The following is a 284,050-nucleotide window of genomic DNA, read 5'->3' on the forward strand; positions in this document are numbered from 1 at the left end:
CAGTGGCCAGTTACTCAGACCTTAAGGACTTGAACGTCAGCGTGGTAAAATACCTATCTTCTGTTATGTTTCTGTTTTCACACAGCTTTGAGAGTGCCTTTGATTGGCACCGGTACTGGTGCTTAGTGTTGGGCAGAAAGCAGAGCGCTGACAGTCATGTGCTTTTTCCTTGGTCTTTTATTCACCTTAGCTGGCAGCTCTGGGAACCCTGTCACCCGATCAGAAAGCAGAGCTGCTGTTGGACCCGTCCACCCGTGCTCTTGAAAATGTCACCGTGGTGAAGGAGGTGTTGAGCAGCATCCTAAAATCCTCAGATGAGAAGCAGCTTGAGAAATTCTTTGAAACATTTGTGGAGGTCAGCAAGGAGGTGAGTGTTTAAAAAAAAAAAAAAAAAAAGATCTTGAAGAACCTGATTATCCTACATGGCCACGAATGTAATGCTTTTAAACAAGAAGGCCCTGCTAGATGTTCCTGCCTTGAAGCTAAAAGTGTCTGTTTCCCTCCCTCCACCAGAAAAACATAACCTACATCACAAACACGGACATCCGAGACACAATGCTGAACCTGACTTTGACTGCTCTGGCTCCCAAATACCCCCTTTTCCAAACGAGTGACTACGAGCGGTGGTTTCAAATCAATCTCGTGGTCCTGCTGGCCAGCTTCCGCCCTTCAGTTCTGGTGGTGATCCCCACCAACCTCACCTGTGGCTCTTACAAAGCGATGTGAGAAATCTGGCTCCTTTGGTTTCATGTGTTGTTTGTTTTGTTTTGTTGGGTTTTTTTCAGTTTGTAAAAAATTAGTATTGAAAATCTGCATTTTGTATGTTTCTTTAGATTGAAAGGCCTGGAGACGGCTTTGGCAGTTCTCCCATCTGGACTTAAAGGGGAGCTCATGTCAAGCGTAGACCAACTTCTACAGTTACCACCAGAAGGTATGGCATGACCAAAGTAAAACAAAAGAATTCTGATAAAATGTATGTGAAGGTAAGCCATATGCCAGTGGCCTCCTAGTGACAGAAGTCTCTTCTTTTTTCTCTTCTTCTCTTCAGGCTGCACGCCTCCCCGCCAAGTCGGTTTCGTAAGTACCTCATTGTTTTAGATGTCATATTAGTTGAGTTTAAGCCCAAGAGAAGCTGTTCATAATTGTTTTCTCTTCTCTCCTTGCGTCATCATCTCTGGCAACAGTGCAACGAAACATTGGTAGATGGTACGTCAGAACCATTGAATTTTGTCATTTTGCAATAAACTTATGAGACGGCTCTGAAGTTCTCCATCTGATCTTTAATTTTGGTCTTCCTTTACAGAGAAGAGGCTGTGTCAAGATATTAACAGGTGAGTATCAGTTTGGTGTCTGCTGAAAGCAGAGGTATGCTTCAGAAAGTGGTCTAAATGGGAATCATGTTTTTGTGCCTTGCAGTAGTCAAGTTGAGTCTCAGCGTTCGTCTGCAAATTTCTCGGCTCGGCTGTGTGACTTCCAAATCTCTGAATATGCCTGCTCTTCGGTAAGTCCTCCATGAGCTGTGCACCCGAGGGCTTGTGTTTACAAAGTGCCCTGTGTCTCTGACTGTCTCAATCTGTCCACCTCTTATAAGGTTGCGTCATCTCTGTCCTCTGATGAAATCTCCACGCTGCTGACTTGCAAGACCCCAAGCGGCATGAGCGCCAGCACAGCGACGTGGAAGCTTTTCTTCCAGAAGGCCGCAGGAGCCCTGGATGATGCTCTGTCAAAGCTCAACAACAAGGTAGGCCACAATCCTGCTTTCTCTGGAGCAGAAATCGAAGTTCTGCCTCGGAGCTCTGAATTGACATGCCCAATTGTTTTCACAGACCCTAAGCAACGGTCAGCCTCAGTCCCATGTTCTCGATGCAATTGGAGAGGTGAAAGTCAACAACTTCAGCATTGCACAGCTGACGGATGCCAGCTTCGTTGCCACCTGGTTCCAGGACAGGCTGAGACCGTTTTTGTCAGCAGTCTCTAGGGACTTTCTGTCCTGCCTTAGCACCAAGAACTTCAGTTGCAACACATACCAAGTTGTGTAAGTATGCTCTCAGTGCTGTGGATCTCCTCAAGTGGTGTTTAGCGGAGTAAAACCGGGCAATCCGTGACGTCTGCTGATCTTTCTTGATTCAGGGTGCAGGCTCTGGGGCGTCAAGCATCCCTCATGGCGGAGGAGCAAAAACGCGCCATCTACACTCAATTCGTCCGCAGCTTCCTGTCGAGGGCTGGCCTAACAGGTACTTTTTAGAGCTATCGCTGTCTTGAGTTGTCGTCTCTCGCACTGTAGTTCCCTAAGTACCCTTCTACGTCTCAGCTCGTCACAGTTGTTTCAGCGTGCTCACAATTCAGTGGTGTTCTGATGAATTCCCCCAATGCTCTGTGTTCAATTCAGACCGTGCCTGTCTTTCCAACACCACGAGCAGTGCTGACTGGCTTGAGAAGAACATTGGCAATTTCTCCAGCTATGCTACCCTGGAGGATTTGAAGTCCCTGAATGAAAAGTTCTCCAGTGTGAGTAACTTTTGCCCTGCTCCAGCTGTTCATGTGTGTTTTTTTTAAAAATATAAACTGCTTCATCTGTCATAACTTATGTTGCCCGTGATGTGTTTCAGTTTGAATCATTGGCACTGCTGACCCCTACCCAAGTAGCTGAGCTCACACTGAGCTCTGGAGTACTGAACAGCACCAATCAGATCAGTGCTGTGTTCGACCAACTGGAGAAAGGCGCCGCTTTCAAGAACGTAGAGGAGTTTCTGACGGCGCTGAGCACACCTCATAAGGCAAGTCAATAAGTGAAAGTGTCTGGCAGAGATGGCACTGATGCCACGGAGGACAGCCCAAAGTACGGTGCTCTCTTACAGTGCCGTTGACAATCCTGGTTTTGTGTTTCTGCAGATTCCTGATATCACCCCCGCTGTGAGAGACGTGATGATGAACCGAACTTTCACAATCATCCGATCGAAGATACAAGGATTTGCAGATGCTGACTTGGTTGTGTGGTTCACTGTGAAGCTCGTCCCCATCCTCCCCAGTTTTACCGCAGAAATGCTGGTCACCGTCACTGCTGACATCGGATGCACCAAGTACCATGTGATGTAAGTGCCAGAATTTGGAGAAGGACGTTTGTAGATCTGCACCAATGCGTCCACATAATCACCCTCGGTGGCTTTCTGTTGCAGCGTTAAAGGGCTGGGATCTGTGTTTCCCAAAATGACACTCATCCGGATGCAGGAGATAACCAAAGTTCTGGTGGAGCACCTGAAGAAATTTGCCACCCAATTCAGCAGTTCAGGTAGGCCTTCCAGAGCGTGCTTTTGCGGCTGCCCTCTTTCTCCAGAACAGAGTGCGCTGCAGTATTATTCTCCCCAGCTGACAGCTCATCGTAGCTGTGTGTCAACGAGATAACAGTGCAGTGATGCAGACTGATCTTCCTCCTCCCCTATCTTTAAAAACAGGTTGCAGACAAAACATCAGCAGCGAGGCTGAATGGCTTGTTGCCAACTTGGGCCCGTTCACCACAGTGGCCAGTTACTCAGACCTTAAGGACTTGAACGTCAGCGTGGTAAAATACCTATCTTCTGTTATGTTTCTGTTTTCACACAGCTTTGAGAGTGCCTTTGATTGGCACCGGTACTGGTGCTTAGTGTTGGGCAGAAAGCAGAGCGCTGACAGTCATGTGCTTTTTCCTTGGTCTTTTATTCACCTTAGCTGGCAGCTCTGGGAACCCTGTCACCCGATCAGAAAGCAGAGCTGCTGTTGGACCCGTCCACCCGTGCTCTTGAAAATGTCACCGTGGTGAAGGAGGTGTTGAGCAGCATCCTAAAATCCTCAGATGAGAAGCAGCTTGAGAAATTCTTTGAAACATTTGTGGAGGTCAGCAAGGAGGTGAGTGTTTAAAAAAAAAAAAAAAAAAAAAAAAGATCTTGAAGAACCTGATTATCCTACATGGCCACGAATGTAATGCTTTTAAACAAGAAGGCCCTGCTAGATGTTCCTGCCTTGAAGCTAAAAGTGTCTGTTTCCCTCCCTCCACCAGAAAAACATAACCTACATCACAAACACGGACATCCGAGACACAATGCTGAACCTGACTTTGACTGCTCTGGCTCCCAAATTCCCCCTTTTCCAAACGAGTGACTACGAGCGGTGGTTTCAAATCAATCTCGTGGTCCTGCTGGCCAGCTTCCGCCCTTCAGTTCTGGTGGTGATCCCCACCAACCTCACCTGTGGCTCTTACAAAGCGATGTGAGAAATCTGGCTCCTTTGGTTTCATGTGTTGTTTGTTTTGTTTTGTTGGGTTTTTTTCAGTTTGTAAAAAATTAGTATTGAAAATCTGCATTTTGTATGTTTCTTTAGATTGAAAGGCCTGGAGACGGCTTTGGCAGTTCTCCCATCTGGACTTAAAGGGGAGCTCATGTCAAGCGTAGACCAACTTCTACAGTTACCACCAGAAGGTATGGCATGACCAAAGTAAAACAAAAGAATTCTGATAAAATGTATGTGAAGGTAAGCCATATGCCAGTGGCCTCCTAGTGACAGAAGTCTCTTCTTTTTTCTCTTCTTCTCTTCAGGCTGCACGCCTCCCCGCCAAGTCGGTTTCGTAAGTACCTCATTGTTTTGGATGTCATATTAGTTGAGTTTAAGCCCAAGAGAAGCTGTTCATAATTGTTTTCTCTTCTCTCCTTGCGTCATCATCTCTGGCAACAGTGCAACGAAACATTGGTAGATGGTACGTCAGAACCATTGAATTTTGTCATTTTGCAATAAACTTATGAGACGGCTCTGAAGTTCTCCATCTGATCTTTAATTTTGGTCTTCCTTTACAGAGAAGAGGCTGTGTCAAGATATTAACAGGTGAGTATCAGTTTGGTGTCTGCTGAAAGCAGAGGTATGCTTCAGAAAGTGGTCTAAATGGGAATCATGTTTTTGTGCCTTGCAGTAGTCAAGTTGAGTCTCAGCGTTCGTCTGCAAATTTCTCGGCTCGGCTGTGTGACTTCCAAATCTCTGAATATGCCTGCTCTTCGGTAAGTCCTCCATGAGCTGTGCACCCGAGGGCTTGTGTTTACAAAGTGCCCTGTGTCTCTGACTGTCTCAATCTGTCCACCTCTTATAAGGTTGCGTCATCTCTGTCCTCTGATGAAATCTCCACGCTGCTGACTTGCAAGACCCCAAGCGGCATGAGCGCCAGCACAGCGACGTGGAAGCTTTTCTTCCAGAAGGCCGCAGGAGCCCTGGATGATGCTCTGTCAAAGCTCAACAACAAGGTAGGCCACAACCCTGCTTTCTCTGGAGCAGAAATCGAAGTTCTGCCTCGGAGCTCTGAATTGACATGCCCCATTGTTTTCACAGACCCTAAGCAACGGTCAGCCTCAGTCCCATGTTCTCGATGCCATTGGAGAGGTGAAAGTCAACAACTTCAGCATTGCACAGCTGACGGATGCCAGCTTCGTTGCCACCTGGTTCCAGGACAGGCTGAGACCGTTTTTGTCAGCAGTCTCTAGGGACTTTCTGTCCTGCCTTAGCACCAAGAACTTCAGTTGCAACACCTACCAAGTTGTGTAAGTATGCTCTCAGTGCTGTGGATCTCCTCAAGTGGTGTTTAGCGGAGTAAAACCGGGCAATCCGTGACGTCTGCTGATCTTTCTTGATTCAGGGTGCAGGCTCTGGGGCGTCAAGCATCCCTCATGGCGGAGGAGCAAAAACGCGCCATCTACACTCAATTCGTCCGCAGCTTCCTGTCGAGGGCTGGCCTAACAGGTACTTTTTAGAGCTATCGCTGTCTTGAGTTGTCGTCTCTCGCACTGTAGTTCCCTAAGTACCCTTCTACGTCTCAGCTCGTCACAGTTGTTTCAGCGTGCTCACAATTCAGTGGTGTTCTGATGAATTCCCCCAATGCTCTGTGTTCAATTCAGACCGTGCCTGTCTTTCCAACACCACGAGCAGTGCTGACTGGCTTGAGAAGAACATTGGCAATTTCTCCAGCTATGCTACCCTGGAGGATTTGAAGTCCCTGAATGAAAAGTTCTCCAGTGTGAGTAACTTTTGCCCTGCTCCAGCTGTTCATGTGTGTTTTTTTTAAAAATATAAACTGCTTCATCTGTCATAACTTATGTTGCCCGTGATGTGTTTCAGTTTGAATCATTGGCACTGCTGACCCCTACCCAAGTAGCTGAGCTCACACTGAGCTCTGGAGTACTGAACAGCACCAATCAGATCAGTGCTGTGTTCGACCAACTGGAGAAAGGCGCCGCTTTCAAGAACGTAGAGGAGTTTCTGACGGCGCTGAGCACACCTCATAAGGCAAGTCAATAAGTGAAAGTGTCTGGCAGAGATGGCACTGATGCCACGGAGGACAGCCCAAAGTACGGTGCTCTCTTACAGTGCCGTTGACAATCCTGGTTTTGTGTTTCTGCAGATTCCTGATATCACCCCCGCTGTGAGAGACGTGATGATGAACCGAACTTTCACAATCATCCGATCGAAGATACAAGGATTTGCAGATGCTGACTTGGTTGTGTGGTTCACTGTGAAGCTCGTCCCCATCCTCCCCAGTTTTACCGCAGAAATGCTGGTCACCGTCACTGCTGACATCGGATGCACCAAGTACCATGTGATGTAAGTGCCAGAATTTGGAGAAGGACGTTTGTAGATCTGCACCAATGCGTCCACATAATCACCCTCGGTGGCTTTCTGTTGCAGCGTTAAAGGGCTGGGATCTGTGTTTCCCAAAATGACACTCATCCGGATGCAGGAGATAACCAAAGTTCTGGTGGAGCACCTGAAGAAATTTGCCACCCAATTCAGCAGTTCAGGTAGGCCTTCCAGAGCGTGCTTTTGCGGCTGCCCTCTTTCTCCAGAACAGAGTGCGCTGCAGTATTATTCTCCCCAGCTGACAGCTCATCGTAGCTGTGTGTCAACGAGATAACAGTGCAGTGATGCAGACTGATCTTCCTCCTCCCCTATCTTTAAAAACAGGTTGCAGACAAAACATCAGCAGCGAGGCTGAATGGCTTGTTGCCAACTTGGGCCCGTTCACCACAGTGGCCAGTTACTCAGACCTTAAGGACTTGAACGTCAGCGTGGTAAAATACCTATCTTCTGTTATGTTTCTGTTTTCACACAGCTTTGAGAGTGCCTTTGATTGGCACCGGTACTGGTGCTTAGTGTTGGGCAGAAAGCAGAGCGCTGACAGTCATGTGCTTTTTCCTTGGTCTTTTATTCACCTTAGCTGGCAGCTCTGGGAACCCTGTCACCCGATCAGAAAGCAGAGCTGCTGTTGGACCCGTCCACCCGTGCTCTTGAAAATGTCACCGTGGTGAAGGAGGTGTTGAGCAGCATCCTAAAATCCTCAGATGAGAAGCAGCTTGAGAAATTCTTTGAAACATTTGTGGAGGTCAGCAAGGAGGTGAGTGTTTAAAAAAAAAAAAAAAAAAAAAAAAGATCTTGAAGAACCTGATTATCCTACATGGCCACGAATGTAATGCTTTTAAACAAGAAGGCCCTGCTAGATGTTCCTGCCTTGAAGCTAAAAGTGTCTGTTTCCCTCCCTCCACCAGAAAAACATAACCTACATCACAAACACGGACATCCGAGACACAATGCTGAACCTGACTTTGACTGCTCTGGCTCCCAAATTCCCCCTTTTCCAAACGAGTGACTACGAGCGGTGGTTTCAAATCAATCTCGTGGTCCTGCTGGCCAGCTTCCGCCCTTCAGTTCTGGTGGTGATCCCCACCAACCTCACCTGTGGCTCTTACAAAGCGATGTGAGAAATCTGGCTCCTTTGGTTTCATGTGTTGTTTGTTTTGTTTTGTTGGGTTTTTTTCAGTTTGTAAAAAATTAGTATTGAAAATCTGCATTTTGTATGTTTCTTTAGATTGAAAGGCCTGGAGACGGCTTTGGCAGTTCTCCCATCTGGACTTAAAGGGGAGCTCATGTCAAGCGTAGACCAACTTCTACAGTTACCACCAGAAGGTATGGCATGACCAAAGTAAAACAAAAGAATTCTGATAAAATGTATGTGAAGGTAAGCCATATGCCAGTGGCCTCCTAGTGACAGAAGTCTCTTCTTTTTTCTCTTCTTCTCTTCAGGCTGCACGCCTCCCCGCCAAGTCGGTTTCGTAAGTACCTCATTGTTTTAGATGTCATATTAGTTGAGTTTAAGCCCAAGAGAAGCTGTTCATAATTGTTTTCTCTTCTCTCCTTGCGTCATCATCTCTGGCAACAGTGCAACGAAACATTGGTAGATGGTACGTCAGAACCATTGAATTTTGTCATTTTGCAATAAACTTATGAGACGGCTCTGAAGTTCTCCATCTGATCTTTAATTTTGGTCTTCCTTTACAGAGAAGAGGCTGTGTCAAGATATTAACAGGTGAGTATCAGTTTGGTGTCTGCTGAAAGCAGAGGTATGCTTCAGAAAGTGGTCTAAATGGGAATCATGTTTTTGTGCCTTGCAGTAGTCAAGTTGAGTCTCAGCGTTCGTCTGCAAATTTCTCGGCTCGGCTGTGTGACTTCCAAATCTCTGAATATGCCTGCTCTTCGGTAAGTCCTCCATGAGCTGTGCACCCGAGGGCTTGTGTTTACAAAGTGCCCTGTGTCTCTGACTGTCTCAATCTGTCCACCTCTTATAAGGTTGCGTCATCTCTGTCCTCTGATGAAATCTCCACGCTGCTGACTTGCAAGACCCCAAGCGGCATGAGCGCCAGCACAGCGACGTGGAAGCTTTTCTTCCAGAAGGCCGCAGGAGCCCTGGATGATGCTCTGTCAAAGTTCAACAACAAGGTAGGCCACAACCCTGCTTTCTCTGGAGCAGAAATCGAAGTTCTGCCTCGGAGCTCTGAATTGACATGCCCCATTGTTTTCACAGACCCTAAGCAACGGTCAGCCTCAGTCCCATGTTCTCGATGCCATTGGAGAGGTGAAAGTCAACAACTTCAGCATTGCACAGCTGACAGATGCCAGCTTCGTTGCCACCTGGTTCCAGGACAGGCTGAGACCGTTTTTGTCAGCAGTCTCTAGGGACTTTCTGTCCTGCCTTAGCACCAAGAACTTCAGTTGCAACACCTACCAAGTTGTGTAAGTATGCTCTCAGTGCTGTGGATCTCCTCAAGTGGTGTTTAGCGGAGTAAAACCGGGCAATCCGTGACGTCTGCTGATCTTTCTTGATTCAGGGTGCAGGCTCTGGGGCGTCAAGCATCCCTCATGGCGGAGGAGCAAAAACGCGCCATCTACACTCAATTCATCCGCAGCTTCCTGTCGAGGGCTGGCCTAACAGGTACTTTTTAGAGCTATCGCTGTCTTGAGTTGTCGTCTCTCGCACTGTAGTTCCCTAAGTACCCTTCTACGTCTCAGCTCGTCACAGTTGTTTCAGCGTGCTCACAATTCAGTGGTGTTCTGATGAATTCCCCCAATGCTCTGTGTTCAATTCAGACCGTGCCTGTCTTTCCAACACCACGAGCAGTGCTGACTGGCTTGAGAAGAACATTGGCAATTTCTCCAGCTATGCTACCCTGGAGGATTTGAAGTCCCTGAATGAAAAGTTCTCCAGTGTGAGTAACTTTTGCCCTGCTCCAGCTGTTCATGTGTGTTTTTTTTAAAAATATAAACTGCTTCATCTGTCATAACTTATGTTGCCCGTGATGTGTTTCAGTTTGAATCATTGGCACTGCTGACCCCTACCCAAGTAGCTGAGCTCACACTGAGCTCTGGAGTACTGAACAGCACCAATCAGATCAGTGCTGTGTTCGACCAACTGGAGAAAGGCGCCGCTTTCAAGAACGTAGAGGAGTTTCTGACGGCGCTGAGCACACCTCATAAGGCAAGTCAATAAGTGAAAGTGTCTGGCAGAGATGGCACTGATGCCACGGAGGACAGCCCAAAGTACGGTGCTCTCTTACAGTGCCGTTGACAATCCTGGTTTTGTGTTTCTGCAGATTCCTGATATCACCCCCGCTGTGAGAGACGTGATGATGAACCGAACTTTCACAATCATCCGATCGAAGATACAAGGATTTGCAGATGCTGACTTGGTTGTGTGGTTCACTGTGAAGCTCGTCCCCATCCTCCCCAGTTTTACCGCAGAAATGCTGGTCACCGTCACTGCTGACATCGGATGCACCAAGTACCATGTGATGTAAGTGCCAGAATTTGGAGAAGGACGTTTGTAGATCTGCACCAATGTGTCCACATAATCACCCTCGGTGGCTTTCTGTTGCAGCGTTAAAGGGCTGGGATCTGTGTTTCCCAAAATGACACTCATCCGGATGCAGGAGATAACCAAAGTTCTGGTGGAGCACCTGAAGAAATTTGCCACCCAATTCAGCAGTTCAGGTAGGCCTTCCAGAGCGTGCTTTTGCGGCTGCCCTCTTTCTCCAGAACAGAGTGCGCTGCAGTATTATTCTCCCCAGCTGACAGCTCATCGTAGCTGTGTGTCAACGAGATAACAGTGCAGTGATGCAGACTGATCTTCCTCCTCCCCTATCTTTAAAAACAGGTTGCAGACAAAACATCAGCAGCGAGGCTGAATGGCTTGTTGCCAACTTGGGCCCGTTCACCACAGTGGCCAGTTACTCAGACCTTAAGGACTTGAACGTCAGCGTGGTAAAATACCTATCTTCTGTTATGTTTCTGTTTTCACACAGCTTTGAGAGTGCCTTTGATTGGCACCGCTACTGGTGCTTAGTGTTGGGCAGAAAGCAGAGCGCTGACAGTCATGTGCTTTTTCCTTGGTCTTTTATTCACCTTAGCTGGCAGCTCTGGGAACCCTGTCACCCGATCAGAAAGCAGAGCTGCTGTTGGACCCGTCCACCCGTGCTCTTGAAAATGTCACCGTGGTGAAGGAGGTGTTGAGCAGCATCCTAAAATCCTCAGATGAGAAGCAGCTTGAGAAATTCTTTGAAACATTTGTGGAGGTCAGCAAGGAGGTGAGTGTTTAAAAAAAAAAAAAAAAAAAGATCTTGAAGAACCTGATTATCCTACATGGCCACGAATGTAATGCTTTTAAACAAGAAGGCCCTGCTAGATGTTCCTGCCTTGAAGCTAAAAGTGTCTGTTTCCCTCCCTCCACCAGAAAAACATAACCTACATCACAAACACGGACATCCGAGACACAATGCTGAACCTGACTTTGACTGCTCTGGCTCCCAAATACCCCCTTTTCCAAACGAGTGACTACGAGCGGTGGTTTCAAATCAATCTCGTGGTCCTGCTGGCCAGCTTCCGCCCTTCAGTTCTGGTGGTGATCCCCACCAACCTCACCTGTGGCTCTTACAAAGCGATGTGAGAAATCTGGCTCCTTTGGTTTCATGTGTTGTTTGTTTTGTTTTGTTGGGTTTTTTTCAGTTTGTAAAAAATTAGTATTGAAAATCTGCATTTTGTATGTTTCTTTAGATTGAAAGGCCTGGAGACGGCTTTGGCAGTTCTCCCATCTGGACTTAAAGGGGAGCTCATGTCAAGCGTAGACCAACTTCTACAGTTACCACCAGAAGGTATGGCATGACCAAAGTAAAACAAAAGAATTCTGATAAAATGTATGTGAAGGTAAGCCATATGCCAGTGGCCTCCTAGTGACAGAAGTCTCTTCTTTTTTCTCTTCTTCTCTTCAGGCTGCACGCCTCCCCGCCAAGTCGGTTTCGTAAGTACCTCATTGTTTTGGATGTCATATTAGTTGAGTTTAAGCCCAAGAGAAGCTGTTCATAATTGTTTTCTCTTCTCTCCTTGCGTCATCATCTCTGGCAACAGTGCAACGAAACATTGGTAGATGGTACGTCAGAACCATTGAATTTTGTCATTTTGCAATAAACTTATGAGACGGCTCTGAAGTTCTCCATCTGATCTTTAATTTTGGTCTTCCTTTACAGAGAAGAGGCTGTGTCAAGATATTAACAGGTGAGTATCAGTTTGGTGTCTGCTGAAAGCAGAGGTATGCTTCAGAAAGTGGTCTAAATGGGAATCATGTTTTTGTGCCTTGCAGTAGTCAAGTTGAGTCTCAGCGTTCGTCTGCAAATTTCTCGGCTCGGCTGTGTGACTTCCAAATCTCTGAATATGCCTGCTCTTCGGTAAGTCCTCCATGAGCTGTGCACCTGAGGGCTTGTGTTTACAAAGTGCCCTGTGTCTCTGACTGTCTCAATCTGTCCACCTCTTATAAGGTTGCGTCATCTCTGTCCTCTGATGAAATCTCCACGCTGCTGACTTGCAAGACCCCAAGCGGCATGAGCGCCAGCACAGCGACGTGGAAGCTTTTCTTCCAGAAGGCCGCAGGAGCCCTGGATGATGCTCTGTCAAAGCTCAACAACAAGGTAGGCCACAATCCTGCTTTCTCTGGAGCAGAAATCGAAGTTCTGCCTCGGAGCTCTGAATTGACATGCCCCATTGTTTTCACAGACCCTAAGCAACGGTCAGCCTCAGTCCCATGTTCTCGATGCAATTGGAGAGGTGAAAGTCAACAACTTCAGCATTGCACAGCTGACGGATGCCAGCTTCGTTGCCACCTGGTTCCAGGACAGGCTGAGACCGTTTTTGTCAGCAGTCTCTAGGGACTTTCTGTCCTGCCTTAGCACCAAGAACTTCAGTTGCAACACATACCAAGTTGTGTAAGTATGCTCTCAGTGCTGTGGATCTCCTCAAGTGGTGTTTAGCGGAGTAAAACCGGGCAATCCGTGACGTCTGCTGATCTTTCTTGATTCAGGGTGCAGGCTCTGGGGCGTCAAGCATCCCTCATGGCGGAGGAGCAAAAACGCGCCATCTACACTCAATTCGTCCGCAGCTTCCTGTCGAGGGCTGGCCTAACAGGTACTTTTTAGAGCTATCGCTGTCTTGAGTTGTCGTCTCTCGCACTGTAGTTCCCTAAGTACCCTTCTACGTCTCAGCTCGTCACAGTTGTTTCAGCGTGCTCACAATTCAGTGGTGTTCTGATGAATTCCCCCAATGCTCTGTGTTCAATTCAGACCGTGCCTGTCTTTCCAACACCACGAGCAGTGCTGACTGGCTTGAGAAGAACATTGGCAATTTCTCCAGCTATGCTACCCTGGAGGATTTGAAGTCCCTGAATGAAAAGTTCTCCAGTGTGAGTAACTTTTGCCCTGCTCCAGCTGTTCATGTGTGTTTTTTTTTAAAATATAAACTGCTTCATCTGTCATAACTTATGTTGCCCGTGATGTGTTTCAGTTTGAATCATTGGCACTGCTGACCCCTACCCAAGTAGCTGAGCTCACACTGAGCTCTGGAGTACTGAACAGCACCAATCAGATCAGTGCTGTGTTCGACCAACTGGAGAAAGGCGCCGCTTTCAAGAACGTAGAGGAGTTTCTGACGGCGCTGAGCACACCTCATAAGGCAAGTCAATAAGTGAAAGTGTCTGGCAGAGATGGCACTGATGCCACGGAGGACAGCCCAAAGTACGGTGCTCTCTTACAGTGCCGTTGACAATCCTGGTTTTGTGTTTCTGCAGATTCCTGATATCACCCCCGCTGTGAGAGACGTGATGATGAACCGAACTTTCACAATCATCCGATCGAAGATACAAGGATTTGCAGATGCTGACTTGGTTGTGTGGTTCACTGTGAAGCTCGTCCCCATCCTCCCCAGTTTTACCGCAGAAATGCTGGTCACCGTCACTGCTGACATCGGATGCACCAAGTACCATGTGATGTAAGTGCCAGAATTTGGAGAAGGACGTTTGTAGATCTGCACCAATGCGTCCACATAATCACCCTCGGTGGCTTTCTGTTGCAGCGTTAAAGGGCTGGGATCTGTGTTTCCCAAAATGACACTCATCCGGATGCAGGAGATAACCAAAGTTCTGGTGGAGCACCTGAAGAAATTTGCCACCCAATTCAGCAGTTCAGGTAGGCCTTCCAGAGCGTGCTTTTGCGGCTGCCCTCTTTCTCCAGAACAGAGTGCGCTGCAGTATTATTCTCCCCAGCTGACAGCTCATCGTAGCTGTGTGTCAACGAGATAACAGTGCAGTGATGCAGACTGATCTTCCTCCTCCCCTATCTTTAAAAACAGGTTGCAGACAAAACATCAGCAGCGAGGCTGAATGGCTTGTTGCCAACTTGGGCCCGTTCACCACAGTGGCCAGTTACTCAGACCTTAAGGACTTGAACGTCAGCGTGGTAAAATACCTATCTTCTGTTATGTTTCTGTTTTCACACAGCTTTGAGAGTGCCTTTGATTGGCACCGGTACTGGTGCTTAGTGTTGGGCAGAAAGCAGAGCGCTGACAGTCATGTGCTTTTTCCTTGGTCTTTTATTCACCTTAGCTGGCAGCTCTGGGAACCCTGTCACCCGATCAGAAAGCAGAGCTGCTGTTGGACCCGTCCACCCGTGCTCTTGAAAATGTCACCGTGGTGAAGGAGGTGTTGAGCAGCATCCTAAAATCCTCAGATGAGAAGCAGCTTGAGAAATTCTTTGAAACATTTGTGGAGGTCAGCAAGGAGGTGAGTGTTTAAAAAAAAAAAAAAAAAAAAAAAAGATCTTGAAGAACCTGATTATCCTACATGGCCACGAATGTAATGATTTTAAACAAGAAGGCCCTGCTAGATGTTCCTGCCTTGAAGCTAAAAGTGTCTGTTTCCCTCCCTCCACCAGAAAAACATAACCTACATCACAAACACGGACATCCGAGACACAATGCTGAACCTGACTTTGACTGCTCTGGCTCCCAAATTCCCCCTTTTCCAAACGAGTGACTACGAGCGGTGGTTTCAAATCAATCTCGTGGTCCTGCTGGCCAGCTTCCGCCCTTCAGTTCTGGTGGTGATCCCCACCAACCTCACCTGTGGCTCTTACAAAGCGATGTGAGAAATCTGGCTCCTTTGGTTTCATGTGTTGTTTGTTTTGTTTTGTTGGGTTTTTTTCAGTTTGTAAAAAATTAGTATTGAAAATCTGCATTTTGTATGTTTCTTTAGATTGAAAGGCCTGGAGACGGCTTTGGCAGTTCTCCCATCTGGACTTAAAGGGGAGCTCATGTCAAGCGTAGACCAACTTCTACAGTTACCACCAGAAGGTATGGCATGACCAAAGTAAAACAAAAGAATTCTGATAAAATGTATGTGAAGGTAAGCCATATGCCAGTGGCCTCCTAGTGACAGAAGTCTCTTCTTTTTTCTCTTCTTCTCTTCAGGCTGCACGCCTCCCCGCCAAGTCGGTTTCGTAAGTACCTCATTGTTTTGGATGTCATATTAGTTGAGTTTAAGCCCAAGAGAAGCTGTTCATAATTGTTTTCTCTTCTCTCCTTGCGTCATCATCTCTGGCAACAGTGCAACGAAACATTGGTAGATGGTACGTCAGAACCATTGAATTTTGTCATTTTGCAATAAACTTATGAGACGGCTCTGAAGTTCTCCATCTGATCTTTAATTTTGGTCTTCCTTTACAGAGAAGAGGCTGTGTCAAGATATTAACAGGTGAGTATCAGTTTGGTGTCTGCTGAAAGCAGAGGTATGCTTCAGAAAGTGGTCTAAATGGGAATCATGTTTTTGTGCCTTGCAGTAGTCAAGTTGAGTCTCAGCGTTCGTCTGCAAATTTCTCGGCTCGGCTGTGTGACTTCCAAATCTCTGAATATGCCTGCTCTTCGGTAAGTCCTCCATGAGCTGTGCACCCGAGGGCTTGTGTTTACAAAGTGCCCTGTGTCTCTGACTGTCTCAATCTGTCCACCTCTTATAAGGTTGCGTCATCTCTGTCCTCTGATGAAATCTCCACGCTGCTGACTTGCAAGACCCCAAGCGGCATGAGCGCCAGCACAGCGACGTGGAAGCTTTTCTTCCAGAAGGCCGCAGGAGCCCTGGATGATGCTCTGTCAAAGCTCAACAACAAGGTAGGCCACAACCCTGCTTTCTCTGGAGCAGAAATCGAAGTTCTGCCTCGGAGCTCTGAATTGACATGCCCCATTGTTTTCACAGACCCTAAGCAACGGTCAGCCTCAGTCCCATGTTCTCGATGCCATTGGAGAGGTGAAAGTCAACAACTTCAGCATTGCACAGCTGACGGATGCCAGCTTCGTTGCCACCTGGTTCCAGGACAGGCTGAGACCGTTTTTGTCAGCAGTCTCTAGGGACTTTCTGTCCTGCCTTAGCACCAAGAACTTCAGTTGCAACACCTACCAAGTTGTGTAAGTATGCTCTCAGTGCTGTGGATCTCCTCAAGTGGTGTTTAGCGGAGTAAAACCGGGCAATCCGTGACGTCTGCTGATCTTTCTTGATTCAGGGTGCAGGCTCTGGGGCGTCAAGCATCCCTCATGGCGGAGGAGCAAAAACGCGCCATCTACACTCAATTCGTCCGCAGCTTCCTGTCGAGGGCTGGCCTAACAGGTACTTTTTAGAGCTATCGCTGTCTTGAGTTGTCGTCTCTCGCACTGTAGTTCCCTAAGTACCCTTCTACGTCTCAGCTCGTCACAGTTGTTTCAGCGTGCTCACAATTCAGTGGTGTTCTGATGAATTCCCCCAATGCTCTGTGTTCAATTCAGACCGTGCCTGTCTTTCCAACACCACGAGCAGTGCTGACTGGCTTGAGAAGAACATTGGCAATTTCTCCAGCTATGCTACCCTGGAGGATTTGAAGTCCCTGAATGAAAAGTTCTCCAGTGTGAGTAACTTTTGCCCTGCTCCAGCTGTTCATGTGTGTTTTTTTTTTAAAATATAAACTGCTTCATCTGTCATAACTTATGTTGCCCGTGATGTGTTTCAGTTTGAATCATTGGCACTGCTGACCCCTACCCAAGTAGCTGAGCTCACACTGAGCTCTGGAGTACTGAACAGCACCAATCAGATCAGTGCTGTGTTCGACCAACTGGAGAAAGGCGCCGCTTTCAAGAACGTAGAGGAGTTTCTGACGGCGCTGAGCACACCTCATAAGGCAAGTCAATAAGTGAAAGTGTCTGGCAGAGATGGCACTGATGCCACGGAGGACAGCCCAAAGTACGGTGCTCTCTTACAGTGCCGTTGACAATCCTGGTTTTGTGTTTCTGCAGATTCCTGATATCACCCCCGCTGTGAGAGACGTGATGATGAACCGAACTTTCACAATCATCCGATCGAAGATACAAGGATTTGCAGATGCTGACTTGGTTGTGTGGTTCACTGTGAAGCTCGTCCCCATCCTCCCCAGTTTTACCGCAGAAATGCTGGTCACCGTCACTGCTGACATCGGATGCACCAAGTACCATGTGATGTAAGTGCCAGAATTTGGAGAAGGACGTTTGTAGATCTGCACCAATGCGTCCACATAATCACCCTCGGTGGCTTTCTGTTGCAGCGTTAAAGGGCTGGGATCTGTGTTTCCCAAAATGACACTCATCCGGATGCAGGAGATAACCAAAGTTCTGGTGGAGCACCTGAAGAAATTTGCCACCCAATTCAGCAGTTCAGGTAGGCCTTCCAGAGCGTGCTTTTGTGGCTGCCCTCTTTCTCCAGAACAGAGTGCGCTGCAGTATTATTCTCCCCAGCTGACAGCTCATCGTAGCTGTGTGTCAACGAGATAACAGTGCAGTGATGCAGACTGATCTTCCTCCTCCCCTATCTTTAAAAACAGGTTGCAGACAAAACATCAGCAGCGAGGCTGAATGGCTTGTTGCCAACTTGGGCCCGTTCACCACAGTGGCCAGTTACTCAGACCTTAAGGACTTGAACGTCAGCGTGGTAAAATACCTATCTTCTGTTATGTTTCTGTTTTCACACAGCTTTGAGAGTGCCTTTGATTGGCACCGGTACTGGTGCTTAGTGTTGGGCAGAAAGCAGAGCGCTGACAGTCATGTGCTTTTTCCTTGGTCTTTTATTCACCTTAGCTGGCAGCTCTGGGAACCCTGTCACCCGATCAGAAAGCAGAGCTGCTGTTGGACCCGTCCACCCGTGCTCTTGAAAATGTCACCGTGGTGAAGGAGGTGTTGAGCAGCATCCTAAAATCCTCAGATGAGAAGCAGCTTGAGAAATTCTTTGAAACATTTGTGGAGGTCAGCAAGGAGGTGAGTGTTTAAAAAAAAAAAAAAAAAAAAAAAAGATCTTGAAGAACCTGATTATCCTACATGGCCACGAATGTAATGCTTTTAAACAAGAAGGCCCTGCTAGATGTTCCTGCCTTGAAGCTAAAAGTGTCTGTTTCCCTCCCTCCACCAGAAAAACATAACCTACATCACAAACACGGACATCCGAGACACAATGCTGAACCTGACTTTGACTGCTCTGGCTCCCAAATTCCCCCTTTTCCAAACGAGTGACTACGAGCGGTGGTTTCAAATCAATCTCGTGGTCCTGCTGGCCAGCTTCCGCCCTTCAGTTCTGGTGGTGATCCCCACCAACCTCACCTGTGGCTCTTACAAAGCGATGTGAGAAATCTGGCTCCTTTGGTTTCATGTGTTGTTTGTTTTGTTTTGTTGGGTTTTTTTCAGTTTGTAAAAAATTAGTATTGAAAATCTGCATTTTGTATGTTTCTTTAGATTGAAAGGCCTGGAGACGGCTTTGGCAGTTCTCCCATCTGGACTTAAAGGGGAGCTCATGTCAAGCGTAGACCAACTTCTACAGTTACCACCAGAAGGTATGGCATGACCAAAGTAAAACAAAAGAATTCTGATAAAATGTATGTGAAGGTAAGCCATATGCCAGTGGCCTCCTAGTGACAGAAGTCTCTTCTTTTTTCTCTTCTTCTCTTCAGGCTGCACGCCTCCCCGCCAAGTCGGTTTCGTAAGTACCTCATTGTTTTAGATGTCATATTAGTTGAGTTTAAGCCCAAGAGAAGCTGTTCATAATTGTTTTCTCTTCTCTCCTTGCGTCATCATCTCTGGCAACAGTGCAACGAAACATTGGTAGATGGTACGTCAGAACCATTGAATTTTGTCATTTTGCAATAAACTTATGAGACGGCTCTGAAGTTCTCCATCTGATCTTTAATTTTGGTCTTCCTTTACAGAGAAGAGGCTGTGTCAAGATATTAACAGGTGAGTATCAGTTTGGTGTCTGCTGAAAGCAGAGGTATGCTTCAGAAAGTGGTCTAAATGGGAATCATGTTTTTGTGCCTTGCAGTAGTCAAGTTGAGTCTCAGCGTTCGTCTGCAAATTTCTCGGCTCGGCTGTGTGACTTCCAAATCTCTGAATATGCCTGCTCTTCGGTAAGTCCTCCATGAGCTGTGCACCCGAGGGCTTGTGTTTACAAAGTGCCCTGTGTCTCTGACTGTCTCAATCTGTCCACCTCTTATAAGGTTGCGTCATCTCTGTCCTCTGATGAAATCTCCACGCTGCTGACTTGCAAGACCCCAAGCGGCATGAGCGCCAGCACAGCGACGTGGAAGCTTTTCTTCCAGAAGGCCGCAGGAGCCCTGGATGATGCTCTGTCAAAGTTCAACAACAAGGTAGGCCACAACCCTGCTTTCTCTGGAGCAGAAATCGAAGTTCTGCCTCGGAGCTCTGAATTGACATGCCCCATTGTTTTCACAGACCCTAAGCAACGGTCAGCCTCAGTCCCATGTTCTCGATGCCATTGGAGAGGTGAAAGTCAACAACTTCAGCATTGCACAGCTGACGGATGCCAGCTTCGTTGCCACCTGGTTCCAGGACAGGCTGAGACCGTTTTTGTCAGCAGTCTCTAGGGACTTTCTGTCCTGCCTTAGCACCAAGAACTTCAGTTGCAACACCTACCAAGTTGTGTAAGTATGCTCTCAGTGCTGTGGATCTCCTCAAGTGGTGTTTAGCGGAGTAAAACCGGGCAATCCGTGACGTCTGCTGATCTTTCTTGATTCAGGGTGCAGGCTCTGGGGCGTCAAGCATCCCTCATGGCGGAGGAGCAAAAACGCGCCATCTACACTCAATTCGTCCGCAGCTTCCTGTCGAGGGCTGGCCTAACAGGTACTTTTTAGAGCTATCGCTGTCTTGAGTTGTCGTCTCTCGCACTGTAGTTCCCTAAGTACCCTTCTACGTCTCAGCTCGTCACAGTTGTTTCAGCGTGCTCACAATTCAGTGGTGTTCTGATGAATTCCCCCAATGCTCTGTGTTCAATTCAGACCGTGCCTGTCTTTCCAACACCACGAGCAGTGCTGACTGGCTTGAGAAGAACATTGGCAATTTCTCCAGCTATGCTACCCTGGAGGATTTGAAGTCCCTGAATGAAAAGTTCTCCAGTGTGAGTAACTTTTGCCCTGCTCCAGCTGTTCATGTGTGTTTTTTTAAAAAATATAAACTGCTTCATCTGTCATAACTTATGTTGCCCGTGATGTGTTTCAGTTTGAATCATTGGCACTGCTGACCCCTACCCAAGTAGCTGAGCTCACACTGAGCTCTGGAGTACTGAACAGCACCAATCAGATCAGTGCTGTGTTCGACCAACTGGAGAAAGGCGCCGCTTTCAAGAACGTAGAGGAGTTTCTGACGGCGCTGAGCACACCTCATAAGGCAAGTCAATAAGTGAAAGTGTCTGGCAGAGATGGCACTGATGCCACGGAGGACAGCCCAAAGTACGGTGCTCTCTTACAGTGCCGTTGACAATCCTGGTTTTGTGTTTCTGCAGATTCCTGATATCACCCCCGCTGTGAGAGACGTGATGATGAACCGAACTTTCACAATCATCCGATCGAAGATACAAGGATTTGCAGATGCTGACTTGGTTGTGTGGTTCACTGTGAAGCTCGTCCCCATCCTCCCCAGTTTTACCGCAGAAATGCTGGTCACCGTCACTGCTGACATCGGATGCACCAAGTACCATGTGATGTAAGTGCCAGAATTTGGAGAAGGACGTTTGTAGATCTGCACCAATGCGTCCACATAATCACCCTCGGTGGCTTTCTGTTGCAGCGTTAAAGGGCTGGGATCTGTGTTTCCCAAAATGACACTCATCCGGATGCAGGAGATAACCAAAGTTCTGGTGGAGCACCTGAAGAAATTTGCCACCCAATTCAGCAGTTCAGGTAGGCCTTCCAGAGCGTGCTTTTGCGGCTGCCCTCTTTCTCCAGAACAGAGTGCGCTGCAGTATTATTCTCCCCAGCTGACAGCTCATCGTAGCTGTGTGTCAACGAGATAACAGTGCAGTGATGCAGACTGATCTTCCTCCTCCCCTATCTTTAAAAACAGGTTGCAGACAAAACATCAGCAGCGAGGCTGAATGGCTTGTTGCCAACTTGGGCCCGTTCACCACAGTGGCCAGTTACTCAGACCTTAAGGACTTGAACGTCAGCGTGGTAAAATACCTATCTTCTGTTATGTTTCTGTTTTCACACAGCTTTGAGAGTGCCTTTGATTGGCACCGGTACTGGTGCTTAGTGTTGGGCAGAAAGCAGAGCGCTGACAGTCATGTGCTTTTTCCTTGGTCTTTTATTCACCTTAGCTGGCAGCTCTGGGAACCCTGTCACCCGATCAGAAAGCAGAGCTGCTGTTGGACCCGTCCACCCGTGCTCTTGAAAATGTCACCGTGGTGAAGGAGGTGTTGAGCAGCATCCTAAAATCCTCAGATGAGAAGCAGCTTGAGAAATTCTTTGAAACATTTGTGGAGGTCAGCAAGGAGGTGAGTGTTTAAAAAAAAAAAAAAAAAAAAAAAAGATCTTGAAGAACCTGATTATCCTACATGGCCACGAATGTAATGCTTTTAAACAAGAAGGCCCTGCTAGATGTTCCTGCCTTGAAGCTAAAAGTGTCTGTTTCCCTCCCTCCACCAGAAAAACATAACCTACATCACAAACACGGACATCCGAGACACAATGCTGAACCTGACTTTGACTGCTCTGGCTCCCAAATTCCCCCTTTTCCAAACGAGTGACTACGAGCGGTGGTTTCAAATCAATCTCGTGGTCCTGCTGGCCAGCTTCCGCCCTTCAGTTCTGGTGGTGATCCCCACCAACCTCACCTGTGGCTCTTACAAAGCGATGTGAGAAATCTGGCTCCTTTGGTTTCATGTGTTGTTTGTTTTGTTTTGTTGGGTTTTTTTCAGTTTGTAAAAAATTAGTATTGAAAATCTGCATTTTGTATGTTTCTTTAGATTGAAAGGCCTGGAGACGGCTTTGGCAGTTCTCCCATCTGGACTTAAAGGGGAGCTCATGTCAAGCGTAGACCAACTTCTACAGTTACCACCAGAAGGTATGGCATGACCAAAGTAAAACAAAAGAATTCTGATAAAATGTATGTGAAGGTAAGCCATATGCCAGTGGCCTCCTAGTGACAGAAGTCTCTTCTTTTTTCTCTTCTTCTCTTCAGGCTGCACGCCTCCCCGCCAAGTCGGTTTCGTAAGTACCTCATTGTTTTAGATGTCATATTAGTTGAGTTTAAGCCCAAGAGAAGCTGTTCATAATTGTTTTCTCTTCTCTCCTTGCGTCATCATCTCTGGCAACAGTGCAACGAAACATTGGTAGATGGTACGTCAGAACCATTGAATTTTGTCATTTTGCAATAAACTTATGAGACGGCTCTGAAGTTCTCCATCTGATCTTTAATTTTGGTCTTCCTTTACAGAGAAGAGGCTGTGTCAAGATATTAACAGGTGAGTATCAGTTTGGTGTCTGCTGAAAGCAGAGGTATGCTTCAGAAAGTGGTCTAAATGGGAATCATGTTTTTGTGCCTTGCAGTAGTCAAGTTGAGTCTCAGCGTTCGTCTGCAAATTTCTCGGCTCGGCTGTGTGACTTCCAAATCTCTGAATATGCCTGCTCTTCGGTAAGTCCTCCATGAGCTGTGCACCCGAGGGCTTGTGTTTACAAAGTGCCCTGTGTCTCTGACTGTCTCAATCTGTCCACCTCTTATAAGGTTGCGTCATCTCTGTCCTCTGATGAAATCTCCACGCTGCTGACTTGCAAGACCCCAAGCGGCATGAGCGCCAGCACAGCGACGTGGAAGCTTTTCTTCCAGAAGGCCGCAGGAGCCCTGGATGATGCTCTGTCAAAGCTCAACAACAAGGTAGGCCACAACCCTGCTTTCTCTGGAGCAGAAATCGAAGTTCTGCCTCGGAGCTCTGAATTGACATGCCCCATTGTTTTCACAGACCCTAAGCAACGGTCAGCCTCAGTCCCATGTTCTCGATGCCATTGGAGAGGTGAAAGTCAACAACTTCAGCATTGCACAGCTGACGGATGCCAGCTTCGTTGCCACCTGGTTCCAGGACAGGCTGAGACCGTTTTTGTCAGCAGTCTCTAGGGACTTTCTGTCCTGCCTTAGCACCAAGAACTTCAGTTGCAACACCTACCAAGTTGTGTAAGTATGCTCTCAGTGCTGTGGATCTCCTCAAGTGGTGTTTAGCGGAGTAAAACCGGGCAATCCGTGACGTCTGCTGATCTTTCTTGATTCAGGGTGCAGGCTCTGGGGCGTCAAGCATCCCTCATGGCGGAGGAGCAAAAACGCGCCATCTACACTCAATTCGTCCGCAGCTTCCTGTCGAGGGCTGGCCTAACAGGTACTTTTTAGAGCTATCGCTGTCTTGAGTTGTCGTCTCTCGCACTGTAGTTCCCTAAGTACCCTTCTACGTCTCAGCTCGTCACAGTTGTTTCAGCGTGCTCACAATTCAGTGGTGTTCTGATGAATTCCCCCAATGCTCTGTGTTCAATTCAGACCGTGCCTGTCTTTCCAACACCACGAGCAGTGCTGACTGGCTTGAGAAGAACATTGGCAATTTCTCCAGCTATGCTACCCTGGAGGATTTGAAGTCCCTGAATGAAAAGTTCTCCAGTGTGAGTAACTTTTGCCCTGCTCCAGCTGTTCATGTGTGTTTTTTTTTAAAATATAAACTGCTTCATCTGTCATAACTTATGTTGCCCGTGATGTGTTTCAGTTTGAATCATTGGCACTGCTGACCCCTACCCAAGTAGCTGAGCTCACACTGAGCTCTGGAGTACTGAACAGCACCAATCAGATCAGTGCTGTGTTCGACCAACTGGAGAAAGGCGCCGCTTTCAAGAACGTAGAGGAGTTTCTGACGGCGCTGAGCACACCTCATAAGGCAAGTCAATAAGTGAAAGTGTCTGGCAGAGATGGCACTGATGCCACGGAGGACAGCCCAAAGTACGGTGCTCTCTTACAGTGCCGTTGACAATCCTGGTTTTGTGTTTCTGCAGATTCCTGATATCACCCCCGCTGTGAGAGACGTGATGATGAACCGAACTTTCACAATCATCCGATCGAAGATACAAGGATTTGCAGATGCTGACTTGGTTGTGTGGTTCACTGTGAAGCTCGTCCCCATCCTCCCCAGTTTTACCGCAGAAATGCTGGTCACCGTCACTGCTGACATCGGATGCACCAAGTACCATGTGATGTAAGTGCCAGAATTTGGAGAAGGACGTTTGTAGATCTGCACCAATGCGTCCACATAATCACCCTCGGTGGCTTTCTGTTGCAGCGTTAAAGGGCTGGGATCTGTGTTTCCCAAAATGACACTCATCCGGATGCAGGAGATAACCAAAGTTCTGGTGGAGCACCTGAAGAAATTTGCCACCCAATTCAGCAGTTCAGGTAGGCCTTCCAGAGCGTGCTTTTGCGGCTGCCCTCTTTCTCCAGAACAGAGTGCGCTGCAGTATTATTCTCCCCAGCTGACAGCTCATCGTAGCTGTGTGTCAACGAGATAACAGTGCAGTGATGCAGACTGATCTTCCTCCTCCCCTATCTTTAAAAACAGGTTGCAGACAAAACATCAGCAGCGAGGCTGAATGGCTTGTTGCCAACTTGGGCCCGTTCACCACAGTGGCCAGTTACTCAGACCTTAAGGACTTGAACGTCAGCGTGGTAAAATACCTATCTTCTGTTATGTTTCTGTTTTCACACAGCTTTGAGAGTGCCTTTGATTGGCACCGGTACTGGTGCTTAGTGTTGGGCAGAAAGCAGAGCGCTGACAGTCATGTGCTTTTTCCTTGGTCTTTTATTCACCTTAGCTGGCAGCTCTGGGAACCCTGTCACCCGATCAGAAAGCAGAGCTGCTGTTGGACCCGTCCACCCGTGCTCTTGAAAATGTCACCGTGGTGAAGGAGGTGTTGAGCAGCATCCTAAAATCCTCAGATGAGAAGCAGCTTGAGAAATTCTTTGAAACATTTGTGGAGGTCAGCAAGGAGGTGAGTGTTTAAAAAAAAAAAAAAAAAAAAAAAAGATCTTGAAGAACCTGATTATCCTACATGGCCACGAATGTAATGCTTTTAAACAAGAAGGCCCTGCTAGATGTTCCTGCCTTGAAGCTAAAAGTGTCTGTTTCCCTCCCTCCACCAGAAAAACATAACCTACATCACAAACACGGACATCCGAGACACAATGCTGAACCTGACTTTGACTGCTCTGGCTCCCAAATTCCCCCTTTTCCAAACGAGTGACTACGAGCGGTGGTTTCAAATCAATCTCGTGGTCCTGCTGGCCAGCTTCCGCCCTTCAGTTCTGGTGGTGATCCCCACCAACCTCACCTGTGGCTCTTACAAAGCGATGTGAGAAATCTGGCTCCTTTGGTTTCATGTGTTGTTTGTTTTGTTTTGTTGGGTTTTTTTCAGTTTGTAAAAAATTAGTATTGAAAATCTGCATTTTGTATGTTTCTTTAGATTGAAAGGCCTGGAGACGGCTTTGGCAGTTCTCCCATCTGGACTTAAAGGGGAGCTCATGTCAAGCGTAGACCAACTTCTACAGTTACCACCAGAAGGTATGGCATGACCAAAGTAAAACAAAAGAATTCTGATAAAATGTATGTGAAGGTAAGCCATATGCCAGTGGCCTCCTAGTGACAGAAGTCTCTTCTTTTTTCTCTTCTTCTCTTCAGGCTGCACGCCTCCCCGCCAAGTCGGTTTCGTAAGTACCTCATTGTTTTAGATGTCATATTAGTTGAGTTTAAGCCCAAGAGAAGCTGTTCATAATTGTTTTCTCTTCTCTCCTTGCGTCATCATCTCTGGCAACAGTGCAACGAAACATTGGTAGATGGTACGTCAGAACCATTGAATTTTGTCATTTTGCAATAAACTTATGAGACGGCTCTGAAGTTCTCCATCTGATCTTTAATTTTGGTCTTCCTTTACAGAGAAGAGGCTGTGTCAAGATATTAACAGGTGAGTATCAGTTTGGTGTCTGCTGAAAGCAGAGGTATGCTTCAGAAAGTGGTCTAAATGGGAATCATGTTTTTGTGCCTTGCAGTAGTCAAGTTGAGTCTCAGCGTTCGTCTGCAAATTTCTCGGCTCGGCTGTGTGACTTCCAAATCTCTGAATATGCCTGCTCTTCGGTAAGTCCTCCATGAGCTGTGCACCCGAGGGCTTGTGTTTACAAAGTGCCCTGTGTCTCTGACTGTCTCAATCTGTCCACCTCTTATAAGGTTGCGTCATCTCTGTCCTCTGATGAAATCTCCACGCTGCTGACTTGCAAGACCCCAAGCGGCATGAGCGCCAGCACAGCGACGTGGAAGCTTTTCTTCCAGAAGGCCGCAGGAGCCCTGGATGATGCTCTGTCAAAGCTCAACAACAAGGTAGGCCACAACCCTGCTTTCTCTGGAGCAGAAATCGAAGTTCTGCCTCGGAGCTCTGAATTGACATGCCCCATTGTTTTCACAGACCCTAAGCAACGGTCAGCCTCAGTCCCATGTTCTCGATGCCATTGGAGAGGTGAAAGTCAACAACTTCAGCATTGCACAGCTGACGGATGCCAGCTTCGTTGCCACCTGGTTCCAGGACAGGCTGAGACCGTTTTTGTCAGCAGTCTCTAGGGACTTTCTGTCCTGCCTTAGCACCAAGAACTTCAGTTGCAACACCTACCAAGTTGTGTAAGTATGCTCTCAGTGCTGTGGATCTCCTCAAGTGGTGTTTAGCGGAGTAAAACCGGGCAATCCGTGACGTCTGCTGATCTTTCTTGATTCAGGGTGCAGGCTCTGGGGCGTCAAGCATCCCTCATGGCGGAGGAGCAAAAACGCGCCATCTACACTCAATTCGTCCGCAGCTTCCTGTCGAGGGCTGGCCTAACAGGTACTTTTTAGAGCTATCGCTGTCTTGAGTTGTCGTCTCTCGCACTGTAGTTCCCTAAGTACCCTTCTACGTCTCAGCTCGTCACAGTTGTTTCAGCGTGCTCACAATTCAGTGGTGTTCTGATGAATTCCCCCAATGCTCTGTGTTCAATTCAGACCGTGCCTGTCTTTCCAACACCACGAGCAGTGCTGACTGGCTTGAGAAGAACATTGGCAATTTCTCCAGCTATGCTACCCTGGAGGATTTGAAGTCCCTGAATGAAAAGTTCTCCAGTGTGAGTAACTTTTGCCCTGCTCCAGCTGTTCATGTGTGTTTTTTTTTAAAATATAAACTGCTTCATCTGTCATAACTTATGTTGCCCGTGATGTGTTTCAGTTTGAATCATTGGCACTGCTGACCCCTACCCAAGTAGCTGAGCTCACACTGAGCTCTGGAGTACTGAACAGCACCAATCAGATCAGTGCTGTGTTCGACCAACTGGAGAAAGGCGCCGCTTTCAAGAACGTAGAGGAGTTTCTGACGGCGCTGAGCACACCTCATAAGGCAAGTCAATAAGTGAAAGTGTCTGGCAGAGATGGCACTGATGCCACGGAGGACAGCCCAAAGTACGGTGCTCTCTTACAGTGCCGTTGACAATCCTGGTTTTGTGTTTCTGCAGATTCCTGATATCACCCCCGCTGTGAGAGACGTGATGATGAACCGAACTTTCACAATCATCCGATCGAAGATACAAGGATTTGCAGATGCTGACTTGGTTGTGTGGTTCACTGTGAAGCTCGTCCCCATCCTCCCCAGTTTTACCGCAGAAATGCTGGTCACCGTCACTGCTGACATCGGATGCACCAAGTACCATGTGATGTAAGTGCCAGAATTTGGAGAAGGACGTTTGTAGATCTGCACCAATGCGTCCACATAATCACCCTCGGTGGCTTTCTGTTGCAGCGTTAAAGGGCTGGGATCTGTGTTTCCCAAAATGACACTCATCTGGATGCAGGAGATAACCAAAGTTCTGGTGGAGCACCTGAAGAAATTTGCCACCCAATTCAGCAGTTCAGGTAGGCCTTCCAGAGCGTGCTTTTGCGGCTGCCCTCTTTCTCCAGAACAGAGTGCGCTGCAGTATTATTCTCCCCAGCTGACAGCTCATCGTAGCTGTGTGTCAACGAGATAACAGTGCAGTGATGCAGACTGATCTTCCTCCTCCCCTATCTTTAAAAACAGGTTGCAGACAAAACATCAGCAGCGAGGCTGAATGGCTTGTTGCCAACTTGGGCCCGTTCACCACAGTGGCCAGTTACTCAGACCTTAAGGACTTGAACGTCAGCGTGGTAAAATACCTATCTTCTGTTATGTTTCTGTTTTCACACAGCTTTGAGAGTGCCTTTGATTGGCACCGGTACTGGTGCTTAGTGTTGGGCAGAAAGCAGAGCGCTGACAGTCATGTGCTTTTTCCTTGGTCTTTTATTCACCTTAGCTGGCAGCTCTGGGAACCCTGTCACCCGATCAGAAAGCAGAGCTGCTGTTGGACCCGTCCACCCGTGCTCTTGAAAATGTCACCGTGGTGAAGGAGGTGTTGAGCAGCATCCTAAAATCCTCAGATGAGAAGCAGCTTGAGAAATTCTTTGAAACATTTGTGGAGGTCAGCAAGGAGGTGAGTGTTTAAAAAAAAAAAAAAAAAAAAAAAAGATCTTGAAGAACCTGATTATCCTACATGGCCACGAATGTAATGCTTTTAAACAAGAAGGCCCTGCTAGATGTTCCTGCCTTGAAGCTAAAAGTGTCTGTTTCCCTCCCTCCACCAGAAAAACATAACCTACATCACAAACACGGACATCCGAGACACAATGCTGAACCTGACTTTGACTGCTCTGGCTCCCAAATTCCCCCTTTTCCAAACGAGTGACTACGAGCGGTGGTTTCAAATCAATCTCGTGGTCCTGCTGGCCAGCTTCCGCCCTTCAGTTCTGGTGGTGATCCCCACCAACCTCACCTGTGGCTCTTACAAAGCGATGTGAGAAATCTGGCTCCTTTGGTTTCATGTGTTGTTTGTTTTGTTTTGTTGGGTTTTTTTCAGTTTGTAAAAAATTAGTATTGAAAATCTGCATTTTGTATGTTTCTTTAGATTGAAAGGCCTGGAGACGGCTTTGGCAGTTCTCCCATCTGGACTTAAAGGGGAGCTCATGTCAAGCGTAGACCAACTTCTACAGTTACCACCAGAAGGTATGGCATGACCAAAGTAAAACAAAAGAATTCTGATAAAATGTATGTGAAGGTAAGCCATATGCCAGTGGCCTCCTAGTGACAGAAGTCTCTTCTTTTTTCTCTTCTTCTCTTCAGGCTGCACGCCTCCCCGCCAAGTCGGTTTCGTAAGTACCTCATTGTTTTAGATGTCATATTAGTTGAGTTTAAGCCCAAGAGAAGCTGTTCATAATTGTTTTCTCTTCTCTCCTTGCGTCATCATCTCTGGCAACAGTGCAACGAAACATTGGTAGATGGTACGTCAGAACCATTGAATTTTGTCATTTTGCAATAAACTTATGAGACGGCTCTGAAGTTCTCCATCTGATCTTTAATTTTGGTCTTCCTTTACAGAGAAGAGGCTGTGTCAAGATATTAACAGGTGAGTATCAGTTTGGTGTCTGCTGAAAGCAGAGGTATGCTTCAGAAAGTGGTCTAAATGGGAATCATGTTTTTGTGCCTTGCAGTAGTCAAGTTGAGTCTCAGCGTTCGTCTGCAAATTTCTCGGCTCGGCTGTGTGACTTCCAAATCTCTGAATATGCCTGCTCTTCGGTAAGTCCTCCATGAGCTGTGCACCCGAGGGCTTGTGTTTACAAAGTGCCCTGTGTCTCTGACTGTCTCAATCTGTCCACCTCTTATAAGGTTGCGTCATCTCTGTCCTCTGATGAAATCTCCACGCTGCTGACTTGCAAGACCCCAAGCGGCATGAGCGCCAGCACAGCGACGTGGAAGCTTTTCTTCCAGAAGGCCGCAGGAGCCCTGGATGATGCTCTGTCAAAGCTCAACAACAAGGTAGGCCACAACCCTGCTTTCTCTGGAGCAGAAATCGAAGTTCTGCCTCGGAGCTCTGAATTGACATGCCCCATTGTTTTCACAGACCCTAAGCAACGGTCAGCCTCAGTCCCATGTTCTCGATGCCATTGGAGAGGTGAAAGTCAACAACTTCAGCATTGCACAGCTGACGGATGCCAGCTTCGTTGCCACCTGGTTCCAGGACAGGCTGAGACCGTTTTTGTCAGCAGTCTCTAGGGACTTTCTGTCCTGCCTTAGCACCAAGAACTTCAGTTGCAACACCTACCAAGTTGTGTAAGTATGCTCTCAGTGCTGTGGATCTCCTCAAGTGGTGTTTAGCGGAGTAAAACCGGGCAATCCGTGACGTCTGCTGATCTTTCTTGATTCAGGGTGCAGGCTCTGGGGCGTCAAGCATCCCTCATGGCGGAGGAGCAAAAACGCGCCATCTACACTCAATTCGTCCGCAGCTTCCTGTCGAGGGCTGGCCTAACAGGTACTTTTTAGAGCTATCGCTGTCTTGAGTTGTCGTCTCTCGCACTGTAGTTCCCTAAGTACCCTTCTACGTCTCAGCTCGTCACAGTTGTTTCAGCGTGCTCACAATTCAGTGGTGTTCTGATGAATTCCCCCAATGCTCTGTGTTCAATTCAGACCGTGCCTGTCTTTCCAACACCACGAGCAGTGCTGACTGGCTTGAGAAGAACATTGGCAATTTCTCCAGCTATGCTACCCTGGAGGATTTGAAGTCCCTGAATGAAAAGTTCTCCAGTGTGAGTAACTTTTGCCCTGCTCCAGTTGTTCATGTGTGGGTTTTTTTTAAAATATAAACTGCTTCATCTGTCATAACTTATGTTGCCCGTGATGTGTTTCAGTTTGAATCATTGGCACTGCTGACCCCTACCCAAGTAGCTGAGCTCACACTGAGCTCTGGAGTACTGAACAGCACCAATCAGATCAGTGCTGTGTTCGACCAACTGGAGAAAGGCGCCGCTTTCAAGAACGTAGAGGAGTTTCTGACGGCGCTGAGCACACCTCATAAGGCAAGTCAATAAGTGAAAGTGTCTGGCAGAGATGGCACTGAGGCCACGGAGGACAGCCCAAAGTACGGTGCTCTCTTACAGTGCCGTTGACAATCCTGGTTTTGTGTTTCTGCAGATTCCTGATATCACCCCCGCTGTGAGAGACGTGATGATGAACCGAACTTTCACAATCATCCAATCGAAGATACAAGGATTTGCAGATGCTGACTTGGTTGTGTGGTTCACTGTGAAGCTCGTCCCCATCCTCCCCAGTTTTACCGCAGAAATGCTGGTCACCGTCACTGCTGACATCGGATGCACCAAGTACCATGTGATGTAAGTGCCAGAATTTGGAGAAGGACGTTTGTAGATCTGCACCAATGCGTCCACATAATCACCCTCGGTGGCTTTCTGTTGCAGCGTTAAAGGGCTGGGATCTGTGTTTCCCAAAATGACACTCATCCGGATGCAGGAGATAACCAAAGTTCTGGTGGAGCACCTGAAGAAATTTGCCACCCAATTCAGCAGTTCAGGTAGGCCTTCCAGAGCGTGCTTTTGCGGCTGCCCTCTTTCTCCAGAACAGAGTGCGCTGCAGTATTATTCTCCCCAGCTGACAGCTCATCGTAGCTGTGTGTCAACGAGATAACAGTGCAGTGATGCAGACTGATCTTCCTCCTCCCCTATCTTTAAAAACAGGTTGCAGACAAAACATCAGCAGCGAGGTTGAATGGCTTGTTGCCAACTTGGGCCCGTTCACCACAGTGGCCAGTTACTCAGACCTTAAGGACTTGAACGTCAGCGTGGTAAAATACCTATCTTCTGTTATGTTTCTGTTTTCACACAGCTTTGAGAGTGCCTTTAATTGGCACCGGTACTGGTGCTTAGTGTTGGGCAGAAAGCAGAGCGCTGACAGTCATGTGCTTTTTCCTTGGTCTTTTATTCACCTTAGCTGGCAGCTCTGGGAACCCTGTCACCCGATCAGAAAGCAGAGCTGCTGTTGGACCCGTCCACCCGTGCTCTTGAAAATGTCACCGTGGTGAAGGAGGTGTTGAGCAGCATCCTAAAATCCTCAGATGAGAAGCAGCTTGAGAAATTCTTTGAAACATTTGTGGAGGTCAGCAAGGAGGTGAGTGTTTAAAAAAAAAAAAAAAAAAAAAAAAAGATCTTGAAGAACCTGATTATCCTACATGGCCACGAATGTAATGCTTTTAAACAAGAAGGCCCTGCTAGATGTTCCTGCCTTGAAGCTAAAAGTGTCTGTTTCCCTCCCTCCACCAGAAAAACATAACCTACATCACAAACACGGACATCCGAGACACAATGCTGAACCTGACTTTGACTGCTCTGGCTCCCAAATTCCCCCTTTTCCAAACGAGTGACTACGAGCGGTGGTTTCAAATCAATCTCGTGGTCCTGCTGGCCAGCTTCCGCCCTTCAGTTCTGGTGGTGATCCCCACCAACCTCACCTGTGGCTCTTACAAAGCGATGTGAGAAATCTGGCTCCTTTGGTTTCATGTGTTGTTTGTTTTGTTTTGTTGGGTTTTTTTTCAGTTTGTAAAAAATTAGTATTGAAAATCTGCATTTTGTATGTTTCTTTAGATTGAAAGGCCTGGAGACGGCTTTGGCAGTTCTCCCATCTGGACTTAAAGTGGAGCTCATGTCAAGCGTAGACCAACTTCTACAGTTACCACCAGAAGGTATGGCATGACCAAAGTAAAACAAAAGAATTCTGATAAAATGTATGTGAAGGTAAGCCATATGCCAGTGGCCTCCTAGTGACAGAAGTCTCTTCTTTTTTCTCTTCTTCTCTTCAGGCTGCACGCCTCCCCGCCAAGTCGGTTTCGTAAGTACCTCATTGTTTTAGATGTCATATTAGTTGAGTTTAAGCCCAAGAGAAGCTGTTCATAATTGTTTTCTCTTCTCTCCTTGTGTCATCATCTCTGGCAATAGTGCAACGAAACATTGGTAGATGGTACGTCAGAACCATTGAATTTTGTCATTTTGCAATAAACTTATGAGACGGCTCTGAATTTCTCCATCTGATCTTTAATTTTGGTCTTCCTTTACAGAGAAGAGGCTGTGTCAAGATATTAACAGGTGAGTATCAGTTTGGTGTCTGCTGAAAGCAGAGGTATGCTTCAGAAAGTGGTGTAAATGGGAATAATGTTTTTGTGCCTTGCAGTAGTCAAGTTGAGTCTCAGCGTTTGTCTGCAAATTTCTCGGCTCGGCTGTGTGACTTCCAAATCTCTGAATATGCCTGCTCTTCGGTAAGTCCTCCATGAGCTGTGCACCCGAGGGCTTGTGTTTACAAAGTGCCCTGTGTCTCTGACTGTCTCAATCTGTCCACCTCTTATAAGGTTGCGTCATCTCTGTCCTCTGATGAAATCTCCACGCTGCTGACTTGCAAGACCCCAAGCGGCATGAGCGCCAGCACAGCGACGTGGAAGCTTTTCTTCCAGAAGGCCGCAGGAGCCCTGGATGATGCTCTGTCAAAGTTCAACAACAAGGTAGGCCACAACCCTGCTTTCTCTGGAGCAGAAATCGAAGTTCTGCCTCGGAGCTCTGAATTGACATGCCCCATTGTTTTCACAGACTCTAAGCAACGGTCAGCCTCAGTCCCATGTTCTCGATGCCATTGGAGAGGTGAAAGTCAACAACTTCAGCATTGCACAGCTGACGGATGCCAGCTTCGTTGCCACCTGGTTCCAGGACAGGCTGAGACCGTTTTTGTCAGCAGTCTCTAGGGACTTTCTGTCCTGCCTTAGCACCAAGAACTTCAGTTGCAACACCTACCAAGTTGTGTAAGTATGCTCTCAGTGCTGTGGATCTCCTCAAGTGGTGTTTAGCGGAGTAAAACCGGGCAATCCGTGACGTCTGCTGATCTTTCTTGATTCAGGGTGCAGGCTCTGGGGCGTCAAGCATCCCTCATGGCGGAGGAGCAAAAACGCGCCATCTACACTCAATTCGTCCGCAGCTTCCTGTCGAGGGCTGGCCTAACAGGTACTTTTTAGAGCTATCGCTGTCTTGAGTTGTCGTCTCTCGCACTGTAGTTCCCTAAGTACCCTTCTACGTCTCAGCTCGTCACAGTTGTTTCAGCGTGCTCACAATTCAGTGGTGTTCTGATGAATTCCCCCAATGCTCTGTGTTCAATTCAGACCGTGCCTGTCTTTCCAACACCACGAGCAGTGCTGACTGGCTTGAGAAGAACATTGGCAATTTCTCCAGCTATGCTACCCTGGAGGATTTGAAGTCCCTGAATGAAAAGTTCTCCAGTGTGAGTAACTTTTGCCCTGCTCCAGTTGTTCATGTGTGGGTTTTTTTTTTAAATATAAACTGCTTCATCTGTCATAACTTATGTTGCCCGTGATGTGTTTCAGTTTGAATCATTGGCACTGCTGACCCCTACCCAAGTAGCTGAGCTCACACTGAGCTCTGGAGTACTGAACAGCACCAATCAGATCAGTGCTGTGTTCGACCAACTGGAGAAAGGCGCCGCTTTCAAGAACGTAGAGGAGTTTCTGACGGCGCTGAGCACACCTCATAAGGCAAGTCAATAAGTGAAAGTGTCTGGCAGAGATGGCACTGATGCCACGGAGGACAGCCCAAAGTACGGTGCTCTCTTACAGTGCCGTTGACAATCCTGGTTTTGTGTTTCTGCAGATTCCTGATATCACCCCCGCTGTGAGAGACGTGATGATGAACCGAACTTTCACAATCATCCAATCGAAGATACAAGGATTTGCAGATGCTGACTTGGTTGTGTGGTTCACTGTGAAGCTCGTCCCCATCCTCCCCAGTTTTACCGCAGAAATGCTGGTCACCGTCACTGCTGACATCGGATGCACCAAGTACCATGTGATGTAAGTGCCAGAATTTGGAGAAGGACGTTTGTAGATCTGCACCAATGCGTCCACATAATCACCCTCGGTGGCTTTCTGTTGCAGCGTTAAAGGGCTGGGATCTGTGTTTCCCAAAATGACACTCATCCGGATGCAGGAGATAACCAAAGTTCTGGTGGAGCACCTGAAGAAATTTGTCACCCAATTCAGCAGTTCAGGTAGGCCTTCCAGAGCGTGCTTTTGCGGCTGCCCTCTTTCTCCAGAACAGAGTGCGCTGCAGTATTATTCTCCCCAGCTGACAGCTCATCGTAGCTGTGTGTCAACGAGATAACAGTGCAGTGATGCAGACTGATCTTCCTCCTCCCCTATCTTTAAAAACAGGTTGCAGACAAAACATCAGCAGCGATGCTGAATGGCTTGTTGCCAACTTGGGCCCGTTCACCACAGTGGCCAGTTACTCAGACCTTAAGGACTTGAACGTCAGCGTGGTAAAATACCTATCTTCTGTTATGTTTCTGTTTTCACACAGCTTTGAGAGTGCCTTTGATTGGCACCGGTACTGGTGCTTAGTGTTGGGCAGAAAGCAGAGCGCTGACAGTCATGTGCTTTTTCCTTGGTCTTTTATTCACCTTAGCTGGCAGCTCTGGGAACCCTGTCACCCGATCAGAAAGCAGAGCTGCTGTTGGACCCGTCCACCCGTGCTCTTGAAAATGTCACCGTGGTGAAGGAGGTGTTGAGCAGCATCCTAAAATCCTCAGATGAGAAGCAGCTTGAGAAATTCTTTGAAACATTTGTGGAGGTCAGCAAGGAGGTGAGTGTTTAAAAAAAAAAAAAAAAAAAAAAAAGATCTTGAAGAACCTGATTATCCTACATGGCCACGAATGTAATGCTTTTAAACAAGAAGGCCCTGCTAGATGTTCCTGCCTTGAAGCTAAAAGTGTCTGTTTCCCTCCCTCCACCAGAAAAACATAACCTACATCACAAACACGGACATCCGAGACACAATGCTGAACCTGACTTTGACTGCTCTGGCTCCCAAATTCCCCCTTTTCCAAACGAGTGACTACGAGCGGTGGTTTCAAATCAATCTCGTGGTCCTGCTGGCCAGCTTCCGCCCTTCAGTTCTGGTGGTGATCCCCACCAACCTCACCTGTGGCTCTTACAAAGCGATGTGAGAAATCTGGCTCCTTTGGTTTCATGTGTTGTTTGTTTTGTTTTGTTGGGTTTTTTTTCAGTTTGTAAAAAATTAGTATTGAAAATCTGCATTTTGTATGTTTCTTTAGATTGAAAGGCCTGGAGACGGCTTTGGCAGTTCTCCCATCTGGACTTAAAGTGGAGCTCATGTCAAGCGTAGACCAACTTCTACAGTTACCACCAGAAGGTATGGCATGACCAAAGTAAAACAAAAGAATTCTGATAAAATGTATGTGAAGGTAAGCCATATGCCAGTGGCCTCCTAGTGACAGAAGTCTCTTCTTTTTTCTCTTCTTCTCTTCAGGCTGCACGCCTCCCCGCCAAGTCGGTTTCGTAAGTACCTCATTGTTTTAGATGTCATATTAGTTGAGTTTAAGCCCAAGAGAAGCTGTTCATAATTGTTTTCTCTTCTCTCCTTGCGTCATCATCTCTGGCAATAGTGCAACGAAACATTGGTAGATGGTACGTCAGAACCATTGAATTTTGTCATTTTGCAATAAACTTATGAGACGGCTCTGAAGTTCTCCATCTGATCTTTAATTTTGGTCTTCCTTTACAGAGAAGAGGCTGTGTCAAGATATTAACAGGTGAGTATCAGTTTGGTGTCTGCTGAAAGCAGAGGTATGCTTCAGAAAGTGGTGTAAATGGGAATCATGATTTTGTGCCTTGCAGTAGTCAAGTTGAGTCTCAGCGTTCGTCTGCAAATTTCTCGGCTCGGCTGTGTGACTTCCAAATCTCTGAATATGCCTGCTCTTCGGTAAGTCCTCCATGAGCTGTGCACCCGAGGGCTTGTGTTTACAAAGTGCCCTGTGTCTCTGACTGTCTCAATCTGTCCACCTCTTATAAGGTTGCGTCATCTCTGTCCTCTGATGAAATCTCCACGCTGCTGACTTGCAAGACCCCAAGCGGCATGAGCGCCAGCACAGCGACGTGGAAGCTTTTCTTCCAGAAGGCCGCAGGAGCCCTGGATGATGCTCTGTCAAAGTTCAACAACAAGGTAGGCCACAACCCTGCTTTCTCTGGAGCAGAAATCGAAGTTCTGCCTCGGAGCTCTGAATTGACATGCCCCATTGTTTTCACAGACCCTAAGCAACGGTCAGCCTCAGTCCCATGTTCTCGATGCCATTGGAGAGGTGAAAGTCAACAACTTCAGCATTGTACAGCTGACGGATGCCAGCTTCGTTGCCACCTGGTTCCAGGACAGGCTGAGACCGTTTTTGTCAGCAGTCTCTAGGGACTTTCTGTCCTGCCTTAGCACCAAGAACTTCAGTTGCAACACCTACCAAGTTGTGTAAGTATGCTCTCAGTGCTGTGGATCTCCTCAAGTGGTGTTTAGCGGAGTAAAACCGGGCAATCCGTGACGTCTGCTGATCTTTCTTGATTCAGGGTGCAGGCTCTGGGGCGTCAAGCATCCCTCATGGCGGAGGAGCAAAAACGCGCCATCTACACTCAATTCGTCCGCAGCTTCCTGTCGAGGGCTGGCCTAACAGGTACTTTTTAGAGCTATCGCTGTCTTGAGTTGTCGTCTCTCGCACTGTAGTTCCCTAAGTACCCTTCTACGTCTCAGCTCGTCACAGTTGTTTCAGCGTGCTCACAATTCAGTGGTGTTCTGATGAATTCCCCCAATGCTCTGTGTTCAATTCAGACCGTGCCTGTCTTTCCAACACCACGAGCAGTGCTGACTGGCTTGAGAAGAACATTGGCAATTTCTCCAGCTATGCTACCCTGGAGGATTTGAAGTCCCTGAATGAAAAGTTCTCCAGTGTGAGTAACTTTTGCCCTGCTCCAGTTGTTCATGTGTGGGTTTTTTTTTAAATATAAACTGCTTCATCTGTCATAACTTATGTTGCCCGTGATGTGTTTCAGTTTGAATCATTGGCACTGCTGACCCCTACCCAAGTAGCTGAGCTCACACTGAGCTCTGGAGTACTGAACAGCACCAATCAGATCAGTGCTGTGTTCGACCAACTGGAGAAAGGCGCCGCTTTCAAGAACGTAGAGGAGTTTCTGACGGCGCTGAGCACACCTCATAAGGCAAGTCAATAAGTGAAAGTGTCTGGCAGAGATGGCACTGATGCCACGGAGGACAGCCCAAAGTACGGTGCTCTCTTACAGTGCCGTTGACAATCCTGGTTTTGTGTTTCTGCAGATTCCTGATATCACCCCCGCTGTGAGAGACGTGATGATGAACCGAACTTTCACAATCATCCAATCGAAGATACAAGGATTTGCAGATGCTGACTTGGTTGTGTGGTTCACTGTGAAGCTCGTCCCCATCCTCCCCAGTTTTACCGCAGAAATGCTGGTCACCGTCACTGCTGACATCGGATGCACCAAGTACCATGTGATGTAAGTGCCAGAATTTGGAGAAGGACGTTTGTAGATCTGCACCAATGCGTCCACATAATCACCCTCGGTGGCTTTCTGTTGCAGCGTTAAAGGGCTGGGATCTGTGTTTCCCAAAATGACACTCATCCGGATGCAGGAGATAACCAAAGTTCTGGTGGAGCACCTGAAGAAATTTGTCACCCAATTCAGCAGTTCAGGTAGGCCTTCCAGAGCGTGCTTTTGCGGCTGCCCTCTTTCTCCAGAACAGAGTGCGCTGCAGTATTATTCTCCCCAGCTGACAGCTCATCGTAGCTGTGTGTCAACGAGATAACAGTGCAGTGATGCAGACTGATCTTCCTCCTCCCCTATCTTTAAAAACAGGTTGCAGACAAAACATCAGCAGCGATGCTGAATGGCTTGTTGCCAACTTGGGCCCGTTCACCACAGTGGCCAGTTACTCAGACCTTAAGGACTTGAACGTCAGCGTGGTAAAATACCTATCTTCTGTTATGTTTCTGTTTTCACACAGCTTTGAGAGTGCCTTTGATTGGCACCGGTACTGGTGCTTAGTGTTGGGCAGAAAGCAGAGCGCTGACAGTCATGTGCTTTTTCCTTGGTCTTTTATTCACCTTAGCTGGCAGCTCTGGGAACCCTGTCACCCGATCAGAAAGCAGAGCTGCTGTTGGACCCGTCCACCCGTGCTCTTGAAAATGTCACCGTGGTGAAGGAGGTGTTGAGCAGCATCCTAAAATCCTCAGATGAGAAGCAGCTTGAGAAATTCTTTGAAACATTTGTGGAGGTCAGCAAGGAGGTGAGTGTTTAAAAAAAAAAAAAAAAAAAAAAAGATCTTGAAGAACCTGATTATCCTACATGGCCACGAATGTAATGCTTTTAAACAAGAAGGCCCTGCTAGATGTTCCTGCCTTGAAGCTAAAAGTGTCTGTTTCCCTCCCTCCACCAGAAAAACATAACCTACATCACAAACACGGACATCCGAGACACAATGCTGAACCTGACTTTGACTGCTCTGGCTCCCAAATTCCCCCTTTTCCAAACGAGTGACTACGAGCGGTGGTTTCAAATCAATCTAGTGGTCCTGCTGGCCAGCTTCCGCCCTTCAGTTCTGGTGGTGATCCCCACCAACCTCACCTGTGGCTCTTACAAAGCGATGTGAGAAATCTGGCTCCTTTGGTTTCATGTGTTGTTTGTTTTGTTTTGTTGGGTTTTTTTTCAGTTTGTAAAAAATTAGTATTGAAAATCTGCATTTTGTATGTTTCTTTAGATTGAAAGGCCTGGAGACGGCTTTGGCAGTTCTCCCATCTGGACTTAAAGTGGAGCTCATGTCAAGCGTAGACCAACTTCTACAGTTACCACCAGAAGGTATGGCATGACCAAAGTAAAACAAAAGAATTCTGATAAAATGTATGTGAAGGTAAGCCATATGCCAGTGGCCTCCTAGTGACAGAAGTCTCTTCTTTTTTCTCTTCTTCTCTTCAGGCTGCACGCCTCCCCGCCAAGTCGGTTTCGTAAGTACCTCATTGTTTTAGATGTCATATTAGTTGAGTTTAAGCCCAAGAGAAGCTGTTCATAATTGTTTTCTCTTCTCTCCTTGCGTCATCATCTCTGGCAATAGTGCAACGAAACATTGGTAGATGGTACGTCAGAACCATTGAATTTTGTCATTTTGCAATAAACTTATGAGACGGCTCTGAAGTTCTCCATCTGATCTTTAATTTTGGTCTTCCTTTACAGAGAAGAGGCTGTGTCAAGATATTAACAGGTGAGTATCAGTTTGGTGTCTGCTGAAAGCAGAGGTATGCTTCAGAAAGTGGTCTAAATGGGAATCATGTTTTTGTGCCTTGCAGTAGTCAAGTTGAGTCTCAGCGTTCGTCTGCAAATTTCTCGGCTCGGCTGTGTGACTTCCAAATCTCTGAATATGCCTGCTCTTCGGTAAGTCCTCCATGAGCTGTGCACCCGAGGGCTTGTGTTTACAAAGTGCCCTGTGTCTCTGACTGTCTCAATCTGTCCACCTCTTATAAGGTTGCGTCATCTCTGTCCTCTGATGAAATCTCCACGCTGCTGACTTGCAAGACCCCAAGCGGCATGAGCGCCAGCACAGCGACGTGGAAGCTTTTCTTCCAGAAGGCCGCAGGAGCCCTGGATGATGCTCTGTCAAAGTTCAACAACAAGGTAGGCCACAACCCTGCTTTCTCTGGAGCAGAAATCGAAGTTCTGCCTCGGAGCTCTGAATTGACATGCCCCATTGTTTTCACAGACCCTAAGCAACGGTCAGCCTCAGTCCCATGTTCTCGATGCCATTGGAGAGGTGAAAGTCAACAACTTCAGCATTGTACAGCTGACGGATGCCAGCTTCGTTGCCACCTGGTTCCAGGACAGGCTGAGACCGTTTTTGTCAGCAGTCTCTAGGGACTTTCTGTCCTGCCTTAGCACCAAGAACTTCAGTTGCAACACCTACCAAGTTGTGTAAGTATGCTCTCAGTGCTGTGGATCTCCTCAAGTGGTGTTTAGCGGAGTAAAACCGGGCAATCCGTGACGTCTGCTGATCTTTCTTGATTCAGGGTGCAGGCTCTGGGGCGTCAAGCATCCCTCATGGCGGAGGAGCAAAAACGCGCCATCTACACTCAATTCGTCCGCAGCTTCCTGTCGAGGGCTGGCCTAACAGGTACTTTTTAGAGCTATCGCTGTCTTGAGTTGTCGTCTCTCGCACTGTAGTTCCCTAAGTACCCTTCTACGTCTCAGCTCGTCACAGTTGTTTCAGCGTGCTCACAATTCAGTGGTGTTCTGATGAATTCCCCCAATGCTCTGTGTTCAATTCAGACCGTGCCTGTCTTTCCAACACCACGAGCAGTGCTGACTGGCTTGAGAAGAACATTGGCAATTTCTCCAGCTATGCTACCCTGGAGGATTTGAAGTCCCTGAATGAAAAGTTCTCCAGTGTGAGTAACTTTTGCCCTGCTCCAGTTGTTCATGTGTGGGTTTTTTTTAAAATATAAACTGCTTCATCTGTCATAACTTATGTTGCCCGTGATGTGTTTCAGTTTGAATCATTGGCACTGCTGACCCCTACCCAAGTAGCTGAGCTCACACTGAGCTCTGGAGTACTGAACAGCACCAATCAGATCAGTGCTGTGTTCGACCAACTGGAGAAAGGCGCCGCTTTCAAGAACGTAGAGGAGTTTCTGACGGCGCTGAGCACACCTCATAAGGCAAGTCAATAAGTGAAAGTGTCTGGCAGAGATGGCACTGATGCCACGGAGGACAGCCCAAAGTACGGTGCTCTCTTACAGTGCCGTTGACAATCCTGGTTTTGTGTTTCTGCAGATTCCTGATATCACCCCCGCTGTGAGAGACGTGATGATGAACCGAACTTTCACAATCATCCGATCGAAGATACAAGGATTTGCAGATGCTGACTTGGTTGTGTGGTTCACTGTGAAGCTCGTCCCCATCCTCCCCAGTTTTACCGCAGAAATGCTGGTCACCGTCACTGCTGACATCGGATGCACCAAGTACCATGTGATGTGAGTGATACTTTAAAGTTTTTTTGAAATTGTATTCTTTATAAATCTGGCTCTTTCAATATGTCTTTTTTCTTTTGCTACACATTTTGGTCCTAGAGTACTTTTATAGTTTAATGACTGAGATGCATTATGAAAATATTTATCCGTTAGCTTGTTAGCCAAATGTGTTTATACACACACACACACACACACACACACACACACACACACACACACACACACACACACACACACACACACACACACACACACACACACACACATTAAAGAGGCATATAGAGTTTCAGTATGTCAATGAATCTCATGTTGTTCACAGTGTTAAAGGACTCAGCACAGTTTATGCACAAATGCCAGTCATAAGAAGAGAGGAAATTGCTGCAAGTCTAGTACTGTACCTCAAGCAGTCTGTGAGCCAGATCCATCAGCCAGGTATGATTGCTTGTAGTATTTAGGTTTGTAAAATGCTTTGAATAAAAGTGCTGCTTAAATTATTATACAATAATGTCATCATTTAGTTGAGTTGCTTTCATAATCAGTTAAACTATGCAACATGACTGAATCCCTAAATCTGCAATATTACTGTGTCTTAATTCTGTAGCCTGCACAAAGGACATCAAAAATGATACTGACTGGCTGGTTATGAACCTTGGTCAGTTCTTCACCTATGTGCCCTATTCTGACTTGGCAGAATTCAACATCTCTAGGGTAAAATTCAAAACTCTTTTCAAGCTGGAATTCAAGCTTTCCTTTGTCTCGAGCAGAAATTCTTTGCGCCGTGATGATGTGGAATCCATGTTTTATTTCCTGTCAGAAGTAAATGTTTATTTGTTGTACGGTGCAGGAAGCAGTGTACGGCTCTCTCAGTGGTGAACAGAAGGTAGAGCGAATCTTGACACCAGGTCTGTTGGAGGATGAGTCTGCCTTGAGAGAAGTGTTTGGGTCTGTGGTTAACTCTCCAGACCAGAAGCAGTTGGATGATTTCTTTAACAAATTCATCAGCATTTCTGCACAGGTGGGAATATTTTTAATTGACTTGCATATTCCTATAATGTGTGTTTTTTTTTCTGTTGTTGTTGGCTAAATTCAGATGTACTCTGTGTCTATTCAAGAGTATATGTGAAAGTGTCAGCATTGTGCTTTGTTTTCAGAGAAACGTATCAAGCATCAACACTGCTGTGAGCAGCATCATTCTGAACATGACTCTGATGAACCTGGAGACCAGATTCAAAACCTTCAACCCGCAGACGTTTTCTCTGTGGTTCCAGACTTACTTGCACCTGTTCCTCCCTGGGATTGGTCCAGATAGTCTTTCTGTCATCCCTAAGACCATCAGCTGTGATTCTTACAGAGAAATGTAAGCACCCCCTGTGAAACATTGAGTCCTTAGCCAAAGAAAAAAAAAAGTCTATTTCAGAAAAATTCACAACCTTAGCACAGTGTTGGCCAGCTGCTTTGACCTTTGGTTAGAGCCCAAGTTCAGCCATCAGTGCAATGCCCAGGGTCATTCTGACATTCTAGAGCTGTCCCTTTGTGAAAATCCTTTATTTACTCCAAAAACAACTCAATGCACAGAAATAAACAGTAAGCATTCACTCTTCACTGTGCTTGTCAAGTTACTAGTTACTAAAGACGTTAAATAACTGGATACATTAATGCTATTAAAGGAGGTCATTTTTTATTTATGACATGACCATATTATTTGATTAATTTCAGGTTAGTATGTACTAATGATTGTTTCAAAAGAGAGAGTGTGTCCACTGATTTTTCTGTGCTATTTGCAGAGATACACTACCGCTCAAAAGTCTGGGTTCAGCGTGTTTTTAAACATTTTAAAACATCTATAAGAAAATATTGAGAATATTAATATTTAAAATAATGCTTTTCTTTTTGAAAATGTATTAAATTGTAATATATTTCTGTGATGGAAAAGCTCTGTTACTTGATCCTTCAGAAATCATTCTAATATGCTGATTTGAATAACATGTATTATGGGTTTAAGAGCGTAGCGCTAAAACTATTGTAATTGTTAAAATATCCAGGGATCAGTATTCTCCTCTAAAACTGATTAGGCAGACCAAACTGTAAGTCATAGAGACTTGAAACTTTGAGGGCTGGTAATACTTACACTGCCTACAACAACACCAAAGCTCGTCCCAATTGCCCTGACGGGGGCGGTACCGCGCTCAAAAGTGCCAAATGGCTCATAACTCCTAAACTGTTAGGCGTAGACTCAACTGTCTTATATCATTGGAATCCTTGGCTCAAGACGGAAATGCATGTTAATGTTTTTTTTATTTAAAAAAAAAATCTTTTGTGGACTATCGTAACCAAACCTGTGCAGCAAGATTTTCTAGAGTTATATTTTTAAATATTATAATTAAAAAAAACATTACATTTATATTCACTAAGGGCAGCCAAACCGTTCAAACTAGGAGGAGCAACTTTTACCAAAATGGCTATAACTCGTGAACAGAATGAGACATTTTGACCAAACTCGCTGCACCTATGCAAGAGCTCATTATGTGGTCATGTGAAAAAGGATGCAGCGACTGACTACTTGGTGGTGCTTTAACACTGAAAAAACATTCTGTGTATTCTTCCAAAGAGTCAAGACTGGCTTTGAGGACACGCCAATGAATTTTGAGCAGCTTTCAGACAAGGTTAAAGGAAGCAGATTGAAACAAAACTCTCTGGGTCTGTTTAACTCATGGCTCTAGAGGCCTGTGAGAAATTATAAATTCGTGCCTTCATGTTTTTTATGTGCATAAAGAATTGTGTATCACAACATTTTTTGCACACGCCTACAACATTCATACCACATGGTAGAACTCCTCGTGCTGAGGAACTTTGCCTCTAGGACCGCCACCACCAATTAAACGATTGTAGAAATATTAGAGTTTAAATCAAAAAACAACTTCGGCGAAGTAGTCCTAGGTTTTAAGCTCAACCTTGATGAAACCACTGCGGCACAATGACATCTTAGTCTTTGTGTTTAGAAGAAACATTTGTATTTCATCAATTCATTCCTTTATTTCTGTGTTTGTAGCTTGAAAGGCTGTGATGGCGTTTTCAGCAGCCTCACACTGATTCAGAGTAAGGATGTCTACCGCTTCACACGCGACTATCTCTCCTATCAACCCAGCCAAGGTATTGTGTGTGTGTGTGTGTGTGTGTGTGTGTGTGTGTGTGTGTGTGTGTGTGTGTGTGTGTGTGTGTGTGTGTGTGTGTCTTAATAAATGTATAAATATTTATAAATCATACTATGTGACTTTAATATTCTGTAATGGGTTTAGGGGTATACAGTTTAAACAGGATAAAAATCATAATGTGTATGGAGAGTCCATGTTAAACATGACGCCCAGTGTTTGTGTGTGCATGAGCATAAATCTCCTGTCTCTCTGATATTTCAGGTCAGGCCTGTGTGCAGAGTATAACAAGTGACTCCGACTGGCTGCTAAAACATTTCGGCCAGTTCCGCATATTTGCCTCCTTTACTGAACTGATCAACTTGAAGAGAGACTTCAATGGGGTGAGCAGAGAAACTCTCACTCTTACTGTATTCATGTTCTTGCTGTTAACTGTGAAAGCATTTTGTGAGAGAAATAACGTTGCATAGTTGACTCGTTTTTATTCAGAGCTCTCAGATACAAACAAAATAAACTTGTGCTCTCAACAACTCAGTACAATGACACTACCTCAGCAATCTTTCCCCAGCTCAGTCTCTCTCTCTCTCTCTCTCTCTCTCTCTCTCTCTCTCTCTCTCTCTCTCTCTCTCTCTCTCTCTCTCTCTCTCTCTCTCTCTCTCTCTCTCTCTCTCTCTCTCTCTCTCTCTCTCTCAGTGTTTTAATACCCGTCTCTCTCTCTCTCTGTCAGGTGGAAGCCGCAGTCTTGCTGACTCCGCCTCAGCTGGCAGAGCTTTGCTCCGCCCCTTCACGGCTCCGTGGGCCACAGGATGTTCACACCGTGATGAGTGCCATTGAAACACAGCAGCTTTCAGGCTTTTTTGATGTTCTTTCTCCAAACATCCAAGTATGTCATGGAATTATTTCTGCTGTGATATACATATATATTTATGTCTTTTTCTAATGATGCATTCCCTCCCGTGTCATACAGGTGAATGAAGTGAACTACTCTGCAGAGGTGAAGCAGGCGTTCCTCCAGACGGTGTTTGGGAGAGCCGGGCTGTCGTCTCCATCAGTCAATGATTCGGAGGTCTCGGTCTGGCTTACGGTTCGACTCAGACCATTGCTGTCTTCTTTGACATCGGCGAACGTTACAGTGTACTTTGACATTGTCAGGACTCGAGGCTGCGGTGTCATACAGGAGGCGTAAGAGTCTAACATTGACCTCTGTTCTAGTGAGAAATTTCATAGGGTTTACAGAAAATTCACTCACTATGTTTGTGTGTTTAATGTTGCAGTGTAAGTGTGCTGGACTCTTTAAGAACGGCTCTGGATGGAAACACACAACGTCAGATCTATGACAACATCCAACATTTACTCACAGGTACAAAACACACACACACACACACACACACACACACACACACACACACACACACACACACACACACACACACACACACACACACACACACACACATATGCACACATGTCTGGTTCTTTATCTTTATGGGGACCTTCTATAGACATAAGGGTTTTTATATTGTACAAACTTTATCCCCTTTTATTTTTTATTTTATCCCCTTACACTAATCCTACCCCTAAACCTTATGAAATGTCCTCATATTTCATGTTTACGTCATAATACCAGTGCAATACCCATGTCATTATAAAAAACATTTTAATCACAAAAACAAACACACTAACCCTACACATCCCATCACAAAACTTTCTATAACAAGAACCCCAATGATTCAGGTTGAATTCCCCACTGGGATAGAAAAACATGTACAAAACACACACACACACACACACACACACACACACACACACACACACACACGAAAGTACTCAGTTGAAGAAGCACCTGTCCATGTTGTTTGTCCCTCCAGATGCGGATCCTCTTCGCTGTTATGTCAATGGGAGTTTCTACCGCTTCCTAAAGACTTCCTTCCTTCATTTCGGATTTCCAGACCTGAATAGCTTCCAGTCTCTAATCCCTGTGGGCAAGAGGCCTGAGGTACCGCAACAACATTTCCCTCTCATTCGCCCTCTTTCCATTGCAGCCCTCCTTACCTGTTTTTTTCCTGCAGGTGTTGAGCTCCATCTCTACAGTGGAGCTGAGCGAGTTTCTGCAGGCGCAGCAAAGCCTCTGGAATGGATCGGGACTCTGTGATCTGCTCAGCCAGTACAACCAGACCGCACAATACCTGGAGAAGGTAGGACACCCTGAATGATCTCAGACCTTCCTGAAAAAGGAACTTTTACTTTATGATTCATTCGTGGATCCTTGTGCGTTTCAGTAGATTTGTGAAATGCCACTTATTATCTGGGGGCTCGTCCGGGATATTCCTAAGAATTCCTAAATTTTTACACTCTGAAGACCAAAAGGGCACTTACTAACCCCCCCCCCCCCCCCCCCCCCCCCCCCCCCCGTTAGCAGAGCAGAGTCCTTGTTTGAATCTGTGTGTCTCTGTGTCCCGCAGGAGCCACTGGGGTCCGTGGCTTTGGCCCGGCAGGTGTTGTCCTGTATCTGGCCTCAGGTTCTGAAGGTGGAGGTCGGGTCTGAGGTGGATCGCTGGTTTGAGTCTCGACTGTTTCGGTATCTGCCGCTGCTCACCTCACAGTTCATCAGCCCAGCGCAACTCAGCAGCGCCACCTGCCTGTCATACAGGAAACTGTAAGCTTGGGGGTTATGGATCATAAAATACCTCCACATGAATGTCTCGTTTTCTACTAAGTGTGTTTGTGTGTTTGTTTAGTGTTTCAGTTCTTGGAAACAACTACAACTTCTCCAAAACTGATTTCACCCCAGAGTATGTCTACAGCTCAATGAAGGTGTATCTCACAAATGGTATGAATATATATTTGCTATATGTTTCACAGCTGTAGAGTTGTGTGGATATAAGTCTGTGTCTGTTTGTTAGAAACTGTAATTGTGTGTGTGTGTACAGGTGGCTCTCCGCGGTGCTATAATGCCTCCAATCCTCAGCTGAATGCCACGAACTGGCTTGCCAGCTACATTGGCGTCTTCATCAGCTACGTCACTCTGTCTGACCTCAACTCCTTTGTGTCATCTAACCAGGTAACACACACTCACTACATTTAGGAAAGTGACTTATTAATGCGATTCATCTAAACACACACATGCATGTCTGAACTTTCAAGAGAAGCGTTTCCAATAACAGCGCTCTCGTTATTGTGCAGATCGGTGTGTTCTTAGAAAACCCAGAAAACCTTCAGCTGCTCAACAGCACCGTAAAGATGCAGTCCAGCGTAGTGAGCTACTATATAACACAGCTGTACAACCAGAACCCATCCTTCAACCCCGTCAGGTTAGTATCACAGCGACTCACGGATGACAAGCATGACTGAAGTAGAGCAACTATATTCACGTGTGTGTGTGTGTGTGTGTGTTTTGTGTGTGTGTGTGTGTGTGTGTATGCAGGATACCAGGTCAGTTCCTGTGTGCAATCCCATCATATGCATTTGAGCTTTTGGGAACATCAGACAGCTTGTTGCTCCTCCAACGAATCAACGTCTTCTGCAATGGAACCGAAAGCCCTGAGGTGATCAATCAATCAGTCGATCGATTCTTTGATCATTTTACTGCATTTGACCTGCAGCACTGACACATTTCCCTTCATCCTCTGTTCAGATTACAGCTGCTCTCGCTGCCAATCTCCCCTCCATCTCCTCCTCCACCATACAGCTGCTCGGCAATCAGAGCGTCGGCCTGACAGAGGGTCAGATCAGCTCCGCCTCCTCTGAGGTCATCAAGGGCGGGCTGCCGACTCTCAGTGTCGTCAGTGGCTGGAATCAGGGCCAAGCTAATGCAGTCATACAAACTCTCATTAAGTCCAACTTTTCAGTGAGTCTTAATAGCACTCATTTTGATATAACTCTCTAAATGGGATTCAAACTGGGGTCTCTGGCGTGGGAGGTGGGCCACGTAGGACCTGTTATATTGGTGCCGTGACCCAGATTAGAGTGAGGGTTAAGGGGTGCGTGTCAACTTCTCCTTCCTGGCCTCAAGAAGACTGATGCTAGAGGCTGTGGTCTATAGCGCCCTTGTTAGAACGCCCACCTCCCATGCCAGGGACCTCGGTTTGAATCCTGCTCAGAGTGGGTTGAGCAGAACCCAACATGTCCTCCAACCAATACGTCTATATAGGTCATTTGTCACTTACTTGAAATACGACCCATAGGAGCGTTTACTAAAGTTGCGCCCCTATCAACAATATTTGAATTCATGAAATACGACCTATAGGAGCATTTACTTAAGTTGTGCTCCTATTGACAATAGGACACTTTCATTTTAAAGCATTTTTCCCTTTTATCTGCATAATATTTCAGGTTTTGCATAGCTCAGCTGGTAAAGCATTGCAATATACAACAACATGTGATCATGCAATCATGAGTTCGACCGCAGGGAACACATGTGCTCATAAAGTGTGTATGCACTATAAATCACAGGGTAGGTTTAGGGATGGGGTGTAGTTGTAAATAAAATATATCATTGTTTGTTTGTTTTTTTATTATTTATTTGACAGGGACCATGTGCAAGTACATTAATCTTACAAGTGAAAAGATGCTTCACACCAGATTTAGCTTCAGCTAATTTCCATCGCAGTCCTTGGGCAGATAAAACAATAAAATATATGCATCTTAAATATATATTTTTGCTAAATGGAAATATGACAAATGGTGGTAAAAAGTCCACACATTGCATTAAAATGAACATGCATTTTGATTGGTAACGACAGTCATACATCTTTTTATGACGTCAAACGTAACACGACACTGTAAAGAAGAGCGCGCATGAGTTTAAAACATAAACAAAGGTCGAAATAAGGTGGTTGAAAATTATTTTTTGGAGTACAGTTTAGTAAAACCAGTAACACACACTACAATCACTCAATCAGCTTTATTTATATAGCGCTTTTACAATGACGATTGTTTCAAAGAAGCTTCACAGTGTTAAACAGGACAATATTGCAACAGAATTTGATTTGGATAGTTTATAGAATTAAATATGACCTAATTAATTAATTTTATTTGTATATTTAGTTGAATAACTTGGATCATAGTTTTAGTGTCCCACTAAAATTCAGTACTAGTGAGTAGACTCAGAATAGAAAAGTATAAGTTCAATAATAATTTCACTAATGTCTATTATTTCTTTACAATAGAATAAAATAAAATAAGGATGACAACAGAGTGACACTTGTGTTTCTGAGTAAAGCCTTCGAAATGTTTTGCAGATCGACAGCGGCTCTTCCTTGCTGTCTCTCGGGACGCTTGTCAAGGGAGTCCCGTCGGGAACCATCTCCAGCATTACATCTTCAGAGCTTCTAAACATATCCAAAAACCCCACGTTCATCAGCAACATCCTCTCGGCTCCAGTCATCCTGCAGCTTGTTTACGTCACGAAGGTGAAGCTCAGAGGCTTTAAAAGAGTATCGCTGACCTCTTCATCTTCAACCGCCTCTTAAACTCTGTCTTTTTGTCCCCAGATTGTGTCCATCGATAAAACTAAAGTCATTGAGAATGTCCCGGATGCGCTGGCTGGCTCGATCCCACGGGTGTTGCTGGTTCCTCGGGAGTCTGTCAATGTGACCCTGGTCAACAACAAGCAATGGACGCAGGATCAGGTGCGACATGCCTCCGCTTTCATGATGATGGAACAAGGGAAAACATTCTAAAATATCCTAGAGGACCTGCTGTGATCAGATTTTATGCCCACGACGCTGTTCAAATTGACCCTCATTGAATTTCTATTCAACAGTGCTTTATACAATACAGATCGATTGATTCAAAGCACATTCATGAAGAAAAAAAATATATATATATAAATAACTGAACCAAATTCTGCTGTAGAGCAGCTCTAAAAAGACGAAAGAGTCATTATTCAGATCAATTCAGTTCAACACTAAACGAATCATGTAAAAACTGAAATCCCGTATTGCAGCTTTTCAGAAACTAAATATATAAATGTGATCCTGGAGCACTTCACCAGTCCTGATCTCACGGGTATATCTGTGGCAATAGCCAACAATGCATTGAGTGGGTCAAAATTATCCATTTTTCGTTTTTGCCCAAAATATTAAGGATATTAAGATCATATTCCATGAATATATTTTGTAAATGTCCCATCGTAAATATAACATAAAGGTATATTAGTAGGAATATGCATTGCTAAGGCGATTTTCTCAACATTTAGATTTTTTTGCCCCCTCACATTCCAGATTTTCATATAGTTATATCCAAAATATCGTCCTATCCTAACAAACCATACATCAATGGAAAGCTTATTTATTCCGCTTTTAGATTATGCATACATCTCAATTTTGAACGTGTATGTGTATTGCAGGATTGCACACATTTTGTGTAGCCATTCTAAAAATCATATATCATAAACCTAAATGAGAAAAAAAAGTCTGAACTTCAAGCAGTTTTAAAACCCTAATGTGGGTCAAATAAATGGTGATTTTTGCAGATGGAGCGGAACACGTAAAAGATGCTGCTTGCCTTTTGTTGCATGTTTGATTGTTTGAGTGTTTATGCTGATTTTCGGTCATATTGTCTGTTCATTAGGCTGTGATGCTGTTCGGCTCCGTGGCCAGTGTCAGTAAGGACACCGAGGAGTAAGTGACTCAGAACTATGAAGAGAGTATCAGCTCTTAGGTCATTGAGCAGGCCTTTGACAGCATGTGTGTGTGTTTGTCTCCCTCTGCAGGCTGTCCGAGGCGCTGCTGCAGGGTTTCACCTGCACTTCGGTCCAGACGCTGGGTGAGGTGAAGGTCAAGCAGCTGGTGCGAGCCTGCAGACATCGGCCTGGACGTCAGAAGGTCCAGCTGAAGGAGAGTCAGGTACCTGCGATGCTCCACCACAGAGCTGGATGTTACTCAAGTCTGTTTTTGCCAGGTTTGTGACTGTCGTCTTGTTGTTTTTCAGCTGATGTGCATGTATAACTACGTGAAAGACGAGGCCTCACCGAGCTTCACAGATTTACCATCAGAAATGCTGCTTTACTACAGGTGAGAGACACATTTACATTCATTAGACGAGGCAGACTTATTTATAAATGCACATTTCATTCCAGCCTGGTCTCATTGCCAAAACGTACTTGTGGCAACATTTTCGCAAACCATAAAATACATACCAATAGGTGCATATCACTGCAGTTTCCAAGAGAAATGATCTCTAGAGTCAGTAAAACAGCAAGCATTTTGGATTGTTTTTTTAATCATAGTCCTTGATTTGTACACAAATACATTTTGGAGTTTGCGTCACTTAACCAGCTCCATATGTTTAGCTTTTCTGACCTTTTAAGCTTGCTCCATAGCTCAGCTGGAACAGATTTGTGCTTGCGATGCTGAAAGATCAGGAACAAATGCCGTGAAAATAGAGTCATGATAAAAGAGCTCAAAGATGAGTTTAAAACACAAGCTAAAATTACATGGATACCATTTTTTTTGTCACATTTGCTGTTGTTAACACTATTCGGGTAGGTTTAGGGTTTAGGGTTTGGTGTGGGTGTACGTTAAAACACCAGCATAACAAAACATGCCAGATTTACACACATTTCTTCCGGAAAAAAGCTTTTAGTGCCACCCAGTGGACTTTCACTTTGAAACTGCAGTGATATGTACCTATTGGTACGTATTTTGTGGTTTGCAAAAAGGTTGCCACAGGTCAATTTTTCCAAAATGATGATTTAAAGTGATTTATATAAAAATAATTTAAAATAATCACAACAGATGCATATGAAGTTTCACGCTGTGCTTTCAGACTGCATAAATAGACAGTAAAAAAGAGAAAACCATCGTATTATCTTCAGTTGTTTTGCACCTCTAGTAAATGTATCTTGATGTAAGAATGTTTAGATGTTTGTGCTGGAAGACAAGACAGACACACTGAAGAAGGACGTCATTTATCACAGTGCTGTGGGAAAAATCTCAAACAGGATGCTATCAAACAGTTTGTTATCTTACTTTTTTTCATGGTCATCTGTTCATGTGTTTTTGTTCGTCAGCTATGAGAAAGTGGCGAAGGCAAACTGCCGGTCATATTTCAGCGCTGTAGGAATGGCAGATTACTCTGTTCTTTCCAGCGTCCTCGACAAACAGACGACTCTGTTCAACAACGCTCGCAACTGTCTGGTGAGTAGCACACACACTCACACATGGGCGTCGGAACCATTGTGTGTGTGTGTGGGACAAGACCCAGCCACTTTTTACAACCAATGATATTGGATCCACTCACTTTTATCATCTCTAATTCAGCATATGTCTGTATACCTACCCCTAACCGATAAACACTTTTTATTAAACATGTTAGATGCTTTATTTCCACTTATCTAATATATTCTCCATTTTTATTTAAAATAAGTGCCTTTCCGAGCTGATATGTGACGGGAAGAGTAGAGTAGAGCAAGTTTGGCAAAAGGCAGATTCGAACCTCAGATCGATTGGCATCAAAACCGGATGCCGTGCGTCTTACCCCTACTGTAACGACTGCTCTGAGACTTTGGGTTGGAGATCCAAACGCAGCTTTATTAGAATGATAATCCACAACCGTAGTCAACAAACAGGCAAGAGGTCATAACAGGTAGGGCCATCCAATCAGGCAAACAAAACAATTGACAGAGGCAAAAGGTTAATCCGGGACACAGGCAAGAATTCCAAGAAAACCAAGAGATATGAAACCATGTATAACGCTCAGAAATGCAGCGTAACACTAAACAAGACTTCACAGTGAATGACAGAGTGAACGTGATATATATAGGCAGAGGTAATGAGGTGATGAGATGGGTATAAACAGTGAGTGCTAATGAGTCCAGGCAAAGGATTATGGGTAATGTAGTCTATGACAGAATGACAGTCCGGATTGGAGTGCCCTCTGGTGGTGAACACGGGCACTCACACTGGTGAACTGTGACACCTACACTATAGCCACGGTTAATAACTCAGTGATTTCCGTAACTTTGTCTGGCCCAATTAATTATTTAATAAACGGTGGTATATTTTTATGTAAATGGCATCTAAAAAATTCAGAGAGAGGACCCACCCTTTACATGTGCTTCCGACACCCATGCTCACACACACATTCAGTGTCCGTCTTTCCACTCCAGAATCATGTAATCGTGTGTGTGTGTGTGTTGTAGGGCATCTCGGGTAGCAGTCTGAGCAAAGATCAGGTGGAAGTTCTGGGGAATCTGTCGTGCACACTGGAGCCCATCTACATCCAGAACTCTGATCCATCCATCATTGAGAGTCTGAAGAGCTGTCGCGATCTGTCCGATGCTCAGATCAGTGCGGTGGAAGCGCTTCTGCTCTCGGGAAACACGGCCTACGGGTGAGAGAACTCAATGGCTCAAAGGGCAGTGAGTGTTGTGTTGGGCATCAGTGTTGTGAGATTAACAGACATGAGTTGTGTTTCAGGAACTCCTCGGTGTGGGATCAGCAGACACTGGAGCGATTGGACATCCTACCGCTGTATTTCACCAACGTCTTCTGGCTGCGGTTCAGCGCCGTACGGATGCTTTTTCTCTCCTTCCCTCTTGTGCTTCAGGTGTGTGTACAGCTGCTTTATTTCTCTGTGTGTGTGTTACAGTCTGTGAAGAGGAAGTACATGAAGGAGTTCATGCCGTCCTTGAGGATGAGAAACACAGAGAAGCCCAAACTAAAGAAACTCTTTAAGAACTGCAACGCTCAGTTGGACGCAAAGAGCAGAATCAGGCGCTCTGCAGGTAAAACACACACACAATGACACACAAGAATGATTCAACTATATGTGGTTACAATAGTATGGAAGATAGTTTCCCCTACTGAATGCTTAAAGGTCCCATGGCATGTTTTTTTTATTAGTTTATAATGTTTCCTGAGGTGTACTTATATTGTTAGAATGGTTTTTACATAAAAAAGTCATACTTTAGAAATAAAAGGCATTTTTCCTATACTGATATTAGCGTGTCTGCTGTGAGACTTCAGTGAAAACGCCCACTGTTGTGATTGGCTGACATCTTTGCATTTGAAATTAGATTATGTGACGGAGGGGCGTGGTTTAGAGATGGGTGTGGTTTAGAGAGGGGGCGTGGCTGAGAGAGAGGCGGAGGGCTGGGGAAAGATTGCTGAGAAAGTGTTATTGTACCGAGTTGTTGAGAGCGATGTCAGCGTGAGTTTATTCTGTTTGTATCTGAGAGCCCTGAATAAACACTAGTGAACTTTTCAACGTCATTTCTCTCACAAAATGCTTTCACCACAACTAACAACAAACACGACATCCACGTGAATACAGTAAGAGCTTCTGTTGAGCAGCTTGGACAAGTGTGCACTGAAGATATATCCGAACATTGTAAAGAGTGTTCTTTGATCGCTTTCTGTAGTTTATTCGTTGAAATAACAGATTTGTTTGCTGCTCAGTGAAACGTTGTGAAGTTGATGGTTTTAGTGACTGGCCTGATTCCCTGATGCATCATGATGGCCAGTGGCGGGACTGACAGTAATAAACGATTTAGAAAGAAAGTCTGCGTGAACTTGAATGATTAGCTACACATCAGAACTCACTGATTCCAGATCAGGCATTAATGAGCACTGTTACTCACTGTTTGTGGCAGTGCTGTTGAATCCATATGGTAAAGGGTTAGGGTTAAGTTTAGGGTTAGGGTTAGGGTTGAGGTTAGGGTTAGGGTTAAGTTTAGGGTTAGGAAGGCGAGGAAAACTTTCCTGATGATGTTATAACAGGAGAATTCAGGATCTGCTCGTCTGGCCTCATTTTCCCAAAGGTAGAGAAAGACAGAACTCGGCTTACACTGATGAACATTTATAGCCACTTGGTGACAATATTCAGGCTTGGGGAACTCATATTAATGTTGAAAATGCCATGGGACCTCTAATAAGTTTGATGTTTGTGTGGGTCAGTCTGCACTGCAGGAAACATCACTGAAGCCACCATCACTGACGGCTCCTTCCCGTTCGGCTACACTTCGGCTCAGTTTGACGCGTGTCTGGACGCCAGGGTCCTGCGGGATAACCTGGCCGCGGTCGCAGAGAAGGTGGACGACAACGCGTTCCAGAGAGTGGTTCTGGACAAGCTGAAGCAGGTGAGCTGTGCTGTGTGAGGCGAGTGTGAGGCGACTGTGACACGAGTGTGAGGCGAGTGTGACGAGAGTGTGAGGCAAGTGTGACGCTAGTGTAAGGCAAGTGTGAGGCGAGTGTGAGGCGTGTGTGAGGCGAGTGTGAGGAGAGTTTGAGGAGAGTGTGATGAGAGTGTGAGGAGAGTGTGAAGAGAGTGTGAAGAGAGTGTGACGAGAGTGTGACGAGAGTGTGAAGAGAGTGTGACGAGAGCGTGAGGCGAGTGTGAGGCGAGTGTGAGGCGAGTGTGACGAGAGTGTGACGAGAGTGTGAGGCGAGTGTGAGGCGAGTGTGAGGCGAGTGTGACGCGAGTGTGACGCTAGTGTGAGGCGAGTGTGAGGCGAGTGTGAGGCGACTGTGACGCGAGTGTGACACGAGTGTGAGGCGTGTGTGAGGCGAGTGTGAGGAAAGTTTGAGGAGAGTGTGATGAGAGTGTGAGTGTGACGCGAGTGTGACGAGAGTGTGACGAGAGTGTGAGGCGAGTGTGACGCGAGTGTGACGCGAGTGAGGCGAGTGTGACGAGAGTGTGACGAGAGTGTGAGGCGAGTGTGAGGCGAGTGTGACGAGAGTGTGAGGCGAGTGTGAGGAAAGTTTGAGGAGAGTGTGACGAGAGTGTGACGAGAGTGTGAGGCGAATGTGAGGAGAGTGTGACGCGAGTGTGAGGCGAGTGTGATGCGAGTGTGAGGCGAGTTTGAGGAGAGTGTGACGAGAGTGTGAGGCGAGTGTGACGAGAGTGTGACGCGAGTGTGAGGCGAGTGTGGCGAGAGTGTGAGGCGAGTGTGACGAGAGTGTGACGAGAGTGTGACGAGAGTGTGACGAGAGTGTGACGAGAGTGTGAGGCGAGTGTGACGCGAGTGTGAGGCGAATGCGATGTGTGTGTCATGAGTGTCGTGAGTGACGCTAATGAGTGTGTGTTCCAGGTGTATCCTGCCGGTCTGACCGATAGCGTGCTGCAGCTGCTCTCGTCTGTCTCACGACAAGCCACAGTGGAAGAGATCAGGACGTGGAGCATCACCACCATCGACACGCTAACTGCTCTGATGGACAAGAACAATGGAGAATGGGACAAAGACAAGGTGTGTGTGTGTGTGTGTGTGTGTGTGTGTGTGTGTGTGTGTGTGTGTGTGTGTGTGTGTGTGTGTGTTTACTGGAGTTTATTCAGGCACACAATGGCTTATGTGATGATAGAAAGCTATAAAGTAAATGAAGAATACGTGTTTTTTTGTAAATAGGGACCATACATGTTATTGATTTGGCATTATAGTGAGTTTTATATATTAATTGATGGAAGTGCAGCTGCATAAACCTGTGTGTGTGTGTGTGTGTGTGTGTGTGTGTGTGTTGTAGAGTATGGAGCTGATCCTCAGGTATCTGAGTGTGCCCGGTCACACTTTAGGCACTAATGAGCTGAACGTCTTGGGCTCGAGCCTGTGCTCACTGAACGTCTCCACACTGCAGAGCATCACAGCAGGAGACCTGAGGTACTGCAGCTCAACACCTCACTCCGAATGCATACACAACATCAGCTCCTTCACTCATTCACGCCTCTCTCTCTCTCTCTCTCTCTCTCTCTCTCTCTCTCTCTCTCTCTCCTCATGTGCAGCAATGCAAAAGTTCTGGATGTTTCCTCATGTTCATATGAGCAGAAATCAGTTCTGTACGTCACTGCAAACTCCGCATTCAGAGCTCAACGCAGCAACGGCCCGATTTACTACCACCTCATCAACCCTTTCCTCGGTAACACATACACAAACACAGATAGACACTCACTTAAACACTATATAAATGTGTGTGTTTGTATGCATTGTGTAACTTGAGATTTGTCTGAACGGGACTTTAAAAGACTTTTCACACATTAATATGATGCACACGACTAAGCATTTCAGTCAAATCTCTCTCTCTCTCTCTCTCTCTCTCTCTCTCTCTCTCTCTCTCTCTCTCTCTCTCTCTCTCTCTCTCTCTCTCTCTCTCTCTCTCTCTCTCTCTCTCTCTCTCTCTCTCTCTCTCTCTCTCTCTCTCTCTGTGTGTGTGTGTGTGTGTGTGTGTGTGTGTGTGTGTGTGTGTGTGTGTGTGTGTGTGCGCGTGCGCAGGTGGAGCTCCGGTTGAGGATGTGAAGGCTTTGGCCTCTTATAACATCACTATGGACATCAGCACCTTCAGAAGCCTGAGCTTACCTGTTTTGACGGTAGATTAACCCCCCCCCCCCCCCCCCCCCTCTCTCTCTCTCTCTCTCACACACACACACACACACAGCTCTATGTTGGTCTCACTCTGACTCTATGCCGTGTGTTTCAGAGTCTGAGTGTGTCTGATGTCCGGGCTCTGATGGGTTTGGTTGTGGCGGATCTGAAGGTGTTTGAGAACGACTCTGTGGTTAAGGCCTGGATCTCCTCCCAGCCGCAGTCTCAGTTAGATACCCTAAATCTGGGTCTGCGTGGAGGCAGAGCCGATCCGGCCACGACCTCCGCTTCCATCACCGGACCAGCCAACATCACCGCCAACACCAGCCAACCAACATCGCCCGCTCCCAGCCAATCAGCTACAGCTGCATACGGTAAAGCCACGCCCACTCTGACCCACTGACACCTCAGAGCCGTGATGAGGAGCCTGTCTAACACTAATGACTGTGTGTGTGTGTGTGTGTGTGTGTGTGTGTGTGTGTGTGTGTGTGTGTGTGTGTGTGTGTGTGTGTGTGTGTGTGTGTGTGTGTGTGTGTTTCAGGATCTGCATCAACGCTCCGTCTCCCTCTAGGCATGTGGTTCATCGCGTCCTGCATGTGGCTTCTGACTTTGACATGATACAAAAATCAATGAGATCATTCTCAGAAATCCTTTAGACTGATTGTAATATTAGATCTTAATATCAATAATATATTTTTGTTTATTTTATAATCAGCTCAAATTTGTCTTGAAATTATTTTTAATTTAATGTTAATGATTGTGTAACATATGTGAACTAATTTATGATATTTCTTGTCTAATAAAAGTAATTACCCTTATCTGATGGAAATGAAGGAAATCATATTGTTAGATTAATATATTGATGGAATAGCAAATTATCTTGTGCCTTAACTGTTGCGGTAAAATTATTATTTTGTTTTCTCTTTAATAAAATTAACTTGCATCTGTATTCCTGTATTCCTGATAAATGTGTGAATTATGTACCAAAATACCTGCATTCCAAGAGAAGTGTGTGCAGCGATGGAGCTGTATCTGTCAAAACATGTCCGCATTTGTAAATAAGTATAATTTTTAAATGAGAACATTCTCCTGTCTGTAAGTAATGTTAATAAGTGTAGTTCACGTTGAAGTGAAGTGTAGTTACTAAACGTCTGAAGGGGACTCTCAAAATAAATGTTGGCAAAAATGTTATTATTGTTAAATGCATAAAGTTAGGGTGTGGGTTCGGATGGATGGGGCATGGATGGATGGGTGGGTGTATGGATGAATGGATGGATGGATGGATGGGTGGGTGGATGGGTGTGGATGGGTGGGTGTATGATGGATGAATGGGTGTATGGATGGGTGTGGATGGATGGGTGGGTGTATGGATGGGTGGGTGGGTGGATGGATGGGTGGGTGGATGGGTGTGGATGGATGGATGGGTGTGGATGGATGGATGGGTGTATGGGTGGGTGGATGTATGTATGGGTGGGTGGGTGGATGGGTGTGGATGTGTGGTAGGTGGATGTATGGATGTGTGGATGGGTTGTGGGTGGATGGATGTGTGTATGGATGGATGGGTGTATGGGTGGGTGGATGTATGTATGGGTGGGTGGGTGGATGGGTGTGGATGTGTGGTGGGTGGATGTATGGATGTGTGGATGGGTTGTGGGTGGATGTATGGATTTATGTATGGGTGGTGGGTGGATGGATGGATGGGTGAGTGGATGTATGTATGGGTGTATGGATGGGGGGTGGGTGGATGGGTGGGTCGATGGGTGGATGGGTTGTGGATGGGTGGATGGGTTGTGGGTGGATGTATGGATGGATGGATGATGGATGGATGGATGGGTGGATGGATGGATGGGTTTGGATGGATGGATGGATGGATGGATGGATGGATGGATGGATGGATGGATGGATGGATGGATGGATGGATGGATGATGGGTGGATGATGGGTGGATTGGTGGATGATGGGTGGATGGATGGGTAGATGGGTGGGTGGGTGGATGGATGGATGGATGAATGGGTGGGTGGATGGATGAATGGTTGGATGGATGAACAGATGGATGGATGAACAGATGGATGGGTGGATGGTTGGATGGATGGGTGGATGGTTGGATGGATGAACAGATGGATGGATGGATGGATGGATGGATGATGGGTGGATGGGTGGATGAGTGGATGATGGGTGGATGGATGGGTAGATGGGTGGATGGATGGATGGATGGATGGATGAATGAGTGGGTGGATGGATGAATGGTTGGATGGATGAACAGATGGATGGATGGGTGGGTGGATGGATGAATGGATGAATGGATGGGTGGATGGATGGATGGATGGATGGATGGATGGATGGATGGATGGATGGATGGATGGATGGATGGATGGATGGATGGATGGATGGGTGGATGGTTGGGTGGGTGGGTGGATTGGTGGGTGGGATTTATGAGTTTTTATAAATGTCTTTTTTTATTTGAGTTCTCTAAACGGACACATTTTAAATCATCTGAACTGTTTCGTAGTTTTGAGTTTATGCAAATCTTAAATTGACCTGAAACTGGACGTCTTAGGTGTCTGTTTCCCAGCATGCCTTGCCATGACAGTCAGACGAAGAAGTGAATGTTATAATGAAGCGTTCCATAATGCTTTGTGTTGGGTTTGTGGGATTCCCTTATGATGACGAGTGGAGCGTGAGCTTAGTTTCAGAACACATTTATGCTAAATGTTTTATATTGCTGTCCTCATTCAGCAAGTGCTATGCTAATGCTAATGCTACCAAAGCATTGTGTAACCAATTAGCAAGGCAGCATTTATTGGATTAGCTAGTTTGAGCTAGTCATGTTTCCACTACTAAAATATTGTAGCTGATCATTTTAAGTTAAATGTATGAATAGGCTTACTCAAATATATGAAGTTAAGAGCAATTAAAATGAGTACAAAATAAACATCTACAGGTCCTGCTTTACTTACATTTAATATATAAAAAATAGTTTAGAAATAGATAAACACGGTTAACGAGTAAATCATGGGGTCATCTTCATTTCGGTGTGAGCTATCCCTTTAATCTCACCGTAAAGAGCATGTACTATTTACAAACTCAAGGCGTCATCGGGGTGGGGGTGTAGATGGTGGTGGATTTACACTGAAACAGTCGCTCAGAAATTTCACCAAAAATTACAAAGAAATGTTAACACACTGAGGTAAACGTGAAATTCTGAATCCGTATGTTCTTTAAATGCCCTAGTCAGAATATGAGCCTGATCCTGCTCCATTGGGCTGTGGTGATCAGCTGAACCCAAGAAAGACCTCAGTTAGACCTACAACCAATCAGAGCAGCGGAGGAAGGGCTGAGCGACCCATACTAGAGGGACGTTCAGATCATTTCACAGGCTCAGATCTTTGAATCTCATTCAGCAAATCTTTAAGTAATAAGCTAATGCAGCCAAGCACACACTTTAAGAAATGATTGATTAATTCCTCAGCCGTGTCTTTAGGCTATGCAGTCTGTTAGTTCACTTCACCTCCGAACCCCAGTCGTTCCTTCTTCTGTCACTTCACATTAACTCCGTTCGTTCCTGCAGATAAGTAAGATTACAGCTCTCCTGCCTTTGGGTTCGGGTTAGTCCCGTCATCAGTGTCTGATCTGGACCGTGGCAGCCCTATAAGCCGAGTCTTCGGGAGTCCTTCGTTCTCGCAGCCCCATAGACTGAGTGCAGAAGATCCAGAACCGATGGCCTCTAGCTCATACACGGTCATCACACAATGAACAAATCACTCTCGGAGAAAGCTCACTGCTCCTGTGTCATATTTAAGATTAATTTAAAAAGAATGACTTGTTCATGAACGACGCATCACTTAGATGTCAACAGAACTCAACAGCAGGCACGCTAGAAGAAGTAGAAGAAGAAGAGTGCAAACCATCTTTGTTTATGTTGTAAAAAATAATTTAAGGATAAACAGAGTATTTACTAACATAATCATCAGCTTTGAGAGAAACAGTAAAGGTGAATGCATGGACGAATTCAATCAAAGCGCTGTTTGGTGACGTTGATGATTACATTGAGTTATCTGTCAATCATCATCGTCTAAAGCCCGCCCTGACGATCTGATTGGTCTGAACAGTTTCGCTTCAGATCGAATTAATCCACAACGGATCAAGTACTAGACCGAACTGCCCGATCTCAAATGTTGTGGGCGGGGCTATGACTGGCATCCAGCCTAAAAACACATTTAGTTGTCTCTGTATTATTGACGCCTCTGATTGTTTTTCTTTAACCTCAAACATTGAAGTTCATCACATGTTCAGCTGCATGGACTGAAAACATGCCTTGAATTCTTTAAAGTGCTGTAATTAAAAGCTTCTGGCAGATGCTTAAGTGTCAATGGACACACCAAAGGTGTGACACGGAGAGAAAATAAAGAGATGAGCTTGTGCAAAAGGCCTTATATTCTAACACATCCGGCTTCTGACCCAATCAACACAGATCATACTCTTCCCCTGACCACAGACAAACACACTTCAGTGGTTTGCTTCTTACCTGGAGAGTCGGACTCTATCTGTTAATGTTGGCCATTTTCCTTATCACCTGTGTGATGTACCTCAGGGATCCATTCTGGGACCTTTATTGTTTTCCCTTTATATGCTTCCCTTGGCCCACGTTTATCAGTTATGCAGACGATTCTTAGTTTAACCTCCCAGGCTTGACACCAGTTTAATTCGATGTGTGAACGATATCAAGAGGTTGATGGCAAATCATTTTCTGCAGCTCAACGAGGATAAAACAGAGGTTTTAATTCTACTGTAGGTTGTCCTGCTCTGGAAGCCCCTCTCTCATCCAGTCTACACAAACAAATTCACTATTTTATTATAAACAATTTAGTGCTCTTATTACTTTTTCCATTTGAGATCTATCCCAAAGTTGAAGCATCTTCTTTCACGTAAAGGTTTAGAAGTTGTGATTTATGCTCTTGTAACTCTCTTTATTCTGGACCCCTCGATCATCATTATTACAATTGCAAAATGCAGCCTGAAGACTTTTGACTGGGTCTTGTTTATTTAAAATATGGTATTGCTCTAATGTTATTTATCAGCAAATGTTATGCATTATCAGCAGCTATAATAGCGTTAGCAAGTTTTCAGTCCAGGGAGTACAAGAATAAACCAATACCAAATACATCTATGCAAATAATGTAAAATAAAAGGTATTACAGCTTCTCTTGCCTTATGCCCAGTTCTTCTCCTCTGTTTCCTTCAAATAAGCGAGAAGTAAACACCTTTGGATATAGAAATGATTGTAAATGAGCATTATCCCCGTATGGTCCACAATGCCTTGTTTACATCTAGCTAGTTCAATTCCTGGAGCTCGGGCGGTTTGCCGTGGCTTTGCCTGGAACGCTACACAATCGTGAGTCGTAGTTTGGAGTCGTGACTTACAGGCTCAAAGGCCTGCCTGGAACGCAGCACTACATCCTTTGGTAAACTTGTAATTGTGGTTTATATTAGGTGTAGACCTGCTTTGTATTCTGTCCAGCTCCTCTTTGGATCAGTCTATATCGTGTTCAGATGTGCTCTGCTGTTCAGAAGTCTTGTCCATGTGAGTGTAAGACATGAGGTAAATATTGCAGCATTGCCATTCGCCTCTTTAGAGTCGTGTGTGGTTTAGTGGGATAACTAGCTGAAGGATTTTAATAGTGTTTGTTTCACAGAACAAATGTGCTGTGATCATTTCCCAGAGTTCATCTCTGCTGAATAGCAGAGTAAAGACCTGATGGACGCATGCATAGACTACACAAAATGAGTTTTTTTTAATCATGAATTTTCTTTAATTATGTGTAGATAAATATACACGAGTAACCTCTAGGTCGACAGACAGTGCCTACAAATCTCTCTTTTGGACGGAGAGCCTGTTTCCTGTGGACAGTATTGAGCAATGCTTTAATATGGATCCATTAACTGAACTAATGCGGTTCCTTCTGATAGTCTGCTTTAGACTCACTCTCACTAGAGGGTCTCTTCTAACCAGAGCGAGTTGACATGCTCTTACTATAAGAAATAAAGTCCAGTTAATAAATGCTGTAGCACACTGTACTGCTCATGGCTAATGTTAGTGAATGTAATAACTGGTGCAATCCGTAGCGAATTAAATTCACAGAGGATCAAAGGTTTAAAGTGAATGCAGAGGAGCTGGTTAAACTGGTCTGGGGTGGTTCGTTCATACGTCTAATGAAACCACTCCTCGTTTAAATATGCATTATTACATATTCTGCCGTTTTGTTTCCTGTTTCGTCCAGTTCTTTGTCAGACCCACTTAATTTCAAGTGCTATATACTTACATAAATACATGACAATTGTTACGTACTTGTTGTGTTAATGTTGTATTGCCAGCTGTCGTTTCTGTCGGAGATGGGTATGTTTAGGACCGGTTTGGTTGCTATGGTTAGGTTTAAAGGGGACATATTATGCAAATTTCTCTTTTATAAGGCGTTTGAACACAGATGTGTGCAAAAACCAGCCTATAAAAGTTAAAATCCACTAAAAAATGTTTTATAATCCCCATCAATCATAATCGATCTCTCAAATTTCCCTCTACTTCTAGAGTAGGGAAGCCCCGCCCACAACTGCTGCTGATTGGCCCTTTATCATAGACACGCCCCTGAGTGAGAAGCACAGAGACGCCAGGGGGGGATTCATTAATGAAGGAAATGAGCCAGAGAATGACAGGAAAATGTGATATATTTGAGAAAATCATGTCACACGTGACTGCTTCCCCAGCGCTTCGGCTCTATCTTCATATCAGAAGGCGTGAGGATGGACTTCATATCCTGGGAATGTTTGCTAATGTCCTTACGCTAATATGGCTAAAGTTAGCACCGTCTCTGACTGCATTCACAGAGACTAGAGCTGTGATATTAGTTAGATCCTGAAAACACTCACTTTCTGCGGGATTCACACACACACACACATTTATTATGCGTCGTGTTGTCGAGTAACAAACGTTTTATAAATGATCCGCTAAGCGTTCAGTGTAAAAGTGTCCGTTGACATGTACGGCTGCTCTTAGTTCTGGTATTTGTCTGAGTGAGATTGGCCTGTGCTGTTGTTGTTGAGTATCTGAAGCTCGTGTGAAGGCTCCGACCTCTTCTGGAAGGGGGGCGGGGAACAGCAGCTCATTTGCATTTAAAGGGACATACACACAAATGGTGTGTTTCGGCTCACACACAAATAGAGGCAAATTTGACGCTGTAATAAATGATCTGGGGGAAGTTTGGACTGAAACTTCTCACACACATTCATCTTGTGAGAAGCGGTATATTATGTGTCCCCTCTAAGGGAAGGGTCAACAGTGTAATTATTGATGGAATTACAGGAATTTATTACAGACTTACAGGAATTTAAACATGTAAGTACACCAGAATTGGACTGATTTAAATGCTAGTATGTAGTAGTTAAAGACAATTCATGCAAAGTGGGAACATGTTTTCTTTTGTAATTTAGATCTCTCTCTCTCTCTCTCTCTCTCTCTCTCTCTCTCTCTCTCTCTCTCTCTCTCTCTCTGTGGGCGGAGTCTAGTGAATGGCAGTGGCTGCCAGACTCATTCAGTTCAATTCTTCAAGACTAACACACCTGACAGGTAAAGTCACTGCTTTTCTCCACGCTGCGCTTGCTCTGGTGTTTTAACTGTGTATGTGTGTGTGTGTGTGTGTGTGTATGTGTGTGTGTGTGTGTTTTAATGACTGTGGATTGACTTAAAAGGCCTAAAATCTGATCTGTTATTGATCTGATATGTATGTAGAGCTCAGCTATGGTACATTTGGTACATTTCATATTTAATGGAAACTTATTTTTTAATGATTTGCACAGATTTTGTTAGATTTGTTAAAACATTAGTCAAAGCACAGATGGTGATGTGCTCTGAGACTCATATCTGGAGAATCATGAGCTGTGATGTGTTTTATTTGTAATGTGCTATTTCATGGAAATAATGGCGGCGTCTCAGTTATGTCTGTAAATATTACAGCAGTGGGAATTACTTCTGAATCATGGGCACTTTTTTAAGCTTACATTGTATTTATAGTTTACAGATTTACAGAGAATGAAAAGGTAAACAGAAACATGTGTGGGGAACGCAATCATTTCAGTCTTGCCAGTTTTAGCTGTACTGATTAATTTGTGAAGGCACACTGTTGAAAATCCACAAGTGTCCAAAAGGGAAACTGACATCCTCTATTGAAATATCATTATAGATGTTTTAGAGATTTTGAGATCATATAGTGTTGGAGACCATTGTTTTATTTGTGATTTAATTTTTGTCCAGACAGTCATACAGAGAAATTAAGATCACAAGAGAAATCCAATGAAATATTAACTCTCGCCCATGCGGTTAGCTGTATTTTTCCTCATCATTTCCTCATTTTTGGCCTCAGACATATATAACTGATGTGGTCAGTGTTAGCTGTTTCTTTCTGGTACAGTAAAATAAAGTTGTAGTTGGCCCCTTTTTGTCAGCTAAATACGTTAAACAAGTTTATTGTTTTGTTCTTTTAAAAAATGTATAAATATTTTTCCTATATGTTTGTTTAAAAACCCATCAAATCTAGAGATTATTACTCTAAGTGATGTTTTATTAAAATTGGGAGGAGCACATCAGATAATTAAATCTAACTAAACGTGAGTGGAGCACTAAGCTAATCAATTGATCAACGATAACAGGTGTATGTTTATATATATAGTAGATATACCTTTTTTCGTTGACCGTTTTATTTTAGCATCCCTCCAGCACCCCATCTCCTCACTTTGATTTAATAAACTCTTATTAGCAAGCCATGATTTCAATCTCTGTCACTCTGGGTTCGGGCCAAATACACATAACTTTTACTCTAATTCATTTGATGTGTGAACTCGTGAAATGTGTATACGAGTCTATTTTCCCTCAGTCAGACATTGATGACATATTTGTAGGAAATTATAACAATTTTTGGAAAAGTTTCATATCTTATTCACAGTTTCCTTCCATCCAATGTTGGGTGTAACTAGTTACTAAGTAATTAGTTAATGTAATTTAATTACTTTTGCCTTGAAAATGTAACGTGAGGGATTACTCTTATTTCTTCTGTAATTTAATTACAGTTACTTTTGATGTAATCGAACTAATAGACTGTAGAAAATTATTATACACTGCAAACAATGCTTTTCTTACTTAGTATTTTGTCTTGTTTCCAGTCCTAATAACTAACAATTCTTAAATTAAGAAGCATTTACTTGACAAGCAAACGTTATGTCTGGTTTTGAGGGAAAATAACTAAAAATTAAATTAGTTTTTGCTTAGAATTAGCTAAATAATCTGCCAATGGGGTAAAACAGAAGACAAGATTATTTTTCTTACCCCATTGGCAGATTATTTTGCTAACCCCATTGGCAGATTATTTTGCTCACCCCATTGTCAGATTATTTTGCTCACCCTATTGGCAGATTATTTTGCTCACCCCATTGGCAGATTATTTTGCTCACCCCATTGGCAGATTATTTTGCTCACCCCATTGGCAGATTATTTTGCTCACCCCATTGGCAGATTATTTTGCTCACCCCATTGGCAGATTATTTTGCTCACCCCATTGGCAGATTATTTTGCTCACCCTATTGGCAGATTATTTTGCTAACCCCATTGGCAGATTATTTTGCTAACCCCATTGTCAGATTATTTTGCTAACCCCATTGGCAGATTATTTTGCTCACCCCATTGGCAGATTATTTTGCTCACCCCGTTGTCAGATTATTTTGCTAACCCCATTGGCAGATTATTTTGCTCACCCCATTGGCAGATTATTTTGCTCACCCCATTGGCAGATTATTTTGCTCATCCCATTGGCAGATTATTTTGCTAACCCCATTGGCAGATTATTTTGCTAACCCCATTGGCAGATTATTTTGCTCACCCTATTGGCAGATTATTTTGCTCACCCTATTGGCAGATTATTTTGCTAACCCCATTGGCAGATTATTTTGCTAACCCCATTGGCAGATTATTTTGCTAACCCCATTGGCAGATTATTTTGCTCACCCCATTGGCAGATTATTTTGCTCACCCCATTGGCAGATTATTTTGCTCACCCCATTGGCAGATTATTTTGCTAACCCCATTGGCAGATTATTTTGCTAACCCCATTGGCAGATTATTTTGCTCACCCCATTGGCAGATTATTTTGCTCACCCCATTGGCAGATTATTTTGCTAACCCCATTGTCAGATTATTTTGCTAACCCCATTGGCAGATTATTTTGCTAACCCCATTGGCAGATTATTTTGCTAACCCCGTTGGCAGATTATTTTGCTAACCCCATTGGCAGATTATTTTGCTAACCCCATTGGCAGATTATTTTGCTCACCCCATTGGCAGATTATTTTGCTCACCCCATTGGCAGATTATTTTGCTCACCCCATTGGCAGATTATTTTGCTCACCCCATTGGCAGATTATTTTGCTAACCCCATTGTCAGATTATTTTGCTCACCCCATTGGCAGATTATTTTGCTCACCCCATTGGCAGATTATTTTGCTCTCCCCATTGGCAGATTATTTTGCTCACCCCATTGGCAGATTATTTTGCTAACCCTATTGGCAGATTATTTTGCTAACCCCGTTGGCAGATTATTTTGCTAACCCTATTGTCAGATTATTTTGCTAACCCTATTGGCAGATTATTTTACTAACCCCATTGGCAGATTATTTTGCTAACCCCATTGGCAGATTATTTTGCTAACCCTATTGGCAGATTATTTTGCTCACCCCATTGGCAGATTATTTTGCTCACCCCATTGGCAGATTATTTTGCTAACCCCATTGTCAGATTATTTTGCTAACCCCATTGGCAGATTATTTTGCTAACCCCATTGGCAGATTATTTTGCTAACCCCGTTGGCAGATTATTTTGCTAACCCCATTGGCAGATTATTTTGCTAACCCCATTGGCAGATTATTTTGCTCACCCCATTGGCAGATTATTTTGCTCACCCCATTGGCAGATTATTTTGCTCACCCCATTGGCAGATTATTTTGCTCACCCCATTGTCAGATTATTTTGCTAACCCCATTGGCAGATTATTTTGCTAACCCCATTGTCAGATTATTTTGCTCACCCCATTGGCAGATTATTTTGCTCACCCCATTGGCAGATTATTTTGCTCTCCCCATTGGCAGATTATTTTGCTCACCCCATTGGCAGATTATTTTGCTAACCCTATTGGCAGATTATTTTGCTAACCCCATTGGCAGATTATTTTGCTAACCCCGTTGGCAGATTATTTTGCTAACCCCGTTGGCAGATTATTTTGCTAACCCCGTTGGCAGATTATTTTGCTAACCCTATTGTCAGATTATTTTGCTAACCCCATTGGCAGATTATTTTGCTCACCCCATTGGCAGATTATTTTGCTAACCCCATTGGCAGATTATTTTGCTAACCCCATTGGCAGATTATTTTGCTCACCCCATTGGCAGATTATTTTGCTCACCCCATTGGCAGATTATTTTGCTAACCCCATTGTCAGATTATTTTGCTAACCCCATTGGCAGATTATTTTGCTAACCCCATTGGCAGATTATTTTGCTCACCCCATTGGCAGATTATTTTGCTCACCCCATTGGCAGATTATTTTGCTCACCCCATTGGCAGATTATTTTGCTCACCCCATTGGCAGATTATTTTGCTCACCCCATTGGCAGATTATTTTGCTCACCCCATTGGCAGATTATTTTGCTCACCCCATTGGCAGATTATTTTGCTCACCCCATTGGCAGATTATTTTGCTCACCCCATTGGCAGATTATTTTGCTAACCCCATTGGCAGATTATTTTGCTCACCCCATTGGCAGATTATTTTGCTAACCCCATTGGCAGATTATTTTGCTCACCCCATTGTCAGATTATTTTGCTCACCCCATTGGCAGATTATTTTGCTCACCCCATTGGCAGATTATTTTGCTCACCCCATTGGCAGATTATTTTGCTCACCCCATTGGCAGATTATTTTGCTCACCCCATTGGCAGATTATTTTGCTAACCCCGTTGGCAGATTATTTTGCTAACCCTATTGTCAGATTATTTTGCTAACCCCATTGGCAGATTATTTTGCTCACCCCATTGGCAGATTATTTTGCTAACCCCATTAGCAGATTATTTTGCTCACCCCATTGGCAGATTATTTTGCTCACCCTATTGGCAGATTATTTTGCTAACCCCATTGGCAGATTATTTTGCTCACCCCATTGGCAGATTATTTTGCTAACCCCATTGGCAGATTATTTTGCTCACCCCATTGGCAGATTATTTTGCTAACCCCATTGGCAGATTATTTTGCTCACCCCATTGGCAGAATATTTTGCTAACCCCATTGGCAGATTATTTTGCTCACCCCATTGGCAGAATATTTTGCTCACCCCATTGGCAGATTATTTTGCTCACCCCATTGGATTATTTTTCAGATTATTTTGCTCACCCCATTGGCAGATTATTTTGCTCACCCCATTGGCAGATTATTTTGCTAACCCCATTGGCAGATTATTTTGCTCACCCCATTGGCAGATTATTTTGCTCACCCCATTGGCAGATTATTTTGCTCACCCCATTGTCAGATTATTTTGCTAACCCCATTGGCAGATTATTTTGCTCACCCCATTGGCAGATTATTTTGCTCACCCCATTGGCAGATTATTTTGCTAACCCCGTTGGCAGATTATTTTGCTAACCCCATTGGCAGATTATTTTGCTAACCCCATTGGCAGATTATTTTGCTCACCCCATTGGCAGATTATTTTGCTAACCCCGTTGGCAGATTATTTTGCTCACCCCATTGGCAGATTATTTAGCTCACCCCATTGGCAGATTATTTTGCTTACCCCATAGGCAGATTCTTTTGTTTACCCCATAGGCAGATTATTTTGCTCACCCCATTGGCAGATTATTTTGCTCACCCCATTGTCAGATTATTTTGCTAACCCCATTGGCAGATTATTTTGCTCACCCCATTGGCAGATTATTTTGCTCACCCCATTGTCAGATTATTTTGCTAACCCCATTGGCAGATTATTTTGCTCACCCCATTGGCAGATTATTTTGCTCACCCCATTGGCAGATTATTTTGCTAAATCCGTTGGCAGATTATTTTGCTCACCCCATTGGCAGATTATTTTGCTCACCCCATTGTCAGATTATTTTGCTCACCCCATTGGCAGATTATTTTGCTAACCCCATTGTCAGATTATTTTGCTAACCCCATTGGCAGATTATTTTGCTCACCCCATTGGCAGATTATTTTGCTAACCCCATTGTCAGATTATTTTGCTAACCCCATTGGCAGATTATTTTGCTAACCCCATTGGCAGATTATTTTGCTAACCCCGTTGGCAGATTATTTTGCTCACCCCATTGGCAGATTATTTTGCTAACCCCGTTGGCAGATTATTTTGCTAACCCCATTGGCAGATTATTTTGCTTACCCCGTTGGCAGATTATTTTGCTCACCCCATTGGCAGATTATTTTGCTCACCCCATTGGCAGATTATTTTGCTAACCCCGTTGGCAGATTATTTTGCTCACCCCGTTGGCAGATTATTTTGCTCACCCCATTGGCAGATTATTTTGCTCACCCCATTGGCAGATTATTTTGCTTACCCCGTTGGCAGATTATTTTGCTAACCCCATTGGCAGATTATTTTGCTAACCCCATTGGCAGATTATTTTGCTCACCCCATTGGCAGATTATTTTGCTCACCCCATTGGCAGATTATTTTGCTCACCCCATTGGCAGATTATTTTGCTAACCCCGTTGGCAGATTATTTTGCTCACCCCATTGGCAGATTATTTTGCTAACCCCGTTGGCAGATTATTTTGCTCACCCTATTGGCAGATTATTTTGCTTACCCCATTGGCAGATTATTTTGCTCACCCCATTGGCAGATTATTTTGCTCACCCCATTGGCAGATTATTTTGTTTACCCCATTGGCAGATTATTTTGCTCACCCCATTGGCAGATTATTTTGCTCACCCCATTGGCAGATTATTTTCCTCACCCCATTGGCAGATTATTTTGTTTACCCCATTGGCAGATTATTTTGCTCACCCCATTGGCAGATTATTTTGTTTACCCCGTAAACCTAACTTTAAAATGTGTGTTTTATGTATCCTTTTCATATTTGTAATACTTTGGTCAGTTAATAGGAATAATTGACTTTGTTTTATACTAATAGACTGTATAACAATTATACACTGCAAAAAAAAATGCTTTTCTTACTTAGTATTTTTGTCTTGTTTCCAGTCCTAATATCTAAATATTCTTAAATTAAGAAACATTCAATAGACAAGCAAAAGTTATGTCTGATTTGGGGCGGAAATAACTCCAAATTAAGAAAGTTTTTGCTTAAAAATAATCAAAATAATCTGCCAATGGGTTAAACCAAACAATCTTTTTTCTGTTTGAATTAAGATTATTTTGCTTACTACAATGGCAGATTATTTTGCTTATTTTAAGCAAAAACTCTATTAATATTTAGTTATTTTTTTCCCAAACCAAGACAATAATGTTTACTTGTCTAGATTTTAGATATTTAGACTAGAAACAAGACAAAAATGCTAAGTAAGAAAAGCTTTTTTGCAGTGTATTGGTTAACATTAGTATGTAACTAATGTTAACAAATACGCTGCAAAGTTAGTTAGTTAGTTAGTTAGTTAGTTAGTTAGTTAGTTAGTTAGTTAGTTATTTAGTTAGTTAGTTAGTTAGTTAGTTAGTTAGTTAGTTAGTTAGTTAGTTACCATGAACTAGCACACTTCTACAGCATTTATTAATCTTGGTTCATGTGAATCTCAACATTAAACCTGCTTCCATTATATCAGTTAGCATTGATTAATGCAGCGTGGGCTAACATGAACTCAATGGCGTGACATGTATCCTGATGGCTGATAATGCAGTGTCCGGTGTGTTATTGATGGCATTAGCGCTAAAGAGTGTGACTCATGAGCAGAGCATGCTCTTGAATGAATATCACGCCGTGCGACCAGTCGGACCGGCCGGATCTATTGTGGTGCTGTGGAATGAATGACAGAGATGTGTGGGAGAAGCCTTTGTGTGTGCACTCTAACACACACCACACTGATAACAACACCTGACTCGCTCTGACTTATATTACTTCATACTAACAGCTGGAGGGATGTTCATTATATATAAAGAACCTGTCAAAAGTTTGGAAACATAACACTTTTTTTTAAATGTGGTCTCACTACTTAACATTTTAGTGGAAACAATGACACCTTTCAAACATTTGATTACAAAGAGACTAATTAATAATTTTATTCATTAAGAATTTTATAAATAAAGAAATTTATAATTTTATATTTAATACATTTAATAAATGAACATTCTATTAATAAAAACTGACAAATTAAATGTATTACAGTTTCCACAGAAATACGAGCTGTTTCCCACACTGATAATAATCTTAAATGTCATCATATGAGAATGATAGGTGAATGATCATGTGACTCTGAAGACTAGGGTAATGATTATAAATTCAGCTTTAATACCAGGAATAAATCACACTTTACTATTTATTCACATAGAGAACAGATGATCTACTCTGGAGGCATATTTCCCTGCTTTACTGGATTTATGATCAGATTCATGAGTAGAAGAAACTTAAATACTGTAATTTTTCCAGGTACTGTAATCATTGATATCCCGCATGCTTTTATTTTGGCCCTTTGTGTGAAATTAATAAGCAATAAGCAGCAGATATACACTCACCTAAAGGATTATTAGGAACACCTGTTCAATTTCTCATTAATGTAATTATCTAATCAGCCAATCACATGGCAGTTCTTCAGTGCATTTAGGGGTGTGGTCCTGGTCAAGACAATCTCCTGAACTCCAAACTGAATGTCAGAATGGGAAAGAAAGGTGATTTAAGCCGTTTTGAGCGTGGCATGGTTGTTGGTGCCAGACGGGCCGGTCTGAGTATTTCACAATCTGCTCAGTTACTGGGATTTACACACACAACCATTTCTAGGGTTTACAAAGAATGGTGTGAAAAGGGAAGACTGATTCAAGCTGATAGAAGAGCAACTTTGACTGAAATAACCACTCGTTACAACCGAGGTATGCAGCAAAGCATTTGTGAAGCCACAACATACACAACCTTGAGGCGGATGGGCTACAGCAGCAGAAGACCCCACCGGGGACCACTCATCTCCACTACAAATAGGAAAACGAGGCGACAATTTGCACAAGCTCACCAAAATTGGACAGTTGAAGACTGGAGAAATGTTGCCTGGTCTGATGAGTCTCGATTTCTGTTGAGACATTCAGATGGTAGAGTCAGAATTTGGCGTAAACAGAATGAGAACATGGATCCATCATGCCTTGTTCCCACTGTGCAGGCTGGTGGTGGTGGTGTAATGGTGTGGGGGATGTTTTCTTGGCACACTTTAGGCCCTTAGTGCCATTTGGGCATCGTTTAAATGCCACGGCCTACCTGAGCATTGTTTCTGACCATGACCATCCCTTTATGACCACCATGTGCCCATCCTCTGATGGCTACTTCCAGCAGGATAATGCACCATGTCACAAAGCTCCAATCATTTCAGATTGGTTTCTTGAACAAGACAATGAGTTGACTGAACTAAAATGGCCGCCACAGTCCCCAGATCTCAACCCAATAGAGCATCTTTGGGATGTGGTGGAACGGGAGCTTCGTGCCCTGGATGTGCATCCCACAAATCTCCATCAACTGCAAGATGCTCTCCTATCAATATGGGCCGACATTTCTAAAGAATGCTTTCAGCAGCTTGTTGATCAATGCCACGGAGAATTAAGGCAGTTCTGAAGGAGAAAGGGCGTCAAATACAGTATTAGTGTGTGTTCCTAATAATCCTTTAGGTGAGGGTATATTATATTATATTATATTATATTATATTATATTATATTATATTATATTATATTATATTATATTATATTATATTATATTATACACTACCCGGCCTCAAAAAAAGTTTTGATTTAAATATGCAAATGAGTCATTTCATTTTATACAGTGACTTTTCTGATTTATTTGCTCATATTTTCTATCAAATGAGTCAAATAAGAAATTGCTTAAATTATATATTGAGGTCTTAACCTTAAATGAAACTGATATAATAGACATTAAAAATGCTATTTTGTATTTTACACAGCTTTTTATTGATATATGCATTCAATTTTATAATGTCCTCAGTTCAAAGTAATCAACTTTCACAAGAACTATAAACCATGAAATGATAAAACCTCAAAATATGTTTAGATTATGATATAGAATAGGCTGAAGTGCCTCTAATCGTATAAATCATGTGGAACTATAGCTATATTTATTGATTGATTGATTGATTTATTTATTTTAAATGTATATATATATATATATATATATATATATATATATATATATATATATATATATATATATATATATATATATATATATATATATATTACAATTTTCTTCATTTGCCGTGTTCTTCAATTTTCTTCCCAGTTAGTGGGAAGTTACTTGAAGTTACTTCTACCCTGTTAGTGTGTATTTCTCCACTTACAAAAAAACTTCACAATCCCAGTGAGACCATTTTCAGGCTGCTCATCAAGCTTCGCTCCTAACTTTTTGTGTGTAGTTTTTTTTAATGTTATCCTGCTTGTCCCACTCTTAAATTTTCACCCTTATGCTATGTTATGGAGAATGTTTGTCCGTAATATATAAAAACATATCTGACATAGTTATAAAAGTACTGTTTATCTGTCGAAGGTTAGCTAGATAAATGTTGCTCACTCAAAGAGCTACGGCTAACTTAGCTTAAAATGGTCCACCTTGTTAGGTCTATAAACCCAGCAGGGTAGAAATTCCAGAATGGAGTAAATTGCATTATTATGTAGGTGCAGTTCCACCCTGTTATGCTCCGTTCCTATTGGACAAATCATTTGTATATTAGCTATGTTAATTGTTTGGGATATTTATGTCTTATTTTGGGAGGTAAGGAGCATTAACAGCATATACAGTAAATGTTTTTGAGCAAAATATTTTATTTAATTTACCATCCATTTGGCAAAAATAGATACACAAGTACCTGTTCTTAATAATCAAGACATTATATTCATCAATAATTGTTTGTTATTGTTTTAAGAATAATTATAAAAAATACTATGATGGCGTAAGGTACACATTTTTGTTGAACATTTAATGTTTTGAGATAACTATATGTCCCTAACAGTGTGCCTTCACACCCAGTGTCTGAACAATAAATCTATCCCATAATTATTATTTCTTTATTCCCTGAACTTGTTGAAAATGTTACTGGATAACAGGAATGACCCAGATGCTGAAGAGTCTCTTACTGGATCTTTATTGCACTGATTATTATGGCTCTATCATGATGTATGTTTGGCATCAGTTCTTATTACTCTAAATGATGTCTGTGTAGCTTCTCATTTCTTAAACCACCATGTAGGAAGACACACCGTGGCCATCAGACTGTGAAAGAATGGTTGACTCTCGCACTGCCAACACCAAAATAGACCAAAATCGATGGAATTGATGTAAATAAGCTCTGGGCTCAACATATAACATGCTAGAAACATTCAGGCATGCGGTTTTCAGCCAGGGCACATTTCTCAATACTTAGGTCAGTTTTTCTTCCCACAGTGATTGCAGCAGGGCAACTGGGGATCATTTATCATTTATCATTACTTTGGAACAAAATACATTCAATGACAACATTTTTCAAATTGCATGAATTCTTTTGTCACTTCAACACAAAAACAGCCAAAACTTACTGTACCTACAGGGCAATTTACAGACTGTTAACTGAACACACATTACCGATACACACATTTTAAATAGGAAACTTGGGAATAATTGAATACTGTAATGGCCCATGTTCCTCAAACGGCAGGGGAAACAAACAGTAGAGTGTTATTCTTGTTTTGTAAATACATTTTACAGAAGACAACATTGTATAATGCTCCTGGGGTCAGTGTTTTTAGGTGTTTTATGATAAATTGTGTTTGCTGGGTGAAATCTCTTCTAGTGTTAGAAAGAGTTGATCTGAGACATTAATGACGTGTTCTGGTAGTTTTAGTGCTGTTTGATTGTGAAATTAACTGCTATGAGGATGAAAGTTGGTCAGGAGAACTGTGAAGAGTTTCAAAAAGGGACCTAAGTATTGAGAAATGAGTCCTAGTGATTGTAAAAAAAAAAAAAAAAAACTGTAATCACTGCAATAAAATCCAACTATAGACTCTTAAGCATTTGCCCAGCATATATTATATTATATTATACGTGTGTGTGTGTGTGTGTGTGTGTGTGTGTGTGTGTGTGTGTGTGTGTGTGTGTGTGTGTGTGTGTGTGTGTGTGTTTGTGATCATTACAGAGGCAGTGAATTATCATTACATTCATCTGGCACTGTATTTGTTTCTCTCAGTTTAATATATTTCACATGAACGTCTTAAGAGAAGAAGAGCTGTCCTCATGAGAACGCCTCTTATGTCCCCGCTCCTGTGTGCGGGAGTGATGGCTTTCGGTGAGTCCACAGTCATCATCTACATTATAAACTGATTAATGAAATGACACACTGATCAAACATGTGTGTAATGTTCAGGTCATGACTGTGTTAAAACTCAAATCTGTGTCTCTCTCTGTTTTCAGCCAGCATATGTTCAACGCTACAGGCGTGAGTGAAACTCTTCAGATCCACCTATTACTAAACAAACCTTTGGGACAAAAGAACCCGTCCACAATGCAGTCTTTCTTGTGATTTATGTTGTGAAATGACTTAAACATTTCTGGTTTTCATTCATCTTCGTGACCTATTGCTCACTTTCCATTCACTCACCCGTCTCTCTCCGTTAATCTCCTTCTCATTTCATTCTTCACAGTCAAACCTGTAGAACGAGTGCTGGACTAAAAGCAGAACAATGCACTGATGTGAGTATTTTTAGATTGCTCTTTGTTAGATCATTTTGTTTGCTTTGGTAAGACAGCAGTTAAACACACAAACTCACCATGAACTAAGCATTATTGTTACATGAGAAAGCAATATATAAAACTCAAGTGCAGTTTTTTTTAACATTTAAAAGAACGAAAATTAAAAAGACTCACTAAAACCATCAACAAGATACATGCCAAGTCAAGTCTCCTTTATTTATATAGTGCTTTAATGCAGATTGTTTCAAAGCAGCTTCCCAGTGTTAAACAGGAAAATAATGCCAGAAAGTTTGTTTTGGTTGGACAGCCGCTCAGTAGAAAACTGTGAAGTGAACAGTGTCAATGCGGGCAGATCGGTAATAAAGTTGAATATTTAGTGCCCCAACTGAGCAAGACAAAAGCCAGAGGCAAACCAAAACTCTTTCAGGGCCAGAATAGAGAAAAAAACCTTGGGAGAAACCAGGCTCAGTTCTCCTCTGGCCGACGAACAAACACTGTGTGATTATGATTCTAGCAACATTACAGGTCAGAGGTCAGATTAGATCCGAAAATTCCAGTTCCATCTGATTAAAGACCAGAGTCATCACGCTGGAGACATGTAAACCTAGACAAACACTGGAGATTACACTGATTAGACAACCAGCCTCCAGAGAGAAACATGAAACCAACTAAAAGTGCTCTAGACAAAAACATTGAAACCTTACCTCTCCCGTCAGGCACTAGGGACAGTGATAGTCACAGACTTTAAACCCCTCTAGAGCCGCTTCTCCTCTCCAGCATACCAGGCAACCCATGAATAACCGATTCTGTTGGATTTGGATCAGTACGATAGAGGGAAGATCCAAGGAGGCAGGAGAGCGGGAGCAGAAGGCCTTTGAGCAGGAGCCAAGAGGAGTACTAAGTGCATAGAGACCCATGAGCTTTAGTCTTCTGGTTAGTCAGCTGTGATGAATCCTCTCTGTGTTCAAGCCCTGAGACAGGCCAGAGATCAGGAACAGGCTTGGGTAATGACAGGAACTCAAGAGCAACAGGCCCAGCAGCTTGTGTAGACAACACAGGCAGAAGAGGGGCAGGTGCAGCGCTGGGGGAACAAGTGAAGACCACAGAAGGAACCAGGGCAGGGATGAGTAACTGCAGGGATCAGGACAGGAGGTGCCAGAGATCCACACAGTCATCACTACTATGGACGGACATGACGCCTTGGGATAAACAGAGAGACTAACATTAGCGTAGATGCCACTCTTTTTATGATGTAACGAGTACATCAGGTGTTATGGGAAGTGTTCCCGGTTCCGGCTGACCTAGTTAATGCAGCCGAACAATCAGTCAATACAAACTGTTGCCAATTCTCAATCCGTGCTGTTCCTGTTGTCTCAGATGGACGGTCCCACGCAGAGATTCCTGACGTGTGCTGGCGTCCCATCAGAGCCTGAAGCAGACCACATCATGAACCTGAAAGGCCTCATCAGTGCTGCTCTGGATGTCTACTCATTCATGGTACGCCATCACACACAGACACACACACACACACACACTTCTCATGAACCTTCACTGCCACGGCTCTGCTGTGATACTGCCTGTCTCGCAGCGCTCCAGTGTGACCGGGGTTCCGGTTTTGGATCTTTCTGGAGGTGTCAGTTTAAATGAGGATCACGTGATCAGAGCATGGATGGACATCAAGCTCACTCCACTACTGTCGTCCATCTCCAGAAACTTCCTCACATGTCTCAGCAACAGAAACTTCAGCTGCAGCACCTACCAGACTGTGTACGACAACACCCATATAATTAATGACTTAATTTCAGTGTGTTTGTGTGTGTAAATGACGGTTTGTATGCTTTGGTGTTTGTGTGTGTATATAGAGTCAGGGAGTTGAGTCAGCATTTCTCCGGTCTGGATCCAGTAAGACAGAAGTGGATCTATTCTTTCTTCTTGTACCCGTTTCTCTCTAGAAACACATCCTCAGGTAACACTTCTATTCTAGTATGGACTGTTAATCGACATGTCATGTTGTTTTTTGTTTATGTGAAGGTTTTGGGCATGTTTGATCATTTGTTGTTGTAGGTTGTGTAGATCAAGAGGACAGCACTGAAGACTGGCTGATGAAGAACTTTGGCTCATTCGCTGTCATGGCTCAAGTGCGAGACTTCACATCCATGAACATTGTCTTCAGCGGGGTAAGGACCACTACCTTGTGCATCTGATGCTCTCCTGAGGGTCATGTGATGGCACCAGTTTATCTTCAATACTGTGTTGGTGGCCTGGAGATGTTCTGAGGTTCTTCCCTGTCTTGCCAGTTGGAGGTTTTGCACCTCTTGAGTCCAGAACAGAAGGCAGAGCTTCTCCTTCATCCGGAGGAGGTGGGCTTGACTGACAGCTCCCTCAGCCTGGTGTTTCAGAGTTTGCTGTCCTCTCTGATGCCCTCTAAGGATAACAGCACAAATAACAGCACAACGTATTATATGAGCACTGTTCCATCCTCTTCACCACAGGACCCATTCGGACAGGCAAGAAAGACATCCATCACAGTCTCCTTGATGTAGCTAACTAAATATTTTGCAGTAATTTACAAGCACTAGATGTTTAACTAGTAAAGTGACCCAAATATGCTGATCTATTGAGATACTGAATGATTCATTTAGTATGTTTAATGTGTGGCTGCAGGCACTGAATGGTTTCATGACGGCATTTAGACCTGTCGGGAGTTTTGTGAAAGAATTTGTGTCCTTGACCAAGAAGGTAATGGCACACACACACACACACACACACACACACACACACACACACACACACACACACACACACACACACACACACACACACACACACACACACACACACACACACACACACACACACACACACACACACACACATTCAGTAAAGCATTACAAACCTAAACTCATTGTTTGAAGAATCATGTTGTCTATATCTTCTCATTTCCTTAAGCAAAACATAAAAGACATGAGGAGCGCCACACTTTTGCAGGCTGTGATAAACCTGACGCTTGCAGAGATCGCCGCTCCTTTCAAGCAGAATCCCACCCAAGAGCAGCAGATGGATCTGGTTACTTTTGACCCCATGAGTGTTAATGACTGGTTCACGCATGTGGTTTCTCCTATACTCCGACGATACCTTCCTCAGAGCCAGATAGACATCCACCCCAACCTCACGGCTGTCTTCCATAACCAGTTGTGAGTTTGCTATGCTAGAACTGTCACAGTTATCCACACATCTCATAGAGTAATAAGAACATTCTAATGTGGTTTGGGGTGTTTTCTTTAGCTACATTGAGACAGGGATGGGAAGTGGAGGCCAGAACGAAAGTCAGGACATCTGCGGCGTCTTTATTGATAATAGAACATGTGGGGTAAGACAAAATAATGTATTATTCCTAACATCTCTGCTGGCAAGACATTATGTTTTTATAGCGTATCTTACACAATGTGTCTTTCTAGCTGACGGATTTGGTGGAGCATGTGGCCACTGTCCTGCACTGTGCGGCACGATCAAACCTCACGCTCAATGAGGAGACACTCTTGAATGTTCTCCTGCATCTCTCCCAGAACCTCAACGGTCTACTGCAGCAGCTCTCCAAGACTGTAAGAACCACCAGATTTCACATCAGTAGAAACCAGAGCATTGTTTAAACCTAATTTCTGCTTGCATGTTGTGTCTTACCGCTCTCCCAGAACTTCAGTTCCCAGAGTTCCCCCTTCAGTGACATCCTGGACCAAATTGTTGATGACACCTTCACAATGAGCAACTTGCATGATGAGTCGTTTGTTAGATTATGGTTCCAGGTCAAGTTAAAGCCTCTGCTCTCCACATTGATGCCAGAATATCTCACATGCCTCAGTCACAAAGAGTTCAGCTGTCAAACCTACCAGATACTGTATGCCCAAAGCACGCATTCTCACTTAGATGTTGATTTTATTTGATTACCTCTGTTCTCCGCTGACTTTATTTTAATTTTTTTTTAGTATTTCAGAGCTCAGTAACAACATGTTCCTCATATCAGACGCGCAGAATGTTTATAAGTATTTCATCTTCTCCTTCCTGAGCCGACAAAATGTTTCAGGTACATCAGTCCATTCATCCACCAATTTATCAATCCATTGACCTATCTATCAATCCATCTTTAACCATGTTATCAACATGTTTTCAGGTGGCTGCCCTGCTGAGAACAGCAGCCTCTGGGTTACTCAGAATCTTGGTGAATTTTCCAAATTTGCAACATTGATGGAAATGTACCAACTGAACCAAGATTTCAACGCTGTGAGTTACAAACATTCCTGCTGTCAATAGCATCTACTGCATTTCAACTTGTTTTATTGAATTTCTACAACAAAGATTAAACTATATGGGATTGATTAATTGTTTTTCTATCATTTTCAATATTTTAATATTGAATGCTCTGTACTTCAGTGTTTGTCTGTTAAATGTAATATTTTATTTGTGTATTTCAGGTAGATGCACTAGTGGTTCTTTCCCCCAGACAGACAGCTGAACTGATAGTTGAAGATTTTGCAGGACTCCCAGTGAAAAGAGACATCATAAACATAGTCTTTGATCACATCTTGGTTTCTCCTGAAGACCGTGGTCTACTTGAGATGCTCGGATATCTCATCGTGCTTGCTAGAGAGGTAAGACCATCTCTGACAAAGACTGTGGAGAGAAATTACAGCACATATAAGGTTTGCAATAAGTTGAATTTATTCTTGTTTTATTTTGATATCAGATGGGTTTGGAGTGCTCATCATACCAACAGATGTAAGTAATACACAAAAGCTTGCGTTTCTACCACTGTTTCTAAACTGCTTCTGTTGAGACCCAGCTTCAAATAATTGCTCGCTCTTTCAGAGTACAGAGGCTGCAGGAAGCTGTGGTTCCTCCACATATGATGCAACCCGTCAAGGACAATGTGAATCAGCTGGAAGAGATGGCTCCTCCTGGTATGCACAAACAAATTAAATTATGGCAGAATAACTAAATATCTGAAGAGGCCTTGGAAGACTTTACATTCTAAAGTAACGTTAGTATTCAAACACATATTTCTAAATTATTCTAATCTACTGTTGTGTTTTGTTAACAGGCTGTTTCCGCCCACTTGTTACGGTAAGAAACACAGGTTTTAAACTCATAGGTTGATGTTTTCACAAAAAAAAAATTACTTCATAATATATTATTGTTTTGTGGTCATATCCTTTCCAGTGTATTTCAACACCATTCAATGGTAAGTTAAATATTAAGCTTTAAAGTACTATACAACATAATTATCTGCTATTATTTGTTTTTCTTATTTTTGTCTTATTTTTCTTTTTTCTAACCCCTTTCTTTAACATTTACAGAAACCTCCATTTGTGATGGAATCAGCAGGTATTGTGCATTTTAGATTTTCCCTATATGAAATAAATCTCATGTCAAGTAAATCAAGTTCATGAGAAGAGTTTCTCTACCCCACAGTAATAAGACTCTCCTGTCCACTGGTCTCGTGAGCGCCCCCTGTAGTATCGACCTGCAGCAGTACGCTTGCTCTTCGGTAAGAAGATGACAAGCAGGAAACTCTATTAAAATGAGCTGATACTGATGATTGTCTGGGAATCTACGTCCCTCCAGAGAGCAAATGTGCAGCAGTTTCTGGAATCACCATGATATTATCTGAACGGCCATGTCCACTGATGAAATCTTTTGTGTTTGTAGCTCACAGGCTTCACTGCTGAAAACCTGACTGGACTTCTGAAGTGTCAACTATCCAGCAACAGCACTTACTCCAAGGAGATCTGGAAGTTGCTTTTCATCAAAACAAACAATGTTCTCGATGGAGCCCTCAGCATCTTTTCCAACTCTGTGGCAAATAAGGTAAAGAAGCCTTGTACAACTCTGCTCTAGTGTTTATTTTCAGATTGACTGGGAATGTAATGTTAATTCCTCCTCCTTATATCATCAGTCTCAGCCAATCAGAGGTGATGTCGTGTCCCAAGTGCTGGATGTCATTGGGGAGCTGAGATTGGAGCGCATCACTCCTGACCAATGGAGTGACGTTGCTTTCATCAACATGTTGTTGGGTTCATATCTGAAGCCGTTTTTACCGTTCGTGTCACCATCCCTACTGCAGTGCACTAGCAGCAAAAACCTCAGCTGCCAAACTTACCAGCACATGTAAGATAAGCGTTTCCTCAGCAATAGCTCTAGACTATCGTGAGCTGATAAGATTCTATGTTCAACATTATTTCCAACCCTTTCCCAGTCTGGCAGAGTTCCGGCTTATGAATGAGACGCAAGGAAGAAACATAGTGGAGTTTTTCATCTTGCCCTTCCTCAGAAGAAACGCAACAGGTGAGGTGGAGGTTTGCAGAGGTTTCAGGAAGAATGTCAGCCATGTCGAGGTTCTGGAGATCATGATGTGATTTTACTGTGTGTGTTTGTGTTGTGTATCAGATGCGGGCTGTGTGTCGAGTGCTAACAGCAGCACTGAGTGGCTGCTGAAGAACTTTGGCCCGTTCACTAAGTTTATGAATCTCACCTATCTGCTGTCCATCAACGCACACTTTGATCCCGTATGTATCTTCACATGTGATATAACCAAAGAACCGAGATGACAAGAAGAGTCAATAACCATCAACATTGTTAGTTTTATCTGTAGGACTTTTCCACTCAATGTTGCCTTCTTGTTCTTCTATGTGTTTAGTTGGAGACCCTGGTCTATCTGTCTTCAGTGCAGAAGGTTGAACTGATGGTTGTAGATCTACCTGGTCTTCCACAGAAGGAAGTCATCATCAATAGTGTGTTTGATCACCTGCTAGTGTCTCCTGTGGATCGAGGGCTTCCTGATGTCCTTAATAACCTGATCTTAATCTCACAGAGGGTAAATCTTACTCAGATGTTTTCAATGACTCTGCTTTAAATCATAGTGAGATACCATCTAGCATTTTGAGAAATTATGATACGAGGCAAATTCAGTGAACATTTTAATTTAATGGACCTTATTCAGAGAAGAAGCTGTGTTAAATTTTTCTATAAATGAAAACAAGGTTTTGAGGGACAGGCGTACAGTCTAATGCAACATTCAAAATGACTTTTCAAAACAAATCCTGGTGACGAAAGACTCTTGAATCTTCATGTGATGATGGCACTGATACATGTTTGTGTTTCCACAGACCGTAATACAGTGCAGCTCCCTCACACTGATGTAAGTGTACCTGAGCCTCTGCTGTCACGTTATCTCTAGTGTCTCTTGTCCTGAATCTCATCTAATCCTGTGTTTCTTTCTCAGTTTTAAAAGGCTGATTCTGGCTCTACCTTTCCTGCCGTCAGACATGCAGACTCTGGTCTTCCAGACTACTCGAGAACTCAAGAAGAATGCAGTGACAGGTGAGTCTCAGTCCCTGAGTCTTCATCATTTCTCACTGTTTACTTCACTAGAAGATCAACATGTTTCTCAATATTTCTCCTGGAATAATGATCAAATGTGTGTCTTATTTCCAGGATGCTCACTTCCTGAACCTCCAACAGTAAGAGATTGTTTAACAGTTTTCCTTCTCAATCTTGTTCAGTCCTACATGATTCCTCACAAAGCAAATTACAAGAGCGGAACAAAAACATTTTTTCAAATATGCCAAATTTATTTTACAACTTGATTAGGAAGCAAGCTAGAGAGGAGGGGATGAAATTCAGAGAAGAAAATGTTAATTCACTTGTTTAAATGCTTAAGTTCATTGGTTTAAGGGTTTGGGGTTGTAAGATGCTTGTGGAAGAGGTTTCTCTTGATCTGCTTCTCTGAAGATGTGTTTGTCTCAGCAGTTTGGGGGAAAGTTGGCAACTCATACCACCAGCGAGGAACAGACAGGGTGAAAGTTTTAGCCAGTGACTTTTTTACCTCGTTGCAAAGGAAAAACAAGGTGTTGCTCATTAAGTGACTTAAGCTGGCAGGGAGTAGTGCACATTTTTAGGAGTGAATTGAGATAGGGAGGTACTGTTCCAGTGACAGTTATGGAAGCCATTGTCAAATCCCTAATTTAGATTCTGGCCCCAACTGGATTGAGTTCAGAAGGGGAGTGACGTGGGTTATCTTAGACTGGTTGGAAAAATAGATGCGCTACCGTGTTCTGTATGATCTGCTGAGGCTTAATTGTACTGGGTGGAAGGCCTACAAATAAAGAAGTGCACTAGTCCTGTCTTAAAATGCAAATGCTTGGACAAGAACTTATGCTGCCTACTCTGACAGGAAGGGTCTGATTTTCCTGAAGTTTTAAAGCACACACTTGCAAGACAGGACCATTGTTGAAATAAAATAGAGGTGGAAAAGCTCAGTTGATCTTCAAACTCAGCACCCAGGTTCCTTGCTGACCTGTTTGGCATTAGTGTTGTGCACAGTGATGCTGTATTCAACTGTTGGGTTTACAGAAGTTTTAAGAAGTTCTGGGCTGTAGATGATGCTCCTTCATTCAGCCAGAAAAGTCTGAAAGGCAGAGAGAGATACAAGCTGTGACTGTGGGATCATCAGGTTGAATTAGCAGATAGAGCTGCGCATCATCTGCATAGCTGTGGTGGGAGAAGCCATGTTCCTTTATGATCACTCCCAGTGAAGTTGTGTAAATGGTGAAAAGAAGAGGTCTGAGAACACTGAACCTTTAGGCACCCCAGTGATTGGCTGATGTGCCTCAGACACCCCTCCTCTCCAAGAAACCTTGAAAGATCTGCCTGTGAGGTAAGACTGAAGCCACTCAAGTATCCTACATGTGATGGCCAAATCAGAAAGAGTAGACAGAGGAGGTTCTGGTGGTTTACAGTGTCAAATGCAGTAGACACATATAGTAGATTAAGGACAGATGACTTGGAGTTCGCCCTTGCCCGCCAAAGAGTTTCAGCAATGGTCTGCTGGACGGGCTTTGTGGAGTGCTCGTTTTTGAAGCCAGACTGATTGTGGTCGAGTATGGCGTTCTGTGAGAGAAAGGCAGATAGCTGATTGATCTCTTTTTGAGAGTTGTTGACAGGAAAGAAAGAAGTGAGACTGATCTGTAGTTCTCAACTGCTGTGGGAATGACTGTTGGCTTTTCTTTAGCAGTGTGGTCACCCGAGCTTGCTTAAATGCTGTGAGAAATGTATTTGTAGTGAGGGATGTATTGTTGATGATGCTGGTGAAATCTCCTTTAGAAGATGGAAAGCAACCGGGTCTAAGGAATAGGTTGAAGGAAGATTAACTCTTTAAACTTTTTCATGAAACCTTTTACATTTTTTCTTATATTTGAATCCCTCTTTTTTCATCTGTTTCAGTGCCTGATCACTCCTGTGAATGGTGAGTGCATTTGAACACCTCTCTTGTTTCTGATGTGAACTAATCAGTGTGTCTAATCAAATGTGAATGAATGTTGCGATAATGTGAATTGGCATTCTTCAACTAGCCATCATCCGTAAGCACTGATCCCAGCGTTCCTCTGATTTCCTCCCTATCGGTTGTGCTGCATTGATAGCTGTTGTCCGTAATGATCTATTGGGCAGTCCTAGAGCAAAGCCTGATCAGTAATAGTAAGAACACTAACCAATACAACAGATGCCCTCATATCTTCAACACTTGGCTCCATCTGACACTAATTGTGCCGAGCCTGTTGGACAAGAAAAATAAAAATTGGTCAGAATTAAACCATTTGCTCAGCATTACGTTATTCAAAGGGGCTTTTTGACTGAAAAGTGCTGATGGACATAAAGTAACTCCCTGGCCATCACCTACTATTGGAACCAGCAGAGTATCTATTTTCCCAAGGTCAACCATATGTTCCTATGTTAGATAAGCCCCATTACCAACCTTAACCCTGGGAACATAGAAAAAGTTTTTATTTGTTATGCACTAATCAATGTTTTCTGATGACTTTAACAGCTACCAGTGCTTGTTCAGGAGTCAACAGGTATGAGCATATACTCTTTTCTCCACATTGACACTGTGAACTCATCTATGAGAGAGGAAGTGCTCATGAAATTCTGATGTCTTCCACAGTAATGAGACTCTCCTGTCCACTGGTCTCGTGAGCGCCCCCTGTATTATCGACCTGCAGCGTTACGCTTGCTCTTCGGTAAGAAGATGACAAGCAGGAAACTCTATTAAAATGAGCTGATACTGATGATTGTCTGGGAATCTACGTCCCTCCAGAGAGCAAATGTGCAGCAGTTTCTGGAATCACCATGATATTATCTGAACGGCCATGTCCACTGATGAAATCTTTTGTGTTTGTAGCTCACAGGCTTCACTGCTGAAAACCTGACTGGACTTCTGAAGTGTCAACTATCCAGCAACAGCACTTACTCCAAGGAGATCTGGAAGTTGCTTTTCATCAAAACAAACAATGTTCTCGATGGAGCCCTCAGCATCTTTTCCAGTTCTGTGGCAAATAAGGTAAAGAAGCCTTGTACAACTCTGCTCTAGTGTTTATTTTCAGATTGACTGGGAATGTGATGTTAATTCCTCCTCCTTATATCATCAGTCTCAGCCAATCAGAGGTGATGTCGTATCCCAAGTGCTGGATGTGATTGGGGAGCTGAGATTGGAGCGCATCACTCCTGACCAATGGAGTGACGTTGCTTTCATCAACATGTTGTTGGGTTCATATCTGAAGCCGTTTTTACCGTTCGTGTCACCATCCCTACTGCAGTGCACTAGCAGCAAAAACCTCAGCTGCCAAACTTACCAGCACATGTAAGAAAAGCGTTTCCTCATCAATAGCTCTAGACTATCGTGAGCTGATAAGATTCTATGTTCAACATTATTTCCAACCCTTTCCCAGTCTGGCAGAGTTCCGGCTTATGAATGAGACGCAAGGAAGAAACATAGTGGAGTTTTTCATCTTGCCCTTCCTCAGAAGAAACGCAACAGGTGAGGTGGAGGTTTGCAGAGGTTTCAGGAAGAATGTCAGCCATGTCGAGGTTCTGGAGATCATGATGTGATTTTACTGTGTGTGTTTGTGTTGTGTATCAGATGCGGGCTGTGTGTCGAGTGCTAACAGCAGCACTGAGTGGCTGCTGAAGAACTTTGGCCCGTTCGCTCAGTTTATGAATCTCACCTATCTGCTGACCATCAACGCACACTTTGATCCCGTATGTATCTTCACATGTGATATAACCAAAGAACCGAGATGACAAGAAGAGTCAATAACCATCAACATTGTTAGTTTTATCTGTAGGACTTTTCCACTCAATGTTGCCTTCTTGTTCTTCTGTGTGTTTAGTTGGAGACCCTGGTCTATCTGTCTTCAGTGCAGAAGGTTGAACTGATGGTTGTAGATCTACCTGGTCTTCCACAGAAGGAAGTCATCATCAATAGTGTGTTTGATCACCTGCTAGTGTCTCCTGTGGACCGAGGGCTTCCTGATGTCCTTAATAACCTGATCTTAATCTCACAGAGGGTAAATCTTACTCAGATGTTTTCAATGACTCTGCTTTAAATCATAGTGAGATACCCATCTAGCATTTTGAGAAATTATGATACGAGGCAAATTCAGTGAACATTTTACTCAAATGGACCTTATTCAGAGAAGATGCTGTGTTGAATTTTTCTACAAATGAAAATTAGGTTTTGAGGGACAGGCGTACAGTCTAATGCAACATTCAAAATGACTTTTCAAAACAAATCCTGGTGACGAAAGACTCTTGAATCTTCATGTGATGATGGCACTGATACATGTTTGTGTTTCCACAGACCGTAATACAGTGCAGCACCCTCACACTGATGTAAGTGTACCTGAGCCTCTGCTGTCACGTTATCTCTGGTGTCTCTTGTCCTGAATCTCATCTAATCCTGTTTTTCTTTCTCAGTTTTAAAAGACTAAATCTGGCTCTACCTTTCCTGCCATCTGACATTATGAATCTGGTCTTCCACACAACTGGAGAACTCAAGAAGAATGCAGTGACAGGTGATTCTCAGTCCTTGAGTCTTCATCATCTCTCACTGTTTACTTCACTAGAAGATCAACATGTTTCTCAATATTTCTGCTGGAATAATGATCAAATGTGTGTCTTATTTACAGGATGCTCACTTCCTGAACCTCCAACAGTAAGAGATTGTTTCGGATTCCTTACCTTAAATCTGTCTTTAAAGAAAAACCTCTTCAGGGAGCTGTAATATATATATATTACTTACCAACATTTATTTACATATTGTCTATTATCTTGTTTTCCTGTGTTTGTCCGTTTCAGTGTCCAATCACTCCAATGAATGGTAAGTGCATTTAAACTCTAAGCTTGATTCTGATGTGAACTAATCAGTGCTTCTGATCAAGAATGTTGCGATAAACTGAACCGGCATCATCCACTACCAATCATCCCTAATCACTGAGCCCAGTGTTACTGTGATCTTTGTTCAGACACTTCTATTATATGAGCTACATTAGCAGCTGATGATATATAGTATATAACGGGTGCCCTAACACCATCATGATCTGCTCTTTATTACACCGATCGCGAGTAGCCTACTGGACAAGCACACCGATATTCAAGCACTAAATATTTTTTAACAGGTTAAAGATGATATCAAAATCAATCATTTTCAATTTTCCGAATGGTCAAGCCCAATAGTTTTCAACACTAGTAGAAGTTTGGCAAAGAATTGGAAAACTAGATTTATTCAGCACTGTATGTTGTTCAGAGGGACTTATTGACCAAACAGTGTTGAACTAGACTGGAGACTCAAAGTCACTCACCATCATCCACTGCTGTAACCATGTGGCCAAGAGGAAGAGACACTGATCAAATCTTCCAACAAGTCTGAACCAGTGTTGTTTTGGTCAAGTTTGTCAAGTTCAAGTCGATAATTTTATTACTTTTTCTTAACTTTCTTGAAAGTTTCATTGTAAATTGCGAGTGTTGTATTGAGTTATAAATGAAATCCAGTGGCACTAATCAATGTTTTCTGATGACTTTAACAGCTACCAGTGCTTGTTCAGGAGTCAACAGGTATGAGCATATACTCTTTTCTCCACATTGACATTGTGAACTCATCTATGAGAGAGGAAGTGCTCATGAAATTCTGATGTCTTCCACAGTAATGAGACTCTCCTGTCCACTGGTCTCGTGAGCGCCCCCTGTAGTATCGACCTGCAGCAGTACGCTTGCTCTTCGGTAAGAAGATGACAAGCAGGAAACTCTATTAAAATGAGCTGATACTGATGATTGTCTGGGAATCTACGTCCCTCCAGAGAGCAAATGTGCAGCAGTTTCTGGAATCACCATGATATTATCTGAACGGCCATGTCCACTGATGAAATCTTTTGTGTTTGTAGCTCACAGGCTTCACTGCTGAAAACCTGACTGGACTTCTGAAGTGTCAACTATCCAGCAACAGCACTTACTCCAAGGAGATCTGGAAGTTGCTTTTCATCAAAACAAACAATGTTCTCGATGGAGCCCTCAGCATCTTTTCCAGCTCTGTGGCAAACAAGGTAAAGAAGCCTTGTACAACTCTGCTCTAGTGTTTATTTTCAGATTGACTGGGAATGTGATGTTAATTCCTCCTCATTACATCATCAGTCTCAGCCAATCAGAGGTGATGTCGTGTCCCAAGTGCTGGATGTCATTGGGGAGCTGAGATTGGAGCGCATCACTCCTGAGCAATGGAGTGACGTTACTTTCATCAACAAGTTGTTGGGTTCATATCTGAAGCCGTTTTTACCGTTCGTGTCACCATCCCTACTGCAGTGCACTAGCAGCAAAAACCTCAGCTGCCAAACTTACCAGCACATGTAAGAAAAGCGTTTCCTCATCAATAGCTCTAGACTATCGTGAGCTGATAAGATTCTATGTTCAACATTATTTCCAACCCTTTCCCAGTCTGGCAGAGTTCCGGCTTATGAATGAGACGCAAGGAAGAAACATAGTGGAGTTTTTCATCTTGCCCTTCCTCAGAAGAAACGCAACAGGTGAGGTGGAGGTTTGCAGAGGTTTCAGGAAGAATGTCAGCCATGTCGAGGTTCTGGAGATCATGATGTGATTTTACTGTGTGTGTTTGTGTTGTGTATCAGATGCGGGCTGTGTGTCGAGTGCTAACAGCAGCACTGAGTGGCTGCTGAAGAACTTTGGTCCGTTCGCTCAGTTTATGAATCTCACCTATCTGCTGACCATCAACGCACACTTTGATCCCGTATGTATCTTCACATGTGATATAACCAAAGAACCGAGATGACAAGAAGAGTCAATAACCATCAACATTGTTAGTTTTATCTGTAGGACTTTCCCACTCAATGTTGCCTTCTTGTTCTTCTGTGTGTTTAGTTGGAGACCCTGGTCTATCAGTCTTCAGTGCAGAAGGTTGAACTGATGGTTGTAGATCTACCTGGTCTTCCACAGAAGGAAGTCATCATCAATAGTGTGTTTGATCACCTGCTAGTGTCTCCTGTGGATCGAGGGCTTCCTGATGTCCTTAATAACCTGATCTTAATCTCACAGAGGGTAAATCTTACTCAGATGTTTTCAATGGCTCTGCTTTAAACCTTAGTGCGATACCCATCTACATTGCATAATTTTGGAATTATGATACGAGGCAAATTCAGTGAAAATTTTCATCTAATGGACCTTATTCAGGGTACATGCCATGTTTAATTTTTCTATAAATGAAAACAAGGTTTTGAGGGACAGGCGTACAGTCTAATGCAACATTCAAAATGACTTTTCAAAACAAATCCTGGTGACGAAAGACTCTTGAATCTTCATGTGATGATGGCACTGATACATGTTTGTGTTTCCACAGACCGTAATACAGTGCAGTTCCCTCACACTGATGTAAGTGTACCTGAGCCTCTGCTGTCACGTTATCTCTGGTGTCTCTTGTCCTGAATCTCATCTATTCCTGTGTTTCTTTCTCAGTTTTAAAAGGCTGATTCTGGCTCTACCTTTCCTGCCGTCAGACATGCAGACTCTGGTCTTCCAGACTACTCGAGAACTCAAGAAGAATGCAGTGACAGGTGAGTCTCAGTCCTTGAGTCTTCATCATTTCTCACTGTTTACTTCACTAGAAGATCAACATGTTTCTCAATATTTCTCCTGGAATAATGATCAAATGTGTGTCTTATTTCCAGGATGCTCACTTCCTGAACCTCCAACAGTAAGAGATTGTTTAACAGTTTTCCTTCTCAATCTTGTTCAGTCCTACAGGATTCCTCACAAAGCAAATTACAAGAGCGGAACAAAAACATTTTTTCAAATATGCCAAATTTATTTTACAACTTGATTAGGAAGCAAGCTAGAGAGGAGGGGATGCAATTCAGAGAAGAAAATGTTAATTCACTTGTTTAAATGCTTAAGTTCATTGGTTTAAGGGTTTGGGGTTGTAAGATGCTTGTGGAAGAGGTTTCTCTTGATCTGCTTCTCTGAAGATGTGATTGTCTCAGCAGTTTGGGGGAAAGTTGGCAACTCATACCACCAGCGAGGAACAGACAGGGTGAAAGTTTTAGCCAGTGACTTTTTTACCTCGTTGCAAAGGAAAAACAAGGTGTTGCTCATTAAGTGACTTAAGCTGGCAGGGAGTAGTGCACATTTTTAGGAGTGAATTGAGATAGGGAGGTACTGTTCCAGTGACAGTTATGGAAGCCATTGTCAAATCCCTAATTTAGATTCTGGCCCCAACTGGATTGAGTTCAGAAGGGGAGTGACGTGGGTTATCTTAGACTGGTTGGAAAAATAGATGCGCTACCGTGTTCTGTATGATCTGCTGAGGCTTAATTGTACTGGGTGGAAGGCCTACAAATAAAGAAGTGCACTAGTCCTGTCTTAAAATGCAAATACTTGGACAAGAACTTATGCTGCCTACTCTGACAGGAAGGGTCTGATTTTCCTGAAGTTTTAAAGCACACACTTGCAAGACAGGACCATTGTTGAAATAAAATAGAGGTGGAAAAGCTCAGTTGATCTTCAAACTCAGCACCCAGGTTCCTTGCTGACCTGTTTGGCATTAGTGTTGTGCACAGTGATGCTGTAATTCAACTGTTGGGTTTACAGAAGTTATAAGAAGTTCTGGGCTGTAGATGATGCTCCTTCATTCAGCCAGAAAAGTCTGAAAGGCAGAGAGAGATACAAGCTGTGACTGTGGGATCATCAGGTTGAATTAGCAGGTAGAGCTGCGCATCATCTGCATAGCTGTGGTGGGAGAAGCCATGTTCCTTTATGATCACTCCCAGTGAAGTTGTGTAAATGGTGAAAAGAAGAGGTCTGAGAACACTGAACCTTTAGGCACCCCAGTGATTGGCTGATGTGCCTCAGACACCCCTCCTCTCCAAGAAACCTTGAAAGATCTGCCTGTGAGGTAAGACTGAAGCCACTCAAGTATCCTACATGTGATGGCCAAATCAGAAAGAGTAGACAGAGGAGGTTCTGGTGGTTTACAGTGTCAAATGCAGTAGACACATATAGTAGATTAAGGACAGATGACTTGGAGTTCGCCCTTGCCCGCCAAAGAGTTTCAGCAATGGTCTGCTGGACGGGCTTTGTGGAGTGCTCGTTTTTGAAGCCAGACTGATTGTGGTCGAGTATGGCGTTCTGTGAGAGAAAGGCAGATAGCTGATTGATCTCTTTTTGAGAGTTGTTGACAGGAAAGAAAGAAGTGAGACTGATCTGTAGTTTTCAACTGCTGTGGGAATGACTGTTGGCTTTTCTTTAGCAGTGTGGTCACCCGAGCTTGCTTAAATGCTGTGAGAAATGTATTTGTAGTGAGGGATGTATTGTTGATGATGCTGGTGAAATCTCCTTTAGAAGATGGAAAGCAACCGGGTCTAAGGAATAGGTTGAAGGAAGATTAACTCTTTAAACTTTTTCATGAAACCTTTTACATTTTGTCTTATATTTGAATCCCTCTTTTTTCATCTGTTTCAGTGCCTGATCACTCCTGTGAATGGTGAGTGCATTTGAACACCTCTCTTGTTTCTGATGTGAACTAATCAGTGTGTCTAATCAAATGTGAATGAATGTTGCGATAATGTGAATTGGCATTCTTCCACTAGCCATCATCCGTAAGCACTGATCCCAGCGTTCCTCTGATTTCCTCCCTATCGGTTGTGCTGCATTGATAGCTGTTGTCCGTAATGATCTATTGGGCAGTCCTAGAGCACAGCCTGATCAGTAATAGTAAGAACACTAACCAATACAACAGATGCCCTCATATCTTCAACACTTGGCTCCATCTGACACTAATTGTGCCGAGCCTGTTGGACAAGAAAAATAAAAATTGGTCAGAATTAAACCATTTGCTCAGCATTACGTTATTCAAAGGGGCTTTTTGACTGAAAAGTGCTGATGGACATAAAGTAACTCCCTGGCCATCACCTACTATTGGAACCAGCAGAGTATCTATTTTCCCAAGGTCAACCATATGTTCCTATGTTAGATAAGCCCCATTACCAACCTTAACCCTGGGAACATAGAAAAAGTTTTTATTTGTTATGCACTAATCAATGTTTTCTGATGACTTTAACAGCTACCAGTGCTTGTTCAGGAGTCAACAGGTATGAGCATATACTCTTTTCTCCACATTGACATTGTGAACTCATCTATGAGAGAGGAAGTGCTGATGAAATTCTGATGTCTTCCACAGTAATGAGACTCTCCTGTCCACTGGTCTCGTGAGCGCCCCCTGTATTATCGACCTGCAGCGTTACGCTTGCTCTTCGGTAAGAAGATGACAAGCAGGAAACTCTATTAAAATGAGCTGATACTGATGATTGTCTGGGAATCTACGTCCCTCCAGAGAGCAAATGTGCAGCAGTTTCTGGAATCACCATGATATTATCTGAACGGCCATGTCCACTGATGAAATCTTTTGTGTTTGTAGCTCACAGGCTTCACTGCTGAAAACCTGACTGGACTTCTGAAGTGTCAACTATCCAGCAACAGCACTTACTCCAAGGAGATCTGGAAGTTGCTTTTCATCAAAACAAACAATGTTCTCGATGGAGCCCTCAGCATCTTTTCCAGTTCTGTGGCAAATAAGGTAAAGAAGCCTTGTACAACTCTGCTCTAGTGTTTATTTTCAGATTGACTGGGAATGTGATGTTAATTCCTCCTCCTTATATCATCAGTCTCAGCCAATCAGAGGTGATGTCGTATCCCAAGTGCTGGATGTGATTGGGGAGCTGAGATTGGAGCGCATCACTCCTGACCAATGGAGTGACGTTGCTTTCATCAACATGTTGTTGGGTTCATATCTGAAGCCGTTTTTACCGTTCGTGTCACCATCCCTACTGCAGTGCACTAGCAGCAAAAACCTCAGCTGCCAAACTTACCAGCACATGTAAGATAAGCGTTTCCTCAGCAATAGCTCTAGACTATCGTGAGCTGATAAGATTATATGTTCAACATTATTTCCAACCCTTTCCCAGTCTGGCAGAGTTCCGGCTTATGAATGAGACGCAAGGAAGAAACATAGTGGAGTTTTTCATCTTGCCCTTCCTCAGAAGAAACGCAACAGGTGAGGTGGAGATTTGCAGAGGTTTCAGGAAGAATGTCAGCCATGTCGAGGTTCTGGAGATCATGATGTGATTTTACTGTGTGTGTTTGTGTTGTGTATCAGATGCGGGCTGTGTGTCGAGTGCTAACAGCAGCACTGAGTGGCTGCTGAAGAACTTTGGCCCGTTCGCTCAGTTTATGAATCTCACCTATCTGCTGTCCATCAACGCACACTTTGATCCCGTATGTATCTTCACATGTGATATAACCAAAGAACCGAGATGACAAGAAGAGTCAATAACCATCAACATTGTTAGTTTTATCTGTAGGACTTTTCCACTCAATGTTGCCTTCTTGTTCTTCTGTGTGTTTAGTTGGAGACCCTGGTCTATCTGTCTTCAGTGCAGAAGGTTGAACTGATGGTTGTAGATCTACCTGGTCTTCCACAGAAGGAAGTCATCATCAATAGTGTGTTTGATCACCTGCTAGTGTCTCCTGTGGACCGAGGGCTTCCTGATGTCCTTAATAACCTGATCTTAATCTCACAGAGGGTAAATCTTACTCAGATGTTTTCAATGTCTCTGCTTTAAATCATAGTGAGTTGACCGTCCAGATGGCATTTTTAGACATTATGAGTGCGCTCATGATAAAAGGCAAATTCAGTCTAATCTAATGGACCTTATTCAGGGTACATGTCATATTTAATTTTTCTATGAATGAAAATTAGGTTTTGAGGGACAGGCGTACAGTCTAATGCAACATTCAAAATGACTTTTCAAAACAAATCCTGGTGACGAAAGACTCTTGAATCTTCATGTGATGATGGCACTGATACATGTTTGTGTTTCCACAGACCGTAATACAGTGCAGCTCCCTCACACTGATGTAAGTGTACCTGAGCCTCTGCTGTCACGTTATCTCTGGTGTGTCTTGTCCTGAATCTCATCTAATCCTGTTTTTCTTTCTCAGTTTTAAAAGACTAAATCTGGCTCTACCTTTCCTGCCATCTGACATTATGAATCTGGTCTTCCACACAACTGGAGAACTCAAGAAGAATGCAGTGACAGGTGATTCTCAGTCCTTGAGTCTTCATCATCTCTCACTGTTTACTTCACTAGAAGATCAACATGTTTCTCAATATTTCTGCTGGAATAATGATCAAATGTGTGTCTTATTTACAGGATGCTCACTTCCTGAACCTCCAACAGTAAGAGATTGTTTCGGATTCCTTACCTTAAATCTGTCTTTAAAGAAAAACCTCTTCAGGGAGCTGTAATATATATATATATTACTTACCAACATTTATTTACATATTGTCTATTATCTTGTTTTCCTTTGTTTGTCCGTTTCAGTGTCCAATCACTCCAATGAATGGTAAGTGCATTTAAACTCTAAGCTTGATTCTGATGTGAACTAATCAGTGCTTCTGATCAAGAATGTTGCGATAAACTGAACCGGCATCATCCACTACCAATCATCCCTAATCACTGAGCCCAGTGTTACTGTGATCTTTGTTCAGACACTTCTATTATATGAGCTACATTAGCAGCTGATGATATATAGTATATAACGGGTGCCCTAACACCATCATGATCTGCTCTTTATTACACCGATCGCGAGTAGCCTACTGGACAAGCACACCGATATTCAAGCACTAAATAATTTTTAACAGGTTAAAGATGATATCAAAATCAATCATTTTCAATTTTCCGAATGGTCAAGCCCAATAGTTTTCAACACTAGTAGATGTTTGGCAAAGAATTGGAAAACTAGATTTATTCAGCACTGTATGTTGTTCAGAGGGACTTATTGACCAAACAGTGTTGAACTAGACTGGAGACTCAAAGTCACTCACCATCATCCACTGCTGTAACCATGTGGCCAAGAGGAAGAGACACTGATCAAATCTTCCAACAAGTCTGAACCAGTGTTGTTTTGGTCAAGTTTGTCAAGTTCAAGTCGATAATTTTATTACGTTTTCTTAACTTTCTTGAAAGTTTCATTGTAAATTGCGAGTGTTGTATTGAGTTATAAATGAAATCCAGTGGCACTAATCAATGTTTTCTGATGACTTTAACAGCTACCAGTGCTTGTTCAGGAGTCAACAGGTATGAGCATATACTCTTTTCTCCACATTGACACTGTGAACTCATCTATGAGAGAGGAAGTGCTCATGAAATTCTGATGTCTTCCACAGTAATGAGACTCTCCTGTCCACTGGTCTCGTGAGCGCCCCCTGTAGTATCGACCTGCAGCAGTACGCTTGCTCTTCGGTAAGAAGATGACAAGCAGGAAACTCTATTAAAATGAGCTGATACTGATGATTGTCTGGGAATCTACGTCCCTCCAGAGAGCAAATGTGCAGCAGTTTCTGGAATCACCATGATATTATCTGAACGGCCATGTCCACTGATGAAATCTTTTGTGTTTGTAGCTCACAGGCTTCACTGCTGAAAACCTGACTGGACTTCTGAAGTGTCAACTATCCAGCAACAGCACTTACTCCAAGGAGATCTGGAAGTTGCTTTTCATCAAAACAAACAATGTTCTCGATGGAGCCCTCAGCATCTTTTCCAACTCTGTGGCAAATAAGGTAAAGAAGCCTTGTACAACTCTGTGTTTATTTTCAGATTGACTGGGAATGTAATGTTAATTCCTCCTCCTTACATCATCAGTCTCAGCCAATCAGAGGTGATGTCGTGTCCCAAGTGCTGGATATCATTGGGGAGCTGAGATTGGAGCGCATCACTCCTGACCAATGGAGTGACGTTGCTTTCATCAACATGTTGTTGGGTTCATATCTGAAGCCGTTTTTACCGTTCGTGTCACCATCCCTACTGCAGTGCACTAGCAGCAAAAACCTCAGCTGCCAAACTTACCAGCACATGTAAGAAAAGCGTTTCCTCAGCAATAGCTCTAGACTATCGTGAGCTGATAAGATTCTATGTTCAACATTATTTCCAACCCTTTCCCAGTCTGGCAGAGTTCCGGCTTATGAATGAGACGCAAGGAAGAAACATAGTGGAGTTTTTCATCTTGCCCTTCCTCAGAAGAAACGCAACAGGTGAGGTGGAGGTTTGCAGAGGTTTCAGGAAGAATGTCAGCCATGTCGAGGTTCTGGAGATCATGATGTGATTTTACTGTGTGTGTTTGTGTTGTGTATCAGATGCGGGCTGTGTGTTGAGTGCTAACAGCAGCACTGAGTGGCTGCTGAAGAACTTTGGCCCGTTCACTCAGTTTATGAATCTCACCTATCTGCTGTCCATCAACGCACACTTTGATCCCGTATGTATCTTCACATGTGATATAACCAAAGAACCGAGATGACAAGAAGAGTCAATAACCATCAACATTGTTAGTTTTATCTGTAGGACTTTTCCACTCAATGTTGCCTTCTTGTTCTTCTGTGTTGTTTAGTTGGAGACCCTGGTCTATCAGTCTTCAGTGCAGAAGGTTGAACTGATGGTTGTAGATCTACCTGGTCTTCCACAGAAGGAAGTCATCATCAATAGTGTGTTTGATCACCTGCTAGTGTCTCCTGTGGACCGAGGGCTTCCTGATGTCCTTAATAACCTGATCTTAATCTCACAGAGGGTAAATCTTACTCAGATGTTTTCAATGGCTCTGCTTTAATGCTTAGTGCGATACCCATCTACAATTTATAATTTTGGAATTATGATATGAGGCAAATTCAGTGAAAATTTTCATCTAATGGACCTTATTCAGGGTACATGCCATGTTTAATTTTTCTATAAATGAAAACAAGGTTTTGAGGGACAGGCGTACAGTCTAATGCAACATTCAAAATGACTTTTCAAAACAAATCCTGGTGACGAAAGACTCTTGAATCTTCATGTGATGATGGCACTGATACATATTTGTGTTTCCACAGACCGTAATACAGTGCAGTTCCCTCACACTGATGTAAGTGTACCTGAGCCTCTGCTGTCACGTTATCTCTGGTGTCTCTTGTCCTGAATCTCATCTATTCCTGTGTTTCTTTCTCAGTTTTAAAAGGCTGATTCAGGCTCTACCTTTCCTGCCATCAGACATGCAGACTCTGGTCTTCCACACAACTGGAGAACTCAAGAAGAATGCAGTGACAGGTGAGTCTTCATCATTTCTCACTGTTTACTTCACAAGAAGATTAACATGTTTTTTCAGTATTTCTGCTGGAATAATGATCAAATGTGTGTCTTATTTCCAGGATGCTCACTTCCTGAACCTCCAACAGTAAGAGATTGTTTAACAGTTTTCCTTCTCTATCTTGTTCAGTCCTACAGGATTCCTCACAAAGCAAATTACAAGAGCGGAACAAAAACAATTTTTCAAATATGCCAAATTTATTTCACAACTTGATTAGGAAGCAAGCTAGAGAGGAGGGGATGAAATTCAGAGAAGAAAATGTTAATTCACTTGTTTAAATGCTTAAGTTCATTGGTTTAAGGGTTTGGGGTTGTAAGATGCTTGTGGAAGAGGTTTCTCTTGATCTGCTTCTCGGAAGATGTGTTTGTCTCAGCAGTTTGGGGGAAAGTTGGCAACTCATACCACCAGCGAGGAACAGACAGGGTGAAAGTTTTAGCCAGTGACTTTTTAACCTTGTTGCAAAGGAACAACAAGGTGTTGCTCATTAAGTGACTTAAGCTGGCAGGGAGTAGTGCACATTTTTAGGAGTGAATTGAGATAGGGAGGTACTGTTCCAGTGACAGTTATGGAAGCCATCGTCAAATCCCTAATTTAGATTCTGGCCCCAACTGGATTGAGTTCAGAAGGGGAGTGACGTGGGTTATCTAAGACTGGTTGGAAAAATAGATGCGCTACCGTGTTCTGTATGATCTGCTGAGGCTTAGTTGTACTGGGTGGAAGGCCTAAAAATAAAGAAGTGCACTAGTCCTGTCTTAAAATGCAAATGCTTGGACAAGAACTTATGCTGCATACTCTGACAGGAAGGGTCTGATTTTCCTGAAGTGTTAAAGCACACACTTGCAAGACAGGACCATTGTTGAAATAAAATAGAGGTGGAAAAGCTCCGTTGATCTTCAAACTCAGCCCTTGCTTGCTGACCTGTTTGGCATTAGTGTTGTGCACAGTGATGCTGTATTCAACTGATGGGTTTACAGAAGTTATAAGAAGTTCTGGGCTGTAGATGATGCTCCTTCATTCAGCCAGAAAAGTCTGAAAGGCAGAGAGAGATACAAGCTGTGACTGTGGGATCATCAGGTTGAATTAGCAGGTAAAGCTGCGCATCATCTGCATAGCTGTGGTGGGAGAAGCCATGTTCCTTTATGATCACTCCCAGTGAAGTTGTGTAAATGGTGAAAAGAAGAGGTCTGAGAACACTGAACCTTTAGGCACCCCAGTGATTGGCTGATGTGCCTCAGACACCCCTCCTCTCCAAGAAACCTTGAAAGATCTGCCTGTGATGTAAGACTGAAGCCACTCAAGTATCCTACATGTGATGCCCAAATCAGAAAGAGTAGACAGAGGAGGATCTGGTGGTTTACAGTGTCAAATGCACTAGACACATATAGTAGATTAAGGACAGATGACTTGGAGTTCGCCCTTGCCCGCCAAAGAGTTTCAGCAATGGTCTGCTGGACGGGCTTTGTGGAGTGCTCGTTTTTGAAGCCAGACTGATTGTGGTCGAGTATGGCGTTCTGTGAGAGAAAGGCAGATAGCTGATTGATCTCTTTTTGAGAGTTGTTGACAGGAAAGAAAGAAGTGAGACTGATCTGTAGTTTTCAACTGCTGTGGGAATGACTGTTGGCTTTTCTTTAGCAGTGTGGTCACCCGAGCTTGCTTAAATGCTGTGAGAAATGTATTTGTAGTGAGGGATGTATTGTTGATGATGCTGGTGAAATCTCCTTTAGAAGATGGAAAGCAACCGGGTCTAAGGAATAGGTTGAAGGAAGATTCACTCTTTAAAACTTTTTCATGAAACACTAAATATACAGTGCTGTAAAAACCTTTTACATTTTGTCTTATATTTGAATCCCTCTTTTTTCATCTGTTTCAGTGCCTGATCACTCCTGTGAATGGTGAGTGCATTTGAACACCTCTCTTGTTTCTGATGTGAACTAATTAGTGTGTCTAATCAAGAGTGAATGAATGTTGCGATAATGTGAATTGGCATTCTTCCACTAGCCATCATCCGTAAGCACTGATCCCAGCGTTCCTCTGATTTCCTCCCTATCGGTTGTGCTGCATTGATAGCTGTTGTCCGTAATGATCTATTGGGCAGTCCTAGAGCACAGCCTGATCAGTAATAGTAAGAACACTAACCAATACAACAGATGCCCTCATATCTTCAACACTTGGCTCCATCTGACACTAATTGTGCGTAGCCTGTTGGACAAGAAAAAGAAAATTTGGTCAGAATTAAACCATTTGCTCAGCATTACATGTTATTCAAAGGGGCTTTTTGACTGAAAAGTGCTGATGGACATAAAGTAACTCCCTGGCCATCACCTACTATTGGAACCAGCAGAGTATCTATTTTCCCAAGGTCAACCATATGTTCCTATGTTAGATAAGCCCCATTACCAACCTTAACCCTGGGAACATAGAAAACGTTGTTATTTGTTATGCACTAATCAATGTTTTCTGATGACTTTAACAGCTACCAGTGCTTGTTCAGGAGTCAACAGGTATGAGCATATACTCTTTTCTCCACATTGACATTGTGAACTCATCTATGAGAGAGGAAGTGCTCATGAAATTCTGATGTCTTCCACAGTAATGAGACTCTCCTGTCCACTGGTCTCGTGAGCGCCCCCTGTAGTATCGACCTGCAGCAGTACGCTTGCTCTTCGGTAAGAAGATGACAAGCAGGAAACTCTATTAAAATGAGCTGATACTGATGATTGTCTGGGAATCTACGTCCCTCCAGAGAGCAAATGTGCAGCAGTTTCTGGAATCACCATGATATTATCTGAGAGGCCATGTCCACTGATGAAATCTTTTGTGTTTGTAGCATACAGGCTTCACTGCTGAAAACCTGACTGGACTTCTGAAGTGTCAACTATCCAGCAACAGCACTTACTCCAAGGAGATCTGGAAGTTGCTTTTCATCAAAACAAACAATGTTCTCGATGGAGCCCTCAGCATCTTTTCCAGCTCTGTGGCAAATAAGGTAAAGAAGCCTTGTACAACTCTGCTCTAGTGTTTATTTTCAGATTGACTGGGAATGTGATGTTAATTCCTCCTCATTACATCATCAGTCTCAGCCAATCAGAGGTGATGTCGTATCCCAAGTGCTGGATGTGATTGGGGAGCTGAGATTGGAGCGCATCACTCCTGACCAATGGAGTGACATTGCTTTCATCAACATGTTGTTGGGTTCATATCTGAAGCCGTTTTTACCGTTCGTGTCACCATCCCTACTGCAGTGCACTAGCAGCAAAAACCTCAGCTGCCAAACTTACCAGCACATGTAAGAAAAGCGTTTCCTCATCAATAGCTCTAGACTATCGTGAGCTGATAAGATTCTATGTTCAACATTATTTCCAACCCTTTCCCAGTCTGGCAGAGTTCCGGCTTATGAATGAGACGCAAGGAAGAAACATAGTGGAGTTTTTCATCTTGCCCTTCCTCAGAAGAAACGCAACAGGTGAGGTGGAGGTTTGCAGAGGTTTCAGGAAGAATGTCAGCCATGTCGAGGTTCTGGAGATCATGATGTGATTTTACTGTGTGTGTTTGTGTTGTGTATCAGATGCGGGCTGTGTGTCGAGTGCTAACAGCAGCACTGAGTGGCTGCTGAAGAACTTTGGCCCGTTCGCTCAGTTTATGAATCTCACCTATCTGCTGTCCATCAACGCACACTTTGATCCCGTATGTATCTTCACATGTGATATAACCAAAGAACCGAGATGACAAGAAGAGTCAATAACCATCAACATTGTTAGTTTTATCTGTAGGACTTTTCCACTCAATGTTGCCTTCTTGTTCTTCTGTGTGTTTAGTTGGAGACCCTGGTCTATCTGTCTTCAGTGCAGAAGGTTGAACTGATGGTTGTAGATCTACCTGGTCTTCCACAGAAGGAAGTCATCATCAATAGTGTGTTTGATCACCTGCTAGTGTCTCCTGTGGACCGAGGGCTTCCTGATGTCCTTAATAACCTGATCTTAATCTCACAGAGGGTAAATCTTACTCAGATGTTTTCAATGGCTCTGCTTTAAATCATAGTGAGTTGACCGTCCAGATGGCATTTTTAGACATTATGAGTGCGCTCATGATAAAAGGCAAATTCAGTCTAATCTAATGGACCTTATTCAGGGTACATGTCATATTTAATTTTTCTATGAATGAAAATTAGGTTTTGAGGGACAGGCGTACAGTCTAATGCAACATTCAAAATGACTTTTCAAAACAAATCCTGGTGACGAAAGACTCTTGAATCTTCATGTGATGATGGCACTGATACATGTTTGTGTTTCCACAGACCGTAATACAGTGCAGTTCCCTCACACTGATGTAAGTGTACCTGAGCCTCTGCTGTCACGTTATCTCTGGTGTGTCTTGTCCTGAATCTCATCTAATCCTGTTTTTCTTTCTCAGTTTTAAAAGGCTAAATCTGGCTCTACCTTTCCTGCCATCTGACATTATGAATCTGATCTTCCACACAACTGGAGAACTCAAGAAGAATGCAGTGACAGGTGATTCTCAGTCCTTGAGTCTTCATCATCTCTCACTGTTTACTTCACTAGAAGATCAACATGTTTCTCAATATTTCTGCTGGAATAATGATCAAATGTGTGTCTTATTTACAGGATGCTCACTTCCTGAACCTCCAACAGTAAGAGATTGTTTCGGATTCCTTACCTTAAATCTGTCTTTAAAGAAAAACCTCTTCAGGGAGCTGTAATATATATATATTACTTACCAACATTTATTTACATATTGTCTATTATCTTGTTTTCCTGTGTTTGTCCGTTTCAGTGTCCAATCACTCCAATGAATGGTAAGTGCATTTAAACTCTAAGCTTGATTCTGATGTGAACTAATCAGTGCTTCTGATCAAGAATGTTGCGATAAACTGAACCGGCATCATCCACTACCAATCATCCCTAATCACTGAGCCCAGTGTTACTGTGATCTTTGTTCAGACACTTCTATTATATGAGCTACATTAGCAGCTGATGATATATAGTATATAACGGGTGCCCTAACACCATCATGATCTGCTCTTTATTACACCGATCGCGAGTAGCCTACTGGACAAGCACACCGATATTCAAGCACTAAATATTTTTTAACAGGTTAAAGATGATATCAAAATCAATCATTTTCAATTTTCCGAATGGTCAAGCCCAATAGTTTTCAACACTAGTAGATGTTTGGCAAAGAATTGGAAAACTAGATTTATTCAGCACTGTATGTTGTTCAGAGGGACTTATTGACCAAACAGTGTTGAACTAGACTGGAGACTCAAAGTCACTCACCATCATCCACTGCTGTAACCATGTGGCCAAGAGGAAGAGACACTGATCAAATCTTCCAACAAGTCTGAACCAGTGTTGTTTTGGTCAAGTTTGTCAAGTTCAAGTCGATAATTTTATTACGTTTTCTTAACTTTCTTGAAAGTTTCATTGTAAATTGCGAGTGTTGTATTGAGTTATAAATGAAATCCAGTGGCACTAATCAATGTTTTCTGATGACTTTAACAGCTACCAGTGCTTGTTCAGGAGTCAACAGGTATGAGCATATACTCTTTTCTCCACATTGACACTGTGAACTCATCTATGAGAGAGGAAGTGCTCATGAAATTCTGATGTCTTCCACAGTAATGAGACTCTCCTGTCCACTGGTCTCGTGAGCGCCCCCTGTAGTATCGACCTGCAGCAGTACGCTTGCTCTTCGGTAAGAAGATGACAAGCAGGAAACTCTATTAAAATGAGCTGATACTGATGATTGTCTGGGAATCTACGTCCCTCCAGAGAGCAAATGTGCAGCAGTTTCTGGAATCACCATGATATTATCTGAACGGCCATGTCCACTGATGAAATCTTTTGTGTTTGTAGCTCACAGGCTTCACTGCTGAAAACCTGACTGGACTTCTGAAGTGTCAACTATCCAGCAACAGCACTTACTCCAAGGAGATCTGGAAGTTGCTTTTCATCAAAACAAACAATGTTCTCGATGGAGCCCTCAGCATCTTTTCCAACTCTGTGGCAAATAAGGTAAAGAAGCCTTGTACAACTCTGTGTTTATTTTCAGATTGACTGGGAATGTAATGTTAATTCCTCCTCCTTACATCATCAGTCTCAGCCAATCAGAGGTGATGTCGTGTCCCAAGTGCTGGATATCATTGGGGAGCTGAGATTGGAGCGCATCACTCCTGACCAATGGAGTGACGTTGCTTTCATCAACATGTTGTTGGGTTCATATCTGAAGCCGTTTTTACCGTTCGTGTCACCATCCCTACTGCAGTGCACTAGCAGCAAAAACCTCAGCTGCCAAACTTACCAGCACATGTAAGAAAAGCGTTTCCTCAGCAATAGCTCTAGACTATCGTGAGCTGATAAGATTCTATGTTCAACATTATTTCCAACCCTTTCCCAGTCTGGCAGAGTTCCGGCTTATGAATGAGACGCAAGGAAGAAACATAGTGGAGTTTTTCATCTTGCCCTTCCTCAGAAGAAACGCAACAGGTGAGGTGGAGGTTTGCAGAGGTTTCAGGAAGAATGTCAGCCATGTCGAGGTTCTGGAGATCATGATGTGATTTTACTGTGTGTGTTTGTGTTGTGTATCAGATGCGGGCTGTGTGTTGAGTGCTAACAGCAGCACTGAGTGGCTGCTGAAGAACTTTGGCCCGTTCACTCAGTTTATGAATCTCACCTATCTGCTGTCCATCAACGCACACTTTGATCCCGTATGTATCTTCACATGTGATATAACCAAAGAACCGAGATGACAAGAAGAGTCAATAACCATCAACATTGTTAGTTTTATCTGTAGGACTTTTCCACTCAATGTTGCCTTCTTGTTCTTCTGTGTTGTTTAGTTGGAGACCCTGGTCTATCAGTCTTCAGTGCAGAAGGTTGAACTGATGGTTGTAGATCTACCTGGTCTTCCACAGAAGGAAGTCATCATCAATAGTGTGTTTGATCACCTGCTAGTGTCTCCTGTGGACCGAGGGCTTCCTGATGTCCTTAATAACCTGATCTTAATCTCACAGAGGGTAAATCTTACTCAGATGTTTTCAATGGCTCTGCTTTAATGCTTAGTGCGATACCCATCTACAATTTATAATTTTGGAATTATGATATGAGGCAAATTCAGTGAAAATTTTCATCTAATGGACCTTATTCAGGGTACATGCCATGTTTAATTTTTCTATAAATGAAAACAAGGTTTTGAGGGACAGGCGTACAGTCTAATGCAACATTCAAAATGACTTTTCAAAACAAATCCTGGTGACGAAAGACTCTTGAATCTTCATGTGATGATGGCACTGATACATATTTGTGTTTCCACAGACCGTAATACAGTGCAGTTCCCTCACACTGATGTAAGTGTACCTGAGCCTCTGCTGTCACGTTATCTCTGGTGTCTCTTGTCCTGAATCTCATCTATTCCTGTGTTTCTTTTTCAGTTTTAAAAGGCTGATTCAGGCTCTACCTTTCCTGCCATCAGACATGCAGACTCTGGTCTTCCACACAACTGGAGAACTCAAGAAGAATGCAGTGACAGGTGAGTCTTCATCATTTCTCACTGTTTACTTCACAAGAAGATTAACATGTTTTTTCAGTATTTCTGCTGGAATAATGATCAAATGTGTGTCTTATTTCCAGGATGCTCACTTCCTGAACCTCCAACAGTAAGAGATTGTTTAACAGTTTTCCTTCTCTATCTTGTTCAGTCCTACAGGATTCCTCACAAAGCAAATTACAAGAGCGGAACAAAAACAATTTTTCAAATATGCCAAATTTATTTCACAACTTGATTAGGAAGCAAGCTAGAGAGGAGGGGATGAAATTCAGAGAAGAAAATGTTAATTCACTTGTTTAAATGCTTAAGTTCATTGGTTTAAGGGTTTGGGGTTGTAAGATGCTTGTGGAAGAGGTTTCTCTTGATCTGCTTCTCTGAAGATGTGTTTGTCTCAGCAGTTTGGGGGAAAGTTGGCAACTCATACCACCAGCGAGGAACAGACAGGGTGAAAGTTTTAGCCAGTGACTTTTTAACCTTGTTGCAAAGGAACAACAAGGTGTTGCTCATTAAGTGACTTAAGCTGGCAGGGAGTAGTGCACATTTTTAGGAGTGAATTGAGATAGGGAGGTACTGTTCCAGTGACAGTTATGGAAGCCATCGTCAAATCCCTAATTTAGATTCTGGCCCCAACTGGATTGAGTTCAGAAGGGGAGTGACGTGGGTTATCTAAGACTGGTTGGAAAAATAGATGCGCTACCGTGTTCTGTATGATCTGCTGAGGCTTAGTTGTACTGGGTGGAAGGCCTAAAAATAAAGAAGTGCACTAGTCCTGTCTTAAAATGCAAATGCTTGGACAAGAACTTATGCTGCATACTCTGACAGGAAGGGTCTGATTTTCCTGAAGTGTTAAAGCACACACTTGCAAGACAGGACCATTGTTGAAATAAAATAGAGGTGGAAAAGCTCCGTTGATCTTCAAACTCAGCCCTTGCTTGCTGACCTGTTTGGCATTAGTGTTGTGCACAGTGATGCTGTATTCAACTGATGGGTTTACAGAAGTTATAAGAAGTTCTGGGCTGTAGATGATGCTCCTTCATTCAGCCAGAAAAGTCTGAAAGGCAGAGAGAGATACAAGCTGTGACTGTGGGATCATCAGGTTGAATTAGCAGGTAGAGCTGCGCATCATCTGCATAGCTGTGGTGGGAGAAGCCATGTTCCTTTATGATCACTCCCAGTGAAGTTGTGTAAATGGTAAAAAGAAGAGGTCTGAGAACACTGAACCTTTAGGCACCCCAGTGATTGGCTGATGTGCCTCAGACACCCCTCCTCTCCAAGAAACCTTGAAAGATCTGCCTGTGATGTAAGACTGAAGCCACTCAAGTATCCTACATGTGATGCCCAAATCAGAAAGAGTAGACAGAGGAGGATCTGGTGGTTTACAGTGTCAAATGCACTAGACACATATAGTAGATTAAGGACAGATGACTTGGAGTTTGCCCTTGCCCGCCAAAGAGTTTCAGCAATGGTCTGCTGGACGGGCTTTGTGGAGTGCTCGTTTTTGAAGCCAGACTGATTGTGGTCGAGTATGGCGTTCTGTGAGAGAAAGGCAGATAGCTGATTGATCTCTTTTTGAGAGTTGTTGACAGGAAAGAAAGAAGTGAGACTGATCTGTAGTTTTCAACTGCTGTGGGAATGACTGTTGGCTTTTCTTTAGCAGTGTGGTCACCCGAGCTTGCTTAAATGCTGTGAGAAATGTATTTGTAGTGAGGGATGTATTGTTGATGATGCTGGTGAAATCTCCTTTAGAAGATGGAAAGCAACCGGGTCTAAGGAATAGGTTGAAGGAAGATTCACTCTTTAAAACTTTTTCATGAAACACTAAATATACAGTGCTGTAAAAACCTTTTACATTTTGTCTTATATTTGAATCCCTCTTTTTTCATCTGTTTCAGTGCCTGATCACTCCTGTGAATGGTGAGTGCATTTGAACACCTCTCTTGTTTCTGATGTGAACTAATTAGTGTGTCTAATCAAGAGTGAATGAATGTTGCGATAATGTGAATTGGCATTCTTCCACTAGCCATCATCCGTAAGCACTGATCCCAGCGTTCCTCTGATTTCCTCCCTATCGGTTGTGCTGCATTGATAGCTGTTGTCCGTAATGATCTATTGGGCAGTCCTAGAGCACAGCCTGATCAGTAATAGTAAGAACACTAACCAATACAACAGATGCCCTCATATCTTCAACACTTGGCTCCATCTGACACTAATTGTGCGTAGCCTGTTGGACAAGAAAAAGAAAATTTGGTCAGAATTAAACCATTTGCTCAGCATTACATGTTATTCAAAGGGGCTTTTTGACTGAAAAGTGCTGATGGACATAAAGTAACTCCCTGGCCATCACCTACTATTGGAACCAGCAGAGTATCTATTTTCCCAAGGTCAACCATATGTTCCTATGTTAGATAAGCCCCATTACCAACCTTAACCCTGGGAACATAGAAAACGTTGTTATTTGTTATGCACTAATCAATGTTTTCTGATGACTTTAACAGCTACCAGTGCTTGTTCAGGAGTCAACAGGTATGAGCATATACTCTTTTCTCCACATTGACATTGTGAACTCATCTATGAGAGAGGAAGTGCTCATGAAATTCTGATGTCTTCCACAGTAATGAGACTCTCCTGTCCACTGGTCTCGTGAGCGCCCCCTGTAGTATCGACCTGCAGCAGTACGCTTGCTCTTCGGTAAGAAGATGACAAGCAGGAAACTCTATTAAAATGAGCTGATACTGATGATTGTCTGGGAATCTACGTCCCTCCAGAGAGCAAATGTGCAGCAGTTTCTGGAATCACCATGATATTATCTGAGAGGCCATGTCCACTGATGAAATCTTTTGTGTTTGTAGCTCACAGGCTTCACTGCTGAAAACCTGACTGGACTTCTGAAGTGTCAACTATCCAGCAACAGCACTTACTCCAAGGAGATCTGGAAGTTGCTTTTCATCAAAACAAACAATGTTCTCGATGGAGCCCTCAGCATCTTTTCCAGCTCTGTGGCAAATAAGGTAAAGAAGCCTTGTACAACTCTGCTCTAGTGTTTATTTTCAGATTGACTGGGAATGTGATGTTAATTCCTCCTCATTACATCATCAGTCTCAGCCAATCAGAGGTGATGTCGTATCCCAAGTGCTGGATGTGATTGGGGAGCTGAGATTGGAGCGCATCACTCCTGACCAATGGAGTGACGTTGCTTTCATCAACATGTTGTTGGGTTCATATCTGAAGCCGTTTTTACCGTTCGTGTCACCATCCCTACTGCAGTGCACTAGCAGCAAAAACCTCAGCTGCCAAACTTACCAGCACATGTAAGAAAAGCGTTTCCTCAGCAATAGCTCTAGACTATCGTGAGCTGATAAGATTATATGTTCAACATTATTTCCAACCCTTTCCCAGTCTGGCAGAGTTCCGGCTTATGAATGAGACGCAAGGAAGAAACATAGTGGAGTTTTTCATCTTGCCCTTCCTCAGAAGAAACGCAACAGGTGAGGTGGAGGTTTGCAGAGGTTTCAGGAAGAATGTCAGCCATGTCGAGGTTCTGGAGATCATGATGTGATTTTACTGTGTGTGTTTGTGTTGTGTATCAGATGCGGGCTGTGTGTCGAGTGCTAACAGCAGCACTGAGTGGCTGCTGAAGAACTTTGGCCCGTTCGCTCAGTTTATGAATCTCACCTATCTGCTGTCCATCAACGCACACTTTGATCCCGTATGTATCTTCACATGTGATATAACCAAAGAACCGAGATGACAAGAAGAGTCAATAACCATCAACATTGTTAGTTTTATCTGTAGGACTTTTCCACTCAATGTTGCCTTCTTGTTCTTCTGTGTGTTTAGTTGGAGACCCTGGTCTATCTGTCTTCAGTGCAGAAGGTTGAACTGATGGTTGTAGATCTACCTGGTCTTCCACAGAAGGAAGTCATCATCAATAGTGTGTTTGATCACCTGCTAGTGTCTCCTGTGGACCGAGGGCTTCCTGATGTCCTTAATAACCTGATCTTAATCTCACAGAGGGTAAATCTTACTCAGATGTTTTCAATGTCTCTGCTTTAAATCATAGTGAGTTGACCGTCCAGATGGCATTTTTAGACATTATGAGTGCGCTCATGATAAAAGGCAAATTCAGTCTAATCTAATGGACCTTATTCAGGGTACATGTCATATTTAATTTTTCTATGAATGAAAATTAGGTTTTGAGGGACAGGCGTACAGTCTAATGCAACATTCAAAATGACTTTTCAAAACAAATCCTGGTGACGAAAGACTCTTGAATCTTCATGTGATGATGGCACTGATACATGTTTGTGTTTCCACAGACCGTAATACAGTGCAGCTCCCTCACACTGATGTAAGTGTACCTGAGCCTCTGCTGTCACGTTATCTCTGGTGTGTCTTGTCCTGAATCTCATCTATTCCTGTTTTTCTTTCTCAGTTTTAAAAGGCTAAATCTGGCTCTACCTTTCCTGCCATCTGACATTATGAATCTGATCTTCCACACAACTGGAGAACTCAAGAAGAATGCAGTGACAGGTGATTCTCAGTCCTTGAGTCTTCATCATCTCTCACTGTTTACTTCACTAGAAGATCAACATGTTTCTCAATATTTCTGCTGGAATAATGATCAAATGTGTGTCTTATTTACAGGATGCTCACTTCCTGAACCTCCAACAGTAAGAGATTGTTTCGGATTCCTTACCTTAAATCTGTCTTTAAAGAAAAACCTCTTCAGGGAGCTGTAATATATATATATATTACTTACCAACATTTATTTACATATTGTCTATTATCTTGTTTTCCTGTGTTTGTCCGTTTCAGTGTCCAATCACTCCAATGAATGGTAAGTGCATTTAAACTCTAAGCTTGATTCTGATGTGAACTAATCAGTGCTTCTGATCAAGAATGTTGCGATAAACTGAACCGGCATCATCCACTACCAATCATCCCTAATCACTGAGCCCAGTGTTACTGTGATCTTTGTTCAGACACTTCTATTATATGAGCTACATTAGCAGCTGATGATATATAGTATATAACGGGTGCCCTAACACCATCATGATCTGCTCTTTATTACACCGATCGCGAGTAGCCTACTGGACAAGCACACCGATATTCAAGCACTAAATATTTTTTAACAGGTTAAAGATGATATCAAAATCAATCATTTTCAATTTTCCGAATGGTCAAGCCCAATAGTTTTCAACACTAGTAGATGTTTGGCAAAGAATTGGAAAACTAGATTTATTCAGCACTGTATGTTGTTCAGAGGGACTTATTGACCAAACAGTGTTGAACTAGACTGGAGACTCAAAGTCACTCACCATCATCCACTGCTGTAACCATGTGGCCAAGAGGAAGAGACACTGATCAAATCTTCCAACAAGTCTGAACCAGTGTTGTTTTGGTCAAGTTTGTCAAGTTCAAGTCGATAATTTTATTACGTTTTCTTAACTTTCTTGAAAGTTTCATTGTAAATTGCGAGTGTTGTATTGAGTTATAAATGAAATCCAGTGGCACTAATCAATGTTTTCTGATGACTTTAACAGCTACCAGTGCTTGTTCAGGAGTCAACAGGTATGAGCATATACTCTTTTCTCCACATTGACACTGTGAACTCATCTATGAGAGAGGAAGTGCTCATGAAATTCTGATGTCTTCCACAGTAATGAGACTCTCCTGTCCACTGGTCTCGTGAGCGCCCCCTGTAGTATCGACCTGCAGCAGTACGCTTGCTCTTCGGTAAGAAGATGACAAGCAGGAAACTCTATTAAAATGAGCTGATACTGATGATTGTCTGGGAATCTACGTCCCTCCAGAGAGCAAATGTGCAGCAGTTTCTGGAATCACCATGATATTATCTGAACGGCCATGTCCACTGATGAAATCTTTTGTGTTTGTAGCTCACAGGCTTCACTGCTGAAAACCTGACTGGACTTCTGAAGTGTCAACTATCCAGCAACAGCACTTACTCCAAGGAGATCTGGAAGTTGCTTTTCATCAAAACAAACAATGTTCTCGATGGAGCCCTCAGCATCTTTTCCAACTCTGTGGCAAATAAGGTAAAGAAGCCTTGTACAACTCTGTGTTTATTTTCAGATTGACTGGGAATGTAATGTTAATTCCTCCTCCTTACATCATCAGTCTCAGCCAATCAGAGGTGATGTCGTGTCCCAAGTGCTGGATATCATTGGGGAGCTGAGATTGGAGCGCATCACTCCTGACCAATGGAGTGACGTTGCTTTCATCAACATGTTGTTGGGTTCATATCTGAAGCCGTTTTTACCGTTCGTGTCACCATCCCTACTGCAGTGCACTAGCAGCAAAAACCTCAGCTGCCAAACTTACCAGCACATGTAAGAAAAGCGTTTCCTCAGCAATAGCTCTAGACTATCGTGAGCTGATAAGATTCTATGTTCAACATTATTTCCAACCCTTTCCCAGTCTGGCAGAGTTCCGGCTTATGAATGAGACGCAAGGAAGAAACATAGTGGAGTTTTTCATCTTGCCCTTCCTCAGAAGAAACGCAACAGGTGAGGTGGAGGTTTGCAGAGGTTTCAGGAAGAATGTCAGCCATGTCGAGGTTCTGGAGATCATGATGTGATTTTACTGTGTGTGTTTGTGTTGTGTATCAGATGCGGGCTGTGTGTTGAGTGCTAACAGCAGCACTGAGTGGCTGCTGAAGAACTTTGGCCCGTTCACTCAGTTTATGAATCTCACCTATCTGCTGTCCATCAACGCACACTTTGATCCCGTATGTATCTTCACATGTGATATAACCAAAGAACCGAGATGACAAGAAGAGTCAATAACCATCAACATTGTTAGTTTTATCTGTAGGACTTTTCCACTCAATGTTGCCTTCTTGTTCTTCTGTGTTGTTTAGTTGGAGACCCTGGTCTATCAGTCTTCAGTGCAGAAGGTTGAACTGATGGTTGTAGATCTACCTGGTCTTCCACAGAAGGAAGTCATCATCAATAGTGTGTTTGATCACCTGCTAGTGTCTCCTGTGGACCGAGGGCTTCCTGATGTCCTTAATAACCTGATCTTAATCTCACAGAGGGTAAATCTTACTCAGATGTTTTCAATGGCTCTGCTTTAATGCTTAGTGCGATACCCATCTACAATTTATAATTTTGGAATTATGATATGAGGCAAATTCAGTGAAAATTTTCATCTAATGGACCTTATTCAGGGTACATGCCATGTTTAATTTTTCTATAAATGAAAACAAGGTTTTGAGGGACAGGCGTACAGTCTAATGCAACATTCAAAATGACTTTTCAAAACAAATCCTGGTGACGAAAGACTCTTGAATCTTCATGTGATGATGGCACTGATACATATTTGTGTTTCCACAGACCGTAATACAGTGCAGTTCCCTCACACTGATGTAAGTGTACCTGAGCCTCTGCTGTCACGTTATCTCTGGTGTCTCTTGTCCTGAATCTCATCTATTCCTGTGTTTCTTTCTCAGTTTTAAAAGGCTGATTCAGGCTCTACCTTTCCTGCCATCAGACATGCAGACTCTGGTCTTCCACACAACTGGAGAACTCAAGAAGAATGCAGTGACAGGTGAGTCTTCATCATTTCTCACTGTTTACTTCACAAGAAGATTAACATGTTTTTTCAGTATTTCTGCTGGAATAATGATCAAATGTGTGTCTTATTTCCAGGATGCTCACTTCCTGAACCTCCAACAGTAAGAGATTGTTTAACAGTTTTCCTTCTCTATCTTGTTCAGTCCTACAGGATTCCTCACAAAGCAAATTACAAGAGCGGAACAAAAACAATTTTTCAAATATGCCAAATTTATTTCACAACTTGATTAGGAAGCAAGCTAGAGAGGAGGGGATGAAATTCAGAGAAGAAAATGTTAATTCACTTGTTTAAATGCTTAAGTTCATTGGTTTAAGGGTTTGGGGTTGTAAGATGCTTGTGGAAGAGGTTTCTCTTGATCTGCTTCTCGGAAGATGTGTTTGTCTCAGCAGTTTGGGGGAAAGTTGGCAACTCATACCACCAGCGAGGAACAGACAGGGTGAAAGTTTTAGCCAGTGACTTTTTAACCTTGTTGCAAAGGAACAACAAGGTGTTGCTCATTAAGTGACTTAAGCTGGCAGGGAGTAGTGCACATTTTTAGGAGTGAATTGAGATAGGGAGGTACTGTTCCAGTGACAGTTATGGAAGCCATCGTCAAATCCCTAATTTAGATTCTGGCCCCAACTGGATTGAGTTCAGAAGGGGAGTGACGTGGGTTATCTAAGACTGGTTGGAAAAATAGATGCGCTACCGTGTTCTGTATGATCTGCTGAGGCTTAGTTGTACTGGGTGGAAGGCCTAAAAATAAAGAAGTGCACTAGTCCTGTCTTAAAATGCAAATGCTTGGACAAGAACTTATGCTGCATACTCTGACAGGAAGGGTCTGATTTTCCTGAAGTGTTAAAGCACACACTTGCAAGACAGGACCATTGTTGAAATAAAATAGAGGTGGAAAAGCTCCGTTGATCTTCAAACTCAGCCCTTGCTTGCTGACCTGTTTGGCATTAGTGTTGTGCACAGTGATGCTGTATTCAACTGATGGGTTTACAGAAGTTATAAGAAGTTCTGGGCTGTAGATGATGCTCCTTCATTCAGCCAGAAAAGTCTGAAAGGCAGAGAGAGATACAAGCTGTGACTGTGGGATCATCAGGTTGAATTAGCAGGTAAAGCTGCGCATCATCTGCATAGCTGTGGTGGGAGAAGCCATGTTCCTTTATGATCACTCCCAGTGAAGTTGTGTAAATGGTGAAAAGAAGAGGTCTGAGAACACTGAACCTTTAGGCACCCCAGTGATTGGCTGATGTGCCTCAGACACCCCTCCTCTCCAAGAAACCTTGAAAGATCTGCCTGTGATGTAAGACTGAAGCCACTCAAGTATCCTACATGTGATGCCCAAATCAGAAAGAGTAGACAGAGGAGGATCTGGTGGTTTACAGTGTCAAATGCACTAGACACATATAGTAGATTAAGGACAGATGACTTGGAGTTCGCCCTTGCCCGCCAAAGAGTTTCAGCAATGGTCTGCTGGACGGGCTTTGTGGAGTGCTCGTTTTTGAAGCCAGACTGATTGTGGTCGAGTATGGCGTTCTGTGAGAGAAAGGCAGATAGCTGATTGATCTCTTTTTGAGAGTTGTTGACAGGAAAGAAAGAAGTGAGACTGATCTGTAGTTTTCAACTGCTGTGGGAATGACTGTTGGCTTTTCTTTAGCAGTGTGGTCACCCGAGCTTGCTTAAATGCTGTGAGAAATGTATTTGTAGTGAGGGATGTATTGTTGATGATGCTGGTGAAATCTCCTTTAGAAGATGGAAAGCAACCGGGTCTAAGGAATAGGTTGAAGGAAGATTCACTCTTTAAAACTTTTTCATGAAACACTAAATATACAGTGCTGTAAAAACCTTTTACATTTTGTCTTATATTTGAATCCCTCTTTTTTCATCTGTTTCAGTGCCTGATCACTCCTGTGAATGGTGAGTGCATTTGAACACCTCTCTTGTTTCTGATGTGAACTAATTAGTGTGTCTAATCAAGAGTGAATGAATGTTGCGATAATGTGAATTGGCATTCTTCCACTAGCCATCATCCGTAAGCACTGATCCCAGCGTTCCTCTGATTTCCTCCCTATCGGTTGTGCTGCATTGATAGCTGTTGTCCGTAATGATCTATTGGGCAGTCCTAGAGCACAGCCTGATCAGTAATAGTAAGAACACTAACCAATACAACAGATGCCCTCATATCTTCAACACTTGGCTCCATCTGACACTAATTGTGCGTAGCCTGTTGGACAAGAAAAAGAAAATTTGGTCAGAATTAAACCATTTGCTCAGCATTACATGTTATTCAAAGGGGCTTTTTGACTGAAAAGTGCTGATGGACATAAAGTAACTCCCTGGCCATCACCTACTATTGGAACCAGCAGAGTATCTATTTTCCCAAGGTCAACCATATGTTCCTATGTTAGATAAGCCCCATTACCAACCTTAACCCTGGGAACATAGAAAACGTTGTTATTTGTTATGCACTAATCAATGTTTTCTGATGACTTTAACAGCTACCAGTGCTTGTTCAGGAGTCAACAGGTATGAGCATATACTCTTTTCTCCACATTGACATTGTGAACTCATCTATGAGAGAGGAAGTGCTCATGAAATTCTGATGTCTTCCACAGTAATGAGACTCTCCTGTCCACTGGTCTCGTGAGCGCCCCCTGTAGTATCGACCTGCAGCAGTACGCTTGCTCTTCGGTAAGAAGATGACAAGCAGGAAACTCTATTAAAATGAGCTGATACTGATGATTGTCTGGGAATCTACGTCCCTCCAGAGAGCAAATGTGCAGCAGTTTCTGGAATCACCATGATATTATCTGAGAGGCCATGTCCACTGATGAAATCTTTTGTGTTTGTAGCATACAGGCTTCACTGCTGAAAACCTGACTGGACTTCTGAAGTGTCAACTATCCAGCAACAGCACTTACTCCAAGGAGATCTGGAAGTTGCTTTTCATCAAAACAAACAATGTTCTCGATGGAGCCCTCAGCATCTTTTCCAGCTCTGTGGCAAATAAGGTAAAGAAGCCTTGTACAACTCTGCTCTAGTGTTTATTTTCAGATTGACTGGGAATGTGATGTTAATTCCTCCTCATTACATCATCAGTCTCAGCCAATCAGAGGTGATGTCGTATCCCAAGTGCTGGATGTGATTGGGGAGCTGAGATTGGAGCGCATCACTCCTGACCAATGGAGTGACGTTGCTTTCATCAACATGTTGTTGGGTTCATATCTGAAGCCGTTTTTACCGTTCGTGTCACCATCCCTACTGCAGTGCACTAGCAGCAAAAACCTCAGCTGCCAAACTTACCAGCACATGTAAGAAAAGCGTTTCCTCATCAATAGCTCTAGACTATCGTGAGCTGATAAGATTCTATGTTCAACATTATTTCCAACCCTTTCCCAGTCTGGCAGAGTTCCGGCTTATGAATGAGACGCAAGGAAGAAACATAGTGGAGTTTTTCATCTTGCCCTTCCTCAGAAGAAACGCAACAGGTGAGGTGGAGGTTTGCAGAGGTTTCAGGAAGAATGTCAGCCATGTCGAGGTTCTGGAGATCATGATGTGATTTTACTGTGTGTGTTTGTGTTGTGTATCAGATGCGGGCTGTGTGTCGAGTGCTAACAGCAGCACTGAGTGGCTGCTGAAGAACTTTGGCCCGTTCGCTCAGTTTATGAATCTCACCTATCTGCTGTCCATCAACGCACACTTTGATCCCGTATGTATCTTCACATGTGATATAACCAAAGAACCGAGATGACAAGAAGAGTCAATAACCATCAACATTGTTAGTTTTATCTGTAGGACTTTTCCACTCAATGTTGCCTTCTTGTTCTTCTGTGTGTTTAGTTGGAGACCCTGGTCTATCTGTCTTCAGTGCAGAAGGTTGAACTGATGGTTGTAGATCTACCTGGTCTTCCACAGAAGGAAGTCATCATCAATAGTGTGTTTGATCACCTGCTAGTGTCTCCTGTGGACCGAGGGCTTCCTGATGTCCTTAATAACCTGATCTTAATCTCACAGAGGGTAAATCTTACTCAGATGTTTTCAATGGCTCTGCTTTAAATCATAGTGAGTTGACCGTCCAGATGGCATTTTTAGACATTATGAGTGCGCTCATGATAAAAGGCAAATTCAGTCTAATCTAATGGACCTTATTCAGGGTACATGTCATATTTAATTTTTCTATGAATGAAAATTAGGTTTTGAGGGACAGGCGTACAGTCTAATGCAACATTCAAAATGACTTTTCAAAACAAATCCTGGTGACGAAAGACTCTTGAATCTTCATGTGATGATGGCACTGATACATGTTTGTGTTTCCACAGACCGTAATACAGTGCAGCTCCCTCACACTGATGTAAGTGTACCTGAGCCTCTGCTGTCACGTTATCTCTGGTGTGTCTTGTCCTGAATCTCATCTAATCCTGTTTTTCTTTCTCAGTTTTAAAAGGCTAAATCTGGCTCTACCTTTCCTGCCATCTGACATTATGAATCTGATCTTCCACACAACTGGAGAACTCAAGAAGAATGCAGTGACAGGTGATTCTCAGTCCTTGAGTCTTCATCATCTCTCACTGTTTACTTCACTAGAAGATCAACATGTTTCTCAATATTTCTGCTGGAATAATGATCAAATGTGTGTCTTATTTACAGGATGCTCACTTCCTGAACCTCCAACAGTAAGAGATTGTTTCGGATTCCTTACCTTAAATCTGTCTTTAAAGAAAAACCTCTTCAGGGAGCTGTAATATATATATATTACTTACCAACATTTATTTACATATTGTCTATTATCTTGTTTTCCTGTGTTTGTCCGTTTCAGTGTCCAATCACTCCAATGAATGGTAAGTGCATTTAAACTCTAAGCTTGATTCTGATGTGAACTAATCAGTGCTTCTGATCAAGAATGTTGCGATAAACTGAACCGGCATCATCCACTACCAATCATCCCTAATCACTGAGCCCAGTGTTACTGTGATCTTTGTTCAGACACTTCTATTATATGAGCTACATTAGCAGCTGATGATATATAGTATATAACGGGTGCCCTAACACCATCATGATCTGCTCTTTATTACACCGATCGCGAGTAGCCTACTGGACAAGCACACCGATATTCAAGCACTAAATAATTTTTAACAGGTTAAAGATGATATCAAAATCAATCATTTTCAATTTTCCGAATGGTCAAGCCCAATAGTTTTCAACACTAGTAGATGTTTGGCAAAGAATTGGAAAACTAGATTTATTCAGCACTGTATGTTGTTCAGAGGGACTTATTGACCAAACAGTGTTGAACTAGACTGGAGACTCAAAGTCACTCACCATCATCCACTGCTGTAACCATGTGGCCAAGAGGAAGAGACACTGATCAAATCTTCCAACAAGTCTGAACCAGTGTTGTTTTGGTCAAGTTTGTCAAGTTCAAGTCGATAATTTTATTACGTTTTCTTAACTTTCTTGAAAGTTTCATTGTAAATTGCGAGTGTTGTATTGAGTTATAAATGAAATCCAGTGGCACTAATCAATGTTTTCTGATGACTTTAACAGCTACCAGTGCTTGTTCAGGAGTCAACAGGTATGAGCATATACTCTTTTCTCCACATTGACACTGTGAACTCATCTATGAGAGAGGAAGTGCTCATGAAATTCTGATGTCTTCCACAGTAATGAGACTCTCCTGTCCACTGGTCTCGTGAGCGCCCCCTGTAGTATCGACCTGCAGCAGTACGCTTGCTCTTCGGTAAGAAGATGACAAGCAGGAAACTCTATTAAAATGAGCTGATACTGATGATTGTCTGGGAATCTACGTCCCTCCAGAGAGCAAATGTGCAGCAGTTTCTGGAATCACCATGATATTATCTGAACGGCCATGTCCACTGATGAAATCTTTTGTGTTTGTAGCTCACAGGCTTCACTGCTGAAAACCTGACTGGACTTCTGAAGTGTCAACTATCCAGCAACAGCACTTACTCCAAGGAGATCTGGAAGTTGCTTTTCATCAAAACAAACAATGTTCTCGATGGAGCCCTCAGCATCTTTTCCAACTCTGTGGCAAATAAGGTAAAGAAGCCTTGTACAACTCTGTGTTTATTTTCAGATTGACTGGGAATGTAATGTTAATTCCTCCTCCTTACATCATCAGTCTCAGCCAATCAGAGGTGATGTCGTGTCCCAAGTGCTGGATATCATTGGGGAGCTGAGATTGGAGCGCATCACTCCTGACCAATGGAGTGACGTTGCTTTCATCAACATGTTGTTGGGTTCATATCTGAAGCCGTTTTTACCGTTCGTGTCACCATCCCTACTGCAGTGCACTAGCAGCAAAAACCTCAGCTGCCAAACTTACCAGCACATGTAAGAAAAGCGTTTCCTCAGCAATAGCTCTAGACTATCGTGAGCTGATAAGATTCTATGTTCAACATTATTTCCAACCCTTTCCCAGTCTGGCAGAGTTCCGGCTTATGAATGAGACGCAAGGAAGAAACATAGTGGAGTTTTTCATCTTGCCCTTCCTCAGAAGAAACGCAACAGGTGAGGTGGAGGTTTGCAGAGGTTTCAGGAAGAATGTCAGCCATGTCGAGGTTCTGGAGATCATGATGTGATTTTACTGTGTGTGTTTGTGTTGTGTATCAGATGCGGGCTGTGTGTTGAGTGCTAACAGCAGCACTGAGTGGCTGCTGAAGAACTTTGGCCCGTTCACTCAGTTTATGAATCTCACCTATCTGCTGTCCATCAACGCACACTTTGATCCCGTATGTATCTTCACATGTGATATAACCAAAGAACCGAGATGACAAGAAGAGTCAATAACCATCAACATTGTTAGTTTTATCTGTAGGACTTTTCCACTCAATGTTGCCTTCTTGTTCTTCTGTGTTGTTTAGTTGGAGACCCTGGTCTATCAGTCTTCAGTGCAGAAGGTTGAACTGATGGTTGTAGATCTACCTGGTCTTCCACAGAAGGAAGTCATCATCAATAGTGTGTTTGATCACCTGCTAGTGTCTCCTGTGGACCGAGGGCTTCCTGATGTCCTTAATAACCTGATCTTAATCTCACAGAGGGTAAATCTTACTCAGATGTTTTCAATGGCTCTGCTTTAATGCTTAGTGCGATACCCATCTACAATTTATAATTTTGGAATTATGATATGAGGCAAATTCAGTGAAAATTTTCATCTAATGGACCTTATTCAGGGTACATGCCATGTTTAATTTTTCTATAAATGAAAACAAGGTTTTGAGGGACAGGCGTACAGTCTAATGCAACATTCAAAATGACTTTTCAAAACAAATCCTGGTGACGAAAGACTCTTGAATCTTCATGTGATGATGGCACTGATACATATTTGTGTTTCCACAGACCGTAATACAGTGCAGTTCCCTCACACTGATGTAAGTGTACCTGAGCCTCTGCTGTCACGTTATCTCTGGTGTCTCTTGTCCTGAATCTCATCTATTCCTGTGTTTCTTTCTCAGTTTTAAAAGGCTGATTCAGGCTCTACCTTTCCTGCCATCAGACATGCAGACTCTGGTCTTCCACACAACTGGAGAACTCAAGAAGAATGCAGTGACAGGTGAGTCTTCATCATTTCTCACTGTTTACTTCACAAGAAGATTAACATGTTTTTTCAGTATTTCTGCTGGAATAATGATCAAATGTGTGTCTTATTTCCAGGATGCTCACTTCCTGAACCTCCAACAGTAAGAGATTGTTTAACAGTTTTCCTTCTCTATCTTGTTCAGTCCTACAGGATTCCTCACAAAGCAAATTACAAGAGCGGAACAAAAACAATTTTTCAAATATGCCAAATTTATTTCACAACTTGATTAGGAAGCAAGCTAGAGAGGAGGGGATGAAATTCAGAGAAGAAAATGTTAATTCACTTGTTTAAATGCTTAAGTTCATTGGTTTAAGGGTTTGGGGTTGTAAGATGCTTGTGGAAGAGGTTTCTCTTGATCTGCTTCTCTGAAGATGTGTTTGTCTCAGCAGTTTGGGGGAAAGTTGGCAACTCATACCACCAGCGAGGAACAGACAGGGTGAAAGTTTTAGCCAGTGACTTTTTAACCTTGTTGCAAAGGAACAACAAGGTGTTGCTCATTAAGTGACTTAAGCTGGCAGGGAGTAGTGCACATTTTTAGGAGTGAATTGAGATAGGGAGGTACTGTTCCAGTGACAGTTATGGAAGCCATCGTCAAATCCCTAATTTAGATTCTGGCCCCAACTGGATTGAGTTCAGAAGGGGAGTGACGTGGGTTATCTAAGACTGGTTGGAAAAATAGATGCGCTACCGTGTTCTGTATGATCTGCTGAGGCTTAGTTGTACTGGGTGGAAGGCCTAAAAATAAAGAAGTGCACTAGTCCTGTCTTAAAATGCAAATGCTTGGACAAGAACTTATGCTGCATACTCTGACAGGAAGGGTCTGATTTTCCTGAAGTGTTAAAGCACACACTTGCAAGACAGGACCATTGTTGAAATAAAATAGAGGTGGAAAAGCTCCGTTGATCTTCAAACTCAGCCCTTGCTTGCTGACCTGTTTGGCATTAGTGTTGTGCACAGTGATGCTGTATTCAACTGATGGGTTTACAGAAGTTATAAGAAGTTCTGGGCTGTAGATGATGCTCCTTCATTCAGCCAGAAAAGTCTGAAAGGCAGAGAGAGATACAAGCTGTGACTGTGGGATCATCAGGTTGAATTAGCAGGTAGAGCTGCGCATCATCTGCATAGCTGTGGTGGGAGAAGCCATGTTCCTTTATGATCACTCCCAGTGAAGTTGTGTAAATGGTAAAAAGAAGAGGTCTGAGAACACTGAACCTTTAGGCACCCCAGTGATTGGCTGATGTGCCTCAGACACCCCTCCTCTCCAAGAAACCTTGAAAGATCTGCCTGTGATGTAAGACTGAAGCCACTCAAGTATCCTACATGTGATGCCCAAATCAGAAAGAGTAGACAGAGGAGGATCTGGTGGTTTACAGTGTCAAATGCACTAGACACATATAGTAGATTAAGGACAGATGACTTGGAGTTTGCCCTTGCCCGCCAAAGAGTTTCAGCAATGGTCTGCTGGACGGGCTTTGTGGAGTGCTCGTTTTTGAAGCCAGACTGATTGTGGTCGAGTATGGCGTTCTGTGAGAGAAAGGCAGATAGCTGATTGATCTCTTTTTGAGAGTTGTTGACAGGAAAGAAAGAAGTGAGACTGATCTGTAGTTTTCAACTGCTGTGGGAATGACTGTTGGCTTTTCTTTAGCAGTGTGGTCACCCGAGCTTGCTTAAATGCTGTGAGAAATGTATTTGTAGTGAGGGATGTATTGTTGATGATGCTGGTGAAATCTCCTTTAGAAGATGGAAAGCAACCGGGTCTAAGGAATAGGTTGAAGGAAGATTCACTCTTTAAAACTTTTTCATGAAACACTAAATATACAGTGCTGTAAAAACCTTTTACATTTTGTCTTATATTTGAATCCCTCTTTTTTCATCTGTTTCAGTGCCTGATCACTCCTGTGAATGGTGAGTGCATTTGAACACCTCTCTTGTTTCTGATGTGAACTAATTAGTGTGTCTAATCAAGAGTGAATGAATGTTGCGATAATGTGAATTGGCATTCTTCCACTAGCCATCATCCGTAAGCACTGATCCCAGCGTTCCTCTGATTTCCTCCCTATCGGTTGTGCTGCATTGATAGCTGTTGTCCGTAATGATCTATTGGGCAGTCCTAGAGCACAGCCTGATCAGTAATAGTAAGAACACTAACCAATACAACAGATGCCCTCATATCTTCAACACTTGGCTCCATCTGACACTAATTGTGCGTAGCCTGTTGGACAAGAAAAAGAAAATTTGGTCAGAATTAAACCATTTGCTCAGCATTACATGTTATTCAAAGGGGCTTTTTGACTGAAAAGTGCTGATGGACATAAAGTAACTCCCTGGCCGTCACCTACTATTGGAACCAGCAGTGTATCTATTTTCCCAAGGTCAACCATATGTTCCTATGTTAGATAAGCCCCATTACCAACCTTAACCCTGGGAACATAGAAAACGTTGTTATTTGTTATGCACTAATCAATGTTTTCTGATGACTTTAACAGCTACCAGTGCTTGTTCAGGAGTCAACAGGTATGAGCATATACTCTTTTCTCCACATTGACATTGTGAACTCATCTATGAGAGAGGAAGTGCTCATGAAATTCTGATGTCTTCCACAGTAATGAGACTCTCCTGTCCACTGGTCTCGTGAGCGCCCCCTGTAGTATCGACCTGCAGCAGTACGCTTGCTCTTCGGTAAGAAGATGACAAGCAGGAAACTCTATTAAAATGAGCTGATACTGATGATTGTCTGGGAATCTACGTCCCTCCAGAGAGCAAATGTGCAGCAGTTTCTGGAATCACCATGATATTATCTGAACGGCCATGTCCACTGATGAAATCTTTTGTGTTTGTAGCTCACAGGCTTCACTGCTGAAAACCTGACTGGACTTCTGAAGTGTCAACTATCCAGCAACAGCACTTACTCCAAGGAGATCTGGAAGTTGCTTTTCATCAAAACAAACAATGTTCTCGATGGAGCCCTCAGCATCTTTTCCAGCTCTGTGGCAAATAAGGTAAAGAAGCCTTGTACAACTCTGCTCTAGTGTTTATTTTCAGATTGACTGGGAATGTGATGTTAATTCCTCCTCATTACATCAACAGTCTCAGCCAATCAGAGGTGATGTCGTGTCCCAAGTGCTGGATGTGATTGCGGAGCTGAGATTGGAGCGCATCACTCCTGACCAATGGAGTGACGTTGCTTTCATCAACATGTTGTTGGGTTCATATCTGAAGCCGTTTTTACCGTTCGTGTCACCATCCCTACTGCAGTGCACTAGCAGCAAAAACCTCAGCTGCCAAACTTACCAGCACATGTAAGAAAAGCGTTTCCTCAGCAATAGCTCTAGACTATCGTGAGCTGATAAGATTATATGTTCAACATTATTTCCAACCCTTTCCCAGTCTGGCAGAGTTCCGGCTTATGAATGAGATGCAAGGAAGAAACATAGTGGAGTTTTTCATCTTTCCCTTCCTCAGAAGAAACGCAACAGGTGAGGTGGAGGTTTGCAGAGGTTTCAGGAAGAATGTCAGCCATGTCGAGGTTCTGGAGATCATGATGTGATTTTACTGTGTGTGTTTGTGTTGTGTATCAGATGCGGGCTGTGTGTCGAGTGCTAACAGCAGCACTGAGTGGCTGCTGAAGAACTTTGGCCCGTTCGCTCAGTTTATGAATCTCACCTATCTGCTGTCCATCAACGCACACTTTGATCCCGTATGTATCTTCACATGTGATATAACCAAAGAACCGAGATGACAAGAAGAGTCAATAACCATCAACATTGTTAGTTTTATCTGTAGGACTTTTCCACTCAATGTTGCCTTCTTGTTCTTCTGTGTGTTTAGTTGGAGACCCTGGTCTATCTGTCTTCAGTGCAGAAGGTTGAACTGATGGTTGTAGATCTACCTGGTCTTCCACAGAAGGAAGTCATCATCAATAGTGTGTTTGATCACCTGCTAGTGTCTCCTGTGGATCGAGGGCTTCCTGATGTCCTTAATAACCTGATCTTAATCTCACAGAGGGTAAATCTTACTCAGATGTTTTCAATGGCTCTGCTTTAAATCATAGTGAGTTGACCGTCCAGATGGCATTTTTAGACATTATGAGTGCGCTCATGATAAAAGGCAAATTCAGTCTAATCTAATGGACCTTATTCAGGGTACATGTCATATTTAATTTTTCTATGAATGAAAATTAGGTTTTGAGGGACAGGCGTACAGTCTAATGCAACATTCAAAATGACTTTTCAAAACAAATCCTGGTGACGAAAGACTCTTGAATCTTCATGTGATGATGGCACTGATACATGTTTGTGTTTCCACAGACCGTAATACAGTGCAGCACCCTCACACTGATGTAAGTGTACCTGAGCCTCTGCTGTCACGTTATCTCTGGTGTCTCTTGTCCTGAATCTCATCTAATCCTGTTTTTCTTTCTCAGTTTTAAAAGACTAAATCTGGCTCTACCTTTCCTGCCATCTGACATTATGAATCTGGTCTTCCACACAACTGGAGAACTCAAGAAGAATGCAGTGACAGGTGATTCTCAGTCCTTGAGTCTTCATCATCTCTCACTGTTTACTTCACTAGAAGATCAACATGTTTCTCAATATTTCTGCTGGAATAATGATCAAATGTGTGTCTTATTTACAGGATGCTCACTTCCTGAACCTCCAACAGTAAGAGATTGTTTTGGATTCCTTGCCTTAAATCTGTCTTTAAAGTAAAACCTCTTCAGGGAGCTGTAATATATATATACATATATATATATATATATATATATATATATATATATATATATATATATATATATATATATATATATATATATATATATATATATATATATATATATATATATATATATATATATATATATATTACTTACCCACATTTATTTACATATTGTCTATTATCTTGTTTTCTTGTGTTTGTCCGTTTCAGTGTCCAATCACTCCAATGAATGGTAAGTGCATTTAAACTCTAAGCTTGATTCTGATGTGAACTAATCAGTGCTTCTGATCAAAAATGTTGCGATAAACTGAACCGGCATCATCCACTACCAATCATCCCTAATCACTGAGCCCAGTGTTACTGTGATCTTTGTTCAGACACTTCTATTATATGAGCTACATTAGCAGCTGATGATATATAGTATATAACGGGTGTCCTAACACCATCATGATCTGCTCTTTATTACACCGATCGCGAGTAGCCTACTGGACAAGCACACCGAAATACAAGCACTAAATAATTTTTAACAGGTTAAAGATGATATCAAAATCAATCATTTTCAATTTTCCGAATGGTCAAGCCCAATAGTTTTCAACACTAGTAGATGTTTGGCAAGGAATTGGAAAACTAGATTTATTCAGCACTGTATGTTGTTCAGAGGGACTTATTGACCAAACAGTGTTGAACTAGACTGGAGACTCAAAGTCACTCACCATCATCCACTGCTGTAACCATGTGGCCAAGAGGAAGAGACACTGATCAAATCTTCCAACAAGTCTGAACCAGTGTTGTTTTGGTCAAGTTTGTCAAGTTCAAGTTGATAATTGGATTACTTTTTCTTAACTTTATTGAAAGTTTCATTGTAACTTGCGAGTGTTGTATTGAGTTATAAATGAAATCCAGTGGCACTAATCAATGTTTTCTGATGACTTTAACAGCTACCAGTGCTTGTTCAGGAGTCAACAGGTATGAGCATATACTCTTTTCTCCACATTGACACTGTGAACTCATCTATGAGAGAGGAAGTGCTCACGAAATTCTGATGTCTTCCACAGTAATGAGACTCTCCTGTCCACTGGTCTCGTGAGCGCCCCCTGTAGTATCGACCTGCAGCAGTACGCTTGCTCTTCGGTAAGAAGATGACAAGCAGGAAACTCTATTAAAATGAGCTGAAACTGATGATTGTCTGGGAATCTACGTCCCTCCAGAGAGCAAATGTGCAGCAGTTTCTGGAATCACCATGATATTATCTGAACGGCCATGTCCACTGATGAAATCTTTTGTGTTTGTAGCTCACAGGCTTCACTGCTGAAAACCTGACTGGACTTCTGAAGTGTCAACTATCCAGCAACAGCACTTACTCCAAGGAGATCTGGAAGTTGCTTTTCATCAAAACAAACAATGTTCTCGATGGAGCCCTCAGCATCTTTTCCAGCTCTGTGGCAAATAAGGTAAAGAAGCCTTGTACATCTCTGCTCTAGTGTTTATTTTCAGATTGACTGGGAATGTAATGTTAATTCCTCCTCCTTATATCATCAGTCTCAGCCAATCAGAGGTGATGTCGTATCCCAAGTGCTGGATGTGATTGGGGAGCTGAGATTGGAGCGCATCACTCCTGACCAATGGAGTGACGTTGCTTTCATCAACATGTTGTTGGGTTCATATCTGAAGCCGTTTTTACCATTCGTGTCACCATCCCTACTGCAGTGCACTAGCAGCAAAAACCTCAGCTGCCAAACTTACCAGCACATGTAAGAAAAGCGTTTCCTCATCAATAGCTCTAGACTATCGTGAGCTGATAAGATTCTATGTTCAACATTATTTCCAACCCTTTCCCAGTCTGGCAGAGTTCCGGCTTATGAATGAGACGCAAGGAAGAAACATAGTGGAGTTTTTCATCTTGCCCTTCCTCAGAAGAAACGCAACAGGTGAGGTGGAGGTTTGCAGAGGTTTCAGGAAGAATGTCAGGCATGTCGAGGTTCTGGAGATCATGATGTGATTTTACTGTGTGTGTTTGTGTTGTGTATCAGATGCGGGCTGTGTGTCGAGTGCTAACAGCAGCACTGAGTGGCTGCTGAAGAACTTTGGCCCGTTCGCTCAGTTTATGAATCTCACCTATCTGCTGTCCATCAACGCACACTTTGATCCCGTATGTATCTTCACATGTGATATAACCAAAGAACCGAGATGACAAGAAGAGTCAATAACCATCAACATTGTTAGTTTTATCTGTAGGACTTTTCCACTCAATGTTGCCTTCTTGTTCTTCTGTGTTGTTTAGTTTGAGACCCTGGTCTATCTGTCTTCAGTGCAGAAGGTTGAACTGATGGTTGTAGATCTACCTGGTCTTCCACAGAAGGAAGTCATCATCAATAGTGTGTTTGATCACCTGCTAGGGTCTCCTGTGGATCGAGGGCTTCCTGATGTTCTTGAGCTTCTGTATGTTTCCTCCACAAAGGTAAGTGTTTCAGAGCTAATGCTGGAAGTCTTTTTCTAGAACCATACAGTAAGACGTAAAACACTTTTCTGTAATTTATCCCATTGAATGTACATAGTTCTTCTTTCCTGTTATGCAATCAAGCTTGCGTTATATTTTGTGTTGTTGCTGCTTGTATCTATATTTATCTAATTGGAAATAAAGCTAAAGAGTTTAATTTCTATGTATATTGGTTTTCTTTTCTAGAGTCCACTCAGCTGTCAAACCAATCAGATAATGTAAGTCTTTGTTCATTATTAACCAAGAGACAGAGACATCAATGTAAGGATCTTCTTGACTGCTTATTTTTTTGTTGTAAATCAGCTTCACGCGACTTGACCGCATCCTGAGATCAGCGGCGGGTTATTTGGAGCCTGTCATCTGGGCTAGCTTTCATAACCTCAGGCTCACAGCACCTGCAGGTCAGCGCAGTGCAATCTGTGTTTTTTCAAAGCAATTTTGTCTGTTTCCTAAAATCCTTAATGCTTTTTCTGACTTTCTCACAGGTTGCTCTCTACTCCCAGTTGTGGTTGAGGTATGTATGTTATCATGTCTGTTTTTTGTTTGTTTAAAGCCTCATAAAAAAGTAGCATTTTGTTCTGTAAATTTCACACAGTATTTGTCTTTTCCTCCACAGTGTCCTTTAACTCCATACAACGGTACTCAGCGTTTCCTTTTCACTATCACTATATGATCATTTGTGAGCTTGCAATAATGTCTGACGTTTTCCTCTGTTTGTGTGTATTTCAGAGACTCAAGCGTGCAGTGGAGTGGACAGGTAGAGTGAAGTTTTAATAACTGGTTTATTTTTCTGTGTTTTCCCTCTTGACTCAGACTAATTGTGTCCTGTCTGTCCTCAGTTCTGCATTACAGCAATTCCTGAAAAACGGAAATGCTTCAAAGAGTCTTTGTGCCTTCAGTATCGCAGAATATGCGTGTACCCCGGTAATCCGATATGCGTGTCTATCTCAGAATGCTCCTCTCTGATCAGACATGAGATGGTTGTGTCAACAGTTGTGCTTGTATGTGCTTCAGGTGCTGAATGTCAGCGTGGAGCAGCTGGTGTCTGTGCTGGACTGTCACCTGTCCTCTGATGTTGTTATCAGCTCACCTGACAGCTGGAAGCTCTTCCTGATCAGAGTCTCACACCGTCTGGACACCGCCCTCATCACGCTCTCCAACAGGGTACGAGGCAGCTGCTGATTCACAATCACATGGCCTGCAAAACACTACTTTAATGACATTTCATCTGAGGACAAAGGACACAAATTCATTACTTGAGTAAAAGTAAAAATAGTACTGGTCAAATATTACTCCGTTACAAGTGAAAGTTGTACTTTCTGTATGTTTTACTTAAGTAAAAGTACAGAAGTATTTATTTTGAAAAGAACTTCAGTATCAAAAGTACATTTCTTTTCTTTCTTTTTTTGTCAATGCATAATTTTTTATCATAGTTGTATAAATGCACCTTATGCCATCATGGTTTAAGCCAGTCAGTGACGCTCCATCTGACACACTAGCAGACGACTAACTTAAACTCATTTAAATACTTGTAGAAAAGTTACAAAGCTGCTGTCACTTTAAGGCTGAATGCACGGATCCAATACACTGATACACATCTGATATTCTCACACTGTTCACCTTCACTGAAGACAGAATCAACTTTGTTTATGTGAATCCTCCACTAAATGAGCATTTGGACATCCGTCTTCTTCCATTTTGCTCTAAACTATAAATCAGTGTTTAATAAATGCTGTGAAATCATTGAACTTCACGAGACTCTACAAGAGTGATTCCTGAAAGGCTTTCTGCAAAAACCCAAACACCTTTAAAAGAAGAAAAAAATCATCACTGACTTTCAAAGCGGCGACAGAAACGACTTTCGACTTCGAGGACCTTGATAGAAATGTAGTGGAGTAAAGAGGACGATATTTGTCTTTCAGATGGAGTGAAGTTAAAGTCAGAAGTTTGCAGAAAAAAATAATACTCAAGTAAAGCACAGATACTCAAAAAGTGTACTTAAGTACAGGACTCGAGTAAATTTACTTATTTAAGGTCCACCTCTGCATTCTATAAAGCATTGCACCTTATTTACAGTATTTGGCATTCAATGTGAACTCTGCATTATTCTCTCTGTTTAGTCCGTGTGGTGGAGCGGAAGCTCTGGCTCCGTTGTTCTGGATGTTTTGCGAGAGCTACGTCTGGACAGACTCCCTAATGATGGAACCGTTGCACTGTGGCTTGGCGAGCGTCTCCGACCATTCCTGCCATTCGCTTCGAAGACGTTCTTGCAGTGTCTGAGCAGCAAGAACTTCAGCTGCCAGAACTTCCAGACAGTGTAAATGCCCCAGATATTCCTCACAATACTCCCTGTTTATGATTAGCTCAGACTGTGTCTAAGTGTCATCTTATTGAAATTTGTGTGTGTGTGTGTGTGTTTGTGATGAAGGGTTGAGGCGTTCAATGCAGGATTCCTCCATATGAATGACCTTCAGCGACAAATTACAGCAACTAACTTAATCGTACCATTCCTCTTGAGACAGCCAGCAGGTACTGAAGAGACGCTGTTCTCCTTCATGTTTCATTCATCTGTCCTGGCTCAATAATGATGTTCTGCAGGGATTTGATGAGTTTGAGTTTGTGTGTGTGTGTGTGTGTGTGTTTGCTCAGGTGCGGCGTGTGTGTCCAACAACAGCTCTCAGTGGCTCAGCCGTAACTTCGGCCAGTTTTCTGCTGTCGTCCCTCTGAATCAGCTGATCTCACTCAACACACAGTTCAACCCGGTACAGGCAATGTCAAAGAGTTTTCCCTTACGACATCTAAATGCCGCTAAAACAAGAGAAGCAAAACTGAGTAATATATTGAGATTTTCTTGTTTTAAGCATAAATTTAACACAATTGAGCTTTTTTAGGTTTATGTTAATGAATGGAAGGATCATCAGTTCCTTTCTTTCGTATTGTGGCGTACTTCTGAATTTAACGGATTATTGAAAAAGAACAAATGTAGAGCAGGTTTTTGCTGATTGGATGTTGAGATGTGGGTGTGGCACTCAACAGTGTATGCAGATGAGCTTGCAGGGGCGGGACTTAACACACTAAATGATTAGAGAATCCTGCATATGTCACAAGAGGGAAGACTATCTGGAATATCCACTTACGACATTTAATTAAACATTGTGAAGTCAGAACATAACAGAACAAGAAACATATGCACAACATGATCTATAGCATGCATTTGGAAAAATAAATGATACTTCATGCTACATTTAACAAAAGAACAAAACCCTTGCCAGTGGAGTAAATAACATTATTTAGGATTCTCTCAGGCAAGACATGGTATCAGTTTTGCTTCTCAAAGCACACAGATGTTATGATGAAAAGCAAGACTTTTTGAACCATTTTAACTTGTATTTCTTCTCTCTCTTCTCTGTTTCTAGCTGAGCATCCTGCTCTCACTCTCTCCAGAGCAGTTGGTTGGGCTGATGGTTGATGATATTCCTGGTCTTCCAGACAAACCTCTCGTCATCAATGCGGTGTTTGATCACCTGATCGCATCTCCACAGGAGGGGAGGATCGTCCCCACTCTTAACTTCCTCGTTGAGTCATCAAAGACGGTAAAGGGGTTTTGCAGCACACTTTTACATCTCTTTCTCATTGCTGTCCATCCATTAACATCTGGACATGTTTCTTTCAGAGAAATATCTCCTGTCCGTCGTACCAAATCATGTGAGTGTGTTGTCACGTGCTGCGTGTGTTTCCAGTGTTGAATCTCACGCTCTCTCACTCACACGTCTGTCTGTTTGTTTGCTAGTTTCCACCGCCTGGACCACCTGATGGTCAGCGTGCCGGTGAATCTGGAGACTGTGATTCTGAGGAGAAAATCGGCTCTGCTGCAGCAAGTCCCGCCAGGTAGGACACAATCACAATTTGATTTAAAGTCACCTGTATTGGACTCCCTGGTATGTGAGTGTGTTGGACAGAAACATGCTTAACACACACTCATCAGTGTATCTTTTTCTGTCTCAGGTTGTGTGAGCACCAGCGGACAGGTGAGTGTTGAACATGCTTTGGTTAGTTTTAAGCTGATGATTTAAGCTCATTTGATGCTCACATGAGTTTCTTCTGTCTCTCCCAGTGTGGCGTGACACAAGTGAACGGTTAGTATTCCTCTATGACTGCGTTGATACGGTTTCTGTCTGTAATCATGTGATATGTGAGATGACTCTCTCTCTCTCTCTCTCTCTCTCTCTCTCTCTCTCTCTCTCTCTCTCTCTCTCTCTCTCTCTCTCTTCTCTCAGAAACGGCAGTGTGCAGGAGTGTCAACAGGTAATAAAAAAAACTCCCAGAACCCTTCAGATGATTTTTCAACTCAAATAGTCTTACTTTTAGAATAATTGATTATCCCTATATAATCTCCCAAATAATATATTATCCAAAGAAGAAAATTAGCTGAATAATTGATAGCCCAAAGGAATAAAATTAGCAGATGAGTAGATTACCCCAAATAATATTAGCCGATTAATCGATAGCTTGAAGAACAAAATCAGCCGATTAATCGAAAGCCCAAATAAGAAAATCTTCAATAGCTTGAAGAACAAATCAGCTGATTAACCAATAGTTCAAAATAATAAAAGTGGCAGATTAATCAATTACCCCCCAAAAGAAAATTAGCTGATTAATCAATAGCCCAAAAATAATAAAATTAGCAGATGAATAGATTACCCCCAAAGAATATAAGCCGATTAATCGATAGCTTGAAGAACAAAATCAGCTGATTAATCAGTAGATCAAAATAATGAAATCAGCTGATTAATCAGTAGATCAAAATAATGAAATCAGCTGATTAATCAGTAGATCAAAATAATGAAATCAGCTGATTAATCAGTAGATCAAAATAATGAAATCAGCTGATTAATCGAAAGCCCAAAGAAGAAAATCTTCGATAGCTTAAAGAATAAAATCAGCCGATTATCAATTGCTCAGAGAAGTAAATCGCCTGATTAATCAATTATCCAAAGGAACAAAACTGTCAGTTATCCAATTACTCAACCGATTAATTGATTATCAAGATCGGATTAACCATCGCAGCTAACAAAAATATATTCAAAGAACATTTTGCTCTGAACATTCAAAACTTCCCATTCTTTATGTTTAAAAAAAGGTGGGGTATGTGGTTTTAACATTCCCTTTTAGCTGGGAAAGGAGGCGTACCTATCTCCTGATTGGTTGTTTGAGGGCTATCTGTGTTCTGATTGGCTGTTTTTGGAGTATCTGTGTTCTGATTGGCTGTATTTGGAGTATTTGAGTTGTAAATGGCCGTTCAGTCACACTCATCATGGTGTGTTTTTCAGCTCTGGTCTGTCGGTGTATCTCAGCTCGTCTCATGATGGCAGTCGGCTCTGTGAATTCAGCATCACACAGTTTGCTTGTGCAGAGGTAAACAAACACTCCCACATGCACAGACATGTGAACACACACACACACACACACACACTCGCTCTGTAAACACGTGTTTTGTGTTGTGTTGTGTTCAGCTGACAGCTCTGAGCACACAGGACCTGGTGACGGTGTTGTCATGCAGTCTCAATGGGAATGAAAACGCTTCAGAAGAGACGTGGAAGCTCTTCTTGCAGAAGGTCAACCCAGTTCTGGGACCTGCGCTCGACCTGCTCGCCACCACGGTACACACAAACACACACTCGTCTCTGCCCGTCACGCTCAGCTCACATTCAGTCCAATTCAGGCTACCTCGACAAGAATCCAGATCAATCTGAAACCCAGAGTATTCTCCATGTTTGGCAAAAGCAATAAATGAACACGAGCTAATGAAGGATGAACTCTGTCTGTCTCCATCAGAGTGTGAATAAGTCCCGCCTCTCAGGGCCATTCTTGAATGTGATTGGAGCGGTCACTCTGAGCTCCTTTAGCTCCACCCAGCTGAGAGATGATTCGTTCATCAGGCGTTGGTTTGGATCCAGGCTCAGCCCATTTTTACCGTACGCCTCCGAGAAGTTCCTGTCCTGTCTCTCCACCAGAGACTTCAGCTGTGACACCTTCAGGAGTGTGTGAGTTTACAACACACACACACACACACACACACACACACACACACACACACACACACACACACACACACACACACACGTTTTTTTGGGGGTGACATTCCATAAGCGTAATTGTTTTTATTCTGTACAAACCGTATTTTTCCCCCCTACACTGCCCCTACCCATCTCACACACACACACACACACACACGTGTTACATGTTGATGCAGTGCTAAGACTTCTGTCTCTTTCACAGTGTCCAGAGCTTCAATCAGAGTTTTGACATCATGTCCACTGATACTCAAGCTAACGTCTACATTGACTTCCTCAAAGTCTTCCTCTCTCAGAACACCACAGCAGGTTTGACTCTCTCAGAAACAGACAGATGAACACACAGGGTTTCTGGCTAACGCTCAGCGGTGACGTGTTGATCTGTGTTTAGGGTGTGTGGCCGTCTCTCAGAGCAGCCGTGATTGGCTGATCAGCAGCTTTGGACGTTTCTCTGTCCTCACCTCAGTGACCGAGCTGCAGACTCTCAACCCCAGCTTCAATGTGGTATGAACACACACACACACACACACACACACACACACCACAACAGACATTCAGCATGTACAGATGTTCACCTGTTTGTTTGTGTGTGTGTGTTCAGTTGGACACTCTGAGTCTGTTGAGTGTGAAGCAGTTAGTGGAGGTTTCCAGCACTCCTGGACTCCTGTCCAGTGCCGCTGACGTCAATAATGTCCTGCTCTACGTGCCGGATGCACAGTTCACGAGTTTCTACACATCTCTCTCTGCAGCGCTACAGGTGATGCCCACACACACACACACACACACACACACACACCCACACACACACACACAGTGTTCTGATTGGCTGTGGTCGGTGTGTGTCAGATACAGGAAGCCGCTCTCCCTCCTCCAGTGCGGGACACGTTTCTGCAGCAGGCATTTAATCGGGCCAATCTGACCACGATACCAGATGGTGATCTGCAGTTCTGGATCCTGAACATACTGCCTCCGCTCATAGTGAACATTACAGTCCAGCATGTGACAACTTACTTCAATGTCATCCTGCAGCGACCCTGTGCTATCAGCCAGCAGGCGTAAGACACACACAAACACACACACACACACTCACACACACACACACACACACACACACACACACACACACACACACACACACACACACACACACACACACACACACACACACACACACACACACACACACACACATGTAGTGTTTCCATGTTTTATGGGGACTTTCCATTGGCGTAATGGATTTTATACTGTACAAACCGTATTTTCTATCCCCCTACCCTGCCCCTGCCCCTAAACCTACCCATCACACACACACACACACACACACACACACACACACACACACACACACACACTGCCCCTAATCCTACCCATCACAGGAAACATTCTGCATTTTTACTTTCTCATAAAAACTCCTCCTGTGTGATTTATAAGCCTTTTGTAAAGTGGGGCCATGGGTAATGTCCTCATATTTCACCCTCTCCTGTAATACCTGTGCCATACCCATGGCATTATACACATTTGTGTCCTGATATTTTACAAAAACAAGCGCACACACACACACACACATATATACACACACACGTGAACACTCAAACTGCCGCTTGTTTCCACAGGGTGCAGCTGCTGAACTCATCCAGCTCCACCTTCCAGCCCTCAACACAAGATCAGATCTACCAGCAGATCCTCGGCTCCCTCACAGGTGTCCATCCATCCATCCATCCATCCATCCATCCATCCATCCATCCATCCATCCATCCATCCATCCATCCATCCATCCATCCATCCATCCATCCATCCATCCATCCATCCATCCATCCATCCATCCATCCATCCGTGTGTTTATCCCTCCACCCACTCATCCTTCTCTCTCCACAGGCTCCACCTCGCTGCGCTGTTACACCAACCAGAGCTTCTATGCCTACTTGACCTCATCCTTCATGAGTTTCCAGTTCCCGAATCTGAGCACCTTCCTTTCCCTGATGCCTCCTGCCCGTGTGCCAGAGGTCAGACCCGTCAGCCCGTCTCCATCTACCGATTATACCCAATGATAGAGTCCTTCAAGTGTTGAAGGTGTTTAAATCTAAGAAAAGCGCACCTTTAACTGTGTATCACCTCACAGCTGATGGAGTCTATGTCTCCTGTGGAGGTCAGCAGTCTCCTGAACCGGCCGAATGCTGTGGATGATCTTACCAAAATCTGCCAGCTCTTCTCAAACTACCCGAAGACGCCCCAGTACTTAAAGACGGTACGGGCCGTGCACTAATGTCTTGTCATCTGCTCGTCAGCGTATGATTTATTCTCTTTAATTGTGAACTGGCTGAGGCGACACTGCAGTCAAGTCAAGTCACAGTGTTAAACAGGACAATACTGCAACAAAATTAGATTTGGCTGTACAGCCGCTCTGGAGAAAATGGAGATGTTATCAGCTTATTATGAAAATAATAGAATGTACAATTCCTGATAATATAATAATAAATTACAAAATTCTGAATATTTAAGAGTCATGAATAGGATCAGAGTTATCGCACCGGAGACGGCTTTATACTGTAGTGAATTCTTCTGTGTGTCTGCATCCCGCAGGAGCCGCTGGGGTCCGTGGCTTTGGCCCACCAGGTGTTGTCCTGTGTCTGGCCTAATGTTCTGAAGTTGGAGGTCCAGTCTGAGGTGGAACTCTGGTTTGCTGGACTCAGTCGGTATCTACCACTGCTCACCTCACAGTTCATCAGCCCAGACGTCATGCAATATTCCTCCTGTCTCTCCTTCAAGAAGTTGTGAGTACAACCAGAGTAAAGAACTTGAAATGAATGTTGTATTACCATTACTGGATGCAGAGCCGGACAGTAACAGAGTATATTTACTTAAGTGCAATTTTGAGGGATCTGTACTTTACTCGAGTATCATTTTTGGGGAGTGCTCATGACTTTACTCAAGTACATTTGAGAGGCAAAATTTTTACTCTTTATTCCGCTACATTTCTATCCATAACCGTAAGTACCCGTTACTTCTAAAAAAAAAAAAAAAAAAAAAGGAAGGAAGGAAAAAAGAAAAATCTTGGAAACCCTCAATTTGTGCTTTCCCTCTGACACGTGATTGGATTGTGCAGGCGCCACTGATGGGGACGGCCTATCAGCAAACAGCTTCAGCATTCTGCCAAAGTCAACTCCATGCTCAGATTTAGATAAGAGACGAAACCATGGATGAAGACGCAGCATGTGCCGACCCATGATGTTTTTTAGTATGCGGTGTGTTTAACACAGTCAGGATCAAATGTGATCCATTAAAACTCTAGCAGAGGTTTGTCAGAGTGTTGCCATTGTGCTATTGCCTTGTGGGCAAGTGAGACATTTTAAATAAAGCAACATGGTAAGAAGACTTGATTTTATTTTCACTTATTTTTACATTCTCCAAGGTATTAACATTAACAAATGTAAGCACTGTGGCAGTCGTAATGCAATATTTAGAAAACATACTCTTGTACTCTTGATGCTCAAGTACTTTTACAAACAATTACTTCAGTACTTTTCCTTAAGTAGACATCTGACTGTAGTACTTTTTCTTGTACTTGAGTAAAATTTAGCAAGGGGTATCTGTATTTTTACTCATGTAATGAAGCTGTGTACTCTGTCCGCCTCTGACTGGAAGAATGTTTGTTCATAACGTTGAAAGAACTTTGCCAGAACGTTCCTTGTTAGCTGGGTTTGCTTTGCTGATCAAGGAAAGATCTCAGCGGATCTATTTCCCCCCTAAATAAATCAATCTGCTGATGACGGATTCCGTGTGTTTCTCTGTTTAGTGTTTCGGTGATGGCTAAATACAACTTCAGTGCTGCTGAGTTTTCTCAGAGTGATGTCTACGACACCATCCTGGTCTACCTGAACACCTGTGAGTTACTGTCTATAGATTGCTTGATTGGTTCTGCTGTCTAATGATAATGAGGATTTCTGGTGAGCCGTGTTTGTCATGTGTTTTCAGCTTCAGCCCCAGCTCTTAAATGTTATAACAACTCAAACCCTGATCTCAACTCCACCGCCTGGTTCGTAGACTACATCTCCATCTTCTTGAGCTTCATCACGCTGGACGACCTGCACCTCTTTGGCTCAGCTGAGGTGTGAAGACGCTTTGAAGAATCGAAGTGATAACTTTGACCACATTTACTCATGTCGTTCCAAACCTGTTTGACTGTTTTCTTTTGTAGGCCTTGAAGCCGTTTACGGTGAACCTGGAGAACCTGCAGCTCTTCAGTCAGATCAACGTTTCTTCAGATGTTGTGGAGCTCTACGTGACTCTGCTGTTCGAGAAGGATCCAAACTTCAACGCCTACTAGTGAGAAACACCAACAATGACCATCTCACTAAACTACACCCTTAAAAATAAAGGCTCCTAAAGGGGGTTTTCATAGCAATGCCTCAAAGAAGGTTTTATGGATCAGTTCTTGAAAGAACATGTTTGTGTGAAGAACAAATCTAAATAACAGTTTGTGCACTGGAAAGATTCCATGGATTTTAAAGTTTCTTCATAGAAACATCAATGGCCAGCAAGCAATTTTGCATTTAAAAGACTTCTAATAGCCGTCCAAGCACAGCCCTGACGTCTAGGCTAAAACAAGGCCAAATTTGGGCTGTCAGTGAAAATGTAATAGACGTCTAACCACAGCCCAAGCGTAGATATCTAGAACATGAAAATGTCAAAAAGATGAAACCTTACACCTTGTAATCACTGTTGACTTACATAATGGCATATCATACATCTTGCAAGTTATTTCGGCAAGAACGAAACGACCAAATTCCAGGTTATTTTGGCTAGAAGTGGATTACTCATATATTGGGACTACATCAGGTCTGTAGTTATCCGAGACAGTGAAATGATGGCTATTGCTTGCTGGGTGCTCGTAATAAACCTTCATTTTTAGGAGTGTATCATTTGAAAATGCCCCTGCTGAAAAGATTGCTCTGTTTAAAGGTTTTGGCCACTTAGACCAGCTTAGACCAGTGAAGTCTGATTGAAGCTGTTGTTTCAGCAGAACTGTGACACAGTATTTTGAAGCTGCATTGTTTGTGAAAGACGTCCTGATGAGCTTTAACGTGATGTTTGTGTTTTTATAGTGTGCCTGTGAAGTTCTACTGCTTGGTTCCTGCGAGCTCCTTCCTTCAGTTAAGTGTGGAGCAGTTGAAGAACATCTCTTCCACTGTCCATCAGATGTGCACCGACATCCCACCCGACGTATGTACAAGAGTATATGTGTGTGTGTGTGTAAACAGAAATAAGCTTGTGTGTTAATGCATGTGTTTGCACAGGTGTCAGCGGCTCTATCGAGCAATTTGGATGTTCTGACGTTGGACACCATCCAGGCTCTGGGTCCGTCATGCACAGGTTTGAGCACGGCTCAGATCAGCGGTGCCGGAGGGAGTGTGTTGCTCAAAGCGCTGGATGTGTTCAGACTCGTGCTGGGCTGGAACCTCGATCAGGCCATGATGATCATACAAACCCTGCTGTCGTCTGGACTTTACCAGGTACAAACCACCACTGACACTTCAAAGCTGGTGCTGAATCATACGCTTACGGCTTTGAGGAAGCTCCTGAATCGATCAGTGTTGTGAACAAATCATTGAATCAGAGACTCACTCATACAGAAAGGATGACGGCTGTGTAAGTAAAGATGTACTAACACACATCTTTGTCTCTGTAGATTAATAGTGCGGAGAATCTACAGGGATTGGGTTCGCTGATCGTTGGTGTTCAAACATCAATCATTAACTCAATCTCAGGAGCTGACTTGCTTCTGGCAGTGAAATCCCAAGGGTTCTTGGAGCATGTCATCGACGCGCCTATTATTGTCCAACAGACCATCGTCAGCCAGGTAACTAACACACACACACACGCACGCACGCACGCACACACACGCACACACACCCAAATGTCTGGTTCACTAACTTTGTGGGGACTCTCCATAGACGTAATGGTTTTTATATCGTACAAACTGTACATTCTATCCCCCTACACTGCCCCTACCCCTAAACACACACACACACACACACACACACACACACACACACACACACACACACACACACACACACACACACTATTCCTTAACCTACCCATCACAGGAAACATTCTACAATTTTACTTTCTCAAAAAAAAAATCTCAATTTCATCCTGTATGATTTATAAGCCTTTTGAAAAGTGGGGACCACAGTCTAGGTGAACTCAGGTTTTACTATCCTAATATAAACAAGGGCACACACATACATACATACACACACACACACACACACACACACGCAAGTACGTCTCAGGTGACGTCTCTTTCCGTCTCTCTTTAGATCATCACTCTGAACAGCTCATCTGATGGAGTCATCACAAACGTCCCTGACCCGATGGCGACGGAGATCCCACGCAACCTCCTGCTGGGTGTGTCGTCCTCCTCCGAGGTGGTGCAGAAGGTCAATCAGAAGAAATGGAAACACGAGCAGGTACATCAGACTTCCACATCAATGATGCTGAGAAATCACTCTCAGAAGATCAAGCTCTATAGGGTGCTTCATAACCTTTAATGACTTCCTATCAAGGGTTCCGTTCATGGATTTAGTTGTAAAAAAATTTTTTTCTAAATTACATTTTATGAAGTAAACACTTCATATCCCATTAAACATGAAAGTATTACACAATAATTTAAAGAGGACCTATTATACCCTTTTTCAAAGCCAAAGTTTTTTACATGTTATTTTTAGGCTCTAATCGAACAGGTTTAAATGCTTTAATGTTCAAAAACACATTACTTTTTCCGTATTGGTCATGACAAATATTGAAAAAGTAATGTTTTCATTTCAAGGGTGCTTTCATTCTCCTATGTGTGTGTGCATTTTGGGATATTGCATAAAAAATGCATAATGGAAATGCCAAGATATTCAAAAATTCAACAAATGCACTCATATGTGCTCAATTAAGTCAGATTAAGTTATTATCTGATAAGAAAACATGCATATAAACTATGATGGAAACACTTTTATCAAATAATTTCCTTGATGTGCATCAAAAAATTTGAAGACCGAAGAAGACCGATATTGAGAATCAGAAATAATGTTGTGCTTGTTTTGAAATGCCTGAGCAAAGACTGCTGCCAAAGTAGTTCGGTATACATAAACTTAATTTAATTTAATTAACTTAGTATAATTAATGAACTTCTAGAACTGTCTTACACGACTATGTTCCCAAAAACTCAACCAGGCCCCACCCCATTATGCTGCCCATTAATTATTATAATGAGGAATATTGTGACATGTTGGTTCTCAGAAGACTACAATGACGGCGTTTCAGGAGTTCAGAAACACTGACACTGATGTAGGGAAGAGCTGGAGCTTTTCATGATAAGCAACATTTCCATCCGTTTTATATAGAACCCCAGTTGAACTTTTTTTTAACGAGTGCATGTTTTTTCTGTTAGGAACGTAAATGACATGGTTATAATCCTTTTTCTCTCAGGCTGTTTTGCTCTTTGAAACGGTCGCCACAGAGTTCAGCGACCCAGACACGTGAGTGAAGAGTCATTATTATTATTCGTCAGGCTGAATGCTGAGGTTTTAGTTTTGACCATATGTTGGTGTTTGTGTAGCATGTCTTTCCAGGTACTGCAGGGTTTCACCTGTTCACGAATCCAGAGCTTCAACACCAGTAAAACCATGAGTCTGATCCGCGGCTGCCGGCGACGAGCCAACCAGACGCTCGTCCTGCAGGAGTCACAGGTGAACACAGCTGCTCTGGTCGACCTCAAACCCTTTAGCTTTGTTATTTGATCACAATAGCTGATGTGTTGACTTGTGTGTGATTGTCCTTCAGCTGACCTGCATATACTACTACATCAAGAGCGCTGACCTGAATGCCTTCTCTCAGTATCCTGCCGAAGTGCTCATCTACTACAAGTACGTCAGAAAGATTATTGGTGCTCATGGAGGAGTTCATGAAGACTGGCTTATCACACAGTTGTTTGTTTGTCTTGCAGTTACTCTATGATTGACAGATCGCTGTGCCGCTCGTATTTCTCGTATCTGGGAACGGCTAACTTCTCCGTGCTGTCCAGCTCTCTGTCCTTCAAGAAGCAAAACCTGTTCAACAGTGCCAGGGAGTGTCTGGTGAGCACAAACACAAATCATGTCACACAGATCAGTCTAAAAATGTTCAGGCCTAAATGTAAGATTTATTGGAATAGCATGTAAAATGTCCTTCACTTTGTATCACACAATTTTATCAAACAAATTATCCGGATCAGGCATACCATTATGACAGGTGAAGTGAATAACACTGATCTCTTCATCACGGCAGCAAGTGAACATTTCGTCCTCAGAGTTGATGTGTGTGAAGCAGGAGAAATGGGCAAGCGTAAGGATTTGAGCGAGTTTGGCCAGATTGTGACGGCTAGACGACTGGGTCAGAGCATCTCCAGAACTGCAGCTCTTGTGGGCTGTTCCCGGTCTGCAGTGGTCAGTATCTATCAAAAGTGCTCCAAGGAAGGACCAGTGGAGAACCGGCCACAGGGTCATGGGCGGCCAAGGCTCATTGATGCACGTGGGGAGCGAAGGCTGGCCCATGGGGTCCGATCAAACAGACGAGCTACTGGAGCTCAAACTGCTCCAGAAGTTAATGCTGGTTCTGATAGAAAGCTGTCAGAATACACAGAGCAGCTCAGTTTGAGGCGTATGGACCAGTCAGGGTGACCTCTGACCCCTGACCCCGCCGAAAGCACCAACAGTGGCACGTGAGCATCAGAACTGGACCACGGAGCAATGGAAGAAGGTGGCCTGGTCTGAGGAATCACGTGTTCTTCTACATCACGTGGATGGCCGGGTGTGTGCACTATGGGAAGAAGGCCAACACAATATTAGGTCATAATGTTATGCCTGATCAGTGTATATGCAATGCATATTTGTCAATCATACATAAATTCCATTCGCTTATAAATCTGTTAATTGTGAAAACAAGAAAACGTATTGAGTTAAAAAGGATCAGCATGGTTCAGATATGACTAGCTGTGGGACAATATCAATAAGGTTGCATTAGTGAACATGAAGCCATCTGGTCTTTCAGGGAATCTCCGGGTTCAGCATCACTCAGGCGCAGCTGGATGTTCTGGGCGGCATGTGCTGCTTCCTGAGCGCAGACTACATCCAGAACTCGGACCCCTACGTGCTGGAGAAGCTCAAACAGTGCCCGGATTTATCGGCTCAGCAGATCTCTGCGATCGAGAGTGTCCTACTGAGAGGAAACACGATCTACGGGTAAAAACTCAACTCTCGCTCGCGACTGAAGCCCGCTCACACCGAGGATGATTACTAGACTTATAAAGATATAGTTTTAAAAATCAACCTGAATGAAAAAGAATAGTGATGTCCACACCAAACCTATAGTACTGGGTAACTATAGTAAAGCCAATCAGAATGCATCCTGCTCTTTAAAGCGTTAGTTCAGCAAGAAATGTAAACTCTTGTGATGAATTCCTCCTGTGGTTGGCCAGCCGTCAGACCTCCGCTCATCTTCACACACAGATGAAGATATTAGTGTTGAAATCCGATGGCTCAGAAAGGCCTTCATTGACACCAATGTCATTTCCTCTCTCAAGACCCATAAAGGCACTAAAGACGTCGTTACAAAGCCCATCTCACTACAGCGGCTCTACAATCATTGATGAAGAGGCCAGAAGAGAGTTAGTGCGCAAAAAACACTAAATAACGACTTATATAGCGATTTCAGAACAAAGATTCGAACCGTTATGAGTCAGTGAATCGATTCATTATTCGAACCGTTATGAGTCAGTGAATCAATTCATTATTCGAACCGTTAGGAGTCAGTGAATCGATTCATTATTCGAACCGTTATGAGTTAGTGAATCGATTCATTATTCGAACTGTTATGAGTCAGTAAATCGATTCATTATTCGAACCGTTAGTTGTCAGTGAATCGATTCATGATTCGGATCGCGAGTCAAACTGCTGAAATCACGAGACTTTGGCGATCCGAATCACGAATTGATTCACTGACGGTTCCAAGCTTTGTTCTGAAATCGGCCATCACTATATAAGTCGTTATTTCGTTTTTTTGCGAACAAAAACTCTATTCTGGCCTCTTCATAAATGATTGTAGAGCCGCTGTAGTGTGAAGATGAGCGGAGATCTGACTGCTGGCCAACCACAGGAGGAATTAATCACACAACTCACATTACTGGCTGAACTAACGCTTTAAGAGCACAAGCATTTAATGCAACAGGCGACAAAACTTATGATTCAACTTTTGACTCTCGATATCATGTGCAGGTGTGGATGCTGCTAAAAGTTATTGTTATTATTACAGTTGACATCACAGTTATGGTTCTTAGTGTGAATGGACCTTAAAGAAACACATATCAGACCCTTCTGCTGTCATTAAATGCTGTTCGATTGTCCTCTCAGATCTTCAAACAGCTGGAACAGAATAACTCTGGACAAGCTGGAGACCCTGCCGCTGTATCTCACCGCCAACATATGGAGCAAATTCCCACAGGTACAATACGAGCGCATCCGAGAGAAACCTGCGGCTGTTTGTGTGCTTCACTGACACTCTGTCTCTCTCTCTCTCTCTCTCTCTCTCTCTCTCTCTCTCTCTCTCTCTCTCTCATCAGGACACCAAGCAGAAGTTTCTGAAGACTTTTATCCGTGACCTGAGGAAGAAGGAAAAGGCTTCGGAGAAGATGATCCTCAATATGATGAACGAGGTCAACAAAGTCTCAAGAGTCAAAATCAAGAGAGCCGCTGGTGAGAAATACCACAAAACCATTATACACCAGTTCATGCTAAGCAGAATAAAACAACACAGCACAACCCTGACCCAGCCTTACTATAATCACACTACATTATGAGCTGAGCTGTGTAATGTTTCTGAAGCTGCATTGGTTCTCTCGTCTCCTGCAGAAACAGCATGCACTTCTGGAGTAATAGAGCAGGTTCAGGTTTACAGCGACATGTTTCCGTTTGCCTACGACTTGACACAGTTTAACGCCTGTTTGAGTCTCCAAACGCTGAAGGACAACCTGGAGGCCATCACTGACAGAGTTTACGACAGGAGCTACCAGAGGATCGTACTGGACAAGCTCAACCAGGTAACGACACACACCTGCTGTAACTGCGCTGTCAATCACAGGGTTGCCATAGAGACGGCATGTGTTTCCCGCCCCTCACAGGCCTATCCTGGTGGACTGTCTGATGGGGTGCTGCAGGTTTTAGGCCCCGCCTCCCGCGTGGCCACACCCGATGATGTCAGAAAGTGGAACGTGACGAAGATCGACACGCTTTCGTCTCTGATGAACTCGCGCAACGGAGACTGGGACCCGGAGATGGTACTGTGTGTGTGTGTGTGTGTGTGTGTGTGTGTGTGTGTGTGTGTGTGTGTGTGTGTGTGTGTGTGTGTGTGTGTGTGTGTGTGTGTGTGTGTGTGTGTATGTGTGTGTGAGAGGGAGGGAGTGAGAGAGAGAGAGAGAGAGAGAGAGAGAGAGAGAGAGAGAGAGAGAGAGAGAGAGAGAGAGAGAGAGAGAGAGAGAGAGAGAGAGGGAGGGAGAGAGGGAGAGAGGGAGGGAGGGAGGGAGGGAGAGAGAGAGAGAGAGAGAGAGAGAGAGAGAGAGAGAGAGAGAGAGAGAGAGAGAGGGAGGGAGAGAGGGAGAGAGGGAGAGAGGGAGGGAGGGAGGGAGGGAGAGAGAGAGAGGGAGAGAGAGAGAGAGAGAGAGAGAGAGAGAGAGAGAGAGAGAGAGAGAGAGAGAGAGAGAGAGGGAGGGAGAGAGGGAGAGAGGGAGGGAGGGAGGGAGGGAGGGAGAGAGAGAGAGAGAGAGAGAGAGAGAGAGAGAGAGAGAGAGAGGGAGGGAGAGAGGGAGGGAGAGAGAAAACCATCCCAGCTTATGAAAATATGCTCTAAAAACGTTTTGAGTTATTAATTAAAACATTATGAAAGTTTTACTTTAAACATTTTCTGTACTTTCTAAAAACATTGAGTAACATAAACAGACAAACCATGGAAGTCTAATGTCACCCTGATCCCCGAGAGAGAAACGATGAATTCAGATCTCAGTTCGTCAGTTCAGTTCTGGCATATCGTCAAACAGGACGGTTAAAAACACAATTAATAAATAATAAATAAAAAACCTTATTACCATTACTGGAAGAGAGTTTGATCATAACGTGTGGAGAATCTTGCAGGCACATTCTGAGAACATTCCCTGTTAGTTGGAGTGAACATTTGCAGAATAATTATATTAATAATAACAATAAATATAGCTGCAGTTATCAGAGCCAACCTCATAAGGAAACAATCTGAAATCCAAGCATAGCTGAAAAATGGCAACAATAGGTGAAGACTCTTTTAGGTAAAAATCACAAATACAATCATAGTAGTTAGCATTTTTGGAAATGTCATTACAACTTTGTCAAAAAATGTCCCGATAATGCATACCAAGTTGCGAATGCAAGTGTGTTTTTAAAATACAGCATTTTAGGACAAAATTCAAAATGGCTGACGGCAATAATAATCAATTATTCGACATTCGACTCAATCAATCAACTTTATTTATATAGTGCTTTTACAATCACGATTGTGTCAGAGCAGCTTCACAGTGTTAAACAGGATAATATTGCGACAAAATTAGATTTGGCTGTACAGTCGTACTGGAGTAAACAGTGATGTTATCAGCTTATTTTAATTTATCATAGAGAGACAATGTTGGCAGATCAGTATTATAGTTTATAGAATTAAATAAGACCTAATTCATACATTTTATTTGTATAATAAGTTGAATAACTTTAATCATATTTTTAGTGTCCCCAACTGAGCAAGCCAAGCCAAAGGCGACAGACATATATAGCTTTTGACTCACAATACACTGAGTCAAAAGCTATACAGTAAGAACTTGTTTCATATCTTCAGAGCAGAGGTGGTGTTGTGCTGAGACGCAGCATGTAAACGCAGCTCATGCTTGGGACGACATGCACCAGGTCTGCTCTGAACACGATAAAGTGTTGCGGAGATACAGATTATTCACATTCACGGGTTTATCAAAAAGCTTTAGATAACTTTTCACCAGCACGGTCTGAAGATGATCTGCTTAAAATTAATATTGGACAAACCATCTAGGAGTTCTTTGTTTTGTTTGTTTTGGTGGGAATGTTTCATGATGGAAATTCGGCTCGAGTCGAGTGTAAAAGGATGTGTTCAGCCTAAAGATATGAGCAGAAGTGTAAGAGAAGCTTTGGACAGGTGGTGGCACTAGAGGGATTGAGTTAGAGTGACCTCTATCAGTGTGCCAGATCTTACCATATGGTTCTGTGGGCCATGCAGATTAAATAGGCGACATGCGGGGCTTGGCCACTAATAATACTGGAACTGTTTTGTATTATACTTCCTTTTTTCTAAAGTACTTTTTTTTTAAAGTACTCATTTATTTTGTAATCTTTGTGTCCAGCTTTCAACATCATAAAATGCAACAGCAGCACTTTATAGCTGTGTCCTGTAAGTTAATGTATTAGCTTTATCTAGCAACGAGCAGTACATTAGTTACAGAATTAACAAGCTAACAGCAAACGTTCTCACAGCGATGTCTAAAGGGAGGGAGTGTTATGCAAATGTTAAGATCAAATGTTCTTAGATGTTCTCATTTATAGAGCGTTCTTATAACATTAATCATATTTGATATTTGTTCTCTTGATGTTGACAAAAAGTGTTCTTAGAACAATGTGATGGTTTTGATATATATTTGCTGAATGCTAACGTTAACTCTCTTAGAGTAAATGTTAATAAATATCCGAAGAATATTATACTGTGAGTAAAAATAAGGTAAGGACAATGTTTTACTCACATTAATGCAAGCTTTAATCGCAACAAGAAAACAGGACTTTACACTTTATGAACATTGGAGTGGAAACATTGGATTATGGCAAATACATTTGGAAGAATTGGGCTGTGCATGCACATTTAATTTACCCCATGCTCACTGTATGCACACACTAGTGTTCATTTAAAAACCGACGCATACTTTGGGCGGAAGTGTTCTGATGTGTGTGTGTCTCTCTCAGGTCCAGCTGCTGGTCAGTAAGTATCTCAGTGTGAGTGGAAACACTCTCGGCACTAACGAGCTGAACGCGCTGGGAGGAACGAACCTCTGTGTGCTGACCGCGAGTGTGCTGAACAACATTACGGCCAACAGCGTGGAGTGAGTACACACACACACACACACACACACACACACACACACACACACAACTTTATCTTCCAACATTCTAACTCTCTAACCACTCTCATTCTTGCATATTAAAACATTATTCAGTCGGGTTTTTTTTTCTTTCAAAATGAAAATACATTTTGGACGAATGTTGGTGAAACCTGTACACTTAAGTGTGTGTGTGTGTGTGTGTGTGTGTGTGTGTGTGTGTGTGTGTGTGTGTGTGTGTGTGTGTGTGTGTGTGTGTGTGTGTGTGTGTGTGTGTGTGTGTGTGTGTGTTTCAGGCGAGCTTCTGCTCTCTCTTTGACCAACTGCAACTCAGAGAAGAAGTCGATTCTGTTCGGTATCGCTCTGAACGCATTTGGCGCAACAAAAACCCGCAATACAAACACCGTCAGCATCCCGACATACCAGCTGCTACAGACATACCTCGGTAACAACACACACACACACACACACACACACACACACACACACACACACACACACACACACACACACACACACATTTTTACTTTCTCATAAAAACTCCTCCTGTGTGATTTATAAGCCTTTTGTAAAGTGGGGACATGGGTAATGTCCTCATATTTCACCCTCTCCTGTAATACCTGTGTCATACCCATGGCATTATACACATTTGTGTCCTCATATGTCTCACACACACACACACACTTCTGCAGTAAGTTGTGTTTGTGTGCAGGCGGTGCCGATGCGTTGTTTATTCGTAGGCTTGTGAACTCCGGTGTGAATATGGACGTGCCGACCTTCATCAGTCTGAAGCAGAGCGTCATCAACGTGAGTCTCGCATCATTTAACATGTTAGTTTTAAATAAGATGTAAAATCCTCAACAGAACAGTGGGAATCCCTGGTGTAAATGCACAGGAAACATTTACATAAATTCACTTCAGATTTGCACATTAGAGAACCTGAACCCACTCAGTTTCTGCGGCGTTGATGAATAATGAGTGGTGTGTGTTTGAGCAGGTGCTGAATGTGATGGACGTGAAGAGTTTGCTGGGGGTGAATACAGGCGATCTGAAGACGTATGAAAGCACAGCACAGGTGCAGGAGTGGATCAGGCTTCAGCTGCAGTCAGACCTCGATTTACTGCAGATCGGCCTGACGGGCGGCGTTAACTCCACCACAGCCACCACCGCAAACACCGCCAACTCCACCACAGCAAACACCAGCCCCACTAAAGCCCCGTCAGCCGCCACCACAGGTAACACACACACACACACACACACACACACACACACACACACACACACACACACACACACACACACACACACACACACACACACACACACACACACACACACAAACACACACACACACACACACACACACACACACACTAAACGCTTCTGGAGAAATGCTTTGGAACATAAGTTTGTTTTGACAGTCAGCAGATTATTGCTCAATTAAATCAAAAAGTTAAAGTATAAAAGTAATGGAAGTTTAGATTTACTGCAAATCAAATATACTGTACTAGATTTTTAATATTTAATATGTTCAATGTTTCAAAATAATTTGTACTCGAGTTACTATCAAATCAAAGCCATATGTCTAATCAATTTGTGTTCCAAATTTAAAGTTGATATCACAAAACTTGAAGTTTAGGATTTGGTTTAGGCGCTGTACCACAAACAGCCACCGGGTATCGTTGATTATTACATAGATTTTTTATGCAATCTCCTGTATCAAATGTATAAATTTGTGTCTAAATATCACAAAACAGTTGGCAGATATAGAACCGTGAGACTCAGAAAGTTCTGACGATATGTGTTTTGTCAAGATTAGAAAAGGTTTTTATTATAAAGTAGTTAAATGTCGAAAGATGAAACATGACGACGCCCACTAGGAGAGGAGCCCGCTAGAACAATTTAGAGCACTGTTTCCATGGTAACGCAAGGTCCGGTTTCAAAGCGTTTTCACAGGATGAATCTCGAGTTCATCAGCTTTCCAATGATATATAGTTTGTCGGCATTAGATTCTGGCATGCCATTGGTCTGCTGGTCATCCAATCACATGAATTTGTAGTGTGGAGAACAGAATATCAAAACATAAAAACTGTTTAATGTACGATTTTCAACATATAAAGCCACTGCTCGATAAAACGGACACCGAGTGCTGTTTAATCCCGATGTTGAAATCCACATGAACTAATCCTAGGATTGTCCTGATCCAGTCTGATGCATCACGAGTTTATTAATCTTTTGGAAACGTGGTCATTTTCAGCTCAGTTTGACCCAGTTCAGATTCAGTTTCAAACACTAAAAAAAACCTTTAAAAAAAGTATTCTAGCTGTTTGCTCAGTTTGTTTAAATAAAATAAGCTGAAGCAACACTTTACTAATTTAATTTAATTTAACGTAATAGAATGGAGCAAAATGGAAATTAAGTAAAAAACGAAAAATGTGTTAAATTGGGACTACGTTAATCATTTATGTTGCGCTGACTGACCTGGGCAGGGCATTTATAGTTCCCAGCATGCTTTGCACAGGGATGGATCCGGAGAGTAAATGTAGAAATGTAATGTGTTTTTAGTGAAGGGAAAGACCTGTTAATGTTCGCTGTTATATTTGTCCTTTAAAAGTTGAGTTATGTTGTGTTGATGGTTTGCGGTTAGCGTTATGGTGAAGTGTTGACCCTGTGGTTAGTGTGTGCTGTTCAGTGAGCCGTAGCTGTGCCAATGCCAGCGATGAGAAATGCTTCACTTCATCAACTCTCACATGTTAAAATTACCACGTGATCGAGTGTTGACTAATCGTTTTTATTGAAATAAAGAAAATAAATTAATGTGACAGTTCCAGTAGACTACATATGGTCATCAGTTCTACCCCGCTCTATTCTACTTTATCTAGTTGGCATTACATTATTTTTTTATTATTATTTTTGACGAAATTATTTTAAGTTAATACAACTAGATTACATACTTCAATTTCGTGGAAAAGTTTTCCTTAATTTAATTAAGTTCATTCAACAGTTTATTTATTTATTCTAGTGCACATAATAACTCCGCATCTCAATATGTGTGTGTCTGCAGCTGCTGGATCCAGAGTTTGGTCACCTGTCGCTCTGCAGCTGCTCCTATTGGCTGTTACCATGACCACACTGCAGCTGCTGCACTGATGACATCACATCTGATTGGCCTCTCTCTCTCTCTCTCTCTCTCTCTCTCTCTCTCTCTCTCTCTCTCTCTCTCTCTCTCTCTCTCTCTCTCTCTAGTATTTAAAATAGTTTATGCACTTTCACGTGAAATTATCATAATTATTGTCACTGTTAAATCGCAAATGCATTAGTTAAAATAACCAGAAAAGGCCTCAGGATTTCGGTTTGCATATGTGTGATGGAGAACCATGAACCCCTCTCAGATTACTCTACATGACCTGAAACTGTAAAAATTTAAACACTTTGTATGGATAAACACATATGATTTATGACTGTCGTCTTGGTAATCATTTTCACACATTTCCTTCAATGTTAAATAAAAAATAATTATATTTTTATTCATTGGACGATTTTTGATTAAATTCTGCAAACCGTTTTCTTCACATTGTTGAGTAGATAAAATAATGTACAGGACTTTAAGAAATATGTGACTTCTAATATGTTATCTTCTTTGTGTACGCTAGAATCGATGCCAATGTTCATATTTATAAAAATATTGTAGTTTTTTTTTTCATGGAAACGTTGTTAGCACCACATCAGGGTCTGAGAAGACGTACACACTTTTCAAAGGATTTGGACATTGACTGGTGCTCTTATATGTTAATGACTCTAATTAGGTGGCATTTAAAAGGGATAGATCTGAAATTATTCAGCAGTGCATCATTTCAAGACCATTTGTGGTTTTGTAGATTTCACATCTCGAAGATAGGCTTACACAAATTTTTCAAAACCTTTGAGAAACGATCATAAGAGCAAATGTCGGATGGTTTCTACTAAACATTTTATAAATGAGGTGTTTTATGTCCATTAGAGCCAAATGTAATCATTTGTTAAATGTCAGAGTGTCAAGGTTATTTAGTTAGTCCATTTAATATCTGAGTTATGTAAAATACACCAACTTTGAGCGAGAATGCATAAAACATGATTAGAAGAGAATACGTGGCTAAAAGATTACATGGCCTACATTTTATTCATTATTATATGCAGACAGACAACAAGACATTGGCAGCACCCAGATATTTTATGTCTCATTTATTCAGCTCTTAATTCATATCAAACACAATGCAGAATAATGCTTGATTTTTACAGGACTTCAACAATAAGTTGAGTTATTGCACAGCAGGCACATGACAAATTAAATCTAAAATAAATGTAACCTCTATAAACATTGCCAGCTGTCTCTTTGGCCAGTTGTCGGTCAACCATTCAGCCTGTGAAAGTTGAAGGGCTTTTTCCCAGTCTTCCACTTTCACATTTCAGAAATCAGGGCTCTTCCACTAAACCTTTGAGAACTTGTGGTTGTTCCACAGTCTTTACGCTGCAGTGCAGAGGTCTTCTGTGATCCGCCGCTCCTTCAGGAGACAAGGGTACAAACAAATAGGATGAAATTTTGGAAGTGTTTTAACAATATCGTGTGTTGAAGTCAGGATGCAGCATGTATAATAAAGTTGTGAAATTCAGTTTTTCTCATGTCTATATTTCTGACATAAATCATACCCTGTCACAATCAAATTAATTAACCAATTTCAGTTCAAAATGTATTCAGAAATCAAAGGCAGGCACTTCATAGGGCTTCTCACACTGAGCTTATCGTCCTTCTAAACACCCTTTTAACCTCGGGTAAAGTAACATTTCACACTTTTATATTTACGTGCTTTGGACAGTCACTGAAACACTGTGCACTCTATATAAATAATAAAGTCAGCGTTGAAGAGGAAAAACATCAAATGCAAACAGAAAACAAAACAATTGCAGTGAAGAAGAGACCATTTAAATTATTGTATAGTCTGAAATGTCCATTCAGGAAAAACTTGTAATACAAGGACATGCAAAGCTTGAGCATTTATGAAAACATATTGTGTGCAGTGCAGTGTGTGTCCAATCAGTGACCCTGATACTGCACATAAGGATGTTATCCCATGGTTTATTAAAGTAAAGTGTGGAACGGCAGTGTATGAATACCCAGGATTAATGTTTCATCTCGGGTTAATGATGATCAGTGTGAAACATGAAGCAAGGTAACCCAGGATTCTGTATACTGTATTTCTGTATGATTTTTTTTCTTCTTCTTACTATTAACATGAAGATGCCACTGTCAATAGAGCCATCCAACTCTTGTGGAACAGTCTAAAACTATAGGACATTATAGAATAGAACTATAGAACATTCCTGGAAAATGTGACACAGAACAACACACTTTCTGTATAAATAGCTCATGTCTTTATGAGAGCCTTTAAAACTAACCTTGTTTTTGATCAGCTTCCATTGTCCTGGGGTGATTCTGCTTGTCAATTTACTGAAACAAAATCAAACACACACACACATATGATTGGTTGTGTATTTTATTTAAGTTTAATAGGACACATTCAAACACATGAAATATTGTTTGTATTTTGTCAGCTTAAGCACATTGTGCTAAGTGAATTTGAAGGTGTACCGGCCCTCTGGTCAGTTTAAAACACTGTTCTGTATAAAGTGTTAATAGAACAACAATGGATCAAATACACAACACAAATAAACTTGATAGATTAAAACCACAACACAAAACAGCTGTTTACCGTGTTCTCTTCTTCCGCCGTGCCGATTGTTTAGTTTTCGTTAACTCCGCCCACTTCCGGCATGAGACTGTGGCGTGGCGCTGTTGTTCTCAGACTGTTGTGAGTGACGCACATGGGTTCTGCGGTTCTGCAGTTGGTTATTATTGGGATTTTTCAGTAAGACTTTATATGAACAGCATGCTTATACATAATTATAAATGGGGGTATACTTAATAAATAAGAATTACTATTATATTAACATTTTATTAAGACTCTTTAAATATACACTAAGTAAGTTTTCCGTCCGCTAGAGGTCGCCTATTCAAAATAAAGGCGTAGTTTGATGACGGCAAGTCACTCACTGCTCCATCCCTGAATTTAACAGGAGGATCCATGGATTGATTGCTCTTCATAGACACACAGCTGGGATCTGGAGATGAAGATCTCTGACTCCCCCTGCTGGAGATACTAAGGAAAGATATGATAATTCACTTTTAAACTGTAATGAACACAATATAATTAGTTCAGATGATCTGTGCTGCTGTACGATTATGTATGTTGTCTCCAAGACTGGACAGTGTCTCACTTGGGGTCAGAGGTCACTGAATCCATCCAATGGATTTGTGGGATTATTCCTGAATTTGCCACTCCTCAGAGACTCACTGCTGGGTTCTGGAGATGCTGACCTCTTTCTTTCCTTTATATGGAAACACTGAGAATATTACATCAATATCATATCCGGCAGATGCTTTAATTTGAAGTGACTTATAGTAAATTCAAGCTAATAAATTTAGCACGTGTTTCCTGTGAACATAAATATGAACAAAAAAAAATGAAGGCATCAATAAATCATAATTGAAACGGACTAAAACATATATTTTCCTGTCTAATTTAAGAGACGACTAGTTAGTTCACCTAAACATAGCTTCAGTGGAAAAACGTTTTAGGTTTTGCTTTACATTATAATTCTGTAAAAGATGAGAAAATCCCAGGCATTCTAATGTCAAATAATAAGGGAGTGTCAGAAAGATGGAAATACCACTTTATAAAATGTCTCTTTAATGACTTTTAATAGATCAACAGAGATAATTATCTTTTAACTTTCACTTTCAATATCTTTCTAATCCACTTCATGAGCGTCACAGTTCAGTTCAGTGTTTAGTTTTCATGGACTTTCAGTTGGTTTTGATTTGTCACGTGTCTTCCTTGTTCTGATTCCCGACACTCGTTCGTCTTCTTGGTTTCCGTCATTATGAGTTCTGTGTTTCAGCTGTGTTTGATTATCATCTAGTTTGTGTTTGCTTTATAAAATGTAGCGTCACAGTCACTTTTTATCCAGTCACCTATGTGTGTGTTTTTCTGCTACCTTTTTGGATTGTACGTAAACTTGGTTTTGTAACCTTAATCTTCTGTGTCTTCGTCTGCCTGTCTGCACACACCATAACAGATAGGTAGACAAACATTTTAAATTTACATAGTTTTAATTTAAACTGTCATTTTTACACTAACAACTCCACATAAATTTGGTAACAGGGTCACCTATTGGCCACAATTGATAAACAATTAAATTATTTTGTTTTAAATTCAGAATAGTATGTGTTTGATCTAGATTTCTGACTTCTAGATGACAATTTTGTGAGATTTCATGACTGTGTGCATATGGAGGATTTAAGGGGTGTGCGTTTTAATCTGACACAGAGACACTGAAGAGTTCACTGGAGATTCACAATCCACCCTAAATCCAGCACAGAGGGGTTCAGTGAATGTGGTGTTGAGTGTGTGTAAGTGTGTGAGTGTGTGTGTGTCAGAGACGCTGTAGAAGGAAAGAGTGCCGGCCGATATGTCCACATACACTCCTACTCTATTAGAGGATGAAGGAATGGCCGGTGTGTGTGTGAAGTTCTTATTGTGACGTACAGTGAATCTGTAACTAGAGCAGTCCATACTCCAGGATTTGTCATTCCATCCAAACACACTGTCGCTCATTCCTTTCCTGTTGATTCCTTTATATGCCACTGATATTTCAGCACATCCATACCATTCAGCCTCCCAGTAACAGCGTCCAGTCAGACTCTCTCCACACAGAACCTGAATCTCCTTATTAAATCTCTCTGGATGATCAGGATACAACTGATGCTCTTTCACATATGTCAGCTTCCTGTTCTCATCAGACAGAATGAAGCAAGTGTTTGCTGTGTGTGGATCCAGTGCGAGATCACAGGCATCTGAACACAAGAAGAGAGAAACATAAATAATGTGTGCGTGTGTGTGTGTGTGTGTGTGTGTGTGTATACATACACTTTCGTAGTCCTACTCTCATATTGCTCTCTCTACTATGAGCCACACTATGAACACACAAATGCACATTAATGTAGATGTGAATCATGTACACACATGTTCAGTTTGTCAGTATTAATGTATGACATACTTGAGTATCTGCAGTGAGCAGTTTGGATCCTCCAGTTTGTCAGAGAGCAGCTTCACTCCTGAATCCCCTGGGTGATTATAGCTCAGATCCAGCTCTCTCAGGTGTGAGGGGTTTGAACTCAGAGCTGAAGACACATAACCACAGCCTTCCTCCGTCACCATGCAGCCATACAACCTACAAATGGTTCAAAATAGTCTCATCATCTACAAAAACAAACAATCAACAACAAAACAGTTGAGTAAATGTCAGTCATGGTGTAAATTTATACAAATATCGTTTTTTTATATATTAACCAAATCAAAACATGCTGTGTTTTCAAACATCAGCAGTAATGCAACTGAATCAAATATATATTTATAAAATATATATATATATTTTACACACAGTCCTCAAGCCATTCACATTTACATTTCTATGAATATGATGTTTTAAATATGCTTTGATTCATCAACTGATAAAGAGTGTGTTTCTGTATGTATAGGCCAATTTGCATTGCATCGGCAGATGTCAATAGGAACTTCATAGAGTTTTGCCAAATCAGAGTGTTACTTCTGTTTTTGTTGACATCTGTCTGAGGTTGTTTTTGCAGATTGACCATGCTGAATCTGGTCCACGCTAATCTGGTGGCTGTCTGTATTAGTCTGTGTCGGATAGTGCTGTGTCAAATCAAAAGTGTTAAGAACAGTCATGAGCTCTTTTGTTGTACTGGATTCAATATTGTCTATGTGAATGTTAAAATCCCCAGCAATAGCAAAACAGTCAAACTCTGAGGAAATTATTGATAACAGTTCTGTAAATTCCTCAATAAAGGCTGGCGAGTATTTCGGAGGCCTGTAAATAATAAGCAGGATGCGTGGAGAACCTTTTAACACAATACCCAGATATTCTAGAGACAAATAGTCACCAAATGACACTTGCTTACATTGAAAGAAATCTTTAAAAAGAGCAGCAACACCCCCACCTCTCCTAACTGCTCTGCAGACACTCATAAAAGTAAAGTTAGGGGGGGCTGCTTCATTGAGGACTGTTGCACTACAGTTTTCTTCTAACCACGTTTCATTTAGAAGTAAAAAATCAAGGTTGTTTGTGGTTATTAAGTCGCTGACTAGAAATGATTTGTTCTTAAGTGAACAGATGTTTAAAAGTGCTAACTTAACGTTATTAATTTTTTCACCTACATTAGTCTTAGTTTGACAAGTGACAGGCAGCAGATTATATTGGTTTGTTAAACGGCCTGACAAGGCCTTAGACTTTCTTTCACATAACAGAACAGAGATAGAGAAAGAGGCAGGCACACTGGGTTCCCACTTGTTCTGTAAACATTTGATAAAGTTACTGTTATCATAGCGGGGACCCAAAATACATCACTGAGAACTGGAATCAGTTGTTTTTGGTTCACCTACAACAGATGGAGGAGGGTGTGCGCCCTGGCGTTGTGACCGAAGAAATCTCACAGGAGGAGGGGGAGCTGGGCCCACAGGCTTTGGTGGTTGTGGGGCTCGACGCTTTTTGGTTGATATCTGGGGGCTCGCAGCGATCGAGTGTGATAGTCTAGTTCCAACAAAAATCAGTTCTTCCATTTTCTCTGAGAAGCAGATGCGGGGATGTTGGAGAGAGGAATGACATGTCCGGTGAGAGGGGCTGTTGCTCTGGTGTTATCGGAAGTTGAAGTATGTTGTCCTGAATATCAGGGACTCATCGGCTGTGTGCAGAGGGCGTTCATGATGAAACTCTGCTGTGTGATTTGTCCGGTTTGGTGGTTCCGCAAATAACTTTGTGGTAACACTTTACTTGAAGGGGTGTGCATAAGACTGTCATGACACCTTCTTAATCATGACATGACACGTGTCATGAATATGAACGAGTTTTTATGCATGTTTATGGCAACTGTCATTAAGTGTCATTCGCTTAATTATGTCATTTTTAATGCAATGATGACATTGCAGAGTTGTCTTTGTTATGACAACTTGACATAAACCAATACATCATAACCTGTCAGTGTCTTTGTCATGACAACTTGACATTACCAAGACAACATAACCTGTCATAAACAGACATGAAATGACATAGCAGATTAATTATCAAATTTAAGAAACTACTTCGCTTTTTGGGTTTACATTACATTAGTTGCTAGGCAACGTGGGGGAGAGGACGCTGGCGTTGTCTGTTCGCCGCTTCTCCACCCACAAATCATGTTAACTTTACTATTAAATTTAGATTTTATTCTATTTTCTTATGTTTGTGACTAGTCTAATAGTCAGAGCTACAATTGGGACTGTTGCTGATTGCTGGCAGCCACTGAGAGGACGTTGTTTGCCGTTTTTTCACCACTTCTCTTCTGTTTTTGTTTGAATGAATTTGAATTTGTGGTTGGTTTTGGTTTGAAGGACATTTGATGTTGCTCGCTGCGGCTGCTCTCTCTTCTGGGTGTCGGCTGCTCACTGGTGGTCTCCCTCGGGCTTGAACTGCATGGTGGCTGAAGTTTGCACCAGGCTAGCGTCATCAGCGTCCGGCATGATGTTGAGATGTAATTTTTACTTGTTATTCATGTATTGTTATTTTTTCCCTTTGTTGCACTTTGAGATTCTTCGGAATGAAAAGTGCGTTATAAATAAAATCTATTATTATTATTATTAAACTGTCATGTGGTTGGTTTTGACATTGGCTGTCATTAGGCTATTATAATGTCATGATTTTTCTATAAATTTAATTTGTCATTTACATGTCATTAAGTGTCAATACTCTGTCAAAATATTTTATAACATTGTCATGAATCTATTTCTTGACCTAAACTACAGTGGTACAAGTTGAATTTGTCATTAACATGTCATTAAGGGTCAATACTGTGTCAAATTATTTCATAACATTGTCATGAATCTATTTCTTGACCTAAACTACAGTGGTACAAGTTGAATTTGTCATTAACATGTCATTAAGTGTCAATACTCAGTCAAATTATTTTATAACATTGTCATGAATATATTTCTTGACCTAAACTACAGTGGTACAAGTTGAATTTGTCATTAACATGTCATTAAGTGTCAATACTCTGTCAAATTATTTTATAACATTGTCATGAATCTATTTCTTGACCTAAACTACAGTGGTACAAGTTGAATTTGTCATTAACATGTCATTAAGTGTCAATACTCAGTCAAATTATTTTATAACAGTGTCATGAATATTTAGCTTGACCTGAAATATGGCATCATAGAGGAAATCGTACAGAGTCATTAAAAACTATTAATATAACTCAAAATGATAGAGTGGCATAGACATATACACCTATATGATGATGTCTATGGTGGCACCACTGGTTATGTGTGCGCTGTAACAGTTGTTGGCAGAGCCTCAGTCAGGTTAGTTTGTTTAGGTGTTTAATGTCAATTTAGTTTGCAGTAAGTAAAAACAATTCACAACAACGCTTTTTTGGGTTTAATATACTTTATTTAAACTTTTGCTCACTCTTTAACGAATAGTTTGAGTTTGTTCTTACCATTTCTTTGTTTGTCTGTTTGTTATGGCGGAGTCCCGTGTGCTGGTGCACCGTCAAAAGTGGTTCGGGCGGAAACGTTGGCCCTATATATAATGTTCCGGCCTAGGCTCTAGCCGCAACCATTCCTTGTTCAGCCCGGGGTGGGGCTCTAAAGACTATTTCTCTTATTTTTATACATCGGAAGATAATTTATAAAGTGAAGTCATTTGACAAAGTGTTATTTTTCTGTGTTTGTTTATGTGTGTGTGTATATATATATATATATATATATATATATATATATATATATATATATATATATATATATATATATATATATATATATATATATATATTTATTTATTTATTTATTTATTTATTTTGTGTAATGGCCATTATTTGTGTACGTGTTTTCCCCTTTTTGCGTTAATTGGTGCTGGTCACCTGTGTATAAATTCATGCCTTGTGTTTTTAAGAGTCAGTTCTGTGAGAGGGCAGGTCTTAAAAATTAAATGATTGATTTTATTTCTCTTTATAACTCCTTTTCATATTTTTAAGACATTTGAAATTGTCTATTATCTAACCTTCTGTTGAAGCTGGTGGAGGAAACTTAAAACATTATGAACTGAAAAATATTAATGATGCTGTTATTAAAAAAATATTTGACAGCGTATCAACACCTAATTACATTTTAATGACAAATTAAACTTGTGTCACTGAAAAAACATTATGACATTATAATGGCCTCAGTCAACATCAAAACCAACCGCATGACAGTTTAAGGTTAACCCTATAAGCTAAGTAAGTTTCTTAAATTTGATAATCTGTTATGTCATGTTTATGACAGGTTATGTTGTCTTGGTAATGTCAAGTTGTCATGACAAAGACACTGACAGGTTATGATGTATTGGTTTATGTCAAGTTGTCATAATAAAGACAATTTCGAAATGTCATCATTGCATTAAAAATGACATAATTAAGCGAATGACACTTAATGACAGTTGTCATAAACATGCATAAAAACTCGTTCATATTCATGACACGTGTCATGTCATGATTATGAAGGTGTCATGTCAGTCTTATGCACACCACTTCAAGTAAAGTGTTACCAACTTTGTTTCAAGGACTGCAATCCTTTGTAAAAGTCTGTGGCAGTTTGTGCAGCAAGAAGATTCCTTAGCTAGAAGAGGCATTTTCTTATCCTTTTGAATGTAGGCAGCTGTGTTTTCCCTTCCGGAATGTAAGCTGATGGCAGCGAGAGGCTGGTCAGATGAAATGTTCCACTTTTTTGTAGTAATCCAGTCAACAGAGTTTCTAGTTTTATCGTTGAAGTCCAGCTTTGTTGTTTGCTTTAGGGCTCTAACCTAACATAACCATACCAGATATTTGGCATGCTAAATATCTGGACTTGTTAGCGATTCAAAATCCTGATATTAGAAATGTGTTCTGACTGAAAAATACATCGGCAGTGACCAACAGCCAATGAGAGAGCAAGATGCAGGGCAGCGGGAGCTTCAGGGAGGAGTTATAGACCAGAATATCAGTTTTAAACATCCAGCATCTTTACAGTAACAGTTAAGTTTCGGTCTGAACTCGCTGAAGGACCTTTAGTGTGTTACTCTATTCAGTGCCTGGTTAGAAAACATGCGCATTACTTTCTAATTTCTAGGTCATCATCATCATCATCTTAACAAATATGAAATCTCAAATCTGAAAAATGTTTAATTTTCTTTATTCATTTACTATTATGACTATATTATTATGTAATTATTTGTCCTATTTTAATCTAAATATTTGTTAAATGTCAAACTGCTAAATGATAAGTTAATAACATTAATTAGGCTATAATCTATTAATTATGTCTAGGCAGCAAAGCCGCTACAAACCCAATCTTGTGGGACGTGTCATTTTGCTTGTTAATGCCAGATTCAGTATTTCAAGGGACTGGCAACCGTTTCATTTGTTTCGTCCTGGCCGTCAGAATCGATCCACATAGCAGCACGAAGGACTTTGCTAAAATATTGGTGGGGACAATTTTGCCATCTTAAAATTTGATTGGGACTAGTACCTAGCGTCCCCCCCAAAACCTACGCCCATGCACTAGCCAAATCAAATTTTGTTGCAATATTGTTCTGTTTAACACTGTGAGGCTGCTTTAAAACAATCGTCATTGTAAAAGCGCGATATAAATAAAGTTGATTGATATATTGATTGATGTTTGTAGACCAATCTAACTTACTGAAGTAGTTTGATGGAAAAGTGCAAGAGAAAAAAGACGATGGCAAGCACGGATGGCAGAATATAGTCTTGTGCGAGCGATAATGATTTAGATTAATGTGACAGATAATATCTGATTTGTGATTATTAAATTATACTGAGGACTATAAACAGCAAGGAAAAATAGAGAATTAAGATTAAAACAGGGTTTATACAGAGCAACAAAAAAAACCACAAACCCAGAAACGCCATCACAGGATCCCATTATAAACATTTACACCCAAGCAGATATTTGTGAACATCTGATAATGCAGTTATTTTTTTCCATAAGCAGTGTCATACACTAGCCAAACCGAGCGAATATATACCCTAAACATTTATACTATTTTATATAATGTTAAAAGTCACCACATAAACCATATTAAATAATGTAAACAAGAATAATACCTTACTCTTCAGAAATGACATCAAGTTCATCGATGGAGTCACAATGTTCTGATGAAAAGGGTGAACTCTTCCCCACTGTTAAGAACCATCCGAAGATCTTCCTCGCCTGTGTAGCGTGCCATCTTACCAACGTGCAGGAAAGGGAATGAATCGGATGATGAAACTTATATTATAGCATCGGCCGTGGGCGTTTTACAGGTGCATGGCTCACCTAAACTATTACCATATGAATAGTGACGGTTGTGGTCACATTACAGATAATTAGATTGTACCTCTTGTTGGTTTCAAGTGGATTACATAAAAAGAGAATATTTGTTTTTGATATGACTGACTTAAATAGTTACTTCAGGCTTTTTAAAGACATATCTCTCATGTCTGTGAGGCAAGTATTCGCTGAGTTTCGGGTCATTTTTTTGATGCATTTCAGAAATAACTTCACAGAGACTCAGATGTTAGAAAGCACACTCTGTTTGTTTATTTTACAAAAGCACATGTTTTGTTGTTATTGTGAGTGTACAAAAATAAAAGTAAACTCTTATAAAATTAGAACGATGTATTACTTGTTTCTGTATGACAAAATATTTTAAGTTCTTTTCACAGTTATCTGGAAAAAAAAGCAAGTGAAGGCAATCCCAGAGAATTAAACTAGGAGACTCACAGGTACACTTAGGTCAATTAATTTGATTGTCATGAGATTGAGTGGAGCAGGGGCTGCAGGGAAAATGAAGGGACTAAGAAGGGCGTGGCGCTTGTTCTGAGGATGCAGCATAGAAACAAAGGAAAACTTCCAAACAACAAGCACAGATAAATACAATATAACAAAATTATACAAATAAAGTACTGTCTAACTGTATTCATTTCAGGTACATAAATGTAATAATTAATTGTAAAATAACACTATAGTGTTGACTGTATATATTTAATATAGATTAATCTTTGTTAAAGCTGTGTTTTGTAGTTTGATTAATATTAATGGCATACAGACAATCGCCGGTATTTATAGGCTGCTCTCACTTTAAGACTAAATTCACGGATCCAATATAAAGATACACATCCTTCTCTTGTTCTCTATCTTTAGGCATAACTGACTGTATTTATGAGAATACTTGCAGAGACTGGTATTTTGACAAAATGTGTGTGTGTTTTCAAGTGAATTCTCTTAGCCTCTTCTAGCGCTGGAATTGCTTAAAATGGATTCCACGTGTAAACTAGCAAGACAAAACAATTATAAAATTTCAGTCAATGGTGGTTAAACTTGAAATTAATCCACAAATGTCATGTACTTAATCCCGATTTAAGACTAATCTTATTGTTTTAATCTATCTAGCTCCTTTTTTATAGACCAGAAGATCCCTAAACCAGCAACACTGCGCACAAATTTTGAGCAGTGTTTGTCTGATTTTATAAACTCTTGATAGTCTCTGGCTAGAGAATAATCTTTCACTTCCAGCAGACAGAAGAACAGTTTGGCGGAATGAACAATTGAGAAACCAACTGGATTTTTTATCTTCTCTTTAATGTACTGTGTGGTTCTCTCAATGCTCTCTGAGCTGTTCTCTGTGTGTGTCAGTAGATCCTGTAAGAGTCTCTGATTGGACTCCAGAGAGACACCCAGCAGGAACCGCAGGAACAGATCCAGATGTCCATTCTTACTCTCGAGGGCTTTATTTACTGCTGATGTTAGAAGATCATAGAGAGAGTATTGATTAAATCCGTGATATCTTATTTCATGCAGTGGTTCCTTGTTTTTCATCAAATAGCAGTAAAACACATAGAAAGCAGCGAGAAACTCCTGGAAGCTCAGATGAATGAAGCTGTAGACTTTCCTCTGATGAATCACAGATTCCTGCTTAAAGATCTCAGTGCAGATCCCAGAATACACTGCGGCAGCAGTGACGTCTACGCCGCTCTCTCTCAGGTCCTCCTCATAGAACATCACATTGCCCTTCATCAGCTGATTGAAAGCCACTTCAGCAAGTTTCACAATCACTTCTCTGTTGGACGGCAGGAGTTTCTCTGGATCTCTCTCTTCATACTTCTGATTCCTCATGTTGATCTGAATCAGCAGGAAGTGGATGTACATTTCAGTCAGAGTTTGAGGGATTTCTGCGCTCAGATCTTCTTCCAGGAGCTTCTGAAGCACAGTGGATGAGATCCAGCAGAAGACAGGTATGTGCCACATGATGTTGAGGATTCTTTCCTTTCTGATGTGGGAGATGATTCTGCTGGCTTGAGGCTCGTCCCTGATTCTCTTCCTGATATATTCCTCCTTCTGAGCCTCATTGAATCCCTGAATCTCTGTCAGACGGTTGATGTATTTGGAGGGGATCTGACTGGCTGCTGCTGGTCTGGAGGTGATCCAGATGAGAGCCGAGGGAAGCATCTCTCCTTTCATGAGCTTTGACATCAACACATCCACTGATGAAGTCTCAGTCACATCAGAAACTTCCTTTGACATCAACACATCCACTGATGAAGTCTCAGTCACAGCAGAAACGTCCTTTGGCATCAACACATCCACTGATGAAGTCTCAGTCACAGCAGAAACTTCCTTTGACATCAACACATCCACTGATGAAGTCTCAGTCACACCAGAAACTTCCTTTGGCATCAACACATCCACTGATGAAGTCTCAGTCACATCAGAAACTTCCTTTGGCATCAACACATCCACTGATGAAGTCTCAGTCACATCAGAAACTTCCTTTGGCATCAACACATCCACTGATGAAGTCTCAGTCACACCAGAAACTTCCTTTGACATCAACACATCCACTGATGAAGTCTCAGTCACAGCAGAAACTTCCTTTGGCATCAACACATCCACTGATGAAGTCTCAGTCACACCAGAAACTTCCTTTGGCATCAACACATCCACTGATGAAGTCTCAGTCACATCAGAAACTTCCTTTGGCATCAACACATCCACTGATGAAGTCTCAGTCACATCAGAAACTTCCTTTGGCATCAACACATCCACTGATGAAGTCTCAGTCACACCAGAAACTTCCTTTGACATCAACACATCCACTGATGAAGTCTCAGTCACAGCAGAAACTTCCTTTGGCATCAACACATCCACTGATGAAGGCTCAGTCACATCAGAAACTTCCTGAGCGTCTGAAAACCTCAGTGTGATTCTGCTTTCATCCAGACCATCAAACATGAACACAACTTTACACTCCTCATAAATCTTTGGGTCCAGATCGTGAAGTTCAGGATGAAAGTCCAGCAGAAGTCTGTGAAGACTGTACTGATGATCTCGGATCAAGTTCAGCTCTCGAAATGGAAGCACAAACATGAAATCTACATCCTGATTGGCTCTTCCCTCGGCCCAGTCCAGAATGAACTTCTGCACAGAGACGGTTTTTCCGATTCCAGCGATGCCTTTAGTAAGAACAGTCTTGATCTGCTGTTTCTCCTCACGTCCTGGTTCAGCTGAGGCTGTAAAGATGTCATTGCAGTAGATTGGAGTGTCTTGTGAGTGTTGTGTTATGTCTGTTTTCTCCATCTGCAAAACCTCATGTTCTTCATTCACTCCTTCTCTCTCTCCCTCTATGATGTAGAGCTGTGTGTAGATCCTGTTCAGGAGGGCTTCATTCTCCTGGAGCTTCAGTCCCTCAAATAATCTCTCATACTTGTTCTTCATGATGGTTTTGTGCTGGTCTTTGACTCTCTGGAGTTCATTCACTGGTTGAGGAAAATCCTGGTCTCCAGTCTGATCATCCTTATACACACTGCTGGGATGGATTTAATGTATGAATAAAATCGAAATGTAAATACAAGCTTGACATCTGTATGATTTACATACTAAATCATACAGATGTAAATCTTGTATTTTCTGTATAATTAATGCCTTACATTTCAGCTTCTCCCATTTAAACGTAATTTTCATAAATTTAAAGTCAAAATTATGTTTCCATTACTAAACCTATGTCCATATATTTACATTGAAATCAAAAATTACATATAGTCCAGGTGATATGTTAAAATAATGTTAACTTTTTCATAAAAGCATGACACTTCTACATTTGTACAGTTTGGGGCCCTGAACATTTTCAGGAATGGAGCCATCACAAAAACGCCTTGTGGTAGGCCTAGTGGTAACTTTGCTTTCTGCCATAACCAAATTGTGTATTTTGTATTATATCTCCTGAATCAAACATGATAACACGGAATATGTCTACCCCATATGTTTTGATGGATTACAATGAAATCGCAGTATTTAACCGTGTCCTGAAGTATTAACCTGTAGAACACATTTCCTGGCCAGCATTTCATGCCAATCAGCTGCAAGCAAAGGAGCTCACCCCTGCAATTTCAGCTCTCCTATACCCTGATGACTCCAAATCAGTGGTCATTATTCATCATGCAATGGATTTCATTGATCATGCAATACAGAGGGTAAATCCTTGACAAGTACCTGCTGTTGGACAATCCTCTGTATAGCATAGCCAAAGAAATACAGTTGAGTTGGCCCATTAAATATTGAGAAGATAATATTGTTATTCTCTTAGGAAGACTGCATATTGAGATGGGGGAGCTCAAGATACTAGGGGACTGGCTAGAAGGTAATGGGTGGAAGCCTTTGTCCAAGCCAACATAGCTACGAACTTCCGGAAAACCTCCTATATCACGTGGACAATGTGCGCACATCAAGTAACTGCCATTAGTCTCCACATCCTGATAACAAAACCCTACAACCAGTACACTGAATCAAGACTATCTGCTGATCCGCTTGTCACCATTGACAACTAGTGTACCACAAGACAGCAAGAAAGTCCTTAGTTTCTGATTGGCTGCTTGTCTTGTCATTTGTAAGATCCCTGTGTGAGGCTGACTTCAGTCTCTCTGTGGATAGTATGACAAAGCTTGTCCCTTGACCACATAAATTATGCATGCTGGTTACATGTTCATGTTAAAGACATGGCAAAAAAACAACACCCAGGTGTGGCAAAGAAATTACTGGCAGGGATTCACAGTCACAAAGAGCCAAAAAGTGTTTTCAACAATGGCTATAGATCAAGAGAATGAGCAAAACAATGCTACAGTGAAGGGAAATGGAGGAGCAATTGGTGTGATACATAACCAGGATTCCCTCTATCGCTGGACAGTTGCTGGACCAGAAGTGTCTCGTCCAATTCAAGAGTCTGAGAATGTCAGAGAGTTCAGCAGTAAGGGTGTCTCGGAGAACATCATGAACAGGCCAAAAGTATCCAGCTGAAATTCAAAACACATGTGGGTGCATTGGTTGAAGGGATCATTGAATGGGAAACCCACTTCACAGAGGACTACACCAAACCTTCTGAAGCTCGACTCAAGAGAATTAGCAGACCAAGCTGTTGTGGATGCTGTTCAGGTTGCAGAAAGGATGGGCCAAGAGCATTACAAACTCACGTTGCAGAGTGGATGCGGGGCACAAAACTCATCACCGCTGCTTTAAAGAGGAACAAGTTCCCTCTTTTTAAAACAGCTCCAGTAAGAGACATTCTAGACAAAATTCACGGACAAATCACTGAAAAACAACTGCACTGTTTTCCAGACTCCTCATTGCCTCCTCATTAGTGGTAACCTAGAAAACTTCTTCAAACATGAAAATCAGCCCTACCCTCCATCACACTACCTTCATTGTGGACTACTCTTAAGAAACAAGGCTGCTGATCTGTTAAAGAAAACAGTATATGCAGTGCCCCAGACAGTGAGGTCCAAATACTAAATGTGTGTTGTATGGGACTGCTATGAAGTTAACAACTTAAAGACCCAGATAAGCGGGAAAAGGGGACAAGAACAAGAGTGGATGCAAAAAAACAAGTTACCAACCAAATGGAAAGGTTTCCTGAGTATGGATGAAAACAAAACAGAACTCATTCATTTTCTGACCAGGAACCTTGTCAACTACCAAAAGAAAAAAAGATCACCCTGCACGCTGTGGACACAGATGTTGTAGCCCTAGCCATTGCACATGTGTCAGAGCTGGACATTGAGGAGTTGTGGGTGGCATTTTGGACCGAATAGAACTTCAGATACATACCTGCATATTGAGATTGCCAAGTCCCTTAATCTTGTGAATTGGTCAATTTTGTCAGGGTGTGAAGAAATATAGAGCTGAGTATCGTTACCATAACAATGAAAACTAACGCCATGTTTCCTAATAAATATCTCCCATTGGTAGAATATACAGGGTGAAAAGCAGCGGTCCTAACACTGAGCCTTGCGGTACCCCATACTGAACTTGTGATCGATATGACATCCCTTTATTTAATGCTGACATTAATTGTGTTATAAATTGTGTTTCTGCAACAGACATAATATTATAAAGTCTAGCCTATGTTCTCAGATACTAATATTCTTCTCATGTCACTGAATTCACTATTAACTATTCACCTGAACAGTCTATGATTGTTACATGTTGGATCTGTGTCTGTTGTGTTTTGCCCCTATACTTCCTGGTTTGAGTTTAGTCACATGTTCCTTTGTTCTTAGTTTCCCGCCGCGGTTCAGTCCCCTCGTTAGTTTAGTGCCTTCAGCTTTGTTTAGTTATTGTCACCTGTCCCCCTTGTTAGTTAGTCATTAGTTTTGGTATTTAGTTCTCCCCTTTTCACTGTCTTTGTCTGTTCACACGTTATATTCATTGGTGTTAGATTTCAGTCTAAGTTCTGTTCTAAATAAAAACCCATTAAGTTTGAACGTCTTGGATATCTCCTTCTCTGCGTCATCTAACAATCGTAACAGAAGAACGGACCTAAACTGCCAAGACATCCAGGACTAATATGGGTATTTTCTTAGTCCCGCTGTTCCCCGAGTCCCCAGCTACATACACTTCAGCGGAAGATCGCCTATGGGGCCTCAGACAGGGCGGACCCCCGCTGAAGAGGTATGTGGGGGAATTTTCTGAGCTAGCCTATCTGTTGAACTGGCCAGATGCTCCGCTTAACACTATGTTTTTGATGGGTCTGGATGAGGACACAATTCGATTTCTGGAACCTGCCTGTTCCTATTCCCTGGTTGAAACGATCAATCTGATTTTGCTCCTAAATTGTTCTGAGTTTAAAAATCGAGACTGAGTGTCTTCCTCAGCCAGTCCCGTCAACAACACCTGCGGGCTGGCCAGTTCGCCAACAGCCGGGTTCCTTCACCTACCCCTCTAGTGGGCCATCCGGTGTGGTCCTGCCTGCCCAAAGGCCAAAGAGGCAGAGGAGGGCCGCCAAAAAGCCCTCATCTCCGGCCATGATGGCCGCGCCCACACCAGAGCCACAGGAGTGGTGGCTCATGAGATTTAGGGACTCACCTCTGTGTCCGCCGGATTCCGCTCCATGCATTCCAGACTCTGCTCCTCACCTGCTGGACTCTGCTCCAGTCCATTGGGAATACACTCCAGCCCCCCACGAGCCCGCTCCAGCCATCCGTTAGCCCCCCACGAGCCCTCCACGAGCCCGCTCCAGCCATCCACGAGCCCTCCACGAGCCCGCTCCAGCCATCCATGAGCCCCCCACGAGCCCGCTCCAGCCATCCACGAGCCCTCCACGAGCCCGCTCCAGCCCCCCACGAGCCCTCCACGAGCCCGCTCCAGCCATCCACGAGCCCGCTCCAGCCATCCACGAGCCTGCTCCAGCCATCCACGAGCCCTCCATGAGCCCGTTCCAGCCATCCATGAGCCCCTCACGAGCCCGCTCCAGCCATCCATGAGCCCTCCATGAGCCCGTTCCAGCCCCCCACGAACCCTCCATGAGCCCGTTCCAGCCCCCCACGAGCCCCTCACGAGCCCGCTCCAGCCATCCATGAGCCCCCCACGAGCCCGCTCCAGCCCCCCACGAGCCCGCTCCAGCCATCCATGAGCCCCCCACGAGCCCGTTCCAGCCCCCCACGAGCCCCTCACGAGCCCGCTCCAGCCATCCATGAGCCCCTCACGAGCCCGCTCCAGCCATCCATGAGCCCCTCACGAGCCCGCTCCAGCCATCCATGAGCCCTCCATGAGCCCGTTCCAGCCATCCATGAGCCCCTCACGAGCCCGCTCCAGCCATCCATGAGCCCTCCATGAGCCCGTTCCAGCCCCCCACGAACCCTCCATGAGCCCGTTCCAGCCCCCCACGAGCCCCTCACGAGCCCGCTCCAGCCATCCATGAGCCCCTCACGAGCCCGCTCCAGCCCCCCACGAGCCCGCTCCAGCCATCCATGAGCCCCCCACGAGCCCGTTCCAGCCCCCCACGAGCCCCTCACGAGCCCGCTCCAGCCATCCATGAGCCCCTCACGAGCCCGCTCCAGCCATCCATGAGCCCCTCACGAGCCCGCTCCAGCCATCCATGAGCCCTCCATGAGCCCGTTCCAGCCCCCCACGAACCCTCCATGAGCCCGTTCCAGCCCCCCACGAGCCCCTCACGAGCCCGCTCCAGCCATCCATGAGCCCCTCACGAGCCCGCTCCAGCCCCCCACGAGCCCGCTCCAGCCATCCATGAGCCCCCCACGAGCCCGTTCCAGCCCCCCACGAGCCCCTCACGAGCCCGCTCCAGCCATCCATGAGCCCCTCACGAGCCCGCTCCAGCCATCCATGAGCCCCTCACGAGCCCGCTCCAGCCATCCATGAGCCCCTCACGAGCCCGCTCCAGCCATCCATGAGCCCCTCACGAGCCCGCTCCAGCCATCCATGAGCCCTCCATGAGCCCGTTCCAGCCCCCCACGAACCCTCCATGAGCCCGTTCCAGCCCCTCACGAGCCCCTCACGAGCCCGCTCCAGCCATCCATGAGCCCCTCACGAGCCCGCTCCAGCCCCCCACGAGCCCGCTCCAGCCCTCCACGAGCCCTCCACGAGCCCGCTCCAGCCATCCATGAGCCCCCCACGAGCCCGTTCCAGCCCCCCACGAGCCCCTCACGAGCCCGCTCCAGCCATCCATGAGCCCCTCACGAGCCCGCTCCAGCCATCCATGAGCCCCTCACGAGCCCGCTCCAGCCATCCATAAGCCCCTCACGAGCCCGTTCCAGCCCTCCACGAGCCCTCCACGAGCCCGCTCCAGCCATCCATGAGCCCCCCACGAGCCCGTTCCAGCCCCCCACGAGCCCCTCACGAGCCCGCTCCAGCCATCCATGAGCCCCTCACGAGCCCGCTCCAGCCATCCATGAGCCCCTCACGAGCCCGCTCCAGCCATCCATAAGCCCCTCACGAGCCCGTTCCAGCCATCCATGAGCCCCCCACGAGCCCGTTCCAGCCCCCCACGAGCCCGCTCCAGCCATCCATGAGCCCCTCACGAGCCCGCTCCAGCCATCCATAAGCCCCTCACGAGCCCGTTCCAGCCATCCATGAGCCCCCCACGAGCCCTCTCCAGCCCCCCACAGCCCTCCACAAGCCTGCTCCAGCCATCCATGAGCCCCCCCACGAACCCGCTCCAGCCCCCCACGAGCCCTCTCCAGCCCTCCACAAGCCTGCTCCAGCCATCCATGATCCCCCCCACGAACCCGCTCCAGCCCCCCACAGCCCCCCACGAGCCCGCGCCAGCCCCCCACGAGCCCGCTCCAGCCCCCCACAGCCCTCCACGAGCCATCCATGAGCCCTCCACGAGCCCGCTCCAGCCCTCCCGGAGCCGTCAACAGGCCTCCCCGAGCCGCCACCAGGCCTCCACGAGCCGCCCCCAGCCCCCACAAGCCTGCTCCAGCCCCCCACGAGCCTGCTCCAGCCCAGCTATAGGTCTGTGGGTGGGGAACATGTGGGTGGGGCTCCAGCTCCTCCTTCGGCTCTGCCCAAGCTCCAGCTCCGCCCAGGACTTCTGCTCTGCCCAGGGCTAATCTGTGTGCTCCTGTTACTCCCATGGCCGCCCTCGGCCCCTGACCCGCCATGGCCTCTACTCCACCCTGAAGGTCCCCAGCTAGCCAGGCCCCAGCCCCCAGCCCCCAAGACTTCAGGGACTCCTTCTCTGCCTCATCTAACAACCGTAACAATGATGTTGTATATCTGATATCATTGTAATCCATGACCATTCAAACATGGGAGTAAACATAACCTTTTATGTGTTATGGTTGATTCAGGAGATATAATACTAAATACATAATTTAGTTATGTTGAAAAGTAAAACGCCATGACTTTTTTTTGATGGCTCAATTTCTGAAAATGTTCAGTGCCCCAAACTGTACAAGTGTACCAAGTTTCATGCTTTTACTAAAAAGTGAACAAACCTCTCTGTCTGTATTCATTGTTTTTGAGTCCTGTAGTGCAGTTAAATCACCCCCGTTTATCCTCACCTGAGGTCAGAGGTCACTGGTTTATCACTGAATCTAGGATGCTGAGGCACCGATCTGTCACTCTTCATAGACAAACAGGTGGATTGTGTAGAAGATCTCAGAATGGAGACACTGATAAACACAGAAATAATTCTTCCTTTAGTTTTGTCTGCCGTTTAATTTATGTTATCATTTACTAGAGTCAGTCTGTGTCTAATGTCTGTTTCACACTGCCAGTTTTTCTAGTGTGCAACTGAGACTCTGCTGATTGTGGTTTATTCCTCCAACCACATGCTTTTGTTAATGATCACCAAAAAACTTTGCTCTCTCTCACACACACATCTATCAAAAGTGCTCCAAGGAAGGACCAGTGGAGAACCGGCCACAGGGTCATGGGCGGCCAAGGCTCATTGATGACCGTGGGGAGCGAAGGCTGGCCCGTGGGGTCCGATCAAACAGACGAGCTACTGGAGCTCAAACTGCTCCACAAGTTAATGCTGGTTCTGATAGAAAGCTGTCAGAATACACAGAGCAGCTCAGTTTGAGGCGTATGGACCAGTCAGGGTGACCTCTGACCCCTGACCCTGCCGAAAGCACCAACAGTGGCACGTGAGCATCAGAACTGGACCACGGAGCAATGGAAGAAGGTGGCCTGGTCTGAGGAATCACGTGTTCTTCTACATCACGTGGATGGCCGGGTGTGTGTGTGTGTGTGGCTTACCTGGGGAACACATGGCCCCAGGATGCACTATGGGAAGAAGGCGAGCCGGCGGAGGAAGTGTGATGCTTTGGCCAATGTTCTGCTGGGAAACCTTGGGTCCTCCATCCATGTGGATGTTACTTTGACACGCTCCACCTACCTAAGCATTGCTGAGACCATGTTCAGCCTTTGATGGAAACGGTATTCTGGTGGCTGTGGCTCTTCCAGCAGGATAATGCTCCTGACACAAAGCACAAATGCTTCAGGAATGGTTTGAGGAGCACAACAACCAGTTTGAGGCGTCGACTCGGCCTCCAGATTCCCCAGATCTCAATCCAATCCAGCATCTGTGGGATGAGCTGTGGGAAGTCTGATCCAGATCGACTAAATAAAGCTTGAAGAGAATGACTTACAGTCATAAAGCAGCTGTAAAATGTTCATCACTTTAAAGAGCTAAAAAAAATGTTTTAGTGCATACACATCTTTACACAATAATGAACACAATATAATTAGTTCAGATGATCTGTGATGTGTACGAGTCTATCTAACTTTACCACTGCACAGTGTCTTACCTAGGGTCAGAGGTCACTGCTCCATCCCTGAATTTAACAGGAGGATCCATGGATTGATGGCTCTTCACAGACACACAGCTGGGGTCAGAGGTCACTGCTCCATCCCTGAATTTAACAGGAGGATCCATGAATTGATGGCTCTTCACAGACACACAGCTGGGGTCAGAGGTCACTGCTCCATCCCTGAATTTAACAGGAGGATCCATGGATTGATGGCTCTTCACAGACACACAGCTGGGGTCAGAGGTCACTGCTCCATCCCTGAATTTAACAGGAGGATCCATGGATTGATGGCTCTTCACAGACACACAGCTGGGGTCAGAGGTCACTGCTCCATCTCTGAATTTAACAGGAGGATCCATGGATTGATGGCTCTTCACAGACACACAGCTGGGGTCAGAGGTCACTGCTCCATCGCTGAATTTAACAGGAGGATCCATGGATTGATGGCTCTTCACAGACACACAGCTGGGGTCAGAGGTCACTGCTCCATCGCTGAATTTAACAGGAGGATCCATGGATTGATGGCTCTTCACAGACACACAGCTGGGATCTGGAGATGAAGATCTCTGACTCCCCCTGCTGGAGATACTAAGGAACGATATGATAATTCACTTTTAAACTGTAATGAACACAATATAATTACTTCAGATATTGTACAAGTCTATCAATCTCCAGGGCTGCGTCCGAAATCGCGTACTTCCATACTATATAGTAGGCGAAAAACAGTACGTGAGCAGAGCAGTATGTCCGAATTCATAGAATTCGAAAAACAGTATGCGAAAAGTACCCGGATGGCATACTACTTCCGGCGAGATTATGAAGTGCGCATACGATGGACACTTTACTATCCCATGATGCCACGGGAGAGAGGAGCTGGCGTTATATTGGAAAATGGCGGAAAACGGAGATGCAGCTGTTTTCAAGTGTAAGTACTTTAGAGACAACTTTTTGTTTATTTGTGGTTAAATTGTATTTGTTTAACATCATATAAGTAAACGACTGTCTTGTTAGAAGTTTATATGATGTAAATTAAGGGTGTCCTTTTCCAGCCAATTCAGAAAAATTATAGTTTTATCATTATTAGACTAATGTAAATCAGCTACCGATAGCACTGTTTTAATTAGACAAAGACGTTCGTTGTTTAGCAGTTTAATGAGATAGTTGCACAACTTCAGTAAATTAAAACGATGTATTTCTCCTTTACCAGTGCTGATATTATCAAAATGTTGTTGGTTACACAGCAAACTGCTGTTAACAAGTTTAAGCTATGTGGTTGCTAATGTTCCAGGGTGGTTTATAAGGTGTTGCTAGGCAGCTAAGGTGCTCTGGGTGATTGCAAGGACATTGCCCAGCAGGATATTTTGAATGGTTTCTAATGTATCAAAGGTCACAGATGTTTTTCAAAAAACTAGTTCATGTCTCTTGAGCCTAAGCTTAAAAAAAACCAGAATAAGCTGTGATTTCTCTCATTTTAAGAATATAAATAAAGGGAGTTTTTACACTGGCAGTTTAGTTCAGAACAGGGCACAGCTCGTATGATAAATTGGTAATGAAAAAGCTGTCATGCGGACCTGAGAGCGCACCAGCTCCACACCATACCTGGAGAAGGTCCATATTCCACGAGTAGGAATATAGTGCGGCCCCTTTAAGAGCTGGAATATAGTGCGGCCCCTTAAAGAGCTGGAATTTAGTGCGGCCCCTTTAACAGCTGGAATATAGTGCGGCCCCTTTAACAGCTGGAATATAGTGCGTCCCCTTTAAGAGCTGAAATATAGTGCGGCCCCTTTAAGAGCTGGAATATAGTACGGCCCCTTTAAGAGCTGGAATATAGTACGGCCCCTTTAAGAGCTGGAATATAGTGCGGCCCCTTTAAGAGCTGGAATATAGTGCGGCCCCTTTAAGAGCTGGAATATAGTACGGCCCCTTTAAGAGCTGGAATATAGTGCGGCCCCTTTAAGAGCTGGAATATAGTGCTGCCCCTTTAAGAGCTGGAATATAGTGCTGCCCCTTTAACAGCTGGAAAATAGTGCGGCCCCTTTAAGAGCTGGAATATAGTGCTGCCCCTTTAACAGCTGGAATATAGTGCTGCCCCTTTAAGAGCTGGAATATAGTGCGGCCCCTTTAAGAGCTGGAATATAGTGCGGCCCCTTTAAGAGCTGGAATATAGTGCGGCCCCTTTAACAGCTGGAATGTAGTGCGGCCCCTTTAAGAGCTGGAATATAGTACGGCCCCTTTAAGAGCTGGAATATAGTGCTGCCCCTTTAAGAGCAGGAATATAGTGCTGCCCCTTTAAGAGCTGGAATATAGCGCGGCCCCTTTAAGAGCTGGAATATAGCGCGGCCCCTTTAAGAGCTGGAATATAGCGCGGCCCCTTTAAGAGCTGGAATATAGCGCGAACCCTTTAAGAGCTGGAATATAGCGCGGCCCCTTTAAGAGCTGGAATATAGTACGGCCCCTTTAAGAGCTGGAATATAGTGCTGCCCCTTAAAGAGCTGGAATTTAGTGCGGCCCCTTTAACAGCTGGAATATAGTGCGGCCCCTTTAACAGCTGGAATATAGTGCGTCCCCTTTAAGAGCTGGAATATAGTGCTGCCCCTTTAAGAGCTGGAATATAGTGCGGCCCCTTTAAGAGCTGGAATATAGCGCGGCCCCTTTAAGAGCTGGAATATAGCGCGGCCCCTTTAAGAGCTGGAATATAGCGCGAACCCTTTAAGAGCTGGAATATAGCGCGAACCCTTTAAGAGCTGGAATATAGCGCGGCCCCTTTAAGAGCTGGAATTTAGCGCGGCCCCTTTAAGAGCTGGAATATAGCGCGGCCCCTTTAAGAGCTGGAATTTAGCGCGGCCCCTTTAAGAGCTGGAATATAGCGCGGCCCCTTTAACAGCTGGAATATAGCGCGGCCCCTTTAACAGCTGGAATATAGCGCGGCCCCTTTAACAGCTGAAATATAGCACGGCCCCTTTAAGAGCTGAAATATAGCGCGGCCCCTTTAATATCTGGAATATAGTGCGGCCCCTTTAAGAGCTGGAATATAGCGCGGCCCCTTTAAGAGCTGGAATATAGCGCGGCCCCTTTAAGAGCTGGAATATAGCGCTGCCCCTTTAAGAGCTGGAATATAGCGCTGCCCCTTTAACAGCTGGAATATAGCGCGGCCCCTTTAACAGCTGGAATATAGTGCGGCCCCTTTAAGAGCTGGAATATAGTGCTGCCCCTTTCAGAGCTGGAATATAGTGCGGCCCCTTTAAGAGCTGGAATATAGTGCTGCCCCTTTAACAGCTGGAATATAGTGCAGCCCCTTTAAGAGCTGGAATATAGTGCGGCCCCTTTAAGAGCTGGAATATAGTGCTGCCCCTTTAACAGCTGGAATATAGCGCGGCCCCTTAAAGAGTTGGAATATAGCGCGGCCCCTTTAAGAGCTGGAATTTAGCGCGGCCCCTTTAAGAGCTGGAATATAGTGCGGCCCCTTTAAGAGCTGGAATATAGCGCGGCCCCTTTAAGAGCTGGAATATAGTGCGGCCCCTTTAAGAGCTGGAATATAGTGCGGCCCCTTTAACAGCTGGAATATAGCGCGCCCCTTTAAGAGCTGGAATATAGCGCGGCCCCTTTAAGAGCTGGAATATAGCGCGGCCCCTTTAAGAGCTGGAATATAATGTGGCCCCTTTAAGAGCTGGAATATAGTGCGGCCCCTTTAAGAGCTGGAATATAGTGCGGCCCCTTTAACAGCTCGAATATAGTGCGGCCCCTTTAAGAGCTGGAATATAGTGCGGCCCCTTTAAGAGCTGGAATATAGTGCTGCCCCTTTAAGAGCTGGAATATAGTGCTGCCCCTTTAACAGCTGGAATATAGCGCGGCCCCTTTAAGAGCTGGAATATAGTGCTGCCCCTTTAAGAGCTGGAATATAGTGCGGCCCCTTTAAGAGCTGGAATATAGTGCTGCCCCTTTAAGAGCTGGAATATAGTGCTGCCCCTTTAAGAGCTGGAATATAGTGCGGCCCCTTTAAGAGCTGGAATATAGTGCGGCCCCTTTAAGAGCTGGAATATAGTGCGGCCCCTTTAAGAGCTGGAATATAGTGCTGCCCCTTTAAGAGCTGGAATATAGTACGGCCCCTTTAAGAGCTGGAATATAGTGCTGCCCCTTTAAGAGCTGGAATATAGTGCTGCCCCTTTAAGAGCTGGAATATAGTGCTGCCCCTTTAAGAGCTGGAATATAGTGCGGCCCCTTTAAGAGCTGGAATATAGTGCGACCCCTTTAAGAGCTGGAATGTAGTGCTGCCCCTTTAAGAGCTGGAATATAGTGCGACCCCTTTAAGAGCTGGAATATAGTGCGGCCCCTTTAAGAGCTGGAATATAGTGCTGCCCCTTTAAGAGCTGGAATATAGTGCTGCCCCTTTAAGAGCTGGAATATAGCGCTGCCCCTTTAAGAGCTGGAATATAGTGCTGCCCCTTTAAGAGCTGGAATATAGTGCGGCCCCTTTAAGAGCTGGAATATAGTGCGACCCCTTTAAGAGCTGGAATATAGTGCGGCCCCTTTAAGAGATGGAATATAGCGCGGCCCCTTTAAGAGATGGAATATAGCACGACCCCTTTAAGAGCTGGAATATAGTGCAGCCCCTTTAAGAGCTGGAATATAGTGCGGCCCCTTTAAGAGCTGGAATATAGTGCGGCCCCTTTAAGAGCTGGAATATAGTGCTGCCCCTTTAAGAGCTGGAATATAGTGCGGCCCCTTTAAGAGCTGGAATATAGTGCGGCCCCTTTAAGAGCTGGAATATAGTGCGGCCCCTTTAAGAGCTGGAATATAGTGCTGCCCCTTTAAGAGCTGGAATATAGTACGGCCCCTTTAAGAGCTGGAATATAGTGCTGCCCCTTTAAGAGCTGGAATATAGTGCTGCCCCTTTAAGAGCTGGAATATAGTGCTGCCCCTTTAAGAGCTGGAATATAGTGCGGCCCCTTTAAGAGCTGGAATATAGTGCGGCCCCTTTAAGAGCTGGAATATAGTGCGGCCCCTTTAAGAGCTGGAATATAGTGCGACCCCTTTAAGAGCTGGAATATAGTGCGGCCCCTTTAAGAGATGGAATATAGTGCGGCCCCTTTAAGAGATGGAATATAGTGCTGCCCCTTTAAGAGCTGGAATATAGTGCGGCCCCTTTAAGAGATGGAATATAGTGCGGCCCCTTTAAGAGATGGAATATAGTACGGCCCCTTTAAGAGCTGGAATATAGTGCGGCCCCTTTAAGAGCTGGAATATAGTGCGGCCCCTTTAAGAGCTGGAATATAGTGCTGCCCCTTTAAGAGCTGGAATATAGTACGGCCCCTTTAAGAGCTGGAATATAGTGCTGCCCCTTTAAGAGCTGGAATATAGTGCTGCCCCTTTAAGAGCTGGAATATAGTGCTGCCCCTTTAAGAGCTGGAATATAGTGCGGCCCCTTTAAGAGCTGGAATATAGTGCGGCCCCTTTAAGAGCTGGAATATAGTGCTGCCCCTTTAAGAGCTGGAATATAGTGCGACCCCTTTAAGAGCTGGAATATAGTGCGGCCCCTTTAAGAGATGGAATATAGTGCGGCCCCTTTAAGAGATGGAATATAGCACGACCCCTTTAAGAGCTGGAATATAGTGCAGCCCTTTAAGAGCTGGAATATAGTGCGGCCCCTTTAAGAGCTGGAATATAGTGCGGCCCCTTTAAGAGCTGGAATATAGTGCGGCCCCTTTAAGAGCTGGAATATAGTGCGGCCCCTTTAAGAGCTGGAATATAGTGCGACCCCTTTAAGAGCTGGAATATAGTACGGCCCCTTTAAGAGCTGGAATATAGTGCGGCCCCTTTAAGAGCTGGAATATAGTGCAGCCCCTTTAAGAGCTGGAATATAGTGCGACCCCTTTAAGAGCTGGAATATAGTGCGACCCCTTTAAGAGCTGCAATATAGTGCGGCCCCTTTAAGAGCTGGAATATAGTGCAGCCCCTTTAAGAGCTGGAATATAGTGCGACCCCTTTAAGAGCTGGAATATAGTGCGGCCCCTTTAAGAGATGCACGTTCCCTTTTTATTTTGTGTGTGCCTAGCTGTGGCGCGGTTCAGGCGAACAGTGAAAGAACCTTAAACAAACTGACATCAGATGATGATGGTTAGCTGTTGATGACAGGGTTATAATAATTTTAAAGTTTACTAATGTCATTTGATTCTAACAATTGTGTTATTAATGCATTTTCATTATAATTCCTGAGTTATTGCAGCATCAGATCCTGCAGTATTATAACCATCAGAAGATTTTAACATAAAGGCTAATCTACAATGACACACACTAGTGCTGCAACGACGCGTCGACGTCATCGATGACGTCGACTACAGAAATACGTTGACGTTCGTGAAATGCGTCGACGCGTCGTGTCAGACATTCATCTCGCGTAATGTTGGCTTCTGCTCCTGGTTCTATCACAAAAACCTAGACTGCGAATATCAAAAGTATGGGAATACTTTAAACAGAGGCCAAACAGTGTTTCCCACACATAGACTAATTTGTGGCGGACTGCCACATAATCAATAACGGCCGCCACATTCGTCATTCATTCATTTTTACGCTATTTAAAAGACGCACGCATATTCGTTTAGCTGCATTTCCTTAACTTCTCTCTCCGCCCTTTTGCGCGTCTCTTTTGCACGTCTCTTGCACGACTCACTCACACACACACGCGTTGCATTCGACCGTAAAACAAGTTTTATTGCATTTTGGCGCATTTAGTATGACATAGCTTTTAAAACCAGAGCAGTTGAATAACAGAGTTGCGACACGCCTTCATCACGCGGCAGCGCGCGGTCACGGCGCTCATATAATTCTAAACAAACCAGCGCGGTGTCAATCAATACAGCCCAGTGTTTCCCAACCGGGATCCCGAGCAAAAGTTGCGGGGACGCACTTACACTTCGGTTCATCTCGCATCTGATGACGCATCTTTAATATGGGTTGTAACTTGAAAATAATGCTGTATGTATGTTTCTGTCGATGGATACACGCGCTGACTCCTCAGGTATACACTACAACAACAGCGATAATAAAAGAAAAACATGGGCAAAACGGTCTCTCTTTGTAAACTTTATAAAACGCATGCGAGTGCTGCTATACACGTACAGCATATGAGCAGTCATTTTCACCGTCATCACCCGCGTGTAGCCAGGAGACGCGAATGAGAAGATCTGTCTCTGCGCTCGTCCCAAAGCGCGCAAATATTGAGTTATCTTTCACATCCTGTGCTTAAACGGACAAACTCACAAAAAGTATGTCATAATGTCATAGCCTACTCTGCCTTAAGTGAACTTCATACAGAAAATACGACGACTATCCGTGGGTCTTAAAGGGGCAGTAGCCTTCACTGCTGTCTGTTTAATGTCATACAAAAGATAAAGACATCACTCACTGCTCCTGACTGCTTTTGTAAGTTTAATAAGGATTTTTTTTTTTTAATTTTAAACAGTTAAATGTGTGGTTATTTTACTTTTGATTACTTCATTCCATTTCTCTACCTAAACACTAATGTTAGACCCTCCTGAAAAGCATTGTTTATTTTGTTCTCATCTTTGCTCAGTAGTATTTATTTGTGCTGCTGCTTCTATTTTAGTTATCTGTTCTTATTTTCTTTATTTTCATTTGACAGTAGTCCTTATTCCCCTGAACATAGCAAATACCGAACTGCACTGAAACGTGAACCTAAAACCGTGAGCAGTCTGTACTGTTACACCTCTAGCGTAACTTATGGGAGGGGGTGCCACAGAATTTTGAAAAATTTCAAAGGGTAAAAAAATAAATCGTTAGATTAGTCGACAGAAAAAATAATCGTTAGTTGCAGCTCTAACACACACAGACATCAACAATCAGTGTATGAATCTCATCAATAGTGGCAGTCAACAAAATATTCAAAATAATCAGATCAACAAAAAGCTACTAAATGTCACAACAACAAAAAAGAAACAAATAAAAGCAAATATTTTGAATTAAAACAAGAGCAAAATTTAGCGGCATAATTTATTCATGCTGCAATGCATGCTGGGAGTTTTGTACTATGCTGGTACCCAGCATGCAGCTGAATTGGATTATGCCGCATTTTTGATTGTCACCATTGTTGAGATTCACACGCTAATTCTTGATGTCTGTGTGTGTCATTGTAGATTACCCTCTTGTTTATGAAAAAAAAAAATCTGATTGTTATTGACTGTAATTATGGTCCATTATAGTGTACTGATTAAGGTTAAAATGGAGAATTCAAATGCAAAGAGGCGACTTTAGAGTCGTTTAGTGTCTGGAAATATCATAACCTTCATCTGTAATCCCATGGTTTACCCATGTGGTGCCTGTATGGCTCTTTAATATTCATGTATCTACAACCCCAAATCAGAAAAAAGTTGGGACAGTTTGGAAAACGCAAATAAAAAAAGAAAGTAGTGATTTCTAAATTTACTTTGACTTGTATTTCATTGCAGACAATATGAACACAAAATATTTCATGTTTTGTCTGGTCAACTTCATGTCATTTGTAAATATGCATCCTTTCCTGTCATTCAGACCTGCAACACATTTCAAAAAAAGTTGGGACAGGAGCAATTTAGGGCTAGTAATGAGGTAAAAGGGTTAAATAATGATGTGATTTGAAACAGGTGATGTCAACAGGTGATTGAAATTATGATTTGGTACAAAAGCAGCATCCAAGACAGATCTAATCCTTTAGGAGCAAAGATGGGCCGAGGATCGCCAGTTTGCCAACAAATACGTGAGAAAATTATTGAAGTGTTTAAAAACAATGTTCCTCAAAGAAAGATAGGAAGAGATTTGGATATTTCACATTCAACAGTGCATAACATAATTACAAGATTGAAGGAATCTGGAGGAATTTCAGTGCGTAAAGGACAAGGCCGCAAGCCTAAGCTGAACAACCGTGATCTCCGATCCCTCAGGCGGCACTGCATCAAGAATCGGCATTCATCTAGAAGCGATATCACCACATGGGCTCAGGACTACTTTGGCAAACCTTTGTCAAGTACCACAATACGTAGTTACATCCACAAATGCCAGTTAAACTGTACTGTGCCAAAAGGAAGCCTTATGTTAACAGTGTCCAGAAGCGCCGTCGACTTCTCTGGGCTCGGAGGCATCTGGGATGGACCATCACACAGTGGAAATGTGTACCGTGGTCAGATGAATTAGTATTTCAGGTATTTTTTGGGAGGAATGGACGCCGTGTGCTCCGGACCAACGAAGAAAAGGATCATCCAGACTGTTACCAGCAACAAGTCCAAAAGCCAGGGTCTGTCATGGTATGGGGTTGTGTCAGTGCCCTTGGCAAAGGTAACTTGCACTTCTGTGAAGGCACCATTAATGCTGAACAGTACATAGAGATTTTGGAGCATAATATGCTACCTTCACGAAGATATCTTTTCCAGGGACGTCCATGCATATTTCAACAAGACAATGCAAAACCACATTCTGCACACATTACAAAGTCCTGGCTGCGGAGGAAGAGGGTACGGGTACTTGACTGGCCTGCCTGCAGTCCCGACCGGTCTCCAATAGAGAATGTGTGGCCCATTTTGAAGCGCAAAATGCGACAACGAAGACCCCGTACTGTTGCCCACCTTAAGACTTGTTTGCAGGAAGACAAAACATGAAATATTTTGTGTTCATATTGCCTGCAATGAAATACAAGTCAAAGTAATTTTAGAAATCACTTCTTTCTTTTTTTATTTGCATTTTCCAAACTGTCCCAATTTTTTCTGATTTAGGGTTGTAGAACCTACTCACATAGTACGCGATTTCGGACGCAGCCCAGGACTGGACAGTGTCTCTCACCTGGGGTCAGAGGTCACTGCTCCATCCCTGAATTTAACAGGAGGATCCATGGATTGATGGCTCTTCACAGACACACAGCTGGGATCTGGAGATGAAGATCTCTTTCCTCTTCCTCATTGCAAAGGCTGATTGCTTCCCTCTATATGGAAACCCTGACAGCATTACATTAATATTAGTTCAGTTCAAGCTAAACATTTCAGCACGTTCCCTGCAAACATAAATGAAGGCATTTAAATCATAAATGGACTCATAAATGGAGTTATATGTATCTTCTGATTTAACAGACGACTAGTTAGTGTGCCATAGCCTTAGTAGAAAACATTTAAAGGCACTCCATTTTATTTGAAAATAGGCTCATTTTCTAAGTCCCCCAGAGTTCAACAGTTGAGTTTTACCATTTTTGAATCCATTCAGCCGATCTCTGTATCTGGCGGTAGCACTTTTAGCATAGCTTAGCATACATCATTGAATCTAATTAGACCATTAGCATCATGCTCAAAAATGACCAAAGACTTTATTTTTTCAAAGATAATATTTTTCCAATATAAAACTATTCATTGTGTACTAAGACCAACAGAAAATTAAAAGTTTAGACTTTTATACAGATATATTTAGCCCAAACCTAGGAGGGTCCGGGGGCATACTCCCCCGGGGAGATTTTTTTCCATTTACATCAGCTAAATGCACTATTTTTCAGGCTGTTTGAGATAATATAATGCCTAAAAATCTATATACCATCTGGGAAAATAAGTTACTCAGTAAAAAAAAAAAAAAAAAAAAAAAAATTCACCCAGTAGAGCCTACAACCTGTTTGGTATTTAACTGTTCTCCAGCTGTAGTGAATCCAAAACACCAAACATGTTAAGGATGACTCATTTTCACCCCTGGCAAATAAAAAAGGCAACCATTATCTGACTATTTTTAAGTTAGCCTGCATAGGTGAAATTGGAATTTGGTGTAAACATCATTACTAATCTTTAGATTTCAGTTTGGTTTACTTTGTGCTTAGCTGACAGATTTGCTAAATCAGAATCCATGACCAATCAGATGTTGTTTTCGGCTGCAAACTTTCGCGGTTGGTTAGTTCTACAAAGGAAATGCCCGTATTTGGATTAGACAGCGCTGTGTGTGAGACTGAGAGCTTTATAATGACACCAGGCATGGCATGTTTCTGTGAATGGAGACGGCACAGGAGCTCGCGTTAGAATAACTTTGGATGATTTCAGGTAGAAATCTAAAGGCGCACGGTGACAAAATATAATGAAATAACACCCTTAAATGTGTAATGTTGCCTTTTTTTATTGTGACATGAAAGCTTACATGTTAGGGAGTAAACTGGCCCAAAATCTCAAAAGTGACTATGTGTTCACCTGTCGTGTCTCGCCTTAATAAGTAAAACCTAACGTTAACTCTAGCTAGCCAGCAGTACAGTCATGTAACTCAAGTGTTACAACAGCGGATTCACAAACCTGTAACACGCTCGTCTGACGCAGAATCTCTCTCTGGCCGGTGAGGTTTAGTGTTCCTTTTAGAAAATGTGTAGTGTCCATGTTAACTATAGTTCACTACGACGCCGGTGAAATACAAAAGCCCGCCAATCCCTGAGGACAACGACGACGAAGAAGAAGATGTATAATCTTCTTCGTTAGTTTTTATTGGCTGTTGGCATTGACAAACAAACAAGCTGAGTGATGTGCGACGCATTGCCGACTGCCACACACACACACACACACACACACACACACACACACACACACACACACACACACGGTAAAGGAGCTTTTGTTTCATTTTTTGCCGCTCCAGTCTGAAAGACTGAGAGGAAATAAAATAAAATAATTATTATTTTATTTTTTTTACTAAAAGATTCGGGGCTTTTGACAAAACATTCGGGGCTTAAGCCCCATTAGCCACCCCCCCGCTGCGCCCCTGCTGGTGAGGTAGTGTATAGTTTTGATTAATAGAATGTTTAATTGCCGGTATTGTTTATCTACAGTTTCTATCAGGGTTTTCAAGTTTTTCATTAACCGTTAACCGAGGCCCTTAGCGGTTAATACTCGGTTAACCTTAGTGTGCGTCAGGGTTATTTTTTTTAGTTTATTAATTTGACGACCGCCATCTCCGTAGTGAACAAAGTTTTTTGACTGATGCGACTCGTACTCCGGAGCGACTTACGCTTCATTCACACGGGGCGTAGGCGTTAACGCTTGACGGAGGGCGTGGCTGAAGCTGGGTGCTGACGCGATCGTCATAGTGACAACAGCCAATCACATTAACTTGCCGCTTGGACAAACACAACACAAAAAAACGCCTTTTTTGGTTGTATGTGCGAGTGCGATTGCCCGTGTAGTTGTTGTCAGCGCACTGCACAGGTGCACGAAGCTGTTAAGTACATTAAATCCTGAAAAAGCGCCGACAGCGGGAAGAATATCACGTAGTGGTCCAGGAGCTGCGTCTGGATTTTTAACGGTCTATGGTCTGGATGGTTCACGGAGCAGTAATGAACGCAATTGGCTAGCGTCTGCTGTAGGATATTTGCATACGGCGATCTGATTGGATGACGCCTGCGCTGGCGCTTGAAAAGTTGAGAATTCTTCAACTTCTGCCGCTTGCAACGCGAGTGAAGCGCCGCGACGGAACCCACAATTCAGTTCGGCAACGGATGATGTCACCCATTCAAAGTAAATGGGAAGCGTTAACGCCTACGCCCCGTGTGAATGCGGCGTTATAGCCTGAAGAATGCAGTAAGCACTGCATTGCAATACTTGCATTTGGTCCCGTCACTCTCAATTTTAACGCTTTCTTTGCCAGCTTTAGAAAACTGGTCATGACTTCTTCTTGTGGATATTTCAAATGTCTGGGAGCGCTCTGGCGGTCTCTAGGGGTGCACAAATATATTACAACTAAATTCAAAGCACGTCATTTTTAATGGTTAATCGGTTAATCGGTTAACCATGGACACGCCTAATTTCTATGGTACAAAATACTACGTTAGTGATGTTACGTTCTGTTCCAAGGCTTCTGAGCATGTAATGCATTGAAAATTATTTGGCGCTCACCAGAAATGTTGTCCTGTTAAAGCCTTATTTGATCAGTTTTTTGTGATTTATGAGTGAGATGACTGGGCGCATGTTAACTGAGTGACGGAGAAAAACAACAGGGAGCACGCACTCTCTCTGTCTTCATAATAAGCAGCAGAGGTGGAAAGTAACGAATTACATTTACTCGCGTTACTGTGAGTAGTTTTTCTGTGTACTTCTACTTTTTTAAGTAGTTTTAAAAATCTGTAATTTTACTTTTACTTAAGTACATTTTGATTAAAGTATTGTACTTCGCTACATTTTAAACCACATCCGTTACTGAGTAAAAATAAATCAATAATGCAAAGGGGAGGGAAAAAACCGAGATCCGGAAATGACTAATATTGAATAGAGGGCGCGGGAGAGAACATGCGCGCAAATATCAGATGGAGACGAAGAAGACAGACGTCAGTGACGCAGACCCAGCTGAAAGCAAAACGCCGTCGTGAACTCCTGGCTAGTATGGAAATACTTTGGATATATAAAAAAATAATGTGGTGTTCTCCTGGAGGATATCAAATTTGCACAAAAGGTGGATGCAAATGAAGAAACACATAGAACATGTTCGGGCACACATCCCTCTGTGCAGATAAAGGTATGTTTATATCTTAGGCCGATTGATTTCTGTGACGCAGAGGGAATCCCGGTATCCAGTCATGAACATTAAAGGGGGGGTGAAACACTCAGTTTCAGTCAGTGTCATGTCAATCTTGAGTACCTATAGAGTAGCATTGCATCCTGCATATCTCCGAAAAGTCTTTATTTTTTTAATAATTATATAAGAAAGATGCGCTGTTCCGAGTCTTTCCGAAAAAAGCCGAGCGGGTGGGGGCATGTCGTGTGAGCGGAGCTAAATAATGACGTGTGCGCGCTGCTGCTATTGTGTTGAGTCGAGTGCGTCGTAAAGCTGTGTCATCCCTAACAGCGGGAAAAAAACTTTATTCAAAATAAAAATATGGCTTTTAATCAGATACAGCCATACATCTATGATCCGGAATCAGACCCAGAGGCTGCAGTTGAACAGGAGCAGCAGCAAAAACGACTAGAGCAGGACGTCTCTATCTGGTACAAGTTATACACTAACTATATAATATGCTTAGCGGCTTGTGTTATTTACATATTTATACTTTAATTATATCGTCGTATTTTTGTCTTTGAAGGTGTACATGTGGGAAGTGCAGTTGTGCACGTGTGTGTGTGTGTTTACGCGTGGTTTGTGTAGACAGTAAGCGGACTAAAAAAAACACAGACATTTGAAGCAGTCTCACTCACCCTTCTAACGTTGGGACCTTTATCGTTGGGACTGCTCCATCCTTCAGCATTAGGCGATTGGGAAAATCCGGCGTCGAGCTGGGCCTTGTTTATGAAACAGTCGGCACCGAAATGCAGCGAACAGATATAAACATTCGCGCAACTCAGTTGCTGATCCGGAAAAGCAAATTACATCCACTGTTGCCTTACCGCGGGGTTTTGGGGAATCTGTGCAGGACTGTCTTGGTCTGGCAACCAAAAACGCACTTTTTTGGTGACATTGTTATGTGCTATGTGTAATTGTCACCTGTGCAGCGCAGCCTACGAGCCAGCGCTTTGATGGGCGTAGGCTGTTGCTTTCGCTCTCTCCCTCTCTCTCTCTCACGCTCTTCCGGTAGAATTGTCCGTAAGGCCCATACAAGGAAATTCCGCCCCCATTAACGTCAAAGGGGACGCATGATCTCAAAAAACTTGCCGAAACTTATGACTAACCGGAAGTAGTATTTTTGACAAAGAAATACTCCCATCAAACGTCCACCTTAACTTTTGAAACTTTGTCCATGTTTAGTATGGGATTCCAAGTCTTTAACAGTGTAAAAAGATCAGTATGCATGAAACAGCATTTCACCCCCCCTTTAACTTTACATTATAGCGTAGATTTGGCGTAATACACGCAAACTGGTGGATGAACGAAAAACTCAAAAGTAGAGCTGTAGGCCTAGAATAAATCAAATCGCGACATGGTCTGTGAATATTAAATCACAAAACATTGCTATATGAATATATGATCTGCTTGTTCTCTCTCTGTGAATGAGCTGCTCCGTCTACTACATATGGACTATTATTCTTAAACATTTTTACGAATTAATGATAAAAATAAGTTGTTAATCTAATTCATAGCAATTTATTGAATTTAGTTTATTAGACATTTTTATTGAAATTTTGATAAACAAAATAAACAAATGGTTTTAAGTTTGTTATAATAAAGCATTTGTTCAACCAAATAAAAAAAAGACCAATCTTCTTCATTCATTTAACATCATTTTAACAAGTGATAATAACCATCATTTAATAATAGGTACAGTAAATGTTTAATTGATGTTTTCTGAGATAGTTGTCATATCGTGAAAATCTCATTCTATCACAACCCTACAGGGAAGAGTCCCCCACCCCCACTGTTAAAAAAGTAACTAAGTAACTTTTACTCTGAGTACATTTTAAATGAGCTACTTTTTACTTTTACTTGAGTAAATTTGTAGACCAGTAATTTTACTTGTACTTAAGTAAAATTTCATTGAAGTAACAGTACTTTTACTTCAGTAGAATATTTTGTTACTCTTTCCACCTCTGATAAGCAGTCTTAGCATATTACGTTACGTTAGTCAAAATCAAAAGGTCGGCAGACCGAATCCATGTCAGACCATTTTTCCTTGAATTCTGACTCTTCTCTGACTCACCAGTTTGAATCGGCTCTCCTCGTCGCTTCTGCCCGAGTCTGTTCAGCCACACTTTCTCTTTCACATCTCAAAAGCTCGTCTTCAGTGTGAGTGTTATTCCGGTTCAAATAGATACGGTTCAGGATCTGCACCAAAGTAAATATCTTCTGAATCGTCTCTCACAAACGTCTCCATGGTTACAACTCTCTGAGCAAGCAGATCTTCACGCTGTTTATGTTGACAGAAGAAGCCGCTGTGTTATATCAATGCGCCACTACACCCATGACAGCCGCAAAGTTCCTACACCGGCATGAGAAAGTAGTTCCTAGATATAACAGTCTAAAAAATAGAAACTTTTCATTTTCCGCTGGTCTTAGTACACGATGTAACTATAGATGAGTCAGGTTTTAAATAGGAAAATTAATGAAAGTCTTTGGTCATTTTTTTGATCACTTTATTGCCATTTTGAATTAATGTTTTACTGTAATACTGTTTTAATGTTTAATTTTATTTTTTTAAAGTTCTTATTTTGTGTTGTTGTGACATTATGTATTACAATTTGTCTTTACTCAGTCTGTGAAGTCTATTTAAAATGATGTTGGCCTGTTATGTTATTGTTGCAAATAAAAAATAAAAATAAAATAAAGAAATAAATAAAAAGTTATGCTAAGCTATGCTAAAAGTGCTACCGCCAGATACAGAGATCGGCTGAATGGCTTCAAAAAGAGTAAAACTCAACTGTTGAACTCTGAGGGACTTAGAAAATGAGGATATTTTCAAAAAAAGTGGAGTGCCTTTAAGTTTTTTTCTTTACATTAGTTTTGTTTTTAATCATCGGCATTCTGATGTCAAATTACGAGGGCGTGTCGACAAAGGAAATACGACTTTATATAACATCTCTTTAATGACTTTCATATTTTCATAGATCAACAGAGACAGGTATCAAACTGATCCGGTTATATTTATTTTTCACTTTCGATATCCAATCCTTTTTATGGCCATTTGTTCTGTTCAGATTGATATAGGTTTCATATGATCTAATAAAATAAAATAATAAGATGAAACATTAAACAATGACTGACTGAACTTACCCTGTGATGCTTTATAGATCCCTTCTTTTTAACATTCATCGTGTTTACAGGATTAAGGGAAAAGTTGGAGCTCACAGAAAGCCATCAGGAGCTCGAGAGCTGAAGGACCTTGACTTGGTCGGTGTTGTGTCGAGCTGTGGGTGTGGCGCGGAGCAAAGTCCATTCCTCCACACAATTGTAACCAAGAATAGAATCGCTTCCGTTCAACAGAGCAAGATATACAGACAAGAGCCAGTGTTGGGTGGGATTATCCGTCCGGTAGCCTGACTGGACAAACAGCCCAGCAGAATGGCCAGAGGTGTCATTGATTAAAGCATGCTGCTCCCCCAAATATTACAGGACATGCCTACCTCAGAGAGCAACCAGTCTCTCGATGAAGATGTTTATGTTCCTGAGTTTATTGGATTTAAAATTTGTAAAGTGCATCCGGAAAATACTCTTATTTCCAAAATGACAACGTGAAAGAAGTTTGTTTGAAATATTTGCAGATTTATAAAAATAAATAAAAAAGTATTCACAAGCCTTTGCCTTTTGAATGGAGTCCACCTGTGGTAAATTCAGCTGATTGGACATGATTTGGAAAGGCACACACCTGTCTATATAAGGTCCCACAGTCCCAGGAGCAACCAGGCCAAAGCTGGGAAGCTGCACTATTTGATTGATTTTGAAAGAAGTCTCTTAATCTCACCAAAGCTGCATTTATTTGATCCAAAATAAAGCAAAAACAGTATTATTGTGAAATATTTTTATACTTAAATGAGTCTCATGATCCTTCACCAATCATTCTCAGATGAGGATCTGATGATCAACACACATTTAGGATTATCAGGGTTTGCAACATTATAAATGTCTACTGTCACTTGATCAATTGAATGCATCCTTGATAAATAAATGTATTAATTTCTTTAAGTTCTCAATTCCAACATGATTATAATTAAAGTGTATCCTTTCCACGACGATCCCCCAAGTTATTTCTGTAGCAGGAGTCCAATCCTGCTCCTGAAGATCCACCTTCCTGCAAAGTTCATCTTCAACCCGGACACACCTGTTCTGTATTTCTGATCGAGTGCCTTAAAACATTACTCATACATAATTGTATTATTCATCCTCCCTAGGAGAAAACTTTAAACATTTTAGCATGTTCCTTAACATGGGTATCTACCAACATTAAACATTTACAGTGTAAAAACACCGCTTTTAAAGGACCAACGGGACTGACCGTTGCAAGTTTCAGTTTCATTGCAAAGTCTTGCTTTTTTCAATATTTAATTTCACACAGCGATGTCCTTTCTGATGTTTACATGTTGCGTTATAAAGTGGCATTAAGAAAACTAAAACAATCTCAGTTCATCTGTGGTTTACAGTCTGTAAAATATAAAACCAGTTCAAATACTCAGTTTAAAAAACAGTCATTAAAATATCAAATCCTCAAGCATGATTTCCACTGAACCAGATGTTGAGCCCAGGAATCTGTAGTGAAAGACAGAAGATGCGATGATAACTTCTAAATCTTTCCAATTTTTCTCTGAGAAACTCCTTTCTGATATCGCTCCTCTATTGTCCGTCGCAGCATTGGGGGAACTGGTGATCCTCTGCCCATCTTCTGAGAGACACTGCCACTCTGAGAGGCTCTTTTATACCCAATCATGTTGCCAATTGAGCTAATAAGTTTCAAATCGGTCCTCCAGCTGTTCCTTATGTGTATATTTAACTTCTCCGGCCTCTTATTGCTGCCTGTCCCAACTTTTTTGAATTTGTGTAGCTCTCATGAAATCCAAAATGAGCCAATATTTGGCATTCAATTTCAAAATGTCTCACTTTCAACATTTCATATATCTATATTCTATTGTGAATAAAATATAAGTTTATGAGATTTGTCAATTATTGCAATCCTTTCTTATCCACAGTTTGTACAGTGTCCCAACTTTATTGGTCTCAGGTTTGTATATATATATATATAAATATATTCCCTAGCATGGGATCTACCAACATTGAACATTTACAACAGTGTTTTTAAGGAATAACTGACAGTAGAACATTAATTTCAAAGTCCTGCTTTTTTCAGTATATTTTAATTTTGATTTGTTTCCGTGTCACTTCATAAAGTTACACTGAGCAAACAAAAATGATCTCAGTCAATCAACGGTTTACGGTCATTGAAATATAAAACACTCAAGCATGATTTCCACCGCCCCGGATGCTGACACCAGCAATAAAGAGTGAATCTGTAATGGCGGACAGAAGCTGCGCTGATGAGTTCAGGGTTAGTCTTCCGTGTGTTTCTTCCGGTGGCTCTGAAATCCTCCTAAATAAGCGAAGCTCTGGCCGCAGACGGAGCACTGGTAGGGCTTCTCTCCGGTGTGAACGCGCTCATGGACCTTCAGCACGTCGGACCGGGCGAATGTCTTGTCACACAGAGAACACTTGTAAGGCCGCTCTCCCGAATGGATCCTCTGGTGCTTCAGCAGGTTAGAGATCTGGCTGAAACTCCTCCCGCAGATGCAGCATTCGTGAGGCTTTTCTCCCGTGTGCAGCCGCTGATGGATCCGGAAATGGCGTGGATTGGAGAAGCTCTTCCCGCAGGAGGAGCACAGGTGCGGCCTCTCTCCGGTGTGCGTCCTCTCGTGGCACAGGAGTTGAGAGATCTGCCGGAAGCATTTATCGCAGTGGTGGCACTGATACGGCTTCTCATCTGTGTGTGTTCGGTGGTGGACCTTCAGACCCGCTGAGTTAGCGAAGGTTTTCCCGCAGTCGCTGCATTGATACGGCTTCTCTCCGGTGTGAACGCGCACATGCTTCCTCAGATGGGGTTTGTGATTAAAGCTCTTCTCGCAGTGAGGACACTCGTATGGCTTTTCGCCCGTGTGGATTCGCGTGTGAGAATCAAGGTTTCCTTTGGTGAGGAAGCGCTTGTCGCACTCGCCGCAGTGGAAAGGCTTTTCCCCGCTGTGCGTCTTCATATGAGCCTTTAAAGTAAAAGAAAAGGAAAAGCCTTTCCCGCACAGTCGGCACTGGAACTCCTTGTGCTCCTTTAAATGGAGTCTCTTCTCTTCTGAGGACGGGAAGCTGAGGCCGCATCTCTTGCAGTCTTTCGGTTCTGTGTGTTTCCTCTCGTGTCTCGCTAAATGTCCCTTTGAGCTCAAAGTTTTCCCACAGGTGACACAGGAGAAACTCGTGGCCGTCGGCTGATCTTTAGATATCAAGGCAGTTTCTTTACCTCCATCAGACGATGAACCGCTGTTCTCATCTGAAAGAAACGAAATGAAAATAAAATGTCCAACTATAATGAAATGTAGATCATACACTGCAAAAAATGCCTTTCTTACTTAGTATTTGTCTTGTTTGTAGTCTAAATATATGTAGTCTTACATTAAGAAACTAGACAAGTAAAAATTATCGTCTTGTTTTAGGAAAAAAATAACTCAAAATGAAGAGAGTTTTTGCTTAAAATAAGATAAATAATCTGCCAATGGGTTAAGTAAAATAATGTTGTTTTAAGATTATTTTTCTCACCCCATTGGCAGATTATTTATCTTATTTTAAGCAAAAACTCTCTTCATTTTGAGTTATTTTCCCCAAAACAAGACAATTACTTTTGCTTGTCTAGTAAATACTTCTTGTTAAGAATTTTTAGATATTTTGACTAGAAACAAAACAAAAATACTGAGTAAGAAGAGCATTTTTAGCAGTGTACATTGTGTATAATATCAGGCTAACTTTGGAGCTCCGGACATGACATACAGAAAAAAAAATATTGTACCATAAATTTGTTCCCTCCCTCGTTTTGCTTTAACTAAAGCAATGAAAAACAATATACATCTCATAGTTAGCTCATGCTAATTCTTAACAAATGGGTCCTTGTTGTAAAGTGTTACCACTAATTTTTATTATCAGAGTTGGGGGTAACGCATTACAAGTAACTTGAGTTGCGCTGAGTTACGCATTACTTTAAAAATGTCCAACAAAACATCTGAGTTAAAATAACGCAAGCTCTCCTGTCCCCCGTGTTGAGAATAATCGAGAGCAAGTTCAGAGGCGTGGTGTGTGAATAGTTTATTGTAGTTCTAGACTAAATGTGAGCATTTATTCATCTCACAGGAACTTGATTGAGTAAATGCTAAATCAGAATACTATACAAACCTCCAACAACTAAATACAACACATATTTATACGCATTTAATCTCATTTATTGACTCATTTATTGATTGACCAATGTCTTGCTGCTGAGCTTTGATGATTCGGTTAAACTATGAGCAAAAACGACTTTAGATTTAAGTTTTTATTTGTGAAGTAAGTGTTAAACTGTTAAACAAGCTCAGCCCAGGTGGGAAAAAGTAATGCAAAAGTTACATAGCGCATTACTTTTCTAACTAAAAGTAATTAATAAACCCAATTAGTTAAGGGAGTAATGCAATATTCTAATGCATTACTTTAAAATTAACTTTCCCTAACACTGCTTATTAATCATAGTCCCTATATATATATATATATATATATATATATATATATATATATATATATAATATATAATATATATATAATTTATACATTTTTACCAAATATTATTGCAGTCCTACAAACAAGAACAACAAACCTGGAGTTCTTAAAAATGCCTCTTAAATCACAACAGAATTATATTTTCCCCGTAATTCATTCAGCCCTACTATCATTTGCCATTATGCTAAATATTCAACATAAACTGCTCTCAAATCTGATCCCACAAAGTCTCTGCTGAATGATATTTAAGTGTCGTGAAAAACAACAAAAGGCAGAATAATGGGAAGAAACACACCTGGAAGAGTAAACTCATCCTCATCATCCTCATCATCCTCATGTCTCAGCTGTTGTTCCTCTGCTGTGGTTTGTTCTCCTCTGCTCTCTACATCATTACCTCCATCTTCATCTTCTTCATCTTCATCCTCTTCCTCATGTCCCAGTTGCCGTTTCTTTCCTGTGGTTCCGTCTCCTCTGCTCTCCATCAGGTTCCTGCAGTCCACCAGTTTGACGGAGCACATCTTCAGTGGCGTCTGCTGTTCTCCAGCATTACATTCAGAGGTTTGAGCAGCGGGTCCATGATCCTGAGCATCAGTATAACAGAATAAAGTGAGGCTGAGCTCCTGTGTGTCTCTGGATCTCCAGACTGAATCCTGAGCTTCTGTCCCATCAGACACACACAGTGAAACCTTCTCCAGATCCTGAAAAACACAATCACTCAATCACCTCCATATGCATTTACTCAGGAGGCACAGAACGTTCCCCTAACGTTCCCAATTAGTTATGTTTTGGGTACCAATAAGTACATTCCCTTTTTGTGACAAAAAAAAACATATAGCGTTGCAGGGAGGTCTTTTGGAGGGAGGAACACAGAAAAGTCTCTAATTTTAGGTTGTTTTTACAGTTGAATATTCCTTTGTCTACAAACTAAAAATAACTTACACTTACACATATTAAAAACATGCACACATATGTTTCCAACATATACAATTTTTTTTTTGATTTACAACCTAAATATAACTTACACACAACGTTTCCTACAGGTATTTTTTTGGTTTTTGATTTACAACCTAAATATAACTTGGACAGAACGTTTCCTACAGGTAATTTTTTGGTTTTATATTTACAAACAAAATGTAACTTACACAGAACATTTCCTACAGGTAAAAATTTTTGTTTTAGATTTACAACCTGAATATAACTTGGACAGAACGTTTCCTACAGGTAATTTTTTGGTTTTAGATTTACAAACTAAATTTAACTTACAGACAACGTTTCCTACAGGTATTTTTTTGGTTTTATATTTACAAACTAAATTTAACTTACAGACAACGTTTCCTACAGGTATTTTTTTGGTTTTATATTTACAAACTAAATTTAACTTACAGACAACGTTTCCTACAGGTATTTTTTTGGTTTTATATTTACAAACTAAATTTAACTTGCACACAACGTTCCCTACAGGTATTTTTTTGGTTTTAGATTTACAATCTAAATATAACTTGCACAAAACATTTCCTGCAGGTTAATTTTTGGTTTTAGATTAACAACCTACAAATAACTTACACAGAACATTTACTGCAGGTTAATTTTTGGTTTTAGATTAACAATCGAAATTTAACTTGGACAGACCATTTCCTACAGGTAAAATTTTTTGTTTTAGATTTACAACCTGAATATAACTTGCACAGAACGTTTCCTATAGATTTACAACCTAAATATAACTTGGACAGAACGTTTCCTACAGGTATTTTTTTGGTTTTAGATTTACAACCTAAATATAATTTACAGACAACGTTTCCTACAGGTATTTTTTTGGTTTTAGATTTACAACCTAAATATAATTTACAGACAACGTTTCCTACAGGTATTTTTTTGGTTTTAGATTTACAACCTAAATATAATTTACAGACAACGTTTCCTACAGGTATTTTTTTGGTTTTATATTTACAAACTAAATTTAACTTACAGACAACGTTTCCTACAGGTATTTTTTTGGTTTTATATTTACAAACTAAATTTAACTTACAGACAACGTTTCCTACAGGTATTTTTTTGGTTTTAGATTTACAAACTAAATTTAACTTACAGACAACGTTTCCTACAGGTATTTTTTTGGTTTTAGACTTACAACCTAAATATAACTTGCACAGAACATTTCCTGCAGGTAATTTCTTGGTTTTAGATTAACAATCTAAATATAACTTGCACAGAACGTTTCCTACAGGCACATTTTTTGTTTTAGATTTACAATCTAAATATAACATGGACAGAATGTTTTCTATAGACTGACAACCTAAATATAACTTGGATAGAACGTTTCCTATAGACTTAAAACTTAACTTACACAGAACGTTTCCTACAGGTAAGGTTTTGGTTTCAGATTTACAACCTAAATATAACGTACACAAAACACTTTCTATAGGTTTCAGAACTTTTCTATTTACAACCTAAATATAACTTGTAAGTCTATAGGAAACGTTCTGTGCAAGTTATATTTAGGTTGTAAGTCTATAGGAAATGTTCTGTGCAAGTTATATTTAGATTGTAAATCTAAAACCAAAAAATTACCTGTAGGAAACGTTCTCTGTAAGTTAATTTTAGGTCATAAATATAAAACCAAAAATGAACATATAGAAAATGTTCTCTGTAAGTTATATTTAGGTTGTAAGTCTATAGGAAATGTTCTGTCCAACCTAAACATAACTTACACAGAACATTTTCTATATGTTCATTTTTGGTTTTATATTTATAACCTAAACATAACTTACACAGAACATTTCCTACAAATTTGTATTTGGTTTTATTTTATAACCACGTAAACTAGGCTTCCAATTAAAATGTTGCAGAAGAGATCCTGATAAACGATCACTCAATGACCAGAGTACATTTATTAATTACCATTTAATAGGCATATTCAAAAATAAGATATTAAGTCAAATAAAAACAATCTATCCATGTTTTTGTACAATGAATAAAGCCGCTTTAATGGACTGAACGTGGAAAGAGACAGGTCTGTAAATATGCTGTCTCAAAACTTGCTGAGATACACTTTCTGAAATGTAAACACCAATCAAGAATTGGTTAATAACATTAATTTATTTGAATTAATATGATTATTGTAGCAGCAAGAGTTTAAACTAAAGTCTGCAACTTGTGAATTTAATGAGCAGTTAAAGATCGTAGTAAAGGATGAGGTGGTCAAACCTCTCTGTTGGGTTTGTCTGCTCTTTCTCTCAGCTTCGCCTCCAGCGACGCCACTACCTTCTTCAGCTGACAGATTTCACTGATGAAATCCTCAATATCCTGCATGGACAGATCAGTTCCTACTGACTTACAGCAGATCACATCCATCTGCGCTTTCATGGTCAACATCTGAACACAAACACATCATCATTACGGGAAACACTTTTATATTGGACTGATAAATGTGAGCAGAACTTTACATAAATGATCTGTTAATAAATAAAAACACTTGGTGTTTCTTATTCATCAAAGAATCCTGAAAAATAACATATGAACTGTTTTCAACACTGATAATAATCATAGATGTTTGTTGATCATCAAATCCTCATGTGATAATAATTAGTGAAGGATCGTGTGACACTGAAGACTGGAGTAATGATAAATTAAGCTTTGATCACAGGAATAAATTACACTTTACTACTACTGTATATATTCACATAGAAAGCTGCTGCTTTACACTAGACTAATAGTTCACAGTTTTTACTGTATATCTCATCAAATAATGCAGCCTTGGAAAGCAGAAGAAACTCTTTTAAACACGCTAACAAATCTTATTATTCCAAACTTTAGTGGCGCATGTTGTCACAACCGTAGCTTCTATTTAACATCCCTCACTAGAGAACAACACTTTCTAGAGGAACAAAAAAATTCACCTTCCACAATATATGCATGTAAAATGTGTCATATTTAATTAATGTCAGCAATAATTTACACCGTTATACAGCTGTGAAACAATTCATGAAACAGCAACAATGGACAAAGCAACCTTGTTGATTTGAACGAATCCGTATTAAAAGAGTGTGTGTGACTATAAAAGACAAAGAGATTCTGGTGACTGGCGTGAGCAGAGTTAATGCTTGAGATTTTGAGGCAGAAAGGTCCAGCTTTTGCTTGTTTAATCGCAGGCGAGCCAGTCGAGACGGGTCTCCAATGTGGGTTTAGGGTGTGTGGTCGACGGGTCAGGACACAAGGGATCGGGAGCATTACGGGTCGAGTCTGAGCCGTTGGACACTGGAGCGTCCGGACAGTCCGTAATGAAACCAGGTTGGTTTGAAGCATTTGGGTTGAGGGGGAAAATCCCACAGGCTTTGAACCCTGCGGTGATGTTGTCCGCAGTGGCTGCCTGGGGCAGCGCAGTCGCCACGATTCCTGGAATATGATGGATGGTGACGCTCCTCCCCGGGCTTCCCAGCATCCAGCTATCGATGGCCGCGTTAATGCACTTCTTCAACGGGCCGCAAGCCGAGTGCTCCAGGTTCGGTGGGAAGGAAAGCAGTGTCACGCCGTTGGCTTTGGCGAAGTTAAGGCCGTCGATGGACAGGTGAGATACATGGATATCCAGAAGCAGAAGGCAAGGTCTCTGCAGGGAGCATTCGGTCCGTCTCACGAAATGCTCCAAGAAGTCGACGAACTGCTCCTCACGCATCCATCCGCTGATGTGAGCGCCTCCGGAGCTTCCAGAGGGCGCACCCGTGAGGAAATGCTCCCTAAATTGCACCCGAGGGAAGACGAAATAGGGCGGGATTGTGCCTCCGCTAGCCGAGGAGACGCAGGAGATGCTAACCAACGGTCCGCGGTCAGACGCGAGCGATCCAGTCTGCTTCCGGGCCACTATTCGATCCGGCCTCTGGGCTGTCGAGACTCCCATTTCGTCCATGATCCAGATGTCCTCAGGCTTGAAACAGTGACGCTCCATCAGCGCCTTTATCTTCACGTAAAACATGTCTTTGCTAAAGGCGCTCGCTAGAGTCGCCGGCTCAGGCGTCCTGACGGACAACAGCGGGTGTCGCTTTAAAAACGCCGCGAACCAGTCTGCGCTTGCCTGTTTGTTCTCCTTCCAGGACGGAGGCATTGCCAGCGATTGGGCTTTCGCTAGTTGGTATGAGAGTTTGCGGATGGCTTTGGGTGGGAGTGTGTGATAAACGTCAGCGGCCATTAGCACGTAGGAGACGAGCTCCGCCTCAAGCTCCGGACTGAAGACTTGCCTCGCCCCGATGAAGCCCACCGTGCAGCTGGGATGCTCCGCGCTGCCCTCCACCTCCTCGCGGGGGATTTTGGTGCAGTAGCGAGCGAGCGTGCGGTAGTTAATCCCGAACTCCTCCGCGGCTCCTCGGATGGTCTTCTTGAACACCAGCACCTGCCGGACGGCCTTCAGCATGGTCTCCGGCGCCGTACTCGCTCGGGTCGTCTTCCTTTTATACGTTCTCACCATGATGCTCCTGAAAAAGAACAAACGCCTCGTTTTTCATGTGAATTTCATACCTACATAAAGTACGATGTACGTCCCTAGTGCACTGCAAAAAATGCTCTTCTTACTTTGTAATTTTGTCTTGGTTCTAGTCTAAATATCTAACAAGTCTTAAATCAAGATGCATTTACTAGATCAGTAAAACGACATGAAATATTTGTTCTTGTTTTGTTGAAAATAATATCTAAATGAAGAGAGTTTTTGCTTAAAACAGGCAAAATGATCTGCCAATGGGGTGAGAAAAATAATCTTATTTCTGTTTGAAATCTTGTTTCCGTCCCGAACAGAATTAAGATAATTTTTTCTTACCCCACTGGCAGATCATTTTGCCTGTTTTAAGCAAAAACTCACTTAATTTTGAGTTATTTATTCCCAAAACAAGACAATTTATTTTGTAGTATACTATAGTAAACACTTCTTGTTTTAATTATTTTTAGATGTTTGGACTAGAAACAAGACAAAAACACTGAGTAAGAAGAGCCTATTATGCAGTGCAGGGCTCCAGACTGCCACCAAATAGTTGCATTTTGCTACCAAAATTAATCATTTAACCATCAGCCTGCGTTCTTACACTGTTTTCATTACAGCGGTTAAGTGTTCATTTCTGTCTTTGCTGCAAATATGCCAAACTAAACGAGCCGAGCTCGACCTGTTCGCTATCTGTATTGTTCATCGACTGGTTCATCATGTTCACTTCACGAACGACATGCACCAGTTCATTCAATTCACTCATGAAGTAGATCTGTCTTTCAGACTCAAAGGCATGTCGGTCAGTATAAGGGCATATTTCACTGAATTCAACAAATCACATGCTCCGTCACATCGCATATTTCAGGAGTAAAAAAAGGTACAAAGATGTCCTTTTAAAGCGTTAGTTCAGCCAGAAGTGTAAATAGTGTGATTGATTCCTCCTGTGGTTGGCCAGCCGTCAGACCTCCGCTCATCTTCACACACAGATGAAGATATTAGATATATAGTGATGGCTGATCTCAAAACAAACATTCGAACCGTTATGAGTCAGTGAATGGATTCATGATAAGTCGTTATTTAGTGTTTTTGCGCACTAACTCTATTCTGGCCTCTTCATAAATGATTGTAGAGCCGCTGTAGTGAGATGGGCTTTGTAACGACGTCTTTAGTGCCTTTATGGGTCTTGAGAGAGGAAATGACATTGGTGTCAATGAAGGCCTTTCTGAGCCATCGGATTTCAACACTAATATCTTCATCTGTGTGTGAAGATGAGCGGAGGTCTGACGGCTGGCCAACCACAGGAGGAATTAATCACACCATTCACACTTCTGGCTGAACTAACGCTTTAGTTCCTCAGTGACAAGCTGTTGTACCCCTAAAGGTACAATTTTGACATCCTTTCTCTCTGAGTGAAGACAGCACAACGCTGCTTATGTTGGACATGTATATAGTCAAATCCCCTACTTCTGCTCAATCTTTTAATTGACTATTTTCTACTGGCACATCCGAATAAGTCTCTTCTCTGCAATGATAATAATAAAGATAATGTCTGACCTTTGTGTGAGCAGCGTCTCGTGTCCGTCCGTCTTCAGCTGGTCTTCAGTGGTCACGTGACCCCGGTCCTGCCGCCACTTAACAGACACAACGAAAACCAGTTCAACCCAGTTTAACCTGCCATCTAACCAGTGCCAAACCCATGGGCGTCGGAACCATTGTGTGTGTGTGGGACAAGACCCACCCACTTCTTACGACCAATGATCTTGGACCCACTTACTTTTATCATCCCTAATTCAGCACACGTCTGTTTACCTACCCCTAACCGAATAACACTTATTATTAAACACGTTAGGCGCTTTATTTCCACTTGTCTAATATTTTCTCTTTCGCCTTTCCGATGTGATGGGGAAAGGGAGTAGAGCGAGTGTGGCCAAAGGCGGATTCGAACCTCTGATCGATTTGTGTCGAAACCCCTACACTACAGCCACGGTTAATAACTCACTGATTTATGTCATTTTGTCTGTCCCAATCAATTGTTTAATAAATGACGGTATATTTGTATTAATGTAAATATGGCATCTAATATTACTCCAGTAAAAAGAATTTCTGAGAGAGGGCCGCCCACTTCTCATTTGCTTCCGACGCCCATGGCTAAACCTGCACAGCCAGTCCACCGCAGAAGTGCGTAAACGCGAAACATGATTTCCACAGTTTATCAAATGTTAGAATATTATTTAAAGGGATAGTTCTCCCATGATCACTCCCCCTCCTGCCATCGTAGGTGTATGTCTTATTTCAGCCGAACACAATCTGGGTTACGCAGAATGATTTCTGAAGGAGATTGTGACACGAAAATAACATCATAACTACTGCAATAAATATATTTATTTTACATGTATACTAAATTGGAAAGCACATCAATATTCACCAAAATCCAACAAAATGAATAAAAACAAAAAGGTTATATTTTTGCTTGTATATGATACAGTTTATATACATTTATCAAAATATCCAATGAATTCCCATAAATTCCTGTTATTGTAATATTTCCAAGATTCCTCCGATTAAGTTCCCTATGGAAACTTCCCGACCCGTTGCTTCCCCAAATGGTTATAACGGTGCATCCATCCATTATAAAAGTGATGCATGTGGCTCAGGGCATTAAGGGTTAGTTAACCTGATAAACGTAACTGTCTGTCATTAACTCCTCTCCCTAATGTCGCTCCACACCCGTCAGACCTCCGCTCATCTTCACACACAGTTTAAGATATTTTAGATTCAGTCCGAGAGCTTTCTGTCTAGGGCTGTGTGGCCAACAATCTGGCAATACGATACGTGTCACGATACAGGGGTTACGATACGATATATATTGTAAGAAAAAAAAAACAATTCATATATTTTTTTTAAAGATTAATTTAAAAGAATAAAGAAGACAACCATATGCATAAAACATGACAAGTAACCGTTTTATTTAATTAATACAGTATCATTTATATCACTATTTTGTGCAATCTAAGTAAACAGTAAAGTGACCGCAGGAGTCTTTGGTCTACATGTTTTAAAGGTTCACAGTACAGCAGTTTTTCATTTCAGCAACAGAAAGTGCACAGTTCACTCATTCCAGGACTGAAGGACTGTGTTTTATATGTAATACTGTAAAGCTGTTTTCTTTAACGCAGTCTATGGTAAAGTCCCTTTTCAAGCAGGCTCCTGAACTGCAGAGCTGCTCATCATCTCCACATCGCTCTGATCAGATGCTTTCCTTCTGCTGCCACCGCTGCCAGTTTTGGACTGTGTTTATTTTGTTACTGAGCGCTATAGTCTGTCGAAACGCTTCTCAGCAGCACGGATGGCGCGGGATGTTAAGCCAGCTCTCAGATATTTCCTGAGCACTGGATTTTAGCCTATTTTGCAAACAAAATGACTTTTCGATTTTCTTAGTGGCTTCTCTGAAGCTGAAGCCAAAATGAGTCCACACTTCAGCTCTGTAAACCGCGGGAGCGGGATAATACTATCGTCTTGTGAGGTTTGCTAATGCTAACGTACACACATTCACCTCGCGCTTCTCCGGCTCCGCGTCAGTTACGTTCTGAGATAACACTGCCATCTAGCGGTCGGGTGTTATACAGTCTGTGGTTTAATTCGAACACAAAGCCACAAATCTTGGATGTAAAAAAATAAATATATAAATATCGATACAGTGTTTTTGAGAATCGATACAGTATCGGCAAACAAAATATCACGATGTTCACGTGTATCGATATTTTCTTACACCGCTCTGTCCCTGCTTTGAAAATGTATGTACGGTATACTGTCCATGTCCAGAAAGGGAATAAAAACATCATCACAGTAGTCCATATGAGACATCAGTGGGTTAATTAGAGTCTCTTGAAGCATCCAAAATACATTTGGGTCCAAAAATAACAAAAACTACGACTTTATTCAGCATTGGCTTCTCTTCCGCGTCTGTTGTGAAGCCGTTATCTGGTGTGGCCGAGCTTCTTTATAGTCTGAGGGAGACACGCTGTGAACAAAACAACCTTCGCCAACATGTCTAAGGATTTCGACTCAGGCATATTTATTTGAACCTGAATACACGGGCGGACCAGATAACACGTCAGCAGCGGATTGACAACAGACCCGGAAGAGAAGCCAATGCTGAATAAAGTCGTAGTTTTTGTTATTTTTGGACCCAAATGTATTTTGGATGCTTCAAGAGACTCTAATTAACCCACTGATGTCTCATATGGACTACTGTGATGAGGTTATTATTCCCTTTCTGGTCCTTCTGGACAGTATCATACAGACATTAAGGTGAGAGCAATGACCTCTGACCTGACTAATGACCTCTGACCCGACGCAAGCTTGTGATTATAGTGTATAAAGTTATTAATATGGATATTGTTTTTGCCTCCAGAAGGCCTTTGTTAACCCCCAGAGCCGTATGGAGCACTGTTATGATGCATAGATGCTCTTTTTTGGACTCCTAAATATCATCCTCCATTCACTGCCATTATAAAGCTGGGAAGAGCCAGGACACTTTTTTATATATAACTCTGATTGTGTTAGTCTGAAAGAAGGATACCATACACACCTAGGATGACTTGAGTAAATTATGGGATAATGTTCACATTCCCAGTGTAAAAGGGTTACTTTAAATGCCAACACAACATTCTCATAACCTTATTTTTACTCACATCTGAACATTTGTAATATTATATGAGAACGTCAACATCAGGCGATGTTTTCTCTAAACACCATGTAAACACATGTAATAATGTTATTTTTAGAGCATTTTATCTTAACACAACATTTACAGAGCCTTCCCTGTTGTCACGTGACTTTTAAGGGGGAAATAAATACCCTTAAGAAACAAAGTTCAATCTTTCTGTTGATGTGTACCTTCGTTACATAAATGACTGCTGTCTAATGTGTGTCAGTGTGTCAAATGTCCACTTGTTACGTGCAACTGCACGCACATTTACACTCATTCACACAGATCTGTTTGAAATGCTTCTGTATAGTTTCTGTCTGTGACAACTAGCCCCGGTCTCGCTTACAGTGCTGTCTCAGTACTTAACACATTAATCTCAGACGCTGGATTTAATAAGTTAATATGTGTGAGAAATTAAACATGACAGTCCCAAGACTTCACCGAGGCTGTGAATGAAACCGCCCAGAACAAAACAGTGACATACTACATGAAGAGCTTTGTTTACTGTCGTTAAAGCACTTAAGTGATAAGAGTATCAATCATTCATATTAGAACATAATAAAGAGAGAAAAGAGAGAAACACGCACCAGCCGCGAGGACTCGCTCTTCCGCGGGGGTGATGCGGTCACAGCGCCCCTGCTGCCGCGGAGGAATCCATATGCTCCGTTTGTTCTCGGGTATTAATTTACTTAGGGATCGTCTATAAAGTTACACACGACACACACGCTTCTGACTTCAGCAGCATTAGAAGAGAATGACTTATAGTCACAAAACCAGCTGTACAGTGTTCATCTGGGTGTCAGGTATGATGCACACCCTTTTGTTTGTTTTTTATATTTATTAAAATAAACAGTCAATCATATGCAAATATTCACAGCAATCTATGCAAAGAAAATTATGCACACATTTACCAAAAATATCAGTTGAGTCAACAAGGCCCTTCTCTGTGGAAGCTTATCCGCCATTTAGAAAAGAAAAGAAAAGAAAAAGTTAATTGCGACATTTTATCTCACAACTGACAACAATCTATTCAAAGCAAAATATACATGCAAACTTTTACTAAAAATATCAGCTGAGTTAGCATAAACTAGTCTGAGGTTGCTCTCCTATGAACCAAAATTATGAGCGATCATAAAATCACACGTAATGCCGATAACTGATCATATTGCTCATGCAGTGAACTCAGGTAGAGGTCATGTTGTGTTTGTAGGGGTCATGTTGTGTTTGTAGAGGTCATGTTGTGTTTGTAGGGGTCATGTTGTGTTTGTAGAGGTCATGTTGTGTTTGTAGGGGTCATGTTGTGTTTGTAGGGGTCATGTTGTGTTTGTAGAGGTCATGTTGTGTTTGTAGGGGTCATGTTGTGTTTGTAGGGGTCATGTTGTGTTTGTAGGGGTCATGTTGTGTTTGTAGGGGTCATGTTGTGTTTGTAGAGGTCATGTTGTGTTTGTAGGGGTCATGTTGTGTTTGTAGGGGTCATGTTGTGTTTGTAGAGGTCATGTTGTGTTTGTAGGGGTCATGTTGTGTTTGTAGGGGTCATGTTGTGTTTGTAGAGGTCATGTTGTGTTTGTAGGGGTCATGTTGTGTTTGTAGAGGTCATGTTGTGTTTGTAGGGGTCATGTTGTGTTTGTAGAGGTCATGTTGTGTTTGTAGGGGTCATGTTGTGTTTGTAGGGGTCATGTTGTGTTTGTAGAGGTCATGTTGTGTTTGTAGAGGTCATGTTGTGTTTGTAGAGGTCATGTTGTGTTTGTAGGGGTCATGTTGTGTTTGTAGAGGTCATGTTGTGTTTGTAGGGGTCATGTTGTGTTTGTAGGGGTCATGTTGTGTTTGTAGAGGTCATGTTGTGTTTGTAGAGGTCATGTTGTGTTTGTAGAGGTCATGTTGTGTTTGTAGGGGTCATGTTGTGTTTGTAGAGGTCATGTTGTGTTTGTAGGGGTCATGTTGTGTTTGTAGGGGTCATGTTGTGTTTGTAGAGGTCATGTTGTGTTTGTAGGGGTCATGTTGTGTTTGTAGGGGTCATGTTGTGTTTGTAGAGGTCATGTTGTGTTTGTAGAGGTCATGTTGTGTTTGTAGGGGTCATGTTGTGTTTGTAGAGGTCATGTTTTGTTTGTAGAGGTCATGTTGTGTTTGTAGAGGTCATGTTGTGTTTGTAGGGGTCATGTTGTGTTTGTAGAGGTCATGTTGTGTTTGTAGAGGTCATGTTGTGTTTGTAGGGGTCATGTTGTGTTTGTAGGGGTCATGTTGTGTTTGTAGAGGTCATGTTGTGTTTGTAGAGGTCATGTTGTGTTTGTAGGGGTCATGTTGTGTTTGTAGAGGTCATGTTGTGTTTGTAGGGGTCATGTTGTGTTTGTAGAGGTCATGTTGTGTTTGTAGGGGTCATGTTGTGTTTGTAGGGGTCATGTTGTGTTTGTAGGGGTCATGTTGTGTTTGTAGAGGTCATGTTGTGTTTGTAGGGGTCATGTTGTGTTTGTAGAGGTCATGTTGTGTTTGTAGGGGTCATGTTGTGTTTGTAGAGGTCATGTTGTGTTTGTAGGGGTCATGTTGTGTTTGTAGAGGTCATGTTGTGTTATGATGCTTTGACTTGACCTGGGTTCGAATCCCAATCTGCCCGTCTCCGTCCTAATGTTTATCTCCCACCAGTGATATCAAATAAAACACAACATGAAAGTATCTTATATTAAAATCTAAAACTGACGTGTTGTTGAGACCAGTCGTGTATCATTCGTCTGCATTTCTCTGCTGTGTAAAAGTCAAGCAATCAGCCTCTTATCAGAGATTAGTGTCCCTCCCTCAATATCTCAAGATAACCATTGCCATTAATGAAATGGCCCATAAAATAAAATAAAAAAACATCACATTTAGATAGCTTTCATATTATAAATAAAAAAAATAGCTCAACATGATTTAAGTCCCTCGCAGGTCAAAGGTTAACCCCTAAGCCCTATTTATTTTATTTATTTTTTTTTGGTACAGGAAGCTTATATAATTACATCATTCAGATGCATATGTAGACATTATAAAATAATTGCTTAGTAGTTCAGTTGTAATTTCGAGCATTTTTTGGTTTTTGTATGTGCACTGAACCATTCCATTCATTCCTAAGGGGCTTCATTCCTAAATTGCCCCACAAGGGCCTGATTTGTTTACTTTTATTTCGATCACTCTGATTAAAAATCAAGTATCATAATATCTTTTTTTTCCCACTTTGAGTCAAAATGACCCAGGGGACGGATGAGTTTAAACTGCTGAACAGTTTAAAATATTATAATGTTTTTCTTATTGTTCACAGATTCAATGATCATTATGTGCAAAACTATGTAATGTAAATATACACCGATCAGGCGTAACAGCATGATAATTCATAATCAACTTCTGGAGCAGTTTGAGCTCCAGTAGCTGGTCTGTTTGATCGGACCCCACGGGCCAGCCTTCGCTCCCCACGGTCATCAATGAGCCTTGGCCGCCCATGACCCTGTGGCCGGTTCTCCACTGGTCCTTCCTTGGAGCACTTTTGATAGATACTGACCACTGCAGACCGGGAACAGCCCACAAGAGCTGCAGTTTTGGAGATGCTCTGACCCAGTCGTCTAGCCGTCACAATTTGGCCCGTATCAAACTCGAGGAATGCCAAATCTCAAGTATTTCAGTAAACGTACACTGCCTTGATTAGCCGTTTTGATTACACTTTATTTTGATAGTCCACTTTAGACATTCTACTAACTATAAGTAACTTTGCAACTTCATGTTAGCTAACTCTCATTAGAGTATTATCAGACTGTCAGTAGACTGGTAGGTTATGGTTAGGTGTGAGGGTTCGGATTAGTAGAATAAGTTGAATTGTAGTTGCCAATTTACTTATAGTCAGTAGAATGTCTGTTGGGGGACCGACAAAATAAAGTTTTAGTAAATATTAATCAGACAGTTTACTAATACTCTAATGACAGTCAGTTGACATGTAGTTGCAAAGTTACTTATAGTTAGTAGAATGTCTAAAGTGGACTATCCAAATAAAGTGTTACTGCAGTTTTTTGTCTGCCAAGCAGTGGCAGAAATTGTGCAGTCATTATTGTGTAAGAATGACTTCACCGGGTTTTACACTCGTGACCAGCTTCCCACAATCCCTTTAGAACATGCCCTGTGCGCTCATAAACACGTATAGCGTGACAGAAGCACAACCCGAGAGCTGTAAACACGATCAGTCCTCCTCCTCCTTTGTTCCCAGATTGAATGGGAAACAGAGTAGCTTGAGATGTGCTTGTTTGAGCAATCTTATGTAGTTTAGTGTGAAGGCATTAAGCGACTGTAATTAATGTACACATGCTGATCTTATCCAGCTACACCCCTATACAGTAATAATGATGTCATATGAGACTCAATCAGCCTAAAAACACCACAATCTGGTTCATCCAAATGGAAAACTTCAGGTTAATGAGATCAAATACACATTTAATCTCATTTGGAGATTCACACCGAAAGAACAGCCTCGAGAATATCAGGATCATCAGACACTCAACTTCATCTCTGTGAATACAGAATATACTGTTGATCAGCTTAAGGTTTCCTTCAGCTATCTGAGACTCAAGAGAAAAGAGCAAGTACAGTAAGAGTACAGACGAGACGCATTTGCTCTCCGGTCGATCTCAGTGCTGCCCAGAAAAATAAACATCACTCAAGATCATGTGATTTCCCTTTCCTCTGGGATTCATGACTTCAGCTCTGAGAATCCCAAACAGACAGAATCTGTGATATCAGAGAGAAGAGACACAAAACAATAGGAGAATTAGAAAACACAAACGTGTGTAAGTGGACCAGTACAGGTGACTGTTGCAGTGGTTTGATGAAGAGTCTGGTCAGAGGTGAGCCGTGATGCTGTGGGTGTGTTTGTCAGTGTGTGCAGAGGTTGAACACATTCCAGCTCTTCCTGTTAGTGTAATCTGAGAGCTGAATAAAGCTCCTGCTCCTCCTCGCTGCGAGTCATTCTACTCTGAGCATCCCGGGATCAGGAACCATGAGCTACGGTCCGTTCTTCTCCGCTGAAACATGGGCTCTGCTCGTGCTGTTGGTGACGCTTCTGGTTATGTAAGTGACTGGTGAAACTCTACTAATCTCTATAATTAGTTCTAGAATCGTGATAAAAGTGATGATGAAATTAAATGTTTCTACTTCTTTCAAAAGGTTCAGAAAATGTTCTCTCATAATGTAATACGAACATTAGCAAACCATTCTCAGAACATATTTTTTGTCATCTGGGATGGTTTTATTCAAATGGTTTTGCTGTCACTTCCAGATATGGATCCTGGACTCACAGTCATTTCAAGAAGTTGGGGATACAGGGTCCCAGACCCATCCCGTTCTTCGGAACGATGCTGAGATATAGAGAGGTGAGTTTATTTTAAAGCAAATACAGCATGAGTCTATTGAAGGTTCATTACAGATCCATGAGAATCTAACGTAAACCTATTGGCATATAACACACAGATTATACTATAGTTTTTGATATGAATCTTCTGAACGTGTCTAAATGTGAACCCGACTGTCGTGTGCTTTCAGGGGTTTCATTACTTCGATCTCGAGTGTTTCAGGAAGTATGGACGAGTCTGGGGGTGAGTGTGAGACGGATGACACATCACTGATTAATCTTAATGAATCATCTGAAAGAATAATTACAGAACATATGAAACAGAAATGATTCTGCTGTGTGCTTCAGTTTAAGATGAAATGACAAACATGTTTGAAGTTTCAACCTTATGAGATCAGTAAGATTTGCAGAGGCATCGGACCGGGGGCCAGTACCGAGGCTATACAAACATGTTTGTAGAGCATTTATGTACAAATAGAAAAATTCCAGTGCAAAACTAAACTTGTAGTTAGGCACTGGTTTGGTATTTAAAAAAAGTCATTTTCATGCTGTGCAGGGCCCCACCACCCCTCTCAAATCAATTTAAATAGTACGACCCGCAGGTTAGGTGCTTCTGTTGCGGACCTGCGAGATGAACTAGGAAGACAGGGAAAGAGTCCTGTCTTTCCTTAAGAAAGGAAAATCAGGGGCTCAAAAAATGAAAAGAAAAGAAGATTAAAGAGAGAAAGGCAAATGAGGGCAAGCAGTTGCTCACTCAGTTTTTTTTTTAAAGAAAGTTGAGCTCCAAATGCATCATCGAGCATTGACATAGTTTTAACATAAATATCTACTCCAGGTAGAATAGCATACATTTATGTCCGTACTCTATTTGAATAATATAACAATACTTTATAGTATCACACCCTACATAGCGAGCAAACAATATTGTCACGTTCAGCACAAAGGAAAATGGTGTGAGTGCAGAATTGATAATTGATTTACAACAAAAATAAACATAAACAGAAAACAAAACCCACGAGGGGGCAAAATACATAATCAAAAACATGAACTGAAGACATACCAACACAGGGAACCAGGAGACGTATAGACGAGAAAATGATACCACAAAGACGGACAAACACCAGGAGCTTATAAAAGGGAACAAATGAGGCAGGGAACGAGGAAACACAGGTGGGAGAAATCAAACACTAATTAGATAACAAGGGGAGAGGGATCAGACAATGACAGAAGCACAAAGGCCATACTGACAAAACCCACATGTGCACACAAGACAGGACAGGCATGTGACATTACCCCCTCCTTAAGGAGCGGCTACCAGACGCTCCACTAGGAACGGGAGGGACAGACCAGGGAGGGACAGACCAGGGTGGGACAGACCAGGGAGGGACGGGAGGGACAGACCAGGGAGGGACGGGAGGGACAGACCAGGGAGGCATGGGAGGGACAGACTCGGGTAGCTCGCAGAGTTCAAGCCGCCAGGCGCCGGGGTGGCGCGATTAGAGCAGGACGCCGCGGTCAGAGCAGGATGCCGGGGCGGCGCGGTCAGGGCAAGGCGCCGGGTCGGCACGGGCAGAGCAGAGTCCGCCGGCACACGATCCCCCAGCACAGGGACCATCGGCACACAATCCACTGGCACAGGGACCACCGGCACAGGGACCACCGGAACAGGGACCACCGGCACAGGGACCACCGGAACAGGGACCACCGGCACAGGGACCACTGGAACAGGGACCACCGGCACAGGGACCACCGGCACAGGGACCACCGGAACACGATCCACCGGAATGTGATCCACCGGAACTGGGACCACCGGAATATGATCCACCGGAACTCGGACCACTGGAACAGGCACGGAGGGAGCCTTCCTTCTCCTCCTCCGTTTCAAGACCACCGGAACAGGGTCCACCATAACACGGACCACCGGAATAGAGTCCACCGGAACACGGACCACCAGAACTGAGTCCAACAGAACACGATCCACCGGCTCACGATCCACCGGCTCACGATCCACTGGCACAGGGTCCACCGGAACTGGGACCACCGGCACTGGGACCACCGGCACATGATCAACTGGAACTGGGACCACAGCCACACGATCAACCGGAACTGGGACCACCGGCACACAATCCACCGGAACTGGGACCACCGGCACACGATCCACCAGAACTGGGTCCACCGGAACAGGGACCACCGGCTCTCCTACCCCTGAAGTCACCTCCTCCCCAGTGAAGGTGTCCGATAAGGTAGGCCTGCTCTTCCTCCTCCTTCTCCGTTTCATCGGAGGACTGGGGCCTCCACTGACAGTAGATGGAAGGGAACCGTCAGTGGGCTGGGATTCTGCTAGCCAAGGATGTTCAGGCTCTCCAAGATGGTAAATATGATGGACAAAGCCCCAGAATCCCAGATGCCCCAGCTTTTCCATCTCCCCCGGGCTGAGAGGCATGTCCAAACAGATGTTCAATACCTCCTTAATCTCTGCCTCAGTGTAAGTCATGTGATCTACTTTAATAAGGAGACTGCAGGCAAAGTCCCTCACGTCAGCCCCCTGCTGACGGATTTAATTAAAGCTCACATATCTTGCAAGTTGCAGGTAGTTGAAGATGAAAAAAGGAAGCTACCCATCTTCTGCTGAGTCCTCTTAGAGGTGGTATCGTTCTGTCACGTTCAACACAAAGGAAAATGGTGCGAGGACTCAAGTGCAGAATTGATAATTTATTTACAACAAAAATAAACATAAACAGAAAACACAACCCACGAGGGGGCAAAATACATAATCAAAAACATGAACTGAAGACATACCAACACAGGGAACCGAGAGACATATAGACGAGACAACGATACCACAAAGACTGACAAACACCAGGAGCTTATAAAAGGGAACAAATGAGGCAATGTACGAGAAAACACAGGTGGGAGAAATCAAACACTAAATAGATAACAAGGGGAGAGGGATCAGACAATGACAGAAGCACAAAGGCCATACTGACAAAACCCACATGTGCACACAAGACAGGACAGGTATGTGACAAATATTTCTGGGTAAATAGCAGAGAGTGAGAAGCAGACGAAGAAAGAAAAATAGCCCTTTTGCTAACCATTGCAGGAGCAGAGGCTATTGAAGTATTTAACACCTTTGTATATAATCAACCCGACGATAAAGACAAGTTTGATGAGGTCCTAAAGAAGTTTGATGAACACTGTCTTTCAAATAATAATTAAACTTACGAGAGATATGTATTTTGTTCTCGTCTCCAACAGCCGGGTGAGTCGTTTGATAATTATCTCACTGATCTAAAAATAAAAGCTAGGTCCTGCAAATTTGGTGATCTAAAAAACTCAATGATAAGGGTGTATATGGGACAAATGAAAAGAAGTTAAGAGAAAAGCTGTTGAGGGAAGCGGATCTCACACTGGAAAGTGCAATAAAAATATGTCAAGCTAATGAGCTGGCAAAGCAACATGCACTTACTTTTCAAGCGGCCTCATGTGACTAAGAAAGCAAGTCCGTGAATGTAGTGAGAATGAAAGGAAAATCACAGTTCAAGTTCAAACAAAAAGTCAAAAAGAGAGACAATGATCAAACACAGTTTGACTGTAAGAAGTGTGCTGAAACTCACAGACCGAGACAATGCCCTGCATTTGGAAAAACATGTGCAAAGTGTAAAAAGCAAAATCACTAAGCGAAAATGTGTCATACCAGAAAAAAGATACACATGGTGCAGGATGACCTATGCACCACTATTCATTATGCAAATCACGAAGATTACTTCCATACCGGATCGGTTGGGTCCCGGTTAACAACAACAGCCATCAGTGCCGTTGACCTACAGGACACTGGTGGAAATTGGGCTACTGTTAGTCAAAGAAGGAGAAGGTTATAAAGGTCAAACAGAAAGTGTATGAGGACATGTATGCAAAGTTAGATGGTAAAAAAGGTGAGAGGGATGTGTATCGGTATGGAAAGGATGTTTAGTAGGTTAGAGTGATTAAAGATAGAGATGGAAATGTTTTGACAAGTTACAGGAAGGTGAGGAAAAGATGGAATGAGTACTCTGAGGAACTGATGAATGAGGAAAATTACAGAGAGAGAAGAGTTGTAAAGCCAAATATTGTTGACCAAGAAGTAGAAAGTATTAGCAAGGGTGAAGTTAGGAGAGATTTGAAGAGAATGAAGAGAGGAAAGGCAGTTGGTCCTGATGACATACCAGTGGAGGTATGGAAGTGTCTAGGAGAGATGTCAGTCGAGTTTTTAACTAGGCTTTTCAACAAGGTTTTATTCGAGAGGATGCCTGAGGAATGAAGGAGAAGTGTTTTGGTGCCGATTTTTAGAACAAGGAGATGTGCAAAGTTGTGGAAACTACAGAGGTATTAAGCTGATGAGCCATACAATGAAGTTGTGGGAAAGAGTAGTGGAAGCAAATTTAAGGGGAGAAGTGGACATTTGTGAGCAGCAGTGTGGTTTCATGCCAAGAAAGAGCACTACAGATGCATTATTTGCCTTGAGAATGTTAATGGAGAAGTACAGAGAGGGTCAGAAAGTCTCCTTTGTGTCTTTGTAAATTTAGAGAAAGCATATGACAGAGTGCCAAGAGAGGAGCTGTGCTATTGTATGAGGAGATCTGGAGTGGCGGAGAAGTATGTTAGAGTGGTGCAGGATATTTATGAGAGCAGTAGGACAGTGGTGAGGTGTGCCGTAGGGGAGACAGAGGACTTCACGGTGAAGGTGGGACTGCATCAAGAATCGGCTCTGAGCCCCTTCTTATTTGCGGTGGTGTTGGACAGGCTGACAGAAGAGGGCAGACAGGAATCTCCATGGACTATGATGTTTGCAGATGACATTGTGTTCTGTAGCGAAAGCAGCAAGCAGGTGGAGGAAAGTCTAGAGAGTTGGAGGTTTGCTCTGGAGAGAAGAGGAACGAAGGTTAGTCGCAGCCAGACAGAATACATGTGTGTGAATGAGTGGGAACCAAGTGGAACAGTGAGGTTACAGGGGGAAGAGGTAAAGGTGCAGGATTTTAAGTACTTAGGGTCAACAGTCCAGAGCAATGGGGAGTGTGGAAAAGAGGTGAAGAAGCGTGTGCAGGCAGGTTGGAATGGGTGGAGAAAAGTTTTAGGTCTGTTGTGTGATAAAAGAGTACCAGCAAAAATGAAAGTAAAGGTGTACAGGACAGTAGTAAGACCAGCGATGTTGTATGGTTTAGAGACAGTTGCACTGAGGAAAAGACAGGAGGAAGAGCTAGAGGTTGCAAAGCTGAAGATGTTGAGGTTCTCTTTAGGAGTGAAGAGGATGGATAGGATCAGGAATGAGTACATCAGAGGGACAGCACATGTGAGATGTTTTGAAGACAAAGTTAGAGAGGCCAGGCTGAGATGGTTTGGACATGTTCAGAGGAGGGAGAGTGAATATATTGGTAAAAGAATGCTGAGGTTAGATTTGCCAGGCAGAAGATCGAGAGAAAGACCAAAGAGGATGTTTATGAATGTAATGAAGAAGGACATGAATGTAGTTGGTCTGAGAGAAGAGGATACAGAAGATAGGACTGGATGGAGGCAGATGATTCGCTGTGGCGACCCCTGAAGGGAAAAGCCAAAAGAAGAAGGTGCAGGATGACCCAGATGACAGTGATGATTTGAGCGAGACATTTTTCATCAATATGGTGTTGTGGCAGAAAAACTATGTACAGCCCCAAAATGCAAGTGAAATAGCTGTATGCTATGGGCCTGGGCCAGTATTGGGCTGTTATATGTGTGTAAAGAATTTCCTTCCTGTACATGAAACTTAGTGGGAGGGGCACTTAATTGAAATGTTGTTGGTGGCACTATTGAGCCATTGTGCCATGCCTTATTCAGAAACTCATATGTAGCTGTTTTCAGGCCAGAACTCTTATCAAACATGTGAAGTTTGGGCCAGATTGGACATTGTATGCCTGACTTACAACAGCTTCCTGTGTCATGCCGATACATCGAAATTTGTCAGGCCACTATGGACACTCCCTTTAGGGAAAACTGTAGATCTTCACAATTTAACATCACAAAGGCCTTTAGATTGGACTGTGCAAATATGATAATGATCTGATTACGTCTCTAGGAGGAGTTTGTTAAAGTGCAATGCCTGGAAGTGGCAAAAACTGCAAAAAATTTGCAGAGAAAATTCAAAATATGCAAATTCCCGAATGGCACTTAATTTTATAGGTGGAGCTATCGAGTTATTTTGCAACGCCTAATTCTGAAACAAATATCAGAAGTAAACCTTCACCACTTTTGACGTGTGTGCAAAGTTTCATGACTTTTTAAGCATGTTTAGGCCCTCAAAAATGTGATTTATTTGGGAAGTGATTTAATAATCGGCTGACCAATTCCAATATGGTCCTCACACCATCGGTGCTCCGGCCCTAATAAAAGTAAATCACATTATACACTTTTAATGAATGATTTTTCTGACTGTAATGTTTTTCTGAATGACTTGTTTCTCACAGTATCTACGATGCGAGGCAGCCTGTGCTGTGTATCATGGATCAATCCATCATCAAAACCATCCTGGTTAAAGAATGTTACTCGCTCTTCACCAACAGAAGGGTAAAATCACCTTCATCTTCATCATTATAGTGAAAGGACATCAGTTTGGTCAAATACTGAAATGATCTAATGAGATCTTTGAAATGTTGATTATTTTGTTAGTTTTGAAATACTACAGAGCAAAGTTGTCCAAGGTGGAGATGATTTTAAAAAAGCGAGATAGAAAGAAAAGTTTTGCGAGAGAACGCAAAGTTTCTCTGGGAACGTAAAAGATTTGCGAAAGAAATCAAAACTTCTCTGGGAATGCAAAACATTTGAGGGAGAATGCAAAGTTTCTCAGCTAATGCAAAATATTTGTGAGAGAACTCAAAATTTCTCAAGAGGCAAAGTGTTGCTTTTTAATAGTCATTTGAATGTTTTCAGGCCAGAGTTTGTGCCTGTGTTTTCATTTTATCTCCACATTTGTCCTCTGTTCTGGCAGAACATCGGTCTAAATGGGCCGCTGTACGACGCTGTGTCCATTGTTGAAGACGACGAATGGAGGAGAATCCGCAGCGTCCTCTCGCCATCCTTCACCAGCGGGAGGTTAAAGGAGGTTTGTGAATCTTTATTTGGATCATTCTCACACTAACAAGGGTTATTGTATTGCTAAAGCATTACATCAAGGCAGAACTGTTTCATGAACAAACAAACAAACAAACAAACAAGAACTGAGATTAATGATTACTCTCTTCATAATAAATATCAAACATGATGATGATGATGATGATGATCATGATGATGATGGACTGCTGTTTCTCACTCTAGATGTTTGGCATCATGAAGACACACTCTAAAATTCTTGTTCAGAATCTGGGAAAATCAGCAACACGAGGAGAAAATGTGGATATAAAAGAGTGAGACATGTTGCATACTATATCACAAACGGCTTATCATTATCTGAAGAGATAAGAAAAGAGCAACAATATTACCACTATAATAACCTCCCGGACAGAGGAAACATTCATTACATATAGAGAGTATACAGGCTGAATGAGAATAATAATGTATTTTTCTTGCCTCATGCGCTCAGGTTCTTCGGTGCGTACAGTTTGGATGTGGCGACCAGCACGGCGTTCAGCGTGGACATCGACTCCCTCAACAACCCCAAAGATCCATTTGTGACCAACATTAAGAAACTGCTGAAGTTTGACTTACTGAACCCTCTGTTGCTGATCTGTGGTAAAGGGCTCAACTAGTCAGTTAAACACACTTCAAAAGCTAACATAGGAAACTGAAGTCTGAATCAATGATCCATACATGTTATAGGAAGAATTTGAGAGAACATTCACCGTTAAGACCTTTTTAAAATTTCTTCTGTAGCTATATTTCCTTTCATCACCCCCCTCATGGAGAAAATGGATTTTTCCCTTTTCCCGACATCTGTGACCGATTTCTTCTACGCTGCCTTACAGAAGATCAAGTCTGAAAGAGTGGCCAGTGACCACAAGAAGGTACAACAAACACTAAACATGAACAACTAATTAATAATGATGTTTTAAACCACGGTTCTCTAATCCTGCAGAAGAGAGTTGACTTCCTGCAGCTGATGGTCGATTCTCAGACGGCAGGGAAAACTCTAACTGGCAAGGAACACTCGGAGAAAGGTGAAGCATCTCAGATGGGTTTCCATTCTCCATATATGAAGACTCGTACCTTAACCCGTCTCCTGTGCAGGTCTGAGCGACCACGAGATCTTATCGCAGGCCTTGATCTTCATCTTAGCCGGTTACGAGACCAGCAGCAGCACTCTGGCGTTCTTCTTCTACAATCTCGCAACCAACCCAGAGGCCATGGAGAAACTGCAGGAGGAGATCGACGAGACCTTCCCGAATAAGGTAGCACTCCAATGATTCGTTAATTGGGATCAGTGTGATGAGTCTGAGGCTTTAACCATTGCTTGTGTGTTGAAGGCCCCAGTGGACTATGAAGCTGTTATGAACATGGACTATCTGGACGCTGCGCTGAACGAGTCCCTCCGGCTTTTTCCGGTCGGCGCTCGACTCGAACGAGTTTGCAAGAAAACAGTGGACATCAATGGCCTCGTCATCCCTAAAGACATGATCGTTATAATCCCAACCTACGCCCTCCATAGAGACCCAGATTACTGGAGTGAACCCGAGAGCTTCAAACCAGAGAGGTCAGGATGAGTTTCTCCTGTCTCAGTCATCGTACGGGTCTGGTGAAGCTGCACTGGCTACAATGGAGCACAACCATCTGTTCTGGATGTGAAAATTCAAATCCATTTCCAATCTTATCCATAGGAGAATTCATTTTTAATGATAACTTTTTTTAAATTGTGAGCTACAGCGTGCATCGATGGTAACTGCTTTTGCTGAAGCCATCATTCCAAATTATTTCAGATTATTTTGTAGGGATGCGCGATATCAAAATTTAGTCTGATTCTATACATTTAAGAAAATTCCTTATATTTAAAAGCCGATAAACAAAATATTGGCAGATAAATAAATACAAATACAAATTTTTATATAATTTTTGAGAGACTTTTAGAGATTACAAAAACAAAAGTATTACCATTAAATCGTTGCCCCAAGCACGAAATTATGATGTTCTCATTATAATTTTATATAGTTTATATGACAGACATGTTGCATTTAATAGTATTTTTTTGTGAAGTGATTCCAATTATATTTCAAACAATTCAAAACCATCATGGCGAACATTGTCTTTAAATACATTATGCTCTTTGGGCGTTTTTGTGGCAAGCAGCAAGGCGAAGGACTGTGAAAGCGGGCCGGTGACGAGTGCGTATGAGTTCTAGCTGCACGCCACACCGGTCTCGTCTCACAGCGGAGTGTTCTCTGAGCGTTACTCTAGAGTGTTCTCTGAGCGTTACTCTAGAGTGTTCTCTGAGCGTTACTCTAGAGTGTCCTCTGAGCGTTACTCTAGAGTGTTCTCTGAGCGTTACTCTAGAGTGTTCTCTGAGCTTTACTCTAGTGTGTCCTCTGAGCGTTACTCTAGAGTGTTCTCTGAGCGTTACTCTAGAGTGTTCTCTGAGCGTTACTCTAGAGTGTTCTCTGAGCGTTACTCTAGTGTGTCCTCTGAGCGTTACTCTAGAGTGTTCTCTGAGCGTTACTCTAGAGTGTTCTCTGAGCGTTACTCTAGAGTGTTCTCTGAGCGTTACTCTAGTGTTCTCTGAGCGTTACTTAAGGATGTTCTCTGAGAGTTACTCTAGAGTCTTCTCTGAGCATTACTCTAGAGTGTTCTCTGAGCGTTACTCTAGAGTGTTCTCTGAGTGTTCTCTGAGCGTTACTTAAGAATGTTCTCTGAGTGTTACTCTAGAGTGTTCTCTGAGCGTTACTCTAGAGTGTTCTCTGAGCGTTACTATAGAGTGTTCTCTGAGTGTTCTCTGAGCGTTACTCTGGAGTGTTCTCTGAGCGTTACTCTAGAGTGTTCTCTGAGCGTTACTCTAGAGTGTTCTCTGAGCGTTACTCTAGAGTGTTCTCTGAGCATTACTCTAGAGTGTCCCCTGAGCGTTACTCTAGAGTGTTCTCTGAGCGTTACTCTAGAGTGTTCTCTGAGCGTTACTCTAGAGTGTTCTCTGAGTGTTACTCTAGAGTGTTCTCTGAGCGTTACTCTAGAGTGTTCTCTGAGCGTTACTCTAGAGTGTTCTCTGAGCGTTACTTAAGGATGTTCTCTGAGAGTTACTCTAGAGTGTTCTCTGAGCGTTACTCTAGAGTGTTCTCTGAGTGTTCTCTGAGCGTTACTTAAGAATGTTCTCTGAGTGTTACTCTAGAGTGTTCTCTGAGCGTTACTCTAGAGTGTTCTCTGAGCATTACTCTAGAGTGTTCTCTGAGCGTTACTATAGAGTGTTCCCTGAGCGTTACTCTAGAGTGTTCTCTGATCCTTACTCTAGAGTGTTCTCTGAGCGTTACTCTAGAGTGTTCTCTGAGCGTTACTCTAGAGTGTTCTCTGAGCGTTACTCTAGAGTGTTCCCTGAGCGTTACTCTAGAGTGTTCCCTGAGCGTTACTCTAGAGTGTTCCCTGAGCGTTACTCTAGAGTGTTCTCTAAACGTTACTTAAGAATGTTCTCTGAGAGTTACACTAGAGTGTTCTCTGAGCATTATTCTAGAGTGTTCTCTTAGCGTTACTCTAGAGTGTCCTCTGAGCGTTACTCTAGAGTGTTCTCTGAGCGTTACTCTAGAGATTCCTCTGAGCGTTACTCTAGAGTGTTCTCTGAGCGTTACTCTAGAGTGTTCTCTGCGCGTTACTCTTGGGTGTTCTCTGAGCGTTACTCTTGAGTGTTCGCTGAGCGTTACTCTTGAGTGTTCTCTGAGCGTTACTCTAGAGTGTTCTCTGAGCGTTACTCTCGAGTGTTCTCTGAGCGTTATTCTCGAGTGTTCTCTGAGCGTTACTCTAGAGTGTTCTCTGAGCGTTACTCTAGAGTGTCCTTTGAGCGTTACTCTAGAGTGTTCTCTGAGCGTTGCTCTAAAGTGTTCTCTGAGCGTTACTCTAGAGTGTTCTCTGAGCGTTGCTCTAGAGTGTTCTCTGAGCGTTACTCTAGAGTGTTCTCTGAGCGTTACTCTAGAGTGTTCTCTGAGAGTTACTCTAGAGTGTTCTCTGAGCGTTACTCTAGAATGTTCTCTGAGAGTTACTCTAGAGTGTTCTCTGAGCATTACTCTTGAGTGTTCTCTGAGCGTTACTCTAGAGTGTTCTCTGAGCGTTACTCTAGAGTGTTCTCTGAGCGTTACTCTAGAGTGTTCTCTGAGAGTTACTCTAGAGTGTTCTCTGAGCGTTACTCTAGAGTGTTCTCTGAGCGTTACTATAGAGTGTTCTCTGAGCGTTACTCTTGAGTGTTCTCTGAGCGTTACTCTTGAGAGTTCTCTGAGCGTTACTCTTGAGTGTTCTCTGAGCGTTACTCTAGAGTGTTCTCTGAGCGTTACTCTAGAGTGTTCTCTGAGCGTTACTCTAGAGTGTTCTCTGAGCGTTACTCTAGAGTGTTCTCTGAGCGTTACTCTAGAGTGTTCTCTGAGCTTTACTCTAGAGTGTCCTCTGAGCGTTACTCTAGAGTGTTCTCTGAGCGTTACTCTAGAGTGTTCTCTGAGCGTTACTCCAGAGTGTCCCCTGAGCGTTACTCTAGAGTGTTCTCTGAGCGTTACTCTAGTGTCCCCTGAGCGTTACTCTAGAGCGTTCTCTGAGCGTTACTCTAGAGCGTTCTCTGAGCGTTACTCTAGAGTGGTCTCTGAGCTTTACTCTTGAGTGTTCTCTGAGCGTTACTCTAGAGTGTTCTCTGAGCGTTACTCTAGAGTGTCCCCTGAGCGTTACTCTAGAGTGTTCTCTGAGCGTTACTCTAGTGTCCCCTGAGCGTTACTCTAGAGCGTTCTCTGAGCGTTACTCTAGAGTGTTCTCTGAGCGTTACTCTAGAGTGTTCTCTGAGCGTTACTCTAGAGTGTTCTCTGAGCGTTACTCTAGAGTGTTCTCTGAGCTTTACTCTTGAGTGTACTCTAGAGTGTTATCTTTTGATGTTCTCAAAATTCATTTATTTTATCAAATGCAAAGTTTTTCATTTCATAAGCATTTCTAAATTAAGTTCATATTTCCAACAAACAAAATTTCAAGGCAAAATAACGAAGTGGTTACCACCATGCAAATTCAAACATTTCATTCTTCTCTTTATGTGGCAGTGCATCACAATAACCTGACGTGCGTAAAAGTCGATCTTTCCTTGCCATTGATGCTTGTATAACACACGTCTCTATTAATAAGAATGGCTAGTGCAGTGGAGGAGATGTTCAAACCTACCATCATAGGTGACATAATTTTTGGAATGACCTATCACATGTGGAAATTAATACGTTTTAGTCGCATAACTGCGGCTAATTGAAACGCTGTAATTTCTAAATTATTTTTTTATCGAAATTTAGAAAATGTCGCAAAAGTTTTGCACAAATCTGTAATTGAACCGTGACTATTGACACAATATGATAATTTAAATTAACTGGATAACATCACCATTTTCACCAGAGTGGCTGTACAGCCAAATTTGAAGCTGCTTTGAAACAATTGGATTTATTTTGGTTCCTGGATTATAACTGAATATTTCTGTAAAATCCCTATGAAAAAAAAGTTCCAGAACCCAGGCTGCTGAGAAAGAAAGCGGCACTGTTGCACTAGGAACACAAGGATGGTTCTTTAGAGTAACTGTCTGTATAAATACTTAAAGCCAACATGACTCTTTCCTGTCCTATTACCAGGTTCACTAAAGGAAACAAGGAGACGATTGACCCCTACATGTACATGCCCTTCGGCCTCGGGCCCAGGAACTGCATAGGGATGAGATTTGCTCAGATGACCATGAAGCTGGCCATCGTGGAGGTCCTGCAGAGGTTTGATGTCTCTGTGTGTGAGGAGACACAGGTGAGCTGACGGATTGGTATCTCTGGTATCAGTGTTTGTTTGTTTGCTGACCCTGACCTTCTCTTGCTCTTCACAGGTTCCTCTGGAGCTCGGCCCCAACGGATTTCTGGCTCCCAAAGACCCCATCAAGCTCAAACTCAAGCCTCGGACAGCTCCAGATGTCTGCATCAAAAACAAAATGTAGTGCAGCTCGTCCGCTGCACTTCTCTTTTAGTACGAGGAGAAGTTCTGATGGGTCTTTTAAAATAAAAGTATGTGCATAGTCTCTAGTATTCAGTGAAGAGAAAGATTAGACTCTGAGGTTCACTGGGCCTTTGGGACTCGGACTTGGACTGAAGAAATTAGATTAACCTGTTAAGAAATGTTTGAAATGAGCAAGTTTATTAAAGAAATAAAGTCTGCAGAAATGTATCTGATGTGTTTCGTGTCTGTTAAAACACATTTAGCATTTAACTGTAAAACCTTAAGCAATAAATTATATTGTCTTGATAGTTCACCAAAAGTAAAAAGCCAGTGATTATTTACTCACCTGCTATTCTAATACCGTATACAATTCGTACTGTATTGGCCAATGGTCAAGGACTTGCTTGAAAAACAAACCTTAAACTTAATGTAATTATTTGGCATATATCCAGGACTTCCTGTGACCTTATCTCCGCCCCTTAGCGTAGACCACACCCACAACTGCTGATAAACTACGCCCTATTAGCATAGACCCACCCATGTCTGTTGATGAACTCTACCTTATTAGCATAGACCCCAAACATGACTGCTTATGGACTCTGTCCTATTAGCATAGACCCACCCATGTCTGTTGACGGACTCCACCTTATTAGGCTAGACACCAAACATGACTGCTTATGGACTCTGTCCTATTAGCATAGACCCACCCATGTCTGTTGACGGACTCCACCTTATTAGGCTAGACACCAAACATGACTGCTTATGGACTCCGTCCTATTAGCATAGACCCACCCATGTCTGTTGATGAACTCTACCTTATTAGCATAGACCCCAAACATGACTGCTTATGGACTCTGTCCTATTAGCATAGACCCACCCATGTCTGTTGACGGACTCCACCTTATTAGGCTAGACACCAAACATGACTGCTTATGGACTCTGTCCTATTAGCATAGACCCACCCATGTCTGTTGACGGACTCCACCTTATTAGCCTAGACCCTAAACATGACTGCTTACGGACTCCGTCCTATTAGCATAGACCCACCCATGTCTGTTGACGAACTCCACCTTATTAGCATAGATCCCCAAACAGGACTGCATAAGGACTCCACCCTATTAGCAGACCCCACCAACAACTGATGATGGACTCTGCTTTATTAGCATAGACCCCATCCACAAATCATGCGTTATTAGCAAAGTTTGTGAGGAGCACGTTCAAATTATCTATCCAAAACAACTCGTCATCAGCAATTACCACAGCTATCAGCAAGAGAGGAAGGCAATATAAATATATATGGCAGCTCTAGTTCCTCTGAAAAAGCCCGAAGGAACTGCATAGAGGTCAATGTAAAGGATTCTGTATAAATACATCTGTTCTTTGTCTGTTCGGTGTGCATCTTTTGATTTGGTTGATAGGTGTATCCTAGTGGAGAAATTGGTTCTCTACGAGTATTTGCTCAAATTGCTCTGCTGTATGGTTTTAACTTGAATTGCTCTGATGAGAACAAGTTATTTTTTACATCTATTGCTTGGAACTGCATACAAGTTAATTAGCCTTTGTATTCTTCCACTCATACAGGACTGCCCTGTTGAAATTGGAAAAGCTGAAGTATTATAATCTGTAACCTTTTGATATTTTGCTAATATATATTGATCATTGTGTAACCAGTATTTTTATCTTTTGTTTAAATAAACTTTTATTTTATAAAGACAAAGTACTGTTCTGTTTTTTACTTCAGCTTATAAAGACAGTTCTATAATAATAGAAAGAGCATTATAGTGCATCTTACAAGGCCAAGGTCAACTAACCTACCGGGTTACCTTCATCAGGAGCTGAGGTAAATACCAGATCTCACCACAATATATATATATATATTCCATTCCAGTCCATCCACTGACATTCCTAAACAGTTTTCAGGCTCAACACTTTTCAGCATTTCACCCCACCCTACCTTCCCAGTATGTCCGAAACTGAGCTCTTTCCATCTGATGAATGATCTTTTGTCTTTGGAGTATCTTTGCCACAATCATCTGGCATTATCTCGCGAGCATCAGGCCAAACAAACTGATCCCTGCCAGTCAAAACATTCAAAACATACCGAGTACCTCCCAAAAGTCCCTAGTTCCTGTGGTGGAAATTCTGCTTAAATTAATGCGTTCGTGCCACTCAAACCAGCAGCAGATAAAGGGACAAATGATCATCTAAATCATACTGTAGTTTGCTGTTTGATGATCATCCAACACCCAAGAATAATTACAGTATCAAAGTCGCGTGTCAGAGGTAAAAATACGCAGGCTATAAAGCATTTAGGCTTTACATTATGTAAGCACATGTTATCACTTTGAGAAAACCAGAGAAAAATAAGGATATTTATAAAATGTTTAATAATCGATCTCTCAGCCCCGCACAGTTTCCACTGAGCTCTGGATTCCAGTCACCCAGGATAAAACCATGGGCCCAACCACAGCCACTGAATTCTGGTCATGAACTTGGATACATTTCAAGTTCATTTCCAGGCCTCACAGCACAAGGCATAATCAATGGTCACGTCCACCTTCCTAGACCATCCAAGCAGTTCTAAACACAAATGGCTATCTTTGTTTGGCCACTTAAAACTTTACAATGCACATAATCCTGCCCCAAAGGCCACCATCTCACATCTGCTCTCCCTTGCATCTTTGATTTACGCACTAGAAGACGAGCAAAAGCGAACCTGGCCCCACTCCCATCCTCCCTCCTCCGCTCTACAGACTGCTGCTTTTTCAGCACGGTGCCTTTCAACGAATGCCTTCCCTCTAGCTTGAGTTTGAGCAAGTTCAGCCATCTCAGCAATTTGATTCCGCTGTCTCTAACTCTCCATAGTGTCTGTGGTCTGCAACTTCTACACAATATTCTTTGAAATTTGTGTTGGCTACTGTATACAGGCCAACAGGGCACCAAACAGACTTTATCAAAGAATCTTCTGATTTTCTTTTAGAGTGTCTATTAGCTGTAGATAAAGTACTAATTGTTGGTGATTTTAATATCCACGTAGACAATGAAAAAGACGCATTGGGATTGGCATTTAGAGACATTCTAAACTCTATTGGAGTTAGACAACACGTATCGGGACCCACTCATCGCCTTAATCATACTTTAGATCTAATAATGTCACATGGAATAAATGTTGATACCGTTAAAATTCTGCAGCAGAGCGATGACATCTCATTACCTAATATCATGTATACTTAATTTACCTAAGGCTGCAAAGCCATCCCCTCGCTTCAAATATGGCAGGACGATAACCGCTGCGACTAAAGATTGCTTTGTCCATAATCTTCCTCATCAGTTCCATCTCCTCAGCATTACAGATAGCCAAGAGGGACTTGATGCTGCAACAGAAACTATTGACTCTCTCTTTACTAGCACTTTAGACATAGTTGCTCCCCGGCGCTTAAAGAAGATTAAAGTACAACGAGCACACTCAACAAACTAGAGGTTTTTTTGCATTTCACGGAAACAGAGCATGATTGTGTTTAGAAAGGCTGTAAAAACTGCTAGGTCAGCTTATTACTCGACTCGCTTCGAAGAAAACAAACCTAACTCTAAGTATTTATTCGATACAGTGACTAAATTATCAAAAAATAAAGCTTCAGCTTCTGATGTTTGTGAACAGCACAGCACTAATGACTTTATGAACTTCTTTACTAGTAAGATTGATAATATTAGGAATAAAATTACAACCATATAGCCATCTACTACAGTATCACTTCAGACAGAGCATTGTAGTGTCACTGAGGAAAAATTACACTCATTCAGGTACATAAATAAAACATTTACATTTAATCATTTAGCAGACGCTTTTATCCAAAGAGACTTACAAATGAGGAGAGCAATAGAAGAAGAACTAAACAAAAAAAGGCAACAGCCTGCAAGTGCTGTAACAAGTCTCAGTTAATCGAGCGCAGTACACATAGTATAGTACACATACACTTTTTTTCTTTAAAAAAAATAAAAATAAACAAATAAACAGAAAAATTATTAGAATTGTTAAATGCTAGTCTTTCACCAGGTGGTAATGGTCCAGGAAAATGTCTGTGAGACTGATTTCATGAGAAAATATTGCAACATAATTTAATTTGGCTGTACAGTCATTCTGGAGAAAACAGTAAACCTCGGGATAAACAGAGAGCCTAACATTATTATAGATGCCATTCTTCTGATGATGTAATTTGATGATAATTTTTTTTTACTAAAAGATTCGGGGCTTAAGCCCAATTAGCCACCACCCCCACTCCGCCCCCGGTTTTTACATCAAATTAGTTGAATAACTTGAAAAACCATGGCGGTGAATAATTTGGCCGAGAGGCAACATGTATAAGTGAATAGCAACAGGCCAAGAACTGATCCCTGTGGTACACCTTGTTTGAGAGTGACTTGTTTGAGGGAGATTTGTAATTGTGCATAGTGATGTAGTATTTCCTATCTGTTAGATAGGAGGAAAACCAGGATAACACGGCTCCTGAGATACCAATCTCTGATAGGTGCGTGAGTAGGACTGTATGACAGACAGTATCGAAAGTTGAGCTGAGGTCAAGTAATAGGAGTAAGGAAAGGTTTCCCGAGTCACCAGCGAGTAAGAGGTCGTTGATAACCCTTGCTAATGTAGTTTCAGTACTGTGGTTTTAGCAAAAACCAGACTGAAATAAATCATAACTGTTATTGAGAGATAGATGTGACTGCAATTGAATGGCAACAACCTTTTCCATGATTTTTGAGACATGCGGTAAATTGGAGATTGGCCGGTAGTTAGCGTAGTCAGTTGGGTCCAGGTTTGTTTTTTTAAGAATAGGAGTAACTGCAGCCATCTTTAGTGAGACTGGAACAGAGGCAGAGAGAAGTGACATGTTCACAAGATGTGAGATGGGTGCAGAAATGGCAGAGGTACAGTGTTTCAGAAGGGTTGTAGGTGCAGGATCCAGCCGGCAAGAAGAAGAGTTAGATTTCTTTATCATTTCACTAATCAAGGTGGGATTGGTCAACAAAAAGTTATTTAGTGTGTGTATCTGAGCTTGCTCACAACTAGAATCGGTCGGTTCACCACTAAAAGTCCCACATAAAGCATCCAGTTTTCCCTGAAAGTGGTGCAGAAAAGAACAGCACAATTTGTCAGATGCTTGTAGACAGGCATTGTGCACGGGTGCCTGGACAAGCTTATTTACAATGCTGAATGGTGATTTAGGCCTGTTGTTTGCGTTATTGATTAATTTAGCGATATAAGAAGTGTGAGCTGTGTTTAAAGCGGTTTTGTAGAGATTAATATGATCCAAAAATGCTTGGAGGTGTACAGTTAGATTGGTTTTCCGATAGAGACGTTCAAGCTGTCTGCCTCTGGCTTTCATGGCCCGTAGCTCAGCATTAAACCACGGCAAAGAGTGAGACAGGGGGACAGACCTAGTCCTCATTGGAGCATGCTCATCCAAAACATCAGCAATAGCAGAATGGTACAAATCAGATATTTTGGATGGACACATGGAATCAAAAACATCAGAGATAGCAGAAGAAGTAATTGATGCGGCAAACATACTAGCATTAATAACATTGATCTTATGGTAGGAGATGTTAATATTGTCAGTACATTTAGTTGGATGGATTAATGGTAAATGGACTGCTTTTATATAGCGCTTTTTACAGACCCTATGGCCATCCAAAGTGCTTTACATTTTTGCCTCACATTCACCCATTCATACAGCAACGGCGATGTCAGCCATGTAAGGCACCATCCAGCTTGTCGGGAGCAGCTGGGGTTAGGTGTCATTCTCAGGTGGAACCGGGGATCGAACCACCAACCTTTCGGTTTGTAGACAATCTACATGAACCACTGAGCCACTGCCGCCCCGATTATGTAAAATCAAGGGTAATAAGCTTATGATCAGAGATAGGAGTAACCAGACCATTGATGGAGATGTCATTCAAGCCAGATGTACAAACTAAGTCAAGTGTGTGGCCATGAGTATGAGTTGGGAAGTTAACATTCTGATAAAGTTCAAAGCAGTAAATAGAGATTAAAGTAGCAGAGGACCTCGGTAGAGTATGCAGATTATTAGAATTGCAGCGTCTCGTGTACAGAGCATGATTTACGAGGGTTAGTAGTAGTAGTAGAGATTTGAAAGCACATGGTGAATACAGGTCAGAGAAATAACCAGATGAAAACAAGGTGAATACAAAGGGGCATAAAAGGAAGGGAAAACAATACTCAAGTGCCTTGTCGGTGTACTTGGAAGTAATCACAGTCACAAGGAAGAGTCAATGTCATTCTTCGGTCTTCACACGATGATGTCTGTTGAGCCGTGTCAAATGGTGTCTCCTCCGAATTTGCCTCACTGGCACGACATGCTCAAAACCCGTCTTCGGCGCAATAATTCCGATCTTTCATGTATTCATACTCTTGTGTAATCGACGCCCCATCCTAAATAAATCTGTCTCTTCCGTGATACCCTGAAAATTTGAATATTCCAATCTAATATGATTTCTGACCTGTAAGGTCGCCAGAATAATAATCCTCCACGGTGTGTTAATAGGCCAGAGGAGAACTGGCACCCCGACTGAGTCTGGTTTCTCCCAAGGTTTATTTTTCTCCATCATGCCCTGATGGAGTTTTGGTTCCTTGCCACTGTCGCCTTTGGCTTGCTCAATTGGGGACACTAAAAATATGATCAAAGTTTAAAAAAATATTATTCAACTAATTATACAAATAAAATGTATGAATTAGGTCTTATTTAATTCTATAAACTATAATACTGATCTGCCAACATTGTTGCTATATGATAAATTAAAATAAGCTGATAACATCACTGTTTTCTCCAGTACGAATGTACAGCCAAATCTAATTTTGTCGCAATATTATCCTGTTTGACACTGTGAAGCTGCTTTGACACAATCGTGATTTTAAAAGCGCTATATAAATAAAGTTGATTGATTGATTGATTGATGAGGGTTTCACATGAGGGCTGCCGTGGAGTACCACTCTATTTACACTCACATGAGTATCGTTACTGAATACAGCTGGGTACGCTTCCTAGAAACGTGTTTACTCATGTGGACAACGAGAACAAAAGCTGACTCACCAGACACCGCAAGATTACAACACCACGACTACAACACGACAATACACTACACAGAAAAACTTTTCTAACAACAAATAAGCTAACAATCACATAAGAAAGGATACCATAACGTAAAAAGTTGCTGTCTTCCTGTTGTTCAAATGCTTCTCTCTGGATGGTGGTTTTCCTGGAAAGACCAGCCATAAAATTAGAGGCAATCACCATTATTATTAAAAACATATACTCCATTGACCTAATGAGACTTGATCAGCCTGAAAACACCACACACTGATTAACCATTCACCTCTCTATATCTCAGCATCGTTCCGAAGAACGGGATGGGTCTGGGACCCTGTATTCCCAACTTCTTGAAATGACTGTGAGTCCAGGATCCATATCTGGAAGTGACAGCAAAACCATTTGAATAAAACCATCCCAGATGGCCATCCCACTTGATACAGATTCACACCGAAAGAACAGCCTCGAGAATATCAGAATCATCAGACACTCAACTTCATCTCTGGAATACAGAATATACTGTTGATCAGCTTAAGGTTTCCTTCAGCTATCTGAGACTCAAGAGAAAAGAGCAAGTACAGTAAGAGTACAGACGAGACGCATTTGCTCTCCGGTCGATCTCAGTGCTGCCCAGAAAAATAAACATCACTCAAGATCATGTGATTTCGCTTTCCTCTGGGATTCATGACTTCAGCTCTGAGAATCCCAAACAGACAGAATCTGTGATATCAGAGAGAAGAGACACAAAACAATAGGAGAATTAGAAAACACAAACGTGTGTAAGTGGACCAGTACAGGTGACTGTTGCAGTGGTTTGATGAAGAGTCTGGTCAGAGGTGAGCCGTGATGCAGTGGGTGTGTTTGTCAGTGTGTGCAGAGGTTGAACACGCTCCTGTTCGCCATGTTTGCGTGTTCTCTGTTAGTTAATGAGTAAACCCGAGAGCTGAATAAAGCTCCTGCTCCTCCTTGCTGCGAGTCATTCTAGTCTGAGCGTCCCGGGATCAGTAACCATGAGCTACGGTCTGTTCTTCTCCGCTGAAACATGGGCTCTGCTCGTGTTGTTGGTGACGCTTCTGGTTATGTAAGTGACTGGTGAAACTCTACTAATCTCTATAATTAGTTCTAGAATCGTGATAAAAATGATTCCATTAGTAACTCGTTTGACTCATATGAAGGGCAGATTATAGTCACTGTATCAGGTGATATTCTCTTAGGATCTTTCTAGAATCACAGCTGACAGGAAACATTCTCAGAATGTGGACTCAAGGTTCTCTTAAAGTTCCTTCAGTAAAGTTAATAAGAATGATCATCATCTATCAGTTTTTGCTCTTAAATAATGTTCTCAGTGTCAGGACAAAAACCTTATTTATATATCATTCATTGAACATTTTTTTCTTTGGGACGTTCATCTAACGTTTTTTTAAATGTTTCTACTTGTTTCAGAACTTTTATAATGTAATACGAACATTAGCAAACCATTCTCAGAACATATTTTTTGTCATCTGGGATGGTTTTATTCAAATGGTTTTGCTGTCACTTCCAGATATGGATCCTGGACTCACAGTCATTTCAAGAAGTTGGGAATACAGGGTCCCAGACCCATCCCGTTCTTCGGAACGATGCTGAGATATAGAGAGGTGAGTTTATTTTAAAGCAAATACAGCATGAGTCTATTGAAGGTTCATTACAGATCCATGAGAATCTAACGTAAACCTATTGGCATATAACACACAGATTATACTATAGTTTTTGATATGAATCTTCTGAACATGTCTAAATGTGAACTCGTCTGTCGTGTGCTTTCAGGGGTTTCATAACTTCGATCTCGAGTGTTTCAGGAAGTATGGACGAGTCTGGGGGTGAGTGTGTGACGGATGACACATCACTGATTAATCTTAATGAATCATCTGAAAGAATAATTACAGAACATATGAAACAGAAATGATTCTGCTGTGTGCTTCAGTTTGAGATGAAATGACAAACATGTTTGAACATAAGATCAGTAATATTTGTAATAAAGAGCCGAGGATGGTCATAATGATAATAAAAGTGAATCAATCATACAGTTATCATGAACTGAATGATTCTTCTGACTGTAATGTTTTTCTGAATGACTTGTTTCTCACAGTATCTACGATGCGAGGCAGCCTGTGCTGTGTATCATGGATCAATCCATCTTCAAAACCATCCTGATTAAAGAATGTTACTCGCTCTTCACCAACAGAAGGGTAAAATCACCTTCATCTTCATCATTATAGTGAAAGGACATCAGTTTGGTCAAATACTGAAATTATCTAATGAGATCTTTGAAATATTGATTATTTTGTTCTTTTTTGAATACTATGAAGCAAAGTTGGCCAAGGTTGGGATGATTAAAAAAAAAGAAAACATTTCTCTGGGAACGCAAAATATTTGAGAGAGAACTTAAAAGTTTCTCTGGAAACATAGAAGATTTAAGAGAGAATGCAAAGTTTCTAATGGAGCGCAAAAGATTTGAGAGCGAACTCAAAGTTTCTCAGGGAACCTAAAAGATTTCAGAGAGAATGCAAAGTTTTTCCATGAACACAAAATATTCGCAAGAGTAGGCAAAGTGTTGCTTTTTAATAATGATTTGAATGTTTTCAGGTCAGAGTTTGTGGCTGTGTTTTCATTTTATCTCCACATTTGTCCTCTGTTCTGGCAGAACTTCCGTCTAAACGGACCACTGTACGACGCTGTGTCCATTGTTGAAGACGACGACTGGAGGAGAATCCGCAGCGTCCTCTCACCATCCTTCACCAGCGGGCGGTTAAAGGAGGTTTGTGAATCTTTATTTGGATCATTCTCACACTAACAAGGGTTATTGTATTGCTTATCTGAAGCATTACATCAAGGCAGAACTGTTTCATGAACAAACAAACAAACAAACAAGAATCATAATAAATATCAAACATTACCTGTGTGTGATGATGATGATGATGATGATGATGATGATGATGATGATGATGATGATGGACTGCTGTTTCTCACTGTAGATGTTTGGCATCATGAAGACACACTCTCAAATTCTGGTTCAGAATCTGGGAAAATCAGCAACACGAGGAGAAAACGTGGATATAAAAGAGTGAGACATATTGCATAATATATCACAAATGGCTTATCATTATCTGAAGAGATAAGAACAGAGCTGCAATAACATCACTATAATTACCTGAGCAAAGGTGTTCAATTACCTCACCAATCACCTTAAATAACCTCCCGGACAGAGGAAACATTCACTACATATAGAGAGCATACAGGCTGAATGAGAATAATAATGTATTTCTCTTGCCTGCATGTGCTCAGGTTCTTCGGTGCGTACAGTATGGATGTGGTGACCAGCACGGCGTTCAGCGTGGACATCGACTCCCTCAACAACCCCAAAGATCCATTCGTGACCAACATTAAGAAAATGCTAAAGTTTGACTTCTTGAACCCTGTGTTCCTGATCTGTGGTAAAGGGCTCAACTAGTCTTGTCAGTTAAACACACTTCAAGGGCTAACGTAGGAAACTGAAGTCTGAATAAATGTTCCATCAATGTTACAGGAAGAATGTTTGTACATAACTCTGAGAGAACATTCCCTGTTAAGACCTTTTTAAAATTTCTTCTGTAGCTATATTTCCTTTCGTCGCCCCCCTTATGGAGAAAATGGATTTTGCCTTTTTCCCGACATCTGTGACCGATTTCTTCTACGCTGCCTTACAGAAGATCAAGTCTGAAAGAGTGGCCAGTGACCACAAGAAGGTACAACAAACACTAAACTTAACACTAAACATCTATTCAATCATGATGTTCTAAACCACGGTTCTCTAATCCTGCAGAAGAGAGTTGACTTCCTGCAGCTGATGGTCGATTCTCAGACGGCAGGGAAAACTCTGCCTGGCGAGGAACACACAGAGAAAGGTGAAGCATCTCAGATGGTTTTCCATTGTCCATATGTAAAGACTCGTACCTTAACCCGTCTCCTGTGCAGGTCTGAGCGACCACGAGATCTTATCGCAGGCCATGATCTTCATCTTCGCCGGTTACGAGACCAGCAGCAGCACTCTGGCATTCTTCTTCTACAATCTCGCAACTAACCCAGAGGCCATGGAGAAACTGCAGGAGGAGATCGACGAGACCTTCCCGAATAAGGTAGCACTCAAATGATTCATTAATTGGGACCAGTGTGATGAGTCTGAGGCTTTAACCATTGATTGTGTGTTGAAGGCCCCAGTGGACTATGAAGCTGTTATGAACATGGACTATCTGGACGCTGCGCTGAACGAGTCCCTCCGGCTTTTCCCGGTCGCCGCTCGACTCGAACGGGTTTGCAAGAAAACAGTGGACATCAATGGCCTCATCATCCCTAAAGACATGGTTGTTATGATCCCGACCTATGCCCTCCATAGAGACCCGGATTACTGGAGTGAACCTGAGAGCTTCAAACCAGAGAGGTCAGGATGAGTTTCTCAGAAATTTAGATTTTTGAATCCAACCGTTGCTCATATAATATATGTCAAAGGGTCTAATTAGAATTATACCCCATTGACATGCATTATACGAGCAACGGTTGGAGTTAAACATCTTAATTTGTGTTCTACTGAAGAAACAAACACACCTACATCTTGGATGTCCTGGGGGTAAGCAGATAAACATCATATTTAATTTTTGGGTGAACTATTCTTTTAAGGGAATGTTATTCTTGAGTGTTCTCTGAGCGTTACTCCTGAGTGTTCTCTGAGCGTTACTCCTGAGTGTTCTCTGAGCGTTACTCTAGAGTGTTCTCTGAGCGTTACTTAAGAGTGTTCTCTGAGTGTTCTCTGAGCGTTACTCTAGAGTGTCCTCAGAGCGTTACTCTAGAGTGTTCTCTGAGCGTTACTCTAGAGTGTTCTCTGAGCATTACTCTAGAGTGTTCTCTGAGCGTTACTCTAGAGTGTTCTCTGAGCGTTACTCTAGAGCGTTCTCTGAGCGTTACTCTAGAGCATTCTCTGAGCATTACTCTAGAGTGTTCTCTGAGCGTTACTCTAGAGTGTTCTCTGAGCGTTACTCTAGAGTGTTCTCTGAGCGTTACTCTTGAGTGTTCTCTGAGCGTTACTCTAGAGCGTTCTCTGAGCGTTACTCTAGAGCGTTCTCTGAGCGTTACTCTAGAGTGTTCTCTGAGCGTTACTCTTGAGTGTTCTCTGAGCGTTACTCTAGAGCGTTCTCTGAGCGTTACTCTAGAGCGTTCTCTGAGCGTTACTCTTGAGTGTTCTCTGAGCGTTACTCTAGAGCGTTCTCTGAGCGTTACTCTAGAGCATTCTCTGAGCATTACTCTAGAGCGTTCTCTGAGCGTTACTCTAGAGCATTCTCTGAGCATTACTCTAGAGTGTTCTCTGAGCGTTACTCTTGAGTGTTCTCTGAGCGTTACTCTAGAGCGTTCTCTGAGCGTTACTCTAGAGCATTCTCTGAGCATTACTCTAGAGTGTTCTCTGAGCGTTACTCTAGAGTGTTCTCTGAGCGTTACTCTAGAGCATTCTCTGAGCGTTACTCTAGAGTGTTCTCTGAGCGTTACTCTTGAGTGTTCTCTGAGTGTTCTCTGAGCGTTACTCTAGAGTGTTCTCTGAGCGTTACTCTAGAGTGTTCTCTGAGCGTTACTCTAGAGTGTTCTCTGAGCGTTACTCTAGAGTGTTCTCTGAGCGTTACTCTAGAGTGTTCTCTGAGCATTACTCTTGAGTGTTCTCTGAGCGTTACTTTAGAGTGTTCTCTGAGCGTTACTCTAGAGTGTCCTCTGAGCTTTACTCTAGAGTGTTCTCTGAGCGTTACTCTGGAGTGTTCTCTGAGCGTTACTCTAGAGTGTCCTCTGAGCATTACTCTAGAGTGTCCTCTGAGCATTACTCTAGAGTGTTCTCTGAGCGTTACTCTAGAGTGTTCTCTGAGCGTTACTCTAGAGTGTCCCCTGAGCGTTACTCTAGAGTGTTCTCTGAGCGTTACTCTAGAGTGTTCTCTGAGCGTTACTCTAGAGTGTTCTCTGAGCGTTACTCTAGAGTGTCCTCTGAGCGTTACTCTAGAGTGTCCTCTGAGCGTTACTCTAGAGTGTCCTCTGAGCGTTACTCTGGAGTGTTCTCTGAGCGTTACTCTACAGTGTTCTCTGAGCGTTACTCTAGAGTGTTCTCTGAGCGTTACTCTACAGTGTTCTCTGAGCGTTACTCTAGAGTGTTCTCTGAGGGTTACTCTAGAGTGTTCTCTGAACGTTACTCTTGAGTGTTCTCTGAGCGTTACTCTAGAGTGTTCTCTGAGGGTTACTCTAGAGTGTTCTCTGAACGTTACTCTTGAGTGTTCTCTGAGCGTTACTCTAGAGTGTCCTCTGAGCTTTACTCTAGAGTGTTCTCTGAGTGTTACTTTAGAGTGTTCTCTGAGCGTTACTCTAGAGTGTCCTCTGAGCTTTACTCTAGAGTGTTCTCTGAGCGTTACTCTGGAGTGTTCTCTGAGCGTTACTCTACAGTGTTCTCTGAGCGTTACTCTAGAGGGTTCTCTGAGCGTTACTCTAGAGTGTTCTCTGAGCGTTACTCTACAGTGTTCTCTGAGCGTTACTCTAGAGTGTCCTCTGAGGGTTACTCTAGAGTGTTCTCTGAACGTTACTCTAGTGTCCCCTGAGCGTTACTTTAGAGTGTTCTCTGAGCGGAACTCTTGAACATTCTCTGAGCGTTACTCTTGAATGTTCTCTGTTAGCTGTTTGGCTTGGTTCATGGATTATAACTGAAAATATCTGTAAAATCCCTATGGAAAAAAAACTTCCAGAACCCAGGCTGCTGAGAAAGAAAGTGGCACTGTTGCACTAGGAACACAAGGATGGTTCTTTAGAGTAACTGTCTGTATAAATACTTAAAGCCAACATGACTCTTTCCTGTCCTATTACCAGGTTCACTAAAGGAAACAAGGAGACGATTGACCCCTACATGTACATGCCCTTCGGCCTCGGGCCCAGGAACTGCATTGGGATGAGATTTGCTCAGGTGACCATGAAGCTGGCCATCGTGGAGATCCTGCAGAGGTTTGATGTCTCTGTGTGTGAGGAGACACAGGTGAGCTGACGGATTGGTATCTCTGGTATCAGTGTTTGTTTGTTTGCTGACTCTGACCTTCTCTTGCTCTTCACAGGTTCCTCTGGAGCTCGGCCTCAATGGTCTACTGGCTCCCAAAGACCCCATCAAGCTCAAACTCAAGCCTCGGACAGCTCCAGACATCTGCAACAACAACAAAATGTAGTGCCGCTCGTCTGCTGCACACTTCTCTTTCAGTCCGAGGAGAAGTTCTGATGGGTCTTTTAAAATAAAAGAATGTACGTAGTCTCTAGTCTTCAGTGAAGAGAAAGATTCAACTCTGAGGTTCTCTGGGGCTTTGGGACTTGGACTAGGAGCTTAGTTTACTTCAGTAGTGAATGTCAGGACAGATTCAGCTGTCGTCTGGGACTCGTCTTTAAGGGTTTTACTTTGATGATTGAGAAAACTAAAGAAATTAGATTAATCTGTTAAAAAAATTATGGAAATGAGCATGTTTATTGAAGAAATAAAGTCTGCAGAAATATATCTGATGTGTGTTGTGTCTGTTAAAAACACTTTTATAGCATTTAACCAAATTCTAATTGAAGTAATAATTATTTTGTCTTGATAGTTCACCAAAAGTAAAAATCCAGTGATTATTTACTCACCTGCTATTCTAATGGCGTATACGTTTTATACTGTATTGGTCAAGTACATGTGTGAAAAACGAACCTCTAACTGATTATAATTATTTGGCGTAAATTCGGGACTGTGTCTTCCTGAGATCTTATCTCCGCCCTATTAGCGTAGACCCCACCCACAATTGCTGATGGACTCCGCCCTATTAGCATAGATCTCACACACAAATTATGTTTTATTAACAAAGTTCAGGAGGAGCAGGTTCAAATGATCTATCCAAAACAACTCGTCATCAGCAATTACCACATCTATTAACAAGAAAGGAAGCCTATAGCCTGGCTCTGACCTCATACGTACTTCCGCTCAATTTTCATTTTCCTTAAGTACTACGTCTGGGACTGCGGTGTATCCTAAGGTTTTCAAATTTTTACCGGTCCAATCAGTGAACAGAGGGAGTGGCTGTGAACGATGACATTGATGTCATGCGCTAGTTTGAGTTGTAGTTCAGTAATGGTGGCGGAGAAAGATGTGAACGAAACCATTCATTCCGTTGTGGCACCTCTGCCGAATATCCAGAAGTTAAAGCTAGAGCAATTACAATATTTGCTGTGGTTTGTTGGTGGCCATGATGTTGTGGCCCTCCAACAGGATGAATTCGGGAAAATTTTGATTTTCCAGCTTGCTCCGTTAGTGATGAAGGAGTTGCTGAAGCCCTATTCGGATGGTAACTGTTTCTCATGGGGTCGGAAGGTATTGCCATCATTTAAGTTACAGGGACTGGTCAGTTATTTTATTGCCGTCCGTCTCTCACCACCCATGTAAAAATCCCTGGCCGAGTTACCTACTGCTCTTGACAAACGCAAGGTCGTGTGGGAATGTAATAGCTGTCCGAATCCACATCTCTGAGTTTTCAATCAATCAATCAATCAACTTTATTTATATAGCGCTTTTACAATCACGATTGTGTCAAAGCAGCTTCACAGTGTCAAACAGGATAATATTGCGACAAAATTAGATTTGGCTGTACAGTCGTACTGGAGAAAACAGTGATGTTATCAGCTTATTTTAATTTATCATATAGCGACAATGTTGGCAGATCAGTATTATAGTTTATAGAATTAAATAAGACCTAATTCATACATTTTATTTGTATAATAAGTTGAATAACTTTAATCATATTTTTAGTGTCCCCAACTGAGCAAGCCAAGCCAAAGGCGACAATTTTCAAGAATATATCACTTCAAAATTCACTGTTTATAATCATTTTTGAGCACCATACGGTTGCTTTGCTGTTATTTGGATGCATTTCTAGACTTGTATTTCTTTAAAATGCTGGCAAGTATTTACAAGAGCAACATTAAACATTTGAAACTTTTGAAATGTTTAAGAGAATGTTGTCGTCTTTTAGGAGAACATTCTGGGAAGTTAAAACAAGAATATTAGACGGTAATGTTGTAATAATGTTATGTTCATACTTTTACAGAAAATCACAAAATATTTTTAGAATATTTTTAAAGAATGTTATTTAAATTTTTAAAAGAACAAAAACAAAACTAGCTATCAAATATTATAAGAATGTTAATGGTCCAACATTCCATCCATCCATCCATCATCTTCCGGTTATCCGGGGCCGGGTCGCGGGGGCAACAGTCTAAGCAGAGACGCCCAGACTTCCTTCTCTCTGGCCACTTCCTCCAGCTCCTCCGGGGGTACCCCGAGGCGTTCCCAGGCCAGCCTGGAGACATAATCCCTCCAGCGTGTCCTGGGTCTTCCCCGGGGCCTCCTCCCGGTGGGATGTGCCCGGAACACCTCCCTGGGAAGGCGTCCAGGAGGCATCCGAAATAGATGCCCAAGCCACCTCAGCTGGCTCCTCTCGATGTGAAGGAGCAACGGCTCTACTCTGAGCTCCTCCCGAGTGACCAAGCTTCTCACCCTATCTCTAAGGGAGCGCCCAGCCACCCTGCGGAGAAAGCTCATTTCAGCCGCCTGTATCCGGGATCTTGTCCTTTCGGTCATGACCCACAGCTCATGACCATAGGTTAGAGTAGGAACGTAGATTGACCGGTAAATCGAGAGCTTTGCCTTACGGCTCAGCTCCCTCTTCACCACAACAGACCGGTACACTGCCCGCATTACTGCAGATGATGCACCGATCCGTCTGTCAATCTCCCGTTCCATCCTTCCCTCACTCGTGAACAAGACCCCAAGATACTTAAACTCCTCCACTTGAGGCAAGAACTCTCCACCAACCTGAAGTGAGCAAGCTACCCTTTTCCGACTGAGAACCATGGCCTCGGACTTGGAGGTGCTGATTCTCATCCCAGCCGCTTCACACTCGGCTGCAAACCGTCCCAGTGCATGTTGAAGGTCCCGGTCTGAGGTTGCCAACATGACAACATCATCTGCAAAGAGCAGCGATGAAATCGCGTGGTCCCCAAACCGGACACTCTCCGGCCCTTGGCTGCGTCTAGAAATTCTGTCCATAAAAATTATGAACAGAACCGGTGACAAAGGGCAGCCCTGCCGGAGACCAAGATGCACCGGGAACAAATTTGACCTACTGCCGGCAATGCGAACCAAGCTCCTGCTCTGGTTGTAAAGGGACCGTACTGCCCTAAGCAAGGGGCCCCGGACCCCATACTCCCAGAGCACCCCCCACAGGGTGCCACGGGGAACACAGTCGAATGCCTTCTCCAAATCCACAAAGCACATGTGGACCGGTTGGGCAAACTCCCATGAACCCTCCAGCACCCTGTGAAGGATATAGAGCTGGTCCAGCGTTCCACGCCCGGGACGAAAACCACACTGCTCCTCCTGAATCCGAGGTTCCACTATCGGCCGAATTCTCCTCTCCAGTACCCTGGCATAGACTTTCCCAGGGAGGCTGAGGAGTGTGATCCCCCTGTAGTTGGAACACACTCTCCGGTCCCCCTTCTTGAAAAGAGGGACCACCACCCTGGTCTGCCAGTCCATAGGCACTGTCCCCAACCGCCACGCGATGCTGCAGAGGCGCGTCAGCCAAGACAGCCCCACAACATCCAGAGACTTAAGGTACTCAGGGCGAATCTCATCCACCCCCGGCGCCTTGCCACCGAGGAGCTTATTAACTACCTCGATGACTTCAGCCCGGGTGATGGACGAGTCCCCCTCCGAGCCCTCAGCCTCTGCTTCCTCAAAGGAAGACGTGTCGGTGGGATTGAGGAGATCCTCGAAGTATTCCTTCCACCGTTCAACAATATCCCCAGTTGAGGTCAGCAGCTGCCCATCTCCACTGTAGACAGTGTTGGTAGGGCACTGCTTCCCCCTCCTGAGGCAAGGCAAGGCAAGGCAAGGCAAGTTTATTTATATAGCACATTTCATACACAATGGCAATTCAAAGTGCTTTACATAGAAAGGAATTAAAATAGGGCTAAAAAAAATGCAAAAAATGATGATAACCAAAGAAAAGAACAGGTAAACTAAAACAGTTATAAAAAATTATTTAAAAAATGATGCATAGATAAGGTGCAATCAGTCGGACGTACAGTGCTCAGAGCTCATTCAGTAAATGCACAGCTAAACAGATGTGTTTTGGGTCTGGATTTGAATGTGGCTACTGTTGGAGCACATCTGATCTGTTCAGGAAGCCGGTTCCAACGACGGCTGGCATAATAGCTAAAAGCAGACTCTCCTTGCTTTGAGTGAACTCTTGGTATTTCTAACTGACTTGATCCTGCTGATCTGAGTGATCTGTTGGGTTTGTATTTAATCAGCATATCTGCTATGTATTGAGGCGTCGAACGGTTTGCCAGAATCTCTTCGAGAATCTCTTTGCCAGAATCTCTTCAACCGTCTTTCTCCATGGCCTCACCGAACTCCTCCCAGGCCCGAGTTTTTGCCTCCACAACCGCCCGGGCTGCCGTCCGCTTGGCCTGCCGGTACCTGTCCGCTGCCTCAGGAGCCCCACAAGCCAGCCAGGCCTGATAAGACTCCTTCTTCAGCTTGACGGCATTCCTTACTTCCGGTGTCCACCACCGGGTTCGGGGATTACCGCCTCGACAGGCACCGGAGACACCTTACGGCCACAGCTCCGAGCAGCCGCGTCGACAATGGAGGTGGAGAACATGGTCCATTCGGACTCAATATCTCCAGACTCCCTCGGGATCTGGTCGAAGCTCTGCCGGAGGTGGGAGTTGAAGATCTCTCTGACAGGGGGTTCAGCCAAACGTTCCCAACAGACCCTCACAGTACGTTTGGGTCTGCCGAGTCTGTCCAGCTTCCTCCCCCGCCATCGGATCCAACTCACCACCAGGTAGTGATCGGTTGACAGCTCCGCCCCTCTCTTCACCCGAGTGTCCAAGACATGCGGGCGGAGGTCAGATGAGACGACCACAAAGTCGATCATCGACCTTCGGCCTAGGGTGTCCTGGTGCCAAGTGCACTGATGGACACCCTTATGCTTGAACATGGTGTTCGTTATGGACAAGCCATGGTTAGCACAGAAGTCCAATAACAGAACACCGCTCGGGTTCAGATCAGGGGGGCCGTTCCTCCCAATCACGCCCCTCCAGGTGTCTCTGTCACTGCCCACATGGGCGTTGAAGTCCCCCAGTAGGACGATGGAGTCTCCAGTCGGAGCACTTTCTAGCACCCCTCCCAGAGACCCCAAGAGGGCCGGGTACTCTGCACTGCCATTCGGCCCGTAGGCACAAATGACAGTGAGAAACCTATCCCCGACTCGAAGGCGCAGGGAAGCGACCCTCTCGCTCACCGGGGTGAACTCCAACACATGGCGACTGAGCTGGGGAGCTATAAGCAAACCCACTCCAGCCCGCCGCCTCTCACCATGGGCAACTCCAGAGTGGTACAAGAGCCTAAGCTGTGCGTGGAGGTGAGCCCGACTATTTCTAGTCGGTATCTCTCGACCTCCCGCACAAGCTCAAGCTCCTTCCCCGCCAACGAGGTGACATTCCACGTCCCTAGAGCCAGTTTCCGTGTCCAGAGATCGGGTCGTCGGGGGCCTCGCCTTCGACTGTCGCCCGATCCACTATGCACCGGCCCCTTATGATCCCTCCTGCAGGTGGTGAGCCCACAGGAGGGCGGCCCCACGTCGCTCTTTCGGGCTGAGCCCGGCCGGGCCCCATGGGGGAAGGCCCGGCCACCAGGCGCTCGCATACGAGCCCCAACCCCGGGCCTGGCTCCAGGGTGGGGCCCCGGCTGCACCATGCCGGGCGACGTCTCGGCCCTTGTTTTTACTTTCTTCATAATGGGCTTGTGAACTGCTCTTAGTCTGGCCCGTCACCAAGGACCTGTTTGCCTTGGGAGGCCCTACCAGGGGCATAAAGCCCCGGACAACATAGCTCCTAGGATCATTCAGGTACTCAAACCCCTCCACCACGATAAGGTGACAGTTCAAGGAGGGGGTCCAACATTGTTTTCACTAAACATTTTTGAAATGTCTTTAGTAAATGTTATCCCATCGTTCAAGAGAACATTCTGGGAACAAAAATAAAACTACATTAGTGAAAATTAGTGACTGCTGTTATAACAATGTTATCACTAAACATTTTTAGAATGTTTATAGAGAATATTACCCTACATGTTCTGGGAACTAAAATAAAACTAGCCACTGTAAACACTAGAACGCTGCCGGAATAATGTTCTTAGAACAAATATTTAAAACAAAACATTTCTAGCTGGGAAATAAAATGTAGGAAAAAAAGCATTTTTGATATATTAAAACATGTGTGTGTCATTATTTCTTTGAAGTGTTTTATTAATAGAACATTTTTAAGAAAACCATTAATTCCAGGACGGGCCATTTTGACCCCCTTTAGGCATTTTTGTTAGCCAAGAAATCTAGACGCACCCTAGCGGCAGCAAATTTAATTTGCCCGCAAGTGTCGTCTAGGAACTCTCAATACCCATCTGAGCTGTATTCCTCACAATCTGGACAGGCCAATCACATCGTGTATAGAGTCGGCGGGCGGGGACATAATGACGACGGACGAGTTGCGTTTGCGTGCTTCTAGTAAACACAGAAACTGGCGAACGGCGGTCTTTCGAATCAGCTCTGACCGCGACTCTGGAAGACTTGGAGTTCAGCTTTTCTCTGAGAAAAGAACAAAGAACGACACTGAAGTCATTCTGAAGAAGGGAAGATGTGTTCGAGTTTAGCCGACCGGATACAGCGAATGTTTAATCAGTCAGCGAGCTCTGCTTCACCTTCGTTGCTCTGGTTGGTGTAGTGCTATCCTATCTCGTGCAGAGGGAGTTTGAAAGGCGGGTATGTTACATAGTTATCATAACTATCAAAATCCAGTGTTCTGTATTTTGCGTACGTGAGTTTTTGTTGTAGATGGCTATTGCTGCGCGTTTAGCTAGAATGCCATACAAAACCAACCCATTGGGCCACTGAATCTGCATTAACGACAACAGCTGGGGCAACAGCCTTAGTCCTAATGGGTTGTTATCATAGCTATCAAAATCCAGTGTTCGGCATTTTGCGTACGTGAGTTTTTGTTGTAGATGTCTATTTATAAAAAAAAAAAAAAAAATTAAAAAAAAAATTGTGTACTGTGCTAATGAATTGAGATTTCTTACAGCTCTTACAGGTTGTTGGCCTTGTCTGTTTCGTTGCTTCTATTACTCTCCCCTTTTTTGTAAGTCGCTTTGGATAAAAGCGTCTGCTAAATGATTAAATGTAAATGTAAATGAAAGACAACCGTTTATCCCGCCCCTCAGATTGAGCCCTGTCTATGGTGAGTTTCCAGACCAAACATCTGGATGTGGGTCTGGCTTGTCAGGCTACATTTTTGTAGTTTTTGGGGGTTAAATCTCAAAAAACTCTCAAAAGTGTGCCCATATCTGACACCTAGATGAACACTCTACAGTTAGTTGTGTGACTAAGTCATTCTCTCTTCAAACGCTATCAAAGATAGAAATGTCTTTTTAAAGGTTTTTCTGTGTATGCTAAAGGATTCCTTGCATTCCTAAGGTGGTCAAATAGGGATGGGGAAAGTGTCTGTGAAACCAAAACAATTATTGAGCTCGTCTGGTTCAGGAATGACACACTTCTCAGCGTCTGACTGGTTTCAAAGCTTTGACCTGCTTCCCACAATCCCTGGAGAACATGTCCAGACAGACCCATGTGCTCACAAACACATATAGTGTGACAACAGTGCAGCTGGAGAGCTGTAAAGCAGGATCAGTCTTTCCCCCTCTCCTTTATTACTTTGATTGTAACACAATGATGTCATGTGGTCTTTCCAGGAAAGACCAGCCATAAAATAAGAGGCAATCACCTGTATTATTAAAAGCACACTACTCTGAACTAATGAGACTCAATCAGCCTTAAAACACTACATTCTGGTTCATCCACATGGCAAACTTCAGGTTAAAGAATTTAAATAAACATTTAATCTCATTTGGAGATTCACACTGACCGAACAGACTTGAGAATATCAGGATCATCAGAAACTCAACTTCAGCTCAGTCAATACAGAATATACTCATTCAAGATCATGTGATTCCTCTTTCATCTGGGATTCAAGACTTCAGCTCTGAGAATCAAAAAACAGCCAGAGCCTGTAATATATCTGAGGGAATGAGACACCAAAATATCAGACCTATAGAAATCAAACACAAATGTGTGGAACTGTGACTAGTGTGCTGTTGTGGAAGTTGTTTGAGCCGTAACACCGTTTATCAGTGTGTGCAGAGGTTAAACACATTCCAGCTCGCAGTGTTTGTGTGTTAGAGTAAGTATTATGTAATCTGAGAGCTGAAAAAAGCTTCTCTTCCTGTTCCTCTTCGCTGCGAGTCATTCTAGTCTGAGCGTCCAGGGATCAGGAACCATGAGCTACGGTCTGTTCTTCTCCGCTGAAACATGGGCTCTGCTCGTGCTGTTGGTGACGCTTCTGGTTATGTAAGTGACTGGTGAAACTCTACTAATCTCAATAATTAGTTATAGAATCGTGATAAAAATGATTCCATTAGTAACTCGTTTGACTCATATGAAGGGCAGATTATAGTCACTGTATCAGGTGATATTCTCTTAGGATCTTTCTAAAATCACAGCTGACAGGAAACATTCTCAGAATGTGGACTGAAGAGTCTCTTAAAGTTCCTTCAGTAAAGTTAATAAGAATGATCATCATCTATCAGTTTTTGCTCTTAAATAATGTTCTCAGTGTCAGGACAAAAACCTTATTTATATCCCAGTTAGCAGACAAACAGTGAATCAGCGTTGAATCAATGTTAATGCATCAACTAAAATATCATTGAATAAATGTTGAGATGTCAATGTTGAGAATGTTGATTTTTCATCAGGTTTGCACCCTGAAATAATGTTATTTCAACGATGAAAAATAGATCAAGATGGGCTTAAAATCAATAGTTTTCCAACTAAAATTAAACCACTTATTTAAGTGAATCAATGTTGAATCAATGTTAATGCATCAATCAAAATATCATTGAATCAATGTTGAAATATATCATTGATTTTTCATCAGGTTTGCACCCTGAAATAATGTTATTTCAACAATGAAAAATAGATCAATCTTGCTTTATGTACAGCAGGATTCTATGCCAGTTAATTTGTCTCTTTATTTTATTCATTTTAATCAGAGACCATGTGTGGCTGCAGTCGATATGATTTTGCATCAAAAAGTCACTCAAAGTAAACAACATCCTTCAGTTTACATGCAAATGTATTTATTTATGCCCCCACAGTTACAACAGGAAATCTCACATTGACTTAAAACAATTACATCTGAATTTATGACACAAATGAGAAGAGTCTGGAAAAACATGACAACCTGCATCTGCAAAATGGAAGTAAATACAAATGTAAACTTGCCAATAAATACAGAAATGACAGAGTACTACTGAAAGAAAGAAGGTAGAAGAACGAATAATACTCCAAACTCAGGGGGTTCCACCATGAGCAATGCCCCGAAGCCTTTCAGGTTGTAATGGAGCCAGTTCTGCACCGTCCCAGCAAAGATAAACTCTGATGCCTCTTATTATCAGCATTCACGGCATCTAAAACAACAAGAAGTTAGTAAATATTTGGAAATGTGATTAATTATACATTACAAATATAGCCTACTACAAAATGAAGTGAAACTTGAAATTTTTATCAAAATCTTGATATCCCAGTTAAAACACGGTAACATTAAATTCAGGACTATTTAATGCATTTTAGTATAGACTTTAAAGGACCTGCAGACACACAATGAATGAAAAAGCAAAGTGACTATATCCGGTGTTTTATCTAATAATATTATTGTATTTAATAGTAAATAAATAAAGTGTGAAAATGAAACAAGTAAATGAATGACCAAATAGCTAAATTAAGAAAACAAAAGAGGAGCTGTATAGGCTACATGGTGGTTTGGAAGAGATTTTTTTTCCATTTACAACACGAACTGGAGGCACAACCGTTTACTACATTTCTGTAGTTTGATATAGCTGCCAACAGAACTTAAAGATCTCACTCTTTTCTTTTTTCTTTCTGCATTAAAGATTAAACTGTAATGATGTAATTGTGATCTGCTCTCGTGATGATATCGTACAGCTGAAGCAGAGCTGAGCTGATTGTATTTCCCCTCATTAGAGGCGGCAGTGGCTCAGTGGTTCATGTAGGTTGTCTACAAACCAGAAGGTTGGTGGTTCAATCCCCGGTTCCACCTGACCAAGTGTCGAAGTGTCCATGAGCAAGACCCCTAACCCCAGCTGCTCCCGACGAGCTGGATGGCGCCTTACATGGCTGACACCGCCGTCGGTGTATGAATGGGTGAATGTGAGGCAAAAATGTAAAGCGCTTTGGATAAAAGCACTATATAAATGCAGTCCATTTACCATTTACCCTCACCGCGCTAACAGGTCAATCAGTTCTAGCTCTGCTTCAGCTGTGAGATACTCTCACGAGTCGTGAACACAATTACTGACAAGCCAGAAATTCATCTAACCTTCCGATCGCCTCTCGTTTACACACTGGACAAATATAGGATGATTCAAAATGATTCATCTGTGTGTGCAACTGCGTCGCGCATTCATTGACTGTTGAGTCGATCCTATATGGTCTCAAAATCCAAATGAATCAAATAGGATCGACTCGCAAGTCAATGAATGCATGCGCAGCACCTTTTCCACAAATGCGCATTTTACTCGTTGCACGCACAAATTAATCATCTTAATACTAAAATCATCTCATAAAATAGATGAACACCTCACAACAAACGACGCACAACAAAAAAAGTTGCACGAGTCAGAATTCGGACGCAATTCACAGTGTATATGCCAATCTTAAGGAAAAAAAATGAATAGAAATATGAACAAACTGAAACTCAATGTATTAAGATTATCCTGGTCGTTGGTTGTGTAACTTACGAGGGCGTTCATGTGACTATTATTAACCTTGCAGTTCACTAAAACTTGCTCAGGAGAAGCACACAAGTTGTAAAACATAAAGATGAACAAAAACACTAAATTAAAATTGAGATGAATTTTATAATTATATTTTTGTAGGCCACTTACCTCTAAAAAACATGGTCGTTGTCCTGTGTCTTTTTCGCGATTGAAGTCTGTTCAGCTGCGCTTGCTTTGATCTGATTGGTGGATGTCTTGAAGGTGCATTACCGCCACCTGCTGGATTGGATTGTGGCGCACTCGATAGGGACACATATTCTAAATTCTTTATTAACTCTGTATTCTTTAGATAAATAATGAAATACATGTACATTCTACATGATTTAAATAATAATAATAGGCTACATTTTTATTTATTTAAAACTGATAGACTAAATTTATGGTAGAAGTTCTTTGTTTTTGTTTTATTTGTTTTTTAACATTTTTTATTATAATAACATGAAACACAGAATGACTGCATTGCATGCCAGTAAGCAGGAAAATAATATACCTTTTAAAAAGATTCATAGTTTTTACAGCTTTCTTATTGGAAGAGTCAGAAATCAAACACGCATACAATTTCAACTCTTCCAGAAAAATTTAAAGAAAGGCTTACAATTACAAAATTTACATTTATGTATTCTTTGTTAATCCACACACTCGTTGGTGTACTCATCGTATCCTTTGAGGATAATAAATGTGCTCACATTCACACAAATGTACCCAATTGATTTGGACTTGCCTTAACATGTTGAATAATGTGACAGATAGATTGACCGTAAGCCTCACCGGTGGAGAATTAAGATGACCAAACATCAGCATTGATTCAATGTTTGTCTTTTCAACACTGAAAAGCATGGAATTATCAACATTGATCCAATATTATTTAGCAGTGAATTTTCAACATTGGTCCAGTATGGTGTTAGCATTGAAATTTCAACCTCAACCAAAATGATGATTCTGATGGAATTTCAACATTGAATCAATGTCACCATGCTATCTGGGATATTATTCATTGAACATTTTTTTCTTTAGTACGTTCATCTAACGTTTTTTTAAATGTTTCTACTTGTTTCAGAACTTTTATAATGTAATACGAACATTAGCAAACCATTCTCAGAACATATTTTTTGTCATCTGAGATGGTTTTATTCAAATGGTTTTGCTGTCACTTCCAGATATGGATCCTGGACTCACAGTCATTTCAAGAAGTTGGGAATACAGGGTCCCAGACCCATCCCGTTCTTCGGAACGATGCTGAGATATAGAGAGGTGAGTTTATTTTAAAGCAAATACAGCATGAGTCTATTGAAGGTTCATTACAGATCCATGAGAATCTAACGTAAACCTATTGGCATATAACACACAGATTATACTATAGTTTTTGATATGAATCTTCTGAACGTGTCTAAATGTGAACTCGTCTGTCGTGTGCTTTCAGGGGTTTCATAACTTCGATCTCGAGTGTTTCAGGAAGTATGGACGAGTCTGGGGGTGAGTGTGAGACGGATGACACATCACTGATTAATCTCAATGAATCATCTGAAAGAATAATTACAGAACATATGAAACAGAAATGATTCTGCTGTGTGCTTCAGTTTAAGATGAAATGACAAACATATTTGAACATGATAAGATCAGTAATATTTGTAATAAAGAGCCGAGGATGGTCATAATGATAATAAAAGTGAATCAATCATACAGTTATCATGAACTGAATGATTCTTCTGACTGTAATGTTTTTCTAATTACTTATTTCTCACAGTATCTACGATGCGAGGCAGCCTGTGCTGTGTATCGTGGATCAATCCATCTTCAAAACCATCCTGATTAAAGAATGTTACTCGCTCTTCACCAACAGAAGGGTAAAATCACCTTCATCTTCATCATTATAGTGAAAGGACATCAGTTTGGTCAAAAATCAATCAATCAGCTTTATTTATATCACGCTTTCCCAGTGCCGATTGTGTCAGAGCAGCTTCAGTGTTAAACAGGACAATACTGCAGCAGAATTAGATTTGGCTGTACAGTCGTTCTGGAGTAAACAGTGATGTTATCAGCTTATTTTAATTTATCAGAGAGAGACAATGTGGGCAGATCAGTATTATAGTTTATAGAATTAATTAAAACCTAATTAATTAATTGTAATTTTATATTTAGATGAATAACCCAGATCATAATTTGGTAACACTTTATAAAACCGGTGCTAATGATTTATAAAGGTGTCATTATGTTATGACTTTAGTTGTTGGGGCACATGACTATATTAAGTAATTCAAAATTAATTCAAAACCCATAGCCACAAATACATATTACTTAAAGGGTAACTAAACCCTAAACCAACTTTTTTTAGTTAATGATCTGCAAGACTGGGGCTTTATTAATGCTGTTTATTGATTAGAGTAAATGTTTTGACATTTGGGTATAAAGTGTTTTAATTCTATAATATATGGTGTAAAAACGTCTTAGTGCTGCCCTCTTAAAATTGAACGGTGGCTACTGCAGTCGAATTTTCCTATTGGACGTTGTAGTGCTTCGTGTGGTACTCACTACCACGTCCCTGGCACGAGCTCACCACGCCCTAAGAAATGTTTTCCCGTGATCACATGATGAGAACGGCTTGAGTCCAGTATCAGCGTTCGTGTTACATGAAGTAGAAACATTATGAATGTCACTTGCTTTCAACATCCTAATGAAGAAAATACAGATAAATAATGCAGTTGTAAGTACATGTTAAGCTTTTCTTCTGATATTTTTGCCAGCCGTCATGTCTACAGATAATTTTCATACTTCAGACGCTTTCAGACAAACCCTGACATGCAAATGGTTGTCGTGGTAACGAACAACAACACCGTAACGTGCTGGCGTATAACGTTATAGTCTAACTTTTATTTGAGGAAATCTGTTGTAATCGGCTATTAGGTTTGAAATGATTGGTTCTGCGCTTTTTTAGTGGCATTCAGTATAAGGATATGGCTGTTCAATGTTCATAGATTAGTTAGTGGTCTCATTCTCTCTTGCGCTGCTGCTTCGCTAGCATGAATAAATGAATGAATGAAAGCATCGTCGGCATCGGGAGTTAACGCAGTTTGAGCCAGCGGCTCGATTGATAAGGCTCTGTGTCTACAGACATTTCACCCTCCTCCACTTCAGGTGAAGGTGGTGGAGAAAAGTCCTCTACTTTAGATGACCACTCTGTTGCAAAACTATGTCCTCACTCCAGTCACTATCCATCTTTGCGAGTCTGACAGCTGTCAAACAAGTTGTCACTACGGGTCTCAGGTGCCCCCCCACTCAGCCCCGCCCTCGGCTCCTCCCCTCTGTCTCTGCTGGGCTCTGCCCACTTTTGCAGCATTTTTCAAATATTGCCAGTGGGCGGAGTTAGGCTGTGAACAGGTTTCACAGAGTGAACTTGTAAGGGTGGAACTAAAAGTGATGGAGATTGGTTCCGCCCGGACCATAATCCTCAAACACCGGTCACTTCCGGGAACTCTGGGAAGAGAAATCAGGGTTTTATTGATCTCAGGTGGATAGATGAGCGGGGCGATCGTGGATTGGGCAGTGTGACGAGAAGGGGGAGTATAAAGAGGGCCTCAGAAACTGAAGAGGAGAGTCTTTTTTTCCGAGCCGATGCAGTGAGCGAGTTGGAGTGTTTGGGCGAGTGCAACGGAAAGAAGGCGGAGGATATTGTTGGCTGGGCGAAGACGGACACAAGGGTTTGGCAGAAACAGAAACCGAGTATATTGGGATGTATACCTAACTGTGAAATGCTCTATGGACATGCGTAACAAATTCTGAGTGGTTGAAAACAGGAAGACTCACCGGAAGTATCGCCAAAGGAGGCCCTTTCGACAGGTCACGGGTAGCAGGAGAAGTATCCAGGAGCTGGAAAGAGGAGGGAAAAGAGACCTTGTGTTAGTAACGGTGTGAGTATCCTAAACTATTGTACAGCAGCATAATCATCTCGAGTGAACTATCTGTGAGCCTTTTTGGTGAGTTTGTGGCATCGTATGTGAGCAGCCCCGCCGTGGAGGAGGAATATTCATTGCATCAGTGTCTCTACGATTTCCAGGACGAGTCTTTGGTCAGACGGGGTTTTGACCCTAAATTCACCAAGAGTGTGTGGAGTGCAGTGGGTGAGTCCTTGTCCTTTGCTGTCAGTGTATACACTTGAAAATTGCAGTGTGGTGCTGTGTCTGTGTCGTCAACAACCACCTTTCAGGCCTGACGAAATCCTGCGAAGGAAGTAAGTCCTGAGGCGGGCAAAGAAATCATCTCCAATTATATGCCGTCGATGACATCCTGTTCCTTCAGCCCCCACGTGACGGTGGTGGGAAACAATTTTAAGTAAGAACAGTGTGGATATAGTGGGAAGCACTAACGGTGAGGAGTTGGCTGCTGTAGGAGGAAATCAGCTGTGCGTGTATTATTACCTGTTGTGGAGTTCTTCAAAGTTTCGCCCCTGTCTGGATCTCTCGCCCTGTCGTTTGGAAGAAAGAAGAGGGAAGTGTTTGACCCACCCAGTGTAGCACAACCCGGGTGAAACAACTTACCTGTGTGTGACACCAGCGGAGGCCGTATTCAGCCCAACGCAGCAGCAGCTTTCGATCCATATCTCTATCAGCAGTTGGTTGAAGCCTCAGAAAAGGAACGCCTGACATCTATTTCCTCCAAGGTCTGTGAGTTACATTACTTCCTGTTTCCCTGTACGCCCAAGTGAAGACCCAGTTACCTTTGATGTATTTACCTTATGCCCAAAGCTAAAGCCAGCATATTGTGTTGTACACTCGCTGCATGCCCAAGTGAATCCTCAGTTGTCTTATCTACAGACTTACCTGTGCCCCGAGGTAAGAGCCAACGGCTCTGTCCACCGTCTGTGTCCAGTCCTGTTATACTTACCTGTATGTTCTTGTGCAGATCTAGCAGGTCCCTTTGAGGCGTCTACTTGTACGTCGACCCGTCACTCAGGAGACAGAAACCGCGGAGACCCCCCCCTCCTCGAGATAAACAGAGAGACTAACACTAGCGTAGATGCCACTCTTTTTATGATGTAACGAGTACATCAGGTGTTATGGGAAGTGTTCCCGGTTCCGGCTGACCTAGTTAATGCAGCCTAACAATCAGTCAATTGATCTGAATAATGAGAGTTAATAATGTTCTGTGTGTATGCCATAGTAAAGAGATGTGTTTTTAGTCTAGATTTAAACTGACAGAGTGTGTTTGCTTCCCGAACAATGCTTGGAAGACTATTCCAGAGTTTAGGTGATAAATAGGAAAAGGATCGACCGCCTGCAGTTGATTTAGATATTCTAGGTATGATCAACTGGCCAGAGTTTTGAGACCGCAGTAGACGTGATGGAGTATAATGTGTTAAGAGCTCGCTTAAGTACCGGAGCTAAACCATTTAGTGCTTTGAGTAATAAGCAAGATTTTAAAATGTATGCGATGTTTAATAGGGAGCCAGTGCAGTGTTGACAGAACTGGACTAATATGATCATACTTCCTGGTTCTAGTAAGAACTCTAGCTGCTGCGTTTTGGACCAGCTGGAGTTTGTTTATTAAGCGAGCAGGGCAACCACCCAGTAGAGCATTACAATAATCTAGCCTTGAGCTCATGAACACATGTACTAACTGTTCAGCATTTGGCATTGAAAGCATGTGCCGTAATTTAGATATATTTTTAAGATTGTAGAATGCGGTTTTTCAAATGCTAGAAACGTGGCTTTCAAATGAAAGATTGGTATCAAAGAGCACACCCAGGTTCCTCACTGACGATGAGGGCTTGACAGAGCAGTCATCAAGTGTTAGACAGTATTCTAGGTTACCTTTCCGTCCAATAAATACAAATTCAGTTTTATCTGAATTAAGTTGCAGGAAATTACAATCCAATGTTTTATATCAGCTATGCATTCCGTTAATCCTGGGAATTGGTCAATTTCGTCAGGGCGTGAAGAAATATAGAGCTGAGTATCGTCAGCATAACAATGAAAACTAACGCCATGCTTCCTAATGATATCTCCCAGTGGAGCAGATACAGGGTGAAGAGCAGCGGTCCTAACACTAAGCCTTGCGGTACCCCATACTGAACTTGTGATCGGTGTGACATCTCTTCATTTACTGCTACAAACTGATAACGGTCAGATAAGTACGATTTAAACCATGCCAATGCAGTTCCACTAACGCCAACATAACTCGAGTCTATTCAGAAGAATATTGTGATCGATAGTATCGAATGCAGCGCTAAGATCGAGTAACACTAATAGAGAGATACATCCACTATCAGATGATAAGAGTAAATCATTTGTAACTCTAATTAGAGCAGTCTCAGTACTATGATACGGCCTAAATCCTGACTGGAAATCCTCACAGGTAACATTTCTTTCTAAATAGGAACATAATTGTGAAGACACGGCCTTTTCTAGTATTTTTGATTGAAACAGTAGATTGGAGATTGGCCTGTAATTGACTAATTCTTTAGGATCAAGTTGCGTTTTTTTAAATAAGTGGTTTAATTATAGCCAACTTAAAAGTTTTCGGTACATATCCTAATGTCAAAGATGAATTAATGATATTAAGCAGAGGATCTATGACCTCTGGAAGTATCTCTTTTAATAGCCTAGTCGGTATAGGGTCAAGCATACATGTTGTTGATTTTGATGATTTAACAAGTTTAGCCAATTCTTCTCCTCCTATAGTAGTGAATGAGTGTGTGTGTGTGTGTGTGTGTGTGTGTGTGTGTCTCCTATAGTAGTGAATGAGTGTAATTTTTCCTCAGTGACCCTACAATGCTCTGTCTGAAGTGATACTGTAGTAGACGGCTGCATGGTTATAATTTTATTACTGCTGTGTTGTTTACAAACATCAGAAGCTGAAGCTTTATTTTTTGATAATTTAGCCACTGTATCGAACAAATACCTAGGGTTGTGTTTGTTTTCTTCTAAAAGAGTTGAGAAATAAGCAGATCTAGCAGTTTTTATGGCCTTTCTATATGCCATCATGCTCTCTTTCCACAAATTGCGAAAAACCTCCAGTTTTGTTTTCTCCCAGCTGAGCTCCATTTTTCTGGCTGCTGTTTTAAGGGCCCGAGTATGCTCGTTGTACCACGGCTTTGGATTGTTTTGTGGCAATATCGATATTATCTGTACTGCCCCTTTTATTTTACTTTCACTTTCTGTCACCTCCTTCCCAAACCATAATCTTGACAGGATTGGAGGAGAGTAAAATGAATGAAATGAGTACATGTATATAAGGGCCGGGTAAAAAAATTGAGGGGCATGTTCGACTGACGAATAACCTTGTTCTCATTGGAGTCATTGCGGGTGGAACGTGTGCATTTCCGGGCATCGTGAGGAGGAGGTGGGGCTACCAGGTTAGCCTCACGACAGTTGTCTCTTGGCCTCTGTGTGAATACTCTGTCAAGTTTTGAATGGGTCGGTGGTGTGTACCGTACTCCTAATTCGGTGGCTTGGTGGAGAAGGAATGAAAGACAAGAGCAAGACGGACTGATGCTGACGATGTGCCAGGGTCACTCTTAACCACCCGTTCTGCTAACCTGGGTCAGTGTTATATTCACAAGAGACGCATTCAATCATTACATATCCCTGACACACACTCACACATCACATCCAGCACTCCGTACCACAGATTTAACAAGTGCTGATTTGTCTGACTAATTTTTTTTTCTTTCTTTTCTTTAATTATATTATAAATGTGATTTAAAGAGTACGGATACTTGTTTATTTTGTATAGGTTTTTTTTCTCTCTTTTCTTTTTTTGAAGAAAATTGTGGTTATCAAAAATACTTTCTAATCTTATTAAAGAAAGTTGTATCCATTGTAGTGATTTTTACTTTTGTCCACCCAAGGACACTAAGTAAGGTAGTGATTGGTACTCACGTCACTTAAGGTGTGGTTATGAGTACATCAGATGACCACCTTCCCCTCTCTTAGTTTGGGACACTAGTCAAGGCCTTTTACCTTGGCTGTATGAGAACACTCCGCACAGGAGGCTGCCCAGTCATTATAATGAATGTAAAGGGGGGAGAGTTGGTCAGCTGATTTATCTGAAAGATTGGTGAGATTTCTAACTTGTAGAGCCTTTTCTGTTTTATCAGCACAAGGAAGACACAACTGTAATAAAATAGATTTTGGAATGATAAAGGAATAAAGTGCGTAAAATGCATAAAATACATGTGAGTAAGTTAAGTGTGGCTATAGAAGAGCTATGTTATCTTATGGAAAGATAAGATGTTTGTTTCTCTGAAACTAAGGTGAAGAACCTTATTATGTATCAAACAAATAAACAAAAGATTATTTGTTATTAACTAGCATCAGTTATATTACCTCTAATGTAAATTAGAAAATCATATACTGATAATAATCAACAATGCCAAGGTCTCTAGAAAGAGGTTTGGTTAAGTGATATTTACATTCCACGTGGTTGTGTAAGCAGTCCGATGGTGATGACTTCTTCCAATGGTTTTGCTGGGAGACAATGCAGTGAAGAAAGGAGCTGGAATCTGTTTCAACAGCCTTGAACACGAAGATCTGTGGGATGCTGATCTCCTGGGGCAAAAGGGTTGTATGGTTTGTTTTGGTTTTTTTGCTGTCCGCGGTGGTAAATCTTTGACAAGTATATACTTGTCTGGCACCCGAACATTATTGCTTTTTTTTAGGTTTTGGGACTGCGAGTCGACTTAAGACGGTTGTCGGCCAAAAAGTGTCATCATTACAGTGGTCTAGCAGTTAGTGCTCTTCCCATCTGCGCCGGCGACCCAGGTTTGATTCTTGCCTCTGAAGATTTTTTTTTTCTTTTGTTAAAATTGTTACAGTGTTGGGCGACCACCGTTACAATTTCCTTTAATCTTCTTTAAGCGCCGGGGAGCAACTATGTCTAAAGTGCTGGTAAAGAGAGAGTCAATAGTTTCTGTTGCAGCATCAAGTCCCTCTTGGCTATCTGTAATGCTGAGGAGATGGAACTGATGAGGAAGATTATGGACAAAGCAATCTTTAGTCGCAACGGTTATCGTCCTGCCATATTTGAAGCGAGGGGATGGCTTTGCAGCCTTAGGTAAATTAAGTATACATGATATTAGGTAATGATCTGAGATTTCACCGCTCTGCTGCAGAATTTTAACGGTATCAACATTTATTCCATGTGACATTATTAGATCTCAAGTATGATTAAGGCGATGAGTGGGTCCCGATACGTGTTGTCTAACTCCAATAGAGTTTAGAATGTCTCTAAATGCCAATCCCAATGCGTCTTTTTCATTGTCTACGTGGATATTAAAATCACCAACAATTAGTACTTTATCTACAGCTAATACTAACTCTGATACAAAACCAGCAAATTCTTTGAGAAAGTCTGTATTGTGCGCTGGTGGCCTGTAGACAGTAGCCAACACAAATGTCAGACGGGATTTATCATTTACACTACACAGCGTTACATAAAGCACCAAAACTTCAAAGGAATTATATTTGAAACTAGACTTCTGAGAAATACTGAAGACATTATTATAAATTACAGCAACACCTCCCCCTTTACCTTTTAGACGTGGCTCATGTTTATAACAATAATCCCAGGGGGTGCACTCATTTAAAGTAAAGCTTTATCAATTGTTCATCCGTATTATATCTGTTGTTTATTTGTTGGACATCAATTACATTTTTACTGTTGAATGGTTTTGATGGTTTTTTGTATTTACTAATTCGGGGAACAGACACAGTCTCTATATGATAATATCTAGGTGAAAGAGTCTCTATGTGCTGGGATTTAGCTGACTTTGGTGACGTGAGACAGCTAGTAGACGGTTGGTTTAGCCAGTTTGTCTGCTTCCTGACCTGGGCCCCAGTGAGTCAAGGTTTAGCTCTAAGTCTATGTGCCAAATTACTAGAGAGAAGAGCAGCACCAGCCCAGGAGGGATGAATGCCGTCTATCTTCAACAGGTCAGGTCTGCCTAAAAAACCTTTCCAATTGTCTATGAACCCTATGTTATTTTGCAGACACCACTTAGACAACCAGCCATTAAGTGATGATAATCTGCTAACTATTTCATCACTCCTTTTCACAGGGAGAGGACCAGAGAAAAATACGACCTTTGACATCGTACTTGCGAGTTTTCACACCTCTTTAATATTAATTTTGGTGATCTCTGACTGGCGAAGTCGAACATCATTAGTGCTGACGTGAATAATAATCTTAGAGAATTTATGATTAGATTTAGCCAGCACTTTTAAATTTGCTTTGATGTCAGGCGCTCTGGCTCCCGGTAAACATGTGACTATGGTGGCCTCATGTATGTCATGTCTCCTATCAAATTAATGCTCGCTTCACGACTTACACTTCCATGTATGTCACTTATTCAGAGAATGCAGTGTGTGTTTGTTGCATTAATTAGAGTATGAATGGGCAGAAACCCATTGATTCATGCTTGAAACAAAGAGCCATAAAATCTCCAGAGGAATTTCCCTCTTGGAAATCCCAACAATCTCATTGGTCAAGTCTACCTCAGGAGGGTGTGATTACTCCCAGACCTTAAAAAGAGAGGCGCTCAGATGCCCTCCCTCTCTCTTCTCTCTCTCTTTTCTCTCTCTTCTCTCTCTCTGGCTGAACCAACACGTCATCGTGGCTGGCCCTGAGCTCCAAGTAGGGAGGGCCTCCATACACAGAGCCATGTGCTGTGTGGGACCGGAAACCCTAGGCCCACACACGGCTATTGTGCCAGCAGGCCCCAACACTTCATGTGGACCTTCTTCAACCATCAGAGACTCTGCAAGTTCACCGTCATTCCTTCACTCAACACAAAAGGAATCGCGCATTGTAATAACCATCAAACTTTCTACTGCAATTTCCGCCCAGACGTTCTTATATGCTCAAGCCATATGCAAGTATCGTACATAAAACAAATTGCTGTGTAGTGAGTAAAATTGTAGACCCCTTTGTTGCTTGTAGTCACCAATGGTTTCTCTCAAGGTTTTAGACTCTTTAGACTTCATCCATATGTACTAACCCGGTTCTTCTAACCACTTTCACTTCAACTCTTGCTATATATGTTTTGTATGCGTTTCATGTCTGTTAAATCTCGTTCGTGATTTAGATATTTAAGTTTGTGCACAATATATGTTTGGTTCTGACTCCCTGTCTGCAAACAAATTGGCCCTTAAATGATTGATCTCGTTATGCGCTCTAACCGCTTATGTAAATACAAAGGAAGAATTATTTTTCTGTAGCCATGAAAAATATCCTATTCTTAGAATTAAGTATTAATCAATACTTAACGTTCACAAAATGAACTGATTGATTGATTGCAATGTTAATGTAGCTACATCAAGGTAATCTATTTAACTGATTCAAATATTCATAATTAATCATAATGGGTTATGAGTAATTATTCATATTTCACCTCAGAGCTAATTTGCTACACTGGGACTGCAAAACATTTGTGAGAGAACTTAAAGTTTCTCTGGGAACACAAAATATTAGTAAGAGAATGTGTTGCTTATTATTAATCATTTTAATGTTTTCATTTTATCTCCACATTTTTCCTCTGATCTGGCAGAACTTCCGTCTGAACGGGCCGCTGTACGACGCTGTGACCGTCGCTGAAGACGATGACTGGAGGAGAATCCGCAGCGTCCTCTCACCATCCTTCACCAGCGGGAGGTTAAAGGAGGTTTGTGAATCTTTATTTGGATCATTCTCACACTAACAAGGGTTATTGTATTGCTTATCTGAAGCATTACATCAAGGCAGTACTGTTGCACCAATGTACAACTAAACAAGAATCATAATAAATATCAAACATTACCTGTGTGTCAAGATGTTATGATGATGGACTGCTGTTTCTCACTCTAGATGTTTGGCATCATGAAGACACACTCTAAAATTCTTGTTCAGAATCTGGGAAAATCAGCAACCCGAGAAGAAAATGTGGATATAAAAGAGTGAGACATATTGCATAATAAATCACAAACGGCTTATCATTATCTGAAGAGATAAGAACAGAGCTGCAATAACATCACTATAATTACCTGAGCAAAGGTGTTCAATTTCCTCACCAATCACCTTAAATAACCTCCCGGACAGAGGAAACATTCATTACATATAGAGAGTATACAGGCTGAATGAGAATAATAATGTATTTTTCTTTGCCTGTCCTCAGGTTCTTCGGTGCGTACAGTATGGATGTGGTGACCAGCACAGCGTTTAGTGTGGACATCGACTCCCTCAACAACCCCAAAGATCCATTCGTGACCAACATTAAGAAAATGCTAAAGTTTGACTTACTGAACCCTGTGTTCCTGATCTGTGGTAAAGGGCTCAACTAGTCTTGTCAGTTAAACACATTTCAAGGGCTAACGTAGGAAACTGAAGTCTGAATCAATGTTCCATCAATGTTACTGGAAGAATGTTTGTACATAACTCTGAGAGAACATTCCTTATTAAGACATTTTACAAATTCTTCTGTAGCTATATTTCCTTTCATCGCCCCCCTTATGGAGAAAATGGAATTCTCCCTTTTCCCGACATCTGTGACCGATTTCTTCTACGCTGCCTTACAGAAGATCAAGTCTGAAAAAATGGCCAGTGACCACAAGAAGGTACAACAAACACTAAACATGAACACCTATTTAATCATGATGTTCTAAACCACAGTTCTCTAATCCTGCAGAAGAGAGTTGACTTCCTGCAGCTGATGATCGATTCTCAGACGGCAGGGAAAACTCTGCCTGGCGAGGAACACACAGAGAAAGGTGAAGAATCTCAGATGGGTTTCCATTCTCCATATGTGAATACTCGTACCTTAACCCGTCTCCTGTGCAGGTCTGAGCGATCACGAGATCTTATCGCAGGCCATGGTCTTCATCTTCGCCGGTTACGAGACCAGCAGCAGCACTCTGACATTCTTCTTCTACAATCTCGCAACTAACCCAGAGGCCATGGAGAAACTGCAGGAGGAGATCGACGAGACCTTCCCGAATAAGGTAGCACTCCAATGATTCGTTAATTGGGATCAGTGTGATGAGTCTGAGGCTTTAACCATTGATTGTGTGTTGAAGGCCCCAGTGGACTATGAAGCTGTTATGAACATGGACTATCTGGACGCTGCGCTGAACGAGTCCCTCCGGCTTTTCCCCGTCGCCTCTCGACTCGAACGAGTTTGCAAGAAAACAGTGGACATCAATGGCCTCATCATCCCTAAAGACATGGTCGTTATGATCCCAACCTACGCCCTCCATAGAGACCCAGATTACTGGAGTGACCCCGAGAGCTTCAAACCAGAGAGGTCAGGATGGGTTTCTCCTGTTTCAGCGATCGTATATCTTAGCCATCGTTATCATAACTTTTTTTATATTGTGAGCTACAATGTTCATCGACTGTATCTGCTTTTGCAGAAGCGATCATTCCACATTATTTAAGCTTGTAGTTATACACCGATACCGGCACCGATAATGATTTTTTTGAAAGCCGATAAGCGCAATATTGGCAGATAAATCTAAATCCAAATTTATATGATTTTTTAAAAGCATGGTTACAAAAACAAAAGTCTCACCATTAAATTGGTGTCCAAAGCATGCAATTATGATGTTCTCATTATAACTTTATATAGTCTATATGACAGACTTATATTCCATGCAATCTCTTTTCTCTAAGCGTTACTCTTGAGTGTTCTCTGTGCGTTACTCTTGAGTGTTCTCTGAGCGTTACTCTAGAGTGTTCTCTGAGAGTTACTCTAGAGTGTTCTCTGAGTGTTCTCTGAGCGTTACTCTAGAGTGTCCTCAGAGCGTTACTCTAGAGTGTTCTCTGAGCGTTACTCTACAGTGTTCTCTGAGCGTTACTCTAGAGCGTTCTCTGAGCGTTACTCTAGAGTGTTCTCTGAGCGTTACTCTAGAGTGTTCTCTGAGCGTTACTCTAGAGTGTCCTCAGAGCGTTACTCTAGAGTGTTCTCTGAGTGTTACTCTAGAGTGTTCTCCGAGTGTTACTCTTGAGTGTTCTCTGAGCGTTACTCTAGAGTGTTCTCTGAGCGTTACTCTAGAGTGTTCTCTGAGCGTTACTCTAGAGTGTTCTCTGAGTGTTACTCTTGTGTGTTCTCTGAGCGTTACTCTTGAGTGTTCTCTGAGCGTTACTCTTGAGTGTTCTCTGAGCGTTACTCTTGAGTGTTCTCTGAGCGTTACTCTTGAGTGTTCTCTGAGCGTTACTCTAGAGTGTTCTCTGAGAGTTACTCTAGAGTGTTCTCCGAGCGTTACTCTTGAATGTTCTCTGAGTGTTACTTTAGAGTGTTCTCTGAGCGTTACTCTAGAGTGTTCTCTGTGCGTTACTCTTGAGTGTTCTCTGAGCGTTACTCTAGAGTGTTCTCTGAGAGTTACTCTAGAGTGTTCTCTGAGCGTTACTCTAGAGTGTTCTCTGTGCGTTACTCTTGAGTGTTCTCTGAGCGTTACTCTAGAGTGTTCTCTCTGCGTTACTCTTGAGTGTTCTCTGAGCGTTACTCTAGAGTGTTCTCTGTGCGTTACTCTTGAGTGTTCTCTGAGCGTTACTCTAGAGTGTTCTCTGAGCGTTACTCTAGAGTGTTCTCTGTGCGTTACTCTTGAGTGTTCTCTGAGCGTTACTCTAGAGTGTTCGCTGAGAGTTACTCTAGAGTGTCCTCTGAGCGTTACTCTAGAGTGTTCTCTGAGAGTTACTCTAGAGTGTCCTCTGCGCGTTACTCTAGAGTGTTCTCTGTGCGTTACTCTTGAGTGTTCTCTGTGCGTTACTCTTGAGTGTTCTCTGTGCGTTACTCTTGAGTGTTCTCTGTGCGTTACTCTAGAGTGTTCTCTGAGCGTTACTCTAGAGTGTTCTCTGAGCGTTACTCTAGAGTGTCCTCTGAGCGTTACTCTAGAGTGTTCTCTGAGAGTTACTCTAGAGTGTCCTCTGCGCGTTACTCTAGAGTGTTCTCTGAGCGTTACTCTAGAGTGTTCTCTGAGAGTTACTCTAGAGTGTCCTCTGAGCGTTACTCTAGAGTGTTCTCTGAGCGTTTCTCTAGAGTGTTCTCTGAGCGTTACTCTAGAGTGTTCTCTGAGCGTTACTCTCGAGTGTTCTCTGAGCGTTACTCTTGAGTGTTCTCCGAGCGTTACTCTAGTGTTCTCTGAGCGTTATTCTAGAGTGTTCTCTGAGCGTTACTCTAGAGTGTCCTCTGAGTGTTACTCTAGTGTTCTCTGAGCGTTACTCTAGAGTGTTCTCTGAGTGTTTTTCTAGAGCGTTCTCTGAGCGTTACTCTAGAGTGTTCTCTGAGCGTTACTCTAGAGCAGTCTCTGAGCGTTACTCTAGAGCGTCCTCTGAGTGTTACTCTCGAGTGTTCTCTGAGCGTTACTCTAGAGTGTTCTCTGAGCGTTACTCTAGAGTGTTCTCTGAGTGTTACTCTAGAGTGTTCTCTGAGCGTTACTCTAGAGTGTCCTCTGAGTGTTACTCTAGAGTGTTCTCTGAGAGTTACTCTAGAGTGTTCTCTGAGTGTTACTCTAGAGTGTTCTCTGAGAGTTACTCTAGAGTGTTCTCTGAGTGTTCTCTGAGCGTTACTCTAGAGTGTCCTCTGAGCGTTACTCTAGAGTGTTCTCTGAGAGTTACTCTAGAGTGTTCTCTGAGCGTTACTCTAGAGTGTTCTCTGAGCGTTACTCTAGAGTGTTCTCTGAGTGTTACTCTAGAGTGTTCTCTGAGCGTTACTCTAGAGTGTCCTCTGAGTGTTACTCTAGAGTGTTCTCTGAGAGTTACTCTAGAGTGTTCTCTGAGCGTTACTCTAGAGTGTTCTCTGAGAGTTACTCTAGAGTGTTCTCTGAGTGTTCTCTGAGCGTTACTCTAGAGTGTCCTCTGAGCGTTACTCTTGAGTGTTCTCCAAGCGTTACTCTAGTGTTCTCTGAGCATTACTCTAGAGTGTTCTCTGAGCGTTACTCTAGAGTGTCCTCTGAGCGTAACTCTAGAGTGTTCTCTGAGCGTTACTCTAGAGTGTTCTCTGAGTGTTACTCTAGAGTGTTCTCTGAGCGTTACTCTAGAGTGTTCTCTGAGAGTTACTCTAGAGTGTTCTCTGAGTGTTCTCTGAGCGTTACTCTAGAGTGTCCTCTGAGCGTTACTCTTGAGTGTTCTCCAAGCGTTACTCTAGTGTTCTCTGAGCATTACTCTAGAGTGTTCTCTGAGCGTTACTCTAGAGTGTCCTCTGAGCGTAACTCTAGAGTGTTCTCTGAGCGTTACTCTAGAGTGTCCTCTGAGCGTTACTCTAGAGTGTCCTCTGAGCGTTACTCTAGAGTGTCCTCTGAGCGTTACTCTAGAGTGTTCTCTGAGCGTTACTCTAGAGTGTTCTCTGAGCGTTACTCTAGAGTGTTCCCTAAGCGTTACTCTAGAGTGTTCTCTGAGCGTTACTCTAGAGTGTTCTCTGAGCGTTACTCTAGAGTGTTCCCTAAGCGTTACTCTAGAGTGTCCTCTGAGCGTTACTCTAGAGTGTTCTCTGAGCGTTACTCTAGAGTGTTCCCTAAGCGTTACTCTAGAGTGTTCTCTGAGCGTTACTCTAGAGTGTTCTCTGAGCGTTACTCTAGAGTGTCCTCTGAGCGTAACTCTAGAGTGTTCTCTGAGCGTTACTCTAGAGTGTCCTCTGAGCGTTACTCTAGAGTGTCCTCTGAGCGTTACTCTAGAGTGTCCTCTGAGCGTTACTCTAGAGTGTTCTCTGAGCGTTACTCTAGAGTGTTCTCTGAGCGTTACTCTAGAGTGTTCCCTGAGCGTTACTCTAGAGTGTTCTCTGAGCGTTACTCTAGAGTGTTCTCTGAGCGTTACTCTAGAGTGTTCCCTAAGCGTTACTCTAGAGTGTTCTCTGAGCGTTACTCTAGAGTTTTCTCTGAGCGGGTAACACTTTATAATAACGTTCAGTTGTAAGTCATTTATAAGTTTGTTAGTTAATGATGAACTAATCATTTACAAAACATTCATAAATGATTATCAAGTGATATGCTAACATTTTATAAATGTTTTGTAAATTCCGTTACAAGTCATTTACAAGTGATTAGTAAATAATTAACTAATGATTTATGAAATATGACTACGTGTTCATTAATGATTAATGAGTGATTTGTTAATTATTTTACTTATATTTAGTAGATTCAGGTATATGTGATTTACAAATGATTAGTTAATAATGAACTAATGATGTTCAAAACATGACAATGCATTTCATAAATGTTACTTTTTTGTATGTTTTGTAGATTCAGTTATACATTATTTACAAGTTATTAAATAATGATAAACTAATAATTTACAAATCATAATTATACATTCATAAATGATAAATATGGTAACGATTTACAAATCTGTCATAAATTAGGCCTATCTTTAAAAAAAAAACATTTCATAAAATAATCAAACAGATCCTTAGTAAATGGTTAAGTTACTAGTTAATATATTATTAATCAACGAAATGTCAATATATATTATCTCAATAAATTGTTAATCATGAACAAATGATGATCAAACCATTAGTAAATGATGAGTAGCCCATATAATGTAGTGCTGCATATCCCAATGCATCAGATCAAGACGCATTTAATGCTTTGCATTTGTAAAAGTAGACATAATTTTATTAGCCTAGAAATCTAGACGCACCCTAGCGGCAGCAAATTTAATTTGCCCGCAAGTGTCGTCTAGGAACTCTCAATACCCATCTGAGCTGTAATCGCCAAACTCTGGGCGGGCCAATCACATCGTGTGTAGAGTCGGTGGGCGGGGCCATAATGACGACGGCCGAGTTGCGTTTGCGTGCTTCTAGTAAACACAGAAACTGGCGAACGGCGGTCTGTCGAATCAGCTTTGACCGCGACTCTGGAAGACTTGAGTTCAGCTTTTCTCTGAGAAAAGAACAAAGAACGGCACTGAAGTCATTCTGAAGAAGGGAAGATGTGTTCGAGTTTAGCCGAGCGGATACGGCGAATGTTTAATCTGTCAGCTCTGCTTCACCTTCGTTGCTCTGGTTGGTGTAGCGCTATCCTATCGCGTGCAGAGGGAGTTTGACAGACAGCCGTTTATCCGCCGCTCAGATTGAGCCGTCAATGGGGAGTTTCAGACCAAACATCTGGATGTGGCTCCGGCTTGTCAGGCTATGATTTTAGGCTACTTTTTATTGCAAAAACTGACCAAAAACAGTATAAAAGTATTAGCTCATGTTGTATTCAACGTTTTCTGAAGTCATACGATATCTTTATGTGAAGAACAGAGTTGATCTTAATGTTTTAATCATTGAAATGATCCCTTTATGAACGCATATTTATCCTATTTATCATTCAAATAATACTCCTGTCCTGACTCTTAGCAGGACGCAATCGGTCACATGACACACGAGAGCCAATGGCATTTTACAATCAAAGCTGACGTAATGACGCAATTGGTCACGAAACACACGTCAGCCAATGCTGTCAAAGCACTCATGACGTTTCTTCCGGAAGTTCCTGGCGGCAAATTTTGAAATGTGATTAGCCCCGTTTCCACCAAAATTACCCGGAACAATTTGTACCAGGAACTTTTTTACAGGAACGTTTCTCCCCCCTGACCTGCAGCTGTCTGCGTTTCCACCGCTAAATAAAGTTCCGTGAAGATTAGGCAGATTAGTCCGGTGATGTAGGACTGCGCGACTGCTCCTCCAACAAGTCAGTGACGGACAGTAATCATTTGTGTGTGTACCGATTGAAAGATTTAGTGGACTGTTCACATGAGACGTTATCTAAACCGATCTGGTGTTTACATGTGATGACTTTCAAGCGCAATCATTTTGTCACATGCAGTTTGTCTGCCGCATCAAAAATGTCTCCGCTGTTTTCTCCAGCAGCTGGAGTGTGTTAACTGTAGCCATAGCAACTCTTAACGGCCACCAGGACTAATACAGTATTATATAATAAGCTATTTATTTGTTGTAAAGTGTAATAATCATCTCAGAAAAAAAAAATCTTCTGTCAGGCGCAGTTAAAGTAAAAACTGCCTGGGGCAATATACGCTGTGTCATTACTCCAACATTATCTTCATAACTTACAAAATAAAAAGTTTACCCCTCAGAAAAATGAGCTTTCCTCTCTTGTCAACATGAGCGTGGCGCGCGCTGTCACGTCATGTAAGGACGCACACTTAAAAGTAATCGGTCAGGTCGTTTGGTGAAAATTAGACTGTAAAAAAATGAATAACGAGAATGGAAGAGATTCAAGCTGTGCTGCTTTTGCTGGTTATGTATCGGTTTACTAAAGAGGGAATTAACAACGACAGAAAAGAGCACTAATATGCAGATTCAGCAGTATATTCAGAAAGCTTGTAAAGCTAGATTTAAAATGACAATGTATATTATTATCAGCTATTACGGACATTGCACGTGAGATGGCTGAGATGAACGCGCGCCATCAGACTGTCAGGGTTCTGCCCTGACAGCTCTGTCTGTTTCGTCTTTGTTTAATGTCTCTATGTTTGTGTTGTGTCTTAGTACTTGGTTCTGTCTCTCTCTGTGTCTGTCATGTGTTCCTCTCGTCCTGCCTCCTTGTTTGCCGTTACCACACCGCCTTGTTTAGTCTGGTCTAGTCCTCGGTTCACTCATTGTGCTCACCTGTTCCTCATGTGCTCTGGTCCCTTTATATTGTGCTACCTTCCCTCTTGTCTTTGCTGGTTCGTTGCATTTGTTTTTCCGTGCAAGCTTCTAGCCCAGTGTCAAGACATTTCTAGATTTAGTGTCTCCTGTGTTTCTAGCTTTAGGTTTATTTTCAGTTTTTTCTTTGTTCCTGAGTTTTTGAGTCTAGTGAAGTTTCTGTCTTATTTTGCTCGTTTCCTCCAGGTTTTATTTTGGTATTTTCTCTAGCCTTATTGTTTAGTTTTCTTGGTTTTGATAGCTTACCTTTTTATTTTATTTTTCCTGTTTCCCACTTTTATTTTCAGTTCAGTCTTTATAGAGATTGTTTTATTATTCCTCGTTTTCTAGCTCCAGTTATTATTTAAGTTTTTGTTTCATTTAGTCTTAGTTCTTAGTTTGTCTGTTTCTTGTTGTCTTGTCTAGAGTCTTGTCGTGTGTGTGTGTGTCCTGTGTTGTTTTCTGTCCAGTGTTTTTCCCTGGCCGCTGCCTCCACTGCCTGTCAGCCAAGACGGGAGCTGATTCTGTGAGACCATCAAGCCTCAGGTTCCTGCCTGGACTGGTCCACCATCGCCCTGCCTGGTGTTGCCTCACTAGCTGTCGTCTAGTTCATTGGCTGCCTGGACTGGTCTCAGTGGTCATCCTCCCCTGCCTGTCGTCGTGGTGTCTGTCCCCTGCCCTGGTGTTTGGACTGTCACTCATCCACTACCCTCTTGTGTCTGGTTCATCTGTCTTATTAATAAACTGTCCTTGTTGTTCACTCTGCATCTGGGTCCTCCACTTCCTGATCCCTGACACAGACAGACAGCACAAGACTGATATTTACTGAACGTAGACCGAACCTCGCAAAAGACTTTTAAAATGCCGGTTGAAATAAAATGCTGCGTGAGCTCAACCAATCAGCATGTTCAGCGCCCAAGTCCCGCCCTCGAATGTTCCTGAACTTTGAAAAAGTACTACCTCGCGAGCAGGGCCATTTGGAGGGGGAAATATTTACCCGGAACTTCACAAGAGTTTTTTTTAGAACGTTCTCTGAGCATTACAAAGAAAGTAGCAACATTATAAAATGTTAGACAAACGTCCAACTAAAATGTTTCAGGAAAAACGCTCCATGAATGATGGGTTTTTTTTCAGCTAACATTTTAAGAATATTAAAGTGCAGATAACATTGAACATATGTTCTATTAACGTTACTGGAAGAATGTTTGTTCATAACTTAGAGAGAATCTTGTTTTGAGAACATTTTCTGCTATCTTAAACAATCTGTTTGGCTTGGTTCATGGATTATAACTGAATATTTCTGTAAAATCCCTATGTGGAAAAGACTTCCCTAACCCAGGCGGCTGAGAAAGAAAGCGGCACTGTTGCACTAGGAACACAAGGATGGTTCTTTAGAGTAACTGTCTGTATAAATACTTAAAGCCAACATGACTCTTTCCTGTCCTATTACCAGGTTCACTAAAGGAAACAAGGAGACGATTGACCCCTATATGTACATGCCCTTCGGCCTCGGACCCAGGAACTGCATTGGGATGAGATTTGCTCAGGTGACCATGAAGCTGGCCATCGTGGAGGTCCTGCAGAGGTTTGATGTCTCTGTGTGTGAGGAGACACAGGTGAGCTGACGGATTGGTATCTCTGGTATCAGTGTTTGTTTGTTTGCTGACCCTGACCTTCTCTTGCTCTTCACAGGTTCCTCTGGAGCTCGGCTTCAGTGGTCTACTGGCTCCCAAAGACCCCATCAAGCTCAAACTCATGCCTCGGACAGCTCCAGATGTCTGATGGGTCTTTTAAAATAAAAGGATATACGTAGAAGAAATTAGATTAAGGTGTTAAGATTTTTTTTGTAAATGAGCAAGTTTTTTAAAGAAATAAAGTCTGTAGAAATGTATGCAATGTGTGTCATGTCTGTTAAAAACACTTTTATGAACCTATAAAACCTTGTTTAAGCCATAACTTACTTTAGCGAGTTAGCTTACAGTTAGTTTACAGTACTTAGTAACAAAATCGATTATTTAAGTGACAATTTATTTGCAGACAAAGAGTCAGAACCAAATATGTATTGTGCACAAGTATTATTAAATGGATGATTAACTGAGAAATCAACTTTCCCTTGAGCTTTTGATATATAAAATGTCATGTTAATATAAGAATATCCTGTAAGTTTTAGAGCTGAAAACTTCCTTGTTAGTCAAAGAAAAGTTTAAATAGACACCAGGCCAAGAGAACGATCGATTTCAGAATGTGCCTCATCTTGATGTCATCGTGTGGCGAAGCTCCGCCTCTACAGAATAATAAGCATGCCTATTTCAGTAGCCCCGCCCACCAACTCGAGGAGCTAAACGGATCGCGCTACCAATCAATAAACATGCTGAAGTTAGCAAGATATTGTGCTGTGCCTGGTTGTGGAAGGACACAGTTGCTGCATTATAGGGATGCACAGGGATTTTTTTTTTCATTCTGATTTCAGATTTTTGAGGTCTCCTTACTAAAAGGATACTTGGTAAAGATTAAATGTTAATAAAGTTATTTTAATTATAGGAGTATATTAAAAGCTATGAAAATAACAATAATAAAGTCAGTCATTTGTCACCCTAGACAGATGCAGCCTAAATATGTTATTTCTGGATGTAATGTTTGTGCACATTAAGTGGGGGTGGCATGACATCAGTTGGTGCCGTCTTTAGCTTCAAATAAACAATTCTACAATTATTTTAGAACTTCTTGGATTATTTTTCATCATCCATTTCGTTAAATTGTATTACAGATTAATAAACTGTATTTAAAACTATTTAGGTTACAATTGTCATGCTTGTGATTTATGACATCAGGAAAAGAAGTATTCAACCTTAATTTTATTACTGTAACAACAGCGCCCCAACTATATTTATAAATATATAGCATTAGCATTCTAGCACGCTAGAGAGTGGGGTGACGTGATTGGGCTTGCTTTGGGCTAGCTTTGGCCTTGTTTTGGTCTAGAAAAAGGCAAAGAATTTTTATTTATATAGCGCCTTTCCAAAGCTCAAGGTCGCTTAACATATTATTAGACAATACATTTGCACAAAATAACATTAGCATACTCACATACACAAGACAAGAACAGGTTTTCTTTAGCCACATTATTCAAAATACAAATTGAATAGATAAGTCCTTAGCTGGGTCTTGAAGGTAGAAAGTGATGGTAAATTATTACGCAATGATAGAGGAAGTGAATTCCATAATTTTGGTGCATTAATACTAAATGCCTAACCACATACAGTGGACAACTTAAAACGAGGAGTGGACAAAAGACCAAGCTCAGATGATCCGAGGGACTGGGCAGGAGAGTAGTGGTGTAGTAAGTCAGACAGATATGGAGGTCCGAGATCGTTTAATGCCTTAAATGTTAGACGAAGTACCTTGAAATACGTGATGCCACAGGTGGGGACACTAAAATTCTGATTCAAATTATCCCACTAAATATACCAAAAAAATTATTAATTAGGTCTTTTTTAATTCTATAAACTATAATAGTGATCTGCCAACAGTGTCGTTATATGATAAATTAAAATAAGCTGATAACATCATTATGAGAGATGAGTCAAACAAGACGCCAAGATTACAGACAGATGAAGAAGGATTAAGATCAACCCCATCAATTTCCAATGACTGGTAAATTCTTTTGACTGTGGTTGCAGAGCCAATCATAAGGAATTCAGTTTTACTATCATTTAGTTTAAGGAGATTCAGGGACATCCCATGCTTGATATCTCTGATATATGCAGTGAGTGAGCCAGGCAAGGGTGGCCTATCAGAGCTGGAGGTGAGGTAAATTTGAATGTTATCAGCATATCAATGAAATTGAAGTCCATCAATCAATCAATCAATCAATCAATCGATCAATCAATCAATCAACTTTATTTATATAGCGCTTTTACAATGACGAATGTTTCAAAGCAGCTTCAGTGTTAAACAGGATAATATTGCGACAAAATTAGATTTGGCTGTACAGCCGTACTGGAGTAAACAGTGATGTTATCAGCTTATTTAAATTTATCATATAGCAACAATGTTGGCAGATCAGTATTATAGTTTATAGAATTAAATATGACCAAATTCATACATTTTATTTGTATATTTAGTTGAATAACTTGGATCATAATGTTAGTGTCCCCAACTGAGCAAGCCAAGCCAAAGGCGACCAAAGGAACCGAAACTCCATCAGGGCATGATGGAGAAAAATAAACCTTAGAGAAACCAGACTCAGTTCTCCTCTGGCCTATTAACACACAGTGGAGGATTATTATTCTGGACACCGCACAGGTCAGAAATCATATTAGATTGGAATATTCAAAATTTCATGGTATCACGCAAGAGACGGATTTATTTAGGACGGCGCGTCAATTACACAAGAGTATGAATACATGAAAGATCGGAATTATTGCGCCGGAGACGGGTTTATTGAGGATAACGTGCCGGTGAGGCAAATTCAGAGGAGACACCAATGGACACGGCTCAGCAGACACTCCAGGATGAGCTGGTCATGTCCAGGCAGGTCCACCATCCGATCCGGACAGGGCCCAGATCCGGGATAAACCTCGGGATAAACAGAGAGACTAACATTAGCGTAGATGCCACTCTTTTTATGATGTAACGAGTACATCAGGTGTTATGGGAAGTGTTCCCGGTTCCGGCTGACCTAGTTAATGCAGCCGAACAATCAGTCAATTGATCTGAATAATGAGAGTTAATAATGTTCTGTGTGTGTGCCATAGTAAAGAGATGTGTTTTTAGTCTAGATTTAAACTGACAGAGTGTGTCTGCTTCCCGAACAATGCTAGGAAGACTATTCCAGAGTTTAGGAGCTAAATAGGAAAATGATCGACCGCCTGCAGTTGATTTAGATATTCTAGGTATGATCAACTGGCCAGAGTTTAGAGACCGCAGTAGACGTGATGGAGTATAATGCGTTAAGAGCTCGCTTAAGGACTGGAGCTAAACTATTTAGTGCTTTGAGTAATAAGCAAGATTTTAAAATGTATGCGATGTTTAATAGGGAGCCAGTGCAGTGTTGACAGAACTGGACTAATATGATCATACTTCCTGGTTCTAGTAAGAACTCGAGCTGCTGCGGTTTGGACCAGCTGGAGTTTGTTTATTAAGCGAGCAGGGCAACCACCCAGTAGAGCATTACAATAATCTAGCCTTGAGCTCATGAACGCATGTACTAACTGTTCAGCATTTTGCATTGAAAGCATGTGCCGTAATTTAGATATATTTTTAAGATGATAGAATGCGGTTTTACAGATGCTAGAAACGTGGCTTTCAAATGAAAGATTGGTATCAAAGAGCACACCCAGGTTCCTCACTGACGGCGAGGGCTTGACAGAGCAGTCATCAAGTGTTAGACAGTATTCTCGGTTACTACTTGTGGAGCTTTTCTGTCCAATAATTAAACATTCAGTTTTATCTGAATTAAGTTGCAGGAAATTACTATTTATTTAATTTTTTATATCAGCTATGCGTTCTGTTGCCTGCGTATGATGTTGCCAAGTGGATATATATAAATGATAAACTGTAATGGACCAAGAACTGAGCCATGAGGAACACCTTGTGAAAGCGGAGCAGTGGCGGATTTATAGCCTTGTATGATGATGTAATATTTTCTGTTGCTAATGTAGGAGATTAGCCATGAAAGAGCAGAACCAGTGATGCCAATTTCAAAAAGACGAGAAATTAGTAGTGAGAGTAAAAGCAGAGAGAGACCTTGTGGAGTTAGCCGAGTCAGCTGACATCAAGTGAACATTTGAGTCGGTTGTATGAGGGGTGTTTTTGGAAATGGATGCAGTGATTGACTTTAGTTTGTCTGAAAAGTAATTAGAAAATGATTCACCACCACCTCAGAGCCAGAAATAACATGCTGTGGAGGATTAATGAGATTGTTGACAAATAGCAAACAGGGATTTTGGCCTACACATTGAATTATTAATAGAAATATGAGGATCTGGCAGCACTGAGGGCTGTACAATAAGTCCAGTTTTCCTGTACAGTCTTTCCAGGCGATGACCCATAGCTTTCCTCGCTCTAAATTCCGGAGTGAACCAGGGTGAAGCACGTGCTGATGGAACCATCTAGTTTTAACAGGAGCATGTATGTCAAGTATTTGGGACATGGTGTTATTATAGATGCTGCAGATTTCCGAAGGACAGTTAGATAGTAGACAATCTGACTAAGTAGAATCCCTTAGTGAATTTGATAAAGCAGATGGATCAACAGTGCAATCTGAGAAAAGAACGGCACTGAAGTCATTCTTAAAAAGGGAAGACGTGTTCTGAGTTTTGCCGACCGGATACGGCGAAAGATTAATCTATCAGCTAGCTCCGCTTCAGGTTGCTCTGGTTGGATGTAGTGCTGTCCAATTGCGTGCAGAGGGAGTTTGCAGAGGGAGTTTTTCCTGCTCCACGGATTAAGCCGTCAATGGTAAGTTACCAGACCAAACATCTTGATGTGAGCAAGCAGATAACTGGAATACTGTTTGAATTCAAACAGCGATACGTAAGTTTCTTCCGCGAGCGGTGTATGTAGCGGTGTCTGTGTAGAATTCCAAGTTATCCACACCATGTATAGGTGTCAGGAGCCAAGCGAGAAGATCCCTTTAAAGTTCTAAGTTCAGCCGAAGAAAATTGAAGAGCCATCTCACGAGCAGTCACTTTATTTACATCAGCCAAAAATAGAACTAAAGTAAAAAGACTAACGAACAAAACTGGCAAATGGTTTCACGTCAACATGATAAGACCAATGCAAACCACACTGCAATAACTAATCGGTTTAACTACGTTAGCCAGAACCGTACCGAAACCACTATCCACAACAATCCACAGAAGGAAAGGCTACCCGACCAAACCGAGGATTGACACCACAAAATGATAAAGAGAGTGGAGACTCACTGTATCAGATGCCGAGAAGGATGCGGATCAGACGGAGAGAGCTTGCAGCTTAGCTCAGGCTAGGTTAGTCATCCAACGTTTACTGAGTAAAGGGAAGTAAACAAAAGAAAATAATCCAGTATGTCGAGTCCAGCAGAAAACACATCCAATAACATATAAGACTGAACACAAACAACAAACAGCAACAGCGTGAAGCGGCAGCACAGACGCGCCAGCGTTCTCACACCATCACACCGGAAGTCTAGTTTTGTTGTGAAAACCTGGCAACACTGCTGTTGTCAGTCCCGTTTTTCTGTACGCACATTCACAAATTCAAGGCAGCATTTAAAAACTGTCAATATAAATCACCATACATGCAATGTATTTGCTTGTTTTCACTTGAAGAATGACCAGTGTTGACATGGTCTTATCGCTATAGCACTCTTTGCACATGTGAGTTACTGCAGGCGCATATCAACATGTTATCATATTGGCAAGGCATATCGCCATAATTATTTCATATCGGCCAATGCTGATTTTTATATTTTAAGTGTTAATCGGCCGATTCCAATGTCATGTTGATAATATTGTGCATCCCTACTGCATAAGCTTCCTTTGGATCCTAATATTCGGAATGTGTGGTTGAACTTTTTAATGAAGTTCCAGCTCATGTTGGGAAGGCATGTTCACGCCATTTCACTGCGAAATCGTTTGTAAACAAGTCTTAGGTCGACACTGGATTTAGAGACATATTGAGATTAAAACACAATGCTGTGATTCTATATTGGATCTGACAGGAATGGTGCAACACACTTATGTGAGTAATACATGGTTTTATATGTGATAGTATTGCATTGTTACAGATCAATTATGCATACCTGTTTAACAGAACATACCTTAGCACGCTGTCACATGCTGGAGAATCGTTTATTTGATGGTTCATTGTGCGCGCATGCTTATATCCACCGATCGTGCAGGCCAAGTAATAAAAAAAAAACATTCCAATCAATCGTGGGTTGATGAAAGATAAATCATTGTGTTTGTTTGATAAAGGCGTTTAGCGAGCCCTGTGAGAGAATCATCCCGGTTGCTGCTTTCAACCCCCCCCCCCCCTCATGTGAACTGACAGGGGAACAGAAGCTCATTAAATATGCAAATCTCCTCCAATCCTAGCCGTGGGAGTCTCCAGTGACACGCCCATCAGAACCCAGCATTCAGGAGAGAGCTTCAAAACCAGGGAAGAAAATAGCCTATTAATTAGTTATGTTTTTTAATGTAAAAACCACATGAATGTCATTAGTTGACCTCAGACAACAATATAAAAAAGAAAAAAAGCCAGTTCATGACACCTTTAAAGAAATAGTCTGTAGAAATGTATCCGATGTGTGTGTCATGTCTATTAAAACTAGTTTTATGAACCTATAAAACCTTGTTTAAGTCATAACTTACATTTAGTGAGTTAGCTTACAGTGCCTAGAAACAAAATCGATCATTTAACCCTCTGGGGTTCTTCGGTCATTTCTGACCCGAATTTTTTTTTGAAAGAAATGTTAAAAATCGTAGCTTCATCTGAATGGTACGAAACTTGGTGAGGGTATTGGTACTTGGTATATGGACAGAAAAAAAATTGGGGACAGGATTGGAAAAGTCTAAGTGGTCGTAAAAAAAATAGTCACACTCGGGGCCTTCGGGTCAAAAAAGACCCCCATAGGAAATGAATGGGAAATTGGCAAAAATATGAAAATACAGAGTTTTTTGTGCATATAATCTACAAATCAGCCAGGATGCAGAAAAAAAGGACTCAACAGTGAAGGGGTGAATCTCTAAAACATCAAGAGTGCAAAACAGACAAACAAAAACTCACACACACACACACACACACAGGTTCTGTAATGCACTCTAGTGGTAAAAATGTGCTATTGCGTGATAAAAATGCTCACTGTGTCCACCAGATGGCACCAATCAAATAAAAAAAATGCTTTCATGAGGCCTAGGCTTGACTCTAAAATGAAATACAGCTTTAATAAAAAAAGGAAAAAATAAATAAAATAAAATTCCATTATATTCAATGGGAAAAAATGGGTCATAATTATTGCATAAATATTATTTATAAATCATAAAATTATCTCAAAACACCAAAAAAGAAAAGAAAAAATATTATTGAACAAAAATATATTTCATTGATTTTACTCAATTTTTTTTTTTTTGATTCCCGACCTCCGGGTCCTTTTAGACCCGAAGGTCCTGAGTGTGACCCATAAATGAAGAACCCCAGAGGGTTAAGTAACAGTTTATTTGCAGGCAGGGAGTCAGGACCAAATATGTATTGTGCACAAGTATTATTTACTAAATCACGAACACAACTAAACTGAAATAAATGCATACATACAATACATGGGGTAGATGGAAAGTGACAGAGTGAAACCAGAAAACGGGAATGAAGCTATGGAAAAGAGTCATTAACCATGAAAAGCTCGTTATTTTCACAGCACCTCATTGGGAGAATGTTACTGTGCATCCTAACCCTCTGATCAGTGAAAATAGCCGATACTTGCATTGCCGTTGCAGTTGAAGTAGTTTTAGATTCTGTGAGTCGATGGTGTTGAAGTTGCAATCGATTTCTTCTGCATTGACTGAAGTTATGATGAAGTTGCACGGTTAGCTCGACTCCGTCATGGTCGAGGGAGCTGCACATTGCTTGAGGTGTCCGGATTTCCTTCCCACACACACACATCAGTAGGAGCCGCAATAGAAGAAGAAAGAGAGCCAGATCTGTGCCTTTTTAACCTCTGAGGATAGCCTCTCCTCCTAGGGGTCAGTTTGCCAATCGCACTTAGGCTTTCGGAAGGAAAGTTTCACGATCCTTTGTCTTCTAGAAGGGCATTTGAATATGCAATTTGATTTGCATGCTAGAGAGAAGAACCTTCAAGATTCGTATAACACCAATGTGGCACAGAGTGAGCAAAATGAAATGTAAAATAACAAATGGGGAACGAAATTTGGAGTTCGTAGAGACCAAACATGCCATACACATGATTTTAGCATTTTAGCAAACCCCAACAGAGATTAATTAATTCTGAGATCGAAACCCTACAAAAGACAAATCATGAGATTTCCTGAAGAAAATGTAAGTGGTGCTTGCATTGGGAAAAACTCGGAACCCGGTTGCTACCGTGATGCAAAAAAAGCCAAGCAACATGAATGTACGATGATGTGGAGTTGAGATACGGCTTAGTCATGTGTATGTACAGTTGCTAGGGTACCCTAAAGGGTTGCTAGGGTGTAGCTATACAGTTTATGGGCTGATATTTAAAGAATATTTGCCAGTCTGAGAAAAAAAGCCCAACTCTTATCTCTACAATGCTCTATATTTTCCTGAAGAAAACGTATAGGCTATATGGGTTTAAGATGAAGTTTATTTGTCAACAAGAATTAAGGCTCTCTGTAAATTCTGGTCATAAACCGTATCAAGAGGGCGGTGTAAGCTGCATTAGGGATGCTATTTTCGGTTTTGTGGGATGGCTCACAACCCTTTGCTGGATTAATCATTAATAATCTTAATAGCTGATCAAAAGTAAAAAGCCAGTGATTATTTACTCACCCTGCTTTTCTAATGCCATAGACGAGCCATACGTTATTGTCCAATGGTCAAGGACACTCATGAAAACCTAACCTCAAATAGAATTGAATTATTTGGCGTAAATCCAGCCCTTATCAGCCCAGCAGATCACATGTTGAGAAATCAGTTAATCAGAAACATGACCTTCAACCTTTCTGCATGGACTGCATTTCTGCACAGGATTTACTCATTATAATAAATTACATTCTTCAGATATCCAACTCTTAGAACGAGTCATCTGGGATAATTCTGGGACACTTTTATATCTTTGTGGTCATGTGAGATCATTCTGCCCATTTCAGCCACACAAGACAAAACATGCTTTTGTAAATCATAATTATCACAAAGTCTAAATTATGAAGACGAAAAGTCAGAATTATAACGTAATGTTTGACACGTCACACCGTTTAATCTCATAACTAGGATTAATGTGACTTTTTGATCATAATTTCAACTTTTTGTCATCAAACTATGATTTACTGTCATAATTCTCCGTCTTATTACAGCACACTGTTCTCTTGGGACCTGAAGAGTGTTTGCTCACTCACAACACTAATATTGGACACAAATCAGGACTTTTAATCTCATAATTGACTTTGTCTTATGAGAGAATATTATGGACTTCTTGGTCATGATTTAAACCTTTTGTGACTTAAAAATCATAATTATGACAAAGTCAAGTCAAGTCATCTTTATTTATATCGCTCTTCTCCAACGGCGATTGTGTCAGAGCAGCTTCAGTGTTAAACAGGACAATACTGCAGCAGAATTAGGTCTGGCTGTACAGTCGTTCTGGAGTAAACAGTGATGTTATCAGCTTATTTTAATTTATCAGAGAGAGACAATGTATGTATTGGCATACATGTAGTATCATGACACATTTCTCAGTATTATTACATCTGAAGAGCGTTTGGACACGGAAACTGTGATGTTGTTACATGGACAAAAGCTGAAAAACAAAAGCCATGTTCTGGAAAACGTCTTTATTTAGTGACACAGCAGCATTAAAACATTCCTTAAACTGAAACATAAACATTAAAGCATATTAAAACACAGGTAAAGAGCAAACAGAAGCCGAGATCAGGAGCGGAGACAGAGCTGAACCCATTTGTTCCAGTTGAGCTCGTGAGGAAACACTCGGGCCAGCCTCAGCACGCAGTCCACCGTGGGCTCGTAGAACGCTGACCCCGCGTCCCTCAGCCTGACCTCGGCCTGACCTTTGACCTGCGGCACTCCGGGCTTGGAGAAGAGCGTCGGTTTGGACGGCTGGACGGTGTAGCGCTTCCTCACGCAGCCGAGATCAACCAGGACCTGACAACACACACACACACACACACACACACTACTATTAGAATCAACAACACAAACACACAACACAAACACACTCCGATCAGACTCCTATCAAGAACAGATCCTACAAACCCGCGACTGCTAACCTGACTCCGCCCTATAAACATAGTGTGTGTGTGTGTGTCACCTGCAGCAGCTCCAGGATCACCACCGGTTGGAGCACCTGACTGTAGTGTGTGTGTGTGTGTGTGTGTGTGTGTCACCTGCAGCAGCTCCAGGATCACCACCGGTTGGAGCACCTGACTGTAGTGTGTGTGTGTGTGTGTGTGTGTGTCACCTGCAGCAGCTCCAGGATCACCACCGGTTGGAGCACCTGACTGTAGTGTGTGTGTGTGTGTGTGTGTGTGTGTGTGTGTGTGTGTGTCACCTGCAGCAGCTCCAGGATCACCACCGGTTGGAGCACCTGACTGTAGTGTGTGTGTGTGTGTGTGTGTGTGTCACCTGCAGCAGCTCCAGGATCACCACCGGTTGGAGCACCTGACTGTAGTGTGTGTGTGTGTGTGTGTGTGTGTGTGTGTGTGTGTGTGTGTGTCACCTGCAGCAGCTCCAGGATCACCACCGGTTGGAGCACCTGACTGTAGTGTGTGTGTGTGTGTGTGTGTGTGTGTGTGTCACCTGCAGCAGCTCCAGGATCACCACCGGTTGGAGCACCTGACTGTAGTGTGTGTGTGTGTGTGTGTGTGTGTGTGTGTGTGTGTGTGTGTCACCTGCAGCAGCTCCAGGATCACCACCGGTTGGAGCACCTGACTGTAGTGTGTGTATAGC

The 284,050-nt window shown here is 42.5% G+C and overlaps 14 protein-coding genes across 23 annotated transcripts in view; 10 read left to right on the forward strand and 4 right to left on the reverse strand.

The window, feature by feature from the left end:
- The first annotated feature begins 41,737 nt into the window (after positions 1-41,737).
- LOC137073831 (uncharacterized) lies at positions 41,738-58,972 on the forward strand. Its single transcript, XM_067442534.1, has 34 exons — positions 41,738-41,816; positions 42,133-42,245; positions 42,415-42,521; positions 42,658-42,828; positions 42,965-43,170; positions 44,863-44,963; positions 45,227-45,345; positions 45,690-45,845; positions 45,930-46,144; positions 46,237-46,322; positions 46,831-46,958; positions 47,032-47,157; positions 47,425-47,618; positions 47,701-47,792; positions 47,893-48,023; positions 48,146-48,273; positions 48,387-48,507; positions 48,597-48,809; positions 50,203-50,373; positions 50,455-50,592; positions 51,536-51,585; positions 51,678-51,810; positions 51,896-51,978; positions 52,977-53,103; positions 54,108-54,298; positions 54,385-54,475; positions 54,557-54,692; positions 55,864-56,045; positions 56,997-57,152; positions 57,424-57,557; positions 57,680-57,813; positions 58,167-58,261; positions 58,372-58,630; positions 58,798-58,972. Exons 1-34 carry the CDS (start codon positions 41,767-41,769, stop codon positions 58,872-58,874), a joined length of 4,614 nt encoding a protein of 1,537 aa, XP_067298635.1. The 5' UTR covers positions 41,738-41,766; the 3' UTR covers positions 58,875-58,972.
- An 18,756-nt stretch (positions 58,973-77,728) lies between these two features.
- Positions 77,729-90,456, forward strand: mslnb (mesothelin b). Its single transcript, XM_067442395.1, has 31 exons — positions 77,729-77,830; positions 77,956-77,980; positions 78,186-78,234; positions 79,612-79,731; positions 79,823-80,001; positions 80,097-80,200; positions 80,299-80,411; positions 80,532-80,741; positions 80,899-80,973; positions 81,184-81,428; positions 81,520-81,604; positions 81,693-81,836; positions 81,927-82,129; positions 82,218-82,315; positions 82,403-82,512; positions 82,704-82,880; positions 82,976-83,007; positions 83,098-83,189; positions 83,330-83,352; positions 83,449-83,470; positions 83,586-83,613; positions 83,701-83,776; positions 83,938-84,096; positions 84,185-84,396; positions 84,485-84,573; positions 84,676-84,794; positions 84,926-85,102; positions 85,395-85,426; positions 90,040-90,137; positions 90,252-90,277; positions 90,421-90,456. Exons 1-31 carry the CDS (start codon positions 77,779-77,781, stop codon positions 90,454-90,456), a joined length of 3,210 nt encoding a protein of 1,069 aa, XP_067298496.1. The 5' UTR covers positions 77,729-77,778.
- Positions 85,554-89,959, forward strand: LOC137073659 (uncharacterized). The gene is made up of 11 exons (XM_067442366.1): positions 85,554-85,608; positions 85,723-85,748; positions 87,511-87,532; positions 88,112-88,139; positions 88,229-88,304; positions 88,466-88,624; positions 88,713-88,924; positions 89,013-89,101; positions 89,204-89,322; positions 89,454-89,630; positions 89,924-89,959. The coding sequence occupies exons 1-11, from the start codon at positions 85,554-85,556 to the stop codon at positions 89,957-89,959; spliced, it is 999 nt and encodes a 332-aa protein (XP_067298467.1).
- A 1,612-nt stretch (positions 90,457-92,068) lies between the features above and the next one.
- LOC137073689 (uncharacterized) lies at positions 92,069-98,039 on the forward strand. Its single transcript, XM_067442396.1, has 18 exons — positions 92,069-92,138; positions 92,241-92,359; positions 92,491-92,667; positions 92,966-92,997; positions 93,082-93,179; positions 93,294-93,319; positions 95,083-95,104; positions 95,684-95,711; positions 95,801-95,876; positions 96,038-96,196; positions 96,285-96,496; positions 96,585-96,673; positions 96,776-96,894; positions 97,026-97,202; positions 97,505-97,536; positions 97,621-97,718; positions 97,833-97,858; positions 98,004-98,039. Exons 1-18 carry the CDS (start codon positions 92,069-92,071, stop codon positions 98,037-98,039), a joined length of 1,596 nt encoding a protein of 531 aa, XP_067298497.1.
- An 808-nt stretch (positions 98,040-98,847) lies between these two features.
- On the forward strand, positions 98,848-113,201 carry LOC137073691 (uncharacterized). Its single transcript, XM_067442397.1, has 42 exons — positions 98,848-98,924; positions 99,086-99,244; positions 99,327-99,538; positions 99,627-99,715; positions 99,818-99,936; positions 100,069-100,245; positions 100,544-100,575; positions 100,660-100,757; positions 100,859-100,884; positions 102,668-102,689; positions 103,271-103,298; positions 103,388-103,463; positions 103,625-103,783; positions 103,872-104,083; positions 104,172-104,260; positions 104,363-104,481; positions 104,613-104,789; positions 105,092-105,123; positions 105,208-105,305; positions 105,420-105,445; positions 105,589-105,610; positions 106,317-106,344; positions 106,434-106,509; positions 106,671-106,829; positions 106,912-107,123; positions 107,212-107,300; positions 107,403-107,521; positions 107,654-107,830; positions 108,129-108,160; positions 108,245-108,342; positions 108,444-108,469; positions 110,253-110,274; positions 110,856-110,883; positions 110,973-111,048; positions 111,210-111,368; positions 111,457-111,668; positions 111,757-111,845; positions 111,948-112,066; positions 112,198-112,374; positions 112,677-112,708; positions 112,793-112,890; positions 113,176-113,201. The coding sequence occupies exons 3-42, from the start codon at positions 99,435-99,437 to the stop codon at positions 113,199-113,201; spliced, it is 3,759 nt and encodes a 1,252-aa protein (XP_067298498.1). The 5' UTR covers positions 98,848-98,924; positions 99,086-99,244; positions 99,327-99,434.
- An 8,403-nt stretch (positions 113,202-121,604) lies between these two features.
- LOC137073692 (uncharacterized) lies at positions 121,605-134,463 on the forward strand. Its single transcript, XM_067442398.1, has 40 exons — positions 121,605-121,681; positions 121,843-122,001; positions 122,084-122,295; positions 122,384-122,472; positions 122,575-122,693; positions 122,826-123,002; positions 123,301-123,332; positions 123,417-123,514; positions 123,616-123,641; positions 125,425-125,446; positions 126,028-126,055; positions 126,145-126,220; positions 126,382-126,540; positions 126,629-126,840; positions 126,929-127,017; positions 127,120-127,238; positions 127,370-127,546; positions 127,849-127,880; positions 127,965-128,062; positions 128,177-128,202; positions 128,468-128,489; positions 129,196-129,223; positions 129,313-129,388; positions 129,550-129,708; positions 129,797-130,008; positions 130,097-130,185; positions 130,288-130,406; positions 130,539-130,715; positions 130,941-130,972; positions 131,058-131,155; positions 131,240-131,268; positions 131,371-131,392; positions 131,484-131,511; positions 131,594-131,678; positions 131,769-131,918; positions 132,875-133,071; positions 133,183-133,283; positions 133,404-133,516; positions 134,171-134,347; positions 134,428-134,463. The coding sequence occupies exons 3-40, from the start codon at positions 122,192-122,194 to the stop codon at positions 134,461-134,463; spliced, it is 3,633 nt and encodes a 1,210-aa protein (XP_067298499.1). The 5' UTR covers positions 121,605-121,681; positions 121,843-122,001; positions 122,084-122,191.
- Positions 134,464-134,550: 87 nt separating this feature from the next.
- LOC137073832 (uncharacterized) lies at positions 134,551-154,529 on the forward strand. Its single transcript, XM_067442535.1, has 36 exons — positions 134,551-134,642; positions 134,760-134,782; positions 134,869-134,890; positions 135,032-135,059; positions 136,085-136,169; positions 136,268-136,414; positions 136,590-136,798; positions 137,034-137,137; positions 137,220-137,332; positions 137,430-137,585; positions 137,675-137,883; positions 138,442-138,527; positions 138,704-138,831; positions 138,948-139,073; positions 139,409-139,599; positions 140,622-140,710; positions 140,801-140,934; positions 141,024-141,151; positions 141,931-142,048; positions 142,123-142,338; positions 142,515-142,685; positions 143,152-143,301; positions 144,311-144,360; positions 144,441-144,570; positions 144,665-144,747; positions 144,828-144,957; positions 145,910-146,100; positions 147,268-147,358; positions 147,477-147,609; positions 147,766-147,953; positions 148,035-148,190; positions 150,910-151,046; positions 151,340-151,488; positions 151,756-151,850; positions 152,041-152,278; positions 154,108-154,529. Exons 1-36 carry the CDS (start codon positions 134,567-134,569, stop codon positions 154,191-154,193), a joined length of 4,566 nt encoding a protein of 1,521 aa, XP_067298636.1. The 5' UTR covers positions 134,551-134,566; the 3' UTR covers positions 154,194-154,529.
- A 460-nt stretch (positions 154,530-154,989) lies between these two features.
- On the reverse strand, positions 154,990-193,665 carry LOC137072604 (polycystin-1-like protein 3). 7 transcript variants are annotated; one of them, XM_067440464.1, is made up of 12 exons: positions 193,501-193,665; positions 186,643-186,794; positions 176,815-177,405; positions 175,564-175,674; positions 159,198-159,371; positions 159,068-159,114; positions 158,808-158,994; positions 157,356-157,466; positions 157,132-157,237; positions 156,791-156,917; positions 156,477-156,528; positions 154,990-155,584 (listed from the first exon to the last, which is right to left on the reverse strand). In XM_067440464.1, the coding sequence occupies exons 2-8, from the start codon at positions 186,690-186,692 to the stop codon at positions 157,421-157,423; spliced, it is 1,206 nt and encodes a 401-aa protein (XP_067296565.1). In that variant the 5' UTR covers positions 186,693-186,794; positions 193,501-193,665; the 3' UTR covers positions 154,990-155,584; positions 156,477-156,528; positions 156,791-156,917; positions 157,132-157,237; positions 157,356-157,420. The 7 variants fall into 7 exon arrangements, with proteins under 7 accessions (XP_067296565.1, XP_067296562.1, XP_067296558.1 ...); XM_067440461.1 differs by having other exon boundaries at positions 157,356-158,994; positions 176,815-177,360; XM_067440457.1 differs by having other exon boundaries at positions 157,356-158,994.
- Positions 193,666-195,034: 1,369 nt separating this feature from the next.
- On the reverse strand, positions 195,035-208,804 carry LOC137072601 (zinc finger protein 436-like). The gene is made up of 4 exons (XM_067440454.1): positions 208,757-208,804; positions 201,202-201,369; positions 198,293-198,695; positions 195,035-196,747 (listed from the first exon to the last, which is right to left on the reverse strand). Exons 2-4 carry the CDS (start codon positions 201,367-201,369, stop codon positions 195,765-195,767), a joined length of 1,554 nt encoding a protein of 517 aa, XP_067296555.1. The 5' UTR covers positions 208,757-208,804; the 3' UTR covers positions 195,035-195,764.
- On the reverse strand, positions 201,907-205,771 carry LOC137072607 (uncharacterized). The gene is made up of 3 exons (XM_067440466.1): positions 205,707-205,771; positions 205,013-205,089; positions 201,907-203,459 (listed from the first exon to the last, which is right to left on the reverse strand). Exon 3 carries the CDS (start codon positions 203,450-203,452, stop codon positions 202,136-202,138), a length of 1,317 nt encoding a protein of 438 aa, XP_067296567.1. The 5' UTR covers positions 203,453-203,459; positions 205,013-205,089; positions 205,707-205,771; the 3' UTR covers positions 201,907-202,135.
- Positions 208,805-213,052: 4,248 nt separating the features above from the next.
- LOC137072603 (cytochrome P450 3A30-like) lies at positions 213,053-228,320 on the forward strand. Its single transcript, XM_067440456.1, has 13 exons — positions 213,053-213,245; positions 213,454-213,547; positions 213,717-213,769; positions 220,002-220,101; positions 220,523-220,636; positions 220,849-220,937; positions 221,114-221,262; positions 221,404-221,534; positions 221,606-221,687; positions 221,758-221,918; positions 221,994-222,220; positions 226,296-226,458; positions 226,535-228,320. The coding sequence occupies exons 1-13, from the start codon at positions 213,175-213,177 to the stop codon at positions 226,640-226,642; spliced, it is 1,542 nt and encodes a 513-aa protein (XP_067296557.1). The 5' UTR covers positions 213,053-213,174; the 3' UTR covers positions 226,643-228,320.
- A 6,351-nt stretch (positions 228,321-234,671) lies between these two features.
- On the forward strand, positions 234,672-241,314 carry LOC137072602 (cytochrome P450 3A30-like). The gene is made up of 13 exons (XM_067440455.1): positions 234,672-234,828; positions 235,291-235,384; positions 235,554-235,606; positions 235,876-235,975; positions 236,431-236,544; positions 236,762-236,850; positions 237,072-237,220; positions 237,381-237,511; positions 237,589-237,670; positions 237,741-237,901; positions 237,977-238,203; positions 240,648-240,810; positions 240,887-241,314. The coding sequence occupies exons 1-13, from the start codon at positions 234,758-234,760 to the stop codon at positions 240,992-240,994; spliced, it is 1,542 nt and encodes a 513-aa protein (XP_067296556.1). The 5' UTR covers positions 234,672-234,757; the 3' UTR covers positions 240,995-241,314.
- A 7,840-nt stretch (positions 241,315-249,154) lies between these two features.
- LOC137072600 (cytochrome P450 3A30-like) lies at positions 249,155-273,299 on the forward strand. Of its 2 annotated transcripts, XM_067440453.1 has the most exons (13): positions 249,155-249,313; positions 252,978-253,071; positions 253,241-253,293; positions 253,565-253,664; positions 263,360-263,473; positions 263,656-263,744; positions 263,963-264,111; positions 264,271-264,401; positions 264,473-264,554; positions 264,625-264,785; positions 264,861-265,087; positions 272,862-273,024; positions 273,101-273,299. In XM_067440453.1, the coding sequence occupies exons 1-13, from the start codon at positions 249,243-249,245 to the stop codon at positions 273,188-273,190; spliced, it is 1,524 nt and encodes a 507-aa protein (XP_067296554.1). In that variant the 5' UTR covers positions 249,155-249,242; the 3' UTR covers positions 273,191-273,299. The 2 variants fall into 2 exon arrangements, with proteins under 2 accessions (XP_067296554.1, XP_067296553.1); XM_067440452.1 differs by lacking the exons at positions 249,155-249,313; positions 252,978-253,071; positions 253,241-253,293; positions 253,565-253,664 and adding an exon at positions 262,003-262,620.
- A 9,604-nt stretch (positions 273,300-282,903) lies between these two features.
- The window catches only part of LOC137072594 (general transcription factor 3C polypeptide 1), a 31,523-nt gene continuing 30,376 nt past the window's right edge, over positions 282,904-284,050 (reverse strand). For all 3 annotated transcript variants that reach the window (XM_067440439.1, XM_067440438.1, XM_067440437.1), the window contains one exon: positions 282,904-283,246. In XM_067440439.1, coding sequence (XP_067296540.1) covers positions 283,016-283,246 — 231 coding nt within the window. In that variant the 3' untranslated portion in view covers positions 282,904-283,015. The remainder of the gene's footprint in view (positions 283,247-284,050) is intronic.

The sequence above is a fragment of the Pseudorasbora parva genome, chromosome 4 (assembly GCF_024679245.1).
Source record: "Pseudorasbora parva isolate DD20220531a chromosome 4, ASM2467924v1, whole genome shotgun sequence".
Classification (NCBI taxonomy): Eukaryota; Metazoa; Chordata; class Actinopteri; order Cypriniformes; family Gobionidae; genus Pseudorasbora; species Pseudorasbora parva.

What these genes read in the sequence shown, in the direction of transcription:
- LOC137073692 (XM_067442398.1), top strand. Translation starts at nt 122,192, where the DNA reads ATGTTGTTGGGTTCATATCTGAAGCCGTTTTTACCGTTCGTGTCACCA. An exon ending in CCTCAGAAGAAACGCAACAG is followed by an intron (nt 122,473 to 122,574) that starts GTGAGGTGGAGG and finishes GTTGTGTATCAG; the next exon opens with ATGCGGGCTGTGTGTTGAGT. An exon ending in CACTTCCTGAACCTCCAACA is followed by an intron (nt 128,203 to 128,467) that starts GTAAGAGATTGT and finishes TGTCCGTTTCAG; the next exon opens with TGTCCAATCACTCCAATGAA.
- LOC137072601 (XM_067440454.1), bottom strand. Translation starts at nt 201,369, where the DNA reads ATGTTGACCATGAAAGCGCAGATGGATGTGATCTGCTGTAAGTCAGTA. An exon ending in CAGACAAACCCAACAGAGAG is followed by an intron (nt 198,696 to 201,201) that starts GTTTGACCACCT and finishes TGTGTTTTTCAG; the next exon opens with GATCTGGAGAAGGTTTCACT. An exon ending in GGATGAGTTTACTCTTCCAG is followed by an intron (nt 196,748 to 198,292) that starts GTGTGTTTCTTC and finishes CGTTTCTTTCAG; the next exon opens with ATGAGAACAGCGGTTCATCG.
- mslnb (XM_067442395.1), top strand. Translation starts at nt 77,779, where the DNA reads ATGAGAACGCCTCTTATGTCCCCGCTCCTGTGTGCGGGAGTGATGGCT. An exon ending in TGCAGCACCTACCAGACTGT is followed by an intron (nt 80,002 to 80,096) that starts GTACGACAACAC and finishes GTGTGTATATAG; the next exon opens with AGTCAGGGAGTTGAGTCAGC. An exon ending in CTCTAGAAACACATCCTCAG is followed by an intron (nt 80,201 to 80,298) that starts GTAACACTTCTA and finishes TTGTTGTTGTAG; the next exon opens with GTTGTGTAGATCAAGAGGAC.
- LOC137072607 (XM_067440466.1), bottom strand. Translation starts at nt 203,452, where the DNA reads ATGGTGAGAACGTATAAAAGGAAGACGACCCGAGCGAGTACGGCGCCG.
- LOC137072603 (XM_067440456.1), top strand. Translation starts at nt 213,175, where the DNA reads ATGAGCTACGGTCCGTTCTTCTCCGCTGAAACATGGGCTCTGCTCGTG. An exon ending in CGCTCTTCACCAACAGAAGG is followed by an intron (nt 220,102 to 220,522) that starts GTAAAATCACCT and finishes CTGTTCTGGCAG; the next exon opens with AACATCGGTCTAAATGGGCC. An exon ending in TGGCCAGTGACCACAAGAAG is followed by an intron (nt 221,535 to 221,605) that starts GTACAACAAACA and finishes CTAATCCTGCAG; the next exon opens with AAGAGAGTTGACTTCCTGCA.
- LOC137073832 (XM_067442535.1), top strand. Translation starts at nt 134,567, where the DNA reads ATGGTCAGCGTGCCGGTGAATCTGGAGACTGTGATTCTGAGGAGAAAA. An exon ending in TCGACCTGCTCGCCACCACG is followed by an intron (nt 136,415 to 136,589) that starts GTACACACAAAC and finishes TGTCTCCATCAG; the next exon opens with AGTGTGAATAAGTCCCGCCT. An exon ending in TACTGGACAAGCTCAACCAG is followed by an intron (nt 147,954 to 148,034) that starts GTAACGACACAC and finishes CGCCCCTCACAG; the next exon opens with GCCTATCCTGGTGGACTGTC.
- LOC137072604 (XM_067440457.1), bottom strand. Translation starts at nt 186,692, where the DNA reads ATGGATCCTCCTGTTAAATTCAGGGATGGAGCAGTGACCTCTGACCCC. An exon ending in GCAGTGACCTCTGACCCCAG is followed by an intron (nt 177,406 to 186,642) that starts GTGAGAGACACT and finishes ATCGTTCCTTAG; the next exon opens with TATCTCCAGCAGGGGGAGTC. An exon ending in CCAGTGACCTCTGACCTCAG is followed by an intron (nt 159,372 to 175,563) that starts GTGAGGATAAAC and finishes AACCATTTGTAG; the next exon opens with GTTGTATGGCTGCATGGTGA.
- LOC137073831 (XM_067442534.1), top strand. Translation starts at nt 41,767, where the DNA reads ATGCTGGTCACCGTCACTGCTGACATCGGATGCACCAAGTACCATGTG. An exon ending in AGCTTGTTTACGTCACGAAG is followed by an intron (nt 50,374 to 50,454) that starts GTGAAGCTCAGA and finishes TTTTGTCCCCAG; the next exon opens with ATTGTGTCCATCGATAAAAC. An exon ending in CAGAATCAGGCGCTCTGCAG is followed by an intron (nt 54,693 to 55,863) that starts GTAAAACACACA and finishes TGTGTGGGTCAG; the next exon opens with TCTGCACTGCAGGAAACATC.
- LOC137073691 (XM_067442397.1), top strand. Translation starts at nt 99,435, where the DNA reads ATGTTGTTGGGTTCATATCTGAAGCCGTTTTTACCGTTCGTGTCACCA. An exon ending in CCTCAGAAGAAACGCAACAG is followed by an intron (nt 107,301 to 107,402) that starts GTGAGGTGGAGG and finishes GTTGTGTATCAG; the next exon opens with ATGCGGGCTGTGTGTTGAGT. An exon ending in TGATCTTAATCTCACAGAGG is followed by an intron (nt 107,831 to 108,128) that starts GTAAATCTTACT and finishes GTGTTTCCACAG; the next exon opens with ACCGTAATACAGTGCAGTTC.
- LOC137072602 (XM_067440455.1), top strand. Translation starts at nt 234,758, where the DNA reads ATGAGCTACGGTCTGTTCTTCTCCGCTGAAACATGGGCTCTGCTCGTG. An exon ending in CCCTGTGTTCCTGATCTGTG is followed by an intron (nt 237,221 to 237,380) that starts GTAAAGGGCTCA and finishes TTTCTTCTGTAG; the next exon opens with CTATATTTCCTTTCGTCGCC. An exon ending in CGAGGAACACACAGAGAAAG is followed by an intron (nt 237,671 to 237,740) that starts GTGAAGCATCTC and finishes TCTCCTGTGCAG; the next exon opens with GTCTGAGCGACCACGAGATC.
- LOC137072600 (XM_067440452.1), top strand. Translation starts at nt 262,228, where the DNA reads ATGCTTGAAACAAAGAGCCATAAAATCTCCAGAGGAATTTCCCTCTTG. An exon ending in CCAGCGGGAGGTTAAAGGAG is followed by an intron (nt 263,474 to 263,655) that starts GTTTGTGAATCT and finishes TTCTCACTCTAG; the next exon opens with ATGTTTGGCATCATGAAGAC. An exon ending in CCCTGTGTTCCTGATCTGTG is followed by an intron (nt 264,112 to 264,270) that starts GTAAAGGGCTCA and finishes ATTCTTCTGTAG; the next exon opens with CTATATTTCCTTTCATCGCC.
- LOC137073689 (XM_067442396.1), top strand. Translation starts at nt 92,069, where the DNA reads ATGAATGAGACGCAAGGAAGAAACATAGTGGAGTTTTTCATCTTGCCC. An exon ending in TGATCTTAATCTCACAGAGG is followed by an intron (nt 92,668 to 92,965) that starts GTAAATCTTACT and finishes GTGTTTCCACAG; the next exon opens with ACCGTAATACAGTGCAGTTC. An exon ending in TGCCAAACTTACCAGCACAT is followed by an intron (nt 96,497 to 96,584) that starts GTAAGATAAGCG and finishes ACCCTTTCCCAG; the next exon opens with TCTGGCAGAGTTCCGGCTTA.
- LOC137073659 (XM_067442366.1), top strand. Translation starts at nt 85,554, where the DNA reads ATGCAGACTCTGGTCTTCCAGACTACTCGAGAACTCAAGAAGAATGCA. An exon ending in TGCCAAACTTACCAGCACAT is followed by an intron (nt 88,925 to 89,012) that starts GTAAGAAAAGCG and finishes ACCCTTTCCCAG; the next exon opens with TCTGGCAGAGTTCCGGCTTA. An exon ending in CCTCAGAAGAAACGCAACAG is followed by an intron (nt 89,102 to 89,203) that starts GTGAGGTGGAGG and finishes GTTGTGTATCAG; the next exon opens with ATGCGGGCTGTGTGTCGAGT.